Source organism: Ochotona princeps, chromosome 2 (assembly GCF_030435755.1).
Source record: "Ochotona princeps isolate mOchPri1 chromosome 2, mOchPri1.hap1, whole genome shotgun sequence".
NCBI classification, from domain to species: domain Eukaryota; kingdom Metazoa; phylum Chordata; class Mammalia; order Lagomorpha; family Ochotonidae; genus Ochotona; species Ochotona princeps.
In genome coordinates, this window is record NC_080833.1 from 23274123 (window position 1) to 23551125 (window position 277003).

Consider the following 277003-nt stretch of genomic DNA (forward strand, 5'->3'; position numbering starts at 1 on the left):
GAAAAGGGGAGCAGTATGTGATGGTACATGGATTTTGGAACATCTTGATGTGTTGGAAGGGACGAGTGGGAAGGCTAAGGAGAATGGAACTAGGCAGGGCACAGGGTGGATGGGTAGGTCAGCAGAGGCTGATTGGGGGAAGACCAGTGACCCTAAGCTAGGGAGGATGTGTACACACACAGTCATGTACTAGAGTGGAAACAAGGTGGTTGGGAGGGTCACCTGGTTGGGTGGGGGGGGTTGGGGACCAGAAGAGAACATCCACAGCCCTTCTCATGCAGCCAGCCTGTGTTCCCTGAGAGCTTTATGGCCACAGGGTATGCAGAGACACACCCTGGGAATGTTTCTGGGGCACATGTTGAATCAGACCTAGTGCTAGACACTGAGTTACACATACAACAGGGAGAGCTGAGCACAACTTGTGAGCACCTCAGGATGTGCGGTACCAAGGAAAACAAATGTTCAGGGAGCTGGCGAAAGGGAGTACAGATAACCCTGTCTGGAAAGACAGACTCCTCGGCAGTAATGCTGGAATGGAATCCTGAGAGTGTTACCCCAGTGGTCAGGGCGGGAGGGGTGGGATGCATTGCCTTCCAAGGAGAACAGCACACACAAAGGCACCAAAAAACATGCAAGCCTCTTGGAGGACAAGTGCTTCCCTAATTGTTGGATGAGTCGTGGGTTATGTAGTAGAGTGACCCAAGAAGCTGGTCAGAAGCAGCTTGTGTGAGATGCCGGGGCATTGCCTAAGGGTGGAAGTTACCTAAGCAGAGGAGTGACACTGCAGGGTCTGTTTAGAAGAGTCTGGAGGCAGGCAGAAAGGGTGAGGTCTGACCTGGAGGAATGGATATGGGAACAAGAGTACTCCCCTTCCTAACCTTGAGTCACAAGGTCTACCCGGAGTTGGTTCCCTTAATGACCAAGGCTTACGGCTAGAACTGGTCATTGGTTAGGACAGACCCTAGGGACCAGGTCCCTCATGGTGTTTGCTGAAGACAGATTCCTCTTGTGACCAGCGACTTGGAGACATTGGCCACATGGGACAGAAGGACTGGCATGTTACTGCACTAAGAGAGATGCCAAATACAAAGGGATTTCACAAAGTTCATGGAGAGGGACTGAGGCTGGTGGCACTACGGATTAAGTCTCTGCATGGGATACTGGCATCACATCTTGGAGTAACAGCTGGAGTTGTGGCTCCTCCACTTCCGATCCACTTCCTGCTGACATACGCCCAGCAGGCAGTACATGATGACCCAAGTCCTTGAGCTCTCACCACCAAAGCAGGAAACCCAGGGGAGTTCTGGGTTTCTGGCTTCAGCCTGGCCCAGCCCTGGCCATTATGGCCATGTGGGGGGTGAATCAGTGGATGGAAGATCTCTCTCTCTCTTTCTATCAATCTGCCTTTTAAGAACATCTTTAAAAAGTAGTAATAGGGCCTGGCGCAATAGCCTAGTGGCTAAGGTCCTCTCCTTGAATATGCCGGGATCCCATGTGGGCACCAGTTCGTGTCCCAGTAGCCCTACCTCCCGTCTAGCTCCCTGCTTCTGACTGAGAAAGCAATCGAGGATGGCCCAAAGCCTTGAGACCCTACACTCATGTGGGGGACCCAGAAGAGGCTGCTGGCTGCTGGCTGCTGGCTTCGGTTCAATTCAGCTCCAGCCATTGTGGCCACTTGGGGAGTGAATCAGTGGATAGAGGATCTTTCTCTCTGTTTTTCCTCCACTCTGTGTATCTGACTTTCCAATAATTAAATAAATCTTTAAAAAAGAAAAATAGTAATAATAAATACTAGTCACATGATTGAGCTCTGCCCTAAATTTTTTTTTAAAGATTTATTTTATTTTTATTACAAAGTCAGATATACTGAGAGGAGGAGAGACGGAGAGGAAGTGGAGCTGCTGGGATTAGAACCAGCGGCCATATGGGATCAAGGCGAGGACCTTAGCCACTAGGCCACACTGTCAAGCCCTCTGCCCTAAATTTTTAAAACTTATCTTTTTAGGGGTGCAACACAATGGCTCAGTTTTCTAATCCTCCCCCTTCAAATGCCAGCATCCCATATAGGTGCCAGTCCATGTGGGTGCCAGCTGCTCCACTACCCACCCACCTTCCTGTTTATGGCCTGGGAAACCAGCAAAGGATGGCCCAAAGCTTTGGAACCCTGCACCCACATGGGAGACCAGGAAGAGGCTCCTGGCTTTGGGTCAGCTTAGCTGTAGCTGTTACGGCTACTTGAGGGAGTAAATCAGTAGATGGAAGAATTTTCTGTCATTCTTTCTGTAGATCTGTCTTTCCAATAAAAAGAAATAAATCTTAAAAAAGAAAAGAGGACTCGGCGGCATGGCCTAGTGGCTAAGGTCCTCGCCTTGGGCGTGCTGGGATCCCTTATGGGCGCCGGTTCTAATCCCGGCAGCTCCATTTCCCATCCAGCTCCCTGCTTGTGGCCTGGGAAAGCAGTCGAGGATAGCCCAAAGCCTTGGGACCCTGCACCCGCGTGGGAGACCTGGAGGAGGTTCCTGGCTCCTGGCTCCGGGTTGGCACAGCACCGGCCATTGTGCTCACTTGGGGAGTGAATCATCGGACGGAAGATCTTCCTCTGTGTTTCTCCTCCTCTCTGTATATCTGACTTCATAATAAAAAAAAAAAAAAGAAAAGAAAAAGAAATCAGACACTGATATGGGCTGTGAATCCCTCAAACAGGAACTTTATGTCTGTGCCAAATGCCTAAATGCCTACCCCCCTTTAAAAAAATTAAAATTTTTATTGGTAAGGCAGATAGATATACAGAAAGATCTTCCATCCGCTGATTCACTCCCCAAGCAGCCACAACCGCTGGAGCTGAGCCAATCCAAAGCCAAGAGCTAAGAACTTCTTCCAGGTCTCCCATGTGGGTGCGGGGTTCCTAAGGCTTTGGGCCGTCCTCCACTGCTTTCCCAGGCCACAGGCAGGGAGCTGGATGGGAAGCAGGGCTACAGGGATACATGCTGGCACCCATTTGGGCTCCCGGTGAGGACTTTAGCTACTAGGCTACTGCTCTAGGAATATATATCCCAACCCCCCCTTTTTAAAAAATTCCATTTTCCATACACATTTTGAGGTACCTGCCTTTGAACCTGATGCAAATTCCACAATATAAAATGCACGAGAGAATGGACACTTGGCCTGTCAAGATGTTGGTTAGGACACCTGCCCATATCCCACTCCAGTTTTCCAATCCTGCTCCAGTTCCTAGTTGTGGCATCCTGTGAATATGAACTCTGAGAGGCAACAGTGGTAACTCGTGAAGTTAGGTGCCTGCTTACCCACCTGGGAGACCCAAACTGTATTCCAGACTCCAGGTTTATGTGGATACTTGGGGAAGAATCAGCAGTGACCTCTTTCTGTTCCCCTACTTCTCAGAAAGATATATTTTGTCACACAAAACATTCAGAGCCTCAATTTTCTTAAAAAAAAAAAAAGGGGGGGTGGGGAGTTAAGAGTGGGTCTGGTGGTGCTGGTTCAAATCCCCACATCCCTGTCACACAGGTGACAGTGCCAGGTGGCAGTTTCTGGCTCCTAGCTTGGCCCAGCCCCACCCTAGCATTTGAGGAGTGAAGCAGCAGATGGAAGACACCTCTCTGGGTCTCTCCTTCTCTGTAACTGGGCCTTTCAAAAGAGGAGTCAAAGAGGAGTTTATTCCTTGCACTGTGTACCCAACTGTCCTGTTTCTTCATTCAACAAACCCATGCCAGATACTGCGCTAGGTGCCGGATTGCCATCTACAACCCATCCCTACCCTCAAGGAGTTTGCTGGGAGGATACATTCACAATAGTGATTGTGAAATCGCTCTGTTAACTACACTGCACACATGGGTTTATTTATTTATTTTTTTAATTCCACATCTCTAAGTAAGATCTCTCAACTAGGGCTATGGGCAGGTGGCTCAGTGAAAAGGTCCGGGTTTAGTTTTCCTTTCCTAATCTCTAATCTTGAGCCAGTCACTTCTCTCCACCTGACTCCTTGTTACTCACCTCAGAATGTATTATGGGCTTTAATTATGAAGGGAAGCGTGAGTTTCTGGGAAGAAAAGTTTCTCTGGGAGATCAGAAACAGTTGCGAACTGCTAAAGCACGTTCTACTGCTTAGTGCCTGTCCCTCCCAGTCTCTGTCCAGCCACACTTTCGGGATCCAAGCTTCATCCCCACCTTTGAAAGCTGCGGGCTCTTTAAGCAAGCGCATTTGGCGAGATCTAGGCAGCTGGGCAGAGAAGGCGTTCCGTTCCGGAGCTGAATGTCTGTCCCTTTCGGGTTGCCGTCCTGTGGGTCCGCCATATTGTCTGCTGGAGCTGCCGCTGAGGCTGCCGCCGCCAAGTCCGAGCGAGCGGAGCCGCGATGGGTGAGTCAGGCGGCCAGGCACCGGGGTGCCCGGGCTGAGGCGGCCTTGGGGCTGTGGGGTCTGGCGAGGGCCCGTGTCCCGGTCTGTGTAAGGTTCCGAAACCCCTCTAGAGAAGGTCCGAGGGGGAAGCCAGGCCGGGGGTGCCCCCGAAGCCAGTTTGGAGCCGGGCTCGGGCCCGCGCGAGGAGCAGCTCCGGAGCTGGCCCCGGGGCTCCCGTGGACGTGCCCGGGGCCCCCACGTGGTGGCTTCGGGCCGGAGCCCACTCCAGGGGCCTGCCGTGCGCCCCGCGCCGAGGCTGCGGGCGGCTGGCCGGAGGGGGCGCGGAAGGCACCTTCTTTTCGGGGTGTGTGTGCGTGTGTGTGTGTGTGTGTGTGGCGGGGATGTGCATCTGTACCGGATTGAGGGAAGGAAGGGGGCGTTGGGTGACCTGGCCTCGGGCCAGTGAGCAGAGGCCTCCGGGGCGAGGGCAGCTCGCGCCCCCCGAGGGCCGAGAGAGGCGGAAATGGGATGGTGCGGCGGGGCTCCGTGACGGCCCTGCTAGCCGGAGGACACCGAGGGCCGAACCCTAGTGGACATCGCTGGATCCGGGGACTGAGGGAGGGCTTCAGGGCCAGTCCTGGCTGGCAGACAGGGAGTGACCTGTTGAGCTCTGGAACAAGATCCGAGCCTTTGGACGTGGAGTCGTTGGTGTGAGCGTGGATGGGCTGGGCTGTTGTATGTGCAGGCATGCGCTTGCCGCTTGACATGCCTCGGCGTCCATTGTACAAGCGGTGTTCCTATTTCACAGACGAGGAAACTGAGGCATAGGGAGGTAAAGTAACTCACCCAGGGTAGTGGCTAAGGCAGGGTGATTCTTCAGATCCCCAGTTAAGTAACCGCTGCCTTTTTTTTTTTTCCTGGCCTTTTAATTGCTTGGCCCTCTAGTGGTTGGTCTGGACAGGGGGTAAAGAAATGCTTTTTTAAGGCTAGGCGAAGTTGTGTTTTTGCTTGTGGGCTCGCTTGGAAACCTTTGGTCCGAACAAAACCGGGAGAAAAAAAAATCAGAGTGAATTGCTGCTCCGAACTGGGGTGTGTGTGTGTGTGTTGGGGGAGGGGAAAACACCCTGAAATTGAGTTTCTGCAATGTTGATTGGTCTAGGATCAGTGATCCTAACGAAAAAAAATTATTTTCTGTACTGTAAGGCAGTAACTTTAGAATGAGATCTGGTACTGTTGGCAGGCCTGTCACCTAGAGAAATCACATACTTGCACAATGCAACCGTCCATGTGGAAACCATCCAGCAAAATCTGCAGTGTTCTTTTCCTAGCTTTCAGAGCCATCCTTTTCTTATTCAGGGTAATTTGGAACCGAAGATAACTCGGTATTTGGAGTTCAGTAAAGGCTTTGTAAATATCAGAACAGATTCTTTTAGTTCCTTTCCCTTAAGCACTTTGTTTCCTCCATCACATGGTAAGACTGACAGGCCTTTGTTCCTAGTGGCAACTTTATGTATCCATGAAAAAATTTGAGAGACTTGCCTATTCCAGACATTGTGATGGTCTTTGGTTTCAGGAACACTGGTGCTGCCCAAGGAAGGAACTAACATTTGACTTTTTAAACTCTGAGAAATAGATATGTTATTCAGGTTTTAAAGATTGACAGACTAGGGCCTTGCATGTTGGCTCAACTGGCTAATCTACCTCTAAGTGCCGGGATTCCAAGTAGGCGCTGTTTCATATCCCAGCTGCTGCACTTCCCATCCAGCTCCCTGCTTGTGGCCTGGGAAGGCAGTCAAGGACGGCCCAAAGCCTTGGGACACTGCACCCGCGTGGAAGTGTGGAAGAAGCTCCTGGCTTCAGATCTGCTCAACTCCAGCTGTTGCAGCCATTTGGGGAGTGGGCCAAAGGATGGAGGATTTTTCTCTTTCCTCTTCTCTGTAAATATGCCATTCCAGTGAAAATAAGTTTTAAGAAAAGAAGAAAAAATTTTCAATTTATTCTTTAAAGTTTTGTATATTTTTATTGGAAAGTCAGATTTTACAGAGGAGAGACAGAGAGGAAGGTCTTCCATCCTTTGGTTCACTCCCCAAAGTGGCCCCAACAGGTGGAGCTGAGCCAGTCAGGAGTTAGTAGCTTTGCTGGGTCTCCCAACAAGGTGCAGGGTCCCTAGACTTTGGGCTATCCTGTACTGCTTTCCCAAGTCACAAGCAGGGAGCTGGATGGGAAGTGGAGCAGCCAAGACACTAACCAGTGCCCTTATGGGATCCTGGCACATGTAAGGCGACGTTTTAGCCACTAGACTATCGCACCAGGCCCAGAATTTCTATTCTTAAAAAAAAAAAAAAAGATTGAAGGCTCGGCAGCATGGCCTAGTGGCTAAGGTCCTATCCCATATGGCCGCTGGTTCTAATCCCGGCAGCTCCACTTCCTCTCTATCTCTCCTCCTCTCAGTATATCTGACTTTGTAATAAAAATAAAATAAATCTAAAAAAAAAAAAAAAAAGATTGACAGACTACCTTACAGAGGGTAACAGCTAACTGCAAAACCAGAAGTTACATTCTTACTCATTTTATTGTACACAAACCTCCAAAAATACTTACAATGTTAAGACTTCACTGGTGGGGTTCAGGATGAAAGTTACTCAGTGAAGTAAAAGCTTATCAAGTTCCCAAGGGCATTTTTAGTTCAGAGTCAGGAACTTCTCCCTTTCTAGATCCATCTTTCTCTCTCTCTCTCTCTCTCTCTCTCTCTCTCTCTTTTTTTTCCTGAAGATTTATTTATTTTTGTTGGAAAGGCAGTGAGAGAGGAAACAGAAATCTTCCATCCTCAGATTCACTCTCCAGATGACCACAATAGCCAAACTAGACCAATCCAAAGCTGGGAGCTTCTTCCTGTTTCCCTGTGTGGATACAGGGGCCCAGGAACCTGAGCCATCCTCCACTGCTTTCCCAGGCCCTAAACAGGAAGCAGCTGGGACTTGAACTGGTGCCCACAGGAGATCCCTACGCTGCACAGCATCAGCCCAGAGACCCACCTCTCCCCCTGATATACCTTGTCTTTCAGAAAGTCCTTTTTTGGAGGAATTGGGGAGCGGGACGGGATCATCTGTATACATGGGGACTACAACTAATGCAATGATACATTTAATTCTGACATCTGGTTGGAGATAGGTGGGCTGTTCCTGTTTCTGGTGATTAACCGAGGCTTTGCGAACATTGGGTAATTAGTACAGGTGTGGTAATGTAGACTTTGGGTGTCAGCATCCCAACATGGCTGCCTTCACTCCCCGTGAGAACAGAGACTGCTGCCTTTCACTGCCACTCAGGGGTATTCTGTTTCCTGTGCTGTTGCTGTTGGGGCCCGGACTTCATGACTGACACAAGTTTGTAGTGATTTCACTGCCTTTGGGAGCACCTTCTGAGTGATGCTTGCAGTTCAGTTCTGATCCTGATAACAGGGACTCCAGCCCTTCTTGTTAAGAATCTGGCCGCTCTGCCCTGCCGCAAGAGAGGAGGTCTTCATTATCATAATTGTTGTTGTAATTCTATCTTCTACACAGAGATTGATTAAGGGATGGCATGTGGTGATCTGATCAGATACGAAGGGAGTTTAGGGGGAACTCTGGAGAACCCTTTCTCATTCTAGAGGTTTGTGTTGGGAGGTGGCATTGTGCCTGTAGCATCACTAGTCCTGGCTGCTCTGTTGCCTTCCAGTTCCCTGCTAATGTGGCTGGGCAAACAGTGGAGGAAAGCGGTGAAGCCCTTGCACCCGCATGGGAGACTGGACGAAGCTCCTGTCTTGGCTCTGTAGTCATTTGGGGAGTGGACCAAGATACGGAGAGTGAAGCTCAGAGAGGTTTAGTAACTTGGACAGTTACTCAGTAGTGCTGTCATGCGCCACGTAGCCATGGCTGTCAACAGGGGGAACTGCGCACACAGTGGGGGGTGCAGGAGAGGGGTGGCTTTGGTACAGTGGTTCAGATGCCACCTGGGAGGCGAACCTCCTTTGTTGGAGTGCCTCAGTGCACGTCTTGGTTCAGCTGCTATTGCAGCTTCCTAATAATGCAAAAACACAGGGGGGAAAAAGAAAAGATAATTTAAAAGAAGGTAAAAATACACACAATAAGGAATACCCAGAGAGGCAGTGAGTGATGGCTCAAATACTTAGGTTCCTGTCTTCCATGTGGGCAAACTGGATTGAGTTTTGGGCCCCTGGCTTCATCTCTGCTCAGCCCTGAATGTTGTAGGCATTTGGGGAGTGAACCAGCAGATTAAATGTCTTCATGTCTGTCTATGTTACTTGGCCTTTTGAAAGGAAAGAGAAGATTGTTGGGTAATGAATGCATAACTTACCAGGAGGCTAGGTGGATCATGTGCTGTGGCACAGTGAATTAAAGCCACTGCTGGGGACTCCCCACTCTGTATCTCAGTGCCTAGTTCAGTTCCAGCTGCTCTGCTTTCCTCACAGCGTCCTCGTGATGTACCAGGAGGGCAGCTCAGGCCGGCTCAAGTGCTTGAATTGCTGAGTTGCACGTTATTTGCTGCAGTTGACTCAGGCTGATGGCGGACATTTGAGGAGTGGAGCAGTAGATGGGAGATATCTCTGTCTCTCCCTCTTTTTCAGTTTGCTTTTCCAATGCACACACACACACACACACACGTTTTTCTTTCCCGCTTAAGAAGAAGAGGGGGGCACGGCATGGTGGCCTAGTGGCTGAAGTCCTCACCTTGCATGCACCAGGATTCCATATGGGCGCTAGTTCTAATCCTGGCAGCTCCACTTCCCATCCAACTCCCTGCTTGTGGCCTGGGAAAGCAGTCGAGGACAGCCCAAAGCCTTGGGATCCTGCAACTGCCTGGGAGACCTGGAGGAAGTCCTGGCTCCTGGGTTCAGATTGGCTCAGCTTGGCCCTTGTGGTCACTTGGGGAGTGAATCATACGACAGAAGATCTTCCTCTGTGTCTCTCCTCCTCTCTGTATATCTGGCTTTGCAACAAAAATAAAATAAATCTTATAAAAAGAAGCAAGAGGGGAGGAAACTGGAACATCCAAGTAAATTCACAGTGAAGGATTTAACAGAAGTTCTTGCAGAACTTAGCCAATTATTTATTATTATTATTATTATTATTATTCAAGTTTTATTTATTTATTTATTTAAAGTTTCATTTTGTTTTCATTGGAAAGTCAGACATACAGAAAGAAGGATCCTCCTGCTGATTCACTCCCCAAGTGGCTGCCACAGCTGGAGCTGGCCAGTCCAAAGCCAGGAACCAGGAGCCTCCTCTGGGTTTCCCACGTGGATACAGGGTCCCAAGGCCTTGGGCAGTCCTAGACTGCTTTCTGAGGCCACAAGCAGGGAGCTGGATGGGAAGCGGGGCTGCCCTGATCAGAACCAACACCCATAACAGGATCCCAGTGGGTTCAAGGCGAGGACTTTAGCCACTAAGCTACTGCGCCAGGCCCCAAGTTTATTTTTATTGGAAGACGTATTTACAGAGAGAAGGAGAGACAGAAAGATCTTCCATCCTCTGGGTCACAGCAGCCAGAGATGAGCTGATCTGAAGCCAGGAGCTTTTTCTGGGCCCCCCACAAGGGTGCAGGATCCTGAGGCATTTGAGCCATCCTCTGCTGCTTTCTCAGGCCTATTGTAAGTGGGAAGCTAGAAGGGAAGAAACAGCTCAGACACGAACTGATGCTGACACCTATTTGCGGAGGATTAGCCAGTTAAGCCGTTGTGCTGGCTCTGTCTCTGTGTATCTTAATCTTTACTCCTGGTTCTTGACCCACAGAGATAAAAATTGAAGACAGAGGCATACATCACACAAACAAAGACAGGATTATATGTCTGTCTGTCTGTCTGTCTGTCTGAAAGGCAGGGTACAGAGAGGATGAGATAGAGCTTTGATTTACCAGGAGCCTGGAACTCCATCCCAGTATCCAATATGGCGGCAGGGCACCAAGGTTGTGGACGATCTTCCACTGCTTTCCTAGGCAAATTAGCAGGATCTGGATTGGAAGTGAAATAGCCGGGACTTGTACTGTTGTTCGTGGGATGCTAATGTTAAGTAGTGCGTAACCCATTATTCCACAGTGCCAGTCTTAGCAAGATTTATTGTTATTTTTTAAAATTTATGTGGATTTATTATTTTTAAAAAACATTTTTGGGCCCGGCGGCGTGGCCTAGCGGCTAAAGTCCTCGCCTTGAAAGCCCCAGGATCCCATATGGGCGTCGATTCTAATCCCGGAAGCTCCACTTCCCATCCAGCTCCCTGCTTGTGGCCTGGGAAAGCAGTTGAGGACGGCCCAATGCATTGGGACCCTGCACCCACGTGGGAGACCCGGAAGAGGTTCCTGGTTTCCGGCTTCGGATCGGCGCGGACCGGCCCGTTGCAGCTCACTTGGGGAGTGAATCATCGGACGGAAGATCTTCCTCTCTGTCTCTCCTCCTCTCTGTATATCTGGCTGTAATAAAATGAATAAATCTTTAAAAAAAAAACATTTTTATTGGAAAGTTAGATTTATTAAATTGTCAGGTAAGGGAACAGAGTTACAATGCATGTCTAGTAGAAATTCCAACTCACCTATTTGTGTGTTTTTTTTTTTTTTTTTTTTTTAAGATTTATTTATTTTTTTTATTGGGAAGGCAGATTTACAGAGAGAAACGTTTTCGTCCACTGGTTCACTTCCCAAGTGTCCCCATCGTCCAGAGCTGAGCCGATCTGAAGCCAGGAGCTTCTTCCGGATCTCCCAAACCAGGTGCAGGGTCCCAAGGCTTTGGGCCATTCTCTACTGCTTTCCCAGGCCACAAGCAGGGAGCTGGATGGGAAGTGGAGCAGCCAGGGCATGAACCGTCACATTTGGTGATCCTGGCACATGTGAGGCAAGGATTTAGCCACTAGGCACTCATGCCAGGCCCCTATTATAAATATATTTTAAAGGTTTATCTATTTTTAGTTGAAAGATTTATAGAAAAAGAGGAGAGATATATATCTTCATTTTCTGATTCACTTCCCAAATGGCTGGGTTAATCCAGAGCCAGGAACCAGCAGGTTCTTCCAGGTCGCACATGGGTGCAGGGTCTCAAGGACTTGGGCCACTTTGTATTGCTTCCCATGAACATCAGCAAGGAACTAGATCAGAAGTGCAGCAGCCAAGACTCTGGTGGCCAGATGGGATTCTGGTGCTGAAGGCAGAGGCTTCACCTACAGTGTTATACTTCTGCCCCAACAGAATGCATTTGGAAGAGATAGAAAATGAACATGACATTGATATGTGAATGTGAGTTACCCCACATGGAGCAGTATGCATCATGAGTAGGCCAGAGAGTTTCCTGTGAGGAGACAGACAGGTGGCAGAGGCCCTGGAAGGATCCCAAGCATCATCAAGAACAGAAAAAGGGCCCCTTGCATATGATTTGTCTTTTTGAGAGGGTAGCTCTTGAGTGGAGTTTTGTGTGTTTTAAGCTCTGGGATTTTCGTGGCCTCTTTACATGGTGTTTAATGTCAGTAGCCATCTTGGCATCTCCTCCTTGTCCTGGGTGAGACAGGTGCATCATGGAAGGTGGATTTATTAAATTGTCAGGTAAGGGAACAGAGTTACAATGGATGCCTAGTAGAAATTCCAACACACCTATGTGTTATGTTTTTAAATATTTGTTTGTTAGTTGTTTATTTATGTTGGAAAGGCAGATTTACAGAGAAGGAGACAGAGAGAAAGATCTTCCATCCACTGGTTTACTCCCCAAGTGACTATAATGATCACAACTGAGTTGCTTCAAAGCCAGAAGGCAGAAGCTTCTTGCGGGTCTCCTACGTGGGTGCAGGATGGTCCCAAGGCTTTGGGCCATCCTCTGCTGCTTTCCCAGGCCACAGGCAGTAAGTTGGATGAGAATTGGAGCAGCTGGGACATGAACCAGCACTCATGTGGAATCCTGGTTTCATGCAAGGCAAGGACTTTAGTCCCTAGGCTACTGCACCAGCCCCCACCTATTTGTTTTTTGTTTTGTTTGTTTGTTTTAAGATCTATTTATCTGTTGGAAAGGTAGATACACACAGAGGAGAGACAGAGAGGAAGATCATCCGTCTGTTGATTCACTCCCCAGGTGACCACAATGGCCAGAGCTGAGCTGATCTGAAGCCAGGAGCCTGGAGCCTCTTCCAGGTCTCCTACGCAGTTGCAGGTTCCCAAAGCTTTCGGCCTCCCTTGACTGCTTTTCCAGGCCACAAGCAGGGACTGGATGGGAAGCAGGGCCACCAGGACGTGGACTGGCTCCTATATGGGATCCTGGCGCATACAGGTGAGGACTTCAATTGCCTGACTGCGGTGCTGGGCCCCACTTATTTGTTCTTAATCTTCCTGTCTGGTTCTTTCCTGCCGTGATACTCCCAAAGTCATAATGTACATATAGCAACATTGGAGAACTTCTGCTGACTTTGCTAGTTTGATTCCATTTGTACTACCTCAGTTGTCTTTTAAGCATTCTTCATGGAAAAAGTGATAAGCAATCCCAGTTTTCATGTAGAAGTCTCACTTGTTTTTTAAAATCTTATTTATTGAACTTATTGTTTATTTGTAAAGTCAAGAGACAGACAAATATAGAGCAATCTTTAATCCTTATTTCCTCAGCTCGGCGCACCACTCTGGTCTGGGCTAGGCTGGAGTCAGGAGGCGGAGTTCCAACTAAGAAGTTTCTAACAGAGCTACTTTCCCAGGCACATCGTGGGGAGGGAGAAGGGGTTGACTGGATCAGAAGGGACTAGTCAGGACTGTTAGAACCAACACTCTGATAAGGGATGCCAGAGGAGGCTGAATCTGTTGCCTCACAATGCCAAGTTTCCACCGTCTTATTTATTTTTTTTAATATTTATTTATTTTTATTGGAAAGGCACATTTACAGAGAGAAGAGACAGAAACATATTTCATCTTTCATCTGCTGGTCCACTCCCCAAACGACTGGAGCTGTGCTGATCAGCTGAGCTGAGCCAGGAGCTTCTTCTTGGTCTCCTAGGCAGGTGCAGTGTCCCAAGCCTTTGGGCCATAGTTCATTGCTTTCTCAGGGCATAAGCAGGGAGCTGGATGCAAAGCGGAGCAGTCGGGACACGAACCAGCAACCATATAGGATCCCAGTGCGTACAAGGTGGGAATTTAGCCACTGAGCCATCGCACCGGGTCCCCACAGTCAAATTCAAATCCTACCATTTCATCAGGCTTTCCAAGTACTTTGAAACTTCTACATTGCACGTGAACCCTACTTCTGAATTCTGTAATACTGTTCTTACTTTTCATATAGTTTTTCATATATTCTATTGCAGCTATTTTATTTTTATAGTTAATTCTTTGATGAGTTAATCTCCAGAGCCTCATTTTCCTCATCTCTGAAATAGGGTTGTTGTGGAAAATCTGTGTGGTGATGATGCCAGTGAAGTGTTTCAGCATGGGGCTTAGCACATCAGAAATACCCAGTGATAATAAGGAATTGCTGCTTGTGACTTAGTAAACAAAGTAATTACTGTCAAAGGCTCCATACTAAGTATAAAGATAAATCAGTTGGCCTTTGTCTTTGAAGAAAAGATAGAAACCTTATGAATATCTGTCGTGAACTCATGCTTTCTGGGTCAGTTTTGTAGCAACTCTAAGTCTGGATTTTCATGATATTAACTGCTTTTTTTTTTTTTAAGATTTATTTTATTTTTATTACAAAGTCAGATACACTGAGAGGAGGAGAGACAGAGAGGAAGTGGAGCTGCCGGGACCAGAACCAGCGGCCATATGGGATCAAGGCGAGGACCTTAGCCACTAGGCCACGCCGCCAAGCCCCTTAACTGCTTTTTAAATATTACAAATTAAAATCTGGAAACATTAACCCAACTAAAAATGGAATATTTTATGCCATATGTAGCTCAAAAATTGCCTGTTTTATTTATGAATTCTGCATAAATACCCTGTTTTATTTATTTATCTATCTATTTATTTATTTATTTATCTTTATTGGAAAGGCAGAATGGATTTACACAGAGAAGAGACAGAAAGATCTCTCATTTGCTGGGTCACTCCCCAAATGGCCAATAACATCCAGAGCTGAGCTGATCTGAAGCCAGGAACCAGGAACTTCCTCTGGGTCTCCCATGCGGGTGCAGGATCCCAAGACTTTGGGCCGTCCACGAATGCTTTCCCAGGCCACAAGCAGGGAGCTGGATGGGAAGTGGAGCTGCCGGGATTAGAACCGTCGCCCATATGGGATCCCGGGGCTTTCAAGGCGAGGACTTTAGCTGCTAGGCCACTGTGCCGGGCCCTAGTTTTATTTTTCATGATGTTTATATAGTTGAGAAACATGTATGCCATGTACACCACTGATTAGTGTGGAAAAGGTTGAAGAATAGGGAAAAGTGGATGAGATCATTTTGAATTTTCTTTTTCTTCTTTCTGTATCTGGGAGAAGGGGAGAAGCTGCTCTCAGCATCCCAACTGCATCAATACCCAGGGATGGCGGATAGCCATCCGATGTCTTCCTGGGGTCGTCCTTCCAAGGTCCGTTGGTTGACATAGTCCACCCTAGAGTCTTCATTCACACAGATATTTGCTGTCAATGCTTGGCTGGGAGTTTTCCAATTTCTTCTGTCAGTCATGTTCCGCAGTGGTACTAGATCTCTGCAAATCTCCATGGTCTGTCGTATCCCCATGTGCATCTGGGCATGCTGTCCACTGCAGCATCTTCAGCAGCTGAGGAGACCCAATTTTGACACATGCACTTCACAGTCAGACTGTAGATCCTGCGATTCTCCCTGTGGTCGGAGTTCTGAGTCTAATAGTTTAATTGAGGGGATTCTCCAAAGAAACTGTGTCTGACTTGACCCCAAACCTGACTTCTGTTTGTCCTAGGCATTATTGGGTCCATCTCAGTCCATCACCCATGTCAGCCTACGCACACACTAGTGGTTGCAATTGCTGGACAGTCCTGTCTCCAGCCCCATCTCTTATCATACCAGTGGGTGCTGTGGCCCAGCCCAACCCTGCTGGTTGCATACTCGGCCATCATGTATACAGCAGGAACTGCAGCCATTTAGGAGCAACCCACAGTAACCCTCACCAGGCCAGCTCCCAGCCCTGATTACTGCACGTGCTGGTATGTGCAGCAGACTGGTCCCGTCTGTCCCACAATCCAATTCAGCTTTTGCCCACCCCAATTAGTGCTGGAGCCTTGTACAGCCCGACCAGCCTGACTATCCAGCCCACACTTAAGCTGGTGGGTGCTAGTGCCTATCCAACAAGGTCTGCCCCCAGCCCTCATTCTCATGCTCACCAGTGGAAGCTATAGCCTGGTATGTGCTATACCAGAGAGGTGCCCACAGTTTCCCTATCGGGCCCATTTCTAATCCTAGATCTTGCACTTTCCAGGTACTTCTGTGATCTAGCTTGACAGACTTACCCCCAGTCCCAGCACTTGCACTAAGCCTGACCAGCCTGCACTTACCCTGGCTCTTGCATGTACCAGTGGGTATGGTAGCTTAGCTCAGCCTGGTTCTCCCAGTAACCCAGCTCACATGCAGGCCAATGGTTATTGTAACCCTGCCTAGCCTAGTCTGCCCCAGTCCCAGTTATCGTGCTCACCAGCAGTAGTGGCCTAGCAGGGGAATCCTCACTGCCCCCCACCGGGCTTACTCCCTACCCCCTCAGTTTTATGAGTGTTGGTGGGTGCTGTGACCCAGTCTGGCATGGCTTGCCTTACCTCGGCCTGGCCTGCCCCCAGCCCCAGTTCATGCTGGCAAGTGGTGCAGCCTAGACCAGCCTGGGCTGTTCCCAGTCCCAACCCTAATGCAAACTGGCTGGTGTTGTGGCCCTACCCGGCCCGTCCTGCACCCCGTCCGGATTCTCAGACCTGTCAGGGGTGTTATGAACTGGCCCAGCCTGGCCCAACCCTATACCTGAACCACATGTATGCTGTTGTGTACTGTAATCTGGCCTGGTCTGGGCTGCTCCCAGTCTTGATTCTTGTGCTAATCTGCAGGAACTGTGTCCAGATAGAGGTGTTTCCCAAGCTCTTCTATCAGGTCACCTTCCAGTGACAGATCTTGCACACACTCATGGGTTCTTGACCCAGCCTGACTTGGCTTACATCCTATCCTGGTAGAAACAGCGGCCTTACCCAGCTGGTTCACTCCCATTCCAGCTCTTAACCGTTGGGTGCTATAGCCCAGCCATGTCTGGTCCACCCTCAGACCCAGCTCTCATGTGGTTCAGTGGATGCCAACACCTAGCCTAGGCTATCCTACACCCACCCTGGCTCTCATGAGCACCAGTGGGTGCTGGAGCCTAACCCAGTCTGGCACACCCCAGACCCAGTCCACACCCATGCTGAGGTATACTGCAGCTATGTCCAGCCCAGTTTTCCACCCCTATTCTGGGACTCCAGCTCACCAATAGGAGCACAATCCAGCTGGGGCGTCCCCTTAGCTTCCCAGCCTGTTACAGATCTTGCATGTGCCAGCAGCTACTCTGACCCAACCTAGCATAGCCCATTCCCCTGTCTTGGCCTTTGCAAGTGGAGCAGCCTTGCCCAGCCTGACCCACACCCAGCCCTGACTCGTGCTCTCCAGCAGGAGCTACAGCCCACTAGGAGAGTTCCCCCAGTTTCCCCACCAGGCCCACTCCCAGACCAAGATCTCATGTGTACCAGTGGGTGCTAGGTTCTTACTAAAAACAACCTGCCCCCATCTATCTCAGCCTCTGTGTATGCTAGTGGATTTTGCGGCACAGCCTGTACCACACCCTGTTCATGGTTGTGCAGTCTGGACCCTTCTGGCTTGTTCCCAACCCCAGTATCTGAGTGTCTTGGGTTCCATGGTTATGCTTAGCCTGTCACCCACCCCAGCTCTTGTGCAAATATTGCAGTTCCACAGGGTGAGTCCACATATCCCCCACAGAATCTGCCCCATGCCAGCATGCCAGCCTGGGCCCTATCCCTCAACCCCATCCACCCATCTGGGACCCAAGCATGTGACAAGTAGAGGCATTCTTTGCTCTGCTGTCCCAAGTCCCCGGGCCCCCAGAGGCTGCTTAGGCACTGCCATGGCAGAATGAAGGTGCCTAGGCCTCTTTTTCTTTTTAAGGCTTAATTATTTGAAAGGCAGAGTAACACATACATACAAACACACATACCATACCTGTTGCATACACACACCTAACCTATCCAGCTACCTACCTCCCCTTTGCATCTGCTGATTCACTCCTCAAATGGCTGCAGCGGCTGGAGCTGGAGCTGGGCCTGTCTGGAGTCAGGAGCTTCTTGATCTCCTGTGTGGGTGCAGGGGCACAAGCACTTGGACTCTCTTCCATTGTTTTCTCAGGTACATTAACAGAGAACTGGATAGGAAATACAGCAGCTGGAACTTAAACCAGCAGCCATATGGGATGCCAGCATTGCAGACAATGGCTTTATCTACTGTCACAACACTAGCCCCAACTCTACATTTTAAATAAAATATAAATCTTTTAAGATGTTTTAAAAAAATATTTCTTAGCCTATATTTTGCAAAACTATAATTCCCTTTTTTAAAAGACTTATTTTATTTTTATTGGAAAGTTAGATACACAGGAAAGAGAAGACACAGAGAGGAAGATCTTTCGTCCATTGATTCACTCCCCAAGTAGCCGCAACATTCGGTGCTGAGCCAATCAGAGGCCAGGAGCCTGGAGCCTCTTCTGAGTCTCCCACACGGGTGCAGGGTCCCAAGGTTTTGGGCCATCCTCAACTGCTTTCCCAAGGCACAAGCAGGAAGCTGGATGGGAAGCAGGGCTGCCGGGATTAGAACTGGTGCCCATTTGGGATCCCAGCATGCCCAAGGCAAGGACTTTAGCCACTAGGCTATGGCGCTTGGCTGCAAAACTATAATTCTGTATAGTTTTTTAGATGTTTAAAATGAATGAAGACATTTTAATATGTCTTACAGTTATTACTTTAGGAGTAATATAAATTTGGCATAAGATTCACAGAAGATTGTAAATCCATATTTTATTTCAGATAGTCTGTTGATTTATTTATTTATTTTTTAAAGATTTATTTTTATTACAAAGTCAGATATACAGAGAGAGGAGGAGAGACAGAGAGGAAGATCTTCCGTCCGATGATTCACTCCCCAAGTGAGCCGCAACGGGCCGATGCACGCTGATCCGATGCCAGGAACCAGGAACCTCTTCCGGGTCTCCCACATGCAGGTGTAGGGTCCCAAAGCATTGGGCCGTCCTCGAATGCTTTCCCAGGCCACAAGCAGGGAGCTGGATGGGGAGTGGAGCTGCCAGGATTAGAACCGTCGCCCATATGGGATCCTGCCGCTTTCAAGGCGAGGACTTTAGCCGCTAGGCCACGCTGCCGGGCCCTGTTTTATTTATTTCAAAGGCAGAATTAGAGAGGTCTTCCATCCACCGTTTCATTTCCCAAATGGCTGCAATAACTATTGCTGAGCTGACCCAAAGCCAGGAGTCAGAAAGGAGCTTTTCAGGTTCTCCCACCTGGGTGCAGGTGTCCAAGTGCCTTGTCTGTCCTCAGTTGCATCCCCAGATGCATTAGCCAGAAGCTGGGTTGGATGTGGAGTAGCTGTTACACAGGTGGTGGCAATGTCACCATGCCAGCTCCTACTTTTTTTTCTTTTTTTAAGTAAAAGATTTACTTATTTGATAGCAGAATGAGAGAGACTTTCTTCCACCTGCTGACTTACTCTTCAGATATCCACAACAGCAAGATTGAATGCCAAGCTGAAGCTGAAGAATTCCGTCTGGGTCTCCTGTGTGAGTGCCAAGGATTCAGGACTTTATCTGCTACCTTCCCAGGTGCATTAGCACAAAGACATCTTTCATCTGCTAGTTGATTCCCCAGCTGCCTGCAGCAGTCTTATCTGGGCAAAGTGGAAAGCAGGAACTCCATCCTGGTCTCCCACATGGGTGGCAGGGCCCAGGTACTTAGGCTGTTCTTCACTGGCTTCTCAGGCGCAATAGCAGGGAGATAGATTGGAAGTAGAGTAGCTGTAACTCAAACTGCATTTGCAGGTGACAGCATAACTTGCTGTACCTCAGTGCCCAGTATGCCTGCGATCCTTCTATTTGTTTTCTGGATAGGACTCTGTTAATTTAGTTAAAACTGATAACTAATGGGCCTGGCACAGAAACATCACAGCTAAAGTCTTTGCCTTGCATGCGCCAGGATCCCATATGGGTACCAATTCGTATCCCGGCTGCTCCACTTCCCTTCCACCTCGCTGCTTGTGGCCTGGGAAAGCAATAGAAGAAGGCCCAAAGCCTTGGGACCCTGCACCTGTGTGGGAGACCTGGAGGAAGTTCCTGGCTTCGGATCAGCTCAGCTTTGACCCTTGTGGCCACTTGGGAAGTGAACCCAGAGGATGGAAGATCTTTCTGTCTCTCCTTCTCTTTGTAAATATGACTTTTCAATAAAAATAAGTTTAAAAAAAACCTGATAACTAATAAATTTATTGAAGTGAATAGATTGTAAGAAGCAATAAGTTGGGTGTAAACATGCTTACCACATGGGCATGGCTTCTGCTAGTCATAACTGCCAGCTGGCCTTCAGAAAGCTTGGCTTTCTGACCAACAGATGCGGGTTTTCATTCTTAATAAAAGTTAATGTATATTTAAGTATTGATATGACAACTCCCCACCCCCAAGTGGTGTGTATACAAGGATTTTTCTCCCTGTGCTCCAACTGATCTTTACAGACCAGTATAAAATGATAAAGATTTTGGGTAAGGCAGTTCAGAGTGAGATTAGAGGGGTTAGGGAAGGTGTTTAAGCCAAGAACTAAAATGGATAGTTTTTAGTGGGGAGTATGAGGATAAGGGTTGGTGATCCCAGGGCTGGTCCGGTAGTGTAGCAAGCTAATCCTCTATCATTGGCACCAGCATTCATATAGTTCCTGGTTTGTGTCCCAGCTGCTTCATATCCAATCAGGCTCCCTGCTTACAGCTTGGGAAAGCAGTGGAGAACTGCTGAAGTCTTGAGGACCCTGTACCCACGTGGGAAACCCAGAAGAAGCTCCTGGCTTCAGATCTGCCTAGTCCTGGCTGTTGTGTCCAGATGGAAGACCTTTTCTATCTCTCCTCTCTGTAAATCTGTCTTTAAAAAAAAAAAAAAAAAAAAACTGAAAAAAAAAAAAAAACAGATTGGTAGAGTAGATGGGTTGATAACTTAGGGAATGGTGTTAGGACTCAATCCTGAGGATGGTAATGTTAGAGTCCGGGCCAGAGCTTCCCCCAGACGTTAGGGTGCAAGCTAGTCAACCCCCAGAAAACGACAAAGATCCTCGCTGGTAATGCAAAAAGCAAACAGAGTTTATTGTGCCAGCATGCTGGGGTCAGATCGTACTTGGGGCACACAGGCCAGTCAAGAGGATTGGACTCCGACCTAGCATAAGGCTGGAGATTATATACCCCATTTTGGCTGTAACATATATCAAAGTCAACTCAAAAGTAACAAATTTAGACTTATGTGGCTCCCAGGTGTAAGCAGTCTATTCCGTTCTCACATTCATTATTTATGGCTCATCCTGTCCTGGCACCCTTATCTTTATGGCTCCTTCAGTCCCTGGGACCAGGACCAGGGAATTGTGCCCCTGCATTCCTGCACCGGGGTAAGTTGAAGGTTACAAAGAAACAAGGGAGACAGATTTATCAGTAAAGTGGGGCTTTCCCACAGTTCAGGCGCCTCCTGACCTAGTGAAGTAGTGGCTTCTCACCCTAATGTGCCTAATATCGCCTAACGCTAATATTCTTAACATTCTAACATACTAACATTATACCCACACAATAACAGTAAAAGGCCATTGAAATCTCACAAGAGATGTGATTGTGTGTATTTCTTACTTGGCTTGCTCTGGGGAGAATAAATTAGGGTTTAGTAAGATTCCATCTAAGTGATTGTTCAAGTTGTGTGGCAGTCCTGGTGAGTGATGACAGTGGCTGTGACAGAGGTGGTAATATAAGAGAACAGAATTAGGAGTTTGAATCAGCAGGACTTGGTTACTGGCTTTATTTAGCCAGTGGTAAAGCTGAGAGGAGGAGGGAAAATGAGCATTTCTAGGCATCTTGCTTTGAGAAGTAGAATGAATAGTTGATGCTGATAGCCTAGATGAATTTAAATGTGGACATTTTCAAGTATCTTTGAACTTTAAGAGAGGGTGTCTAGAAAGCAATTAAATGCAGAAGTTTGGAGCTCAAGAATGAGACCTTAAAATAGAGACTGAGGTTTCATTGTGTTTGTTTTTTTATAAATTTATAAATTAACTAAAACCGTGGGAGTGCCTAATAGCACCTAGGAAAAAATATGTCACAGAAATAGGATAAAGGGCCCGGTACAGTAGCCTCGTAGCTAAAGTTCTTGCCTTGCACACGCCTTGAATCCTGTACAGGCACCAGTTCATGTCACAGCTGCTCCACTTCCCATCCAACTCCCTGCTTGTGGCCCCTGAAAGCAGTCGAGGAAAACCCAAAGCCTTGGGATCCTGCACCTGTATGGGAGGCATGGAGGAAGCTCTTGGCTCCTGGCTTCAGATCATCAGCTCAGCTCCGACCATTGTGGTCACTTGGAGAGTGGACCAGCAGACAGAAGAACTTCCTCTGTCTCTCCTCTCTGTGTATCTAACTTTCCAATTAAAAAAAAAAAAATCTTCAAAAAATCTTAAAAAGAAATAGTATAAAAAGAAAACTCTTGCGATACATAAGGTTTTTGAGATTTTTTTTTAAGATTTATTTTTATTTTAAAGTCGGTTTTACAGAGAGAAGGGAAGACAGAGATCTTTCATCTGCTGATTCACTTCCCAAATGGCTACAATGGTTTGAGCTGAGCCAATCTGAAGCCAGGAACCAGGAGCTTCTTTGGGGTCTCCTGTGAGGCTCCAGGGTCCCAAGGACTTGGGCTGTCCTCTGCTGTTTCCCTAGACCATTAGCAGAGAGCTGGAAGGGAAGGGAAGCAGCCAGAACTTGTAGATAGAGGATTAGCCACCCCTGGGAAATGGATTTTGAAGGGAGCAAGAACATAGGTTTGCCCTTGGGGTAGTAAATAGAGAATCTCCCACCAGGGACTCTTCCACTGCGTTTTGAAAGGCCAGTCTAACCTGCTCCCCACTCCTTCTGCATTTCCTTGCACCCTAGGAGTGACATTTACCCAGGTAAAATCCCCTTGAAAAGCTCGTCTAGTCCCACTCATTCCTCTGTTTTTTTGGAATTCCTCCTCTAGGTACATCTTCAAGACCCCAAACTATAAAAATCCCAGCCTGCTGAAAGACTGGGCCCCTGCTGCATGTTTACTCCATCTGCATGGGCCACCCTCTGTGTATTTATCTTTTCTCTTTGACAGTAAATCCGATTAATTAAATTCCTATGTGTCTTTGTACCTTTCTCTATTCTCTGTTCTCGAACAGCTGAGACTATATTGATAGGGATCATTAGACCCTACTGGGTTCCCAACCTTTTTATTCCTCAGTCTCCTGAGGAGGCCTTTTTAGACATTTCTTATCCTAATGTAGTCATCTTCTGAAATGTCAGTACACAGATATACTGTATGTACTACGTTTGTGTTTTTTAATAAATAAAAACCCTAATTATTGACTGCAGATTTAAGAATGACTGTTTTGTTTAAAATTGCAAAGCTATTTGCATTTAACTAAGAATTTATAGCTGTGTTTGCTGTGTAAATTTTCATAGTATTTATTTGCTTCCATAAATTGTAGTAGATTCAATTATGATCCAGTTTATTAGTTTATATAAAGTCTAAGCAATGGAATCAAGTTTTAAAATTCATTCAAAACACTGGCACTGTGGTGATCTAGTTTAGGCCTCTGCCTCCAGTATTGGCATCTCATATGGACACTGGTTTGAGTCCCAGCTGCTCCACTTCCAGTCTAGCTTTCTGCTAATGTGCCTGGGCAAGTAGCAAAAGATGGCCAAGTGCTTGGGTCCTGTATCCACGGGAGCAGGGGTGGAGGGACTCAGGCCCTATTCTAGCCTTTGTGGCCATTTGAGGATTAAACTGAAGGATGACACATCTCTCTGCCTCTCTCTCCTTTTCCATCCCTCTCTGTCTATAAATCTTTCAAATAAAAGTAAATTTTAAAAATCTCATTCAAAACCTTTAGAATTTTTTTTTCTAGTTATTTGAAAGATACAGATACAGAGGGTGTTGGCTGGGAGAGCTCTTCATCCGTTGTTTCACTCCCCAATGGCTACAGTGGCCAGGGCTGGGCCAGGCTGAAGTCTGGAACCAGGCACTTCATCTAGTTTTCCTGTGTGGTTGCAGGAGCCAAGCCCTTGGCCAACCTTTGCTACTTTTCCAGATGTGTCACATGGGAGCGGAGTTGGAAATGGAGTGCTCATATGGGATGTTACCATCTTGGATAGTGGTTTAACTGTACCACATGTTGACCCCCTCAGAACTCGTTTTTCTTTTCCACCAAAAGTATTTTTAATAATTGTTTCATTTTTTTTAAAGATTTATTTATTTTTATTACAAAGTCAGATATACAGAGAGGAGGACAGACAGACAGGAAGATCTTCCGTCCGATGATTCACTCCCCAAGTGAGCCGCATCGGGCCGATGAGCGCCGATCCGAAGCTGGGAACCTGGAACCTCTTCCTCCCAAAACTCCCACCCCCCCTACAGATTTTCCCCATTTTGCTGCAATGATATAGTCCTTCATAAGAAATCATAATTCCATAGTCTCTTATTTAAGTGTACCTCAACATTGCTGCTACAGGCAATATCAGACAGTCCAGTGTCTCATTGTCTACACATTTCCAACATTTTCATTGGGAATCCATCTTTTGTCTAGAAGCAGGGATGCATGTTGTATTATACCCCCACATCTGGATATGGTAGATCCCAGTACTCTGTCACTATACTCTAGTGAACTTTTAAACTTTTATTTTATTAACAAAACCAAGGAGCACAGATCACGCAAGATTACTTGAAATATAAATAATGTCCATAAGACAGCCTACAGATATGTGCATACTAGCATTTGCCATATTACTTTTTTAAAGATTTATTTATTTTATTGGAAAGGCAGATGTACGAGAGGAGGAGAGACAGAGAGGAATATCTTCCGTCCGATGATTCACTCCCAAGTGACCGCAACGGCCGGTGCTGTGCTGATCTGAAAATAGGAGCCTGGAACCTCCTCCAGGTCTCCCATGTGGGTGCAGGATCCCAAAGCATCGGGCCGTCCTCAACTGCCCTCCCTGGGCACAAGCAGGGAGCTGGACGGGAAGTGGAGCTGCCAGGATCAGAACCGGTGCCCACATGGTATTCCGGTGCATCCAAGGCGAGGACTTTAGCTCCTAGGCCACATAGCTGGGCCCAAAATCTTTTAAAAAATCGTTGAATTGTGCAGTGTATGAACTACATCTCAATAATGCTATCTTTGTGTAAATATATGAAAATAAATAAGTCTTTTAAAAATGATGGAAACTGGGCCCGGCGGCATGGCCTAGCGGCTAAAGTCCTCACCTTGAACACCCTGGGATCCCATATGGGCGCCGGTTCTAATCCCAGCAGCCCCACTTCCCATCCAGCTCCCTGCTTGTAGCCTGGGAAAGCAGTTGAGGACGGCCAATGCTTTGGGACCCTGCACCCGCGTGGGAGACCCGGAAGAGGTTCCTGGTTCCCGGCTTCGGATTGGTGCAGCACCGGCCCGTTGCGGCTCACTTGGGGAGTGAATCATTGGACGGAAGATCTTCCTGTCTGTCTATCCTCCTCTCTGTATATCTGACTTGGTAATAAAAATAAATAAATCTTTAAAAAAAAAAAGTGATGGAAACTGGGGCCAGTGTCATGGTGTTGTAAGTTAAACCTGTGTTTGCTGTGCTGATACCCCACATGCACACGGTTTCAAGTCCTGGCTGCTCCACTTCTGATCCAGCTCCTTGCTGATCGCCAAAGAAAGCAGTAGAGGCTGGCCTGAGAGTTTGGGCGCCTGCACCTAACGTAGAAGACCCAAAAGAAGCTCCTGACTTTAGGATAGGCCCGTCTCTGGCCAGTGAGGTCATTTGTGGAGTGAATCAGCAGATGGAAGATCTTTGTCTCTCCTCCTCTCTCCAACTCTGCCCTTCAAATAAAAGTGAAATAAACAAATATATATTTTAAAAAATGGAAACCTAGTAATTGGCCCTATGTTAAAAGTGGGTGTCTCTTTTTGTATTAACAACAAAAAAAGCTTATTTGAAAGTATTTTTCCATTCACTCCCCAGAGATACAGAGAGAAAGATCTTCCATCTGCTGGTTCATTCCCTAAGTGGCTGTAACAGCCTTGAACTGAGCTGATCCAAAGCCAAGAGCCAGAAGCTTCTGCCAGGTCTCTCAAGAGGATACAGGGTCCCTAGATTTTAGGTCATCCTCTACTGCTTTCCCAGGCCACAGACAGGGAGCTGCATGGGAAGTGGAGCAGCCAGGATACAAACTGGCACCTGTAAGGGATCCTGGCACACACAAGGCAAGGACTTTAGTCACTAGGCTACTGTATTGCCAGGCCCTGAAGTGTTTTAAATTATTGTTCACAAGCTGGGATACTCTAAGTTTCATTGGGACAGTGTTAAAAAAAATTGTGAGTGTAGGGGTCCAGTCCAGTGTATTGCCTCAGCTGAGTAACCTTCCCCCGTAAATGCAGGCATCCCGTATTGGCACCAGTTCATGTGTCAGCTGCTCTACTTCCCGTCCAGTTCCTTAGATGGCTTGGGAAAGCAGCAGATGATGGCCCAGGATGGCACAAACCTGGAAGAAAGCTCCTGGCTTTGGACTGGCTCAGCTTTGGCTGTTGTCATTTGGGGAGTGAACCAGTAGATATAAGCTCTTTCTGTCTCTCCTCCTCTCTGTAAATCTGCCTTTACAGTGAAATAAATAATCTTTTTTTTCTTTATTTTTGACAATCTTTACATAGTTGATTAGGGCACAAAGGGTCAAGAGCTACAGTAAAGTGGGTAAGACTATTATTTCCACATTATTGCTTTTTTTTCTGTATCTGGGGTAAAGGGGGAAATAAAGGGAGAAGCCCCACCCAGCCTCCCACCATCCCAGTTCCCCAGTGTGGGGTATGCTCTGAGGGTCTTGCTCAAGTGCTTTTGATAAATCAGTAGTTCTGAATTGCTGCCAATCTCGCCATTCCAAGCATGATGAAGTCGCTCCAGAATCCACTGGTTGACATAGTCCACCTTAGAGTCTCTGTTTGCCCAGATTCTCACTGCCAACACATGCTGGGGTAGTTAATTGATTTGTTCTGTCCTCCGTCCTCTGTTGTGGTACCAGGCGTCCTCTGCAGGTTGCGTTGGAATGCCACATCCTCCATATGCACCTGGTTATGCTGTCCACAGCTCCATCTGAGCCTCTGAGGAGGCTCAGCTTTGACACTTGCACTCCATGGCAGACCGTGGAACCTGCACTTCTCTTCATGGTTGGGGTTCTGAGTCCGGCAGTTCAATTGGAGAGATCCCCAATAAACTTTGTCTGAAATGATCCCAGACCAGATTCCTGTGTGTGCTTGCCAGTACAGGGTCTGGTACAGTCCATCACCCCAATCAGCTGGTGGTTGCAATTGCTGGTTCAGTTCTGTTTCCAGCCCTGTCTTCCACACGAACCAGTGGGTGTTGCAGTCCAGCCTGATTCTGCCCAGCACACTTGTCCCTCACACAAACCAGTGGGAGCTGCAGCCTAGTTGAAGCGATCCACAATAACCCCCACCAGGCCCACCCCCTGCCGTGGTTCCCGTGCTTGCCAGTATATACTACAGATTTGTCCAATCTGTCCCACATGCCATTCAACTCTCCTCATGTCAATGGGCATTGAAGCCTAATTCAACCCAACCAGCCCCACTATCCAGCTCACGCACATGCTGGTGGGTGCCAGGTCTGCCCCAGTCCTGGTTTTCATGCTCTCCAGTGGGAGTGATAACTCAAGAGGAAGGTGTTCACTATTTCCCTCTTGGGTCCACTCCTGAATCATGTACTTTCCGGGTGGTTCTACAGTTTAACTTGGCAGAATTAGCCCCAGTGCCAGCATCTGCCATCTGATGCTGTGGCAAAGCCCAACCAACCTTTACCACCCACTCTGATTTATGCTTGGACCAGTAGGGACAGTCAACCAAGCCTGGCTGTTCCCTGATCTTGCTCACATGAGGCCCACAAGTGTTATAGCCCTGCCCGCCTGGTCTGCCCCCATCCCAACTCACACTCTCCAGTGGGCGAGGTGTTCCAGCAGGGGAGCCCTCCACATTCCTTCTACCAGCTTTACCCCTTCCCTCCCTGGTTCTGACGTGTGCTGATTGGGCGCAGCGACCCAGTCTGGCATGGTCTGCCTCATCTCGGGATTTGCCAGAGGGTGCTGTAGCCTGGCCCGGCCCGGCCCACCCCCAATTCCAGCTGGTCAGGGTTACAGTCTAGCCCAGCCCAGCAGGCACCAATCCCAGCTGTAATGTGTACTGGTATGTGTAGTGAACAAACCTGGCCCAACCCTCACTGTTCTGGTGCTCAGATTTGCCAGTGGGTGATATGACCTGTTTCAGCCTGGTCCAGCCCCGACCTATGCCAAATGTATGCCTGTGGGTACCTTTCCCTGGTCTGGGCTGCTGCCTGTCGTGTTTCTTTTTTTCCTTTTTTTTTTTTTTTTAAGATTTATTTATTTTTATTGCAAACTCAGATATACAGAGAGGAGGAGACACAGAGAGGAAGATCCTCTGTCCGATGATTCACACCCCAAGTGACCACAACAGCTGGTGCTGCGTCGATCCGGAGCCAGGAGTTAGGAACTTCCTCTGAGTCTCCCATGCAGGTGCAAGAATCCAAGGCTTTGGGCTGTCTTCGACTGCTTTCTCAGGCCACAAGCAGGGAGCTGGATGGGAAGCGGGTCTGCTGGGTTTAGAACCGGCACCCATATGGATCCCGGCACGTTCAAGGCAAGGACTTTTTAGTCGTTAGGCCACCAAGCTGGGCCCCGTATTGTGTTTCTTGCGCTCACCTGCAGGAACTGTGTCCTGCCAGAGAAGTTGCCCAGACTCCTCCATCAGAACCTCTCCCAATGGCAGATCTTGTACATACTGGTGGGTCCATGAGCCACCCCTACTTAGTCGACCTCCTGTCCTAGCAGGAACAGTGGCCTTTCCTGATTGGCCTTCAACCCATTCTAGTTCTTACTGTGGGATGTTTCAGCCTAGCCAAGGCTCATCCATACCCAGCCACAACTCACTCATGGCTCAGTATGGGCAGAGACCTAGCCTAGTCCATCCTACATCTACCCTGGTCCTCCAGAATACCAGATGATACTGGAGTCTAGCCCGGCCTAGCACGTCCAATGCCAGTCCACACTTGTGTCAAGGGAGATTGCAGCCATATCCAGACCAGAACGCAGCCCCCACTCCAGCCCCCGCACTCACCAGTGGGAGCCCCAACCCAGCTAGGGTGTACTCTTAGCTCTCCTACTGGGTCTGTTCCCAAATAAATAAATCTTATTAAAAAAAAATTGTGAGTGTAGTCACTACCACTCAAGTCAGCTGCACTGCTTTTTTCTGCAAATTATTCTTTAAGGTCTTTGATTTTGTGGCTAACTGAAATTTAATATGAATCTATTCAAATTACCTTGTCAGTAAGGATGTAGATTCCAACCCAGAATTCTGATGGACTTGGGATTTTTCAAAGTATTTGTGAGCTTGTGGATATAACGATATTACTCCAAAACCTATGCAGACAGATGGTTTTGTGCGGAATCTGTTTTTCTGAGAAAATGCATGCTAAAAATCTGAAGTATCTCAGATTTAGGACATCAGTAATTGAATGAATCACTACACCAATTTGGATTCTTTTTTTTTTTTTTAAAGATTTATTCATTTTATTACAGCCAGATATACACAGAGGAGGAGAGACAGAGAGGAAGATCTTCTGTCCGATGATTCACTCCCCAGGTGAGCCGCAACGGGCCGATGCGCCGATCCGATGCCGGGAACCAGGAACCTCTTCCTGGTCTCCCACGCGGGTGCAGTGTCCCAAAGCTTTGGGCCGTCCTCAACTGCCTTCCCAGGCCACAAGCAGGGAGCTGGATGGGAAGTGGAGCTGCCGGGATTAGAACCAGCGCCCATATGGGATCCCGGGGCTTTCAAGGCGAGGACTTTAGCCGCTAGGCCACGCCGCCGGGCCCACCAATTTGAATTCTAATGTGTTCCCTTATCTCAGCTTTTTCTCCCCGTTAATTAGGACCGATATTAGTTTGCGTGAGTTACCATGACAAATTACCATAGACTGGATACTTGATTTAACTTTTATTTCCTTTTTTATAAATATTTTATTTTTATTTATCTCAGCGGCAGGATTAGCAGAGAAGAGACAGTAAAAAAATTTCCATCTGCTTGTTTTCCCCAAATGTCCGTAACAACCAGAGCTGGGCCAGTAGGAAGCCAGGAGCCTGGTATTTCCCCCGGGTCTCCCATGTAGGTGCAGGCGCCCAAGCACTTAAGCCACCTGCTGCTGCTTCTCCAGGCACATTAGCAAGGAGCTGGATTGGCAGTGGAGTGCAGTAGGTCTTGACATTGCTCCTATGTGGGATGTGGGCATTTGAGGCAGAGGGTTAGCTTGCTGCTGCCACAATCCCAGCTCCTATATACCTCAGTATCTCAGGGTTTTGTTTTTATTTTTAAGATTTATTTATGCTTATTGGAAAGGCAGATTTACAGAGAGAAGGAGATACAGAAAGATTTTCTGTCTGCGGGCTCACTCCCCACGTGGCCGCAACAGCCAGAACTGAGCCATTCTGAAGCCAGGAGCCAAGAGCTTCTTCCAAATCTCTCATGCGGATGCAGAGTCCCAAGGCTTTGTACCATCCTCTGCTGCTTTCCCAGGCCACAAGCAAGGAGCTGGAAGGGATGGATAGCAGCCAAGGCACAAACTAATACCCATATGGAATCCCTGCACTTGAAGGTGGAGGATTAGCCTAGTGAGCCACAGCACCATCCACTTCTCACACAGTTTTCAAGACAAAAACAGCATCCAAGATTGGGGGTGTCAGCATGGTTGTGTTCCTGTAAGCTCTCTGTCCTTAGCTTCTGGACAGCTGTCTTCATGCTTGCTTATTTTCCCTCTCCTTGCAAAGACAGCATTTACTGGATTAGCAATGACCCGGATAACCTGATTTGCCTCTTTAAGGGTTTTATCTCCAAGAATAGTTACCTTCTAAAGTATTGGGAGTTAGGACTTCATTGTGAATTTGAGTGGAATACAGCTCAGAAATTATAGGATCCATGCATCGTTTTTTCTTATTGTTACTAATCTCCTGGTTCTAAAAGCCTAGAAAATGTATGGCAGAACTAACTCTCTCTCTCTCTCTCTCTCTCTCTCTCTCTCTCTCTCTCTCTCTCTCTCTCTCTCCATATATATATTTATCCCTTAGAAATAAGAGATAACTTCAGTGACCTATTCATTTTATATTTCTTACCCAAGAAAACCCAAAGTCTGTCCGAGGCAGTCAGATTTTAGGAAAGGTTTTTTGACGTTGTGGGCTTTTTTGATCTAGCCCCAGCAAGTAAGAGTATATGGCATGGAAATAGTCCCCTATATTTCTGGCTCCAAGAAAGATAACCCAGTCTTCTGGTTGATTCCACATAGGCTGCTGCAAATGTTCCTCCTTCCTAACTAACCTCCCTTGCCTGCTTCTCTGCTGAAGTCATAAGCAAATATTTGTCATAGTTTCTTGTCGCCGTGGTGACCACAGCACAGCCAGGTTCTCATTCCAGCTTCACTGTGAGCTCTGCTCACCAGAGGGGCAGGCTCTGGGAGAGTCAAGGTGCAGACCCATGCGAAACCATGCATCAGGTACTAGGGCGGAGTGACACATTGCTGTTCTTTGGGGATCTTGTCTTTTACCTGTGGTGGTGGGTCATTAGGCACCCCAGGGGTTTTGATTTTTTCTTAAGTTGGGTCTTTTTTATAGGGTTCCATCTGCCATTTGCTTGTTTATTCCCCAAATAGCCAGGTCTGGGCCAGCCTGAAAATAAGAGCCTGAAACTCCATCTGGGTCTTTCACCTAGATAGTAGGGAACCAAGCACTTGGGCCATTATTTGCTGAATCAGAAGCAAAGTACCAGGATTTGGACTGGCATTCTGATTTGGGATGTGTGCATTCCAAGCACAAACTTAATCCATAGTGTCTCCCTGCCTCAACCCCCACCCCCCCAAACAACGCATCCGCTTGGCCCTGGGCAAGTGGTTGGAAAGACAGTTCTTATTATTCTTATTTTTTTTTTTTTAAAGATTTTATTCATTTTTATTACAGCCAGATATACACAGAGGAGGAGAGACAGAGAGGAAGATCTTCCGTCCGATGTTTCACTCCCCAAGTGAGCCGCAACGGGCCGATGCGCGCCGATCCGAAGCCGGGAACCTGGAACCTCTTCCGGGTCTCCCACGCGGGTGCAGTGTCCCAATGCATTGGGCCGTCCTCAACTGCTTTCCCAGGCCACAAGCAGGGAGCTGGATGGGAAGTGGAGCAGCCGGGATTAGAACCGGAGCCCATATGGGATCCCGGGGCTTTCAAGGCGAGGACTTTAGCCGCTAGGCCACGCCGCCGGGCCCCAGTTCTTCTTATTATTATTATTATCGGAAAGGCAGATTTACAGAGAGGAGAGACAGAAAGATCTTCCATCCGTTGATTTACTCACCACCTCCAGAGCTTGAGCCATTCAGGAGCCAGAAGCTTCTTTTTACTCCTTTTTTTTTTTTTTTTTTTTTTTTTTTTTTTACTTTTATTGGAATGGAAGATCAGATTTTGGTGAGAAAGATAAAGATCTAACAGCAGTTTCACTCCTCAAGTGGCTATAGCAGCCAGAGCTGAGCCGATCCGAAACCAAGAGCCAGAAGCTTCTTCCAGGTCTCTTACAGGAGTGCAGGGTTCCAAGGTTTGGGCCATGCCCTACTGTTTTCCCAGACCATAAGCCAGGAGCTGGAAGGGAAATGGAGCAGCTGGAACACAAACCTGCACCCATGTGGGATCATGGTGCATGCAAGGCAAAGTGTTAGCCACTGAATCATCACACTAGGCCCCAAGACAGTTAATCCTAAAATGGTTCTGCTGGCATTGATTTCACAAACCAGCTTCTGTAATGCTTGGGGATGCAGGTCTCTGAAGTTAGGTTTCCTTTGCATGCCCAGCTGCAGCATTCAGCTCATTCTCCTCAACTTCGCTTTTACTTGACTTTCAATCCGATTGCCTTGTAGACCACTTAATCTCCCCCATTACGTACTTTGATGTTGCTTTTCCAACTCCCAGAGTGAATGCCTGCATGAAGAACCAGCTCACATCTTATCTTTGCCAGATTATTTTTCAAATTGTCAACACTGTCAGTCTTACACCACCAGAAAAGGGCAGTATTCAAGTTACTTTTCTCCTGCAGCATGCCTGTGAAACTTTTTTTTCATTTTTATCACCAGAATTTGTAGTAGATTATAGATTGAGAGAGTGGGAAATATTGACCAGGTGGGAAGCCAAGTTTTTCACACCCTTCTACCCATACTTCACAATTACTAGCATCACTTTGATCAGATTTTACAAATTGACATTCCCTTTTTCTCTGATTTTTTTAAATGTTTGTTTTTATTCATTTAAAAGACAGAGCAACAGAAACCAAGCCCTTCCATCCGCTGGTTCACTCCCCAAATACTCACAACAGCCATTGCTGGACCAGGCCGAAGGCGGGAGCCAGGAACTCCATCTGGGTCTCCTTCATGGTCGGCAGGGACCCAGCAACTTGAGCCATCACCTGCTACTGCCACCCTGGTACGTATTAGCAGGAAGCTGGATCAACAGCAGAGGCCAGGGGCCAGCGCTGTAGCGTAGCAGGTAAAGCTGCTGCCTGTATCAAATCTCAACTGCTCTACTTCCTATCCAGCTTCCTGCTAATGCTCCTAGGAAAGCGGCAGAAAATGGCTGAAGACTTAGACCCCTGAACCTAGGTGGGCTACTCAAAATGAAGTTCCTGGCTTCTTGCTTTAGCCTGACCCAGCATTGACCGCGTGGTCATCTCTGGAATGAACCAGCTGATGAAGATCTGACTCTTTCGCTCTTTCTTTCCTTCTGTTTCTGTGTCTGCCTCTCCTTATTTGTAGCTCTGACTTTCAAAGAAGTAATCTTTTTATTTTTAAGCAGAGATAATACTAGATGCCAAGTGCTCAGAATTGGGTTAAGAGTTTCCCAAACAGTGGCTTAAGCCATTGTACCACAGGGCCCACATCCACATTGGGATTCTATGACAGGTTTTTATTTTATTTTATTTATTAAGATTTATTTATTTATTTGAAAGGCAGAGAGAGCACGCACTTGTCCATCTGCTGGTTCAATCTCCAGATGGCCACAACAGCAGGGGCTGGGTCTGTATGAAGCCCGGATCAGGAGCCTCTGTTGGGTTTCACACCTGGGTACAGGGGGTCAAGCACTAGGCCATCTTGTGCTGTTGCTTTTCCAGACATATTAACAGGGAGCTGGATTGGAAGTGGAACAGCTGGAACTCAAACAGGGGCGCATATGGGATGCTGCCACTGCAGACAGCAGTTTTACTGGCAGTGCCACAGTACAGCCCCATAATTTTCTTTTTTTTTTTTTTTATATAATCTATTTTATTGTGTTGTTGACAATCTTTACATAGTTAATTACAGTTAAAGAAAAAGAAAAAAAAAAGGGTTCAGGGGGATAGGGAAGTGGGTAATACCATTATGTCCATATTGTTTCCATCTTGTATCTGAGGTAAAGGGGGATATTGAGGGAGAAGCCCCACCCGGTTTCCCGCCCACCCCGAGTCCCGGATGTGGGGCATGCTCTGAGATATGTGCTCAAGTGGTGTTAATAGTTCTCCAGTTATGAATCGCTGCCAGTTTCGCTCGATGAGGTCGTCCACTGATTGATATGGTCCAATATAAAGTCTCCGTTTGCCCCATTTTTCGCTGCCAACATATAGCTGAGATGAATGATTGATCTGCTCTGTCTTCTGTCTTTTCTTGATTAGAGTTCTGAGTCCAGCAGTTCGATTGGGGAGATCTCCAAAGAAACTTTGAGGTATTCCCAGACTAGTTTCTTGCATGTTCTAGCAAGCACAGGGCCCGGCACAGTCCATCACCCCGATCAGCTGGTGGTTGCAATTGCTGGGTTGGTTCTGTTTTCAGTCCCGATTTGCACTGGAACCAATGGGTGTTGCAGTCCAGTCTGGTTCTACCCAGCACGTACTCGGCCCTCATACTAACCAGTGGGAGCTGCAGCCTAGTTGGGGCGACCCACGATAACCCACACCAGGCCTGCCCCCTACCCTGGTTTGCCAGTATGTGTAGCAGAAGACCAGTCTGTCCCCCATCCCATTTGGCTCTGGCACTTGTCAATGGGTATTAAAGCTTAGTTCTATCTAACCAACTCAACCATCCAGCCCTCACGGGTGTTGTTGAGTGCCTCTCTGTCTAGCCATCCCAGCCCCCGTCCTAGTTTTCATGCCCTCCTGCGGGACTAGTGACCCAAGAAGGGGGAACCCACTTTTTCCCTCCCAGGTCTCTCTGTCCCGGTTTATGCACTCTTTAGGTGGTTCTGTGATTTGACTTGACAGAATTAGTCCCCAGTGCCAACTTCTGCGGCTATGCCCAAACATCCCTCACCCACTCTAATTTATGCTTGCACCAGCAGGAATAATCAGCCCAGCCTGGCTTTTCCCTGATCTAGTCCATATGCAGCGCACAGGTGTTGTAGCCTTGCATAGTCTAGTCTGTCTCTATCCCAGCCCACGCTCTCTGGTGGGAGTACAGCCCCATAATTTTCTAAGGATTTATTTATTATTGTTATTTTAAATATTTATAATTATTGGAAAGTCAGAAGAGAGGAAGATCTTCTCTGATGATTCACTTTCCAAGTGGTCACAATGGCCAGAGCTGCCCCGATCTGAAGCCAGGAGCCTCTTTCAGGTCTCCCACGCGGGTGCAGGGTCCCAGGGCTTTGGGCTGTCCTCTACTGCTTTCCCAGGCCACAAGCCTGGGGAGCTGGATGGGAAGCGGGGCCGCTGGAATTAGAACCAGCACCCATATGGGATCCTAGCACGTGCAAGGTGAGAACTTTAGCTACTAGGCTACTGTGCCAGGCCCAAGGATTTATTTTTTGTTTGAAAGGCAGATTGACAGAACATACAGAGAGAGGGAAGGGGGGACTTCCATCTACTGGATTTTTTTCCCCCAGTGGTCACAGTGTCCAAAGCTAGGATGGGCTAGTCTGAAGCCAAGAGCTCCTGGTTCTTGTCTTCCACATGGGTGCAATGGTCCAAAGATTTTAGCCATATTCTGCTGCTCTCCTAGACCATAAGCAAGGAGCTGGATCAGAAGTGGAGCAGCCAGGACTAGAGCTGGTATGCATATGGGGATGCTGGTGCCGTTGGTGAAAGATTAGTTTATTTAGCCACTGCACCAGCTCTCAGCCCCATAAGTTTTAAAATTTTATTTTTATTTGTTTAAAAGACAGAGAAAGAGATCTTCTATCTACTGATTCTCACCCTAAATGCCCACAACAGCCTGGGCTGACCCAGGCCAGTGCTGAGAAATCAGTATTAGTGTCATTGTGAAGGGCAAGGGACCCAAATCCTTGATCATCACCTACTGTCTCCCAGGGTGTGCAGTAGCAGTAACTTGGATCGCTTTTTAGGAAAATGTTCATCTTCTTGGAATACAGAGAGATAGGTATCTTCCATCTGCTGTTCTGTTACCCAGATAAGTCACAAGAATAGGGTCCCGGATAGGTGGAATCCAGGAAGCCAGAGTTCTGTCTGGCTCTCACGGTGGAATACAGACAGCACAGCCCTTGAGCCATCATCTACTGCCTCTCAGGCTGCATTAGCAGGAAGCCAAATCAGAAGTGCAGAATTGGTTACTGGGATTCAAACAGCCACTTCAGTATCAGCTGTGGGTATCCGAAGCAGTGGCTCAACCTGTTGTGCCATAGCACTTACCCCTCAACTATTTTTTTTTCTAAAGATTTATTTTATTTTTATTACAAAGTCAGATATACAGAGAGGAGGAGAGACAGAGAGGAAAATCTTCCGTCTGATGATTCACTCCCCAAGTGACCACAACAGCCAGTGCTGCTCCGATTCAAAGCCGGGAGCCAGGAACTTCCTCCAGGTCTCCCACGTGGGTGCAGGGTCCCAAAGCATTGGGCAGTCCTCGACTGCTTTCCTAGGCCACAAGCAGGGAGCTGGATGGGAAGTGGAACTGCCAGGATTAGAACCGGTGCCCATGTGGGATCTTTTTAAATGTGCATTTATAATACGGTAATGTTACGTTTATAGTGTTACATGGCCATTTCCACAAGCTACTTCTAAACTTCATGGCCCCAAACAAATTCTGTACCCATGAAATATTACTTCCTATTTTCCCCTCCTCCCAGTGCACAGTAACCTAAAAATTTTCTATTTTTATGAGTTTGACTCTTCTGAAGTGCATATTAAGAATGGAGTCCTATAATTTGCTCTTTTATGTCTTGCTTGTTTAATTTGGCATATTGTGCTCAAGGTTTATTCACGTGTGACTTTTAGTGTGTTTCAGTAACACTCCATGGAATGCATATATTAGATTTCATTTATCTGTTCATCTATTGATGGATATGAGGCTGTTACCCCATTTTAACTATTATGAATATTAATTGAACATTGGTAAAGCATGTATCTGCTTGAATGAAAACTATTACAGTAACCTAGGCAGGCTGTACCTACAGCACGCTAAGCTCCAGTTTGGGAGCAGTCAGGCTATGAGCCCTGTGGGTTCTAGGCAGGCAGAACCACAGCACACTGCAGTACTGGTCTGGGAGTGGCAGACCATGGCCCTGACGCTCTGGCCCTAGGCAGGCCTCACGGCAGCACACCACTAACCATGAGATTGAGGCCAAGGTCCTGTTGGGAAGGTAGTGGGACCACTGATGTCCTTTGGTGAGCCACGTTCCTGCTTCCTACATAGGCTGTGTCCACTGTGTGATGATCTGCTTGTCTGGGAAAAGCAGGGCAGGGATCTGATGGATTCTAGGTGGTTGTGAACGCACTAGGCCAGGAGCCTGAGGCCAGGGTCCTGGCAGGACCCCCACTTATGCCTTTGGCATTACCAAGAAACCCGTGCCTTCATGTCCCTTTGTGCAACAGGATCTCTGGTCTTGGGGACTGGAAACTGGGGTGTATGTTCTGGCATTTGGAACACAGTGCATGTTTTGCTACCTCCTATGTTGATTCCTGTCCAGGGGAGAGAATTGTGCTCAGGTGCACATAACGACGGATTGCTTGTAATGAATGGTCAGAGCTGAGCTGGAAACCTAGAACTCCAGTCAAATCTGTCACATGGATGCCAGGGGACCAACCATTTGGGCAACTCTCTGCTGCTTCACCAGGTGGTGAGTTACTATGGAGCTGGATTAAACTGAAGCAGTGGAGACTTGAAAAAATGCTCGAATGTGGCATGCTGGCATCCTAGGGAGCAGCTTAGCTTGCTGTGTCACAACACCAGGCCCCTTGCTTTGATTTTTTTAAGGTATTTTCACTGGGTATATGTTCCAGTTTGAGAGTTATTTTTCCCTTAGTGCATTAGACATGTTAGTTTATTGTTTTTTTGGTTGTGTACTGACTGGAAAGGGAGATCATTTTTTAATATCTTACACATATTAGGTTGGTCTCAGTGCTTTTAAAGATTTTCTGTGATCTTCAGGATTCTGTTTGTTCATTTTGAAAGGCAGAGAGACGGAGTGATCCTCCATCTGCGGTTCACTGTCCAGATGGCTGTAGTTACTAGGTTTGGGCCAGTCTGAGGCCAGGAGTCTACAACTTCTTCTAGGTTTCCCAGGTTGAGTAGAGGGGCCCAGGGGGAAGGCAGAGACTTTGCTGCTATGCCACAGCATCAGCCCCTGTTAGTAACTTCTGAATAGGTTTATAGTAGGGAAAATTTGGGAGTTAAGCCCAATACAAAAATGGATAAGTTATGTGTTCACACAGTAAGATAACAAAACATAAGAAAGGTGAATGAGCGGCAGCTGTAGTTTAAAATGTGGGCAAATCTTGGGGAAACCAAGAAAGTGGTGGGAACCAAATCTCAAACTAAATTCAGTCAAGCATGTGTGCCAATCTAAAAGCAAAGGTGACAGTTCAGGATAGCAGTGTTGTTTTGGTTTAAGTGCAGGTAGAATTAGGCAGCCTGGGAAAGGGGGAGAATCCTCAACTATATAATGGTATGTCAGTCATATTCTGGCTCTTAGAGTCAGTGGTAGCTTCACAGATGAGCATCTTAAAGGAGTACTGCAAAGAGCCCATGGGAGGCAAGTATTGTGCATTAACCTGCCACTCACTACTACCTGCATCCACCATTGAACTGCTGATTATAGTCTTGGCCACACCACTTCAGTTTCCGGTTTTCCTGCTCATACATTCTGGGAGGCAGCAGATGGCTGACGTGCTGGGATGGACCCTGCCACCTACATGAGGGACAGAGATTTAGTCTTTGCTTTGGCCTGGCCCAGCCCTGGTTGTTACAGATATTTGAAGAGTAAATGAGCAGATTAAGGAATTTTTTAATGATTTATTTGTTTGAAAGGTGGAGTTAGTAAAAGATTGATCTTCCATCTGCTGGTTACACTCCAAATGGCCACAACACCTGGAGCTAGGTTGATTCAAAGCCAGAAGTCAAGAGCTTCTTGGTCTCCCACGTGGGTGCAGGGGACCAAACACTTGGGCTGCCTTCCACTGTTTTCCAGTTGCATTATCAGAGGTCTGAATTAGAAGTGGAGCAGCTGGGCCCAGCCTAGTAGCTGAAGTCCTTGCATGTGCTGTGTTCATAGATAAGCACCAATTCATATCCTGGCTGCTCCACTTCCCAGCCAGCTCCCTGGGAAAACAGTAGAGGATAGCCCAAAGCCTTGGAACCCTGCACCCACTTGGGAGACTCAAAAGTTCCTGGCTCCTGGCTTTGGATCAGCTCAACTTCAACTGTTGTGGCTACTTGGGGAGTGAACCAGTGGATGGAAGAGCTTTCTCTCTGTATCTCCTTCTCTCTGTGTAGCTGCCTTACCAATAAAAATAAATGAATTTTAAAAGTTTATTTAATAGGGCCCGGCGGCGTGGTCTGGCAGCTGAAGTCCTCGCCTTAAAAGCCCCGGGATCCCATATGGGCACCGGTTCTAATCCCGGAAGCTCCACTTCCCATCCAGCTCCCTGCCTGTGGCCTGGGAAAGCAGTCAAGACCCAAAGCCTTGGGACCCTGCACCCGTGTGGGAGACCTGGAGGAAGTTCCTGGTTCTGGCACCGGACCGGCGCGCATCGGCCCGTTGCGGCTCACTTGGGGAGTGAATCATCGGATGGAGGATCTTCCTCTCTGTCTGTCCTCCTCTCTGTATATCCAGCTTTCCAATAGTAATAAAATCTTTTAAAAAAAAGTTTATTTAATAATAATAATAATGATAAGAAGAAGAAGTGGAGTAGTTGGGACTTACACCTGTACCCATGTGAGTTGCGGGCACTGCAGGCTGTGGCTTTACCTACTTGATATGATGGTAGCCCAGTGGTAAGCTTTTAAAATTTAAAACTCTGATGGACATATAGGTTGTTACAGAAAGGTACATGATATTCTACAGAATTGGTTATATTAGTATGTATTTAACTTGGTAGGTTAGGTATGTCTGAGTTTGTATTGGACAAATCATGGATTACTGTCAATTTATGAACATTTATCATGTACCTACCATTGTGCTAAGAAGTACCTTATGTTTTTCTGTGTAATCTTTATACAGCTTGAACATTTCCTAATGTAAAAATTCAAAATTCAATTGCTGAAATCTCAAGCACCAACATGGCAACAGAAAAAAAATCCTGCACATGACTTCATGTGTTGTGTCACAGTCAGAATGCAGGCACTCTAAAAATACTATATAGAATTAACCTGCAGACTGTAAGATACACATGAAACAAAAATTTTGTGTGTAAACCTGGATTCCAAACCCAAGTTATCTCATTAAGTGTATGCACATGTTTTAAAATGTGACACACTTGTTATCTCGAGCATTTCAGATAAGGAGTATACAACCTTATAAGAATTCTGGGGCCCAGCGGGGCCTAGCGATTAAAGTCCTCGCCTTGCCATGCATCGGGATCCCATATGGGCGCCGGTTCTAATCCCGGCAGCTCCAATTCCCATCCAGCTCCCTGCTTGTGGCCTGGGAAAGCAGTCAAGGACAGCCCAAAGCCTTGGGACCCTGCACCCGCGTGGGAGACCCGGAAGAGGCTCCTGGTTCCCAGCTTCAGATCGGCGCAGCACTGGCTGTTGTGGTCACTTGGGGAGTGAATCATTGGACGGAAGATTTTCCTTTCTGTCTCTCCTCCTCTCTGTATATCTGACTTAGTAATAAAAATAAAATAAATCTTGAAAAAAAAAAAAAAAAAAAAAGAGGGCCCAGCACAGTGGCCTAGCGGCTAAAGTCCTCACCTTGAACGCCCTGGGATCCCATATGGGCTCCGGTTCTAATCCCGGCAGCTCCACTTCCCATCCAGCTCCCTGCTTGTGGCCTGGAAAAGCAGTCGAGGATGGCCCACAGCTTTGGGACCCTGCACCCCGTGTGGGGGACCCGGAAGAAGTTCCTGGTTCCCGGCACCGGATCGGCACGTACCGGCCCATTGCGGCTCACTTGGGGAGTGAAACATCAGACAGAAGATCTTCCTCTCTGTCTCTCCTCCTCTCTGTATATCCAGCTTTCCAATAATAATAAATCTTTACAAAAAAAAAAAAAAAAAGAATTCTGACAAGTTTAAACTTGTATGCCCTCGTTCAGTGTATAGGAATTTGAGCAGCTTGCTAAGGGAGGCACAACTAAAAATATAAAAACCAGAGTGGAAAACAGATTCATTGTAAACCATACCTTTAACTACTGTGCTGTACCAGTTGATGTAATAGTACTTGTTTAAGGAGCTATTATACTGTGTGCATTGGTACAGGTGTAATACTAGAGGTATCACATATTATTTTAACATTTTTTTTTTTATTGGAAAGGCAGATATATGAAGAGAAGGAGATACTAAGAGGAAGATCTGTCTTCTGGTTAACTCTCCAAGTGGCCACAATGGCCACAGCTGAGCCAGTTCAAAGCCAGGATCCAGGACCTTCCTCTAGATCTCCCACACGGGTGCAGGGTCCCAATATTAGGTGACAGGATCCAAACACTTGAGCCATTATTTGCTGCCTCCCAGAATGCATTTGCAAGGTTGTGACTTGGAAACATCTTGGGAAGTGGTACTGGGACTCAAACCAGCACTCTGACATGGGTTGTATGTGTCGCAAGTGGCAGCCTCAGCTGCTGCTGTGGTCTCCCTGGAGGGACGTGGTGAGGGTGAATGGTTTGGAGCTAAAGAACAATGCTTTTGAGGGTCTTTGACAGTGTGTTTTTCTCCTTTTCTTTGTTCTAGAGACCATGGCGAGTCCAGGGAAGGATAATTATCGAATGAAGAGCTATAAGAACAATGCCCTAAACCCTGAAGAAATGAGGCGAAGAAGAGAAGAAGAGGGCATTCAGCTCCGGAAGCAAAAGCGAGAGCAGCAAGTGGGTTAAACAGAGTGTTTTTAAAAATAATTGTTGGGTGAAACGATTGAGGCTGTGTGGTGGCTTTCCACCTTACACAATTTTTCTCTCGAGTAGTTTGGATGGGCCAGTCATCAGTTTCCTTTGCTGTAAAGAAATATTGAAAACTTGTCCCCCCTGTAATTTTAACCAGCTGAGATGTCATGTATGTCTTCAGTATAACAAGCTAGTTCTAAGTCTTGGTGCCTTTTTTACTCTTCACACTGCAGCCGGTGTTAGGTCTGGTCCTCAAGGGCTGGCTCCAAGCCTAGCCCTTTTAAGGAGCTCATCAACCATCCTGGGCTGCTTATGTTTTCTGGAGTCCCATCCTTCTAAGTAGCGTGCCTACGTGTGAGACAATGTTAATGCCTCACCATCTGTGCTTGGTTCACCTTGCTCATCTACATGTAGTTACTAACTTCCTTTTGTCTTTTCTCTTGACATATCATTATTCCTTTTCATCAAGGCTTTTTATACCAAGAGAAGCTGTAATCATTAAAAGTTGTTTTCGTTTTTCTGTTTTTAAAAATGCAAACAGAGGTAAACTCCTTTGAAAATATTCCTTGTTGGGCTTGGCGGCGTGGCCTAGTGGCTAAGGTCCTCGCCTTTATCCCATATGGCCGCTGGTTCTAATTCCGGCAGCTCCACTTCCTCTCTATCTCTCCTCCTCTCAGTATATCTGACTTTGTAATAAAAATAAAATAAATCTTAAAAAAAAAAAATATTCCTTGTCAGAATGTAAAGCATATCATCATTTCCTTAACTGGTCTGACATCACCTCGTCAGGCCATAATTTAATATTGGATTGTTCTTGTTTTTTTGGTTCAGTGAGTCGTCTTACCCTGTCTCTTCTCTTTACTTACAGCTTTTCAAACGGAGAAATGTGGAGCTAATCAATGAAGAAGCTGCCATGTTTGATAGTCTCCTTATGGACTCCTATGTGAGCTCTACCACTGGGGTAAGGCCCTTGCGTGTGACTGAGGCAGCCTGGGACTTGCTTGCTTCCGCAGAACAGAGATTGGGTGTTTCACGTCAACTAGTAGCTTTGCCAGTGACGATGCTCACAGCAACTTCCGTGAGCCCTGTACTAGGCAGTCATTTAAGAAATCAGCAAAAGTTAATCATCTTGGATGGAAATACCTGAGGAAATCACTCAAGAGAACCCATCAGTTGCCTGAAAGCTAAAAACGCCTCTGAAATAGTCCAGCTAGAGGTAGCCACACAATTTTCCCTGAGTCTCTTATGCCTTTTCTCTTTACTTCAAGTCTTAGAAAGCAGGATTATGCATTCATATCTTGCTCTAATGTTGGATTGGGAAGTCCTAAACCTGTTTTATGTTCTAGGAGAGTGTAATCACAAGAGAAATGGTGGAAATGCTCTTTTCTGTTGACTCCGACCTGCAGTTAGCCACCACACAGAAATTCCGGAAACTGCTCTCCAAAGGTAAAAAGCCGGGTCCATCTCATTGAGGCCGTATGGGATTTAGCCTCTGTGCCTTTTTACTGACCTCATTAACTCCTCGCTCTCACTCATTGTGCTTTAGCCCTATTGGCCTTGGGTGATGGTCTTGCCTCTATTTGTTAAAGGCAGAGTACCTGAGAGAGAGACAGAGAGAAAAATCCTCTATACTTGGGTTTACGTCATAAATAACTCCAATAGCCAGGGTGGGCCAAACAGAAGCTGGAAACTAGGAACTTCATGTGAGCCTGTCATGTGGTTGCAAGGGGCCCAAGCGTTTGGACTGTCTTCTGCTTCCTTCTCCAGCACATTGGCAGAAACCTGGATTGGAAGCAGAGAAACTGGGACTTAAAAACTAGCACACTGGGCCTGGTGCCGTGGCCTAGCAGCTAATGTCCTCACCTTGAACGCGCCGGGATCCCATATGGGTGTCGGTTCTAATCCCGGAAGTTCCACTTCCCATCTAGCTCCCTGCTTGTGGCCTGGGAAAGCAGTTGAGGACGGCCCAGAGCTTTGGGACCCTGCACCCGCATGGGAGACCCGGAAGTGGTTCCTGGTTCCCGGCATCGGATCGGCACAGCACTGGCTGTTGCGCTCGCTTGGGGAGCAAATCAATGGACAGAAGATCTTCCTCTCTGTCTCTCCTCCTTTCTGTATATCTGACTTAGTAATAAAAATAAATAAATCTTTAAAAAAAAAAAACCAGCAGACCAGAATAGGGCAGTGGTATCACAAGCAGTGCATAACTTACTGTGCCACAGAGTGACTCCATGCTCTCACCTTTATACGTGGTTTTTTCTCTCTGCTTAATTTTTCACTCCACGTATCTGTATAACATCTTTCTCAATTCTGTGCTCAATTTCTTTTTTTTTTTCTATTTTTTAAAAAAAGTTTTAATTTTTAGTTGAAAGAGTTATAGAGAAAAGGAGAGACAGATCCTCCATCCTTCGTTCTCTCTCCACATGGCCACAACAGCCAGAGCTGAACCAATCCAAAGCCAGGAGCTTCTTATGGATCTCTTACATGTGTGCAGGATCCCAAGGACTTGAGCTATCCTCCACTGCTTTCCCAGGCCATAGGCATGGATCTGGATCAGGAATGGAGCAGCGAGAACTTGAAACACGGCCCATGTGGGATGCCAGTGCCACAGGCAAAGGTTTAACCTGTTTACACCACAGCATTGGTCCCAGTTCTGCTCTTGCTTTCCTTTAGTTCTGAGGTTTATTGATTTGAAATACAGAATGATAGGAAAAGCTAAAGCTAGGAACCAGCAGCTTACATTGAAGTTTCTTACATGGATGGTGGGAATTCAATTACTTGGGCCATCATCTATTATCTTCCAGGAGCATTAGGAGGAATCCTAAATGGAAACAAGTAAGCCTCAGTCCTACAGACACTTTGAAAGGGGATGATGGCATCCCACATGACAGCTTAACCCACTGTGTAATATCAATCCCATACCTTTCATCTTTGAACCATATGATATAGTTAGACTGTGTAAGGGTGAAAATCCTAATTGGGTTGTGTTTTCCATTCACTTATTAAACATAAACAAAGGGCCCAGCGCCATAGCCTAGCGGCTAAAGTCTTTGCCTTAAATGTGCCGGGATCTCATATGGACACCAATTCTAATTCTTGGCAGCCCTGCTTTGTCCAGCTACCTGCTTGTAGCCTAGGAAAGCAGTCAAGGACGGCCCAAAACCTTGGGACCCTGCGCCCGCGTGGGAAACCTGGAAGAGGATCTGGGCTCCTGGCTTCAGATTGGCACAGCTCTGGTCATTGCGGGCCACTTGGCTAGTGAATTCTCAGACAGAAGATCTTCCTCTCTGTCTCTCCTCCTCTGTGTATATCTAACTTCCCAATAAAAATAAAATAAATCTTATTAAAAAAAGAATGTAATGGAAAGAAGAAAACCCAAGGAATAAACAACATGAGGTTACATATTTCCCTTCTAAGAAAGTTTGAGAGTTGTTTGTTGCAGAGGAGGACTGCATCATATAGTGGGCAAGAAGTATGTTTCCCATAATACAGCCAAGATTCTTTTAGAGAGCTATTGTGTGTACTGTAGTTCTAACTGTTGAGGACATAGGAAACAAACCCAGAAGTCCCAGCCCTCAAGAATGGAAGATCTCTTTATTTCTTTGCCTTTCAAATAAATAAATGAATAAATAAATCTATTTTTGTTTTTAATGACCGAGTATTGATAAAACTCCCTGAACAGAAGGGAGTTTGTGTATGTTTGTATGGTGGTCAGCAGTGTTGAGGAAGAATCCTGGTCTAATACCAGTGGCGAATACATCTTCTTCCATCTTTCTCTTGTAGAGCCTAGTCCTCCAATAGATGAAGTCATCAATACACCAGGAGTAGTGGATCGGTTTGTGGAGTTTCTGAAGAGAAATGAGAACTGTACGTTACAGGTGAGACCCAGGGAAAAAGTTATCAAATAAAGCCCCTTTCTAAGAAATTGCAATAGTATTTATCAATACACATCCTGTCTCTTAAGATAACGTAATGTCAGGAAACATGTAAAGTAAACTGTCAGACCCCTCAGAGAGCTTAGCTTTAAAGAAAGAAGAAAAACAAAATCTCTTCCTTCAAAATGATCTCAGTAACTATGTGGAGTAATACATTTGTTAATTGGCTATATTTAGCCATTCTGTCATATACTTCCTTACATGCATTCAGAGCTGGAAGTAGCTCAGAGCACCATGTTGTACATGATAAAAACATGCAAGGTAAGTTACCTTTCAATTTTTCTTAAACTCAGAAACACAAGACGATTGCAAACAGGCCACCCCATTACAAATCAGAGGGTCTAGTATACTTCCGTGTCTTTTCTCAGTAGATGGCTGATACGTCTGCCTTCTGGAGCTTATTGGAAACTCAGCTGAAGGGGACTTTACACAGCCTACCTCACTAATTCTCATTTCAAAAGTGATGAGCATGAAACTCGGGAAATAAATCATTGACCTGTTAGAGATTCTGTGGATGTTACAGTACAAAACTAGACCAGGGAATTCCGATTCCATCTTCCCAATGTGTCACATCACTGCCTCTTCCCACCATTTAGAACAAGGGAGGGAAAACACTTAGTTTTTGTTTTACTTTTTGTGGGCAGGTGATGTACTATTCTGAGCTAGTGCGTATACACGACTGCTCAGTTTGTAGTATCTCTCAGTGTTGACTTAATTTCCCTTTCAGTTTGAAGCTGCCTGGGCTCTAACCAACATTGCCTCTGGAACATCTCAGCAAACCAAAATTGTCATTGAGGCTGGGGCCGTCCCCATTTTCATAGAGCTACTTAACTCAGACTTTGAAGATGTACAGGAACAGGTAATACTCAGATTTGGATTAATTCTTGGTGGTAGCTACAGTATGGCATCATATGTGTTTGATTTTAGTTCTGGTTCTTGGAATAATGTTCTTAAAAATCTTGGAATTTTCTGGGTAGTAGTTTGTCTTTTGCTATTTATAGAGTCCTGTTGGAACATATCTGAGTCCAGGTTAATGAAATGACTCAGGGAGGGCTCCTGGGTAGCCTTTCAGGGGTTGGGCACTAGAAAAATCAAACAGACATGGGACTCCTGGTCTCATCCTTCACCTTGACTTCCCCAGGAACAGGGGTCTGTTGATTGGGTTATGAGCTGTTGAGAAGTGAGAGCCTCTGGGTCTATGTCCACGTCAATATACTGAGAAGGTGGCAGAGAACATAGCAGCTCTGCACCGCCCTCCTCACTTCCTGCCTTGTTCAACGTGTCTGTATGTGGCTGGTCCTGAGCTGCTTCCTTTATAATAAACTAGTAAACATAAATGAAGTGTTTCTCTCAGTTCTCTGTAAGAATTCCAAAATCTCTAGCTGATTGGTTAGAAATTTAGGTAGTCACTGGGACTTAGGATTAGTGTCTGAAGTGTAGTACAGGTTACATGGGAGTGATTCATGGGGTTAATCTATGGGGTCTGTATTAACTTTAAGAGTTAGTGTCAAATTTGAAATAAATTGTTGGACGTGTAGTTTTTGTCTGAGAATTGGTTGTTGGTGTGGGGAAGATGCCACACATGCCTTCAGTGCCAGAAATAATGTGGGAAAAAGACACTGCAGTATGCATTACCTGTTTCCTTGTCACCAAAGACCATGGCAGTTAAGATGTAACTTCGATTTCCCTCAGTGGATTCTTGGTGGTTAGATAGAAGTAATGAGTGGTAATGACGTATTTACTCCGTTACTACTTTTAAAGTGGATCCAAAAGCAGCTCCAAGGGTGTGACTTACTGGACCCTTTGCAAGGGAATGGCAGTGGGCAGCTGTTTGGCTTCTCAGGCTGTGGTGCAGATGGCAGTCTTTCTCACTCAACCAGGAAGTCTGAACATAAAGGCCACTGAAAAGCAAGTGCTCACCAAGGATTTCTACAGGGAGGTTACCTGAACTTGTTTAGTGTGTCCTGAGCCTTGACATGACTCTCAGCCTGGTGGGGACTCCGTGATTGTTCATAAATACTCATGTAAGCTGCAGGTTCTGAGTGACAGCTTCATCACTCCCTTTTCAGGCAGTCTGGGCACTGGGAAACATAGCTGGGGACAGCTCTGTGTGCCGAGATTACGTCTTGAACTGTTCCATCCTGAATCCTTTATTAACGTGAGTAATTTTTTATAAAGATTTATTTATTTTTATTACAAACTCAGATATACAGTGAGGAGAGACAGACAGGAAGATCTTCCGTCTGATGATTCACTCCCCAAGTGACCGCAACAGCCAGTGCTGTGCCGATCCGGTGCCGGGAACCAGGAACCTCTTCCAGGTCTCCCACGCGGGTGCAGGGTCCCAAGGCTTTGGGCCATCCTCGACTGCTTTCCCAGGCCACAAGCAGGGAGCTGGATGGGGAGTGGAGCTGCCAGGATTAGAACCAGCGCCCATATGGGATCCCGGGGCGTTCAAGGCGAGGCCTTTAGCCACTAGGCCACGCTGCTAGGCCCCTATTAACGTGAGTAATTACAATCATTTGCACCTCGGTGTTTAATAGGGTAGCCACATGGCAAGTCATTTGCCTGTAACTTGATTCCTTAAGATGACAAATACAAATTCTGTAAGTACATTCTAATTGCTGAAGTTAAAAAATAAGTGTTTTTTGAGGAAGAGTATAGTGTGCTAGATCCTATTCTTCATTTTGAGGCACTGTAGACTCTATTGTTGGTCATATCAGCCTCATTTGTGAGCCAAGGGAGAAAGGAAAGCTAGTCTTTAGAGCATGTTCATCTCCTGTGGGGTTGTGTGTAGGTACATTGGATAGCTCTGTTGTAAATTAGAAACCAGTGACGCTGTGCAGGATCGTCTGAAGCCCTGTCTCCATGCCTTCCCTCACAGCCTCAGGTCAGCTGCATCTGGCTGAAAACATACACGTGATCCATTCTTTATAAATCTCAATCTTGCAGACTGCTACTATCATTTCTTGAACCCTTCACAAAAAAGTCTTGTAAATCATAACTAAAACCCTACCACTAGACTTTCATGTTTGATTTCCAAAGATACATCTCTTATTCACAGCTTTGGCCATCACTATGGCACTGAATGTCCTGCCATGAAAGCTTTCCTACTAGGGCTAGCATTGTGACTTACCATGTTGAGACGCTGCCCATCTGTGCGCTGGTTCAAGTCCCAGATGCTCCACTTCCAATCCAGCTCCTGCTAATGCATCTGGGAAAGGTACCCAAGTGCTTGGACCCCTGTGCCTATATGAGAGCTCTGGATGAAGCTCCTGGCTCTTGGTTCCTGGCTTCAACCTGGCCCAGCCCTAGCTATTGTGGCCATTAGGGAGTGAGCCAGAGGATGACCAGTTGCTTATTCTGTGTCCTCACTCTCTCTATTAAAAACTGCCTTTTAAATGAGGTTTTTTTTTTTTTTTTTTTTCTGTTTTAAGATGGAAAAAAAGCTTTGCCACCTTAGAGTCTAGCCCTCTGTTTTGCTGCTTTGTGGTTAACTAGCACAGCTGGTCTGAATCGTCAGTGCAGATGTCAGGCTCCTGGCCCAGACTTCCTTTGCTAATTTGGTTCTGCAGGTAGAAAGAAGTAAGCTGCTGAAGTCTTAGGGGTCTGATTGGATCTTCCCCTGGGGTTCACTGGCAGTAGCCTTATATGCCACAGTATCAGGTGGCACGATCTGACTTTTCTGTTTCCTTCAGGCTCCTAACCAAGTCTACACGACTGACAATGACACGGAATGCAGTCTGGGCTCTGTCAAACCTCTGCCGAGGGAAAAATCCACCTCCAGATTTTGCAAAGGTGAGAGAGCTGCTTCCCAGTGGTGATTTGTAGCAGATTGCTTCATAGGGACTTGTGATGTCTTTGCGGGCACTCTTTAGATTAAGACTCAAATCATGGGAGAGACTGAAAGAAATTGCTATTGGAGTAGGTGACTTGGTAGGCCAGAAGCCCTAGTGTGAAGGAAAGGCACAAGACGTAGAATGACTTGTTGGTAACGTTGGTGTTATGATCGAGTCCTTCCCCGCTCTGCTCTCAACAGGTCTCTCCTTGTTTGCCTGTGCTGTCTCGCCTACTCTTCAGCAGTGACTCAGACTTGCTGGCGGATGCCTGCTGGGCCCTCTCTTACCTGTCTGATGGCCCCAATGAGAAGATCCAGGCCGTCATAGACTCTGGAGTTTGCCGGAGATTGGTAGAGCTTCTGATGTGAGTAAACTACATTAGAGAGGGCACAGATTGCTTAAGTTTCTCCAAGTTTGTGTAAAGAGCTGCAGTAGCACTTTGCTGCCCAACCCAAAGATTTGGAGTCATGAGAGTGTTGTCAGGTTTGGATATCAGCAGGAGCAAATAAGCTGTGTGGGCCGTCCACTGATGAGCTCTTCCTTCTCTGTAGGCACAATGATCACAAAGTGGCTTCACCTGCCCTCAGAGCTGTGGGTAACATTGTCACTGGGGATGATATCCAGACCCAGGTAAGGAGGAGGAGGGAATAGGATCTCAGCTTCTGGGAGAGCAACCTTCCTTGCCAAGGATGCTGGTCCTGGCAGGCAGCATAGTCCAGGTGTGAATGCATAGGACTGAGTAAAGCAGTTCAGCTCTGCCGTTCTGTATAACCACAGGCAACTTAATTCCTTCTTATCTTCCATGAATTAGAAGCATAGCATCAGGCCTGGCGAGCTAGCCTAAAGGTTAAAGTCCTCGCCTTACACATGCTGGGATCCCATATGGGCACCGGTTAATGTCCTAGCCATGCTGCTTCCCATCCTGCTCCCTGCTTGTGGCCTGGGAAAGTAGTCAAGGACAGCCCAAGGCCTTGGGACCATGCACCCACATGGGAGACCCAGAGGAAGCGCCTGGCTCCTAGCTTCAGATAAGTTCAACTCTGACAGTTGTGGCCACTTGGGGAGTGAGTCGGCGAATGGAAGATCTTCCTCTCTGTCTCTCCTCATCTCTCCTGCTCTCTGTATATCTGACTTTCCAATAAAAAATAAATAAAGCTTAAAAAAAAAGCATAGCATCATCTAGTAGGTACTTGTGGAAGATAACCACACTCATTGCCTGTAACTGTAAAAGCAGTGAAGGTTTTAAGTTTTAAGTTATAGATATTGCCACATGTTGATAGCCCCTCTTGTCAGGGGGATAGGCAAAATTATTCTTCTAAAAGGTCAAGGTTCTCCCATGTGGGTGCATGGAAGATACTCATTGTCTAGTTCACTCTGCAGATGGCTACAACAACCAGAGCTAGGCCAAGTCAAAGCCAGGAGCCAGATCATCTGTGTGGGTAGAAGGAACCCCAATTATTTGAGCCATAGGCATTGCCTCCCAGGGTGAGGGTATGCGTCTCAGGAAGAGAAAAAGATGTCCTTTCCTTCCCTCGGCTCACTTTCCAAGTGGATATTGGCATCTTGATACATGTAAGTTTTTAATTTCAACTTCATGTAATTTATCTAGTTTTTAATTTCTGTGCTTTTGGTGTTCTAGGTCATTCTCAACTGTTCAGCCCTCCCTTGCCTCCTCCACTTGCTGAGCAGTCCAAAGGAATCGATCCGGAAGGAAGCTTGCTGGACCATTTCAAATATCACTGCTGGCAACAGAGCTCAGATACAGGTAGAATATGCAGAGAAGCTGAGAGATGTGGGCAACATAGAAGCATGGGAGGTTGTGAGATGTTTTGCAGAAAGAATCTGTTTCTTCTTAGAAACTGGAGCTACTATGCAGTGTTGATCTGAGATTGTGTGTGACCATATTTTTGGGTTTCTCTGTAACCTGTCACTTGTGTGGGAAGAATCAAGGAGAACCCCAAAGAGAGGAAAGATATCTAAGTCTTAGCTGATATTGTGGCTGAATTAGCTTTCTCTGAGGCCGTATTCTCCCTGCATCTCATGCCTTCAATTTTCTCTCAGGCTGTCATAGATGCAAATATCTTCCCTGTGTTGATTGAAATCCTTCAGAAGGCCGAGTTCCGAACAAGGAAAGAGGCAGCCTGGGCCATCACCAATGCCACATCAGGAGGAACCCCTGAACAGATAAGGTATCACAATCTATTCCCCCACCCCACCCCACCCTTTTTTTTTTTTAAGATTCCCTTATTTTTTTCAAAAGAGTTACAGGGCGGGAGAAAACACACTTCCATCCGCTGAGTTTCTCCTCAACAATGTTCACAGCTGGGCCAGGCTGAAGCCAGGAATCAGGAAGTCCATCTGGATCTCCCACATGGGTACAACTACTTGGGCCATCTTCTGCATTCCCAGGCACATCAGCAGGCAGCTGGATTGGAAGTGGAGCACTGCCACCATGCCAGCCCCTATTCTCAATTATTTTTGCAAATAATTGAGTTCCCAAAGCAGCTTCTTTGGGAATTCATGCATTGAATGAGACTTGAGAGAACCAAATAGAAACCTGTTTTTTGTATGTGATTTCTGTGTTTCCATTATCTGAACAGTTGTAGGAGTTAGATAAGTGACTCTTTTTTAAACAAAATATATATTTTTATTGCAAAGTCAGATATACATAGAGATACAGAGAGGAGAGACAGATTAAAGGCTTCTGTCCAATGATTCACTCCCCAAGTGACCGCAATGACCAGAGCTGAGCTGATATGAAGCCAGGAGCTTCTTCTGGGTCTCCCATGCAGCTACAGGCTCACAAGGCTTTGGGCCGTCCTCAGCTGCTTTCCTAGGCAACAAGCAGGAAGCTGGATGGGAAGTGGGTCTGCAAAGATTAGAACCAGTGCCCATATGGGATCCCAGGGCGTTCAAGGCAAGGCCTTTAGCCGCTAGGCCACGCCGCCGGGCCCAAGAATTTGAAATCTTTACTTCACCAATACTACTCCCATATGAAAGACCTTATGCAGATCTAGTCATCCTTCAATGCCTCACTTTTAATCTGTTATCTAAGGCTTCACATATGCAGAATATGTTACTCCTAGTAGGCTACAAGTGGAGGAAACGCTACTTATCTAGGGCCTGGAGTGGTAGCCTAGCAGATAAAGTCCTTGCCTTGAACGCACTGGGATCCCATATGGGCGCCGGTTCTAATCCCGGCAGCTCCACTTCCCATCTAGCTCCCTGCTTGTGGCCTGGGAAAGCAGTCGAGGACGGCCCAGTGCATTGAACACTGCACCCGCGTGAGAGACCTGGAAGAGGTTCCTGGTTCCCGGCTTTGGATCGGCGCGTGTCGGCCCGTTGCGGCTCACTTGGGGAGTGAAACACCAGATGGAAGATCTTCCTCTCTGTCTCTCCTCCTCTCTGTATATCCGGCTTTCCAATGATAATAAAATCTTAAAAAAAAAAAAAAGATTTCAAGTTCTTGTAATGTTCTTAGAGGGCAGTAGTGAGAGGCCGAGCTAGAAAAGGCAGTAGAAACCATGTTGTAGAAAATCTGTTGTACTATAGGCTCCTTGGAAATGACTGAACCTGTCGAAGCTTTTAAACAGGGAAATTATATATTCAGAATAGTAATATTACAACTATGTTGGCATTAGCAACAAGGAGGAAACATATGGTAGAATCCACATGTGAAACAGTACACCAGTAGAGATGATAGATTCAAGAACCAGTGAATGTGTGTTTACCGAGATTCAGAATTAATATTTAGGGTGGAATTATGGTATTGAGGATAAAGATAGCACCTGTGGCACTAGTATCCCGTATGGGTGCCGGTTCATATTCTGGCAGCTCCACTTTTGACCCAGCTCTCTGTGGCCTGGGAAAGCAGTGAAAGAGGGTGAAGGTCCTTCTACGTCTGCACCCATGTAGGAGATCCAGAGGAAACTCCAGGTTCCTTGCTTTGGATCAGTTCAACTCTGCCCATTGCAGACATTTAGGCGGGAGTAAACTAGCAGGTGGAAGATATCTCTCTCTCTCTGTAACTCAGTCTTTCCATTAAACAAACAAATCTTTAAAAAAGAAAAGGGGTTGCTGATGGTGTTCAAAAGGATGAGGGAGACCCATATACCAGCATTAAATTAGAACTTCTCTCTTCTCTGGCTCCCAGGTACCTGGTCTCCTTGGGCTGCATCAAACCCCTGTGTGACTTGCTGACTGTGATGGATTCAAAGATTGTACAAGTGGCCCTCAATGGACTGGAGAATATCTTGCGGCTTGGAGAACAGGAGGGCAAGCGCAGTGGCTCGGGAGTCAATCCCTATTGTGGTCTCATTGAGGAAGCCTATGGTAGGTGTCCTCTGAGCAGCCTCACCTGTGCCTTGCGTACCCAGGTTCTAGGGCCAAGCCTTGGGGTTTTAGGCCTCTGAAGGAATAAGGGAGGGAGTATGTATGTCAGAAGTGTGGGAAGCGTCAGTAACTCACATGAGACATTGTTGTCCCTAAAATCAGTTAAGACTCATCTTTTGGCCAAATTCTACCATGCATACCACCAGTTGTACCATGGGAGTGACTGGCACATGAGTGGCCAGGGTAGAGCTGGAATCTGGATTTGGAGATGTGTTTTGATTCCAGGATTTTAGCTCACCAGTTCCTTTTCTCTCTGAGGAGCAGTAGATCAGTTCTATTCCAGTTAGGCTCTACCTGAAGTAACTGGCACAGATACAGAAGTTAAAGCAAAATCAGTACTGGATTTTCCTCATTTGTAATTGATATTTTGATCTGTTTTTGGATTTGTAGAAGTAGGGAACTCAGTGTTGACCATCCTATTTCAGGTTCGGAATAGTAATGTGTCATATAACTTGTATTTGTAAATACAAACATGCTTCAGAAAGAGAAAAACAGGTATTTCATGGACCTGTAGAAAAACAGTCACACTTTATTCTTCCTTGTGGCCATAGGCTTGGATAAAATTGAGTTTCTCCAGAGCCACGAGAACCAGGAGATCTACCAGAAGGCCTTTGACCTCATCGAGCACTACTTTGGTGTAGAAGATGATGACAGCAGCCTGGCTCCCCAAGTGGATGAAACGCAACAGCAGTTCATCTTCCAGCAGCCCGAGGCCCCCATGGAGGGCTTCCAGCTATAATGTCTGCCTCCGGGGAGGGCTGGGACTGGGGAGCGCCACCAAGCAGCAGCAGAGCCGCCCTCTGCGGGGGCAGGCAGCCAGGCCCCCACGTCAGCCACCGCACCTCTGCTGTCCTGGAGACTGTGCTCTTGACCTGCGCCCCCCTTCCCTGGAGGGAACACCCTCTGGACACAGAACCATCTGAGGCTCACATTTGGGTTTTGTGACAAGGGGACATGTTGGGTTTTCTTCCTTACACTATGTTTTGGCTGCACACATGTCTTTAACCCAGGAGCCCAGGGGTAGACGAAGGAGGACTGAGGTAATCAATTTGCACCTTTTTTTTATTATTATTATTTTTCTTTTTTTCTTTAATGGTGACTTCCTTCCCTTTTATCTTTCTTCATCCTTCCCAGTCATCTGCCCTGATTGTGTAACTCATCTTGGGTACTTCAGCAGATGGAATATTCCAGAGGTGGGAGGGCAGGGGTGGGGAGAAATCCAAACAAAATGTTCTTGCTCAGACAGAATATTAATCTTGTATGCTTGGATTGAGTTATTTAATGTTTTTTTCTTTTGCACATTTTGTCTTGTATTAAGATTGCTCTTCCTAAGAGCCATGAGTCCCTCATGTTAGGAATCCCAGCTGCCAGCATTGTTGGGGACAGAGGCTGACAGCGAGGCCTCCCTGAGCTAAAAGGCCTCTCTCCCTCTGACTCTCCACCCAAACCTCTTTAGTTTGGGACATTCCCCCTCAATCTCCTGGGGTCTCTGTCCCCTTGGAGGGGAGAGAAGGAGCACAGGCCTTTATCCGTCAGGGCTTCCCCATGTGTAGCTACTGATCCTGTTTCCTATCCACCTTCCGAATGGTGCGACCCAGCTTCATATGTTTACTTGAAAATCCCCCTCAGAGTTGAACGAATCTCTGAGGTGGCTGTGTATTCTCCTGAGCTTGAGACCAGGGACTGCAGGCCTGCCTTCGGAGGAGGTCCTTGCTCATGTGTTGGGATGGTCAGGTATCCCTGCCTTTGGCCTTTCTTCTTCCTCTTCCACAGTTGGATCATGTATATTTTACTTCCAAAGGAGAGAATGTCAAAAGGTTCTGTATTTTTTATATTCTGTATATTAGGTAGGCTGATCTTAATTGGTCTCAAGAGGAAGAACTAATTTCTGTAAGTAGGACACAGTGAGGAGGACCAATGAGATGTGGACGCTCACGAGGTCTGGCTTCTGAGCCACCCCCTGGGGCCAGCCTTCAGCTCTGGAACCTTTGTAAAGCAAGTCAGTCAGCCTGGTTTGCTTGCCCTGTAGGAAGCAAGATCGCCGCAGGGTGGGGTGAAGTCTACCACTCTGGTCCCCATCCTTCCAGAGAGCAAATGCAGTCTCAGAGGCCATTGTCCACATATCAGGCATGGCTGCCTCTCCTGTTATCATAAAATATCAGCAAGCAGAGTAACTATTGTGAGAGCCTTTGGTATCTTTGCTTTGTGAAATCCTTGCACCTGGTCTGGGTTTTTCCATCCTCGTAATAATTAGAATCCAAATGCCTACGAATAAGTTGGTGGAATGATACTGCAGCCCGGGTGGAAGGGTGTAGAGGGGAGCTAAGTGTAGCGCTGTGGTCGGCTAAAGGCACAGTGTGCCCATCCTCCCTGTGTGAGACGTGTCCTGCTGTGGGCTGCACTTTTCCCTTCCCGAGAAACAGTGGTATGTTTGCTCCTATTGCTGTGCATTCCCCCTATCTCAGGTGAATCCCATTCCCTTATGCTTAGAGATCTAAAGTTTCAAGGACTTTATTATCAGAATTGGTCTTGAATTTTCCCTCTTCTCCTAGTGTTGAGGTCCCATTCCAAGCCATTTTCTGGGTAAAATTCAAGGCAGGCATTTGCCACTGGAAAAACCCCACCCAATTGTGCTGCTTTGGAGAGTGAGGTGCCGTTCATTTGTGGGGCACTGCCAACCTCTAATCTCCCAGCAAGACAAGGGTCAGCAGTGTTTTCACTTGATGTCATTCCACTATAAGATTATTCTGCAGTTCAGTGGCAAGCACCCCTGCCCCCCATAGTCTTGCCCAAAAGGAAGAGCTGTCTAGAAGGATCATTTTATACATATTAGGCAACAGATAAGTTCCTGAAACTTATTTAGTTCTTAGTGTTAAACATACACATCCTGCTTTACCAGCTGTTCCGCCAAGGTCTGCTTTGATCTGTACCAGATGGATGACTGTCAGTCACCTGGCTGCTGCTTAACACAAGTTTTCTTTGAGGGCTTCAAAGGCTGCCTGGCATCTATGGCACAGTAAGAGTGACAGATCACTCATGAGAGAACAAACAGTGGCCTCTGAGAGCTTCTGTTAGGGTCTTCCCCAGAGCTTGTTCCTTTAGTATCTTCCTCAACCCTGCTTTCAGTCCACAGGTGAAGTTCTTCCAGCTCACTTAAGTCCATCTTTTGTATCTCCTCCTCTCCTTTGGCCATCTTAGAAAGAGGCAGTCTTCATGAGCAGCTCTCTTCTGGACACCAGGCCCAGAATCACAAGCTTTGTGGTGGATATTGCGATACTATGCCTGCAGAGGGGCTTGCCGGCTTACTGCAGGGGATAGCCCAAATCGAGGCATGTTTTGGAATCCTCATTAAGGGCTCTAAAGGGATAGTGGTGTCTAGACATGGAATGAGAGGACCCCAGGACTTGCTGTTCTGCACAGTGCCAGCTGTTCTTTATTTCCAGCCCCTACTGTAGGCATCCCATCCTCGGCCGTCTTTTCTGGTACCAACAGGGTTTCTGGTCTCAGAAATCTGCCTTCGTCTCCCAACTGTTTCTTGACCTTGATACTACATGCAATCTATAGTAAAACCACATAGATTTCACCTCAGGTGGCCAGCTTGATTTCTTGGGTCAGTGGGCACAAATGACCTTCCAGGGAGTGTTTGTTGATGACCTCAGCTTTCTGGGATCTTTGGTGTTTTCCCACTTACCTAGAATCCTTAGATCTACCACACAGACCCTCTCTGTCCCAGAACCTCCTTTCAGGATCCCTGATTTTTGTGGTTAAACTACACATTGTAATTGCTATTGTATCTATTTAAGGGAAAGAAAAATAAAACACTTTATATTCTTCTCAAGCCAAACTAGTTACAATGAAAACCATCTAGTGAGTTTAACTGTATTTCTGTTCTCTGTGTCTACCTGCTGTTTCGAGCAAAGCTTTTTTTAGCATGCTAATAGAAGAGTCTCACAGTACTCACCTCCGTACCCCAAGGACCTCTTTTTGAAGGCCCTAGCTCTTTTGTTCAGGCCTCCTCTTCTCCCCTACACTCACTCCACTTGGTTTTTCCCTGGTGGATTCATCTCGGAGACTCAGGTTCTGGATTCTCAGTTGAAAGCAGGGAGTCAGTTCCTGCGGGTCCCTGCGGGCATTCCTGGACCCAGGACAGAAGTCAACTTGGTTGGGATCATCAGGAGTGTGCATTTCCTTTTCCTTGGCAGGTGGGAAAGGGCACAGGATTCAAAAGTGAACCGTAAGAAATGCTCATGACCAGTGGTAACATGTTCCAGGTAGTACTACGCGGAAGTGAGTGTGAGACAGAGATTACACAGAATAGTGTTCCATAGCAATTTAGCCTTGTACATTCTTGACCAAGCTTGTTTGGTCATTCTCTTCTCTGTTGGCTTTTAGGTTCTTTTGTTAATCCAACAAGCTGAGAATTTGGCCCTGCAGTGACCCACGTGATGGGCAGTAGCTGTTTGGCCAGGACCTTGACAGATGATTCAGTTATCCCATTGTCCACCTCCTGGACCCACCCCCAGGTTAAGACTAAGACAAAGGAAGACTTTGAGGCCAGAATCAACCTAATCTGCAAGTTGAAGCAGTTTCTCCTCCTCTAAGAGGGTATTCACTCCCAGGCCATGAGTTAGGAAAAGCAGTGTTACATTTTGGTTCCAGAGCACACTTGGAAAAAGATTGTGTGCAACATGTCTCCAGCTGGGCTTGGGACTATCCAGCGACTTATGGACTTGCCTGATCAAGGATATCCACATAAGCTCACACCTGAGCCCTTCTGCCAAATGTTAGCACTATTCTTAGGTCCAGTTTTCAGACCTTGGGTTTGGTAGATGAGAACTGTATGTCACGTCCTGGGAGCCATGAAAGATGTCAGAGCTTGGAATCAGACTGGAAGAAAAGAAGGGGTGATGAGGTCCCAGCCACCTAACACACTGAATATTTCCCCAGAACAGCTTGGATTTCCTGCTCAAGGACCTAAGAAGGTGAATCAAACTTTTTTCTTCTCTGGCTTTTCTTTCCAAGTTCATTTGTTTTTATATTTTCTAAAAACTATAAACTCTGGCTGTTTCCATGTTCTCAGGGCCCCTGGGTATATAAAGCTTGGTGATTTCAGAGCAGACATAGGCCAAGAAATTGTGGCATTTGAGTGTGCTGAGTCCAGACAAAGGATATTTATATACACATCCAAATTTGAAGAGAAAAAATGTATTTCTTTAGGTTTCAAACACTGTAATAGATGTAAAGCAAAAAATAAAAACATGTTGCAAAGTTCTAAATTGTCTTCTTTGGAGTGATGCAAGACTTGAATTTTTTTTTTAAAAGATTGATTTATTTTTAGTGGAAAGGCAGATATACAGAGAGGAGGAGAGACACAGAGGAAGATCTTCCGTCTGATGATTTGCTCTGCAAGTGACTGCAATGGCCGGTGCTGCACCGATCCAAAGCCAGCATCCAGGAACTTCTTTTGGGTCTCCTACGTGGATGAAGGGTCCCAAGGCTTTGGGCCATCCTCAACTGCTTTCCCAGGCCACAAGCAGGGAGCTGGATGGGAAGCGGGTCTGCTGGGATTAGGACTGGCATCCATATGGGATCCTGGCACATGCAAGGCGAGGACCTTAGCCACTAGGCCACCGCGCCAGACCCAAGACTTGAATTTTTTGAGAAAATATAACTTGTAGCTTAGCAGTAGTAGACCAATCTGTTATGTTATAGTTTGTGAGGTTTTTTTTTATAAGATTTATTTATTTTTATTACAAAGTCTGATATACAGAGAGGAGGAGAGACAGGAAGATCTTCCGTCCGATGATTCACTCCCTAAGTGACCGCAACGGCCGGTACTGTGCCGATCCAAAGCTGGGAACCTGGAACCTCTTCTGGGTCTCCCATGCGGTTGCAGGCTCCCAAGGCTTTGGGCCGTCCTCGACTGCTTTCCCAGGCCACAAGCAGGGAACTGGATGGGAAGTGGAGCTGCCAGGATTAGAACCGGCGCCCATGTGGGATCCCGGGGCATTCAAGGCGAGGACTTTAGCCGCTAGGCCACGCCGCCGGGCCCGAAAAATTATTTTTTTCACCTGTAGTCCCAATATCACTGAGCCCTTGTACAAAGTGGGCCAAAAAAAAAAAAAAGTTTCCAGAATGGGCCTGAGGTCAGATAACCCTGAAGGGATCCCTGAGCCCCTTTCTGTTCATGAGTGTGGGGAGAGGTTGCTATCCACCTCCACAACTTCTCTGGACTCTGCTGAGAGTGACCTTGAACAAGCACTCAGGGAGTTGCTCCAAGAACTGCCATCGTTATTAAACGCCTGCATTCCATTAAGGAACTGGAGGCCCAGGGAAAGACAGGAATGTTCAGTCACGACCTGATGTCTGGCCGGAGTGACGGCCGACCGTGCACAACAAGGCAGAAGCGTTGACTGACTGCGGCGTGCGGGGAAACAGCCGCGGTAGGGGCTGCCCCGCACCCAGCTCAGGCGTGGCACGACGCGCCGAAGCTCCGTCCAGCCCTCCAGGATCCATGGCTCCCAGGACCGAGGCATCTCGGGAGTCGGCTCTCCCGGTGCATGGAGGGACGTGTAGTCCTCTCCTGCCCCCGCCTCGAAGGCCGCCTTTGCCCCGTCCTTCCCAGCAAGCTCCGCGCCAGCGCCGGCCACCAATTGGCCGTGGCCTGGGCAGGCGGCTCTCCGGGTAGCGGCTGCCCAGGGTTTCCGGTGCGAGGCCAGAGCTGCGGACGCCGTCGCCCGTCAGGTGGGCTCCGCTGCGGCGGGATGAGGCCTTGGGCCTATGACCCCGTACGCTTTCGGCCAGTGCGGAAAACTGTGATTTCTGCGCGAGGTGCAGCGGGGCGGCGGCGGCGCCGTGCGCAGGCGCGCGGCTGGAGGGCGCGCGGGGCGTGGGGTGGCTGCGCGCGCGCTCGCGGCGGCCCACGTGGGGCCTGAGGAGCGGCGGGGAGGGTCTGAGGGGAGCGTGCCGCCACGTCAGTCCGCGGGCCAGAGCCAGTCCCGCGCTGGGCCTGACGCGAGGGCCGTGTGGGGCCGGGAAGTGGTTTGGGGAAGAAGGAAGGCCGCCTTCCTCTGCCGCTTGCAGGAGCAGCGAAAACCTTGGCGGGCACACCAGGTTTTCCTGACTGCCGGGAGAACCGTTACCACCGTCCTCCCCCTTCCATTGAAGGCCCACCGTTTTTTGTTTGTTTGTTTAAGAATCTTCGTATGCCCGGCGGAGAATTTTGTGGATAGTAACAACTGTGTGTCTAAAGGATCTCCTCCTCACCTGACGTTACACAGCACAATGAAGAACCAGGACAAAAAGAACGGAGCTGCCAAACAGGCCAACCCCAAAAGCGGCCCTGGACAGCGTGAAGCCGCCCAAGCGGGAGGCCAGGGGCGGCCCGGCCGGACAGCCGCCGCCACAGAAGCCGAAGGTGCCAGCAGCCAGGCGCCAGGGAGAAAGGAGGGTGTGTGTGCCAGCTCGGCCTTCCCAGCCGGCAGGGGAGGAGGAGTGGGGGGCCGGAGCGCATCCCTCGTTGGGCTGCGGCCGGAGGGCCCCCCCACAGGCAGCCCCGCCGGTGGGGGATCAGGGGAGTCCCCAGCCAGCGAAGCCAGGTTCCTGTCACCAGTGTGGGTCTCCCCAGCCTCAGGGTGGAGACGTTTCTGGAACTGTTGGAAGAGCAGGTAACAGCTCTTGGAGGAGAGGGAATGGATGAGACAGTAGCCTCCTGCAACATGCCAGGCCGGGCACATGGGCTGGTTGCCTTAGGTGCTTCCTTCATGCTCGAACAAAACTAGATTTGGGTGGTTGTGAGAATTAGTAAGCAATAGAAGGGCAGAGAGGTTAGGCAACATTAAACCCAAACTAGTAAATTGGGCTGCATGTGAAAAATCCCGGGCGACGGGATTTTTTTGTCCCTCCACTGACCGTGCTGTTTGTCCCTCTGCCTCTGCTGCTGTAGGGGCTCAAGCCAAGACTGCCCAGCCCGGCGCCCTCTGCGACGTCTCAGAGGAGCTGAGCCGCCAGCTGGAAGACATTCTGAGTACATACTGTGTGGACAACAACCAGGGGGGCCCTGGGGAGCCCCCCGAACCTGAAGAAGCTGAGAAGTCACGCACCTATGCAGCCAGGAATGGGGAGCCAGAGCCAGGCGCCCCAGTGGTCAATGGTGAGAAGGAGACCTCCAAGGTGGAGCCAGGCCGGGAAGAGATCCGCACGAGTGAGGAAGTGGGAGACCGAGACCACCGAAGGCCACAGGAAAAGAAGAAAGCCAAGGGGCTGGGTGAGCAGAGGCTGGGGAGGGAGAAAGCTGGGGTCCGTCGTTCCTTCCCTGGGCTCCCCCGCTTGACCAGGCTTCAGGGGGTGTGCAGAGCACAGCCCAGGGTTGTTCAGTTTGGAAGTGAGTGAACATGAGCCTGACTTGTCACTGGGAAAACGGGGAGCAGGAGGCTTGGTGGGCTGTGTGGCAGACTGCTCACCTGCTGTATGACCTTGGACCTGTCCTCTTCCCCTCTCAGGGTCCTAGTTTCCACTTGCCTGCAGTAAGAGAATTGGATTAGGCCAAAGTTGTAAACTTGCACATCCGTGTGAACCAGGCTAGCCAGGGAGCTGCACGGGGGCCAAGCAAGGCCCTCCGTCGTGCGAACACGATGAACAACATGCTGTCAACGATGCATGCTACCAGGTTATAAAACTTCAGGCTAGATAAAGCTGAAAAAAAATTTTTTTTCAACATTTGCTAACTTAAATCCTAACAACTCAACAGGGCCCATGCAGGAGTTGGGTTCACTCATGTGCCTGGCCATCTCTGTGCTCATCTGGGGCCTCCAGGAGCTGAGCCTGGGTAGGCCAGGTTGGGTTGAGAATGGCAGCAGCCGCGGAGTGAGCAGGCAGGTGGGTGGGTGAGCTGGCGCCTGAGCCAGGCCCCTCAGTGGGGACATGGCAGCAACAGATGGTAGCAGCCTGGATATTGGAGAATGTCAGGTGTCTGACATTATACCAATGTCCTAGTTCCTGTCTTCTTTGCCATACCTTGTCACCTGGTGTCAAGGAGGGCACTTTTTAGAAGTCATAGGCTCACATATGGAAGGTCTTTTGATCTTGAGGTTCTCTGTTTGGCCACCTCTGGTAATGGGCCTCCGTGTCTCGGGGAGGCAGGAGACTTACTTTTTGGCTTCTTCTGTTGGAAGGCCCTACTTTGCATTGAAACTGGATAAACTTACAAATGGGATATCTTTTGTCTCTCTGGAGGGCAAATGATTTTTCCCCCACAAAGCAAATTCTGAGAATATTGTTTGTTCATTTGATAAGTGTTGGTTGAGCATGTGCTCTGATTGATGGTTCTGTGGGCAGGCTTGGGCTGTGCTGCTGCACAGGACTCTACACAGAAGGTAGCAATGAAGGTAGTCAGTTCAAGGAGCAAGTAAGTTACAGTTTGAGGAGCAAGTAAGTTACCCTAGGGGAGGGCTGCCTTATTGCGCAAGAGTGTGGAGCCTGGCCCGGAGGGGCTCCAGGCAGGAAGTACATGGAGTGCCTTGCTCTGCAGGAAAGGAGATCACGTTGTTGATGCAGACATTGAACACCCTGAGCACCCCGGAGGAGAAGCTGGCTGCGCTGTGCAAGAAATATGCTGAACTGGTCAGTCCCTCCAAGGCCCTGGCACCCTCCCTGCCCTTGGACAACCAGTGGGCCACCTGGCATAGGGGTGGGGAGGTGGGGGGCTTCATTCTGCTTGCACCTTTGTTTATGTGGCAAACAGGCAGTCAGTTCCCAGCTAGTCTCTTTCTGACTGACAGAGAAAAGGAAAGCTGCACGTTCCTTGAATGAAATTTCTCGAAGTGGTTCCCCAGGTAGTAGAGCCCCCGGCCACCATGTGGTCTTGCCATGTGGATCTCTGTATGTGTCTCCCCAGAGTGTAGAGTACCCAACACTGTTGTTACCACACTGGACAAAAACTTAACATTGATCACCTGATCATTCTTTTTATATATTTTTAAAAGATTTATTTATTTTTATTGGAAAGGCAGGTATACACAGAGGAGGAGAGACAGAGAAGAAGATCTTCCGTTTGATGATTCACTCCCCAAGTGACCGCAACGCCTGGAGCTGAGCCAGTCCGAAGCCAGGAACCAAGAGCTTCCTCAGGGTCTCCCACGTGGATGCAGGGTCCCAAGGCTTTGGGCCATCCTCGACTGCTTTCCCAAGCCACAAGCAGGGAGCTGGATGGGAAGCAAGGCCACCAGGATTAAAACTTTAGTGACTAGGCTACTGCGCTTGGCCCTCTAATTTTTTTGAAAGGCAGAAAGACAGAAAGTGATACTGGTTCGCATTCATTCCCCCGCCGCCTCCCTCCCTCGTCTTGGCTGCAGCAGCCTGGTCTGGGTTGGGCGGAATCCATTGGTTCAGAGCTCTGTGGGTTTTCCCACAAAGGTGAAAGGGAGAGCTGAATTAGGGGATCTGACAAGGGAACTTAGTGGGCCATCACCTGCTGCCTTTAGGTGGCATCAGCTGGAAGCTAAACTGGAAGTAACACATACTCCAATATGGGAGGTTAAGTGTAGCAGTCAGTGGCTTGGCTTGCTGTGCCACAATGCTGACCCCTTGTTTAATGTTTGTTTTTTTTATCCACTTGGAAGGCAGAGAAAGAACTTCATCTGCTGGTTCCGCTCCCCCAGATTTCCACAGCAGCCAGGACAGGGCCAACCTGAAGCCAAAACTCCATCCAGGTCTGGCAACACCTGAGCTGCCTCCCAGGATACACATTAGGAGGGAGTAGAATCAGGTGCTCCAGTATCTGATGAGGTGGGGGCTGCCTGCCTTTGACTATTCTCCTTGTACCACAGAGCAGTTCCTCTCGTTTTTGCCCACCCCTCAGCCCCTCCTCGTGGTGTTAGTCTTGTTCCAGAAGCCATGGGTGGCTCTGTGTGCTGCCCCACTCCTATCTTTGTCTTCTTTGTGGTAGCATTTAACTTGTCTCATTGTGTCATTAGTTCCTGTTAGTAAAGTGGAAGTCATTTCTAGAAACTTGACCCAGTTCAGGCCCAATGATTTTGGCAAAAATCCCTCATGGCTCATACTCTACTTCATGTTGCATCACAAGAATCATGAGATTTGGCAGTGTTAACGCTGTAGTCTTGCTCAAGGGCGTGACATCCCTCATCCTCCCTTGTGAGTTCCCCGTCAAAATCTGAAAAGATTGATCTATTGATGGTTGGTACCTAGTTATTTAAAATTGTTTTGTTTAAATATGGTATCTGCTAATCTCCTGTGAGGACCTTTTCTAACCTATAAAATAGGGAAAAATTGTACCTGCCTAATGGGATTTTTTGTAAGGCTTAAATAAGGAGAAGTCCTGAAAAAAAGTGAACCAGCCTGGACTAGCTGCTAGTATTAGAACTGGATGAAGTGCTGAGTAAACACGGGAAGCTGAGGGCCCACACACAAGGTCAGGGCATAGCTGTAGTGTTAGCACAGTTTAGTTTGTGTGAGGACAGGTGCTGGGGGACTGACAGAAGTGGAACTTGGGCCTCTGTTCCTCTGGTGTCTTCTATTTCCAGAGAAATTGGAAAAGATGGGCTTAGCTGGGGTGGGGAGGTGTGTGAGTAGGACAAAAGAGTTGTCTAGAAACGAAGTGTGGCCAGCATGAGAACTGGAGCTGGGCTTCTGGGCAGATGAGGTCTTGAATTTAAAGCAAGAGTTGTAGCAGGACTGTTCTGCTGCTGGTGCTGAGTAGGAGGCCTGACCAGGGCTGAGGAAGGACCAAGAGAGTTGAGGGCGTAAGAAATGTAAACCAGGACCGGTGCTCTGGCCCAGTGGGTTATATCTATACAGTTGTATAGAATTTATAGGATAAATCCCAAAAGTAAAATGGCCAGATCATGATATGCAGATTTGAATAAATTTTTACCAGATTACTTTTTTTTAAGATTTATTTTATTTTTATTGGGAAGTCAGATATACAGAGAGGAGGATAGAGAGAAGATCTTTTATCTGATGATTTACTCCCTAAGTGGCTGCAATGGCTGGAGCTGAGCCGAACAGGAGCTGGAAGCTTCTTCCGGGTCTCCCATGCGGGTGCAGGGTCCCAAGGCTTTGGGCCATCCTCTACTGCTTTCCAGCACTGTTATGGGATCCCGGCACGTGCAAGGTGAGGACTTTAGCCTAGGCTACTGTACCAGGCCTGCCAGATTATTTTTCAGCAAGGGGACACAGCTTTGCCAATCATAGGTATTACTAGATGGTAACAACTTGATCTGTAGGGGCTCAGGTAAGATAAAAGCTCACTGGACCCGGCAGCGGCGTGGCCTAGTGGCTAAAGTCCTCGCCTTGAAAGCACCAGGATTCCATATGGGCGCCGGTTCTAATCCCGGCAGCTCCACTTCCCATCCAGCTCCCTGCTTGTGGCCTGGGAAAGCAGTCGAGGACGGCCCAAAGCTTTGGGACCCTGCACCCACGTGGGAGACCTGAAGAGGTTCCCGGCTTTGGATCAGCACAGCACCGGCTGTTGCGGTCACTTGGGGAGTGAATCATCGGACAGAAGATCTTCCTCTCTGTTTCTCCTCCTCTCTATATCTGACTTTGTAATAAAAGTAAATAAATCTTTAAAAAAAAAAAAGATAAAAGCGCATTAAAACAAGAATACTGAGGGACAGGTGCTGTGGTGCAGCACGTTAACTTGCTGCCCAAGGTGCCTTCATCCCAGATCCCAAGGCTGGTTGGAATCCTGGCTACTCTGTTTCTGATCCAGCTTCCAGCTGGTGTGTATTGGAAAACAGAACATCAGATTCCGTGCTAAGTGCCAGTTGAAACCCGGCTGCTTAGTTTCTCACCCAGCTGCCCGCTAATGTTCCTGGGAAAGCACAGAATGCCCAAGTGCTTGGATCCTTGCATCTATGTTGGAGACCCAGATGGAGTTCTGAAAAAGAGCTGAACGGAAGTGAAAGGGTGGTAAGGTCAGCAAGTTGGAGGTCCAGCAGAGTAGGACTTTCTGGGAACCTCAGAAGCAGTGGGAATGAGCTGAAAAGCTGTGGGAGTGGACCTGATTGGGCTACTGGAAAATGAGATAAGGGGGTGCAATTCCTTATAATGACAAAATCTAAACCTGTACTGTCCAAGACAGTGGGCTGTAGCTTGTGGACTCAGAGTGGGTAAATGTAAGAGACGCATCAAGTTTCAGAGACCTGAGATAAAAGAATATTAAAATTGTCAGTGTGTGTATTACATTAAGTATGTTTTACTATTTCCATCCATGTTTAGTGTGGTATGGCCACCACATTACGTGTGTTGGCTGCACTGTGTTCTATACAGGGCTGACTAGGATCACGGAAGGGGAGCGGAGCTGGGGGAGGCCAGCAAGTCAGGAGCACGTGTCTACTCAGACATGGCCAAGAAAGAAGGTAGCTGTTGTGTTGGAGAGATCGGGGATGAACTAGTACCAGAGTCCTGTGGGGTGATGGGGTCTGATAACATCCCAAAGCCTCATCCTAGGGCAGGAGTGTCAAGAGTTGGGGCCCATGATGTCTTGGGCTGAGATCTGCTACCTGTGTAACCCATACTTGTCCTAGAGGGTGTCCATTTGTCCCTAAGGTGGGGCCCTCAGAGTTAAGGGGGAGCGTAGGTGAGTAAAGCACGAGCCACGGGAGGCCTGGGAGAACAGCCTGAACTGCTGTTGCTGCCGTTGAGGGGCAGTCAGGAGAGGGCTGTGCAGAGGGTGTAGCTCAGCTGCAGCTGGAGCCCCTGGGGTCGGGAAGAGGGCCCCACCGGCACTCCTGCCCTGCCGTCCCCAGCTCGAGGAGCACCGGAACTCACAGAAGCAGATGAAGCTCCTGCAGAAGAAGCAGAGCCAGCTGGTGCAGGAGAAGGACCACCTGCGCGGCGAGCACAGCAAGGCCGTCCTGGCACGCAGCAAGCTTGAGAGCCTGTGCCGGGAGCTGCAGCGGCACAACCGCTCCCTCAAGGTAAGCCGCCAGCTCCCTGGGACAGGCCTCTCTGGGCTTGTCAGCTTCCACTTGTGTTTGGTAGGCTTGCTGCTTAGAAAGCAGTACAGGCTTTTGGCATGACAGTACTTTTCCCTGTGATGCCCTACCTTCTAACAGCTGGAACCCATTGACACTGTGTGGAAGTGAAGGCCAGAGCTGCTGAGGAAACTCAGGATGCCCTGGCCTAGATATACCGAAGCTTTACTTGAAAGAGAGAAAGCTCCCACTAACCAGTTCGCTCCCCAAATGCCTGCAATAGCCACAGCTGAGTAAGACCAAAGCAGGAGTCCGGGATTCCATTCAGGTCCCCAAGATAGGGAAGTACCTGCTGCCTCCAGGGTGTGCATTAGCAGGAAGCTGAAATGGAGAGTGGAACCAGGACTAGAACCCAGGCACTCTGATTAGGGGTGCAGGTGTCCCAAGCAGCATCTTTTTTTTTTTTTAAAGATTTATTTATTTTTATTGGAAAGTCAGATATACAGAGAGGAGGAGAGATACAGAGGAAGATCTTTCATCCGATGATTCACTCCCCAAGTGACCACAACAGCCAGTGCTGTGCCGATCCAAAGCCAGGAGCCAGGAACTTCCTCAGGGTCTCCCACGTGGATGCAGGGTCCCAAGGCTTTGGGCCATCCTCGACTGCTTTCCCAGGCCACAAGCAGGGAGCTGCCGGGCCCGGCGGCGTGGCCTAGCAGCTTAAGTCCTCGCCTTGTGGGGCCCAGCGGCGTGGCCTAGCGGCTAAAGTCCTGGCCTCGAAAGCCCCGGGATCCCATGTGGGCACCGGTTCTAATCCCTGCAGCTCCACTTCCCATCCAGCTCCCTGCTTGTGGCCTGGGAAAGCAGTCGAGGACGGCCCAATGCATTGGGACCCTGCACCTGCGTGGGAGACCTGGAAGAGGTTCCAGGTTCCCGGCTTCGGATCGGCGCATGGGCCCGTTGCGGCTCACCTGGGGAGTGAATCATCGGACGGAAGATCTTCCTCTCTGTCTCTCCTCCTCTCTGTATATCTGGCTGCAATAAAATGAATAAATCTTAAAAAAAAAAAAAAAAAGAAGGGAGCTGCTGGGATTAGAACCGGCGTCAATATGGGATCCTGGCATGTTCAAGGCGAGGACTTTAGCTGCTAGGCCACCATGCTGGGGCCCCCAAGCAGCATCTTAACTGATGGGGCTGTATATGTATGTATATCCTTAGGCAGTTGTATAGAATTTATCCATCGGATAAATCCCAGAATTAAAATGACTGGATCTGAGTATGTCAATTTGAATAGATTTTTGCTAGATTGCTTTCCAGCCAGGGGACACAGCCTTGCCAACCATGGGTGTTACTAAATATTAGCAGTTTGGTCTGTAAAGACACAGGTAAGATAAAAGTGCATTGAAACAAGAGTGCCGACAGGCAGGTGTGGTGGTGCAGCAGGTTACGTTGGTGCCTCGGGTGCCTGCATCCCAGATCCCAGTGCTGGTCTGAGTCTTGGCAGCTCTGCTTCTAATGCAGCCTCCAGTTGCTGTGTACTTGAAAGCAACAAATGGTGGCTGAGATCCTCAGGCCTTTGCCACCCACACGTGAGGCTCAGATGGAGTTCTTTGCTCCTGGCTTTCACCCAGCCCAGCCCTGACTGTGTGCCCATTTGGGGACCCAAACCAGCAGATAGGTGATCGATGTCTTTCTCTGTCTTTGAAGCAGATAAAAACCATAAGTAAACACTAAAAAGAAAGCAAGAATATTTATCCTGAAATCTGGAAGAATTGACTTCAGGATATCTGAATTAGTTCAGAATGGCGTTTACTTGTGTGCCCACATTTCTAGGGGCTCTCACTTGATGTTGCCCACTACGCAGAGGGAGTCTTTAAGCTGTCCACTGCACAACACTGTATTGCCTGGTTCCTCACTGTAGGAGTAGGGGTGCTGTAGGCAAAAAAAAAAAAAATGTGTGCAGTAGTAGGGAGCACTTTGCAAGGCTGGCTGGGGAGCGGTGGATGGTGATGCTGGGGCTGACTTCTGTGCCCAGGAAGAAGGTATGCAGCGAGCCCGAGAGGAGGAGGAGAAGCGCAAGGAGGTGACTTCACACTTTCAAATGACCCTCAATGACATCCAGCTGCAGATGGAGCAGCACAATGAACGCAACTCCAAGTTGCGTCAGGAAAACATGGAGCTGGCCGAGCGGCTCAAGAAGCTGATTGAGCAGTATGAGCTACGAGAAGAGGTGAGGCTGCCCTACACAGAGATGAGGGCAAGAGATTGTGAGCTTCCGGTGCATGCTGGGTGCCAGGACCACACTTTCAAGCTTGTATCGCTCTGCCTTTTCTGTCCTTGGGGGGGAAGCAATGTCAGTCCTCCTGGAGGAGGAGCTGGGGTGGGGTGGAGGGACAAGGACTTTAGCCCCAGGTCCCAGACACCTGGGCTGAATGTGTATTGGAATCAAAGCTCCCCAGATGTTGGAGTGGACATGTACCTGTGCACTCCCAGCAGAGTCAGGCCTTGGGGCAGCCCTTCCAGGTCAGAGACGCTGCAGTTTATGCAGTGAGGTTTCTAGGTGCTCATCTAGATGATATATAGCTTTATGATAATGGTACAGGTCAAGTTTGGCTCCCAGCTTAGCACCATTACAACTTTCAGAGTTTGGAATTACAGTGTAGGAACTGGACCCTGGGCCATGATGGCCTCCAGAGTCTACTCCAGGAGCCCTTGCTGCTCTACTGCTCCTGTCACTTGGAAGGGCTCTCCAGGCTTCGCATGCCCCTTGCCTGTTGTCATTTGGCTGTGCTGGGTCATCGTTTCTTCGACCAGACAAGGGAAATGAGCATCAATGTCACAAGTCAGAGCGAGGCCTGCTGTGGCTGTACCCTCTTGGCCCCACAGGCCACTGTGGCAGTGTGTGTACAGGACCTGTAGAAAACTCCGTGAGTCACTCCTTCCCATCTGTACTCCATCCTGTGTGACAAGGCTGCTTATGACACATCTGTGTTAAGGGAACTTACTCTCTGGGTCTTAACCCCAAGCAATGGGATGTAGAGGCTTCCTGGGCCCCAAGAGTGTGGCACTGACTCCAAGAATCTAAGAACCCTTGCTCTTCCTGATGCAGCGGCGGGGCCTTGGTGCTGCCTGTGGGGGAGGAAGTCAGATCTGCCAGGTTCCACAGCTTCCCCTGTGCAGCAACCCAACCCCTGCCAATATTTTCCGGTGCCCCCATCCTACCCCTTCCAAGACTCAGCCCTGCAGCACAGGATACAAGAATGTGGCATATTGGTACCTGGATGCTTTTCTCTTGCTATTCAAAAAGTAAATCAGAATCTCCTAAGCCTTAGCCACAGGTAATTCTGTGGTTTCATCCTTGAAGTGGGACTGGCATGCTCACCTGGTTCAGATTCCCAGCAGGCACGACAGCCATTCCTTAGGCTGCAAGTGTCCAGTTTGTGCCCATAGTTTCAGGCATCCTGGCCACCTGAGTAAGAGCATTGTGTCCGTAGAGGCATTATCTTGGCTCTTTCTTCCTGTGTTTGGTAGGGAGTCAGGGACCACAAAATGAAGGCTGCCAGACATACAGGGGATAGGCCGTGGGGCCAGAGGTTTCAGTGGATCTACTGCATGGCTTCCCAGGATCTGATTGCATCCATCAACTCCTGTGATTGACTCTGGGTGAGGAAGGAAGTGCAGGGAGTCAGAGTCCATCGCCTGTGGTGTAATGTGAAGGTCGAGCATGTCCAATGGAGTTGGAAGGCTGGGCCTCAACTGATGAGGTGGCCCCTCTGTCATCTTTGCTGCAGCATATTGACAAAGTCTTCAAACACAAGGATTTGCAACAGCAGCTGGTGGACGCCAAGCTCCAACAGGCCCAGGAGATGCTAAAGGAGGCAGAGGAGAGGCACCAGCGGGAGAAGGACTTTGTGAGGCTCGGGCCCCAGGCCTGGGAGGGAGGGGCAGAAGATGGGCTGGGTTCTGGCTTGGCTCAAAGTCAGATCTGAATTGGGAGTGGCTGCTCGCTGGCCAAACCAGGCTCTGCTCTTTAGACATAAGTTTGAGGGGAGGCCTCAGTGGGTCCAGGGCTTGTGGTTTAATAAGGCCCAACAAAGCCCTTGGGGGCTTCTGACAGGGTCTGGGCTCCTGTCTTGGAAATAGCTCCTGAAAGAAGCAATGGAGTCGCAGAGAATGTGTGAGCTGATGAAGCAGCAGGAGACACACCTGAAGCAGCAGGTGAGGCCGGGCACCCTGATCCTGACTCTCCAAGGCCAGAGGGGTGGGTGAGCGGGTGTCAAGTGGAACCCATATTCCAGGACCAGCTCTGCACCGTCTGTCCTTGCCCTGGGCTGAGTCTGTTCTTGCTAGACTTGCCCAGCACCTGTGTGGTGGGGACCTGGTGGTGAGGTGAGCAAAGGGCCTTCCTTCCATGTTCTGAGGCCTTGTGGATTTTGAGGACATGGGGACAGAGCAATTGTTTCTAATGACATACATTTTACTGATTTGGGAAGAAAAGCTTAAAGATAAATACAAAACCAAAATAGAAATACAAAAAGCAAATATTCCTTTTCAGGGTTTGCGCTTTGTCCTAACATCCTTCCAGACATATGGTCTATTTTCTTTGGTGGTGGTTTGTTTTTTGGTCTGGTTTAGTCGTTTTTTTTTTTTTTTTAAAGATTTATTCAATTTATTACAAAGTCAGATATACAGAGAGGAGGAGAGACAGAGAGGAAGATCTTCCATCCAATGATTCACTCCCCAAGTGATCTGCCACGGTCCGGTGCGCGCCGATCTGAAGCCAGGAACCTGGAACCTCTTCCAGGTCTCCCACGCGGGTGCAGGGTCCCAATGCATTGGGCCGTCCTCGACTGCTTTCCCAGGCCACAAGCAGGGAGCTGGATGGGAAGTGGAGCTGCCAGGATTAGAACCGGCGCCCGTATGGGATCCCGGGGCTTTCAAGGCGAGGACTTGAGCTGCTAGGCCACGCCGCCGGGCCCGGTCTGGTTTAGTCTTAAGGAAAGTGGATCACAGTGGAATTGTTGAACCTAAAGTTCCCAGGAGTGTCTTTTGTGTGTGGACGGAAATGTCTTCCAGAGAAGTCTTACTATGGTCTAATTTTCTCACACAGCTTGCCCTATACACGGAGAAATTTGAGGAGTTCCAGAACACTCTTTCCAAGAGCAGTGAGGTGTTCACCACATTCAAACAGGAGATGGAAAAGGTAACTGAGCTTCTGGCTAGGTGTGGCTCCTAAGACTCAGGCTGCATCATCACAGTGAAACCCTGCCCCCGCCTTCCAGAATCTCCCACCAGGCCTCAGGGGCTGTTCACAACACTGTGATGGACGGACACCATAGCCTTTTCTCCATGCACACCCTCCTGGTTCTGCCCACGTCCAGCGGTTCCTCTTTACCTCCACCCTGTACCCAGCCCCTTCCTTCCTCTGGTAGGATCAGGGTTTTGGTTTGTTTGTTTGTTTTATTTGAAAGGCAGAATTGCAGAGTGAGAGATCTTCCATTTGCTGGTTCACTTCCCAAATGGCTACAACAGCCAGGACTGGGCCAGGCTGAAGCCAGGAACCTGAGATTTCTTTTGCTTTCTTTTCTTTTTTTTTTTTTTTTAAGATTTATTTATTGTTTTTATCTTATTTTATTTTTAAAGATTTATTTATTCTTATTGGCAAGTCAGAGAGGAGGAGACAGAGGAAGATCAATCTCAAGGTTCACTTCCCAAGAGGCTGCAGTGGCCAGAACCGTGCCGAGCTGAAGCCCGGAGCCAAGAGCTCTTCCAGGGCTCCCACACGGGTGCAGGGTCCCAAGGCTTTAGGCCGTCCTTGACTGCTTTCCCAGGCCACAGGCAGGAAGCTGGATGGGAAGTGGGGCTGCCAAGATTAGAACCGGCACCCATATGGGATCCCAGCCTGTTCAAGGCAAGGACGTTAGCCCCAATGCCACTACGCTGGTTCCTATTTTTTATTTTTACAGTCAGATATCAAGTGATGAGTTTAGCCACTAGATTACCGCACTGGGCCCAGGAACCTGAGATTTCGTCCAAGTCTCCCATGTACATGACAGGGGTTTGAGCGCTTGGGCCATCTCACTGCTTTCCCTGGGGGATTAGCAGGAAGCTGAATCAGAACTGGAGCAGCTGGGACTCATGCCAGTACCATGTATGGGATGCCAGCATCTCAGGCAGTGGCTTAACTTGCTATGCCACAATGCCAGCCCCAGATCTGACCATTTCTAGTTATTGATGACAGACACTTGAGCCTTCCGGGTGGGGAGGCAACCCATGTGGCATTACCTGGATCTTTTAGAGTTACTCCCTGCTTCAGAACTGTGATTGTGCTGTCAGCCCATCTGATTATTCTGATCTGTCCCCTGACGCAGATGACTAAGAAGATCAAGAAGCTGGAGAAAGAGACCACTATGTACCGGTCCCGGTGGGAGAGCAGCAACAAGGCCCTGCTTGAGATGGCCGAGGAGGTGGGCCCCCCAAGAACTGCAGACAGGGTCTCCGTGTGCAGTTAGTACACAACGGGCCCCTTCCTGTGTAGTTTGCAGTTGGTGACGGAGTGGAGCTGGGGCCCAAGTAGCGGCAGTGCCAGTCATCCCCCCATGGGACACGTGTAGAGGAAGTGAGGGGATCCAATGGAAGACAGGAATAAAAAAGGCAGAACACAGCCGGGGAGGGTCTGGCTGGGGTCAATGAAAGGCATGGTTTGCAGGCAAGGCGGCCCAGATAATTTGTGATTTTTGTGGCTGACAGTGTGGAGGAAAGAAAGTGACACTGGAGTTACAGCTGCAGGCCAGACCTTGCTAGATGTTGTGGATAGGCCAGTCCACTGAGCGCTCTCCAGAGACCGGAGCTTGGTGTTAGCAGTCCTGTTCCACAGATGAGATAGGCCCGAAAGCCAAGGACTTGCCAAGGTCATCTGGAACACATTGTCTGCTGTGCAGGCCACATCCCTTCCCTGCACTTCACTGCTGCCAGCTAAGTGGTGGCATCAACTCTACTAGAAGGGGCTAACTTTGGACTCTGGTCTGCTTCCAGACATGTTGAGGTGTTTGCTGCCAGGTGATATGCTGAGTGAGGAGGTTGACAGGATGGCACTGAGAACCCTTTTCCCCCCCCCCTAGAAAACCCTCCGGGACAAAGAGCTGGAAGGCCTGCAGGTGAAAATCCAGCGGCTAGAGAAGCTGTGCCGGGCCCTACAGACAGAGCGCAATGACCTCAACAAGAGGGTGCAGGACCTGAGTGCCAGTGGCCAGGTCCCCCTCGGTGACAGCGGTCCTGAGCAGAGGCTGGAGGCAGCCACCACCTCCAAGGAGCAGGGGGCCGAGGTGCCTGGGGCGCAAGTACCCACCTCCCAAAGGGCCACAGAAGCTCCTTGCTGCACAGGAGTACCAAGCACAGAAGCATCAGGCCAAACAGTGCCCCAGGAGCCCACCTCTACCACCGGCTAGAGGGCGTGGTGCTTAGGGCATGCTGGAAGGGGAGCAGGCAGCCCAGCCCGGCCTGGTCCATCCACGGCTCCCACCTTATCACTTCAGTGCTCAGGCCATGCTGGCCTGGCCTGGCTGACACCTGACCCAGCTGGCACCTGACCCTTTGCAGTTTGGGATTTTGTGGGTCAGTTTTACATACATTTGGCACACATGCAAGGCCTCATGCACTTACGTCTGAAAGTGTGCCATGGACTTGCGTTGAAGATGACGGTGTGGACAGATGAAGCCAGCAGCTCCCTGGTGAGCTAGAGTTCTCCCGAGGAGGTGCCATCTGCAGCTGTCATCACCATGAGCTGGCAGGACAAGTTCCTCAAGTGTTGCCCTGCCAGCTTCAAGGCTGAGACCCTTCCTGGCTGTCTAAAGCTCGTAACAGGTGACACATAGCCGGGCCCCGCCTGCACTTCTCTCTGAGCCAAATAGGGCTGGGACGGCTGGGCTCCCTGGCTGGCCTGACTCAGAGAAATGTCCCCATGGCAGGCACCTGGAGCTGAGCATGGAGCTGCTTTCCTGCCTTGGAGAAAGGACAAGAGTGTGTGGTGGGATCACTGGTTGCTGGTTGGGAGCCCTAGGGCACTGCTTCCCCTGCCCGCTGGTATTGCCAGGACCAGGCCGATGATGCTTCTCAGTAGCCTTACCATTCACAGGTGCCTCTCCAGCCTGCACAAAGGAGTGATGAGATCATCCAAAGGATTCTTTCTGAAGGGGTTTTCATTTTGTTTCATTTCGTTGCACATGATGGTTTCTATTGAGGAGCCTTGAAGGAAGGAAGAGGGGTGCTGTAGCAGTGGTCCCTGGGTACCTGGCCTCCCGTGTCCCACACCCCTCCCCGTCCCTCTCTGCCATTATGGTGCTGAGGTTTCTGTTGGGTGAGATCAGATTGTTCAGAGAAGAGGCCTCCAATGGCTTTTCTGCAAGCTTGTCTATGGGCTTCTGTCTTGAGAGACCAAACCGATTCCCATCACTGGCCTCCTCCTGCAGCACTTTGCTGTGCCCAGGGCCAACTGCTGGTCTGCTTTGGGGGGCTCCGTCTCTGCTTCCTGTCCCCCAATCTATCTGACTACAATCCTTGAGGCTTCCTTGTTCCTGTGCCTGGCACCTCTGCCTAAGGAATAGCCCTCTGGGAGTCCTGCTCTTCCCACACCAGAGTCCCTGCTGTTTGAGAGGCAGGACATGAGACACGGCTTCTGGCTGAGTCACAGACCACTGCACTGTGGCTGCAAGTGGCACGTCAGCCTCCGGGTCACGCTGCTGGGCACAACATGCTGGCAGGGGGATGAGCATCAGCTTGGGGAGGAAGGCTGTGCTGCACTAGGACCTGGGTCGGGTGCTTGGGATTTGCTTCCTGCTTGTTTCTTTGATGCTGGTTCATTGTTCTGTCCATTCGTTTTCTGCGGTTAGTCTGCTCTCAGACCCTAACTTAGGCTTCCCGGATAAGGGCGTCCTAACATCCCTCAGCGCTCCTGAGTTGTGTGCAACTTAGGCCAGAAGTGGCAGGCAAGTGGTACACCATTGCCTCCTGCCCCAATGGCAGAGCCCTTCCTGCTAATCACTGGCATATCTTTTTTTTTTTTTTTTTTTTGCATTCGGGTAGGCTTCTGAAGAACCTTCTTGGATTTTAATTACTGTCTTAAAGGCAGATTCACAGAGAGAGAAACTGGGACAAAGAAATCTTTCACTTGCTGACTTAATCCCCAAGTGGTACAACAGCTGGAGCCAGGACAGGCCAGGCCAGAGGCCTGGGAGTGTATCATTCAGAAGTGGCGTAGCCAAGACTCAATGCAGCACTCAAACTGAATGTCAGCATCTCAGGCAGCAGCTTAACTCACGGTGGCATGACACCATCCTCTGAAGAACATTTTAACAGATTTTCACGATTTGTAAAGTTGGTTCACTAACAAATATACAGTAACTTTTAAACAGCATAAGCAAAACCTAAGAAAAATTAATTTCTCTTAGCATTACTACATATTTAAAGATTTTGTTCTTACACTTTTCCTTCTAAAGAGGTCCAGGTGTAACTGGGTGTTAAGAACGCATTAGCACTTCTGGGAGTCATGGGTTTTACTTGGTAAGTCTGCAGGCCATCCAGCGGCTGGATGCAAACGAAGCTTTCCCTTTTGTTTTTGCAAGATTTGTCTTGGGTACATTTTCCATTTTTGACAAAACTTCATCTTGGTCCATTCCATTTGTTGTACTATTTTGTGCATCCAATATATTTTCTGCATTATCAACTTTGAGAGAAATGACCTTGCCAGGGTTTGTTTCTGTACTTTTAGCAGGTCTTCCTTTATTTGGTGCCTTTTTTTCTGGTTCATTATCATTAGTGGCTCTTGCACCTGGCTTTCTTGTGGTGGCCGAGACCGTTTTGACAACCTGGTTTGCTGCTTGAGTGGCATACCGTGTCATCCTCACTGATGTGGGCAGGGCAGGCCGCACAACTGCTCGCTCTTTGTCCAGCACTTTCTTTTCAGAAGCAGGCTTTTGACCAGGTTGAACAACCCGAGCAATACTCCCATTAGCAATCTTAGGCTGCTCCATCTGTTCTTTTGCCTTGACCTCATTATTTGCAAAGGTGGAATAGCTTGGCTTCACACTGGACTTTTCTGGAACAAGATCTTGAGAAGACTCTTCTAACTCAACGAGAGTTCTACCTTCCCAGGTTGGAATGTTGACATCTTTCAAACCAAAACTCACTGGCATATCTTAATGCTTCTCAAAATACTCCAGCCTCAGTGCAAGCAGTGAGTCTTGCATGCCAGCCCTGGCTAGGATGCCACTCCCTCTCCTCCCCACTGCCCGCTTGAATGTTTGTGCAAGATCTTTTTCTTCTCTGAGTGGTTGCTGTTTCCCTGTTACTGTCTGGTGAGACCTTCTCCTCCCTCATTCCCAATGCCAGGCTGAGGTTCAATAAGCGCCAACCCCATGGAAGCTTTGACCAGGCTGTGGATTCAGGGAGGAGGCAGGTCACTGCCTGTGCTCTTAAAGAAAGCAGAGTGGCCCACGGCAGCCTCCATGATGGCCTGCCACATTAAAGCTACCTCGTAAAGCCCAGAGGGTGGAGCTATTGCATTCCAGGATGGCAGGATGGGAGGCCACAGGGGCAAATGGCTGTAGGCAGTCTTCCCAGCTCAGGAACATGGGCCCCAGGCAGAGCAGAGCCATATTTGGACATACTGGCTGGTCTGCAGATGGGAGTCCCTCTTCTCTTTGGCTCCATTGACCAAGTCCCACCCATCTCTACAGCTGCTGTGCTTGCCCTGCTTTCCAAAGTCAGCCTGCGTATCCAGGCCCAGAGGTAAGGGAAGTGGCCTACCCTTGAGTTGAAAGCCTGTACCCTTCAGCACCCTGGAACCCCCTCCACTCCCAGTTTTAGGACCAAGAGCTGTGCTGATTTCTTAGCTGTAACATTTCCTCCAGGGGACCACAGCAGATTAGGCTCAGAGTCCCTAGCCCTCAGCTCTGCCAGCAGGAACTCGTGTTCCGGAACTTGTCCAGCAGAGTGCTTCGTGCGTACCAGATTCAGTGGTGTCAGTCACACTTGGGTTTATTATTTGTTCTCCATGAGGGTTTTGGACCATGGGCTTAGCTCAGGCACTTTCCGTATGAGAATGTTGTTTCGATAAAGACACTTATTTAATCCACCCCCACCAGGTGGCCACCAAAGGCTGACCAGGAGGCCAGTGAAGCTGTGCCAGCCCTCCTGCCTTGTACCCCTGAGGTGGCCGCCCCAGGGACATCCAGGCACCTGCCTGGGCAGCCTGGCTATCTAAAGTGTTTGAAACTGTGCTGATGGCTTTAGTTTTATTTTGGTTTTTGGTGGTTGTTTTTTGTTTTTTTTGTTTTGTTTTTTTTTTTTGTATTCACAACAGCCAGGGACTTGATTTTGATGTATTTTAAATCACATTAAAGAGTCTGTTGCCTTACTCATTTTCATGCTTCTGGATCCATCTAGTCCCTTCTGTCATGACCAACTTGATGTCCTGGCATCTTGTGCCTGATTCAGACTGCCTGTCTGCAGCTGGCAGATTTTAGCCACCTGAGTGGAACTCATACAAGGCTTTCGGAGACCATTTCTTCCACACACACACACACACACAAAAATTGTCTCTGACATTGGGGCTCACAGGCTAAGGAAGATAAAAGTACTTTAAGATCAGGAACGTGGGCATAGCATAGTGGGTAAAAATGCAGGCTTCCCCTCTGGGTGATCACTCAGGTTCCAGCTGCTCCACTTCAGTGCAGCTCTCTGTTAACAGCCTGGGAAAAGTAGCTTGAAATGACCCAAGTGTTTGGACCCCCGCCACCCACGTGCAGACCCGGATGAAGCTCCTGGCTTTGCCTTGGCTCACTGCTGACCATTGTGGCTATCTCTGGAGTCAGGCAGCAGATGCAGGAACTGTGTCTTGTATTCCTCTAACTTTGTTTTCAAATAAAGTAATAAATCTTTAAAAGAAAACTGGTGAGTGAATGTCTAGCCTGTAGGTTAGGTCCCATATGACTCTGATTCTTCACTCCAGCTTCCTGCTATGCAGACCCTGAGAAGCAGATGTGGCTCAAGTGTCTAGCAAAAGCTGGGACCTAGGAAGTGTTGACAAATGCTAGCAGTAATCCTAGTGCCCTTTCCATTTGGGCTCTGCATGCTGGCTGTGGGACATCCTCAGAGCAGGTATCTGCCCAGGGCCTTATAGGCTAAGCATGTGCCCACCACATGGGTTCCTGTCACACATCTCCAGGAGGTTCTCTGTCAGCTTTGAGCTTTATTTTCATTGGGAAGACTGAGAGATGCAGAGAAATACTTGATGCTAATAACAGCCAAGGGTGGACCAGGGCAAACCTAGGAGCTCTAAATTCAGTCCAGGTCTCCCCTGTGGGTGGCAGGGCCCCCAGCACTGGAGCCATCCTTTGTTGAATCCCAGAATGCATTGTAGCAGGAAGTTGGAATAAACTCAGTCACTGGGATGCAGTCTCCCCCAGCTCTTACTGTGCCCAGTTCTGAAGCTTCTAAACAAAGCAACTCAGAATAACTTGAGGGCTTCCGCCTCCCTAGGGAGGCATGAGGGCCAGTACCCCAGACCTGGTACTGTGCCCATCTGCCGCCTGTTGGACGAGGAGTCCAGCCCGTGCTCCAGCAGCCCCAGGAGGGAGGGAGGCCATTTCCTGTGGCTTTTCCTCCCCAGCTTCCTGCTTTTGGAAGAAGCCTTGAATTTCTATCTCTGTGTTGAAAGCACGCGGGATGAGGCGTGTGGAAGTACCTGCAGAAACAGTGCCTCTCTCCTGGGGGGGAAGCTGCTCCTGCCAGGTGGTGGGCATGTTGTGTGGGTGTGCCCTGGTCCAGTTAATTCCAGACTGCTGACCAACCTGGCCAAGGATGAGCCTCTCCTGAGATATCTGATGCCACCATGGGGACCTGGGCTGGAAACCTCCACCAGTGCTTTAAATAGCTGCCCCATGATTGGGCACAGGCTGGCCAGGTCAGCCTCTGGACATTCAGGTCACCTCCTAGGGCTAGAGTTGGTACCACCACTAACTTACCACAGGCATCTCAACCCCGGAGGTGTGAGAGGGGTCTGTCTGATCACCTCAGCAGCAGCTGTGAGGTACAGCCCTCACCGGCCCAGAGGGTCTGGGTGTGGAGTGACAGTGCCCTGGGAAGGCTGTTTACCTACAATAAAATGGAGACCGTGACTTGACGCCTTCCTTCTGGCTGTTGCAAGGATTAAACACCTCCCCTTTCAGGTTCCTCTCGCTGGTGCTTTTTACACATATTCTTTTCCTCCTCTGCCACTTCTGACAAAGCCAGCACCATTTTGTAAGGGGTTGTACCTTCTCTCCCACACTGACAGGAAAAAGGGAAATACTACTGACATCACACAGCTAACAGGATCAACTAAATTTGGCAGGAGGTCTGGTGAAGGAGCAAACAGATTAGTAATGGCGGGAGGCTCCTCCCATCTTACTCCATCCCTAGCCTCAAAGAAGGTCACTTTCTCTTTAAATGCAAATTACCTCCCGCCAGCTTAGCTTTCACTGTTTGGGTTGCCAGCTCTGAGAACGGAAGGCGGAGGGAACTTGAACAGCAGCATCACTCAGACCCCAAACCTGCAGGTCAGTTCCCCGTGCTGAGGGAGCCCCTGGGGAGCTGAGGGGATTAGGGAAGAAAGAATCGTGCGACGGATCGGACGCTCCCACAGAGCTCGGCTCTGGAGCTGTGTGTCCATTTGGCACATGGCTTTGGAGACCGAGCGTGGGAAATCCATCCTGTGTTGCCCCAGCAGCTCCTGGCAAACCCAGGCTCAGGCTCCAGTTCTACCAAGTCCCTGATTGGGCCAGGCTGCTACTGGGGGGGAGGGCCGCTCCCCGCGCCAGCTGGGTGGGTGGCAATTTTAGTGCTTATGTTCCACTGCCACCACCACCCCAGAGTGTGTAGTTGGGCTTGGTGGCAGCAACATGGCGGGAGACCCTGGGGAGGAGGGGGCGGACCTAGGTAGCCACACTGGATGGAGGCCAGCTAAGTCGTGCCAGCCACAGACGCGACCATTGTCATAGGGCCTGGGCAGCCCTGCCCTGACCCCAAACCCATGCTTGCTGCAGGGAAGCTGGACAGCGACTGACTAGAAGCCTGTCCTGGGCCATCTGTGGGAGTCCTTAGTGTTTTGGGGTGAGGTGGGGCCGATGAGGAGGGATGCCAGTGTCTAAGTGGTGGGAGCCCCCCTCATGAGTCCTGTCCCCTGAACCACCTATCATTCCCTAAGGGCTGCCACCTGGCACTGGGACCTCCCCAAGTGCCTGCGACACCTCCCATGGCCATAGGCTGGTAAGCACCTGCCCAGTGGAGCCCCCAGTGCTCAGCTGAGCTCACGCATACAGCTAGCTCTCATGCACCCTGCCTCTCCCCCAATCATACACATTTCCTCTGCAGGCTCCCCCATCACGGCCAGCTTCCAGGGTAGGAAAGCCCAGCAACACTGGGGCAACAGTGTCCAGTCCAGCCTTTCCGGGCAGAGTCTGGTTTCCCAGCAAAGGGAAGTTAAGGCTTTGGAAGACCCTTTCAATATAGCAGCAGGCACTAGCATCTGGCTCCACCCCCTGCCGCCCAGACAAGGGATCTCTATGTGGGGACCAGATCCCAGGCCCTTCTCAGTTGGTGGGCAAAGGGACAACTGTGTCCCTCACAGCTTCGGGGGCTTGCTTCCCTCCCAGGCCACAATGGACGACAAGAAGAAGAAACGAAGCCCCAAACCCTGCCTGAGCCAGCCTGCCCAGGCCTCAGGCACACTCCGTAGGGTCCCGGGGCCCACCAGCCACAGCGGCCCCTTAGCCCTGGGCCTCCCACATCTGCCTTCCCCCAAACAGCGAGCCAAGTTCAAGAGGTAGGTCCAAAAGGGAAGAGGGCAGGAAGAAAGTAATTTTGGGGCTGAATGTTGGAAGACAAGGGTTGCCCGAGCCATTAGGGATGAAGGAGTAACGGGGGCCTTCCCTGGGGCTGGCTCCAGTGGGACCTGAGCACCTGGAGATGTGTCAGGTGCAGTCCTGGCCTTCCAGGCAGAGGCAAACAGCCCAGGGTGGTCACTGGGCCCACACAGTGGGACGCTATGGCTCAGCAGAGAGTGGGTGACAATTGCTAGACACACTGTGGTGGGGAAGGGAGAGCGTGGATGGGAGAAGCTCACCTGACATTGATACAGATGAGAGCTGTTGCCTATAAGTTTCTGGGAACATCTGGAAGTGGGGACCAGGAAGTATCAAGAGACAGAAAGCGGGGAAAATATACCTGGATGCAAATTTTAAATATTCTGCTAAATTTTTAATTTCCTTCCATTTTTTTTTTATTGATTTGAAAGGTAGAGAGACTTTTCCTTCTGCTGATTGACACCCTACCCCCAAAATGCCCACAATGGCTGGGAGTAGGTAGGCCAGGCCAAAACCAGGAGCCCAGATCTTAATCTGGGTGTGCCCTGTGGGAACCCCAAATACATGCAGCCTCTTATATGTACATTAACCAGAAGTGAGAATCAGAAACGTAGCTGGGACTTGAATCCAGGTACCCCAGTAGGGGTGAAGGACATTCCAGCTTGTATCCTAACCACTGTGTTAAATGCCTGCCCCTGAATTACTTTAATCCTTAGGAACTGGCATCTTACTCTATGATATCTCCATGTTTATTCCCATTAGATACAGCATGTTCTTTGTCCACTTATTAGAAATCCTTGTTCCCCAAATTTTGTGTTCCACCTCCCTGAGTGGCACAGTGAGGCATGGCCAAGGAGGGGCGTGGTTGACGCCCAGGGCTGGGGTGAGTGGCAGGACACGCAACTGGAAAAGCATTGTCATCATGAGGGCATGGAAAATTCAGGAGAGTTTTTAAATGTTGGAGGAGCAGAGAGATAAGATAGCAATGATTGGCAATAAAGGAATCACTGGATACAAGGACTGAAGGCTGAGAAGGACAAGGCACATGCCCAGCCACGGGAGGAGTGAGGCACTCAGCAGGGAACCCAGGAACTTGTCCACTGTGTGGCTGTGGCTCCGAGTGTCACTTGGAGAGGGGAAGGTTTCTTCTTAGACCTCATCTCTCCTTTCCTCTAGCCTTTCCCTCTACTACTGCTGCTGTCTAGGGCATGGCCAAAAGATCAAGGGCATGGGCAGATGGCTTAGGGTGCACACAGATGGCCCGGGGAACCTGGGAATGCCTGACTCACTTCCTCCTGTGACTCTGGTCCTGTCCTCCCAACCCCAGAGTAGGCAAGGAGAAATGCCGCCCAGTGCTGGCTGGAGGTGGGACTGGCCCCGCTGGCACACCCCTGCAGCACTCCTTCCTGACCGAGGTGACAGATGTGTATGAGATGGAGGGGGGTCTGCTGAACCTGCTCAATGATTTCCATTCTGGCCGGCTGCAAGCCTTTGGTGAGTCCTCGCAAGGCCCAGTCTTTGGAATGTGGGGGCTGAGAACGGTGGGGGTGAGGAGCTCCCTGGCTGGCTCACTTCCAGACCTGGCTCTGATCGGACACTGTCCAGGAAAGGAATGCTCCTTCGAGCAACTGGAACACGTCCGGGAGATGCAGGAGAAGCTGGCACGGCTACACTTCAGCCTTGATGTGTGTGGGGAAGAGGAGGAGGATGAAGACGAGGAAGATGGGCTCAACGAGGGGCTGCCTGAGGAGCAGAAGAAGACGATGGCTGACCGCAACCTGGACCAGTTACTGAGCAACGTGGGTCCTGGCTGGGGGCTCCGGGTGCTGGGGACAGCAAGGCTATGGGAGGTCCGTGCCCCAAGGCCGTGGCTGGGCCCTGGGTGAAAGCTGGGTTGGCTGGTGAATTGGAGCACCCAGGGTCTCTCACCTTCCACCAGAAGGGGGCGCCCAGGGCACCGGGGTTTGACCACCTTTTCTGTCTTTCTTGACAGCTGGAAGATCTTAGTAATTCCATGTATCCTTTCCACTGTGGATCTCCCAGAGGGAGGGGTCTGTCGCCTCCTGCCCACCACCCTCCTGAACATTGGCTCATAGTGGCATCCCCATCCCAGCAGTTCTCCTGAGTCAGAGCCAACCTGGGTAGGGGGCCGTAGTTTCCCAAACATCAGGAGACAGGTGGGTGTGGAGGGCAGGTGGCATACCTGTACAAACCCGGATAGTCCACTGCAAGGCTTCTCTGGTGCCCGCCCCTTCACCAGCAAAGACCAAGGATGTCTGCCAAAGGTGCTACATGCACAGCCCCAGCCGCAGGCTGGTTCCCAGGCCCAAGCCCTCCTTTGCTGCGCACGTCGTGGATGACGTGGCGGGGGGGGCACTGCAACCTCAGACTACAGCAGGCCCGAGAGACCCTTGTCCTCGCCCCTTTACACAGCTGGGGAAACCAGTCCAGGTTCCAGGATGGGCAGGAAGGTCTGGGGTCCCAAGCATCAGCATCACAGTCCTTGACTGGCACAGACAGAAGCTGCACCTGGCCGAGAACGCTGAGCCTGAAGAGCAGGCTGCTGCCTAGAGCCGGGACCCAGGCGGCTCCGCACATTCCCTTCTAACTGTGACTTTTTTATGGGCTTGGAAACAGGGTGGGGTATCCCGTGGCCCCCCTGGTGCTATGGGGGTGGGGGGCCTTGGCTGGAATAAAACAAGAAAGCAAGTGGGTCCGTGTCCTCCTGGTGTGCCTCCTCGGCCTGCGCAGAGACACCCCTGCCAAGGGGTCTCCTGCGAGATACCGTGGTTTGGGAGGTCCCGGTCTGGTGGGATTGGGAAGCACCTTGCGCCTCTGGTTGTGGGAGTCGGGCGCCCGGCTACTGCAAGGACGCCAGGTCTAACAGGAATCCAGCGACAGTTGCCGTGGAGACAGCGGCCGCGGCCCTGCGCCTGCGCAAGAGCGGCGCGGACTAATGACGCACTGCGCGGGCTCGTGCAAGCTGGCTGGGCCGTTGGAGTCCTGATGGAGCAGGAGGTGTTACTTCGAAAGGTGTCGCTGTTACAGGTGCGGGGCAGGCGGGGTTGCACCTGGGGTCCCGGGCTGGAAACTTCCCTGTGCCTACACACCAAACCCTGGGAGCACCGGCCCCGCCGCAGCCTGCATAACCCCCTCCTCCCAGTCCCGCATCCTCTTAATCCGGGCACCCAGCGCACACACTTGGAGGCATCGGGGCTAACTCCCCAAGAGAATCCCTGTCCCGTAGTGATGAGGGTCTTCCTTCCCCTGGCTCTCCACTCCAGGCCTGCGTCCGGGGCTTCTTGGTGCGACGTCAATTCCAGAGGTTGCGAGCCGAGTATGAGACGATTGTAGGAGAGATTGAGGGAGACCTGGGCCCGCTTCAGTGGACTGAGGGCCGCATGCCAAGGCCCAAATTTCTCCCTCAGGTAGAAGCCACCCCTGGGAAAGATGGGAAGGAGGGAGAGACAAAGGGGCGGGGGGATGTTCACGGCCTCATAATCCACTCCCTTCCTGCTGGCTAGCGCTGGGTGTTGGAGGGGCCGCAGTTGCCCCTTCTCACTCCCCAACCCCTGTTCTTCGTCTGCCAAGCGCCTCCTCGGTGCCAGACACATGACAGGTTAGCAGGTGGCTCTCAAACCCCTGTAATTTCTCAGAAGGCGAAACCCCACGGGAACAGTGGAGCAGGAGGGAGGGCTGCAAGTGCAAAGCCAGCGCCACGGAGAGCTGAGATAAAGGCCAACTGGGCAGAGGAGCAAGGGGAGGCAGGAGAGCGCTCGGTTACTCCTCCTGACAGAAATGACAGCTCCTGGCCACAGGCTGAACCGAGCCAGAAACCCAAAGGAAGGCGGCCGAGAGACACCTTGAGGGAGGAGACCCCAGGTACCACTCTAATGGAGGGGAGCCTCTGACCTGGTGTGGGCCACAGCCTCTAGGCCGGGAAAGCCACAGGGGTGAGGTGGATGGGCCACACCCTGTGCCTTCTCCCCTCCACCTGTGGGGTACTCTGGAGTTGCAGGGCCCATGTCTCCCTCCATTGCTTCCTCCTCTGCAGAAGCCACGGGCCCTGGGACACCCCATGGGTCGCCTGAATTCCAGGAGCTGCAGTGCCACCGTAGCCACCTGGCCATGGAGCTGCTGTGGATTCAGCAAGCCATCAATAGCCGGAAGGAGGTGGGTATGGACTCGGAGCCCCTTCTGTGTGTGCCAGGAGTGGGGGGTGAGGAGAGAGCTGCGTGGCTTGCATGGTACAGTCAGTGTCTCTTCTCTCCCTGACCAGTACTTAATACTCAGACAAACCTTGAGCGCCCCTGAGGCGGACCGGACCGGAGAGCAGACCAGGACATGTTCCAACCCCGGGGGCCAGGCCTGTGGGCTGATGCCGTCCCAGCCACCAGAGGAGCAGTCCTGCCGAGTCAGGATCCCTAGAGAACCAAGCCACATGGATGACACCTGCCAGCGTGGGGGCAGGTCTCGGGGCCGCAGATCCTCAGAGCGTCCAGTGACTACTGACCAGAACAGCATTGAGGCTGAGAGCACAGCGCTGTGCTGCATGAGTGCTGGCCCACACAGCCTAGCAAGAGGGCACAGGCTCACCAAGGACCCGAGCCAAGGAGGACAGGCACTGGAGGGGGGCTGTCTGCAGGAGGGGCAAATCCTGGAGGAACAGACCACAGGAGTCCTCAAGCCTAGAGCAACCTGTTCCAGGAAGGCCAGGATCCAGCTGCGTGAACTCTTTGAGGACCCTGACATGAAGGACAAGTGCCTCCAGTGGCTGGACCCCCAAGACTCTGACTGCCAAACAGGCAGGTCCCAGGCATTGGGCCTCTCGGAGGACCCCATCCTCTGGGAAAGGACCCCAGCAGGGCCAGAACATGAAAGCATGGATGTCAGAAGGGCTAAGCCAGCCAAGAGCCAGACCCCCAGGAATGGAGCTTCCACAGATCCTGATGGCCAAGGGTGCAGCAGCCAGAGGACTGGCCTCTGGTGCTCACGGCTGCCCGAGACCCTTTCACCTGCAGGGTCCAGCCACACCGGAGAGAACCAATGGAGGGACGGGCAGTGGAAGACAGGACCTGCGGGTTAAATCCTGGGGATCCAGGGGGCCCCAGGTCCCAGAGGAGGGGGTAAGGGGTGAGCAGTGCAGGGCCTTATCCCCCACCCCCCCTCCACACCTCACCCTGGCACTAGCTCTGACTCCTGCCCTGTTCCAGGCCATTGGCTGACTAGTGGAGCCAAGAGAAGCCAGAGCAGAGTTGGCAGGGGTAGAGAGAGGAGAGACAAGGGCCAGGGACAGCCCTTTGTCCCCTGCCTGGGCTCAACCCACATTTCAGGATAAAGAGGTTTATAGGGGGAGTGCAGTAGGGAAATTGATGGAGAATAAAGGTTTTTCTTGGATTCTGAGCCTGGTTGGTTGTCATCCTCCGCCTCTGCTGGGACAGACTCTGGGTTCTCCTGTTATCTTCATGTTGGTATGGCTCATTGTACAAGAGCCAGCTGGGAGCCATTCCCACCTCCCACCCTCAGCATGTGTAGCTTTCCTGCTTGGCCATGGCCCCTAGAGCCACCACCTCTGGTCTCTGCCCAGACCAGAGTGGCTCTGAGGCACTGTAGATGACAGGACACAGGATTTAAGTGTGATCCCTCACCGGATCTCACCAGGCCCCAGGGTACTCCTTCCTGCTCTTGAGAAACCCCAACCGGGAAAGACTGGGTAGACCCTGCTCACAGGGATGTGCACCTACCAGAGGCTCTCCCTGCCCTCCTGGCTGGCAGGACTGGACCCAGCCTCCCGTTGGCACTGTTCCTGGCCCTGCCTTAGTTGCCTGGCGACAAATGTGCGTCTCTGAGAACACACTATGGCAGGTGGCAGTCCAGCAGCCAAGAGGATAGTGGTGTATCGGAATGGAGACCCCTTCTCCCCCGGCCATCAGCTGGTGGTGACCCGACGTCGCTTCCCCACCATGGAGGCCTTCCTCTGTGAAGTGACATCAGCCGTGCAGGCGCCACTGGCAGTGCGTGCCCTCTATACGTCTCGTGACGGCAAACCCATCACCGACCTGGCAGATCTGCAGAACGGAGGGCAGTATGTGGCTGCTGGCTTTGAGCGCTTCCAAAGGCTCCAGTGAGTGGGCCAGGGAGAGCCAGGGAGGGAGGCAGTGGTGGCAGTGGTGCAGCAGAAAGTGGGCACTAGTATGTATACAGGAAGCTTGTGTAGCAGCGATGGGGCGGGAGTCCCCTCTACTAACAAGGAGGACAAGTGCAGCCACAGACAGTTGGGCTGCAGGATGAACCAAATTGTGTCTGGCACGCTAGATCCAGTCTTTCCCCAAAGTTCTTCTTGACTGGCTCCCACGTAGCCTCCATCACCAAAGACCACAATAACCCATCACTTCCTCCCTGGCTAGCCACTCCATCCTCCCTGGTTAGGCTAGGGCCACTCCCCTTTGCAGGGTCTGGCTGTCTGCTAAGGTGGGAGGTGGAGCCAGAGGGTCTTACAATGGAGAGCTGGCTCCCAAGCCCTGCCATTGGCTCACCACTGAGACTGGCTTGGCTTTGTTACTTCCTCTGACTTCAGATGAGGTCACTTCTCAGAGTTTCACTCAACATGGAGGAAAAAAGCTGCTAAGACAATATTCTTGGCTACAGTAAGATACGTGGTTTGCAAGTCTTTCTTGGCCTAATATCACGGCTTTTGTTGGACATCCCAGCCTGATCCAGCAGGAGTCTAATGTGGAATTGAGTCACACACAGCCAGGTGACTGAGGGCATTCCAGCTGGGCAGCCACTGGGCTCTGAAGATCTCTGACCTGTTTTTTCAGCTATTTACCCCCTTCAAGGAAGGACCGTGGGAGGAAAAGTCACAGTTTACAGGTGAGTTACCAGGGAGGCTGTTCCCTGCTCCCCGCTTCCCATGCTCCTGGTGAGGCAGGAGCTCTGTAGGCAGCTGAATCTACCAGTTCCTGGGAGATACTTTTCAGCCATAAAAGCAGCCGCTGCCCTTGGGGATCAGGATCTCAGATACCCCTTGTTACTGTGCAACCTTTCATCTCATGTCCAGGCTGTGGTCCCCACAGGAAGTTGTGGACCACACATGGGACAGTGGGTAGGATGTGGTTTAGGGGACAGTGAAGCACACTTTGGTGGAAGGTGTGACCAGTCCCCCTCCTTGCTCCTGTCCCAATCCAGCTCCTGCCCTCCCGCCACACCTGCCTCATCCCTAACCTGAGGTCTCAATCCACTTTTGATGTGGAGTCTGACTTGGCTTTCAGGGTCCTCCTGTGCCTCACCGACCTTATGAAGGGGTCCTTGGACAGAGACCACCCGCAGGTGCCCCTTGCTACATTCAGTGAGTGTCAGAGATGGGGAGCAGGGTAGGGTGTCTGTCTCCTTGAGACCAAGAAAAATGGGGGTGCACTTGTCCCAAGAGCTCCTGGTGCTGCTGGCAGCACAGGAAGCCCAACAGACTTCTGGGCCTGGGGGGCGTGGAGGGGGAATGAACCAGTGTGCCCCACCCCCTCACAGATGGCCAGTCTGGAGCTCCTCCCCCTTACCAGCCTGCTCTCTGTCAGCGTGTTCAGGAATGGCGACCTGCTAAGTCCCCCATTTACTCTGAAGCTGTCTCAGGCTGCCCGTGAGGACTGGGACACCGTGTTGAGATTCCTGACTGAGAAGGCCAAGTTGCAGAGTGGAGCCGTGTACAAGTGAGCATGGGAGTTGGGGGAGCCCACAGCAAGCCTGCCCCTGGGTTTGGGCTGCTCCAGTGGATTAAGAAGCAAAGTACATGTCCCTGCAGTGGCCCTCCTCCAGGGTCACAGGGAGAGACAGAAAGGCCCACACCTGGCCCCACCCTTAGAGGAGGACATCACCTCCAGGGACTCGGGATGGCCCTGCCCACCCCTCACAGTCCACTGTGTCCTCCAACTTTCACCACGTGCACTCCCAGACTCTGCACCCTGGAGGGACACCTAATCTCTACAGGGGAGGCCCTGGGGAATGGCCAGTACTACGTTGCTGTTGGAAAAGAAGACTTCAAGGCCCTGCCCTACGTGGAGCTGCTGGTGCCCAGCCCCTCCCAGCCTGGGGGCTGCTGGTCTGTCCTGGAGGTGGAGGGTGGCAGTGGGGGCGGGGGCAGAGGTGGCCTCCCTTGATCTGGGTGCTTTGGTGTACCGTGTCCTTTTCCACCCTGCAGTCTTTGCTTCCTTCACACAGGCATCCACTAGGCCGGAAGTGCAGGCCCCACAGGCAGGGGGTAGGTGATGGTGGGCACCCTGGGGATGGAGGAAGAGGGTAACACCTGTTGCCACCCGGCTCTGACCCTTGTCTCTGCATCCTGTCGATGCTTGTGAAGTAGGCATTGTGCCACTTCCCAGAGGTGGAAAATGAAGCTCAGAGAGGGAAGTGGTTTGTTCAGAGTGATGCAATTAGGGGCCAGAGGGGCACTTGGGCCTCGAGAGCTCAGGGCATAGGACCTAAGGAGTGCCTTCCTGCTGAGCTGGGCACGGGGAAAGGGCAGTGGCTCAGCACTGTGGAACAGCATGGCCTCCGGGAACTTGCCAGCTTCCCCACCCATTCTAGACCAGAGAGAACGGGCCCATGGGTACAGGGTGCAGGGCGGGGAACACGGTGAAGTTTACTGAGCATCTTCAGGTGCCAGCAGTGGCCACTCCGTCCCTGGCGAAGGCAGGCTGAAGGGAAGAGGGGGCGAGGGGGAGGATGCATGCCCTGAAGATGGATGCCTGCACCTCTCCCAGGTTCCCATGGGTAGCAGGGTTCATTGTGATATCTGGGCTCAGGGAAGAATGGTGAGGTCAGCCTGAGGCCAGGGTGCCAGTGCAGTGTCCCTTCACAGGCCCACGGCCTTGGGGTACAGGCAACCCCACCCTCTCCAAAGGAACCAGGCCGGATGGAGCCATCCGCGTTCTATGCCAGACTGCAGACAGCCGTTCAGCCCTGGAGCAAGTTCTCTGCTCTGGCATTTCCATCAGGTGGGGTCCCAGTGCCCTTTGACATGTTGTATGACAGGACGGTGACTGCTGTTGCTGGGGATGCCCAAGAGGGCAGCCTCTGGCTGCCCCTGACCTTGCAGTCCATTACCTGCATGAGACCGGAACCACATGGAAAGGAGTCAGTGCTCACTCTGAAGCAAGTAGACTCCCGGGGAGGGCTTTATATGGTTTATATGAGGTGACTGTGGGGCCCCAGCCCTCCTCTTGGGCAGTGGGGAATGTGGATGAGGCCCAGAGGAGGGGAAAGGGCTGGGAAGAGAGCGTAGGGAAAGAATGCCAAGGGGCCCCTCAGCCTGGGCATGAGCCTGTGCCCTGTCGCTACTTCACCAGGAGCTCGGGGAGTGTATGCAGCTTCCCAGCCCAGCAGGGAGGCCGCAGAGGCCCAGGAGGTAGCAGAGGATGAAGAGACCCAGACGGAGGAGCCCCCAGATCGGGTAAGCCAAGGGAACAGGTGAGCCAGGGCATTGGTAGCATTGCACGGGCACAGATGTGCTGAACCAGAAAGTGGCAGCCTAGGCCCTGGGAACGGCTCTCCTCGGGACTGCCCGACCCTCCCAGAACCCAGCTGCTCCTGCCCGCTTAGGTGCGGCAGCAGTCCCTAACTCCTAGTCTCTTCTTCCTCTGGGGTGGGGACTCTCAGCTGAGAGCAGGGGTGGGACCAATTGCAGCTTTGTCCTGTACACCTTGCACTGCCTGCAGTGGCCAGCACAGATGGTGGCTGAGGTCCTGTCGCTGAAAGAACAGCCTGTGTCTGGGACTGAGGAGGCCATCTCGGGCTCGTCCCCTGCCCTGCTGTCCTGAGACTTGACGACTGCAGAACTGGGGACCACCCACCTTGCACTGTGTAGTGACCTCCTGTAGCCTGTTCCTGTGGAGCCAGAGCCCCCATGCTCCCTTCCTCATTGCTCCTCAGCCCACAGCCCTACCTCCCCTCTCCGAGCTGGACAGCCCCATCCTTCCAGGATTCTCTGATCAGAATGCTGCAGCCAAAGGAGCCTGGGAGACAGACTGCAGACGTGGGAATGGATTGTCACAATAAAAGATGACGACCAGCTCCATTGACGGCAGGTTTATGGAAACTGTTGCTCCCCAGCAGTCATGCTGGGTGCTGAGTTAGGCAGGGCTAGGCTCCTGTTATCCACCTGCCAGGGAGGAGGCAGCAGTGAGGGGGTGCTTGCTCACTGCAGGGGTGGGACAAGGCAGGGTGAACAGACAGCTCCTCTCCCACCATCCTGATGTGCCTGCTGCCCTGCAGCACTCAGCCAGCTGAGACACTGGCCCTGGAGACCTCCTGTGGACACCTCTGGCTCAGAGACCACAGTGAGGGTGCTGTAGTCCGTGGCATCTGCCTGCCGTGTGACAATCCATAGGTCTCAGTAGTAGCGCCTGGGCAGGGCTTGGGATGACAGCAGGAGAGCTGCTGAGGGTGCACATAGTCGCCCGTGTGTGGTCTGGGTCCCTCACAAGATCCATGAGGTAGTCATCATCCGCAGGGAAGAGGAGGAGGCAGAGACTGAGGGAGAAGTGCCGGCTCTCTCTGCTCGGGGCCTGAGCCTTGTGGCCCAGGGCTCTGGCACAAGTCAGAGTGTGGACGGCTGCCTGTGGGCCTTGTTCACCGAGCTCGCGATGCACAGCATGATTCCGGTCACCGTGAACACCATGCCAACAACAGCTCCTGGAGTAACGGGCAAACACCAGGGGGCTGTGGGCTGGGCCATGCCAGGAGGAGCTGGTATTGGGCAAACACCATGGGGCTGTGGGCTGGGCCATGCCAGGGGGAGCTGGTGGGGACGGGGAGAGCTCACTCAGGTTTGATCCAAATGTCTGCCCCAGCTTCTGTCCCCAAAGTGTCCAGGGGAGGGAAACTGATGACTGTGAGGAAGTAGGAAGGGCGCAGAAGTGAGGGGCAGCCCTGGGAGAGGGGCTGTGGGACTCAGCCCGGCCCGGCACAGCCCAGAGAGCGCAGCAGCCTTACTTACGGGTCCCACCGATTTCTTCTCCAAGGATCTTCCCGACAATCAGTGTGAAGATGATGGCCAGCGAGTTACAGATGGGCACAGCAAGAGTCAGATCTGAGTTGGGGGAAGAGGAATGTCAAAACGGGAAGCATCCCTGAGAGGCAGGAAAATGCCTTTCGGGTCACACCTTCCTTCACCATCATCATCATCATCATCATCATCATCATCACCATCCCATGCCTTCCAAAGGGGTGTGATGACTCCAGAGGAAAGTTCAGGACTTCAGGCCAGCTCTCCTGCCCCAGCATTCATGCTCTCCCAGGGTTCCTACACAAGGGCCAGCACTTGGGTATGAGGGCAGTCAGGCTGGGGGGTGAGAAGAAGGCCTTTACATTCCAAGAGAACCCCTGAGATCCAGCCAGCCAAGTGAACAGAGAAGCAGATGCTCACGGCCCTGTGCACGCACAGGGTACGGGTAGGACTACCAGGCACAGCCACTGCTCGAGAAGCTAGAGCTGTGAGCATGCTCACTGCTGCACACGCAGCTCTCAAGTTATTTCCATGGTGTGGTGAGCCAACTACAATGCTCACAACCCCACAAGGAGAGAACTGTCCCTGCTGTGTACAAGGCAAGGGAAGCGAGGCAAAAGTCCCACAAATATAGGTGAATTAGAGGTTTAAATTTATTTTATTAATTGGGAAGGCAGACAGATGTCCATTTGCTTTCACTTCCCAAATGGCTGCAGCAGTCAGGGCCAGGCCAGGCAGGAGTCTGGAGACTGGAACTCAATCTGGGTCCCCCCCACAGGTGGCAGAGACCCAGGTACTTGAGCCATCACCCGCTGCACACAGGACGGAATCTCAGAAGAGGAGCTGGGATTGAAGTCAGGCATTCTGACATGCTGGAGTCTCAGGCAGTGTCTCAACCACTGCACCAAGCTAGGAGTTTAATTTTAATTTTTAAAAATATTTATTGTTTTATTGGAAAGTCAGATTTACAGAGAGAAAGAGAGACTAAAAGATCTTTCCTCCTCTGGTGCACACCCCAAGTGGCTACAATAAAATGTAGCCATTTTATTTTATTCATTTGGAAGGCAGAGAGAGTATATTCAGATGGAAGATTTCGCTTTCTGTTTCACCTCCCCTCTCGGAAACTCTGCTCAAATAAAATAATAAAGTGCATTTTTTTCTAATTGGAAAGGCAGATCAGAGTTATGGAGAGAAGGAGAGACATAAGATCCATCCACTGGCTCACTCCCCAAGTGGCCGCAACACCTTGACCTGAGATAATCTGAAACCAGGAGCCAAGATCTTCCTCTGGGTCTCCCACGCGGGTGCAGGGTCCCAAGGCTTTGGGCTGCCCTCTACTGCTTTCTCAGGCCACAAACAAGGAGCTGGATGGGAAGTGGAGCAGCCAGGATATGAACCAGCGCTCATATGAGATCCTGGCGCATGTTAGGCGAGGACTTTAGCCACTAGGCTACCGTGTCAGGCCCAATCTCTTTCTTTGTAACCCTGCCATGTATAAAATATGGCAGTATACAAATGTCAACGGAAAGAAATTTGCCTTCATTCTGCTGCTCTGTATGTTAGGTACCATGCTTGAGGCTTCCCATACACTGCATTAGATTCTCACAACGCTGTAAAGCTGACTGTGTAAAACCGAGGCTGACAAGGGATTTGCTCAAGGTTGGGCAGGTCCCATAGAGTGTACTTCCAAAAGTTCATGCAAAATGGAAGTAGAAATCAGATTTTTGATAAAAAGAAAAATATTGAAATCCATGTGTATTATTTGTTTTTTTTTTAATACTATTTATCTCCCATGAATTTTCTGAAGTATCTTCATATCATGGAACCAAGAGTGTCAAAGATGGGGCCAGCACCATGGCATAGCACACTAATATTCTGCTGAGGCACTAGAATGCCATATGGCTGCTGGTTTGCATCCCGGCTGCTCTACTTCCCATCCAGCTCTCTTCTAGTGGCCTGGGAAGGTAGTAGAGGCTAGTCCAAGTCCTTGGGCCCCTGTACCCACGTGCGAGATCTGTAGGAAGCTCTTGGCTTCTGTCGTTAGATCAGCTCAGCTCTGGCCATTGTGGCTATTTGGGGAGTGAACCAGTGGATGGAAGATCTGTGTCTCTCCTGGTCTCTGTAAATCTGCCTTTCTGTAGGAAATGCCCCCTGGATTTCTGCCTGCTCCCTAGTGGGCATGACTCACAGCTTTCCCACCCATAGCTTCTAGCCATGCGCGTGCAACTTACCCTGTGAGATGACTGGGGAGGGTCTAAAGGGATAAGGCATGCTTTATAGCTAATTACGGTGTTATCTTGGGTGAAGGGACTGTTGGGACATGCCCTCCTGCCCTCCCTATTCCTTGTCTATATAAGTTTGTATTTTCTATACAATAATTGGAGATCTCCCACCAGATTGTCCTGGTGGTTCTTGCTGCTGAAGAACACTGTTGAGTCATCCTTTCGTAGCCTTGGGACCTTTCCAATAAAAATAGATACATCTTTGAAAAAAAAAAGTGTCATAGGCAGCACTGGTTACAGCAACCAGCCCTACCTGACCCTTCCGACCCTTCTGTTTCCCTCTGCTGCTGCCCAGGGTTGCCTGGCTTTGAATCTCTCACGGTTCTGGTGACACACTCAGGGCAGAAGGCACCCATGAGGGAGCTGAGCCACAGCCTCCCTCCCCAGGGTGACTCTTCCAGAGACCCACCTGTGGATGCCAAGGTGAGGTAGTAGAGCAGGGAGCCGCACTGGTTGAGGAGGAAGGGCATCAGGTACTGTTACCAAGAGAGACCTGCATTCAGTGTGATCGCTGTGGAGCAGCCTGCCTCGCCTCCAGTTAGTGCTCTTCCCTGCAGGAGGGGTGCTTAGAAGGGCCCAGCGAGCATGAAGCCCATTGAGCAGGGCCTGGCCAGGGCAAAGCAGGAACCAGACCCAACTCCAGGCCTGAGCTCCAGATGGCTTTTCCCTCAGCTCAGCTGGCCCATCCTCTTCATCCCACAAGGTCTGGGGTGCCACTATTACCCCTTCCAGGAAGTCCCTCAGCTCAGCCTCCCTCTGTCTCTAACTCTCTCCTGGCCCTCAGCCCCAAGATGGAGTTCTGTCCCTGCCCGGCTTTGCCACTAGCATTCCTGAGGTACAGGTGGTTCCGCACGTGCCTCCTTGCCCTCTCTTGTCCGTGGCCAACTGGAGTCTCCCTCCCTTTGGAAAGAAGCTCACTTCACAGCAGCTGCCTCATATTGGCTGAGCCGGAGGGATGACTGGAATAAAATGCTAATAATAGCAGCCATAAGTGGAGCACTTCCTATGCACAGGCCCACGCTAAGTGCCTTTTGTGTTCATCGCACATGGTTCTCACAGCTCTGAGCCACCTGCGCCAGGGCGGAGCGTGTAGGGACGCACCTCAGTGTTCAAGAAGAGGCTTTTCATCTCCTGCAGCAACTGCCGGGCCCACGTCCGCTCGTGCACCTGCTGCAGCCCGACGGACGCCCGCTTCAGCAGCGGCTGCGTGCCACCCCACAGAGCGGCCACCAGCACGAGAGCCAGCACCTGCCCTGAATGCAGAAGGATACAGAGTAGTCTCACTCGGCCCCACAGCCCCACCACGGCCTCCCGGCACCACCCTCCCCGGACCCCAGTTCCATCTCCCTTCTTCGCTCCCCCGTACCCCGGCTACGGCTGACACATAGGCGAGATCCCGGGAGGCTGCCGGGACCGGGATCTGGGGGTCTAGGGGTCTAGAGGACCCGGGGAGGATATGGGATGGGAAGGAACTCCAGGGAGGGGCGTGGCCCACTACTCACCTAAAGACGCCTCCATGGCAACGCCGCGCACGTCTACTTCCGGGAACGAGGGGGCGGAGACCTCGCATCCGGAAGTGGCTCCAGAGTCTCTTTCGCCTCTTCCGGTTGTGTTTCAGCCTCCGCTTTCCTCGCGCAGCCTCCGGCAGCATGGTGAGTCCGGGGCTCCGGCGTCTCAGTTGGGAGGGTCCCAGGCGGGTGCGGGGGTTCCGTGCCGGGCCCTGACATTGCCGTGCTGTCCCCACAGAAGCCGATCCTGCTGCAGGGCCATGAGCGGTCCATCACGCAGATCAAGTATAACCGCGAGGGCGATCTCCTCTTCACTGTGGCCAAGGACCCGGTGAGCTCGGGCGGAGGGCGGGCGGGTGCCGCGGAGGGGCCGAAGGAGCCGGCTTCTCTCTCCCGGTGACGGTGGGCATACAGGACGCCCGAGTGACCGCGACGGGAGGACGAAGCTGATTCGTGAAACAGCCAAGGGAGAACGACGGGGTAGGGGGGGAAAGGACGCCTCACCTCCCCTACTCGGGGCGGACAGACCCCCGCTTTTTGAGGGACCCCCAGAGTGAGGACGTAAACTGGTTGAAAGTTTGTAATCTTAAGTCCTGTATCCACCAGGAGCGTGTCCCAAATCCTCCCAAACTTCAAGTATTCCTTTTCACACAGTAAGGGTGCTTATGGTACCTGTCTTGTGGGTTCACCTTAACATTCTGTGAGGAGCTTAGCTGGGGCGATAGAGTACTTAATGTCACTTGGATGTTAAACTTTTTAAAGATTTATTTTATTGGAAGGGCCGATTTACAGAGAGGAGAGAGAGAGATCTTCCATCTGCTGATTCACTCCCCAAATTGGCTTCAGTTACCAGAACTGAGCCAATCAGGAGCCAGGAGCCTCCTGAATGTCTCCCCCATGGTTACAGGGTCCTGAAGCTTTGGGCCACCCTCCACTGTTTTCCCAGGCCACAGGCAGGGAGCTGGATGGGAAGTGGAGCAGCTGGGACACCTACCCGTGCTCCTATGGGGTGCTAGTGCTGGAGCCATTTGATCAATGCATTACAGTGCTGCTGAGTTTTTTTGAGAGACAGAGCTGCTGGTTCACTCCCCCAACTCCTCCAGACTCCCACAATGGCCAGGCAGTGCTGGCTCAGGCCAAAGTGGTAGGCCCAGAGTCAGTTGCCAGTCTCCTCTGTGAGGGCAGGGATGCAGGTCCCAGAGCCTTCATCTGTAGGTGCAGCAGGAAGCTGGAACCCACACCAGGCATCCCAGTCCACATTGGAAGCCCTGAGCCAAACTTCTGCCCTGGCCTGACCGCTTTAAAGACGGGAACACCAAGGTTCCCCGGGGAACAGCGCAGTGCCTGAGATGAGATAGAGGGCAGCAGAGCTGGTTCTGGAACTCTGACTTGCTGCCTGCCAGCCACGCTCACCGGTTCTTGAACTTGACTCTGTCCTTTGTCCTTCTGAGAGAAGGAAGGTTGGGGCTGGAAAATTAGGACCCCTTTGCAGACCTCCGATCTCCAACCTCACTAAGGGAAGAGACTCCAAGATGGCTGGGTTTTTGTTTGTTTTGTTTTGTTTTGTTTCAAAAAATTATTTTTTATTGGAAAGGCAGGTATACAGAGAGGAAGAGAGACAGAGAGGAAGATCTTCTGTCTGATGGTTCACTCCCCAAGTGACCGCAAAGGCTGGAGCTGAGTCAATCTGAAGCCAGGAGCCAAGAGCTTCTTCTGGGTCTCCCACATGGGTACAGGGTCCCAGCTTTGGGCTGTCCCCAACTGGTTTCCTAGGCCACAAGCAGGGAGCTGGATGGGAAGCGGTGATGTCGGGACCTTAACTGGCACCCATATGGAATCCTGGTGTGTGCAAGGCAAGGACTTTAACTGTTAAACTACTGTGCCGGGCCCAATAGCAATGGCTGCCTTTTTTTTTTTTTTTTTGTCTGCTCCAGGTTCCTGCTGTTTCCCAAAGGTTTAGCAGGAGAAGCAGCCTTTTGGTGCAGCAGTGAAGGTGCTGCTGGGGGCACCAGCATCGGACGCTTCATGTCCTCTGCTTCCATCCAGCTTCCTGCTGATGGTCACGCTGGGGGACAGCAGGTGGGGTCCCTGTAACCCACATGGGAAGCCTGCATATAGTGCCTGCCTCTTGGCTTCTGCGGCAGATGGAGGCACCCTCTCTGCCTTTCAAATGTAATGAAAAATTCATGAAAATTTATTTTTACGAAAGAGAGGTGATCAGGAGAGAGGACAGAGTCTACCCGGTTGGAGGTGGTCGAGGGTTCTTGGGGCCGGTCTGGAGGCCAAGGCTCTTCTGGGAAGTGTGTGACCTGTTGTTTGATCCCTCCAGATCGTCAATGTGTGGTACTCGGTGAACGGGGAGCGACTGGGCACCTACATGGGCCACACTGGAGCTGTGTGGTGTGTGGATGCCGACTGTATCCTTGTGCTTGGCCAAGGCCGTGCTCCCAGGGCCTGGTGGTAGTGTTGGAGGGTGGGAGTTTGTGTTGCAATCACAGATCTAAGGAGGGGTGCCTCCTGCCCCTATATCTCATCTTCCTCCATCTCTTTATTTGGGCTGACTTAAGTTTCAGGCTGAGGGAGGTAGAATGCTCTCAGGTAAGAGGAAAAAAGGCTTCAGGGGCAGAACACAGAGGCCACCCAGTAGGCCTCTGACAACATCAAGGGCACAGGTGAACGCAGACTTTTTTTTCTATGGATTTATTATTTTTATTGGAAAGGCAGATTTACATAGAGGAGAGCCAGAAAGAAAGAAATTCCATACACTGTTTCACTCCCCAAATAATCTGAATGGTCAGAGCCGAGCCAGTCTGAAGACGAGAGCTTCTTAAGGGTCTCCCACATGGGTGTAGGGTTGCAAGACTTTGGGCCATTCACTACTGCTCTCCCAGGCCACAAGCAGGGAGCTGGATGGGAAGAGGGACAGCCAGAACACAAATTGGTGCCTATCTGGGATCCCAGCACGTGAAATGAAGGGATTAGACAATTGAGGTACTGCACCAGGCCCCCGACCTCTTTCTTAACACCTCTTCAGGGGACACCAAGCATGTCCTCACTGGCTCAGCTGACAACAGCTGTCGTCTCTGGGACTGTGAAACAGGTAAGTCTGGGTCTTTCATTTCTCTGGCAAGTATTAAGGGTCTGCAGGTACCTGTCTGAGCCATCGGGCTCTAAGCAAATAGAGCTAAATCCAGAGATGGCTGCCAGCTAGGGAAATAAGCGAGAGTGACGCAGTGAGGACAGCAAGAAAAGTGTCGTCAGAAGACAGGAGACCTTAGAGAGGAGACCGAGCAGTGTGGAAGGAAGGCCCGAGGCAGGCAGCTGACCGCCTGTGGTGGGGGGTGGCAGCAGCCCAGGCCAGTTTCCCAAGGCCCCTGTCACCTGAGCTGTGGCTTACAGCATGAGAAAGACGTCAGCATGTTGGCAGACAGGAGTGAAGTCATGGTGAGGGCCATGTACAGGTTATCTGATCTGGTTGGAGTCCTGCCTCCTGGCAGCTGAAATAGACAGTGAATAGAGAAGTGGGGGTTGGAGAGCAAGCCTGGAGTGCCGGACTTGGAGCTTGGCTCCATTCTGCAGCCTGAATGGCCTGCTGTGGAGGTGCCTGCGCATAGAGAAGCAGGTTCTGCAGCTGTAGCTAGGTTAGGGAACAGTGGGAGGTGCTGACTGCTCGGATGGCAGGCAGGGGTGCCCGTGAAGTTGCTCCCATCTCCTGTGCACTGGAGATGTGCAGCAATATCAGGCCAGGTCTGGGCTGGGGCAGAGTGCTGCTGGAGGGAGCCCAGTGTGCTGTGGTCCACTGTGAACAGGGCAGTGAGAAAGGCAGGAGACTTGGGCCGTCGCCACCACAGAGCAGTGAGGAAGGAATGGGGCGGGAGACATGAAGAGGAGCTGATGGAGGGTCCCCTTGAGCACAGGGTAGCCCCACTCTGCCTCTCCGCAGGCAAGCAGCTGGCCCTTCTCAAGACCAATTCAGCCGTCCGCACCTGTGGCTTTGACTTTGGGGGCAACATCATCATGTTCTCCACTGACAAGCAGATGGGTTACCAGTGCTTTGTGAGCTTCTTCGACCTGCGGGATCCAAGCCAGATCGGTGAGGCCTGGGGCCAGGGGGAGAGTAAGGGAAGAGCTGCGCTCGGGTCCAGGACCTGACATCTTGGGTCCCAATCAGACAGCAACGAGCCCTACATGAAGATCCCCTGCAATGACTCCAAGATCACCAGTGCTGTGTGGGGTCCCCTGGGGGAGTGCATCATCGCAGGCCATGAGAGTGGAGAGCTCAACCAGTACAGTGCCAAGGTAAGGGGCAGGGTGGCCCAGCACCCCCAGGACCCCTCCTCACCTGAGTCAGCCTCAGAACAGCGTTACTCAAGTGTAAATCTCAGCTTCTAGCTGTGTGTCAGAAAAATCTGGAGTGCTCAGCGCTCAAGATGCATTAATAAAAATCCTAGATAAGGGTCAGATATGGTGGGCCACCTGCATCCCGTATCAGAGGACCAGTTTGAGTCCAAGCTACTAGACCTGCCTGGCAACTTGCTTGTAAGCCATGGGTGAAGGCCCATGTGCTTGACGTCCTACACACCTGTATGGGAGACTGCGATGGGGCTCCTGACTTCAGGCTACCCCAACCCCACACTGGGCAGCTGGGGGAGTGATTGCCAGTTCCTCTCTGTCACTGTGCCTTTCAAATAAATAACATAAACCTTGGGAAGAATTGCCAGAGAAGCTTTTTCCTTGCCACCACAGGGTATCAGACCCGATGTTCAGCTTCTAGGCTGAGAGGTTATTCAAACAGACATGGTTATTAGACAAGAGAGGTCACGGGCTTGACAACACCTAGCATGTGAGTCAGAGCGTGTTTTGTGCCATCATAGAGGTATTCTGTGTCACAGTGGTGTGCACATTACATTGTGAGGACAAATGGCACTTTAAGTAGGAAACAAAAAGCATTCCTTGGGCAAAGGAAGCAGTGAAACCAAAGGCCACCAGTTAGGTAGAGCCTAGATTTGCGATGCACCACTGGATTGGGCGAGAACTGGACCTAAAAGGCCTTAAGTACTGGGAGCAAAGGACTTGGTTTTCAAATGTTTGCTGTCATTGACTCAGGTAGAGTGATAGAAAGACCTTGGATCTGCTACTTCACGTACCAGATGCCTACAATAGCCGGGGCTGTGCCAGGCCAATGCCAGGAGCCAGGAATTCTGCTCAGATGTTCCACATGGGGGGCAGGAGCCCAATTAACTGGGCCATCACCTGCTGCCTCCTCGGATGTATCAGCAGGAAGCTGGATCAGAAGCAGAGCAGCTAGGCCTTGAACCTGCACTCTGATACAGAATAGAAAACAAACCTGTTGCCTTAATGTGCTGCACTAATGTGCTGCAGTGCAGCACTCACTGCAGGAATCTGTTTGTTTTTTAAGATTTATTCTGTTTGTTCGTAAGGTAGTTACACAGAGAAGGACAGAGAGAGAGAGATCTTCCATCTGCTGATTTACTTCTCAGATGGTTGCAATGCCCAGGGCTGGGCCAGGCTGAAGCCAGGAACTTTCGGGTCTCCCAGAAAGGTACAGGAACCCAAGCATTTGGGCCATCTTCTACTGTTCCCAGGCACATTAGCAGGGAGCTGGATCAAAAACTGAGCAGCCAGGACTTGAATTAGCCTCTATGGGATGCTGGCATCACAGGCAGCAGCATTACATGCTATGCCACAATGGCAGCCCCTGTTTTTATTTTACTAAGATTTGTGTTTATTTATTTGAAAGGCATGGTTACAGAGAGATCTTCCATCCACTGGCTCACCCTCCAAATAGCTGTAAAGGCCAGGGCATGACTTAGCCGAGGCCAGGAACTTCCCATATTGGGTGCAAAGCACTTGAGCCATCCTACGCTGCTTTGCTAGACAGCAAGGAGTTAGGTTGGAAGTGCAGCAGCTGGGACTTGACCCATATGCAATACCAGCATTGCAGGCAACTTTACTCGCTGTGCCACAGTGCTGGCCCTGCCCCAGGAAACTTTAGGTCACTGACAGCTTCTCTCTTTAGGTTTCTGCAGGCTACAGTTTGGAAGATGAGTCTAAACTAGTCAGTATGTGTTGGGGTTACTCAGAAGTGGCTAATAAGACAGATGGGCTGAGGAACGGGAGAGATTCAGTGTGTTGCAGTTTCTGATATGGGTACCTCGTTTCTGCGGAGGTGGAATTGGGCCCAGACTGAATCTTGCTCCTTTTCTCCCAGTCTGGAGAAGTGTTGGTGAACGTGAAGGAGCACTCGCGGCAGATCAATGACATCCAGCTGTCCAGGGACATGACCATGTTTGTCACCGCATCCAAAGACAACACGGCCAAGGTCAGCCCGGGCTCACAGGCTGGCAGGGCCGCCTCCCACTCCTGTGGTACACACTCTGCCTCACGTTCCCCAGGAAGAGGGGACTTTTGCAGATTAATTTCTCCTCTGCCTTCTCTCTGCAGCTCTTTGACTCCACAACTCTAGAACACCAGAAGACATTCAGGACAGAGCGTCCTGTCAACTCAGCTGCTCTTTCTCCCAACTACGACCATGTGAGGGAACTCCACCAGCCCCCAGGGGGTGAGGGTGGGCTGGCAGGTCCCCTCTCTTCATCTCTGCCCTCTGCCTTTGGTGTCTTCCCTCTGTGCTGCAGGAGACCTTAACCTCTTAAGGGGGAGGGCACAGAGCATGGACTTTGCTGCCCCTGGGCCTACATGTAGCTTCTATTTCCTTTTAGGTGGTGCTGGGAGGCGGTCAGGAAGCTATGGATGTGACCACAACCTCCACCAGGATTGGCAAATTTGAAGCCAGGTAAGGGAGACAGGAGCTCTTCCGAACGCCAACTTTGTGTGTGGGGTATTTGGGTTTCCAAATAAACACGAACCATATCTACTGGCCACTGGGAAGTGCAGACCGCTGTGTGACAGGCTTGTCTCACCTAGCAGTTGGGGTCCTGAACACTCAGGGCCTAGACATATCATTTTGTTTCTCTGGGCTCAGGATTCCAAAACTAAGGCCAGGTGTTTGGCGCTGTGGTGGAGTTGCTCCTTGTGATACACACATGTCGCACCTGAGGGCTTGGTTCGTGTCCCAGTTGCCCTGCTTCCAGTCCAGCTTCCTATTAATGTGCACCCTAGGAGGTGGCAGGTGATGTCCCTGGTCCGGGTTGAGTTTCAGGCTTCTGCCTTCAGTCTGGCCCAGCCCTGACTGTTGGAGAGCGTTTGGTATGTGAAGCAACAGATGGAAACTCCTCCCCCTGTGTCTCTTTGTCATTTTCCTTTTTGTAAAACAAAAATGAATAGTTAACATTTTTTTAATTCCTCAACTGAATATGGGATAACAGCAATACCTCTTAAAACTGCTGGGCCATCATTGCGGTACAGCAGGTCAAGCTGCTCACCAGCATCCTACATTGGCGTGCACTTCAAGTCCTGGTTGCTCTCGAGCCAGTTCGACTTCCTACTACTGCAGGACAATGAACAAACCATTGCTAAATGGCAGGACCAAATTACCACCCATTCGTATTAACCCTGAATACAAATGGCTTAAATTCGTCATTCAAACCTCATAGATTAACATAGTGGATTAAAAAAATAAAACCCATCTATTTGTTACCTACAGAAGACATACCTCACCAACAAAGATCAGTGGAAACTATATCATGAATTTTAGTGGTTTTGTTTTGTTTTATTTAGTTTCATCTCTTTAAAACGCTTTGTTCCTCATTAAATTCTTCACCGACTCACAGATCATACAGTAGCATCATTTTCTTCAAGAACGTTCTTGACTTTCTCATTTCTTCAATGACACATTAGTCATTCAGTAGCATATTAACTTCATGACGTTTTTAATTTCTTCTTCCTGGTGTTGATTTTGTATTGTGGCCTTTCATTTAAGGGGATGTATAATAACTGTGTAATGCAGACTATCATATCATATCCAGATGTGAGGATACAATGCAGTATGCATCTCTACTTCCAGACAAGGATGGACTCCCAATGAAACGGTTAACTAAATCTTGACAGTAGGGTGCTGGACTCTGCCATTTTCCATGTCCACAATGATGGACATATCACTGTGAAGAACTATACTATAGTAATAATATAGGGGAACTCATTGGGGGTGGGGGAGCTAGAGGAGGGAGTAAGGGAAATCCCAGGACCTATTGAAAAGTATCATAAAATGGTAAGAATTTTTAAAAAGTAAAAATAAATAACATGAAAGCTGCGGGAAGGGGAGCACTGCCGGGCACATGTGAGCATGCAGTCCCGCAGCCACCCCTGCCCCGGCTGCACAGTGTTACCCTTGTGCTCATCTGCCCTTGGTCCACGGCCCTGCTTTGTCTTGCTGGTGTGGTTGGCTTTGGGCACTAGCTGCTCCGACGTTTTGGAAGTTGCTGAAGGGTAGGTTCACAATGACCTGCCTTCTCCAGGTTCTTCCACTTGGCTTTCGAAGAAGAGTTTGGAAGAGTCAAGGGTCACTTTGGCCCCATCAACAGCGTTGCCTTCCATCCTGATGGCAAAAGGTAGGGCCTCAGTGTTGTGGGAGGGCTCTGCCCCATGAGCCTCCACCCCTCTCCCCTGACCTCTGACCACTCCCTGCCTCTCTCCAGCTACAGCAGCGGCGGCGAAGATGGCTACGTTCGCATCCACTACTTCGACCCTCAGTACTTCGAATTTGAGTTTGAGGCGTGAGAAGCCAGATCTCCTTCCTGGAGAAGGTTGCTCACAGAAATTTTGGACTCTGATTAATTAATTAGTTTGGTAATAAATTGTTTCTGGGCAGATATTTTATGGGATCTGTTTATTTTTATTATTATTTTTTCTAAACATTTACTTATTTGAGGAAGATATCTTCCATGCACTGCTGTACTCCCCAAATGGGGCACAGCAGCCAGAGCTGTGCCACCCCAAAGCTAGGAGCCTGGAATTACATCCAGGTCTCCTGTGTGGATACAGGGACATAAATGGAGCAGCCAGGACTCAAATTGGTGCCAGCATTGCTGGTGACAGTTTAATCTGTACCACAGGCCATGTCATCATTTTCCCCTCTGACACCCCAGCAAGCTGCTGCCAGTCAAGGGTATCTCCCTACACTTTGATAACTTGAGATCACATATGGACCACCCTAGGTTCAGGGACCTCACATGAGAACCTGAGGGACCTGGAGAGGGCTCAGGAGGGGCACAGGCAGAAGCTGTCGGCCGGTCGAGAGCCTTCCATCTGCGCCCTGTCCTCCACCAGCTGCCACATCTCCTCCCATGCTGTCTCCAAAGGTTTGGGTTGATGTGTCCAGCCCAGAAATGGGCCTGAAGAGGAATGGGAACAGTCCTGGCCAAGGGAGAAGAGGGGGTGGGGGATGGCACCTTGCAGTAGCCACAGGCTCTGGGGTTCCACGCAGGGCCAGGTGGCACAGGATTGAGGACATAGAATGGGTTCTGGAGTTGCTCTTAGGGTTGGTCCAGCGCAGACACAGTGCGTGTGTTGGAGTCCTCAGTTCACAGACATCTGTGGAGAGGCATCTGGGCCTCAGTCTCAGTTTTGCTTGGCAGGACACTGGAAGAAAGGGCAGTGTCCTAGGTTGGGGGGTGGTGACAACTTGGCATACAGCCTCTCCTTTTTCCAATCACTGAGGAAAACGGGACAAAAACACCAACCTACTGTGTGACAGGTTCTGTCGCGAGGGAAGAAGCAGGGTAACCTTGCCTGATAGCAGAGTGAATTCATGTCCTTAGGGCCAGCCAGCACTGTGGCCATAGTAAGGCCACCACCTACAGGGCCAGCATCCCATGTGGGTGCCAGTTTGTGTCCTGGCTGCTCAGCTTCTGATCCAGCTCCCTGCTAATGCACCTTGGAAAGCAGTTCAGGATGGGCCAATTGCTTGGGCCCTGTACCCATGTGGGAGACGCAGAAAGAACTCCTGACCCCTCGCTTGTACCTGGCCTTGCCCCAACTATTACAGCCATTTGGGGGGTAAATCAATGGATAGAAGACCTTCCTCCTCTCAATTCTGCCTTTCAAATGAATTGTCTTTAAATTTTTTTTTTTTTTAAATATGGGTACAGTTGTGGCATTACAGTCGGTGTGCCTATGACACCAATATTCCATATGGGTACCAGTTCAAGTCCTGGCAGCTCCAGTTTCCATCCAACTCTCTGTGAATGCACCTGGGAAAGCAGCAAATGATGGCCCAAGGGCTTGGTCCCCTACACCCACGTGGGACGCTTGGAAGAAGCTTCTGCTTTCTGGCTTTGGTCTGGTTCAGTCCTGGCTGTTAAGCCATTTAGGAAGTGAAACAAGGGATGGAAGATCTCTCTTCTCTAACTCTGCCTTTCAAATTTAAAAAACAAAAGAAAATGATAAAAAATGTGGGGGGGGCCCAGCGCTGTGGCCTAGCAGCTAAAGTTCTCACCTTGAAAGCGCCGGGATCCCATATGGGTGCTGGTTCTAATCCCAGCAGCTCCACTTCCCATCCAGCTCCCTGCTTGTGGCCTGGGAAAACAGTCAAGGATGGCCCAGAGCACTGGGACCCTGCACCTGCATGGGAGACCCGGAAAGAAGTTCCTGGCTCCTGGCTTTAGATAGGCGCAGCACCGGCCGTTGTGCTCACTTGGGGAGTAAATCATCGCACGGAAGATCTTCCTCTCTGTCTGTCCTTCTCTGTGTATATCTGCCTTTCCATTAAAAATAAATCTTAAAAAAAAAAAAAAATGGCCTCAGCAAGATGGCTCAATGGCTAAATCCTCACCTTGCATGTGGTGGGATCCCATGAGTGCCAAATCATGTCCTGGTTGCCTCGCTTCCCATCCAGCTCCCTGTTTGCGACCTGGGAAAGCAGTCCAGGACAGCCCAAAACCTTGGGACTCTGCACCTGCATGGGAGACCTGGGGGAAGCTCCTGGCTTCAGATTGGCTCAACTCTGGCCATTGCAGTAACTTGGGGAGTAAATCATTAGATGGAAAATCTTCCTCTCTTTCTCCTCTCTGAATATCTGACTTTGCAATAATAATAATAAAAGCAGGGAGGAGACCCATGTCAGTGGGGCCAGCTCTTGCTTTGGGGTTTTTTGCAAACTGGGCAATGTGGGGACAGGAGAGCAGCAGGCAGGCTGCTGACCAGGCCAGCCAGAGAGGAGCAGGGTGGGTCAGGACTGCACAAAGTGTGTTTAAGAGAAAGGCTACTCCCACTGGAGAGCATGAGCTGGGATGGGGGTAGACCTGACTAGGCAGGGCTGTGGCACCTGTGTGCCTCATGTGGACCAGATCAGGGAAAAACCAGGCTGATTATTCCTACTGGTGCAATCTACAGTTAGAGTGGGTGAGGGTTGTTGGGGCTTAGCCACAGCATCAGCTGGCAGAAGCTGGCACTGGGGTCTAATTCTGTCAAGTCAAACCACAGAACCACCTGGAGAGTGCATAATCCGGGAGTGGGAGTGGCCTGGGAGGGAAATAGTGGGCTCCTCCCTCTTGGGTTACCACCCTCCATGGGAGGGCACAAAAACTAGGGCAGGGGCTGGGGTGGCTAGAGAGACACCCAACAACATCCGTGAAGGCTGGATAGTTGAGCTGGTTAGATGGGACATGGTTCTCATACCCATTGACATGTATGAGAGCAGAATGGGATGTGGGACAGATTGGACTAGTCTGTCACACATACTGGCAAACCAGGGTAGGGGCGGGCCTGGTGGGGGTTATTGTGGGTCCCTCCGGATGGACTGCAGCCCCCACTGGCTTAAGCAAGGGCTGAGTATGTGCTGGGTAGAACCAGGCTGGACTGCAAACACCCATTGGTTCCAGTGGAAGACAGGGCTGAAAACAGAACCAACCCAGCAACTGCAACCACCAGCTGATTGGGGCGATGGACTGTGCAGGGCCCAGTTCTTGCCAGTACATACAAGAATCTGGTCTGGGAACACCTCAGACAAAGTTTCTTTGGGGATCCCCCCCAATCGAACTTTCAGACTCAGAACACTAGCCATCAAATGAGAGGACAGAACAAGTCAATCAACCACCTCAGCCATATGTTGGCAGTGAAAACTGGGCAAACGGAGACTCTATAATGGACTGTGTCAATCAGTGGATTCTCCAACAACCGCATTGCGCTTGGAGTGGTGAGAATGGCAGCAATTCAGATCTGTTGAAATATCAAAACCACCCTGCCGGCTCTACCTTCAGACCAGAGATGGTCTCCCCAAGAAACTGATGAACTTATCTGGACAATAAGATGCTGGACTTTATGCCTGGTAGATGCTTCCAATGAAAGAATCTCAACTGAATTTGAACTGTGGTAATGCAACAGGGTGGAGGAATCCACCATGGGAGGGGGTGAGGGCTTGGGGAGGGGTGGGGGGAATCCCAGTGCCTATAAAACTGTGCCACATATTGCAATGTAATCAATTAAAAAAAGAGAGAGAGAAAGGCTAGGCGACCTTGGGTTCTGGGTGGGAGAACTTTCAGCAGCCTGTTGGCTGCTGGGAGGTCCCAGACCAGGTTGGACTCCATGCTTAGAGCCTTGGCTCCAGCCATTGCAAACACAAGGCGAGCTGTCCCCAGGCCTGCCTGAGCTCCAGAGGTTTTCTCTTCCTGATGAGTACGCTGAGAGGGATTGTGGAGATCAGGGTGGGTCCCAGGCTCCACCTGCCACCAGCATCATGCAGCTTGAAAGCACCGGGATCCCATATGGGCACCAGTTCTAATCCTGGCATCCCTGCTTCCCATCCAGCTCCCTGTTGGTGGCCTGAAAAAGTAGTCGAGGATGGGCCAAAGCCTTGGGACCCTGCACTAGCGTGGGAGACCCGGAAGAGGCTCCGGGCTCCTGGCTTCAGACTGGCTCAGCTCCAGCCATTGTGACTGCTTAGAGAGTGAATCATCGAATGGAAGATCTTTCTGTCTCTCCTCCTTTCTGTATATCTGACTTTGCAATAAAAATAAATAAATCTTTAAAAAAAAATAGAGAAAGGCTAGGATGAAAGACCTGGGACAAGACAAGCAGATAAAGGTGGCAGATTTCAAATTGGCTGGTCCAAGATGGCATGCTCAGAGGAGTGCGGGGATGGAAGATGGGGCAACAGAAGCTACATCCAGTGTACACCTTGGAGAAGGGGAAGGTCAGCCTTCCTCTCCCCGACTGTTAGTCTGATGAGATGAGGCGTTGTCTGGGGCTGAGTGTGCCATGAGCCTATTAAGGACCAAAGGAACTGCCACTGTGTGCCCACCAGGTGCCAGGCAAGGTGCCAAACTGTGCTTCAACTCCGTTAATACTCACAGTTCCCCTGGGGAAGATGGCTGCTGTCAGGTCGCTACTGAGGCGCCTGAGGCTTGGTAAGCTTTGTGATCACCCAGCAGGTGCGTGGAGCTAGGAATCAACTCAAGTCACCTTACTCCACTTGCAATCCCAGGGACAACTTTTTTTTCTTAATATATTTTTTATTACAAAGTCAGATATACAGAGAGCAGGAGAGACAGAAAGATCTTCCATCCAATGATTCACTCCCCAAGTGAGCGCAATGGCCGGTCCTGTGCCGATCCGAAGCCAGGAGTCAGGAACCTCCTCCAGGTCTCCCACATGGGTGCAGGGTCTCAAGGCTTTGGGCCATCCTCGACTGCTTTCCCAGGCCACAAACAGGGAGCTGGATGGGAAGTGGAGCTGCCAGGGTTTAGAACCGGCGCCCATGTGGGATCCCGGGGCGTTCAAGGCGAGGACTTCAGCCGCTAGGCCACAGCGCCAGGCCCCGACAACTTCTTTTTGCGGCATCTTTTCCCCCTCGGTCCTGGTTTTCAAGATCAGAATATACTTGCTATCTGGCTACAGACAGAGTGGGCAGGCGTAAAGGATTGGCCTTGAACCCGGCTGTGGAAATAATCAGAATGTGTGAAGTTTGGAGGTAGCAGAAGCAAAGACACACAAGGGTGCCCTTAAGAGGGACACTCACTGGGAAGAAACTGCTGTTTTTTAGGGAAGGCTGGTGCCAAGGCAGCTGGCACCTGCCCCTCTAGCATTCTCTGAGCTCACCTCTCCTTTTTGCTATTATAGAGGAAGGTGCCAAAAGGGGAGGCATAGGTGTGCAGGTGTGTTCAAACAGCACCAGTAGCAGTCCCTTCCCGAACTTCAGCGACAGTGGGAACTGGCAGCCCAGCTGCCACACACAGTCAAGGAAGAGGAGAAAACTGGGTGTCTTAAGCTTGGGGCAAGCAAGAGCAAAGGCTGAGTGGGCACAGCACAGATGGAAGGGGTGGCCAGCCTGGGGAGAGGGCAGAACAATGGGCACAAGGAAGCGGGGGTTCCAGGTGGAAGGGGAGGAGCTGGGACTAGGCGGCCACTTAGCTGGAACAAGTCACGCGCTACCAGCTCCCAGTCATGGGCTGGCTCAGCCGATCCAGGATGAGCTGGGTGAGTGAGTCTCCAGCAGGGTGCTGTCTGTGCACCAGGCTACAGGCCCCTTCCCCCCGGGTGCAGCACGCAGTAACGGCCCGGACAGGACTGGAATGGGCCCAGGGCTCGGCTGCAGTTGTTGACTGAGGCATGGTTTTGCGTCAGGGGTTGGCAGCCCTGCTCCTCCCATGCTGCTGTATCTCACAGGGAAGGGGTTTCACCTCTCCATGCCCTAGGCTGCCAAGCAAGCGGTGCCTAGTGCCTGCTTCAGTGCGCCAGCCAGTGGCTGCCCTCCATCTGCCTAAGCCTGCAGTCCATACTCTGCTCTGCACCCCTGCAGGTCTCCACCAAAGCTTTCCTGTAGAGGCCGCCCCCTGGTGGCCGGGAGGCAAATGAGGGTCTGGTTGTCCGGCCCCCAGCTCAAGACCATGAGGAGGGAATCACGGACCAACAAGAGAGCAACAGAAGCCTCCAGGAGCCCAAGAGGTTGATAGCAGGGCACCCAGGGAGGTAGCAGGTGATGATGGATCAAGTCCTTGGGTGCCTGACACCTGAGTGGGAGACCAGGATTGAATTATAGGCCTATGGCCCGGTGGCATGGCCTAGCGGCTCAAGTCCTCGCCTTGCATGCGCCAGGATCCCATATAGGCGCTGGTTCTAATCCCAGCAGCTCCACTTCCCATCCAGCTCCCTGCTTGTGGCCTGGGAAAGCAGTCGAGGATGGCCCAAAGCCTTGAGACCCTGCACCCCTGTGGGAGACCCGGAAGAGGTTCCTGGTTCCTGGCTTTGGATCAGCACAGCATCGGCCGTTGCAGTCACTTGGGGAGTGAATCATCGGACGGAAGATCTTCCTCTGTGTTTCTCCTCCTCTCTGTATATTTGACTTTATAATAAAATAAATAAATCTTTAAAAATATATATATTAGGGCCCGGCACGGTGGCCTAGCGGCTAAAGTCCTCGCCTTGAACGCCCCGGGATCCCATATGGGCGCCGGTTCTAATCCCGGCAGCTCCACTTCCCATCCAGCTCCCTGCTTGTGCCCTGGGAAAGCAGTCAAGGACGGCCCAAAGCTTTGGCACCCTGCACCCATGTGGGAGACCTGGAAGACGTTCCTGGTTCCCGACTTCAGATCAACTCAGCACCGGCAGTTGCAGTCACTTGGGGAGTGAATCATTGGACGGAAGATCTTCCTCTCTGTCTCTCCTCCTCTCTGTATATCTGACTTTGTAATAAAAAATAAATAAATCTTAAAAAAAAAATGGGTCTGACATGATGGCTCAGTGGCTAAGTTCTCTCACAATGGGATCTCATATGAGCACCGGTTCATGTCCCAGCTGCTCCACTTTCCATCCAGCTCCCTGCTTGTGGCCTGGGAAAGCAGTCGAGGATGGTCCAAAGCCTTGGGACCCTGCACTCGTGTGGGAGACCCAAAAGCAGTTCCTGGCTCCCGGCTTTAGATTGGCTCAGTTCCCGCCAGTGCAGCCATTTAGGGAGTCGAGAGATCTTTTTCTCTCCTTCTCTCTGTAAATCTGATCTGCCTTTCTAATAAAGATAACTAAATTTAAAAGAAAGGAAGCGGGGCCCGGCGGCGTGGCCTAGCGGCTAGGGTCCTCGCCTTTAGCGCCGGGATCCCATATGGGCGTTGCTTCTAATCCTAGCGGCTCCACTTCCCATCCAGCTCCCTGCTTGTGGCCTGGGAAAGTAGTGGAGGATGGCCCAGAGCTTTGGGACCCTGCACCTGCGTGGGAGACCTGGAAGAGGTTCCAGCTGTTGCGCTCGCTTGAGGAGTGAATCATTGGATGGAGGATCTTCCTCTCTCTCTCCTCTCTGTATGTCTGACTTTGTAATGGAAATGAATCATCTTAAAAAAAAAGAAAATGAAGGGAGGAAGGAAAGGAGGGAGGGAGAAGGAAAAGAAAAAGAAAGGAAAAGAAAAGAAAAAAAGAAAGAAAATAAATAAAAACAAGGAAGGAAACCTTCCTCCAGGACATCTTAGCTGTACCCTCACCGGGAGTTAGTGAATGTAGGGAAATTGTTTCCAGCATTGCTAGGTGCCTAGAGCATGAAGAACCTTCCCCGAGGTGTAAGGTTCCTAGCGTGCCCTTGACTATGGAGTTCTTCAGGAAAGACCCAGGGAGATGAGGAAGGAAGGCCCCTTGCCTCTCCAGGGAGCCTTGCAGCTGCTTCCAGCCTGGGTAGGTGGCCTTGGCCCCGATGCCAGTGCTAACTCTGCCAGCCTGTTTAGCGACCTGGGCAGAGCGGGTCCAGCTGACGTCCCTGGTTGGGGGCAACAACACCCCCCCCCCCGCCATCACAGCCTACAGTAGCAACTTGTCTTCTTTGCAGCACCGCTTCTGGGGGCCGAACAGGGACTGCTCCAGAAGCTGTACCCATTCAGCCCAAGATCAGGGACTTGGCCTATGGAGTCCCCATGCATGGACGCACTTCCCCAGTGCCCCTCCCGCGTGCCCCCCGCCCAGGGTCTGGCTAGAGAGGGCAGGGGTGGGCCACCACCCTGGGACCTTAGGGAAGGCCATTGCCAGGCCTCAGGTCAGGTTTCATGGATAGGAGACCAGAGGCGGGGGCCCTGGGGTGACAAAGAAGGGATGTAGTTTCTAGGGAGGCCTGCTGGTGGGGGGCATGGTGGCAGCTCAGCACCAGGAAGCGGGCTCCCTAGTGGGAATGGGCCAGGGCATCATCGTGCATGAGCTAGGCATGATCACAGCGCGAGGGTCACTGGGCCACAAGCTCAGCCGCCACGCGGGGGTGGGTGGTGCAGGGAGAAGCGAGGGCCAGACCCACCAGCGAGGGCCCTGTACCCCTCCTCCTCCACACCCCTAACACACACACAATGCCCACCCCACTCCCTGCGACAGCGCCCAGCTCCGGAGCCACTCGCTGGTAGTGCCAGGCATCACCCAGTCTCAGGCCCTTGTGGTGGTAGAAGAATGGAAAGGAAGTGATGATGGATTCCAGAGAGGACAGCGCCTGGGGAAGGAAGGCTGGGGCTCTGGGAACTGTGCAGGTCATCGGCCTAGCCTGCCCTGTCCAGCGTTCAGGCTCAGCACCTTCCACCCTTGCAGGAACCCCAGCGCACCCTAAGAAGCTTTGTGCTCCACTGGCAGCGGAGCCCCTCCATCCCCTAGCCCCATTCGGACAGGGCAGTCCCCGGCATACCTCGCAGGTCCTTGCAGCAGGTCCTTGTGCCCTCGCAGGTCCTTGCAGCGTCCGGAATGCTGCCCGAGTCTCCCCTGACCCTGCAGGAACAGGCCTAGGCTCAGGGTCTGACGCTCCCAGCAGTGGAGGCACCAGTTACCCCAGGCTGATGCTCCCAGGCCTCGGCTTCTGGATGGAGTCCACGCTCCGGGTCTGGGACCCTGGCGACAGCAGCAGGAGGTGGTAGCCAGTGGGGCGCCTCTAGGCCCCGCAGGAGCTCCGCTAGGGCCTGCCGCCGCTGACAGGATGAGTTTCCTGCCAGCTGGGGGCTCAGGGGGACCGGCTTCTGGCGGGGCACAGGCTCCAAGGAGCAAGGCAGCTAGCTGGGCAGCTATTAAGGAGACCCCTTTAGAGGAAGAACTTGCATAATTTCACAGCCTGTTAAAGAAAACCTCAAGTTCACCATCACTGAAATGGGAAGCTTATATTTGCCTGTACCCTGAGTCTCAGGAGCCACTTGATTTTTTCTTTTTTTTAAAAGAGTTTTTAAAACTCTGGAATCCTGACACTCTCAATGACTTAAAACGAGAGAGAAAGAAAAAGAAAATCCGTCCTCTTCTGCCCTGTACGCTGAGTGATGCCCTGACTGGAAAGTGTGGGTGTGAGACTGGGAACCCTACTTCCCCCAGTACCTCAAAAACTTGGGTGGGGAAAATCCCTGGGTCCACCTTAAAAGCAAGCAGCTGTGTAGCTGGCTCCCCTCCCCCTCCACAGCTGGAAGTGCCCCCTCCACCACCCTCAGCTTCTGGCTGAGGTCAGCCCTCCGGAACCCCATCCCCCTACCACTGCATCCTGTCACCGGGCGTCTGCCGCCCAGATGATGAGCTGGTGTTTAGCGGTGGGACCCAGAGACCACTGAGCAAGGTTCAGTTCACAGGCTTTCAGTCTGAGAAGAGACACCCTTAAGCTGCTGAAATTACAGTCAGCTTTCTATCAACCAACCAACCAACCAGAGAACTTCTCCACCCACCCACCTTCCTCATTAGTTTTTTTTAAAGATTTATTTTATTTATTTGGAAGGCAGAATTAGAGAGAAAGAAACGGAAGGAGAGAGTAGTGAGAGACAGAATCTTGCATCCATTGGTTCACTCCCCAAATGGTTGCAGTATCTGAGGCAGGACAAGGCTGAAGCCAGGAGCCCAGAGTTCCTTTTGGGTTTCCCACACCGGTGCAGGAGCCCAAGGTTTTGAGCCATCCTCTGCTGCTTTCCCAAGCTACAAGCAGAGGGCTGGATCAGAGGTGGAGCTGGTGCTACAGGGTGAGGACTAGCTTGCTATGCCACTGTGCCAGCCCCCAAATAAATACATTTTTTTAAAGATTTATTCATTTTATTACAGCCAGATATACAGAGAGGAGGAGAGACAGGGAGGAAGATCTTCCGCTCGATGATTCACTCCCCAAGTGAGCCGCAACGGCCGATACACGCCGATCCCATGCCGGGAACCTGGAACCTCTTCCGGGTCTCCCACGTGGGTGCAGGGTCCCAATGCATTGGGCCGTCCTTGACTGCTTTCCCAGGCCACAAGCAGGGAGCTGGATGGGAAGTGGAGCTGCCGGGATTAGAACCGGTGCCCATATGGGATCCCGGGGCATTCAAGGCGAGGACTTTAGCCGCTAGACCATGCCGCCGGGCCCAAATAAATACATTTTAAAGGAAAAAAGTGAGGGTTATAGGGAAATTCTGGCCTCCGGGGGTGTATGTGTTTGTGTGTGTGTGTTGAGTGCATGTAAAATACTAAGTCGTCTTGAGCTAAAAAATGAAATCACAGATGGACTCCCATAATATAAGCATAAAATCAGAACTGCTTCTTGAAACCGGACTGGGAGGGCGTCAACTGTAAAATGTCAGGCCAGTGTTATCAGCAGGAATGAGAATGTGGCAGAAAAGCAAAGGATCTGGGCCTGGGCCACCCCACATGTCCTGAGCCTGCACCTCTGAGCCTGCACCTCTGGAGTGTGGGTCCAGCAGCCTCTCTCAGCCAGCTGTCCAGGGAATCCTGATGAAGGTGACCGCAGGAATGAGGATGGCGCCACCCTTCCGAGAGTGGAAGCAAGGCCACAAGCACTTGGGCAGTTTTGGCACAGGGGGCTGCCAGCCTCTGGTGTCGGAGCTGAGCGCCGGTTACCTAAGTGCCAGCATTATGGTTATGATCTGTGCAGTTTTTCAGTGTTTACATGCTACTGCAATGCAGAGTTGAAAACTGGGAGTTACTCTGGTGGACTACCCAAGCAGTGCAGGGAGAGGCGAGGGTGAAGGGCCCTTGCCCAGCTCTACCTAGCTTTGCCCTTCCTCTTCAGTCAGCTCCAGGAAACTCCAGGGGGCAGTAGAGCCTCTCTAGGGCCAAGCAGGGGGTGGGGGTGGGGTCGTGGCTCTGTCCTAGCCAAGGCTCAGAGAGGGCCTGTGACTTGCTCAAGGTCACACAGAGAATACTTTGTGGTGTGCGCAAGGGTGAGGACAGCTGGTCGACCTCCTCCCGCGTCTGGAACCCCTGAACCTGGATCTTGGGAAGAGGGCCAAGACACTGGTGTGAATGATGCTTTTCTTATCCTGGAGCAACTTCCTTTCTGGGAACTGGGTGTCTCCTTCTGGGCAAAGACAATAAAAATCATCCAAGGAGCCCCCCGCCCCACCCCCACCGGATAGGCATCACGTGGCTCTCCAGCTAGCAGCTCAGGAAAATTCCAGCCCTTGCACACTTGGCCTCACACACACAGTGCTCACAGGTCCCTGCACCCTGCACCATTATCGCACACCCTGCCGCAGTGTGCACCCACTTCTCACCCTTAGCTTCTACCCCCATCTACCCTTCCCTGGGCCACTTTGCCAGGCTCACCCAGTCGATCCCTCTCCCTCAAACCCACCATGTCGCTGGGACCCCTGAAATTCCAGGCAGTGGGTGAGGACGACGACGAGGAGGAAGAAAGTCTGGATTCGGTGAAGGCTCTGACGGCCAAGCTGCGACTGCACACTCGGCGGCCTTCGTACCTGGAGTGGACAGCCCAGGTCCAGAGCCAGGCCTGGCACAAGGCCCAAGCTAGATCTGGGCCCGGGGCCTCAGGGGCTGTTTGTGGTTTTGACTCGATGGATTCTGCCCTTGAGTGGCTCCGAGGGCAGCTGGTAAGTCTGGTGAGGTGGACAGCCTACAGGATCTTTGGGCCAGTCTTGGTTAAAGCCAAAACTATGGGTGTAGGGAGGGGTAAAAGGGATCTGAGCCCCAGCAGGTGCCTGGTCCTGCATCCTGGAGCTGAGATGCTAGGACTGCATTGGACCAGAGCCTAGCTGAAGCAGGATCCCATCCAGTCTACTGATGGTGTTGCTGCGATCAGGGGATGGAGCCCTCCCCCTGTTGGCCGTAAGCTATGAGCGGGAGTTGCTGTACCTCAGATACTGGGTGAAGTACCAAAGGGGCACATAGGGTGCTGGACAGCATCTGCTGGCAGAGTGTGATTGCCTTCTCAATCACACCGGTGCAAAGAAAAGGACGGCCAGGCTCTGAGGTCCTGCTCAGCTGGTCTGGGAAGGGAGCCCCAGGCATCTGGACTCTTAGTGGGGAGCAAGAGCTGAGAAACAGGGAGAGATCCAGCGGTTGTGAGGGGGGCTGGGAGGACACTTCAGGGCCAGGTCCGGAGTGTTGACCGGAAAGCAACAATGGGCTGGTCCGGCGGGCTCTCGCCCCCTCTCGGTCACAGCAGGAGATGCAAGCTCAAGACCGGCAGCTGGCGGGGCAGCTGCTGCGCCTGCGGACCCAGCTGCACAGGCTGAAGATGGACCAAGCATGTCACCTACACCAGGAACTGCTGGACGACGCCGAGCGGGAGCTGGAACTGGAGCCAGGGGCGGGCACGGCCCTGGCTCCACCCCTGCGGCACCTGGGTCTCACGCGCATGAACATCAGCGCCCGGCGCTTCACTCTTTGCTGAACAGCGCCACTGGGGCCCCTCCCCAGCCTGCCTGGAGAGGGAGAGGTGGAAGCCAGAAGTTCCCGGCGCTCCTTAATAAACGCTCTCCCTGCCCCATCAAGGTCTGTGCCGCAGTTTGTCACGCCCGAGGCCTGTTCGTGGTCTGTGGCGAGAACCTGGAGTGCCCCCGGGGGAGGGAGGACGGCAGGCTTTGGGTTTGGAGAGGAACCCGGGCATCCCCATCTCGTCCACACCTCCATCTCTGTCTCTGCAGCATAGAGATCAGAAGCAGGAAAGAACTTAGGATCGTACGTCAGACCCCTGTGAGTGATTTAGGGAGCGGCTGTGGACTGCAGCTTCTTGCAGCCCAGGGTTCAAAGGCAGCTCGCTGTGCGTTTCATGAGCCCTTGAGGAGGCCCCCTGAGTCCCTGAGTCCAAGGCAGAGACGTCCTCACTCGGCAGGAAGCTGGATGTGCACGCATAGACACAGTCGGTGCCCGTGACCCTGTCCAGCAGCGCACGTGCGAGCCGAGCCCTGAGCCCAGCCTCAGCTCCAGCTGCGGGCGGCTCTGCGCTCTGCACGGCGGGGGCCTGCGCGCTGCACCTGGTCCCGAACCCCCACGCTCAGTGGGCAGGTTTTCACCCTGTGTCTCTCGGCCTTTGTTTCACTCTATCTGACTTTCCAACGCAGGCTTCCTCCTGCCCCCACCCATTTCCTGTCCCCCCCACTTCCCTCGGCAGCTGAGGTGCACACAGCACCGGCTTCCACCTCACAAACCCCAACAGTGTTCCCCTCCCCCGTCCCCGCCGCTGGGGAAGGTTCTGAAGGGAGGACAAGACACAGTTCATTTTTTTGTTTTTCGTTTGTTTGTTTTGTTTTTATTAAAGCTGGAGGCGTCAAAATGCCTGATTTCTTTTGAGAGAGGTATTATTTATTTGAAAGGCAGAATGATGGAGTTGGAGAGAGAGGTCTTCCACTTGGCTGTATCACTCTCCAAAAGGTCTCGACAGCCAGGGCTGAGTGGGGTGGACGCTGGGAGCCTAGGTCTCACGTGGGAGTGGCAAGGGTCCAAAGACTTGGGCCGTCCTCTGCTGCTTTCCCAGGTGCATTAGCATGGGTCTGGATCAGAAGTGGAGCAGCCAGGACTTGAACCACACCCAGAAGGGCTGCTGGTGTTGTAGCACCAGCATCCTGGCTTCAGGGGCCAGCTCTGGGGCCTGCTGGAGGTTGCCTGCAGTCTGCAGCTCATATGCCCACACTGGTGCCACCCTCACTCTGCCCCCAGGAAATGAAGATGGTTGGCCTCTGCCGCTGCTGACAAGGTTCTTACCTCGTACCTACAGCACACAGTTGGGCTGGTCTGTTGCTGCGCGTGGGTGCCTGGGTTGACATGCTAACTACCTGCTGCAGGCAATGGTGCCAGGATTCCTACCCTTCCCACGTGTCATGATGGCAGGACTGTCACTCTGCCCTTTCAGTGGCAAAGGCTTCTCAGCCTATCCCCTGGAACAGCCTGTGGTCCAGTGTTCTGGCTGGCGGCCTCCTCTCTGTAATATAGCAATTATGTCTGGGTAGGTATGGTGCTGCAGGTGACCAGCAGCAGCTGCGGGGACCTGTGACACAGGTGGCCTGCTGCCTCACTCTAGCGGGGACATTGCCTCTGCTGAGTGACAAGGCCACTTCTGCTGTCAGATTGAAACCAAATGGCCGCTCAGCTCTTGGCCTGACATGGCATGGCGGGGCCACTGGCCTTCCACCAACAGCCACTCTCCTCCCTGCTCCAGGTGTCCAGGGTTGCCCTCCATCTCTGGTCTCAGTGTTTCTGAAGAGCAGAAGGGGCCTGCAAATGCCCTGCCACCGGCCAGCTTTAGCTTTTATTAAACGTCCTACTTGTAGTTTTTTTTTTTTAAGATGTATTTGTTTTCATTGGAAAGGAGATTTACAGAGAGAAGGAGAGATAGAAAGATTATCCATTCACTCCCCAAGTGGCTGCAACAGCAGGAGCTGAGCCAATCCAAACAAAACCAGGAGCTTCTTTTGGGCCTCCCACAGGAGTGCAGGGTCCCAAGGCTTTGGGCCGTCCTTGACTGCTTTCCCAGGCCACAGGCAGGGAGCTGGATGGGAAGCAGAGCAGCACTCATATCCATACGGAATCTCTGCACTTGGAGGTAGAGGATTAGCCAATTGAGCCAACATGCTGGCCTTGCTTTTTTTTTTTTTTTTTAGACTTACTTATTTTTATTAGAAAAGCAGATTTGACAGTAAAGGAGAGACAGAGCTCTTTCTCCGGCTGCTTCTGTCCAGAAATGAACACAGCTGCCAGAGCTGAGCCGATCCAAAGCCAGGAGCAGGGGCTTCTTCCAGGCCTGCTTTGTGGGTACAGGTTCCTAAGGTTTGGGCCATCCTTTGCTGCTTTCCTAGGCCATAAAAATATGGCACCCATATGGCCTGTCAGTGCTTACAGGTGGGGGATTAACCAGTTGAGCTATCATACTGGTCCCTGTGCAGTAAATTTTAAAAAAGATTTATTTATTTGAGAGGCAGAGTTTCACACACTAAGAGAGAGAGAGGAAAAGAGGGAGGGAGGGAGAGATCATGCATTTGCTGGTAAACTCTGCAAATGGCTGGGTCAGGTTGAATCCAGGAACAAGGAACCAAGAACTCCAGCCTGCTCTGTCATGTTCCTGGCAGGACCCAGGGCCTCAGGCCATTCCGCCTTGGATGGCAAGCTGAACATCACCATCCAGACTGGCAGCCAGGGCTCTGACCAGCCCTCTTGTGGAATGCCAGTGCCACAGTCAGCAGCTTAATTCACTGTGCCACCATGCTAGCTCTGTCTCCTCGACTTGACACTTCCAAGTGCCACTGCAGAGTGAGCAGGGTCTGGTCTTGAGACCCCATGGGGGGCTGTGATGACAGGAAGCTTGGGGTGTTGGAGGCTTGTGGTTGCACTGCTGGGGCCCGGTTGGCTGTGAAGGCCTGAGGAGGCAGGAAGTCAGGGTGGAACGTGGGCGCAGGAGACTGGCGGTGGCTACGCCAGCGAGGGGAGCTGCTGCCGAGGCTGGGCAGCCAGGCCGGGCCCGAGCCAGGCCGGGAGGACCATGTGAGCGGGGCTGGAGGGCTTCCAGGTTGGGCAGGTAAGGAGCCCTGTGGGCAGGGGTCCAGTGGTGGCAAGCATGGGAGGCATGGCAATAAGAGGGTGGCTATAGCTAAGGGTCGGAATCACGGTGGTAGGTGAGTGACTGAGAGTGGGTGAGTGGCTGAGGGTGGGAGGCCAGGTCTCCTGGGGATGATGAAGAAGCCTGCGGGAGATTGCGTGGGGTAGAGGGTGGCAGGCAGGGCAGACAGTGCAGCTGGACTGAACTCTACAAAGCTGGGGGAAGTTCAGGGACAGGCAAGATCTCCAGGAACCCTTCTGTCCCCTACCCTTTCTCAGTCCTGTGAGGATGAGGCTCTTGACACCCAGAGAGAGAGCAGCACAGTTGCCTCCAGGCCCTCAGCTGACCAGTGGCAGGGCCTGGGCAGGTCCCCTGCATCCCACTGCGATGGAGCAAGAGATTCTGGGACATCTTTCAGTTCTTGGGGCAGACCTCAGTGGCGAGACTGTCCTGGGAGAGAGAGAGGCATCTAGGATGTGGAGAAGAGGTGTGGGCCCCGGTGGCCAGCAAGGATGGTTGGAGTGGGGACCCTGCTGGGGGAGTATGTGGTGAGGGAAGGGAGGTTTGTCTTCCGGACTGGAGCCTCCGGAAGGGACGCATTCCATCTGACTTTGGAAAACTCCAGGCCAAAGAGAAGGCTGGGAGAGGGAAGAGGAGGGGCTGTTTGGATTCCAAAGACGATGCAGTTGGCCTTGAGCGGGGGCCAGCAGCTTGGCTCATGCCCAGTGTCGCAGCAGGAAGGCGGTGGCGGGAGCAGTGGTGCCAACTGAGTCCCCAAACCCCAGGGAGGTAGAGACCCAAAGAACCCCTGCAGCTCCCTGCCACCCCCTCACTTTCTATCGGAGCCTTCAGGTCTTGGGGGGCGGGGTCCCCAGCTCAGCTAGCCTCCCTAGATCCCCCTGCCTTACTGGAGATTTTCTTGACACACATTCTCCACCCAGTCAGCATGTCCCAGGCTTTCCCCGGGTTCCAGCTCCCTAGCCTGTGGCCTGTTTGAGGGAGCTGGGACTGGGGTGCACACAGTTAATCACTCTGGGCTTCTAGGGGCCCCATCCATCCTGGGAGAGCCGGTCCACAGGCAGGGAGCTGATTGGGGAGTGGAGCAGCCTGGACATGAACTGGTACCCACATGAGATGCTGGCGCTTGAGAGGAGAGAATTGGCCACTGAATCATTGTGCTGGGCTCCCTGTGCTGCATTCCTAAGGCTCCAGGGAAAGGAGGGTTCTGGGGCTGGGTACACACTCCAATCCCGGTGGGCACCGCACTAGCTCAGCAAAGTTCTGTGAGGTCCTCCTCGCCCTCCCAGAGCACAACCTGCTTCATCTGCCCTCCTTCCAGCTCTGTGCTGACAGATGGCTCAGGCAGGTGAGGGCAGAGGTGGTGGGGTGGTGAGTGAAGGGGTTCCAGATCAACAGCTCTTCTGGGAGGAAGAAAGAATCAAGTGGGTACAAGCCAACTGGGTGAGGGGACAAAGGCGCAGGAGCAGAGGACAGGCTTCTCTTGTGGGGACCCAAAAAGCTTCCTGGGAGAGCCGGGCAGTTTTGAGGCAGACAAAGGCCTGTTTGGGAGAGTACCTCAGATGTGCAGCCAAGGTCACGAACCTGGGTTTGTTTTTTTTTTTCACAAGGGTAAGGATCCCAGAGCAAACCAGAGGTGAGATAGTCTGTGAGTGTGGTGCAGGGCAAAGCACGCACCACTTAGTTAGGGTCAGGTGATCCTAAGCCCAACTCTGGATCTGCCATTTCCTTGAGCAAGTTCACCTCTCTGAATCCCCACTTGCTTCTCCATAACAGTCTGCTCCCTGCACAGTGCTGGCAGGCAGCCAGAGCCAACACTGTGCAACACATGGCAGGTGCCACAGAAAGGCTAGGCATCCCCTCCCCCTGAAAGTGGAGCACCAAAGCAGGGCTGTCCCAACCTGACTCACACCTGTGGGGGACCTTGGCAGGGCCGCGAACCGCCTGTTCCCCACACCCATGGTGTGGCTTGGCTTGTTTCCTGTACAGAGTGTGAGAACACAGGCAAGCTGGGCTCTGAGTGGGGCCAGGGGGTCTAGCTTAGAAGAGGGTCCCTCACACAATCACACACACACACACACACACACACACACACACACACACACACATCCTCCACCAGAGCCCCAACCTGATCATCACCACAGAACAGACCTGGACAGATGCATCAGAAACAGGGGCCCGGATGGCACAGACAGTGCAAGCAGGCGTCTATACCTGCAGGCCCAGCCTCCCGTAGGCAGTTTCAAGGTCAAGCTCACTACAGCAAAAACAACTCTGCACAATTGGGAGGTGAGGGCCAGGACCGAGTCACCAGTCCAGGATGTGGCCCCTAACCAGCAAACTCGGGGCTGATGATAAAGCAGCTGAGCTGCATTGCTTCTTCTTCTTTTAAATAAACAAATTAAATTTTTTTATTGGGAAGGGATTTGCAGAGAGGTTTACTCCCCAGGTGGTTGCAGTGGCTGGAGCTGAGCTGATCCGAAGCCAGGAGCCAGAAACTTCTTCCAGGCCATGAACAGTGGAGCAGCTGGGACATGAACCAGTGACCATTTAGAATCCCAGTGCTGAAAGGGGGAGGATTAGCCAATCGAGACATCACGCCAGGGTCTATAGCTGCATTGATTTTATTTACTTATTTTGAATTATTTTTATATTATTGGAAAGGCAGATTACAGAGAGAAGGACATACAGAGAGAAAGATCTTCTGTCCACTAAATCAAGTGGTTACAACAGCCGGAGCTAAGCCATTCAGAAGACAGGAGGTTTTTCTTCCGGGTCTCCCATGGGGGTGCAGGGTCCCAAGACTTTGAGATGTCCTCAAATGCTCTTTCAGGCCAGAAGCAGGGAGTTGGAAGGGAAGTGGAGCAGCCAGGATGCAAACTGGCACCCATATGGGATTCTGACAGATGCATAGGATTTAGCCATTAGGCTATCGCAACATGCTCTCGTTTTTACTTTTTCAAAAAGATTTATTGGGCCCAGCACGATGGCCTAGGAGCTCAATTCTTTTTTTTTTTTTTTTTTTTTTAAAGATTTATTCATTTTATTACAGCCAGATATACAGAGACGAGGAGAGACAGAGAGGAAGATCTTCCATCCGATGACTCACTCCCCAAGTGAGCCGCAACGGGCCGATGCGCGCCGATCCGAAGCCGGGACCAGGAACCTCCTCCGGGTCTCCCACGCGGGTGCAGTGTCCCAAGGCATTGGGCCGTCCTCGACTGCTTTCCCAGGCCACAAGCAGGGAGCTGGATGGGAAGTGGAGCTGCCGGGATTAGAACCGGCGCCCATATGGGATCCCGGGGCTTTCAAGGCGAGGACTTTAGCCGCCAGGCCACGCCGCCGGGCCCTAGGAGCTCAATTCTAACCTGTATGCATAGGGATCCCTTGTAGGCGCCGGTTCATCTCCTGGCTATTCCAGTTCCTGTCCAGCTCCCTGCTTGTTGCCTGGGAGGGCAGTGGAAGGGGGCCCAAGGCCCTGGGACCCTGCACCCACATAGGAGGCCTAGAGGAAGTTCCTGGCTTATGGCTTTGGATAGGCTCAGCTCTAGCCGTTGGGGCACTTGGGCCATCAACCAGCAGAGGGAGGATCTTTCTCTCTGTGTCTCCTTATCTCTGTTGATCTGTCTTTCCAATAAAATAAAGCTTTAAAAAAATAAGTATTTATTTATTGAAAGTCAGATCATATTTACAGGGAGAAGGAAAGATGGGGAGAAAGATCTTCAGTGCACTAATTCACTCCCCAAGTGGCTGCGATGACCAGAGTTGAGGTGATCCAAAGTCAGGAGCCAGGATCTTCCTTCAGGTCTCCCATGTAGGTCACCCACGTAGGTGCAGGGTCCCGAGGCCTAGGGCGATCCTCTGCTGCTTTTTATGGCTACAGGCAGGGAGCTGATTGGGGAGTGGAGCAGCCTGGACATGAACTGATACCCATATGAGAAGCTGGCGCTTGAGAGGAGAGAATTGGCCACTGAATCGCTGTGCTGGGCTCCCTGTGCTGCATTCCTAAGGCTCCAGGGAAAGGAGGGTTCTGGGGCTGAATACACACTCCAATCCCGGTGGGCACTGCACTAGCTCAGCAAAGTTCTGTGAGGTCCTCCTCGCCCTCCAGAGCACAACCTGCTTCATCTGCCCTGACCCAGAGTCTCCCAGACATCCACGCACACAGAGCCGTTACTTCTCCACGCCTGCCCCTCTGGAGACAAGGATGGGAGGGGGCAGGGCAGGGCAGCCTGTGCAGTTGAGAACCGCTCAGAAAGATGATTGTGTCTCTTGGCAGAGTTTTCATGTTGGTCGTGATTTCGTGGCGTTTACTGTTTCAATTCCAAAATGAGCACATGGCTGTTTTGAAAGATACCAATGGCACGGAGGCGTATAAAGAAATACCAGAAGTGCAGCCAGCCCCCGTTGCTGTGCGGGCTGTGCTCACCGGGGAAGCCTCGTAGGCATCTCTGTGGGTTCTGCTATGTGTGGCCCCAGAGGCACAGCAGGTGTGCCTTGGGCTCAGGAGGCTGGCAGCTCAGCTGCAACTGGCAATTCGGCCACCCATGTGCTTGTTGGTTATGAGGTCTCAGGTGAGTCACCTCACTGGGTTTGGCGCTCAGTATTTACATCTGTATAATGGAAACCATACACCCTGACTTCATAAGATTATTCCAAGAATTATGTGAAACGATGTACATAAAGGCTTAGCACAGAACTCGGTACAAAAGGACCCTCTCCACAGGATGCCTAGCTGCAGAGAGGTTGATCCTTCGTATGTTATTCCACAACTTGCTGGCCATTGTAGCTGGGATGACAGGCCGTGTCTGTGCACAGAGACCTACGACATGCTATTGAACAGTTTCAGCTGCAGTTTAGCATGGTCAATGGGAAATGGCGGTGGTCTGGACTTGCTACTTCCTGGAAAGTATTGCTGTTCTGTGTTGCTGTGCTGCTGCTGGGAGAGATGACTGAGGAGGCAGCTAAGGATAGGCAGGGCAGCCTTGTCAACAGTGAGGAGGCCGCTGGAGGGAACCTCTATGTCTGCCCAGCTCTGCATCCTCAGCTCTGTGCTACTGTTTGCCTTACAAGAGGGACCATTACATTAAAAGAGTATTGATATGCCAGCTATTTGAAAGGCAGAGTGACAGAGAGGACAGGAGGGAGACACAGAGAGAGAGATCTTCCATCTGCTGGTTCACTTCCCAGATGACTGCAATGGTCCAGGCTGAAGTCAAGAGCCAGGAACTCTATCCAGTCCTGCCACGTGGCTGGCAGGGGCTCAAGTCCTTGGGGGCATCTTCCACTGCCTTGCTAGGCACCTTCCCAGGGAGCTGGATCCAAGCAGAGGTGGAGGCACTCAAACCTGCATGTTGTTGTCACAGGTGGTGGCTTAACTTGTTGTGCCACAATGCTTACCCAAGATTTTTTTTTCTTTTTTTTTTTTTTTAAAGATTTATTTATTTTTATTACAAAGTCAGATAGATATACAGAGAGGAGGAGAGACAGAGAGGAAGATCTTCCGTCCGATGATTCACTCCCCAAAGTGAGCGCAACGGCCGGTTCTGTGCCGATCCGAAGCCAGGACCAGGAACCTCTTCCAGGTCTCCCACGCAGGTGCAGGGTCCCAATGCATTGGGCTGTCCACGACTGCTTTCCCAGGCCACAAGCAGGGAGCTGGATGGGGAGTGGAGCTGCTTGGATTAGAACCAGCGCCCATGTGGGATCCCAGGGCGTTCAAGGCGAGGACTTTAGGCACTAGGCCACGCCGCTGGGCCCTAAACTCTGTTTTTCAAATGTATTTATTTATTTGAAAAGCAGAGTGACAGAAAGGGGGCAGTGGGGAGAGAGAGAGAATCTGCCATTTGCTAATTTACGCTCCAATGCCCAAGTGGGAGCTACTGGAGCTTCAGACTCCTGGCTGTGTCCCAGAACAGCCTGTTGAAGTAATTTGGGTAATGAACCAGCAGATGGAAGCCCTTTCTCTCTCCACCACTCTGCCTCTCAAATAATAAATAAAACTTTTTTTTAAAGATTTATTCATTTTTTGGGCTCGGCAGCGTGGCCTAGTGGTTAAGGTCCTTGCCTTGATCCCATATGGCCGCTGGTTCTAATCCCGGCAGCTCCACTTCCTCTCTATCTCTCCTCCTCTCAGTATATCTGACTTTGTAATAAAAATAAAATAAATCTTTAAAAAAAAAAGATTTATTTATTTTTATTGGAAAGGCAGATATACAGAGAGGAGGAGAGACACAGAGGAAGATCTTTCGTTCAATGGTTCACTCCCCAAGCGGCCGCAACGGCTGGAGCTGAGCCAATCCAAAGCCAGGAGGCAGGAGCCCTTCAAGGTCTTCCATGTGGGTGCAGGGTCCCAAGGCCTTGGGCCGTCCTCAACTGCTTTCCCAGGCCACAAGCAGGGAGCTGGGCCTCCGGGATTAGAACTGGTGACCATATGGGATCCCGGTGCATGCAAGGCTAGGACTTTAACCACTACGCTATCACACCGGGCCCTAATAAATAAATCTTTAATAAAAAATATATCTTCATTTATCAAAATGCTCACAACAATCAGGACTGAATCAAACTGAGCCAGGAGACTGGAGCTCCATCTCCAGCACCCACCTTTCCCTCCGTTAACTTTTTGTGAATGGACTAATCTATTAAGAAAACTCTGGAGGCCTGTGTGAAGGCTCAGTTGGCTAATCCTGCACCTTGCAAGAGCTCGTATCCCATATGGGCATCGGTTTGTGTTCTGGCTTTTCCACTTCCCATCCAACTCCCTGCTTGTGGCCTGGGAAAGCAGTTGAGGACATCACAAAACCTTGAGACCCTGCACCTGCGTGGGAGACTCAGAAGCAACCCTGGCTCCTAGCTTTAGTTTGGCTCAGCTCTCTCCATGGTGGCCATTTGGGAAATGAGCCAGTTAGATGGAGGCGCTTTCTGTCTCTCTCTTTCTGTAAAATCTGCCTTTTCAATAAAAATAAAATAAATCTTACAAAGAAGAAAAAGAAAACTCTGGCTCTTCTAACTGAAGACTAGAGGCCTAAGCCCAGGGTTACTTCTCATTGTGCAGCATTTCCCACAATGTGGTCTCTACGCCATGGGAGGAAGCTTAAGTGGCATGGAAGAATTTTTACAAACAATAATTTCTGTGATTCTTTTCTTTTTAAAGTTTTTTTTTTAAGTTTTATTTATTCTTACTGGGAAGTTTTATTTATAGAGAGAAGGAGATACAGAGAGAAAGATCCTTTATCTGTTAGTTCACTCCCCAGAGCCAGAAGCCAGGAGACTCTTCTAGGTCTCCCACACAGATGCAGGGTTATTATGTGGAATAACATATATGTTACATATAATGCTCAGAAGAGCCCAAATATGGTTTCTGTTTATTTGAGAGCCAACCAGGGAGTGGGAGAGAGAGAGAGAGAGAGGTTCCCATTCTCTGGTTCACGCTCCCAAATGCCTGTAACAGCTGGGACTGGGGCCAGGATCAAGGCCAAGGCCAAAGCCAGATGCCAGGATAGTAATCCAGGTATCCTACGTGGATAGGACTCATTGGCCAGAGCTGGGTTGGGCCATCAGCTGCTGCCTGCTGGGGTGCATCAGCAGGGAACTGGATTGGATACGAGCTGGCACAGAGGTGTGTGATGTAGGTGTCGCAGGCCAAGGTTTAACCCGCTTTTCCTGTCCTTCTCCACAGTGCTCAGCCTACAATATACATGGGGACCCTTTTAAATTGCATATTGTGGATTTTTCACAATCCGAGGCTATGAGAAACTCTGGGGCTAGATTTCCTTTCTTCAGGGTTGTTAAGAAATCATATGATGAGTTGGATTCTGGCAAAGTCATTTTATCAGCTCCTTAAACACTAGCTCCTTGGGCCAGTCCTAGACCATGCTCTGTCCCTTAGAAATAAAAACACAAAACAACAATTTTTCTTCCACCAAGCATAGGCCTATTAATTTTTTGAATATTCTTTTGGCTGTCTGCCAGATTCTTGCATAAATGTCTTGGGCCAATTTTTTTTTTTCCATTCAGCACAGAGGGTTAAGACCGTTATGTGCTCTGGGCCACCTAATGCCAAAATCTGTCAGAAATTGTCTAATGGGGCAATGTTGTAGTGCCACAGGTTAAGCTACTGACTGCCACCTTAGTCCTGGCTGGGGTGGAGTTGGACTGAAACTGAGAACTTCACCTGGTTCTCCCACGTTGGTGGCAGGCGCCCAACTATTTAGGCCACCTTTCATAATTTCCCAGGCCATTAGCATGGAGTCGGATTGAAAGTGGAGCAACCAGAACTCAGACCCGGTGCAGTGGCCTAGCAGCTAAAATCCTCACCTTGAAAGCGCCAGCATCCTATATGGGTGCCGGTTCTAATCCTGGCAGCTCTGCTTCCCATCCAGCTCCCTGCTTGTGGCCTGGGAAAGTAGTCGAAGACAGCCCAAAGTCTTGGGACCCTGCACCCGCGTGGGAGACCTGGAAGAACTCCTGGCTCCTGGCTTCAGATTGGCTCAGCTCTGGCTGTTGCAGCTCACTTGGGGAGTGAATCATCAGACGGAAGATCTTCCTCTCTGTCTCTCCTCTCTGTACTTTGCAATAAAATTAAATAAATTAAATTAAATTAATCTTTACAAATAAATCATAAAAAAGTGGAGCAACCAGAACTGAACTGATGCCCTTATAGGGGTACCAGTATAGCAAGTGGTACCACTACCCCCAAAAAATGCAGGAGTAGGCACCAAAATCTAGCTCTTGCTTCACTCTCCAAGCTTGAAACTCTAAGGAGGGCTGACCCCTTTATAATTGGCATAAAGTGCTATGTGGACCATTGGCACCCTTGAATTAAATTGAGTGGGGGCTGGTTCTAAAAAATCTGCAGAATTCCCACCAGTGGCCTTGGACTCCTGAGGTGGGAGAGGGGAACGTCCTGTTTCATTCATCCCAGCATCTCGTGGCTGGTTCTGAAACACCCTGGACCGCTCGGATCTGCTTTCCATGCCTTCCTTCTTTCTCTCAGTCAATGAGAACTTTATATTAGCTTTGGTTTTGACTTTCTTTCTCTTGACCTCAATTATTAACCTGGTTAGACCATCTCAGCTACCCAGCACAGCAATCTTTTTTAGACAGAGGCCGGAAGGATGAGAGACATGCTTTTTAATAAAGGATGTGTGCGCACACGGGCTCACCGTTAACCCAGCTGTGCAGAGTCTGGCTCTGCAACCCCACCAGCACAATGGCCTCGCCAGGACAGGCTCGCCATGCCCAGTCAGGCCTGTGCATGCACAGAACCTGCATTCTGGGTAGAGGCAGGCTGGTTTGTTAGAGAAAAGCTGTCATGGTCCATGCGGTGGTGGAATTTCTGCTGGGGATTGGACCCTACCTGTCAGACCTGTGCTTGGTTCCTCCATGGCCTCTCAGGTTCACCCCAGGAAGTAAAAGGAGAGGGCAGTTCATTGATGACAAGATGGAGTAACCGGGTTAGATTTTTTTCTTCTGCCCAGAACTCCCTCTGTGTAATTAGGAAAAGCACATGACTTCTCTGGCCTGCCAGATTCTCCATCTTTAAAACCACTGGTGGGGTGTCAGGTTAACTGCTGGCCTGTGGTACTACCAACCATATGGGTGCTGGTTTGATTCCTGGGTGCTCCATAGCTCATCCAGCTCTCTGCTAATATGGCTGGGAAAGCAGCAGAAGATGGCCCAAGGGCGTGGGTCCCTGCACACACGTGGGAGACCCAAAGGAAGTTCCTGGCTTTTGCCTGGCCCAGCCCTTTCCATTGGAGGAATGAATCAGTCAATGGAAGGTCTCTCTCACTCTCTTTCTTTCTTTCTGTAATTTCATCTTTCAAATATAATCAGTATTTAAAAGGGGTGGGGGGGGAGCCATTGGTGAATCACATTAGTGCTACCTTTCCATCTCCTCCCCCAAACAGATCTCATAATTTTGAGATTTGTGCCTACTAAAGTATGATATGTCTTTTAATTTTGAAAAACACATATTTTCTTTATCTGGCAGGGACCCTGGTACTTGGGCTGTCTTTCCTGCTTTACACAGGAAGGGGAGTAGCTGGGAATTCAATCAGCATTCATATGGGCTGCTGGTGTCATAGGCGGCTACCGTGGTGCCAATCACTGTGCTATAATTTTAAAGATTTTATTTCATGTAAAAGGCAAAGAGACAGAGAGCAACAGACGCAGAAAAATCTTGCATCTTCTGGTTCACTCCTCAAATACCCGTAACAGTCGGAGCAGGGTCAAGATTGAAGCCAGGATCCTGGAACTCAATCTGAGCTTCCCACCTGTGTGACAGATACAAGTATTTGAACAATCACTTTGCTACCTCCCAGGATGCACCTGCAGGAGCCAGAATGGGAAGCAGGCCTGGGTCTCGAACCCATTCCCACCACACAGAAGCCAGGCTTCTTAACTGCTATGCCCAAATCTCCTGATTCGGCACCTTGTTTAGAACCCTTTTTCTTATTTCCCCGCTTACCACTTTAACAGATCTGTAACCAAATATCCATTGAAGAGACAATTCAACAATGCATCAGACTGACAGTGATAACACCATTTCTCCCCAGAGTGTTGAAATACTAAATTAACTCGAAGGCTTCCAGCATTGTCCCGGGACCTCCCTAGGTGATTATGAGTGTTCAGCTGGGGCCAGTGGCTAAAACAGCTTCTGGCATTGATAGATCCTGGTTGTTATTATTATTATTATTATTATCACATGCTTGGGGATTGTGGTGATGGGACAGATCAGCTACTGGCAGCTTGAGGGGGGGTGCTTCAGGAACTCAAAATCAGCCTTCGAGACTCCCCACACACTGCAGAATGCTCGACGGAGTGGGTTGCCACAGCTTGACCTCTTCTCATACTTGGCTCCAGTCTTAACAGATGGCCTTGGAGCTGGTGCCGTGGCATGGTAGGCCAAGCCTCCACCTATGGTGCCAGCATTCTATATGGGTGCAGATTTGTATCCGGATCCTCAACTTCTCATCCAGCTCCCTGCCTATGACCTGAGAAAGCAGAGGAGGATGACCCAAATCTTTGGGCTCCTGCACCCACACGGGCCATATAAAAGAAGCTATTGCTTCCCAGATTTGGATCAGCTCAGCTATGGCCATGATGAAACAGTGAATGGAAACAGGAGTGAAACAGTGGATGAAAGATGTTCTCTCTCTATCTCTCCTCTCTGCTTTTCAAATAAAAACAAATAAATCTTTATTTAAAAAAAAATAAAAAATAAGACAGAAAAAGAGATGGCCTCTCGGGGGTTCTTTTTTTTTTTTTTTTTTTTTTAAGATTTATTTATTTTTATTACAAAGTCAGATATACAGAGAGGAGGAGAGACAGAGAAGAAGATCTTCCATTCGATGATTCACTCCCCAAGTGACCACAACAGCCGGTCAGGAACCAGGAACCTCTTCCAGGTCTCCCACATGCAGGCGTAGAGTCCCAAAGCATTGGGCCGTCCTCGAATGCTTTCCCAGGCCACAAGCAGGGAGCTGGATGGGAAGTGGAGCTGCCAGGATTAGCACTAGTGCCCATATGGGATCCTGCCACGTTCAAGGCGAGGACTTTAGCCGCTAGGCCATGCCGCCGTGCCCCTCGGGGGTTCTTAGATGCAGTCTAAAATATGGATCCACCAGCATCTTCTCTTGGACCCCTGGGGGCTCCTTTTCCCTCCCACGTGACCCCAGTGAGGACCAAGGGCCAGCTTTCTGGCCTGTGCCGTTAGCTTCAACTCCTTCCACCGCTTCTTGACCTCTTCGCACAGCTACCCCCTAGTTCAGCCTCCTATTTTTATGTACTTTGAAGATTTTATTTTCTCTCCCCTCCAGGATCTTGCTAAATACGGCAGCTCTCCCACTACCCCAAATCCTAACCCCATTTTCGCCCTATTATTCTTATCTGTCCGACCAGCACCTCTAAGTTGTTTGGTTCCATTAGCCTTTGTGCTTCCCTTCCAGATCATGACATAGCCAATTGCTTGTCTCGGCTACTTATGTTTTATGAAAGACACACATGTTTAAAAACAAAGACATGAAGTTTTTGCTTGAAAGGAAGTGTGTGTGTAATGTATGTGTGTCCGAGAGAGAGAGAGAGAACACTGATTCACTTCTCAAATGGGCATAATAGCCAGGGCTGAGCCAGACCAAAGCCAGGGGCCAGCAAGTATGGAAGCTGTCCTCAGCTGCTTTCCTAGGCAGCTGGATTGGAGGTGGAGCAGCTGGGACTCTGAGTTCATGCTCTTGATATGGAATGTTGGCATCTCAGGCAGCGGTTTAATTGTTGCACAGCAACACTAACACCACAATGTTTCTTCTCTCTCTTCCATTTCCCTTCCTTTCTCTTCTTCCTTTTTTTCCTTTCCTTTCCTCCTTCTCTTTCATTTTTAAAGGAATTTTTAAAAGATTTATTTTATTTTTATTGCAAAGTCAGATATATAGAGAGGAGGAGCGATAGAGAGGAAGAGCTTCCGTCTGTTGATTTACTCCCCAAGTGACTGCAATGGCCGGAGCCGAGCTGATCCAAAGCCAGTGGTTTCTTCCGGGTCTCCCATGCAAGTGCAAGTTCCAATATGGGATCTTGGCTCATACAAGGCGAAGACCCTTAGCTGCTAGGCCACTGCACCCGGCCCTCCTTCTCTTTCTTTCCTTTCCCTCCCTCCCTCTCTTCCTTTGCTTGCTTCTTTCTTTCTTTCTTTCTTTCTTTCTTTCTTTCTTTCTTTCTTTCTCTTTCTTTCTTTCTTTCTTTCTTTCTTTCTTTCTTTCTTTCTTTCTTTCTTTCTTTCTTTCTTTCTTTCTTTCTTTCTTTCTCTCCTCCCTCTCTTCCTTCCTTCCTTCTCTCTACTTTCATTTCTTCCTCCTTTCAAGATCCATGTATTTGGAAGGCAAAGCAACAAAGACAGAGGGAGAATCAGAAAAACAGAGAGATCGTCCACCTGCTGATTCATTCCCCAAATGACCAAAACATTCAGGTCTGGGCCAGGCTGAAGTCAGGAGCCAGGAAATGCATCCCGGCCTCCCACCTGGGTGCAGGGGCCCAAGCATTTGGGCCATCTTCTACTGCCTTCCAAGCGCATCAGCAGGGAGCTGGATCAGAAGCCGAGCAGCCTGGGACTGGAACTGGTACCCCGAAGTGGGATGCTGGCTTGAAAGTGGCAGCTGAATCGGTAATGCCTCAGACCAGCTCCTATATCCCTCCTTAATTACAAATCTTGCACATCTTTCTCTGGCCTTTTACATCTTTCTCTGGCCTTTTACCAAAGCCTCCAAAACCGTTGAAGCTGACCAGAGTCCAAGCTCAGTGGGATGCTGATGATATCTCTACGACATAACCAGCTTGTGGTTTCCCAGGGCCCGTGTGAAGAACACAAACAACAGGATGCTCACTAACTAACAAGACAGCTCAGCGTGTCTTGGGCTGTTTCCGGGTGCCTGTGAGTTCCTTCTGGGGGCTTTTACTGTTAATCACTTCCTAGCCATCAGAAAATGAGCACCCAGAAAGTCAAATGCAGCCACATAACAGTGGATTTGTCAATGAGTCACCCAGCCCCTTCCCCCTTGAATCCTAACAGGGAGGAGAAAGCATGAACATCCCATTCCACAGCCTCTCCCTCCCTTTCTCTCTGTTTCTCTCAGATTTATTTATTTATTTACTCAAAAGGAAATGTGAAGGGGGATGGGGAAAGTGAGAGAGAGCGTCCATCTGCTCATCCACTGATTCACTCCCCAAATGCCTGCACAACAGCCCAAACCAGGCCAGGCCACAGCCAGGAGTCAGATTCTACGCAGTCTCCCACATGCTCCTGCATGAGTGGCAGGGACTCCGGCATTAACACCATCACTTGCTGTCTCCCAACGGGGTGCCTTAGCAGGAAACCGGAGCCCAAACAGTAGGAGGGATTCTTTTTTTATTTATTTTCACTGGAAAGGCAGATATACATAGAGGAGGAGAAACAGAGAGGAGGATCAGGAGGATCTTCCTTCCGAAGCCAGGAGTTCTTCCAGGTCTCCCACGCGGGTGCAGGGTCCCAAAGCTTTTGGGCCGTCCTCGAATGCTTTCCCAGGCCACAAGCAGGGAGCTGGATGGGAAGCAGAGCTGCCAGGGCTAGAACCCGGCGCCCGTATGGTATCCTGGCGCATTCAAGGCGAGGACTTTAGCCGCTAGGCCACGCCGCCGGGCCCAAGATGAGTAAATCTTAAAATAATAATAATAATAATAATAATAATAATAATAATAATAGCAGTGGTTGGGCTTGAGGGCTCCCCAGACCCTTGAGGCTGGGAAGGTCTGAATTCAACCTTCCTCTCTATGGCTGACATTGCTTGATGTGTCCTTGGGCTTTCCAAGCAAGCAAAGTCTGAGTCCTGTTCTCAGAGACCACCCCACCCTGCCAGGACAAGGACTGGGACTGACCTGTACTTTGGTCATGGAACTCAGGACCCGAGCCAAGGGTGGTTATCTGAGCAGAATGTTGGAGGGAGTTGGGGGAGAGTGGAGAACCTCATACTGGGAAGGCCTCACAGATTAGGCCATGGCAGAGCTGAGCCCAGAAGGTCAAGTTAGGGTTCAGTGGGAGAACAATCAATCATTCCAAGATTGGCAGAACCAGTGCTCCTTAAATGTGAAGGAAGAAAGTAGTGTGGTGGTGGTGGTGGGCAGTGAGTGGCATTTTGGCATGGCAGGTCATTTGGGGTCATGGCTACTGTGGCTCCTACTTAGCTCCCTGGTGATGGCCCGGGAAAAGCAGTGGAAGAGGGACCAAGTGCATGAGCCCCTGTCTCCCACATAGGAGATGCCCATTGAGCTCCTGGTTCTTGGTTTTGGTCTGGCCCTGGCTGTTGAGATCCTCTGGGGAGTGAACAGGCAGATGAAGGGTCTCTCTTTGTTTCTCAAATAAATAAACAAAAAAACAAAGAAAGTCGCATGGGGTAATTGGGGAAAACAAGAGTAGCTCAGAGCAGATGAGGGATATGTGTGTGTGTGTGTGTGTGTGTGTGTAGCACAACAAACCCAGGAGGCACATTTGGTCATCTTGCCATTAAAGGGCCTTGCATGCATAGTATATTAAACTTTACTTGAGAACGAACTTTTAAATTTATTATCTGATTTATTTTATAGAAAAGACAAAACGAGAGATACAGAAAAGAGGTAGAGAGCGGTACAGAGAGATCTTCTACCTGCTGGTCTGTTCCCCAAGTCCCTGCAAGAGCCAGGGCTCGACCAGACTGAAGTCAGGCGCACAACACTCAATCGAGGTCTCCCTTCATGAGTGGAAGTGACCCCAAGTACTTGAATCATGTCCTGTCTTCCAGGGTGCACCTTAGCAGGAAGCTATATTGGACAGTGGGACCAGGACTTGACCCAGGCACTCTGACACGAGGTGCAAGTGTGCCCAGCCACAGTTTTGCCCTGGTGCCATATGCCCACTCCAGGGACTAGGGCCTTCTAAGCAGTTCCCAGCAGCAGGCCTAGGGAAGACCACAGTCTCAGGGCTCCTGGGGGCTCTGGAGTGAGGTCCTCTCCCCATTCAGGAAGATCTATAGGCTGCTACCTGCTTTATTGATGGTGTTCTGCTTGGTTTCGTCTGACAAAAAGTTTCCACTGCTGTAGCAGGCAAACAAACAAAGTAAGTTATGGCCAACAGGGCCCCTGATGGGTTTTCTGCCGGGGAGCCATGGGCTTGTAGGAACTCCCCGAAGTTCACTGCGTGGGTGTGAGTGCCAGGGCCTGATGCTGGACACTGGGGAGATGGAGTCTTAGTATTCTTCACTGCACAGGGACAATTGTCCTTAAAAAATGGGGCTTCAAAATTCAGGTCTCCCCCAGGGCTGAGGGGAGTCTGTGATCTTCAGAAGGTAGTCCCCCAACGGCAAAGTGAAGCCCAAGGCAGGAAGTGGGTAACTACTTTGACAAAGGTGCCTGCGACAGTTTGCCCAGCCCAGGTGGGAGGGCGGGGCCTCTGTTCCAAGGGAGCCCCAGCCCGGAGCCAGGATCCCCCCCAGATCAGCTTCTCTGTGGCTGGTGGATGGGGGTTCGGGGACCTTGGCAACTTCCCAGGGTGAGGCCCTCAGATGTCTGATGTTGCGGGGAAACCCTTTAGCCTCTTGTTGGTTCTCCCAGGGACCATGGGCTGTAGCTGCAGTTCAAACCCTGAAGATGACTGGATGGAAAACATTGACGTGTGTGAGAACTGCCACTATCCCATTGTCCCCTTGGAAGGCAAGTCTATGGTAAGAGACCAAAGAGGGGCCTTGGTGAGGGAGTTGGGAGGAGCGTGGGACCCAGCAAGGAGAAATAGACCATGGCTGGAGGCCATGGGTCTCCCAGGGTGGCCCTCTTGCCTGGCTGCGGGGAGAGAAGGAGGCCCAGAGAGGGCAAGGGACTTTTGTAAGGTCACCCAGCAAGCGGCTGTTGGATGCAGGGATAAGCCCCTGTCAGAAAGGAGAGTGAGGCAGGGGCCGGGAGGCAGGAATCTGACCCTTGGCTTCCTCCTCTCGCCCAACAGCTGCTCATGCGGAATGGCTCTGAGGTTCGGGACCCGCTAGTCACCTATGAAGGCTCCATTCCTCCAGCGTCCCCACTGCAAGGTGACTGGAATGGCAGGGCCTGGAAGATAAGACCTGTGGCTCCCTGGCTTCCTAGTCCTCCCCCACCTGCACCCTCTACCCCTGCCTCCGCCCTGTGACCCCAGAACTTCATACTGCTCAACGAGCCGCTGCAGCCAGACCTTCTGTCTTTACAGACAACCTGGTTATCGCCCTGCACAGCTATGAGCCCTCTCATGACGGAGACCTGGGCTTCGAAAAGGGCGAACAGCTCCGTGTCCTGGAGCAGTGAGTGCCCCTCGACCCACCCCGAGAAGCAGGGTGGGGGTGGTCCTCGCTTGTAGCCCTTACCCTACTCTGGGCGGGAGCCCTTCAGACACTGTGGAGAGTCTCGGGGTGTTGGCCTGGCAGGGTTTGGGAGGGTCGCTAGCGGGTTCTCCAGTCCAGATAATGGCTAGGCTGACTCGCACTAACTGGTTCTGTGGGGGCAGGAACGGCGAGTGGTGGAAGGCGCAGTCCCTGACCACTGGCCAGGAAGGCTTCATCCCCTTCAACTTCGTGGCCAAAGCCAACAGCCTGGAGCCTGAGCCGTGAGTGAGGGTCAAGAGGGGTGGGAGCAGCTCTAGGGATGCTGGGACAGGGACCTTGGGGGTGGTGGCGAATGCTTGGGGTGATGGAGGAAGAATAGATCATCGTCCGACAACCTTCGTTTCCGTCCTGTGCAGCTGGTTCTTCAAGAACCTGAGCCGCAAGGACGCCGAGCGGCAGCTCTTGGCGCCAGGGAACACGCACGGCTCCTTCCTGATCCGGGAGAGCGAGAGCACCGCGGGTGAGCCGGGGCGGGGTGGGGGCGGAGCCTCGGCAGACGGGACCTAACGGAGTGTGCGTGGCCGCGCTCAGTGGGCGGGACCTGTGGGAAGGGCGGGGCATCGCTGGCCCGTGCCTAGGTGGGAAAGGGCTCGGTGGGCGGGACCTAACGGGGTGGGCGTGACCGTACTCGGTGGGCGGGACCTGTGGGGAGGTCGGGGCTTAGATGGGAGAGGGCTCGGTGGGCGGGACTGTGCGGAAGTGCTGGACACCGTGCTGGGCGCGCCTGGCTGGAAGCCGCCTCTCAGTCTGGTTCATGTATTCATTCATCCAGGTTCATTTTCACTATCGGTCCGGGATTTTGACCAAAACCAGGGAGAGGTGGTGAAACATTATAAGATCCGTAACCTGGACAACGGCGGCTTCTACATCTCCCCTCGCATCACTTTTCCCGGCCTGCACGAGCTGGTCCGCCATTACACCAGTGAGCAGCGGGACCCCTCACCTGTACCCTGGCAGCCTGACTTCCTGCCCCTCATCCCTCATCCGTTTTCCGCTGTGCCTTCTTCCTCCCGGCCCACAGCCCCAGGAGTCGGGGGCTGACCCTGGTCCCCGGCCACGTCGCTTCCCCAAGGTGGGGCTGTGGAACGGCAGAGGCCGCCTCTCCTACCGGGCCGACCCTTTCCCGCGTCCCCGCAGATACTCCGGATGGGCTGTGCACCCGGTTGAGCCGCCCCTGTCAGACCTCGAAGCCTCAGAAGCCGTGGTGGGAGGACGAGTGGGAGGTGCCCAGGGAGACGCTGAAGCTGGTGGAGCGACTGGGGGCCGGCCAGTTTGGGGAGGTGTGGATGGGTAAGTGCGGCTCTCGCGGCTCTGCGGCTCTCCGTCCTGGCCTGGGAGAGAGGCGGGGACGTCCACCGAGGTCCCGTGACCTTGACATCTGCCTGCCTCGGACTCAGGGTACTACAACGGGCACACAAAGGTGGCCGTGAAGAGCCTGAAGCAGGGCAGCATGTCTCCAGACGCCTTCCTGGCGGAAGCCAACCTCATGAAGCAGCTGCAGCACCAACGGCTGGTCCGGTTGTACGCGGTGGTCACCCAGGAGCCCATCTATATCATCACAGAATACATGGAGAACGGTGCGGGGGGGGGTCAGCATGACCACTGGGGACCACCTCTGACCCCGCTGGATGGCGGGGGCGGTGGGAGGGAGGTGGGAGAGACAACACCGGCCCATTTTGCAACCGCAGTCCTCCTGGTCTTGTCCCACCTGCCCATCCTCTTGCGCCACCTACCCGTCCTCTTGTCCCACCTGCCCGTCCACTGGTCTTCAGAATGTTTGGTGTCCACATGAGAGGGTTTCCTAACCCCTTTCCTCTTTATTCCACTCCTGAGCCTTGCCAGGTCTCTTGGGTCCCCAGGCCCCAGGCAAGCCCCCTATGTCAGTTCTGCTGTGAAACTGAATCAAAGCCCAAGAAAGAGAGCAGAACTAGGCTCAGCTTGCCTGCCGTTGATTGGCCACGTCCCTGGATCCTGTCCTGCTGCTCACTTTCCTGGGGGGTAAAAGCGATGTAAAGGGCCTCTCCCAGAGATCAGGCATGATCAGGGTTCCTCCAAAGCCCTGGAGCCTGGGTTAGTTAGAGCCTTGGACAGCTGTGGAAGAAATGCTGGTGCACTTCCACAAACGTGCTGTGTCCAGGCGAGACCTTTGTTTTCTGTGACTGCTTCAGCATTCCCTCTTGGCAGGGCCATTAGGATTGCTGTCATTCTTACAAAGAGTTTGCATCTCTCGCGAAGGGCCAGCAGTCACTAGCTCTCTCTCAACAATTCCCATCCTGGTTTTCCCCCAGGTGCCCAGTGTCCACTACCAAACAGGTGTCCTTCCTGCCACATGCCCACACTTTGGTTGTTGCTGAGGCTGAACTGGGCACTGGGAGCACGCTGGTCACATGGAACTTCCTGCTGTCAGGAAAGCCCGGCTTTAGGAATGGGCACTGGGAAAAAACAGTGTGGCATGAAAGAGTTCTGGAATGCATGGAAGACACATGATGATGTAATTTACAGTGACTGTGGGCATCTAACTGGGCTCAGACATGGAGGAAAAGTAAAATTTTTGCAGGCTGATATGAAGCCACAGAGGTCTTGTAGTGGTCTGGGAAAAGGATCTCAAGATTGTTGAGGGCAGGTGGAGTGGAAGAGGCCAGGGAGGGGAGGAGAAGAAGCTAGCTTGCCAGAGAAGTGTAGACTGGATAAGACACCTACAAACTCCTCTCGCACTGTCCCTGAAGAAGACTCACACATCCTGGACCTCTCATCCTGAGCAGAACACGCCCCCCCCCCAACCTCACCCATCACTCATCCTTTTCCACGCATGTCCCCAGTTGAGGGACAAAGGTCAGAGGGCCTCTCCCTGGGACGGCTTAGGTCAACAACTCTCACTTCTTCCCACAGGCAGCTTAGTGGATTTTCTCAAGACCCCTTCGGGTATCAAGCTGACCATCAACAAACTCTTGGACATGGCAGCCCAAGTAAGGAGGCTTGAGGTGGGGCCCGGGCATGGACACAGGCCAAGGAGGTGAGGCCAAGGCCCCGGAGTGTTAACCTGTACTTGGTCTACAGATTGCAGAGGGCATGGCATTCATTGAAGAGCGGAATTATATTCACCGCGACCTGCGGGCCGCCAACATCCTGGTGTCTGACACCCTCAGCTGTAAGATTGCCGACTTTGGCCTCGCACGTCTCATTGAGGACAACGAGTACACGGCCAGAGAAGGTAGATACAGGGTATGAGGGTGGTCTGGAGCCTGCCAGACACAGCCAGGTGACCTCATTTTCTTTCTCCCCAGGCGCCAAGTTTCCTATTAAGTGGACAGCCCCAGAAGCCATTAACTACGGGACATTTACAATCAAATCTGATGTGTGGTCTTTTGGGATCCTGCTGACAGAGATTGTCACTCATGGCCGCATCCCCTACCCAGGTCAGCAGCAAGGACGGAAACTGGAATGATGATGGGGATGGCCAGCCAAGTCCATGTCTTCTCATTCATTTCCAGGCTCAGAATCTGAAACTTTCTGGTTGATTCTCTGTCTTCTCAGAGTGTGTCTTCCACCTCCCTGAGCAGGTGCTGCATCTCCCAGGGCCAGCTTGCATCTCTGACTCTGAATCTGTGCCTTCCAGAACTTCAACTCCCAAATAGCCTGGTCTGAGAGAAGCGGGTTTGGCCTGAAAGACTTGTCTGCTATGGTCAGCTCTGCTGCTGAGGCTAACCTTTCTCTTTAGTCTTCATCAAACCAGGCCTTCTCTTTTTCAAGAGAACTTTTTTTTTAAATGCTTTGTGTATTTGTTAGGGAGACAGAGACAGAGACCTCTCATCCACTGGTTCACTCCCCAGATGCCCTTGTCAACTGGAACTAGACCAGAATGAAACCAGGAGACAGAACTCAATCCAGCTCTTTTGTATGGGTGACAGGAAGCCAACTATGGGAACCCTCACTTGCTGCCTCCTGGAGTGTGTGTTTGCAGGAAGTTGGATTTGGCAGTGGAGCCAAGGAGTTCAACCCAGGCACTCCAATATGGGATGTAGGTCTCTCAAGTGGCATCTTAACTGTGTGTCCAGCCTTTTGTGTTCCCATCTGTTAAGTGTGAGATCACAGTGGTGTCCGGTTCATGCTAAGCCATTATTAGTCATCACTCTGTGCTTTCTTTTCTGCAGTACAAGAGATGGTTTGTAGAAGAGACTAGCTCCTAGCAGGTGCTCACTGAAAGCCTGCTTCCCTTTCTTCTGAACCTAACCTTCTAAGAGATGTATAAACAATCCCCCCTGCCCCATGCCTATCCTGTACTTCTTGAATTCAGCAAAGACAAAAATGAAAAGGTTTGGGAGGAATTGGCTCAGAAACTCTGGGGAAGGGAGATGGAACCAAAAGCCAGGTGTGGGGAAGTCCTGGAGTCCAGTGGCTAGGTTTGCAGCAGCTTCTCACAGCCCCGAGCAATGTGAACAGAATTTTGCTCTCAGGCAGGCACTTTGGGTTCAGGTGAGAAGCTGACAGACCCTGGCTTGGCCACATCAGCGTGCAGGTACAGTGCCAGAGTTAGAAGCACACACCAGAAGCCTTGGTGAGGGCTCCTAGTGCTCTGCCGCTGTACCTGCAGAGACCAATTAGAAGGAGAAAAGGGAGAGAAGGGGCAAGATCAAGGCTGGCTGACACGTGATGCAAGGGTCAGGGAGAACGGGGAGAACTGGGACCCTCAGTGAATTTGCATCTGCCTCAGCAGTGGCTGTTGCTTAACGTAAAACAGATCTTTTATGTTTTCTTTTTTTTTTTTAAAGATTTTATTATCATTGGAAAGCCGGATATACAGAGAGGAGGAGAGACAGAGAGAAAGATCTTCCATCCGATGTTTCACTCCCCAAGTGAGCCGCAACGGGCCGGTGCGCGCCGATCCGAAGCCAGGAACCAGGAACCTCTTCCGGGTCTCCCACGCGGGTGCAGAGTCCCAATGCATTGGGTCATCCTCGCCTGCTTTCCCAGGCCACAAGCAGGGAGCTGGGTGGGAAGTGGAGCTGCCGGGATTAGAACCGGTGCCCATATGGGATCCCGGGGCTTTCAAGGCGAGGACTTGAGCCGCTAGGCCACGCCGCCGGGCCCTTATGTTTTCAAGAGAGGCCAAAACTTGGAGTTTTACAACAAGCTCCTTATGTCCAAATACTGGTAATTGGCTCAGATTGTTTCCAAGTACCACATGGTCATTTGGCCTACCATTAAGCCTCTAGTGAAAACACCTATGCCCATGAGAGTGCCCAGGTTCAAGTCCCAGCTCCAGCTCCTGACTACACCTTCCACTTATATAGACCCTGGGAGGCAGCAGTGATGTCCTAAATAGATGGGTCCCTACCCCTGCTCCAGGACAGACCTGCACTGAGCTCCTGGATACCAGCTTTGGCCTGGCCCAGCTCTGGCTATTGTGGGCGTTTGGGGGAGTGAATCCATGTATGGGAGTTCTGTCAGTTTGTATTTGATCTCTCAAATAAGACAAGCCAAGAAAATATCACCTACGTAATCCAAAGCAAGCTGGGTCATCTTCAGGCTGACTTGGCTGATGGGCTGGCACCACTGACTGCAGTGTTTAGATTTTGGCTTATGTTCTTTGATGCCTTGATTTGAGAACTTCAGCCAGTGTAACCTTCCAAGGGTAAGACCTGGAGAGGAGGAGCTGCTCCTGACCAGGGGCTGATCCCGGAGGAGCTGAGCTCCTGCCACAAACCTGTAAAGGTTTGGTCTTGGGGAATCCTGTAAAGGGTTTGTCAGAATCTTGGGAAAGTGAGGGAGAGGCAAAGGGCTCTGTGTGTAATGTAGAAATAGTGAACAGGGGCTGGCGATTTGGCCTGCCAGTTGAGTCCTAGCTGTTTCACTCTGATAGCAGATGATGGCTCAATGATTGGTCTCCTACCACCAATGTGGGCGACCTGGATGGCGTTTTGAGTTTCTAGCTTTGGCATGGTCCAGCCCTGGCCATAACTACCATCTAGGGAGTGAAGCAGTGGTTGGCAGATTTCTCTCTCTGCCTTTCAAGTAAATGAACATAAACAAACATTTAAAAAGAAAGAATGAAAGCAGGAAACTATATTCTTGCAATGCTCTAGAGCAACTTTTCCTGGAAGAGGAAGCCTGCCAGTGGGGACAGAGTATCAAAAGAGGAAGCCATCCAAAGACTATTTGATCTGGGTCCTGGAGAGGCCTGGTGATCCTCAGCCCCAGGCAGGATCGGCTTGTCTGGGCCTGGGGGTCTTCTGCCTCCCTGGCATGGGTTTCATGTGCCTGGTTCCATAGCTGGGGAAGCCTTACCACCCTCCTGGCAGTGGGGATCCCTCCTGCCCCGACTGCTGACCACTCCATCATCACAGTAATCATAATTTCTGTTTATGAAGACTTTCCTAGTCTTTACATATACCATTTCAGAATGACTGTGAGGGAGGAGCAGCTGTTAACCCTATGTTCCAGAGGAGAAAGCACAAGTGCAAAGGCCTGAGGTTGATGGGAGGAGGACATGGAGGCACAGTGGGTTAAGCTTCTGCTTGGAATGTCCATGTCACATATCAGCGTGCTGCTTGAAGGCTCAGCTATTCTATTTCTAATCTACTCCCTGCTAATGCACTGGGGAGGCAACAAATGATGGCCTAAGAACTTGGGTTCCTGGCATCCACGTGAGAGACCAGAACAGAGTTCTTGGCTCCTAAGTTTGACCTGATCAAGCCCTAACTGTGATGGGCATTTGAGGAGTGAAACAGCAGATGGAAGATCTCTTCTTTTTTTTTTCTCCCTCTCTCTTATTCTGCCTTTCAACTAAATAGATGTTTACATATATACATGTATATATATATATATGTGTGTATATATATGTTTGTGTGTGTGTATTTTTGAAGATAAGGTTGCTGTCCCATGATTCCACAGATAAAATGCATTGGTAATTCAGTGTTTAATCTGTCTCCTATAGTCCAGGCAGTGTGACTGCCAGCAGCGGGCACTGCCAACGTGGCCTTAGCATTGACAAAGACCCAAATCCTTTGGAATTGGTGCTCAGACTCTGCCAGTTCAATCCTTTCAAGGCCTAGCAGCCTGATGTTCTCTCTCCCATCCGTCTTCAGGGATGACGAATCCTGAAGTGATACAGAACTTGGAACGTGGCTACCGCATGGTGCGCCCCGACAACTGCCCGGAAGAGCTGTACCAACTCATGAAACTGTGCTGGAAAGAACGCCCAGAGGAACGGCCCACCTTTGACTACCTGCGTAGTGTGCTGGAGGACTTCTTCACGGCCACGGAGGGCCAGTACCAGCCCCAGCCTTGAGCAGCCTAGCTGGCCCAGGGGTACTCCCCCTTCTTGCCAACCTGGCTTCTGGGAAATGGAATTTGTATGCCAAACCTTCATGGCCCATGCACATGGACTCTGCACACGAATCCTGCCCATGTGCAACACATATGCATCTTGTGTCTTACACACATATCCTGTACTTGCATGGTTGCATAGGCTTCACACATGTGTCTTGTTCATGTGTAGCCTATGTGTGTATGTGCCTGGGATACTGTCCAAGGTGCCACTTTCTGAGCACTCCTATTTCCTGATACCACAGAAATGGGAGAGAGTCCTGTGACTGACAGCAGCTTCTGCCTGCCCACTTTTCTTTGCCCAAGTCCTTCAGAAGCTCCTTCTGGGTTAGGACCTTATCCGATATCTCTGGGTGCTCCTCCTTGGTGTCTGGCACCTATTAGGAGCTTAATAAATGTTGATAGGGTGAAACATCTCTCCCATGCACATTATGTCTTTTTCTTTTGGGAGGTAGGTGGGGTTGAGATCATCCCAGGATGGGGGGAGGGTGTTTACAGCAGGTTAAAGATTAAGCTGCTGCTTGGGACACCTGAATTCTGGCTCCTCTACTTCCCATCTGCCTTTCTACGATCATGCTAGTGTGTCTGGGAAATCCTTGGATTCCTGCTAGACATGTGGAAGACTTGAATGGAGTTCCTGGCTCCAGGATTCAGACTAGCTCAGCCTTGTATGTTGTAGACATTTTCTAAGAGAACACATGGATGAAAGATCTCGGGTCCAGCTCCATGACTCAGTGGCTAAATCCTCACCTTGCACGCACAGAGAACTCATATAGGTTCATGTCCTTCATTTCCCTTCCAGTTCCCTGCTTGGCCTGGAAAAGTAGTAGAGGATAGCCGTGGGACCCTGCATCCACGTGGGAGACCAAGAAGAAGCTCCTGGCTTCGGATTGGCTCAGCTCCACCCTTTGCAGCCACTTGGGGTGTGAACCAACAGATGAAAGGAAGATCTTTCTTTCTCTCCTCTCTGTGATTCTGCCTTTCCGATAAAAAATAAATCTTAAACAACAACAACAACAAATTCCTCTCTTTTTGTTCGTTTCTCTCTCTGTCAGTCTGGCTTCTTTTTTTTTTTTAAGATTTATTTATTTTATTTTTTAAATTTTATTTTTATTGGAAAGGCAGATATACAGAGAGAGCAGAGACAGAGAGGAAGATCTTTCATCCAATAGCTCACTCCCCAAGTAGTTGCAATGGCTGGAGCTGAGCCAATCTGAAGTCAGGAGCTTCTTCCAGGTCTCCCACGCGGGTGCAGGGTCCCAAGGCTTTGGGCCGTCCTTGACTGCTTTCCCAGGCCACAAGCAGGGAGCTGGATGGGAAGTAGAGCTGCCAGGATTAGAACCAGTGGCGCCCATATGGGATCCCAGCATGTCCAAGGCGAGGATTTTAACCACTACACTATCACACTGGGCGCAGTCACTCTGGCTTCAAATATTTTATTTTTACTGGAAAGTCAGATATACAGAGAGGAGGAAGCATAGACAAGAAGATATTCCATCCACTGGTTCACTCCCCAAGTGACCACAACGGCCGGAGCTGGGATAATCCAAAGCCAGAAGCCAGGAACTTTGGGTCTCCCACGCAGGTGCAGGGTCCCAAGGCTTTGGGCTGTCCTCGACTGCTTTCCCAGGCCACAAGCAGGGAGCTGGATGGGAAGTGGAACTGCCTGGATGAGAACTGGTGCCCATTTGTGATCCTAGCGCATTCAAGGCGAGGGCTTTAGCCACTAGGCCACACTGCGCCAGGCCCTAAATAAATCTTTTTATTTATTTTTTTAAGATGTATTTTATTTTGGGCCCGGTGGCGTAACCTAGAGGCTAAAGTCCTCATAAATAAGTAAATCCTAAACAGAATACCAAAGTGGATCATCACTAGAATGATGGTTGGGGTGACAGATGGAAAGAGCAGATGTCTAAATATTTCCCAGCCCTGGTGGTTAATGCTGGGGGTCAAGAGAGAGCACCGCTACAACTCTGCCATCAGGACTCTGCAAATCCCTTCCAATGGTACAATACTCCTCCTCGCCTCCTCAAAGTGTTCAGGAACTTCCTAGGAGTGAATCATCACACCAGACATGTCTAAGGTTTATTAAGGAATCTTTATTAACCAAGCTTGGTGATAATAGAGCACACTAGAAATAGCAAATCAAAAGTTCGTATGGCAATCCAACTAATCATACTGTAACCAAACATAATCCAACCAAATACAACCCCAAGAGGAACAAATGGTCATTACCCATAAGTCCATCCGTTAAGCTTAAGACTTATGTCCCAGCTTCCCCAACAATACAAGTTATCCTAAGAGATGTGCAACAAATAACCTGGACATGCTTACAAAGTTGCAGATATTCACCTTTCCCTGGCTTCTCTGCCCACATTCCATCACTACTACGCCTCACCTCTCCTGGAACTCCTGATAGTACAGAAACCAGAAATAACATTGCTATATCCATTGTCCCATCTAAGCAGTACACAGGGACCATGCTCGGGGATTACCTGTCCTGGGCCAGCCAAGAGTTAGGTGCCAGAGTAGCGAAAGCACCTGACCAGAAACAGAGCGAGCCTTTTAAAGGGGCTTATGAGGGGAGTGGTTACACAATGCAATACCATCCCCTCTCAGATGACAGGTGAGTCACAGGTGGTCAGGGGCCAATACCTAGGTGGTGGGGGAGAGTGGTTGAGGATGGAATTAACATTCCATTGCTGTTAGGCCCCACCTTCCGGAGGGTAGGGGACACAGCCACATTCCATCTGCCCACTGTCAATGAGTGCTGGCTATCACTGGCTGCACCCCATAGCAGCTTAGTGGCTGAAATTCACCTTGCACTTGCTAGGATCCAATATGGGTGCCAGTTTGTTTCCTGGCTGCTCCACTTCCCATCCAGCTCCCTGCTTGTGGTTCTGGAGGGCAATGGAGGATGGCCCAGAGCTTTGGGACCGGGCACACACATGGGAGAACTGGGAAGGCTCCTGGCTTCAGATCAGCTCAGCTTAGTTCCAGCCGTTACAGCCACTTGGGGAGTGAACCCGTTGACCAAAGATCTTTGTCTCTCCTTCTTTCTGTAAATCTGCTTTTCAATTAAAAACAAAAAAAGTCTTAGAAAAAAAAAAAGAAAGAGAGAGAGAGAAAAAGATGACCCTTCCCGCTATTGTGAAAATGGACCAAGGAAGCCAATGTATCAAACCAGGGAGATTTTGCATCACAATCCAGATTTCTAACATCTAAAAGGTAGGACGATTGGGTCGGAATGGGCTTATCTGTCCCCTTGGTGAGAGGAGGAGTGGCCATGCCCTGCAAATGTGCTTTTATTCCCTGTTTCCCCCAGACAATGAAACTACTGTTCACAGCTACTTATCATCAACCTCGCATTGTTACTCCTACAGTAGAGGAGAAAAATGAATCTTTTCTGGTTTTCACATTTTTATTAAAAAGGAAAAACTAGAGACACCAGAATATGGCAATATGTTTGATAAAAAAAGGGGGGGAAATATTTTTTTCGATATATATTTTTATTTTGAATTTTTGAGTTATGTGTTACATTTTCGTATACACTGGGATTTCCCCCCAATTCCCACCTCCTGACAGATTGGGGAAAGTATCTTTTAAAGAGGTTATTTTTTTCTATTGGAAAGGCAGATTTACACAGGACAGACAGAAAGATCTTCTATCTACTGGTTCACTCCTCAAGTGGCTGCAATGGCCAAGCTGAGCCAATCCGAAACCAGGAGTCAGGAGCTTCTCCTAGGTCTCCTGTGTGGGTACAGCATCCCAAGGCCTTTGGACATCCTTTTTTTTTTCCCCCCCAGACCACAAGCAGGGAGCTGGATGGGAAGTACAGCAGCTGTGACATGAACTGAAGCCCATCCTTGATACTGGTGTTTGAAGGGGAAAGATTAGCCAATTAAACCATTATGTCACTGGGTCCAGAAAACATTTTTTTGGGGGGCCCGGCGGCGTGGCCTAGCAGCTAAAGTCCTCGCCTTGAACGCCCCGGGATCTCATATGGGCGCCGGTTCGAATCCCGACACCTCTTTTTTTTAAAAAGATTTATTCAGTTTATTACAAAGTCAGATATACAGAGAGGAGGAGAGACAGAGAGGAAGATCTTCCATCTGATGTTTCACTCCCCAAGTGAGTGCAACGGGCCGGTGCATGCTGATCCGAAGCCGGGAACCAGGAACCTCTTCCGGGTCTCCCACGTGGGTGCAGTGTCCCAATGCATTGTGCCATCCTCGCCTGCTTTCCCAGGCCACAAGCAGGGAGCTGGATGGGAAGTGGAGCTGCCGGGATTCGAACCGGCGCCCATATGGGATCCCGGGGCTTTTAAGGCAAGGACTTTAGCCACTAGGCCACGCCGCCGGGCCCAAGAAAACATTTTTTAAGAAAAGATTTATTTATTTGAAAGACAGAGTTACACAGGGAGAGAGACACGTTGCATCTGCTGGTTCACTCTCCAAGTGGCTGTAAGAGCTGGAACTAAGCCAGGCCAACGCCAGGACCCTGGAACTCCATCTAAATTCCATGAAAGTAACAGAGGCTCAAGTACTTGGGCCATCTTCTGGTGCCTTGACAGGCACATTAGCAGAAAGCTGATTAGAAGCTGAGCGTCTGAGACTTGTTCTTCTGAGATGCTGGCAAGGCAGGCAGTAACTCAAGGTACAGCACCACAACTCTAGAACCAAGCCATATTTCTTTATGAAAATAAACAAACCAAGTCTGCAAATAGAATAGCTCATGGACCTGGCACAGTAGTCTAGTACTAAAGTCCTCACCTTGCATGCACCAGGATTCCATATGGGTGCTGGTTTGTTTCATGGCTGCTCCGCTTCCCTTCCCATCCAGCTCCCCGTTTGTGGCCTGGGAAAGCAGTCCAGGATGGCCCAAAGCCTTGGGACCCTGCTCCCTTGTGGGAGACCCGGAGGAAGCTCCTGACTTCAGATTGGCTCAGCTCTGGCCATTTCGACCACTTGGGGAGTGAACCAGAGGAGGGAAGATTTTTCTCTGTCTCTCCTTCTCTCTGTTTCCAATAAAAATGAATAAACTTTAAAAAAAGATCTCAGTCATTACAGAATCCATCCACTTTCACCATTGCTCTCCCCTGCTTCAGCATCTGAATTTCTAATCCCGATTCTGTAATTTCTACAGTGCTACCACACCCTTGGTCTAACCTGCCCTCTTGGACAGGTCACCATAGAGCCCTTGGAAGTTGCATCTGCAGCTTCCCAGTTTTACAAACAAAGATGGCAGAGGCCCAGCAGAATTAAGGAAACCCACCCGGAGCTGGCTAGGAAGCTGTAATGCAGGACTGTTTGCTGGTCCTGGCAGTTTCTGGCATGGAATTATCCGTCTTAGATCTTTTCCCTTAAAATTCACAGTTCAAATCCAGTTCCCAAGTAAGGTATACAATTCCCTAAACACTCTTTAAAGAGGGGGTAAAAATATGTATTGACTGTAAGGCCTCGTTGAAAGTGGCTAACTTAGCAGGAGATTTCATGGGTAGCAGGTCTCACTGGGTATTGACATAGTGGATATTTTCATAGGCCAGCACAAAGTTTTTGTCTGACTTTTAATAAAGACTCACTGAGTCCAGGGCCATGGTTTGATGCCATAATGTGAGTGGGGTGTTTTCATAGCTGTGTCCACCTCTGTACACACCCAACATCCATTGGGTGCAGGCCAGGGATGCAACTAAACATACTGCCATGCACAGCACTGACCCTCACCTCCATCCCGCAGGCCGTCACTGGCCAGTTGTTTCAAGGTTGGGAATCTCTGACCTTTTAAAATGGGATAATCCCTTTTCCTCCTGGCTCTTAAGGCCCCTGGAGGCACTGGAGCAGGGAGGTGACTTTTGGAGTCAGACTGGTGTTCTGCCGCTTGGGTAAGGATTAAAACAGCCATCTGTATGGTTGCAAATGTAGCGGAGCTGCTCACAGCGTGCTTCGGAGTCATTCGCAGGTCTGACCTGCAGTCTTCCCTGGAAAATGGAGGTTTAAGAACCCTCCACCACAGCTGTTGGGAAGAGCAAAGAACAAGAGCAATGGTAAAGCTACTGCCTGCATTAGGTGCTGGACAAACATTAATTTTATTTCCCTTTTCTTGACTTTTTTTTTTTGCCTCTACACTCGCGGTTCAGCCCATTTATTAGCCCAGTGACCCTGTGTCAGTCACTTTTCCCCGTGGGCCTCGGCTTCTCCGTGAAATGAAAAAGTTGGCCTCGGATCTCCAAGCACGCTTCCAACCCACGAAATGAGACAGAAGTTGGCAGAACGGCTTTCCTCCCCCGGGACTGATGGTACGGTCCCGGGGTAGCTCCCCCACCCCTGTGTCGCGGCCTTGGTACAGGCCCAGGGGGCCCTAGGCGGCCTCTCAAGGCTGCCCTTGCCCCCTGCTGAGTTCCGGGCCTGTCCCCGCGCAAGCTGATTGGCTGGAGCGGTGCCCGGGCTGAGCGGCCATAGGTGAGCCCGGGAGGGGACGGGCGGGGCAGCCAGCAGGCCCGCCCCCTTTCCCCCCACCCTGTTTCGGACGCTGCGCGAAGCCGCGGGCGGGAGGGCAGACGGACCGACCGACGGGAGGGACAGGAGCCGAGCAAGATGGCGCAGACTCAGGGCACCAAGAGAAAAGTCTGTTATTATTATGACGGTGAGCCCTGACCTCGCGCCGGGGGCGGGGTCGGGGGGAGCCGGAGCAGGGAGAGGGAGGCTGAAGCTAAGCCGATCTGAGAGGGGAGGGCGCGAGGCCGAGGCGTCGAGGCTGCGCTGAGTGGGGAGGTCGAGGCTGGGGGGGGGAGGCTGAGAGGAAAGGAGGTCGAGGGCGAAGCCGCGAGGGCGTCGTGGGCGGGAAGCTTGGGCGGCGTTGGGTGTGTAGAGTGGGGGAGGAGTGGGGATCGAGATCTTGAAGAAGTCCCGTGTGGCGAGTTTTGAGTGGGACGCCCGGAGGGGAGGCCGAGTCTGAGGGGGGAGGCCGTGTGGAATGGGTTTTCTTCAGGAAAGCTCTTTCACTGCCCCGTGGCTTCTTCCGTCGTCTTTGGGGGGCGAATCCCGCAGGAGGGGGTCACCTGCTTCCCCTCCCCCAGGCTCGAAGCGCGGGGCCTGCATTGTACTACAAAATGAGGCCCCTGGAATCGCCTGGGGAAGGGATGCAACCTGTTCAAACAGACCTTTCCCTTCGCACAACTCCACCCAGCAGCTGTGCGTGTGCCTGGTAGTGTTTAGGTGCTGGGTCAGGTCCCATGTCCTATTGTTAGGGTGTAGGCTAAAAGTGGGGGAGCACTTCCAGAGAATAACAGGCTGGGTGCCTCCAGGCTGGGTGATGGTATAAAACAGGGCTCAGAGTGTGATGTGAGCACAGAGGAGAGACTCCCAACCCCAAGCAGAGGAGTCAGGGAAGGTGGTGGCATCCCAGCCGGGAGCTGAGGAACAGGAAGTAGGAGCCAGGTGTGGGGAAAGCCAAGGAGGCAGCTGGGAGGCCAGAGCCTCTGAAACAGGAGATGGTTTACAGCCCTGCCGAGGCCCAGATGCCAGACCTAAGTGTGGTGGAAGCAGGGAGTGAAGGGAGGGTTGCAAGGGTTGAGGCTGAGATCCCAAAGGGTTGAATTTGCCAACTCAAGGAAATTGTAGTTTACTCTCAGGACTCCTGCCAATGACTGAAGTTTCATGCACTTTAGTGCCATCATCTGTTTATTTTTTTTAAATAGTCATTAATTTTTTATTTGTAAGGCAGAATTACAGAGGGAAAGACAGAAAGAGGGATCTTGCATCCACTGGATAACTTCTCAAATGGCCACCATAGCCGGAGCTGAGCCGATTCGAAGCCAGGAGCCAGGAGCTTCTTCCAGGTCTTCCACATGGATGCAGGGGGACCCAAGGCTTGGGCCGTCCTTGACTGCTTTCCCAGGCCACAAGCAGGTAGCTGGACTGGAAGTGGACCAGTCTGGACGAGAACTAGTGCCCATATGAGATGTTCACTTTGCAAGTCATAGGATTAGTTTGAAGTGCCATTATGCTGGCCTCTGTCATCAGTTTTACAAGTTTTTTAATTTATTTATTTATTTTAAGATTTGTTTATTCGTATTGGAAAGGCAGATCTACAGAGAGAAGGTGAAAGATCTTCCATCTGCTGTTTCACTCCCCCAGTGGCTGCAATGGCCAGCGGTGAGCTGATCAGGAGCCGGGAGGTTTCCCTGTGGGTGCAGGATCCCAAGCCTTTGGGCTGTCCGCTTCTGTTTTCCCATGTCACAAGGAGGGAGCTGGATGGAATCTGGAGCACCCAGGACACAAATCAGCACCCATATGGGATCCTGGTGCTTGAAGGAAGAGGATTAGCCAATTAAGCCACTGTACTGGTTGTAATTTTGCAGTTGAGAAATATGAACATCGCCTAAAGCCCATGGAAAAATGAAATTCAAAGATTATTTTGGTGTACATTTTTAAAAATTTTGTGCGTAGTTGCTTTCATGATATACATTTTTCCACTCATTTGTAAAGCAGAGAGACAGAGAGACTGCTCATGCACTGGTTCACTCTCCAGATGCCTGGAGTGGCTAGCACTGGGCCAGATTGAAGCCAGGAGCTAGGGACTCCATCCAGGTCTCCAAGCCCTTGAGCCCTCACCTTTTGTCTCCCAGTGTACAGTAATAGGATACTGGAATTAGAATGAAGCTCGGATTGTGAACTTAGGCACGAGGATATGGGATGCAGGCATCCCAAGCTTTCTGGTAACTACTGTGTCAAAGGGCCACCACTCCATGGAATACATGTATCACTTTGGAACATTAGTAAATTTTGGGGTAAGGAGGAAGGCCATGTTTCTACTAGGGGCCAGACATGGAAGGTTGGGGAAGCCAAAGTCATGTTGATTCCTAAATTAATGCCTGTTGTGGGCCCGGCGGCATGGCCTAGCGGGTAATGTCCTCGCCTTGAATGCCCCGGGATCCCATATGGGCGCCGGTTCTAATCCCGGCAGCTCCACTTCCCATCCAGCTCCCTGCTTGTTGCCTGGGAAAGCAGTCGAGGATGGCCCATATGCCTTGGGACCCTGCACCCGCGTGGGAGACCCGGAAGAGGTTCTTGGTTACCGGCTTCAGATCAGCACGCACCGGCCCGTTGCGGCTCACTTGGGGAGTGAATCATCAGATGGAAGATCTTCCTCTCTGTCTCTCCTCCTCTGTGTATATCTGACTTTGCAATAAAATAAATAAATCTTTAAAAAAAAAAATTAATGCCTGTTGAGATGTCTAAGGGACATCCAGGTAGAGGTATCAGTAGATGATTGGTCCTTGAGGTCTGCAGTGAAGAGATGAGAAGAAAAAGATAGTTGGTATTTGTTGTCAACAAATAGATGGTCTTTCCAGTTGGTTCAGAAGATGATGTGATCACCTGAGAAGTTACATAGGGTGAAGGGAGAAGGGGATCCAGATGGAATTGTAAGGAAGTGGGCTGAGGAGAGGCTTGGTGCCTCTGACCGCCCCATTAGGGCACCTGTCCTAGTGGATTGGAATTGCCCATTTATTTGGTTTTGTAGTCTGTATGCTTCTGTATCCCCAAACCCCAAACAAGTGGTGGCTCATTGGAAGTCATTTCTATATACCTATTTTTAGATTTTTTATTATTTGTTTTTATTGGAAAGTCAGATTTACTGAGAGAAGGAAAGACAAGGATCTTCCATCAGCTGGTTTACTCCCCAAGTGGCCACAACGACCAGAGCTGAGCCAGTTTGAAGCCAGGAGCTTTCTCTGGGTCTCTCACACAGGTCCAGGGTCCCAAGGCTTTGGGCCATCCTTGACTGCTTTCTCAGGCCACAGGCAGGGAGCTGGATGAAGGATTCCGGTGCATGAAAGGTTAGGACTTTAGTCACTATGTTATTGCTCTGGCACGAGGATTGAGCCTTCTTAAAGGGAAGCTTGTGTGAGGCAGGGAGAGGGAATTGTTGGTGATGGAGAGCTGGAGAGACATTCAGATTTTTTTTTTTTAAAAGATTTATTCATTTTATTACAGCCAGATATACACAGAGGAGGAGAGACAGAGAGGAAGATCTTCCGTCCAATGATTCACTTCCCAAGTGAGCCGCAACGGGCCGGTGCGTGCCGATCCGAAGCCGGGAACCTGGAACCTCTTCCGGGTCTCCCACGCGGGTGCAGTGTCCCAAAGCGGGCTGTCCTTGACTGCTTTCCCAGGCCACAAGCAGGGAGCTGGATGGGAAGTGGAGCTGCCGGGATTCGAACCGGCGCCCATATGGGATCCCGGGGCTTTCAAGGCTAGGACTTTAGGCACTAGGCCACGCCGCTGGGCCCCAGATTTTTATTTTTTAAGATTTACTTTTATTGGAAAGGCAGATTTACAGAGAGAAGATATAGAGAGAAAGAGCTTCGATCCATTGGATCATTTCCTAAGTGACTGTAATAGCCGGAACTGAGTCTATCCAAAGCCAGGAGCCTAGAGCTTGTTCCAGGTCTCCCACGCAGGTGTTGGGTGCCAAGGCTTTGGCCCACCCTCAACTGCTTTCCCAGGCCATAAGCAGGGAGCTGGATGGGAATCGGGGCTGCCGGGATTAGAACCAGTGCCCATATGGTATCCTGATGTGTGCAAGGTGAGGATTTTAGCCACAAGCTACTGTGCAGGGCGCCATCCCAGTGAAGTTCTTACCACACTTGGAGTCAAGAGTTGGTTCTCAGAGCACTCTTGCCGGGTGATCATTTGTAAGCGCTTCACTTTTCTGTGTCCCTGTTCAGTTTCATTGAATCTTTAGTGAACCCCGGTGAGATACATGGCTTGTTAGTTCTTGCTTTCACAGGGTTTCTAGTCTTATGGCTATAGATAGATATGTAAGTAATTCAGATACAAAGTGAATGGCGTGCTACCTACAAACTGCATGTAGAAGAAAGGGGAAGGGCCATTTATCTTCATCCAGAAATGATTTGAGCCTGAGCTTAGCTTTTTTTTTTTTTTTTGATAAGATTTTACTTATTTTTTATTTGAAATGCAGATTTACAAAGAGGAAAGACATACTCTTCATCTACTGGTTCACTCACCAAATGGCTGCATCAGCAGGGACTGAGTGAGTCCAGGGCAAGGATGGGTGGGACATGAGCCACAGGCAGAGGCTTGGTCTGAGACATTATGGCACCAGCTCCTCTGAACTGGACTGTGTAGTGTGAAGATCATTAGAGAAGGCAACACATTTCGGGTGGAAAGCATGGTCTGAACAAAGCATACTTTGGTATCAAAGTGAGTACTGGTAACAATCTGGTGTGTCTGAGCATAGCTTGGCAAAATGTTTTCTGCAAAGGGCAAAATAATTAGGTTTGGGGGCTTCATTTTGCCTTCTGCTGTATCACTGTGGCAACTATTTGCCTAGCCAGCCCTGCCATTGTGATGTGAAAATAGCCATAGATCATCTGTAAGTCAATGGGTGTGTCTATGTTACAGCAGAGTTTTATTTGTCAAAACAGCCATCCAGTTGTGTTTTACCCAAGGTAGTAGTTTGCTCACTCTGGTCTGAAAACTGTGAGTATGAATGAGTGTGTTTTGTGGTGGAGGATGACAGTAGGTAGCTGGAGATGAAGATAGATTAAGAAGGTATTTGAAGGCCAGGGTACTGAAGTTATTCGTTTACTCCTTTAGCCTTCAGGTGTGGGGAGGCCATTCAGATTTTTGAGCACGGGGTTAGAGTGTGCCTTAGGATCATAACTCTGGTGACCTTGTAGCAGATCATTTGAATCAAACACAGAAGATCAGTTAGAATGCCATTACCAGGGCCTGATTTGTGTGATGTAGTGAGTTAAACCATTGCCTGTGAGGCCAGCATTCCACAAGCAGCTCTACTTTATAAATATATGTTTTAAAATTTTAATATTGTGTACGTAACTGAGAGAGATGCATGCCCATGTGGACCTGTAATTTGGCTGGGGAGGGTCAAGGCATGAAGGAAGGTGGGTAGGACAAATGTTTCAATTTTTTTCCCCTGTATCCTCTGGGAGGAAAATGGAGGGTGCCGCTCCTTGTTGTCAAACTGCATCAGCACCTGGGGATAGGAGATCGTCATTTTTTTTTTTTTTTAAGATTTATTCATTTTATTACAGCCAGATATACACAGAGGAGGAGAGACAGAGAGGAAGATCTTCCGTCCCATGATTCACTTCCCAAGTGAGCTGCAACGGGCCGTTGTGCGCCGATCCGAAGCCGGGAACCTGGAACCTCTTCCGGGTCTCCCACACGGGTGCAGGGTCCCAATGCATTGGGTCGTCCTCAACTGCTTTCCCAGGCCACAAGCAGGGAGCTGGATGGGAAGTGGAGCTGCCGGGATTCGAACCGGCGCTCATATGGGATCCCGGGGCTTTCAAGGCGAGGACTTTAGCCGCTAGGCCAATGTGCCTGGCCCCATTTGATGATGCCTTAGAGACCCCAATGTAGGAAAGAGTGTTCCAAGGGTGTTGAGTAGTTTTGTTAGTTCTGACATTTGGTGAGCTTTGGTGCACCAGGGTTGAGAAAATCCAAGGTCTATTGGCTGATCGAGTATACCTTAGTGCTTCCTCACACCCAGGAACATGTTGCAGAGCTTGGCCAGAGAGTCTTCCATGTGCATCTGGGCATGCTGTCCATCAGCAATTGAGCAGGCCCAGTCATGATACATGCACTTCAAGGTCAAGCCACGTATCTTGTGAGTCCAGCGATCTAGTTGGAGAGTATCCCAAGAAGCCTTGCCTGGAGTGACCTCAGAGTTCACTCTTGTGTGGGCCAGCTAGTGTCAGATCAGATTTGATACATCACCTACATGAACCAATGCACATATGACATACAGATGGATATAGTTGTCTGGTCAGTTCTGCCCCAGCCCCGTCTCTCATATCAACTGATGGGTGCTGCAGCCTAGCCTAGCCCAGCCTGCCACAGGTCTGGTCTTTATGTACGTTAGCAGGTGTCATGGCCTCTTTGGGGCGACCTTCAATAACCCTACCAGGTCTGCCCGCAGCACTGGTTTTTTTTGCATTGTTTGGTGTGTGCTGGAGCCCTAGCTCCCTCCATCCTGCATCCCATTTGGCTTTTGTGCACATTCATGGGAGTTACAGCTTAGCTGAGCCTGACTTGCCCCCAGGCCCAGCCCACATATATGATGAAGGGTGCTGCTGCCTTGACCAACCTGTCCTGTCCCCAGCCCCGGCTCTTAAGCGGGACCTCAGCCTAACAGGGGAGTGCCCACAGTTCACCTACCTGACTTATTCTCATCTCTGGATCTTGTGCCTGCCGTGGGGTACTGCAGTCCAGTCTAACATATCTGGCACTCAGTCTCAGCATTTGCCAGCAGGTGCTATGCCCTAGCCCAGTTAGTATGCACCCGTTCTGCTCTCTCTCTCTTTCTTTCTCTTTTTTAAAAATTTATTTTTATTGCAAAGTCAAATATATAGCGAGAGGAGAGAAACAGAAATATATTCCGTCCAATGATTCACTCTCTAAGTGACCGTAACGGCCAGATCTGAGCCAATCCAAAGCCGATCTGAAGCCAGGAGCTCTTCTGGGTCTCCCATGTGGGTGCAGGGTTCCAAAGCTTTGAGCCATCTTTGACTGCTTTCCCAAGCCACAAGCAGGGAGCTGGATGGGAAGCGGGTCTTCTTGGATTAGAACCAGCGCCAGTATAGAATCCCGGCGCATTCAAGGCTAGGACTTTAGCCGCTAGGCCATGGCGCTGGACCCAAGCATGCACCCGTTCTGGTCTCTCTAGCCACAGCAAGTGCAACAGCCCAGCTCAGTCCATTCTAGCCTACCCCAGACCAAGCCCTCATACTGGCTAAGGAGTGCTGCAGCCCTGCCCAGACTGGCGTGCCCGTTGTCCCAGCTCTCACACTTACCAGGGTACACAGTGGCCCAGAAGGGAAATCTCCAAAGTTCTGCTACCAGACCTGCTTCCCAGCCTCAAGTCTTGCATGTGCCACTGGGTGCTGTGGCCCAGTCTGAGATGGTCCAACCTAGTCTTGGTCGTCTCAGCATTTGCCAGTAAGTGTTATAACCTGACTTAGCTCAGCCGACCCCTAGTCCCAGCTCTCATTACAGGTGCACCAGCCTGACCCACCTGCAGACCTAGCTTTCATGTGTTGTATTGAGTGCTGTGGCCTACTCTGGCCTGTCTCATACCCATTCTGACTTTCATGAGTGTCAGCGGATGCTGGAGTATTGTTCAGTCTGGCCTGCCCCCAGACTCATCCCACACACATGCAGATGTTGCAGCAGCCTTGTCCAGCCCTGGTTCTCACACTTACCAGTGGGAGCAGGGGAGTCCCCAGAGTTCCCCTCTCAGACCCATTGTCAATCCTGGATCTGGCTTGTGCTGGTATGTACCTCAACCCAGCTTGGTATTGCCTGCTAACATTCTCAGTTCTCTCCGGCAGGTATTATAGCCTAGCCCAGCCTGGGTGCCAGCAGGTACTGTAGCCTTGTGCAGCCGTTCCTGCCCCAGACCTGGTCCACACAAATGCTGATGAGTGCTACAGCCTTGCCTGGCCCACCCTCAGCCCTAGCTATTGTGCTCCCATGCAGAAGCTGCGGCCTAGCAGGGGAGGGAACTGCTCCCAGCCCCAGATTTCACACATGGTGGCGCTGTGACAGCCCTGCCTGCCATGGTCTGCACCTAGTTCCAGCCTTTGCATGTGCTGGAGGGTGCTACAGCCTGGCCCAACTTGGCTCAGCCCCCATCATAACCCCTAGCTCTCATGAAAACTTGTGGATGCTGTAGTTCCACAGAGGTGAGCTCACAACTACCCTACAGAATGTACCCATAGATCTGATTCTCTCTGATTGGTGCTACAGCCCAGCTAGGCATGCCCCCAGTCCCAGCTTTTGCATGTATAATCAGGAAATGGGAGATACCACTTAACCTAACCCAGGTCTCCCACGTGGCTACCTTGTCCTGACCCAGATATGTTTTCCAGTTCCCCCTCTAAACCACCTTGTCTCAGCTTCCTCACCTACCTGACCTACCTGCAAGTGCATGGTAGCCTCCAGAAGTCATTTTACCCTGTCCAACATGCCCTGCTCCCATTCCAACACATCCCCGGACCCTTATCCCTGGGCAGTCTGCAGCTCTTCCTCCTGTGGGGCCGCAGGGAGCATGTCCCAGCTTAGTGCTCCCCCCCATACTCACACAGCTTTACTTTTTATTTATTTATTTTTTAAACATGTATTTTTTTAAATTTTTTAATTGGAAAGTCAGATACACATGGAGGAGGAGTGGCAGAGAGGAAGATCTTCCATCCGCTGATTCACTCCCCAAGTAGCTACAACAGACACACCTAAGCTAATCTGTAGCAATGAGCCAGGAGCTCCTTCTGGGTCTCCCACACGGATGCAGGGTCCAAAGACTCGGCCATCCTCAACTGCTTTCTCAGGCCACAAACAGGGAGCTGGAAGGGAAGTTTTGCCTCTGGGATATGAACCAGTGCACATATGGGATCCAGGCGCATGCAAGGCAAGGACTTTAGCTGCTAGGCTACTGTGTCAATCCCCCCACAGTTTTTGTTTTTTTTTTTTTTAAATGATTTATTCATTTCATTACAGTAAGATATACAGAGGAGGAGAGACAGAGAGGAAGATCTTCCGTCCGATGATTCACTCCCCAAGTGAGCCGCAACGGGCCGATGCGCGCCGATCCGAAGCCGGGAACCTTGAACCTCTTCCAGGTCTCCCACGCGGGTACAGGGTCCCAATGCATTGGGCCGTCCTCAACTGCTTTCCCAGGCCACAAGCAGGGAGCTGGGTGGGAAGTGGAGCTGCCGGGATTCGAACCAGCGCCCATATGGGATCCCGGGGCTTTCAAGGCGAGGACTTTAGCTGCTAGGCCAATGTGCCGGGCCTCCCTCCCCACATAGTTAAAAAAATAGAATAGGCAGGTTTGCTGACACACTGGTATAGTTAATATGAATTTGGGCCCGGCACATTGGCCTAGTGGCTAAAGTCCTTGCCTTGAACACACTGGGATCCCATATGGGCGCTGGTTCGAATCCCGGCAGCTCCACTTCCCACCCAGCTCCCTGCTTGTGGCCTGGGAAGGCAGGTGAGGACGGCCCAATGCCTTTGGAACCGTGTACCTGTGTGAAAGACCTGGAGGAGGTTCGGGGCTCCTGGGTTCAGATTGGCGCAGCACTGGCCGTTGCGCTCTCTTGGGGAGTGAATCATCGGATGGAAGAACTTCCTCTCTGTCTCTCCTCCAATGTATATCTGACTTTGCAATAAAAATAAACAAATCTTCAAAAACAAACAAACAAACATAAATACATTTGGCATTAATCAGGCCCCCCGAAGGCCTGTAAGCTACTCTTTTCTCTTAGCAGTTAACACTTGCCTAGATGTAAGGCAACCTAGGCAGGCAGTTGCCTGCAGCTGGAGGCAGATCCACTTCTGATCCATCTCCCTGCTGATGTGCCTGGGAAGGCAGCAGAAGATGGCCAAAGTGCTTTGGGCCCCTGCCACCTTCATGAGAGACTGGAATAGAATTCCAGTGGCCCAACCCTGGCAGTTGTGATCATTTGTGGAGGAAACCAACAGATGGCAGGTCTGTCTGTCCTGTTTCTGTAACTCTGTCTTACAATAAATCAATCTAAATATATATATAGAATTCTAAAAGGAGGGATATTGTTATTCAGAGGTGGAGAACTTCTGCCGTGTAGTCCTCAACCATAGTGGAACTTGCTAAAAATTAGCAGACTAATTTTTAAGTTGGTAATTTTGTATGGTGGCCTGCGAATGATGTTATAAATATGCACAATGCCCCGGCAGGAAAAGAGGTTCCCCAAAGTGGCGTGGAGCAAGCAAAGATGAGGTTCAGTTTTCTTACTTAGCAAATAAGAGTAATACTCCCTATTCTGTCTATTTTAGTGTTTTTGTGAGACTGCAGTAAGAAAATGAGATGAATTTTCTTTGGCACTGTAAGGTGTTACACGATGTAAGAGAAGAATTGTGGCTTATGATAATTGTGAGTAGCAGCGGTGGCTTTCTGTTGTGGGCAGAAGCTCCTTGGGAGTACATTGAGGCGACTTGGCCTTGCTGGCTGCTGTTTTGTTCCCATTATGCTGTTTTCTGCCTGTGTCTCCACATGATGGGCTAGTACAGACCTCACCAGAGGCCCCGGCTTCCTGCGGATTTTTCTTTTCTGTTTGTTTTGTTTTGGAGTTATCCCTCCTTAGGGTGTGGTTCTAGAAATGAGCCAAGAAGAACATTTGCTGTAAATATTTCTGGTTTCTTCTGGGAGTATAGATCTGACTGTTTCATTGAAGCTGTCACTATTCTTCAGGTGACGTCGGGAACTACTATTACGGACAAGGCCATCCCATGAAGCCTCACCGAATCCGCATGACTCACAATTTGCTGCTCAACTATGGTCTCTACCGGAAAATGGAAATCTACGTGAGTTGCTGCTGGTGTTCCCACTCTGTTACCTCGTCAGCTCTGCTTCCCCATATACCATTTACCGTGCATTCCTTCATCCGTTGTGTTGGGGTGGGCATTTGACCTGTCACTTAAGATCCTTGTGTTCTACCCTGAGGCACTTGTGTTCATGTCTCAGATATAGTTCCTGATTCCAGCTTCCTGGATACCGGCAACCTGGGAAGCAGTAGTGATGGCTCCAGTAGCTGAGGGTCCTGCCATCCAAGTGGGAGACCTGAATTGAGGGCCCACATCCTGACTTTGGCTTCAGCCCTGGCCATGCCCACGCTGTTACAGGCAACTGGGAAATGAACCAGTAGATGGGAGCTCATTCTCTCTCTCTCTTGCTTAAAAAAATAAAGGAAAGAAGTTATGTGTTGTGTGGTTGTTATGTGGTGGCTACCATTAATGATAAAGGTTTTGTGTTTTAGGAGTTGACCACTTCTAGAGACCTTCATATTAATCAGTTATAAATAAGGGCAACAATTTGGAAAATGTGTAAGATGCAGAGATAATAGAGAAAAGGAGTCTTGAAAGATTCTACAAGTGAGTTATTGTGCTAGGCCCTATCTTTTTTTTTTTTCTTAATCTATTGTATTGTTGACAATCTTTACATAGTTAATTACAGTTAAAGAAAAAAAAAAGGTTCAGGGGGATAGGGAAGTGGGTAATACTATTATGTCCATATTGTTGCCATCATGTATCTGAGGTAAAGGGGGATATTGAGGGAGAAGCCCCACCCGGTTTCCCGCCCACCCCAAGTCCCGGATGTGGGGCATGCTCTGAGATATTTGCTCAAGTGGTGTTAATAGTTCTCCAGTTATGAATCGCTGCCAGTTTCGCTCGATGAGGTCGTCCACTGATTGATATGGTCCATCATAAAGTCTCCGTTTGCCCCATATTTCGCTGCCAACATATAGCTGAGATGAATGATTGATCTGTTCTGTCTTCTGTCTTTTCTTGATTAGAGTTCTGAGTCCAGCAGTTCGATTGGGGAGATCTCCAAAGAAACTTTGAGGTATTCCCAGACTAGTTGCTTGTATGTTCTAGCAAGCACAGGGCCCGGCACAGTCCATCACCCCGATCAGCTGGTGGTTTCAATTGCTGGGTTGGTTCTGTTTTCAGTCCCGATTTGCACTGGAACCAATGGGTGTTGCAGTCCAGTCTGGTTCGGCCCTTACATCAACCAGTGGGAGCTGCAGCCTAGTCGGGGCGACCCACAATAACCCCTACCAGGCTCGCCCCCTACCCTGGTTTGCCAGTATGTGTAGCAGTAGACCAGTCTGTACCCCATCCCATTTGACTCTTGTACTTGTCAATGGGTATTAAAGCTTAGTTCTATCTAACCAACTCAACCATCCAGCCCTCACGGGTGTTGTTGAGTGCCTCTCTATCTAGCCATCCCAGCCCCCGTCCTAGTTTTCATGCTAGGCCCTATCTTAACATTCTAATTCCTCTGTCCTTTCTTCACATTCTCTTCTCAGGGACTGGTATGCCGGTGCAGCAACTTAAGCCAATGCTTATGAGGCCAGTATCCTTATGAGCACTGATTGAAGTCCTGACTGCTCTACTTTTTTTAAGATTTATTCATTTTTTATTGCAAAGTCAGATATAGAGAAGGGAGGAGAGACAGAGAGAAATACCTTCCTTCCGATGATTCACTCCCCAAGTGACTGCAACAGCTGGTGCTGAGCCAATCCGAAGCCAGGAGCCAGGAACTTCCTCCAGGTCTCCCATGTGGGTGCAGGGTCCCAAGGCTTTGGGCCAACCTTGACTGTTTTCCCACGCCACAAGCAGGGAGCTGCATGGGAAGCCTGGCTGCCTGGATTAGAACCGGCGCCCATATGGGATCCTGGTATGGTCAAGGCAAGGACCTTTAACCGCTAGACCATGACACCGGGCCCAGGCTTTTTATTTTAAATGTGTATACATAAACACATCAATACACGTGTGGATCAAATATGACCCAGTGGTTCCCAGTTTTATCTATTCTGGAGGTATTGAGGAAAAAGTGAAGAGTTTTAAATGAAAGAGAAGGAATGTATTTAGCAAGTAGGTAGGCCAGTGAGGAGCCTATTGCTAGAGTCCCAGTGAGAAAATAAGGAGGGGCCGGGGGCTCCTATTGCTTCATGGCATAATGTCACTGTTGGAGGCTGCACCAACAGTTTGAGTAACCTAGCAACAGCAGCATTCTTCTCACCATTCCAGAGACTGAAAGGAGATGAGTCTTCTGTCCCAGATGTCTTTGTCATGTCTCTGGAGCCTTTGGAAACAACTGGGGAAGGAAAGAGGGAAAGTAGACAGAAGAGACAGACCTTGGGACCACAGAGCTTTATCAGGTGGGAAGGAGAGATGGGAAAGGAAACCTAAGAGGTGGCAGAGGTTTTCAGGAACTCTGGGGAACAGACTGCTGATCAGACCCTTCCCGGAGGCTTCTCTGTATACTTCCCCCTTACATCCCATAGCATCACTCCTCAGACCTGGCACCCACGGAAAGGGATAGAATTGCCAGAGCTGGCCTGGACTAATCATAAGTCAGTCCCTGGGACTAAACTGGAATTTGTTATTCAGGAAGGAGGCATAGAACAAGCAACAGTAACTGTCATAGGAGATAATACTGCCTTGTGGCAGATGAGTTCACCTGATGGTGTTGTTTATATAAACTTGTAAAGCAAGACTCTGTTATCATCTCTCTTCCCTAATTCCGGAGCTGTCGCTTTAATATGGCCTTTTCCTTCTCTTGCTGTACCTTCCAGCCCTTGCCAGGCTTGGGTCCTTTCTGCAGTAGTCTGTCTCTGACTTCATCTGCAATGTGTGGCACAAGTGTACCTGAAAGCAGCTCTGCAGACCCTGTTTTGACCTGAAGGCGACCTTGTGAAATCTTTGCCACAGGAGTGCAATGTCTTTGGGTCCTTTCTCAGATCCTGAAATCATGTATTGGATTCATCTCTCCTAGAATTGGTATCCTCACTTTACATCCAGACACCTTGCTGTTTACATAATCAAGAATTCTGCTCTCTTCCTTGCCTGGGATGCTAATTTTGCATATTCCCAGGCTTCTTATTCATCGCCTTCTGTTCTTTTGTTCTTTTTTAGAGAAAGTGTTTTTATTAAATATTGAGTGAATAGGAAAAAATTTTTACAGTGTACAAATATGTGGCATATATATACATACACATATATGTTCACATATATTCATGTGGGAGACCAGGAGGAGGTTCCTAGATGCTGCTCCATTGAGGGCATTTAGGGAGCAAACCAGCAAATGAAAGGTCTGGTTTTTTTTTGTTTGTTTTGTTTGTTTTTAGATTTATTTATTTTTATTTGAAAGTCTATTTATAGAGAAGGAGAGACAGAAAAATATCTTCCCTCTACTGGTTCTCTCCCCAAATGACCATAGCAGCCAGAGCTCAGCCCATCTGAAGCCAGGATCTAGGAGATTCCTTCAGGTCTCATGTGGGTGCAGGGTCTAAGGCTTTGGGCCATCCTCCACTTCTTTTCCAGGCTGGATGGGAAGTGGGGCCATCAGATCATGAATTGGCGCCCCTGTTGGGGCCCAGAGCTTGCAAGGTGAGGATTTAGACATTGAGGCATTGCACTAGGCCCTCTTATGTCTCTCTCTTCTCACTGTAACTCTTGTCTTTCAAATTTTTAAAAAAAAATCAAGATTTATTTTTTTATTGGAAAGACAGATTTACAGAGTGAAGGAGAGACAGAAAGATCTTCCATATGCTGATTCACTCTCCAAGTGGGCACAACGGCTGGAGCTAAGCTGATCAGGAGCCAGGAGCCTCTTCCAGGTCTCCCATGTGGGTGCAGAATCTCAACGCTTTGGGCTGTGTTCTACTGCTTTGCTTTCCCAGGCCACAAGCAGGGAGCTGGAACGGAAATGGAGCATCTGGCATATAAACAGGCACCCATGTGGTATCCTGGCAAATGTAAGGCAAAGACTTTACCTGCTAAGCTACTGCACCAGGCCCCCAACAAAAATAAATCTTTAAAAAAATAGCTTGACTTTTAAAAATATTTTCCTCTATTTGAAAAGTTGAACTGAGATAGAACAAGAGATTTTTCTGTCTGTTGATTCACTTCTCAGATGCTTACAAGATTCGGCATTGGGCCAGGCAGAAGCCAGGAACTGGAATTGCATTCCAGTCTCCAAGGTGGGTAGCAGTGACCCAAACACTGTGCTGTCATTTTCTACTTCCCAGGATGCATTAGGAATGAGCTGGAGCAGAAGGCAGCTGGTGAGGCTCGTGTCATGGCATAGCAAGTTAAGTCTCCTCCTGTAGCACCAGCATCCTATGTGGGCATTGGTTCCATTCCCAGCTGCGTCACTTCTGCTTCAGCTCTGTGTTCATGACCTGAAAAAGCAGCGAAGGATGACTTAGGTCCTTGGACCCCTGCAGCCACGTGGGAGACCCAGAATGAGCTCCTGGCTCCTGACTTCATACTGGCCCACCTCTAACTGTTGAGTGCATTTGGGCATTTGGGAAATGAACCAGCAGATGATGGAATATCTCTCTTTTTGTATCTCTGCTTTTCAAATAAAACTAAATAAATACTAAAAAAAAAAGTGAGTAGCGGGGCTGGCTTTGTGATATCATGGGTTAAGCAGGCAGTGCTACCCTTTCATGTAGGTGCCAGTTCACGCTCTGGCTGTTCACTTCTGATCCAGCTCCATGCTGATGTGCCTAGGAAAGCAGCAGAGGATGGCCCAAGTACTTCAACTCCTTACCCATGCAGGAGACCACTTAGATTAAACCCCACATTTCTATTTTTGGCTTAGACTTGACCTGACTTTTGTAGCTATTACGAGAGTGAACCACCAGGTGGAAGACTTCACTCCATCTGCCTCTGCTTCTCCCTGCTTGAAATAAATAAATAAATTTTAAAATTAATTAAAAAATTAAAAAAAAAAAAGTGAAGTGGCCCAGAATTGCACTGACATCTCAATATGGTATGCAGATATCCCATACAGTGGCTTAACCTTCAGTGCCGTAATACTGGCTCTATGGTTGACTTTTTAAGGTTTTGGCAGGGGCCCATGTTATGTTGTAGTGGTTTAAACCAGGACTCCCATATGGGTAGCAGGAGTCCAAGAGTCTGAGTCATGTTCTGCCGTGTTCCAAGATCATGAGCAGGGAACTGAGTTGGAGGTGGAGGAGCTGAGACTTGAACAAGTACTTGTATGGGATGCAGGCAGCAACTTTCATCCACACACAACACTGGTCCCTAAAATAAATCTTTTATTTATTTGTTTGTTTATTAGATTTATTTGTTTTCATTGGAAAGGCAGAGTTACAGAGAGAAGAAGATACAGAAAGAAAGATCTTTCATCCACTGGTTCATTCCACAAATGGTTGCAACAGCTTGATCTGGAACCAGGAACCTCTTCCGGGTCTCCCACATGGGTGCAGGTTCCCAAGGCTCAGGCTGTCCTCTACTGCTTTCCCAGACCATAAGCAGGGTGCTAGAAGGGAAGTGGAACAGCTGGGACCTGAACTGTATGGCATACTGTGCTTGGAGATGCAGAAGTAGCCAGTTGACCCATTGAGCTGGCCCCGCTAAAGTAAATCTTGCAAAAGAAAAAGGAGGGCCCAGCACAATAGCATAGTGGTTAAAGTCCTCACCTTGAACGCACCGGAATCCCATATGGGCTCTGGTTCTAATCCCGGCAGCCCCACCTCCCCTCCAGCTCCCTGCTTGTGGCCTGGGAATGCAGTCAAGGACGGCCCAAAGCTTTGGGACTCTGCACCTGCGTGGGAGACCCAGAAGAGGATCTGGGTTTGGATTAGCTCAGCTCCAGCTGTTGCGGCCACTTGGGGAGTAAACCATTGGACGGAAGATCTTCCTCTCTGTCTCTTCTCCTCTCTGTGTATCTGCCTTTCCAATAAAAAATAAATCTTAAGGAAATGAAATTTGACCTGAAGCAATCTGGCGCTTGGGCCATATTCTCTTATTGCAGTAATCAGCTAGGGCTGTGTAAGGCTGGCTTCTGCTGTCAGTCTTTCTGTTTATGTGTGTTAAGCACCAAGCTTGCTGAACTTCTTGGCCCTCAGAAGTGCTTGGCATTGGAGTTCCTGTGCTACAACACAGAATATTTAGGGCATTGCCAGAGAAGTGAGCACGAATCAGCTCATTCTGGTCTTCTAAACCAAGTTAAAATATTTGGGCTCACTTTTGTGTAATGATGCCTCTCAAGTATTTATAGGGTTAGTGACATGATTCGGTTTGTACTTCACGCAGATTACTTTGTCTGTAGGACCAAGATTCAGTAAGGTTAAGGTTGAGGCTGACTGCCAGGTGGGAGGTTGCTTGCCAGAGGGTGGTGACGGGGTGGAGGTGAACAAATTAGACCATACTTTCAGAGACGATGATTGTGGTGGATAAGAAGACAGGAATCAGAGGAGATACATTGGCTGTGTCTTGCACAGGTCAGTGCAGGGTAGTGAGAGCAGGAAGCGGGGAGAAGAGAGCTGAGAGAAATACAGGAGTGAATGCAGTCATGATCATGGCATTCCGGCATAGTAGGTTAAGCTTCTGCAAGCATCACCAACATTCCATATGGGTGCCAGCTTCCTGCTAATGTCTTGGGAAAGTGATGAAGGATGGCCTAAGTGCTTGGGCCCCTGTACACATGTGGAAGACCCGAAAGAAGCTCTTGGCTTCCGATTGGCACAATTCTGGTTATTGTGGCCATTTGGGGAGTGAACCAGCAGATGGAAGATCTCTCTCTCTTCTGACTCTTCTTCTCTGTAACTCTGCTGTTTTTCTTTCTTTCCTTCTTTTTGTAAAAGATTTATTTATTTTGGGCTCAGCATGGTAGCCTAGTGGCTAAAGTCCTCACCTTAAAAAAAAAGTTAAAATAAAAACAAAAATTATTTTGGAGGTAAGGGAATAGATTGGCAGTGTTTTGATAGGGAAAGCAAAAGAAGACTTTTTGTATTAAATATTTTAAGTTATTTTAAAAGATTTGTTGTATTTAAGATTTTGATTTTGATTGTAAAGTCAGATATACAGAGAGGAGAGACAGAAAAGAAGCTTTTCTGTCTGATGATTCACTCCCCAAGCGGCTGCAGTGGCTGGAGCTGAGCCAATTTGAAGCCAGGAGCCAGAAGCTCTTCTGTGTCTCCCACACATGTACTGGGTCCCAAGTCTTTGGGCCGTCCTCGACTGCTTTCCCAGGCCACAAACAGGGAGCTGGATGGGAAGCGGGGCTGAGCCCATATAGGATCCCGGTGTACAAGGCAAAGACTTTAACTGCTAGGCTACCACACTGGGATGGATCATATTTGTTGTATTTATTTGAAAGAATTTCATAGAGAGAATCTTCTGTCTGCTGGTTCTGTCCCTAAATGACCTTAATGGCTGATACTGGACCAAATCACAGCTGGAAGTCCAAATATTGGGGCCATCTTCTGCTAACTTCCCAGGCACAGTAGCAGGGAGCTAGATTGGAGTGGGAACAGCTAAGAATCAAACTGATGCTCATGTGGGACAAGCTTCCCACGGTACAGACTAACGCTGTGCCAGACACCAGCCTCCAAAGAGGAAAATTTCAAAATGACATTTAGGGGTGGGTGTTGGGTACAGAGTTTAAGATGCCTCTTAGAATGCCTGTATCCCACATTGGAGTGCTTATCTCCAGTCTGACCCAGCTCCCTGCTAAGTTGCACCCTAGGAAGCAGATGCTTGATGTGTTTGAGTCCCTGCCATCCATACAGGGAGACTCAATTGAATTCCAGGCTTCTGATTTTCGCCTGACCCAGCCCTAGCTGCCGCAGGAACAGGTAATAGTTCTCAGTTTGCCTCTGTCTGGCTTTGGAAGTGAATCAGTGTGGTCTCTGTCTCTTTGTTCTCTCTCTCTGCTTCTTGCCTTTCAAATAAAAGTTAGCTTTAGAAAATCAATTCACATTCATTCAGGCTGTGCATATGTATATTTAAGATTTATGTGGGCCCCGCGGCATGGCCTAGCGGCTAAAGTCCTCGCCTTGAACGTCCCGGGATCCCATATGGGCGCAGGTTCTAATCCCGGCAGCTCCACTTCCCATCCAGCTCCCTGCTTGTGGCCTGGGAAAGCAGTCGAGGATGGCCCAAAGATTTGGGACCCTGCACCTGCGTGGGAGACCCGGAAGAGGTTCCTGGTCCCGGCATCGGATTGGCGCGTACCGGCCCGTTGTGGCTCACTTGGGGAGTGAATCATCGGATGGAAGATCTTCCTCTCTGTCTCTCCTCCTCTCTGTATATCCGGCTTTCCAATAACAATAAAATCTTAAAAAAAAAAAAAGGTTTATGTATGTATGTATGTATTTATCTGAAAGAGTAGACAGAGAATGAGAGGCAAAAGAGATCTTCCATCTGTCCATTCCCTAAGTGGCCACAAGCCAGGTCTACACTGGGAGACCATCTGGGTCTCCCACATAAGTCGCAGGAGCCCTAGTGCTTGGACTTTCCCTAGTGCCTTTAGCAGGAAGCTAAATCAGAAGTAGAGCAGGAAAGCCTTAAACCAACACTGTGATGGTGCTGCAGGTACTGGATTACTCTGTGCTGCACTTAAAACCCTAGCCTGAGATTTTGGCATCATTCACTGAAAGAGTAAAAAGTTTTCAAGGCAAGTGTCTGTCCCAGCAGTTGAGAAATCGCCCTGAACACTTGTACTTTATATTGAAATGCTTGGGTTCAAGTTCCAGCTCTACTCTTGGTTCCCGTTGCCTGCTAACGTGCATCCTGAAAGACAGCAGCTTGAGTAATTGGCTTACTGCCACCCATGTGGGACCTGGACTGAATTCGTGGTTTCCAGCTCTGTGGGCCAGCCCTGGTTATTGCAGACATTTCGGGAATGAATCAGTAGATTGCAGATATCTGTCCCTTTGCTTTTCAGATAAAAATATATTTTTTTAAAGATTTATTCTTTTTTGGAAGACAATCTTACAGAGAGAAGAAACTGAGATCTTTAAATCTCTGATATGGGCCCGGCATGATAGCGTAGCGGTTAAAGTCCTTGCCTTGAGCGCCGGGATCCCATATGGGCGCTGGTTCGAATCCCGGCAGCTCCACTTCCCACCCAGCTCCCTGCTTGTGGCCTGGGAAAGCAGTTGAGGACGACCCAAAGCCTTGGGACCCTGCACCCTTGTGGGAGACCTGGCAGAAGCTCCTGACTTCAGATTGGCTGAGCTCCAGCTGTTGTAGCTGCTTGGGGAGTGAACTATCGGATGGAAGATCTTCCCCTCTGTCTCTTCTCCTCCTCCTCCCTGTATATCTGCCTTTCCAATAAAAATAAATAAATATTAAAAAGGAAATGAAAAATCTCTGATCAGTGGTTCAGTCCCCAAATGGCTGCAATAGCTGGAGCCGAGTGTATCTGAAGTCAGGAACCCAGAATCTCTTCTGTGTCTCCCATGCGGATGCTGGGGCCCAGGAGCTTCCTTTGCTGCTTTCACAGGCTCATCAACAAAGAACTGGATCAGAAATGGAGAAACCAGGACTCAAACTGGCCTTAATATGGGATGCTGGGTCATAGGCAGTGGCTTAGCCTGATTTACCATTAGCAGGTAGCTGGATCAGAAGTGCAGAAACAGAGCAGGCATTGACACAGTGCCTTATCAGGCTCATCCTCTACCTATAGTGTATACCTCCCATGTAGGTTCCAGTTCATGTCCTGGCTGCTCTACTTCCAATCCAGTTCCCTGTTTATGTCCTGGGAAAGCAATAAAGGATGGCCCAAAGCCTTGGAACAATGCACTTGTTTTTTTTTTTTTAAAGATTTATTCATTTTTATTGGAAAGCCGGATATACAGAGAGGAGAGACAGAGAGGAAGATCTTCCATCCGATGATTCACTCCCCAGGTGAGCCGCAACGGCAGGTGCTGCGCTGATCTGAAGCTGGGAACCTGGAACCTCTTCCGGGTCTCCCACGCAGGTGCAGGGTCCCAAATCTTTGGGCCATCCTCGACTGCTTTCCCAGGCCACAAGCAGGGAGCTGGATGGGAAGTGGAGCTGCCGGGATTAGAACCGGCGCCCATATGGGATCCCGGGGCGTTCAAGGTGAGGACTTTAGCCACTAGGCCATGCCGCCGGGCCTGGAACAATACACTTGTGTGAGAGACTTGAAGAAAGCTCCTGGCTGCAAATCAGCTCAGGTCTGGCCATTGCAGCCATTTGGGGAGTAAACTGACAGATGGAAGATCTTTCTCTCGCTCTCCTTTTTGTACGTCTGCTTTTCCAATAAAAATGTTAAAGGGCCTGGCACGGTGACCTAGTGGCTAAGGTCCTCGCCTTGACCATACCAGGATCCCATATGGGCGCCGGTTCTAATCCAGGCAGCCAGGCTTCCCATACAGCTCCCAGCTTGTGGCCTGGGAAAACAGTCAAGGTTGGCCCAAAGCCTTGGGACCCTGCACCCACATGGGAGACCCTGAGGAAGTTCCTGGCTCCTGGCTTCAGATTGGCTCAGCACCAGCTGTTGCAGTCACTTGGGGAGTGAATCATCGGAAGGAAGATATTTCTCTCTGTCTCTCCTCCCTTCTCTGTATCTGACTTTGCAATAAAAATAAATAAATCTTAAAAAAAAAAGAGCAGTTGCCACTTCAGTCAGTGCTCATAAGGATATTGATTGGCCTCATAAGCATTGGCTTAAGTTGCTGCACCGGCATACCAGTCCCTGAGAAGAGAATGTGAAGAAAGGACAGAGGAATTAGAATGTTAAGATAGGGCCTAACACAATAGTCTAGTGGCTAAAGTCCTCGCCTTGCAACCTCCAGGATTCCATTTAGGCCCTGGTCCATGTCCTGGCTACTCCACTTAAAAAAAAAAAAAAATGAACAAAGAAACAAATAAGAATAAAGTAAGACTTAAAAATAGTAGACTGTAGACTTTCCAATAAAAATTAATAAATCTTTAATGAAAAAAGGATAACGAGTGTACTATCATGTCAAGGAACTTTTACTAAGGAGCATGAGATTGGGATTAGTACCATGCTGTTTTATAAAGGGTTTCATGTTGATTTCAGTGGCCATTAGCTGTTTGTTTTTCTTGAAATCAGTATGTAATTTTATATTATATTTAGTAATACAAAGCATGGTTTAAAAGCCCTTTACAATTTGGAAGAGGGTTTTGTTTTTGTTTTTTAAGATTTATCCGTTTTTATTGGAAAGGCAGATTTACAGAGAGAAAGACAAAGAAAAAGATCTTCCATCTGCTGGTTCATTTCCCAAATGGTTATAATGGCTGAAACTAAACCAGTCCAAAGCTAGGAGGTTCTTCCAGGTCTCTCACATGGGTCAAGGGTCCCAAGGCTTTGGGAATTCCTCTCCTGCTTTCTTTCCCAGGACATAGCAGGAAGCTGGGTGGGAAGTGGAGCAGGACACAAACTGACACCCATATGGGATGACGACACTTGCAGGCAGAAGAGTAGCCAACCGAGCCACTGTGCTGGCAGCAGGGAGATTTAACAGTCTCCAATCCCCACAATTTCCCTGACTTAGGTGATGTCCCTAGTAAATGAGGAAATTGTAGCTCTAAAGGTGACTTGACCAATGACACAGTTCATGCTGCAATCTTAGGTTTTATGACACACAATCTCTCGATTCTCTTGTTGACCTAATCAGATGACAAGCTTCTTCAGGCCTGAAACTAATTGGTTACTTCTTTTTGTCCTTTTAACACTTAGCTCAGTGCTAAGACTGTGTGTTGAAACTAGACTGAGCAAGAACTGCCCTCCAGAGTAACCTGCCCTTTCTTCCTTCTGCCCTCTAGCGCCCTCACAAAGCCAATGCTGAGGAGATGACCAAGTACCACAGCGATGACTATATTAAATTCTTGCGCTCCATTCGTCCAGATAATATGTCGGAATACAGCAAGCAGATGCAGAGATGTAAGTCTACTCCGGTCCTCCGCTGGCTGCAGCTCCCTTTCTTGGGGGAGAAGCCCACCCTCCCTTTCTTGGGCCTTCCATCTGGCCAACAGCTGATTTCCTTTGGGTGTCATGCGCTTCTTTTTTCCCTTCAATCTGGTTTTCCTTGTTTCCTGACTGTGCATGATAGCGGTTGGCCTTTGTCCACTGAGGTTCATGACACTGTCCCCAGGGGACTGCAGTTACTGCTATGGGGAAAGTACTGACCTGGGACTGGCAGCAGCAGGTGCAGGACCCAGTTCTAGTCACTTTCTCTCCCGCTTGTCTTGTGTGAAGGGGCCAGGCAGTGTGACCCCTCACTGTGGCCCAGCTGTAACTGCTCTGACTTGCTGTGCAGGGCGAATGCAGAAGCCATTCGACTCCCAAATGAAGTGATGAGCTGACATGAGGGGATTCTGTTCCCACTTCTGATGCTCCAGAGTTTGGAATTGGTGCCATCTCAAAAGCCATTTTCACTTCGTGGGACTCTTGGGAATTGTTTGAGCCATGGGGAAACAAATTGCTTTCTTCCAAATTTACAATAAGTATATCACACCTGACTTCTCACTTGTGTTAATTTATGAATTATGTTTTTACATCGAAGATTTATTCATGCAATAAGAGAGTGTGACATTATTGCAGGGGCTTTGATTGGCATATGACAGTATCTACTGAAATTCCAGGAAATTTACGGCATTTGCTTATTCTTACTGGCCACCGGGCAGTGTGGTCTCCAAGTGGGGATCTTTATGAGGTGCACAGTAAGCATCCATGCGGTGCTGATGACAGGGCGGTGCGCCCCTCCTGGAGGAAGTGTGGGTGTGCTGTGCTTCCTACAGCTCCTGGACGACTGCCCCTCCAAGCGGTTACTTTCCCTTCTCAACTGTCTTTGCTTTCTCCCAAGGGGGCACAGATTTATTCCTTTGCTGTTGGTGGCTTTGGGGTTTAATCTTCTGGAGCCAGGGGCAAAGTCTCCCTCTCAACAGATTCTGATCAGAGGTGCAGCCTGGTATTGAAGCAAGAGGATGAATTTCTGTGTCTTAGTTTTGTTTTGTTTTCATTTTCTTTCTACGTGAATTGGCAGTCCCACAGAGGCAAATCCACAAGTTCCCTGCAGAATTTGTCCCCACATCTTGTTCTTTCATGTTCTGGGGATGCTACAGTCAGCAAGGCATGCTCTCCTAGCTCCAGCTGTTGAGTATGCCAGTAGGCGGCAGGTGATACTCTTTAACCCAGGCCAGGTCTCCCACATGGGCGGGTGCCTGACCTGGACATGCCCCCTCTAAACCACCCCCTTTTTCCCCCCTCTAAACCACCCCGTGTCAGCTCCCTTGTCTACCTGCAAATGCAGTGGCGTAGTCCATGGGAGCCTCCAGAAGTCAGTCTTTCTCTGTCAAACATGCCCTCAGTGGCCCCAGGAACAACACATCCTTCCCAGTTGATCCACAGTCTCCCCACTCCCCTACACACAACTTCCTCCTGCCCACGGTAGTGCACGCGTGACTATGGGCAGGGATGATGTGTCCTGGCCCGCCGTTCCCCACCTTCTGCCGTGTGCTATGAGAGTTCTCTGCTTATCTTCAAAGAAAATTGGGGGAAAAAACCCAGAGTGAAGTAGGCAGCTATGCTGGCACACTGGCATAATTAACACGGATTTGGCATTAACCAGCCCTAGAATGCCCAGCTGCTTTTCTCCTAGCAGTGTAACACTTGCGTAGTTACAAAGCATCTTAGGCAGCCACCTCAAGCTGGGGCTGTATCTCTTTCTTCTCCCTATCTTTTTTATCTTCTCTGCCTCTCAAAATAAATAAATAAATAAATAAATAAGGCCTGACACGGTAGCCTAGCGGCTAAAGTCCTCACCTTGCACGTACTGGGGATCCCATATGGGCGCCAGTTCTAATCCTGGAGGCTCCGCTTCCCATCCATTGGGCAGAATGCAGTTTTAGACTTCTGGCTTCAGCCTGGCTCAGCTTCTGCCCTTGTGACTGTTAAGGGAATAAACCAGGATATGAAACATCTCTTCCGGGCTCAGCCTGATGGCTCAGTGGCTAAATCTTCGCCTTGCATGCACTGGGATCTCATATGGGTGCTGGTTCATGTCCCAGCTGCTCCACTTCCCATTTTGCTCTTTGCTTGTGGTCTAGGAAGGTAGTAGAGGATGACCCAAAGCCTTTGGGCCCTTGCACCCACTTGGGAGACCTGATGGAAGTTCCTGGCTCCTGGCTTGGGATTGGCTCAACTCTGGCCATTGCAGCCACTTGGGGAGTGAACCAGCAGACGGATCTTTTCTGTCTTGTCTCTTTGTAAATCTGACTTTCCAGTAAAAATAAATGCATCTTTTAAAAAAAAAATCTCTCTCTCTTTCTCTCTCTTTGCCTTTCAAATATCTTCTTGGGCCCAGCACAGTAGCCTAGCAGCTCTAGTCCTCGCCTTGCATGCACCTGGATCCCATTTATGTGCCGGTTTGTGTCCTGGCAGCCTCACTTCCCATCCAGCTCTCAGTGGCCTGGGAAAGAGTCGAGGACGAGCCAAAACTTTGGGACCCTGCACCCCCGTGTGGGAGACCCGGAAGAGGCTCCTGGCTGCTGACTTCAGATCGGCTCTGCTCTGGCCATTTTGGCCACTTCGGGAGTGATTCATTAGACTGAAGATCTTCTTCCTCTTTGTCTCTCCCCCTCACTATATCTGACTTTCCAGTAAAAATAAAACTTTTTAAAAAAAATTTTCTCAAAAAATTTAAAGAAATCAAAGTATATGCAGAGGTCATCCCCCATAGGTACTAAGGTGTGGCAGATGGGAGCAGAGGTTGTGGTACAGTGGGTTAAGACATCGTATGTGGTGTCTGCATTCCATACTGATGTGTCTGGGATCAAAACCTCATGTGTTTCTGATCCTGCTTCCTGCTAATGTGCCCTGAAGGCAGCAGATGGTGATTTGAGTACTTGGATTTCTGCCATCCAAATGGGAGACCCAATGGAGTCCCCAGCTCCTGGCTCCAACCAGCCTTGTTCCTGGCAATTAGGGAGTGAGGATCTCTTTCTTCTCCTCATTTCAAGTGAAGAAGTTTTATACCCTGTACCAAGCCTAAGAATGAAGGCGTTTTCAGTATAGCTGAAGCCCTCTAAGGCCATGCCTCTGTGCTCCCACTGCGCCCCATCCACGTCACCACTCCCAACCCCCTCAGGGCGTAAGCTGTGTCCTGCTGTCAGTGCTTCACCTCATGGATTGCTTTCTGCATTAGCTTCTTGCTGCTGTTCCGCGTATCTGTGCTCCCCATTTCACTGCCCGCACCCCTAGTATTTTTCACCGTCAGTCTGAAAGCAGCCTAAAAACAGAGTGCAGAGTGTTTATAGTTAAAGAAGCAAGAGCCCCAGAAATGCCCTCCCTTGCATTACAAGTGAAGGTCTCCTCTCCCTTTTCTCCATTTTCATCTCACATCGCTGGATTGCTGAGCTGAGAATTAACGGGCTGACTGAGCCACCAGTTTGTACGCCAAGTACTTGTCTCTTATGTCTAAAATGCACATTCCTTCCCATGGGGGCTTCACATCCCAGAGTTGGAAACTGAGGCAGGCCAATTCCCCAGACAAGAGGAAGCTGCCAAGGGGAAATCAGTTGCTAGTGGATAAACAGCCTGGCCCCAGGGACTGAAGTTCTTATTGACAAAGCCTCCCAGTGCTGACCCAAGAAGTGAGAAAGAGCCAGCCACTGCTCACTCCCACATGCAGGGCCAGCTCCTCAGGACTCCAATTCTTGTGCACCTTCCAAGCCTGGGGCTCAGCAAAGGCTGAGTTTCAGCTGTGGCTCGAGATGTTACGATGGCAAGTCAACCTGACTGTCCTACAGGCTCGAGGCAGGGCTGCTCCTTGCTCTGCTTTGGGACCCCCTATTGGTAATAGGGGAACAGTTCAATGGGGGAAGCGGGACACAAGAATAAGGATCTAGGTAACAGCTGCCTCCAACTTCCTGTGTCTCAAGTGATGTCTCAGCAGTTTCCTTCTCTGTGAGAGTAGACGGGAGCCGTGAGGTTGCTCCCTGGCTCTGTGAGTCTGCAACCTTCAGGTGTCCTTTCCTTCCTACCCGTTTTGGTCTCATTTGTGCTTTTGTTTGTGTGTTTTTCCATGGTATGTAGTAGTTTGTACCTTTACCCTTTTAGGCCTAAAATGACTTGATTCTAGTTGTCATTTGCCAGTGTGGTAGAAACAGTCCTGGCCTCTAGGGAGTCAAGTCCCCTGGATTCTGATGCCTGGTTCTGGGGCACATCATATCACTTCTCTGTATCTGTTTGTCTCCTAGGGCAAATGAGACTGGATTGTATGTGAAAGTACTTGGGGAAGGACAGAGTATGCTTCCACAGTGCTTTAGGACAGACCTCCCAAAGCTTGCCTACTTACTGACTGCAGTTGTACTAGTAGCTCACCTCTGAGTCTGTTTCCCCATTTGTAAGATGGGACCAATCCTACCTGAGAATTTGCATAAGGAGCAAGTATTTGGCTTGGCAGGTCAGACACTGCTTGGGATACCTTGGGGAGCCTGGGTTGGACTCCATTCCTGATTCCAGCCGCCTGCCATTAGGTGCCGAAGAAGGTGACAGGTGATGTTGACTCGAGTAATTGAGTCCCTGCCTCTCTTACGGGAGAGACCTGTATCCAGCCTGTTCCAGACTCCCAGTGCCGGCCGTTGCATGCATTTAGAGAATAAATCAACATAAGAGAGCATAAGAGATTTCTCTGTCTCTTCACCTTTCAAAAAAAGAATAAATGAGAACAAATTAATACAATTGATTGTGTGAGGATACCTGATCTCATTTATTTAAAGCATCAAGCACAACATCTGTCCCATGGGAAATCCTCGGGAGATGAGTTTATACAAGTCTCTTGTTCTTCGTTTGTTCCATCACCAGGAGTGACATACAGGCACACAACTTAGGTTGGAAAAAGGACACTTTCTCCCACAAGGAATCAACCAACATTTTCTAAGCTGCTAAATGCTTGTTGTACGATTGCTGTTAATTTTCTCAGTACTTGGGTGCTTCTTATAGGTAAAGGCTACAGAGAAGTTCAGTGACTTGACCCAGTCACACAGAGAGTAAGTAGTAGAACTTGGACTAAAACTCAAGCCTTGTGAGTCGATATTCTGTGCTTTTTCCACCAGGTTTTACGTGTCTAATCAGAAACCGAAGGAAATTGTGGGAACTAACCTTTTGCTTATTTCTTTCAAGTTAATGTGGGCGAGGACTGCCCGGTGTTTGATGGCCTGTTTGAGTTCTGCCAGCTGTCCACTGGTGGCTCTGTGGGTAAGGAACGCACACCCCTCCCCAAGGGCTGGGCTGGTCTGTCCTTCTGAGATCTGCCTTCTAGGCCACCCTCCTGGGGGGCTGAGTCTCCAGCATGGGATGGCAGATGTCCTTGGCTGTCCTCTCTCACTAGCACATCTTATGCAGAGGAATTCCCTGTGGACCTCGTGGGGGGCTGCTGAGATGCTGTACATAAAAGCAATTTGTGGACTGCAAAGTGCTATCCAACTGGAAGTGTCATTTTCCATGCCTGAGGAAAATGTGTGGCAGATACTTTCAGAGGTCAGGAATACTCCCTGTTCATCCCCCACATCCACCCGTGACGCCCGGGTTACCATAGGATGACTGGACACCCTTTCTTAAATATTTTGTTTTTAAAGATTTATTCATTTTATTACAGCCAGATATACACAGAGGAGGAGGAGAGACAGAGAGGAAGATCTTCCGTCCGATGATTCACTCCCCAAGTGAGCCGCAACGGGCCGGTGTGCGCCGATCCAAAGCCGGGAACCTGGAACCTCTTCCAGGTCTCCCACGCGGGTGCAGGGTCCCAATGCATTGGGCCGTCCTCACCTGCCTTCCCAGGCCACAAGCAGGGAGCTGGGTGGGAAGTGGAGCAGCCAGGACTAGAACCGGCGCCCATATGGGATCCCGGGGCTTTCAAGGCGAGGACTTAAGCTGCTAGGCCATGCCGCCGGGCCACCCTTTCTTAAATATTAACTAGCATCATTGTTGTATTCCCCTACCAGTTTCACTTTGGGGAAAAAATACTTGGTGGGGGAAAAACCAGTCAATACTGTCCTTTGATGACCTCTTAGTGTCTCTGTTTCTGCTTTATTCAGTGTTTATCTATGTGGACATAAAATGTATATGACGTATCAGGTGAGGGTACCTCAAGAACGTTGAGAAAATGAAATAAAATGTTTTTTTTTAATGTGTTTCTTTTGATACTAAAAAAATTGGAAATGCACATATAGGTTTTGATAATACACATTTTCCTTGCTTCTTGAAGACACCTTGGATGCATACATTTCAGAATTCTTTCCAGGCCAAAATAAATGTATCTTTCAATTCCATTTTCCAAGAGCTTTTTGAGGTACACATATGTATAATGGTTTTATGCCTGCATTTTTTCACTTCGGGAAGTTTTAGGAATATTCTGTCTGTAGAAATCTTTTCTAGTGGTTATTGATTATCCCATGTTATGACCCCACTGTGGTTGGTACACTATCCCCTTTTATTAGATCATTTGGGCAGTCCCATGCTTTTATTTCTTTCCCCCTCCCCCCATGCTTTTATTTCTTTTAGAGTTAATAGTGCCAAAAATGTACTTGCATGCATGGGCAAGTATTTCTATCTCACTTCTTGCACCCATTTGTACTTTGAGAGCCTTATCTTTGGTATCTTTTCACATTTTTTTTGGACATGAAGCATAGTAAGAAACAAAGTTACCCATAATCCATGATATGTACACTCCTTCCCCCCACACTCACACACTCTAACTCACACACACACACACACACTCACTCTCCAGTAAGTTGCATGGAAGTACAGTTAATCTTTACTGTTATTCTAATATTTTAATCTGTTCCATTTAAAAGTAAGTTATACCGGGGGTGGGGAGGACAAGAGACAAACAAAAAATACGTATACCAATCATGACCCACTTTGTGGATTACCATCCTCAGTTTGGAAAATAGCTTTTGTAAGAGCAGCCAGTATCATGGTTATTCAGGCAGGTCTCCCTCTCCTTAGGTTCCCTGCGCTTACTGGGGAAAGGGGAAAATGGCTTGTAACAGGCTTATGTTCCTTCCTTCCCTCCCCCAGCAAGTGCTGTGAAACTTAATAAGCAGCAGACGGACATCGCTGTGAACTGGGCTGGGGGCCTGCACCATGCCAAGAAGTCTGAGGCATCTGGCTTCTGCTACGTCAATGACATCGTCTTGGCCATCCTGGAACTGCTAAAGTATGCCTGCCTGGCCTTGTCCCTTGGAGGAGCACCTTAGGCCAGGTTCCCACTCCCTCTCCCCTGGGCTTGCCTCCCTAGTATGCTTTGCCTAGTGGGGTGCTGGCTAGGATGTGTTCGGTGTCTCTGGCCATCCTCTCCTTGGTGGGGTCTTGGTTTGATCTGAGCCCATGGCAAGATCAGGGCAGGCGCTGCTCAGATCCTGCCCGCAGAGTGTCCCTGTGTGGCTGGAGTTGACCCTGGCTATAGAGTAGGAAGAACGGACTTGGTCGGCTTGGTCAGGCCTCTGGAGATACCCGGCCGCTCTTCCACCTTCCTTCAGCCAGTTTCCACGTCTCTGGTGCTTAGAGATACCTGAGGGAGGCAGCCAGCCCGGTAAGCTGGGACCTGGCGCCCTTGGCGCGTCCTATCCCCCAAGAGCCCCCAGACGCTTGACCCCCTTCTGATCCTAGGTATCACCAGAGGGTGCTGTATATTGACATTGATATTCACCACGGCGATGGCGTGGAAGAGGCCTTCTATACCACAGACCGGGTCATGACCGTGTCCTTTCATAAGTATGGAGAGTACTTCCCAGGAACTGGGGACTTACGGGTGAGAATTCTTCTTAGGGGCCAACCAGCTCACCCTCAGCTGCCAACTCTAACTTTCCTGTCCTTTTGTCACTAAAACTCACTTCCTGCCTCTTCTGCCATTCGGAGCACCCTTCCCCAGACTGGAGTGCCTCCTAAGGTCTTTGTCTCAACCTCATTCTGGAGGGAAGGAAGGATGGGACATAGAGGGTCTCCTGACTTACTGTGCTGCCTTCAAGGACATAGCTGGGTTTCCTTGTACTACTGGGCCCCACAAGCTGGAGTTTTATGCCAGGAACGGGGACTCTTGGGGACCATCTCAAGAGTTCTTAACCTTCTTAGGTTACTTTCCCCTTTGGCCATCTGAATGAAAGCCATGAACTCTTCCTGGTGTGTGAGATTTTATGTCTGTGGCAGAATAGTCATCACAAAGGCCATCCATGACCCTCAGGATAAGAATCCTGGGAAGCTGCTCCGATGATGTGTCTGTTGTTAGCCTGAATATAGCAGACTCGGCTGCTTTGCCGTGCCTGTTGCCTTGCCGTGAACAAGTGGTACTAATTCAATTGTTGGCTCCAGCCTGCTTTATAGTAAATGAACACTTGCTGTTTGGAAGCGTCTCTCTCTGCTGTCTGTCCTCCACACTTCCCTAGAGAAGAAAGAAAGGGGGTAGAAGAACGAGTGGAGAGGCTCTTGGGAGGCCATGGTTGTTGGGGGGAGGTGTGTTACTTCTGTGACCTGGCTGCCAGCCAACTCTAGCCCAATGCAAAGGTGGATGTCTTATGCTATGGTGTAGAGTATAGTCACGGGCCCCCTGTGCAGCTCTCAGCCTGGATGCAGGCTTTGGGATGGAATCTGGACTTGCCAGTGAGGGAAAAGGCACTAACCCATGGGCCCTGGCCCACCTCCTAGGCCCAGCTTCTCTCCTAGAATCACTGCCTCTTTTCTCAGTCTCCCAGCCCCCAAGCCCACTTCTTCAGCTTCATCTTTCAGTTTTACTTTAATGTCCTTCTCGATTAGGATATTGGGGCTGGAAAAGGCAAATATTACGCTGTTAATTACCCACTCCGGGACGGGATTGACGACGAGTCCTATGAGGCCATTTTCAAGCCGGTAAGTGGCTCTATCCACCTTTTGGCTTGGTTTAGGGGGATTGCAGAATATCCACACAATGCCCAGCAAATCCTGCCCACTAAAGCTGGGGGACCATGAGGAGGAGCTTGTAGTCAGTATTGTTTTTGCATCTCTGTTGCCTTGGGGTGAGCTCCCAGAGGTTATGGTGTTAGGTTCCTTGGCTTTTCATGTTTATTACATGATGTTAATGCCTTCCCGTTTGAAGAAGCGTAGGGACTTCCTGCGGTCTCTATGGTCCCGCTTGGTGAGGGAAAGCCCCTCACCTGTGAGCCCGCGCAGAGATCCTAGCAAGGCTAGTGTGAAGTTGCGCTGGCTAGGGAGTGAGCAGATAGGCTGCTGGATTCATCTGGCTTCCTCCAGCAGCAGGTGAGCTGCATGTGGTTCTGAGGGATGAACAGAGGAGTGCTCGCCAAACTGCTACCCTGGAGGGGCAGTTAAGGCTGACCTCACAGAGATGAACTCTGCAAGCGAGCAGGTGCCCATGTGAAAAAGGAAGTGGAGGATGTGGCGGTGGCATTCAGCAGAGTGGGAACACTGGGTACAGCGAATGGTTTTCCATGCGTGGCAGCATGGGAACCATGTGGTACCTGCAAGGAGTGCTGTATGTTTGGGTCAAGGGAGCCTCTGATGTTTATAGTTACACAACAAGAAATTGTCGGATTATCCTAAAAGGCCTGGAAGGTCTGGTAGTCATGCAGCAAACATCAGGTGTTACTTATGCCGTCTTATGAAGGCATGGTGCTGGTACTAGATCCTGAAGCCTGGCCCCTGACATCACTCAACCTAGAGTCAAGTTAAGAGAAAGACAGAAATAAGTCAGTTCCTCACAAGCTTGGATGCAGGGTCTGTAGGCCCTAACATAGAGAAGAAAGAAGACTTTCTCGCAAAAGTGGCACTGGAGCACGGATAGTGAGAGACAAGAAAGGTGCAGGGAGCTGATAGTGAAGCTGTTCTAGTGATAGAACCAAGAAGGTTTCGTGGAGATCCCTTCACATTGGAAAACCATGATCCCAAATGTGGAAAAAAGCGCTACCACACGACATGAGAGAGGGCAAGAAGGCAGGAGAGCCAGAAGTGCATGCTACACCCATCCCCTCACCTCAGTGACCAGAATGTGTCCTTTTAGGTCATGTCCAAAGTAATGGAGATGTTCCAGCCCAGCGCGGTGGTCTTACAGTGCGGCTCTGACTCGCTTTCTGGGGACCGGCTGGGCTGCTTCAACCTGACCATCAAAGGTGAGAGCAGGCAGCAAGAGGGGGGCGGGCAGTGGCCTGCTGTGTACTCCTCCTGTAGCTCAGCACTACTTCTCCCACCAAAGGGCACGCCAAGTGTGTGGAGTTTGTCAAGAGCTTCAACCTGCCCATGCTGATGCTGGGAGGAGGTGGTTACACCATTCGTAACGTCGCCCGGTGCTGGACATATGAAACAGCGGTGGCTCTGGACACGGAGATCCCTAATGGTATGGCTCCAGGGCCAAGGAGGGCGAGGTGGGAGCTGCAGCACCTGTGGCCTTCAGTCCTCCCACCACGCTTTTCTACTGGTCACTCCACCTCTACTCTCCTGTCTCCTGTGACCGTCAGATCAGCGTCATCAGCTTTTCCCCAGTTACTTTTTTTTTTTTTTTTAAGATTTATTCATTTTTTATTATAGCCAGATATACACAGAGGAGGAGAGACAGAGAGGAAGATCTTCCATCCGATGATTCACTCCCCAAGTGAGCCGCAACGGGCCGATGCGTGCCGATCCGAAGCCGGGAACCTGGAACCTCTTCCAGGTCTCCCACACGGGTGCAGGGTCCCAATGCATTGGGCCGTCCTCGACTGCTTTCCCAGGCCACAAGCAGGGAGCTGGATGGGAAGTGGGGCTGCCGGGATTAGAACCGGCGCCCATATGGGATCCCGGGGCGTTGAAGGCGAGGACTTTAGCCGCTAGGCCACGCCGCCGGGCCCTCCCCAGTTACTTTTCTCTTTGTACAGCTTTAGTTCATATGGAATTTTCAGTGGTTCAGTGGAATTTCCACTCTCCAGGCTCAGTGGGACAGTTTGTGAAGAGAGTACTACAGTGTCCCATTGAGCCTGCTCCTCCTAATGACCTGTTCACCACTGCTGTGGATACCATCTCTAGATGATGTGAAAAGATAACAGATTCTGTCGGTCTAGGAGGCCTTCCTGTGTTTGACCGAGGATGAGCAGGCCCAGGGGAACCCACAAATGGCTTTTCCCAGGCTGCTGCATGACCAGGTTGCTTGACTGCCTTCTCCGTTTCCCCAACCAGAGCTTCCCTATAATGACTACTTCGAATACTTTGGACCTGACTTTAAGCTTCACATCAGTCCTTCCAATATGACCAACCAGAACACGAACGAGTACCTGGAAAAGATCAAGTGAGTCTGTCCCCCCAGCCACCCTTTGAGTGTGCCAGTTGCTGGGCTGTCTCCAGCCAGAGCCCAGCCCCACCTTTTCCCCTTGGCTATAGACAGCGGCTGTTTGAGAACCTGAGGATGCTTCCCCATGCTCCTGGGGTCCAGATGCAAGCCATCCCCGAAGACGCCATCCCAGAGGAAAGTGGTGATGAGGACGAAGAGGACCCTGACAAGCGCATCTCGAGTAAGAGCCCCTGGCCTCTGTCTTGCTTCCTAATCAGCAGCATTGCCACCCTACCCCACCATCCTGATTTTGAATTCCCTGCCCCTGGGGAACCCTAAGTTTCAAGTATGAGTTCCTGTAGGAGCAGCAGATGAGGCAGTCTGAACCCGCTGCCTGTCCTTCTCAGCCTTGGTTCTCCCAGAGGACACACGGGGAGCACTAGGTGAGTTCCTGAGCTAGGACCTGCTCTGACCCATGCCTTCCATCCACTGCCTTCCAGTTTGTTCCTCTGACAAACGCATCGCCTGCGAGGAAGAGTTCTCGGACTCTGAGGATGAGGGAGAGGGTGGCCGCAAGAACTCCTCCAACTTCAAGAAGGCCAAAAGAGTCAAAACAGAAGATGACAAGGAGAAAGAACCAGAAGAGAAGAAAGGTGGGTGTGGGGCTCCCCCTCAGTACTCCCAGGCCTCCCTGAGGCAGCAGGGTCCATGAAAACAGCAAAACTATCAGCTCTAGCGTACCACCCTTTTGCTGGCACTTCACCCCAGTTTCCTAGGGGGCTGCCTCCACCCACCAGGTTGGGGCTCAGGCAGGCTGGAAAACCGGTCCAACCTGTCTGTTGGCAGCTGGACTCCTGGGAGGACCTGAGATGGGCTTTGCTCTTTTTCTCTGTCCATCAAGCTGTGTAGAGGGAAGAGGCTTGGAGTGAGTAAAGAACTAGTGGGTCTCTCCAGATGGGCTACCCTTAGCCATCCCTGCTCTCTTTATGTTCTAGAAGTCACAGAAGAAGAGAAAACCAAGGAGGAAAAGCCAGAAGCCAAAGGGTGAGGAAGGAGCTGTCTGCCATCTCCCTGGCATTAGCGCCTGAGCCCCTGGGTCCCACTGCTCTGAGAGAAGGCGCAGAGACAGCTGGTCCAGCTTACAAAGGCCTCTTTCAGGGGCCAGTCTGTCTGTCTCTGCAGTTGGAGGCAGAGCTAAGAAGCCCCAGCCCCCAGCAGTCACCTGGGTAACCCGGGGCCTGAGGAAGTCATTGTATCCAGCCTTTTGCCTGCAAGCCTCTGGGTGGGTTATCTCATGCCAGTCTCTGCTTTCTCCACAGGGTCAAAGAGGAGGTCAAGTTGGCCTGAGTGCAGCTTTCCAGGTCTGGCTTCTGGCCAGCTTCCCCACCTCTCCCTCAATTCCCCAACCACCCCACCTCCCCATACCAGATTTTATATTTTCTATTTCTGTGTATTTATATAAAAATATATTAAAAATAAATATCCCAAGGACTAGATAAGAACCAGGGCCCCAAGGCCAGGGCAGCCAAGCTGGTTACACTCTTGTAGCAGCTGCCTTGCCAGCCACCTCTCCCCAGTTCTTCATTTTTTAAGCCATGAAGGGTGCCAGGCCTGGGTAGAGGGGTGCTCTTCTGTAGCAACAAAACAACAGAAATGCCAAGGTGTCTGCCCAGCAGGTGTGGAAAGGGCTCCCATTGAGCACTATAGGAGGGTAGAGGGTAGAGGTGGCTGGGTCCTCAGGGAAGCCCCGTTCTTTTCAGGCTCTTAAGGTAACATAAGACATGTTTTAGGTGGTTCTCTTCTAGTACCTTCCCTGTGGCCTCAGGTGAGCCAAGAAACTTGCACACCCTGCCCTCAGTCTTTCCCCAATTCTGCAGGTGGAGGTTGGCAGGCTAGCTTCCTTTTGAGATCCTATTTTCATTTTTGTGAGACTTTGTAATAAAAATGGTACCTTTCTCTACCCACCGAAGCCTCTGTCTCCTGGCAGTGTACCTGCACTGATTTCAGCACTGATTCCCTGCCCTTGTGGGGTCCAAATGAGAGCCATTACACTTACCTGTCTTCTAATTTGCATTTGGTTGACTGAATTCCCCCCAATCTTAACCCCACCCCGAGAAGACCAAAAATTCAAGCACTACTAAAGGGACGACATTTATTCCTTCTCCAAAGGTTACAGTAAAACCAGGTGGAAGAGAATGGTTTTAGCAATTAGAAAAAAAAAAGTACAAATCTGGGGTTTGGCCATTAAAAGTTATTTACAACAATGGGAGAAAAAGACAACAAGAAGTTGTTTCACATTACAGACCTCCCCCCACCCCAAAGCCTAATACTTGCTTGCCAAGTCAAAAAAGGGACACAGGTGATTCACAAGCTGGAGGGTGGAACTTGAGTAAGACATTTATAAAAACCCAGACAGGGGCATTGTCCTCCCCAGCCCAGGTGCCACTAGGCACAGCACAAGAGACTAAAAACTCAACAGGGGGAAGGTTGGACACTCAGGGTTTGGGAGTGTAAGCACCCCACTTCTGGCTCAGGGATTTGGGGAGCAAGGTGAACAAAACCTACTTGGAAAAGAACTGAGGGAGAAAACCAGCAATTGCCTTCTGCAGGGAGGTGGGGGACAGGGAGTCAGGAAGGGGCCGGGACCAGGAGCATTTCACATCACTAACCTAACTTGGGAGAATGAAAGGGACCATCTTCAACTGGCCTTCAGAGGGAGACCAGATGGCCAGTGGGGGACTCCACAAGAGGGGGAGGAGAGGGAAGTGGTTGGGAGGGGGCAGGAGCCCCTCCTTTCTGGGCACAGGAAGGCAGCCAGGGCACAGGGGCCAGGCAGTGACCTCACAAGGGCAGCACAGTTTTTAGTAGCTCAGGAGATCATCCACCTGCCCCCACCCAGCTACTCATTCTGCTCGGCACTGGCCGCTGTTGGGCCACTCTCTGGCCCGGAGGGAGTGGACGCCTCTGCCGCTGCTGCCGGGGGCGCTGCCTCCTCTTCCGTGTCTCCTCCCTCGCAGGCAGCGCTGGCCTCAGCCCCCTGCGCCTGGGGCTCCTGGCTCTCCGCGGTGGGGGTGGCGGCGGCCTTTCCTTCCTGGGCAGTGCCCTCATCACTGCAGGCCCCGATTTCGCCCTGCTCCTGGTCTTCCTCGGTGGGTGAGGAGGCCGAAGAGTCGCCCCCACCCTCCTTCCGATTTCTCTTGAAGGACAGACCGCTCAATTTGAAAGGCTTCTTGAAAGAGAATTTCTTTTTCTTCTTGGGGGTTTCCTTCGGGGGGGCTTCCCCCTTGGCCTCAGCACCCTGGCTAGCGGGTGCCGGCTCGATGGCATCACCAGTGGCCCCGGCTGCCTCATCTGTTCCATTCACGGGGGGCGACTCCCCTTCCCCCTTGGGGGTTAAGTCTCCATTGCTTTTCACGTGGCCATTCTCCTGCAGGGCAGAGGATACAGGATGAGGGCCAGGGCTCTTCTTCCCTTCCCCAGGCCGCTCCAGGCTCCTTCCAGACCACCGGGCCTCCAACGCTTTGGCCTCACCCCAACGACCAAGGAGGCCCTCTAAAACATCTCCCTTCTGCCCCTCGGGCGCGCAGGGACTGGGCATGCAAAGGCCACGGCCGGCAGGAGGCGCTGGGATCCCGGGGGGCCCCTATACCCCTCCCCGGGGCGCGCTCTCTAGTCCGCGAGGAACCGCTCCGGGCCGCGGATCCCGGGCGTGCGAGTGAATCGTGCCAGGCAATATTGGGCGGGAAGCCGCCCCGGGGCGCTGTCTCGCAGCACCTAGACGGCCTGTTTTCCCAGCCTCCTGCTTTGTGGAAATAGTCCTCCACCCACCCCCAAGCTTTCCCCACATCGTGGCTCCCCCTCTAGAAGAAAGACCGCTTCCGAGGTCGGATCTGGGGGTGGCGCGCCCTCCCCACCGGGCACTCGCCCCGCGGCCCCCGGGCGCCCCTTCGGCGCGGCCCGGCAGCGCCTTTGTTCCCCGCGCGGCCCTCGGGACGGCTGGGGGCAGCGCCGGGGGCCGGGACCGCGAACAAAGAAGGCGGCGGGGCCCGGCCGGCGCCCCCTCCCCGCCCCTCCCCTTGCTTCGCCCGCGGGGGCTGCGGCGCGGAGAACAAAGGGACGGGGCGGGGGAGGGGGCGCCGCGTGTCCCGGGCCGGACAAAGCGCGCGGCCCCGGCCCAAGGCCCTAAGGGGCGCGGCGCAAAGAGGAGGGGGCCGGAGCCGGTCGTGCCGAGCGCACCCACCTGTCCGTTGGCCTTCGCAGGGGAAGCGCCTGCTGCCTCCTCGGCGGTCACGTCGCCCCGGGGAGCCTTGGAGTTCTGGCTGCCCATGATGGGGGGGGGGGGTGGTCTGTTGGGGGCGCCCGGAGCCGCCCCGGCTCGCGCCGCAAGGGATAGTTCGGTGGGGTCGGGGCGGCCCGCAGAGGGGTGGGGCTGGCGCCGGAGGGGGAGGGGTGTGTGGGGGGGAAACCAAGCTGCACGCCCCACTCCGCGTCCGGCCCGCTTGCTACGCCAGCCACCGCTCAGCTCCGCGCCAGAATGCCGCCCGCCGCCCGCCGAGCCGCCTATATATACGCGCCCGGAGCTTGGGGCGGGGCCGGGCATTTAAATGAGCGCCCAATCGAGGGGCGAAGGCGGGGTCGGGTCGTGAGCCCCACTTGCGCAGTGGGCGACGGCGGCGGTCTCTTTTCCCCCACCCTCTCAACCCCGACTCCCGGGGCAGGTAGGGTCCGGTGTGGGGAGGACAGAGGACAGTCCTCCCACGGGCTGGACGGGGAGGGGCGTCCCTCCCCCGCCTCTCCTCACCGCGCCCCTTCTCAGGGTGGGCGCTCCCTCTCCCGTGGCCTGGCTGTGGCCTGGTCTCCATTGCCTTCGTCCAGCCCCTGCCAGCCTCTGCTAGCTTTCTCCTTGAACTCTTCGAAGGCTCACATGCCCAGACTCGCCCGCCCGAGGCTGGTCTTGATCCCTGCTGCAGAAAATGTGCTGCTAGCGGCAGCAGGGCCTGGCAGGTCTGAGGTGCCACTGGTGTCCCGGCCAACCTGAGGAGTTCTGACCCACTGCAAGTCCGTGCCTCATCGCTAGTCACTGGCAGCCCCTCCGTGGCCAGCAACCCCTCCTGTCCTCAGCCTGGACCACCACCAAGGCCCAGGTCCCCCTTCTGTGGGGACCCCGCAGGGCAGGCCTGAGCCTCAGCCACATTCACGGTGACATAACCGGCTTGTGGATTCTGCAGCTTCCCCCACCAGGGCTCCCCCCCATGCAGAGGCATCCCAGGGAGGGATTCAGTGAACCCCAAACTCTCCAGTTTCAGTAGGGGAAGGATAAGATGCTATGGGGGCCACACCCCTGGAGGGATAAGGATGGGAATGAGGGACCCCCAACTCTTCTCCCGTGCCCTTTCTCCTTCCTCCAGCTCAAAGGGCTTGAGGGGGAACCCCAGGGCCCTGCCTACTGCCTGCCGGATGCTCACCCCTGAGGAAAGCACTGGGCCTGGAGGAAGTCAGCTGTTGCAAAAGCAAACCCGAGTCTAGCCAGTTCAGTACCTCCTTCCCTCCCTCCTCTTTATAAAGCTGCGTGGGAGGCCTGAGGCCCTGGGGGGGCAGGGCATAGAGAAATCATGAACTTCCCATTGAGAAGGTCACCAAAGGGCAGGGGGAGGCCTGAGGGGCCTTCCACTCTGTTCTCAAGTACCCTCCACCCCCACCCCCATCCTATCTTTCTACTGACACTATACTTCAGCAGCCACCTCACCCGGTCCAGCTTACAGATTGGGCTGCTGAGGTTCAGCATGAGAAAGTGACTTGCTCAAGGGTACACAGCAGCTACTCAGAGCTGAGGGAGGGTGTGGGGAGATCTGGGCCAGGGCTGGAAAAAACGCCCCGGGAAGGGTTTCCTAGTGTCATGGGGAACTGCCTGGCCAGTGGGAGAGGCCAGAAGAGCTGGCTCTGGGCCCTCTTGCAGCTCCAAGATGGGACAGCCACTCCTCCACGGGAAGGCACTGGGGGGATGGCCTTCATGACCTGCCCTCTGTCTTGGCCACAATAGGGAGCTCACAATGCTGCCAGGCACTGCCTGCACCGGCTTGGCAGGGCTCAGGCAGAGGTTGGGGTTGGAGGTCAAGAGCAGGTCCCAAGGCCCCAACTCCTCAGGATGAGATGCAAATCTGAGGCACCCAGAGGAGGCAGGGGCATGAAGACTGAGTCCCCACAAGCCCCAGAGGGAGCCCAGGGCACAGGAGAGTGTCGGTTTCCCCCCACAACCTCCTTCCCTAGGCTTCCCAGGAGGCTGGGGAGAGGGTCTGGGAGCTCAATCCCTTGACAGATGCAGGTCTCGGCACAAGCTGCCTTCTGCAGGAAAGAAAGGTTCAGGATGCTGTTGTGGGGTGTGGGGCAACAACAGTCCACCCTGGCTCCTTCCTCCCCAGCTGCTGCCAAGCCAGACAATACACCCATTGTTCTGCCGTTCAGGGAGCCGGTGTGTGGCTGTATGAGCCTGCTTCTCAATGTGCGTGTCAGTGTGTGAGACTGGTGTCTGCATGTGTGTGCCCAGGTGTGTCCACTGAGGGTTGTATGTGTCTGCATCCCTTTTGGTCTCGGTACTCAAGGCTGAGTGAGAGAGACAGAGAGTGCTGTGGTGACTCCTGATGACTCGAACTTCCTGGGTGTGCACCTGTCTTAGCTCACCTTGGTGACTGCATGTGGCTGTGACTGGGAGTGTGGCTGTGAGCGTGTGGCTGGGGCCAGGGAACACCTGGAAATGTGGAACTGGGCCAGGGTCTGTGTGTGCCTCAGTGGGTCATGGAGGTTGTGATAGTTGAACCTTTCAGGTGTGGAGTGGAGGTGTGGGTTCCCCCACTGCCCTGCCCTGGACAGTGACAGAGAAAGGAAAGAGAGGAAGGAGGATAAGGTGGTTCCAGAAGAAGGGAAGCTGCAGGAACCGGAGATGATGCGCTTACATGTTATCTAGGCACACAGGGGAACAGTGAGATGACAGCAAGGCATGGCTGGGTCCTGGTAATGGGGACGTTGGCCCAGTCCTTCATGGGGGTAGAGTGAGAGATGGGCATCAGCCAAGCCCGAGCCTTGATTCTAACTCCAGAACCTGGCCCTCTCTGCATCGTGTCCACTTGCTCATCTGGGTAGTGAGTGGCCCAGATCTGTGAATCATCATCAGAGAGCTGGGCAGTTCCTTCTTTTGCCTCTACGTGGAGAAGGGTAAGTAGTGAGTCAGGTGGGGCCCTGCCCTCCGGGATTTCCCATCCAGAAGAGCCAGGGCCTTGAAGGAACTAGAAGGAACCTCAAGGGGGGAGGCCTGGGGCGGGAGGGGGGAAGCCACTGGAGGGAGAGGCCTAGGCCACAGCAGTTTGCAAGAGGGGATTTCTAGGAGCCAGTGACTGCCCGAGTGAGGGTTTGGGGAGGAAAGCTGCTGACTACTTTTCTGTTTGGGGTGCTATGCGGGGGACAGTTGAGGCAGTGCTAGCTGAGGCTTCTGAGGAAAAAGAGCCTAGGAGGGAGTTGCCAAACTCTCAGCCTCCTTGAGCTGGGCTGCTAGGGAACATTCCAGAATGCATCCAGGAGGCACCTGAAGTCCACACTGGCTGCCATGCTTCCTGAGCCCAGGGCCAGTGCTCATAGTCTGCCTGGTAGTGTCACAGGGACAGTGACAGAGGTTTGAAGTCAGGACTGACTCCAGGAAATCTGGGCCTCTGGTTTTTACCAGTAAGACGACGATGACAGTGGTGTCATGCATGAGGTCACCCGGGATACATGAGCTCCAAGCCCTGGCAGCACCATCCCCAAGCCCTGAGAAGGGCTGTGAGGAGCAGAATGGCTGTGGTCCTGTGGCGAAGATTGTGGGCTGACTGTGTGCCAGGCTTCATACCCAGGGCTTTGCACACCTTGTCTCATGCCTTGGCAAGGCAGGCCCACCACAGTGGCCACTGCCTAGGAGAAAACAGGAGTGGCAGCGAGAAGAGGTGAGGCAGCTACAGGGCCGGGACACGGAGGGACTTTGATACTCCAGAGCCTGGGCTGCCAGGCTGCCTGGCTGTCTCTCCTGGGCCTCAGTGCACGGTGTGGCCAGTGGGGCCCGGCTCTGCAACCTTCCTGGCTAGTCATGGGCCTGGGAGCCACCAGACCCTGGGGCACCTCACTGGTATCCACCACACGGGCACGGAAAATCCGAAAAGTCCCTTGCAGGATTTCAGGCCACCTAGGTCTTTCATTTCTTCCTTTCCTCTTCCTCTGGTGTGCCTGTGCATGTGTGCATGTGTGTGCTATGATGGTTACATAACTGGATGGGGCCCAGCCACTGGCTCTCTGGAATTTGGTTCCCAGGTAGCAGAGGGCACGTTCTCCTGGCTCACCTGCTTACCTCTCCCAGGCTCCATGAGGTCACCAGAAATTCAACCCAGTTTATCTGGCCTGCCCATGTGCTCCCTCCTTCCCCTCCCCCTCTCCCTACCTTGTCCTCACTTTCAGGTTTTTTTTTTTCCTTTCAGATCTGGGGCCCCTGGGAAAGGGTGGGGGAGTCTTTGGAATGTGGATTGCTGCTTTCCAGTGACTAATCTCCCACTTGGGGGAATTCCCTGCTAAAGAGAAACTGAAACTCATTCCTAGGCTAGGCCCCCATAGCCCCCCTCCCCCTGGACACTGCTCCCACCTCACCCCACCCAGTAGATGCCTCCTCCTCAAGTGTCCCCGCTCCAACTCGTGCTACTCCTGGCTTTGCCACCTCATACAAGCGCCTTCCCCTCTCCTCCTTCTGCCCCCTGGGAGCCCCTTAGGTTGCACAGGCTCAGTGAGGGACTTAATGCCTTGTGATTGTATTGGTGAGGAGGTGGCTCTCAGAGCCTCAGTAGCCCCACGTATAAATGGGCACAGTACTAACACTGTTTCTGTTGGGAAATAACGCCACAAACCCAAACAGCAGACACAGCAAGTCACACAGGAGGTCTTTATTTCAGCGGGAGAGGCAGCTGTTGGGAAGGGCTTTATTCCAGTGGGAGAGGCAGCCACGAGGAAGTGAGAGAAAGCAGGACAGAGGAAGATGGCTGTGGGAAGGGAGAGAAGAGAGAGAGGTTTCTGCCGCAGTAATAGGAGAGGACTCCAAGGGAGGCCAGTGGGAGAGTAGAGGGCTGAGAGCTAGGACTGAGAGAAGTGATTGCCAAGAAAGCAGAGAGCCCAGGAAGGAAGGAAAGGGGCGCACTTTTATAGCGTAGGGGCGGGTACTGGGAGTACAGGGTAATGGGGATTGGTAGGCAAGGTGGTAGGCGGGGCCAGGGATACAGGGTCGCAAGACACTGGTGGATAGGGCTGTCAGGGAACAAAATTTCATGGAACTAAACAGCCTGATACCAAAACTGAAACCCAAATATAACAGAACTGAAAGCCTAAGGGAAACTGAAACTCAAACTTAAGGGAGCTGAAGCCTGAGGGAAAGTTATTTAAACTGGGGGGGGTCTATCTAAGGTGGACTGTGTCAACCAGTGGATTCTGCAGCAACATCATCATGCTTGGAATGGCGAGATTGGCAGCAATTCAGAACTGTTGAACTATCAAAACCACTTGAGCAAGATCCTCTGTGCATGCCCCACATCAGGGACCTGGAATGGTGGGAGGCTGGGTGGGGCTTCTCCCTTTATCTCCCCCTTTACCCCAGATACAGGAAAAAAAACAATGTGGAAACAATAGTCTTACCCACTTTTCTGTAGCCCGTGAACCTTTGAGCCCTAATTAACTATGTAAAAATTGTCAAAAATAAAGAAAAAAAAAGTGGGGGTCTAAAATGGTGGTGGGGGTGGGAGGGTCTCATCAATCTTCAGGGCTGATGTTCCAGGCCCTCCTCACACTTTCTGTATGGTTAATAGTACTGTCGAGGACAGTCTTTTACCAGAGTACCCAAGGCACAGAGAGTCCTGAAAGCACCCAGCAATATTCCTGGGTGCTATCACGTGACAGTCTGGCTGAGGGCCTCACACAAGCTGGGTGCCCAACAGCGTGCCCATCCACTTCCCTTCTTGCCCTGAGGAAACACCTTATTGGCTTGGGATGGCCTGGGACCCCTGTCCCCCACATGGGACACCCAGATGGAGCTTCTGGATCTGGGCATTTGGGAAGTGAGCCAACAGATGAAAGGTTTCTTTCTTGCTTTCTTGCTTTCTTTCTTTTCTTTTCTTTTCTTTCATTTTTAAGGTTTATTTATTTTTATTGGAAAGTCAGATATACAGAGAGGAAGATCTTGCATCCCGCTGATTCACTCCCCAAGCGGCCATAATGCCCAGACCTGAGCCAGTCCAAAGTCAGGAGCTTCTTCTGGGTCTCCCAGGAGGATGCTGGGTCCCAAGGCTTTGGGCTGTCTTTGATTGCTTTCCCAGGCCACAGGCTGGGAGCTGGATGGGAAGCAGGGTGGCCAGGACACAAACTGGTGCCCATATGGGATCCTGGTGTGTGCCAGGCAAGGACTTTAGCCTCTAGGCTACTGCTCTGGGCCCCCAAGATTTCTCTTTCTTATCTATTATCTGTCTCAACTTCTATTACCATATGTATAAGCCACTTATTGGGACACATGCTTCTCATACTGGAATGCCCAGGTTTGAGTCCCAGCTCCACTTCTGTGTGACAGACATTGAGAGGTAGCAGGTGATGGCACAAATGGTTAGGTCTCAGCCATATTATGTGAGAAATTGGATTGAGTAACTGGCTTCTGGCTTTGGCCTGGTCTATCCAGCAGCTGTGAAACATAGGATGGAAGGTTCTTCTGTCTCTTTGTATTAAAAAAGCCACTATGCTTCAACATGATTGGCTTTGCCACCTCCTTCTGCCATAGGACCTTTGAACACACCATTCCTGCTACCTAGAATGCCTCACTTGCTGAACTTCTGTTCTTACAATATCCAGATTGAAGCTGAGCTGAGGCCCAGTAGAGGCCCGAAGTAGAGCCTTGAAGCTGAAGCTTGAGAAGTTGGTGAGATACCCAGGGACTCATCAGGCTCTTCAGTTCACAGAGTGGGCGTGGCCTTCAGAGCAGAGCCTCATCTGGAGACTGCAGTTGGGGAGTGATGCCTAATGTGAAGATTCAGCTGTTGATGGGATCCATTAGAAAAGAGGATTGATCGAGAAGACAGAGATGAGGCAAGCTCTCTGATATAGCAGTCAAGCCTCTGCCTGTAATGCCTGCATTCTATATGGGTGCCGGTTTGAGTGTCGTATGCTGCACTTCTGAACTGGCTCCCTGCTAATGTGCCTGGGAAAGCAGTGGAGGATGGCTTTAGGGTTTGGGCCCCTGCACCCATGTGGGAAACCCAGAAGAGGCTCCTGGCTGTTGACTTTGTACTGGCTCAGTTCCAGCTGTTGCAACAATTTGGGAAGTGAACTAGTGGATGGAAGATCTCTCTGTCTGTCCTTCTCTCTCCAAATCTGCCTGTTGATTAAAAATAAAATAAATCTGGGATACAGCGTGGTAGCCTAGCAGCTAAAATTCTTGCCGTGCACATCTGGAATCCCATATGGGTGCCGGTTCTAATCCTGGTGGCCCCGCTTGCTATCCAGCTCCCTGCTTGTGGCCTGGGAAAGCAGTGGGGGATGGCCCAAAGCCTTGGGACCCTATACCCACGTGGGAGACCTGGAAGAAACTCCGGGCTGCTGGCTTCAAATTGGTTCAGCTCCATTGTGGCTGTTGCAGCCGCTTGGGGAGTGAATCTTGCATGGAAGATCTTCCTCTCTGTCTCTCCTCTCTGCATTTCTGACTTACCAATAAAAATATAACAAATATTGAAACAAAAAAAGTAAACAGAGGTGAGAGCTGAATCTACACCCTACAAGGGACCCTCAGGGCTGCATGAGGGCAGACTCCTGGTGGCTTGGTGAGCAAGATGTACCCGGGGGATTGGCTGGGGTGAATGCAGGACCCATGCTAAGCCACATAGAGAAGCTGAGAGGACAGACAGGTTAACTAGCAGTGCCTTTGGGAGGGCATTAGGATATGTGGGTCTAGAGAAAAATTGGAACTGAGAAAGAGAGAGATTGAAATCCTTTTGTGTGTGTCTATGCAAGACTTCAGCCCCTGCTGACAGGTTTCTGTCTTGTGCCCAGAAGTCCAGCTGCCCCGGAGGCCCCCCAGGGACCCGGAAGACACACAGTGGCCAGGTGGACTTAGATTGGAGGGGGCCAAAGGAGACAGGAAGCCGAGGCTGAGTCACTTGGACAGACCCACATGAGATCGGAACCGCCTGAACTGGAGGGCAGAGGAGAGGGTATGGTTCAGAAAGGAGTGGAGCAGAGCACCCCAGAGCTGGGACAAGGAATAACCCTGGGGTACTGCCCCCAGAGAGTGGCAGGGGCTGCCCTGTGGCCGTGATGGGACCCCCACCAAAGGCAGGCGGGAGATTAGAGCGCAGTCTTGCAGGGGTGGTGGGGGTGCTGCCAGTGACTGGTCAGGGTCGCAGCACCTTTGGCCACGAGCACCGACCCTCTGCCAGGCTTGGCGGGGAGGCCCCAGACAGCACCTAGGAGGAGAGGTAAAGTAGCAGCCCGGGGACAGTTGCCTGTGGTTTCAGACTCCTCTGAGGCCACAAACTGCTAATGTCCCTCCACCGCTGGGCCTTCAAGGTCTTTGAAGCTCTGACCCCCACAGGCTCCCTTTTGGCAGGGAGGTTGTCCCTGGCTCCCAGTGTTCTGATCACCGCCCCGCTCCCCACATTTCTGAAGCTTACCCTCCCCTCCACTTCCCTCCCTCTCAGGCTTCTTGTTTACTCTGGCCCCAGTCCACAGTTTGTGTCTTCTGGATCCACAGAGCAGGAACAAGATCCATTTGACCCCCCTGGGGTTTAGGTGTGTAATGGGCAAGCCAGGTGGGTCAAGGGCTCCCAGCGCCGCCATGTGTGAAAATCTGGGATTCTGGATCATTCCCTGCCCCCACCAATAAAGTGGCAGGAACCTGAGAGAGTCCAAAGCTGCTTTATTTGAGAATTGAAGGCAGAAACAGGGAGACCCAGGAGGGAGGGGCTAGGGGTGCTCTTCAGCCGCAACAGAGGGGACCCTGGGTGGTGCAGTTCTCCCACGCCATCTTCCTGCTCATCCTTGGCTTACATGAGATGAGCCCAAAGCCTTGTCTCTCACTGTCCTGAGCAAGCAGACAAATGGGAGAGCCGGTGACAAATCTGGCCTTGCCCTGCACTAGTGGGTGACCCTGGCTACCTCAGGATGGAGGAAAAACCAGGAGTCCCCCTCACAAGTTGTGACCCACTTAGCTGGGAAGATTCAGCTTTAGCACAGTCCACAGCAGAAAGTAAATGTGGAGTGCAAGCTAGTTGCAATTGCTGCTGTTTCACTAACAGCCCAGGGCTGGGTCCTGGGTCTAGGGTCAGGGCCGATCAGTGCCTCTTCCCCCCACCCCTCCACTGCCATGGGCCTGCCTGTCTGAGTCTAAAGATGAGGTGTCTGGCGTAAAATAGCCCGTGGATGTGGTGGGGAGGGAGTGGAGGGGGCTTGGGGTGGTCACCACTGCCCTTCCAAAGGCTGCAAGGATTGTCACCCCCACCCTCTTGGGCCAGGCAGGATCCGCTGTCCCAGATGGCCAGCCTCTCTCTGCTCCCAATGAGAGGAAAGGGCTGGCGGGAGGGTGGGGGGTGTCTCAGCAGGGACTGTGGTTACACAGCACGAAGGACTTCCTTCCGGGCTGCAGGATGCAGCCCTGGGAAGGAGCCAGAGGTCGTGGGACTGATGCCGGCGGCGAAGGCGTTGTTGGGGGGAGGGGTGTTGGCCAGGCCCCTGAGGAGGTGGGGGAATGAGGAGAGGAGGAGGCCAGAGCTGTCTGGTGGGGGCAATCAGCTCAGCATCAGCCTCACTTGCATGGACCAGGGCCCCCAGAACCGAGGTATGGCCGTGAACTCCCCAGGCTGGCTAGCCAGCCAGAATGAGGGGTCACCAGGCAGTCATATGTAGTGCCTCTCATCCAGAGTACTGTGCCCAGGGCTGCAAGTCACGGCCCCACATCCTTCGAGAGAACAAGATCTATGCAACCTGTCCCCCCAACTCAGTGGCTCCATGCCAGGTGCTGCTCTCAATGCACTGGCCAGACAGCTGCCGCGAGCCCACGCACAACAGCTCCTGGCCCACCCTGCTCGCACACGCAGTGCAAATGCTGACCCTAACCACTCTTCCTGACCTGACCCCTCTCCCAGCTGAGCAGCTCCATGAGGGCAGGGATCCCAGCTGAGCAGCCCCACGAGGGCAGGGACCTCAGCTCTGCTGCTCCCTCTAAGAACTCAGCAATGAATTGGGCGTGAACCCCGGCAGAACATCCTGTATTCAACCAGAAAGCAAGGTCCAGATCCCAGTGAGAAAGACACAAAGAAACAGCTGTATTCAGACTGTCGGAGCCCACGGGAGCATGGAGGGGCAGGGGCACTCCCAGGAGGCTTGTCCCCCCCACACTGGTGGAGCCATCTTCTCCTGGAGCCTCAGGCGTGACCTTCTGGGTTTCCCTGCTCCCAGCTGGGCTTCTGTGTGCGGAGCTGTGTTTGTAACACTGCTATTTAACTTTTTTGGATGTCTTCCCAAGAATAGAAATCTCAGCTTAGTCAAATTTAAAAAATCTTTTTAAAAAATATGCTTGTGGGCCGGCACCCAGACATAGTAGGCTAAGCCTCTGTCTGAGGCACCAGCATCTCGTATGGTCACCCGTTCAAGCTACATTTCCCATCCAGTTCCCTGTTAATGCTCCTAGGAGGGCAGTGGAAGATGGCTCATGTCCTTTGGCTCCTGCACCTACGCAGGAGACCTGGACAAGTCTCCTGGCTTTGGACCAGCCTAGCTCTGATTTCGTGGCCATTAGGGGAGTGAACCAGTGGATAGAAGATCTCTCCTCTGTAACTCTGCCTTTCAAATACATACATTAAAAAAAAATACATATGCTTGCGGAGGTTCCAGAGGGCAGGGAAGACTAGCCTTTCAAAGAGACGCACATCAGGTCCACGGGCCCCACCTCGCCTCCCTGCATGGGGTCTTCGACCTGGAAGCCCACAGCTGCACCGGCCCCACTTGGTGCTCCGACCTCGCCCATCCTCCACCGCGGCCCTGCCCGGTCCCCTAGAGGCCCCGCCCCCTCGTCCGGTTCCCAGGCCACGGCCCCCGCCTCGGTGCCCCGCCCCTCCTGCCCGTCCCGCGCGCTCCCGCGAGGCGCGGGGCCGCGCGCCGACGGCTCGTCTGTCAGGCTTTCGGCCACCAGCAGCTGCGGCGACGGCTTGTTACTCGAGGGTCGGCACCGGGCCGCGCCTTGCGAACGGCGGCTTTAGGGGCTCAGCCAGTAGCGGCCTAGGCTGCCGCACGCGGCTGGCGCTGCTCCAGAAACAGCTCCTCGTGCAGCAGGCTGTGTGGATGGATGCCTGGCCTGCTTGGCCCGAGGCCGCCTGAGGGGAAGATGCGGCCGCGGTCGTTCCTGCAGCCGGCTCGGCGCGCCAGGGCTTCGGGACCGGGCTTGGAGGCCCCCGGCGGGATGTTCCCGGGAGCTGGGCCAGGGCTGTTTCTCTGGCCGGCATCTTCCCTCAGGCCCCCTTGCGGGCGCCGAAAAAAATTAACCATGTAGGGAGCAGGCGTTTCCTTTATTGAGGGGGAAGGCTTGAATACACGTATTCCTCCCTCGCCACCTCCCTAACACGCCTGCCCCCCACCTCCACTGTTTTTAGCCTGGGACTCCCTCCAGCTGCTTCATCGGCTTCATCATGGGACAGCCTCATCACCAAGTCCCTCCAAGGGCCAAAGATAGGCCTCAAAGGCAGCAATACAGGGCCAGGGCAGGGAGATCGGCTGCTCCACACCAGCTCTAGCTGAGCTCAGATCTGCAGCCCAGGCTCCAGAATCCTCTAGAAATTCCCTGCAGACTTACTCCACCTACTTCTGGACAAATCCAGAAAGGTCTCTAACAACCTCCTACTGCCCCGCACCTGCACCCTGGCCACTGCCCAAAGTAATTCTGATCTGGTGGAGCCTGAAACAGGTTTAGAGAGGGGCAGAATAGAACCATAACTGAATTCTGTGCTTCTGAAAGACTCTGTGTCACTACCAAGGGTAAGACCAGTGTCCCATGCCCTTGTCCTGCTTGGAGATGTGGGCTTCAGGGCCTGGAGCCCCTAGGGATCCCAGGAGCTAGCCGGCCCAGTGCCCCTGTTCCCACCTGGCCAGTGTGGGCTGTTGCCCGCTTAGTGACACACACTGGCAGCTGCCCAGAACCCCCAGAGTCCGGTAGAGGCCCTGACATGCCCGTCTCGCCATTGTCCAGCTGGACGCCTGATGTAAATGTTCTTCCTCTACTGTTTCCCTCTCCCCTATCTTCAACCTCTCCTTCCCTCCAGTAGCAAACAAACAGGCTGTAGTCTTTGCTATCTTTGAAAGAAACCCAGAGCCCTCCCTCCACCCCACGCCGGTCTCCAGCTCCCCTTCATGGCCGCATTCTTGAAAGACTTGTGCTTGAGGCTTCCACCACGTCCCTCCAGCCCTGCCATCTGACCCCCTCCCCCACCGTTCCACAGGACCCAGCCCCTCAAGGTCTCCGCAGGCCTCCTAGTGGTCAAGTCCAAGGGATGCTCCAGAGCCTCTGACTTGACCTCGAAGTGCTGGCGACTCCGGCACAGCCCAGGCGACACCTCACCCCTCTTCCCCCAGGTGGAGATGGGTGCTGGGCCCTTGTGTATCTGGACATTGGGCAAGCCTGACTTGTTGGCTGTCTTCCTGGTTGCCGCTACAGGACAAATCTCTCAGCTGTTGTACATTGGGCCATCCTAGGCTACATTATCGAGCTGGGATCAGAGCCCTTTCGCTTCAGGCCTGCCCTCCCCTCTCCCTATACCTGCCTCCTAGACATCCCCCTCCCGTGGTCCCCAGCATGGCCGTTCTCTGTCAAGGCCTGAAATCTGGTCTTCATACTGGAATCTGCCCTCTCCCTTTTCTTCCTGTTCAAGTAGATATGGAATTCTTTTCTGTCCAGGGTATTTCTGAAATCCTGTTGCTTCTCTTTGCTTCTACCAGTCCCTGATGTGGTCTGTTCCCAAGGGGCAGCCTGAGTTGTCTTTCCAAGACGAGAGTAGGTTACCCTGTTCAGTGTCTTTGGTGCCAAGTTCTCCTTTGGAGTACCCAATCCCAGATGGGGGCGTTTCTCACCTGGACATTTACACTTGGGTAGCTGCTTCTCCTCCTTTGGTTCAGATGTTATTTAAATTTTACATACTTATTTTATTTTTTTTTAAGTTTTATTCACTTTTATTGCAAAGTCAGATATACAGAGAGGAGGAGAGACAAAGAAGATCTTCCATCTGATGGTTTACTCCCCAAGCGGCCGCAATGGCTGGAGCTAAGCCAGTCCGAAGCCAGCAGCCCGGAGCTTCTTCCAGGTCTCCCATATGGGTGCAGGGTCCCACGGCTTTGGGCCATCCTTGACTGCTTTCCCAGGCCACAAGCAGGGAGCTGGATGGGAAGCAGGGCTGTCGGGATTAGAGCCGGCGCCCATATGGGACCCGGCGTGTTCAAGGTGAGGACTTTAGCCGCTAGGCCACGCTGCCGGGCCCAAAAGGAATCTTTTTTTTTTTTTTTTTTTTTTTTAAGGAAAGAGCAAATGAGAGAGAAATCTTCCAATTTCCTGGTTCACTCCTCAGATGCGACAGCTGAGGCTGGGTCAGACGGAAGTCAAGAGCCAGGGACTCCATTTGATTACCCTAGTATCAGTCCACAGCCATACCACCCTGAATGTGCCCAATCTGATTATCCTAGTATCCAAGCCAGCACCTGCTGCCCCCTAGTGTACACATGTGCAGGAAGTTGGAATTGGTAGTGAAGCTGGGGCCCCAACTCAAGTCCTACCATATGGGGTTCAGGTGTCATCCCATGTTGCACCTGCCCCTACATGTGAGGGCAGTCTGGGTAAGGAGGGGCCTCACTCAGGTGGCTGCCTGTCTGGGGCTGGAGAGGAGGCGGGAGGAGGACGACTACAGTTGTCGTGGTTGGAGAGGGGGCAGAGGGAACCGAGAGCCGTGGACCATTGTGGCGTCCAGGCCACTCTGGCTGGTGGCACTTGTCTGGCATCTGCCCGTCCCCTTGTCCATCCTGTCTGCTGGAGGGATGGATGGAGGTTTGAGAGGGGGATGGGGGAAAGGGGAAGTCCGGTCAGTGTCCGGATGTGATGGGGTTTCAGGGAAAGTGGGTTCTGGGATTTCCTCAGAGCCTGGAAATTCCACTGTCCCTGACTCCACCCTCAGGCTCCCCCACCTCGCTCTTCCCAGTGCTGAGCTGATCAAGCCCTGGCCCCTGCCTCTTAGGGACTGGGAGTCTAAAAGGCCACAACCCGTGACAGGCACCAGGATGACAGGCTGGACCCTTCACGGTCCCTGATGGCCATGGCTATGTCTCCTGTGCTCCTGCTGTCGGCATGCTCTCTGTGATGGGCGCTGTGACCCTCAGAGGGTTGCTTGTCACCACGGCACCTGTGAGACTTCAAGGGGTTAAGGAGCTTCTTCAGACTCACATGGCCAGGCTGAGGCCAAGAGAGGATTTGAACCAAGGCTTGACTGACATCAGACTCTTCGCTTGCGGCTCCTGTGCTATATTAAGCCTGCCGACCCCCTGGTTGATTGGCTCAGCAAGGGGAGGAGGCTTTGTGGGGGATTTGCTCGTGGTTGGGGTGGGCTGCACCCCCCCTCATATCAAGCAATGGGAAAGGGTAGTGCTGACGTCAATTGTTGCCATGGCAACACAGCAACCCTTTCCCTGCCGTCTCCATGGTAACTCGGGGGGTCCATCTGTACTTCGCCCCCTCCTTCTAAAAAAGGGGTCTCTTAGGGAGGGGCTAGCTAATGAGGTGTCTGAGAGAGAAGTCAAGGAAGTCAGTGAGGTGTGTATCCCCTTTCCTGGGGACCCCCTCCCACTTCTAGGCCCAGAGGAGGTGGCTGGGTTCTGGAGGTCCCGCGCTGGGGTCTGGGACCCCTGAGGGGAGGCATCTCTGCCTTCCCACTGGGAGGCTTCCCTGGAAATGTCCTCCCCCAGCCACATCTCAGGCTCCTGAGCAGCACAGCTGGGAAGTTGACAGAAAGAGGCAAGAGGGTTTTTCCCCAGCTCCGTCCAGAGCTGGACATCACCCAGCCAGCTGCCTGGGGGACAGTGACCTTGGCTGTGTGATTCTCTGCCTGCCCTTGATGCTCAAGGTCGGAACAGCAGTTGTAGTCTGTCTGGCTCAGCATAGGCCAGACGAACCAGGGTGTCCCACTGGCTACTGCCCAGGCATGCTTTTCCTGAGACCTGGCAGTGGGCGCCATTCGCCTCCCCCACCTCCCCACCCTGCAGATTTGGAAATGCAGGCTCAGAAAAGTGACATCATTAGCCCGAGATTGCAGATATTAAATGGCAGAGTCAGGACTTGAACTCAGGACTGGAATGGAGCCCAGCGGCTTCTCCAGGGGGAAAGAGGAAGAAACATCAGAGAACAGGAAAAAAGTGGTAAAGAGAAATGAGGGGGAAGGAAGCCACAAGTTAGAGCTTCTTCCGATGACCTGCAGCAAAAGGGTCATACCCCTTAGCCTGGTCTCCAGCAGCCTCGTTCATCTGGCATCACTTCTGTTACCTGCTCAGGGTGTCCTGACCGCTGAGCTTGGCAAGGGGAAGGCTCGAGGTCTCTCATGTGACATGGTCCAGGTAGGCGCTGGTGAAAACTAAACTGAATTCCTTGACCTTGCCCTTCACTTTCCCTTTTTTTTCCCCCTCTTAATTTGCTTCTTTATTGAAATTCAGAGTTACACATAGAGACAGACGGATCTTCCATCCACTGGTTCACTACCTAGATGGCTACAACAGGCAGAGTTGGGCCAGACTGAAGCCAGGAGCCAGGAGCTTCATCTGGGTCCCCCATATAAGTGGCATGGATCCAAGTAATTGGACAGTCTTACTGCTTTCCTCAGGCATATCAGTAAGGAGCCAGATTGGAAGTTGAGCATCTGGGACATGAATTGGCACCCACAAGGGATGCTAACATCACTGTGGTGGCTTAACTTGCTGTGTCACAATGCTGCCATTCTTTTTTCATTTTTTAAAAGATTTATTTATTTTTATTCGAAAGTCAGATATACAGAGAGGAGGAGAGACAGAGAGGAAGATCTTCTGTCCATTGATTCACTCCCGAAGTGACTGCAATGGGTGGAGCTCAGCCAATCCAAAGCCAGTAGCCCAGAGCCTCTTCCAGGTCTCCCACATGGGTGCAGGGTCCCAAAGCTTTGGGCCGTCCTCGACTGCTTTCCCAGGCTACAGGCAGGGAGCTGGATGGGAAGCAGGGCCGCTGGGATTAGAACCAGCACTCACATGGAATCCTGGCGCATTCAAGACGAGGACTTAAGCCGCTAGGCTACCACTCCGGGCCTGCCCTTTTTGTCTTAAAAAAAAAAAAAAGATAACAACAGCAAATTTACTGATCCAATCACATTTTTGGTAAAAATTTATTTCAGTTAATTGAAAGGCAAAGTGATAGAAAACTTCTTATTCCTTAGTTCACTTCCCAAATGGCCACAGCAGCTAGGGCTGGAGCAGACCAAGGCAGGAGCCAGGAGCTTGGCCCCATCTCCCAGTTGGATGGCAGAAGCCTGGATACACGAGGCCAACCTCTGCAGCTTCCCCAAGCACATTAGCAGGGAGCTGGATTGGAAGTAGAGTGGCTGGGATTTATGTGGGATGCCGGTGTTGCAGGGGGTGCCTTCACCCCTGCTGGGCGCTGCTGGCCCCCTTGCCCTTCACTTCTCCTTCTCTCTCCACCACTCCTGCACGGGGGCGGCCCTTTCCCATTGCTTGTGGAACACCCTGAGCTCACTAGTCCCAAGCACTGCTCCTTTGGAAGTAAATACTTTTTAAAAAATATTTTTATTGGAAAGGCACATCAGATTTATAGAGAGAAGGAGAGATAGAAAGCTCTTCCAGCTGCTGTTTCACTCCACCAGTGGCTGCAATGGCTAGAGCTGAGCCCATCTGAAGCCAAGAGCCAGAAGCTTCTTCTGGGTCTCCCATGTGGGCACAGGATCCCAAGGCTCTGGATTATCTTTGGAAGCTTGGACATCAACTGACACCCAGTGGGTTGCGGTGCTTGTTGGTGGAGAATTAGCCAATTGAGTGCTTTAAAAAAATTTTTTTTAAAACTGCCTTTGCAAAGGCAGTTATATACATAGAGAAGGAGAGACAAAGGTCTTCTGTTTGCTGGTTCACTCTTCACGTGACCACAGAGGCTAGAACTGAATCAATCTGAAGCCAGGAGTCAGGAGTTTCTTCCGGGTCTCCCATGTGAGTTCAGGGACCCAAGGCTTTGGGCATCCTCTACTGCTTTCCCAGATAACAAACAGGGAGCTGAAAGGGAAGTGGAGTAGCTGGGATATGAACTGGTGGATGCAAGGCAAAGATTTAGCCACTAGACTATTGTGCCAGGCCCTAAGTACTTCTTTTTAAAGTAAAATGTTTATTTGTTTGAAAGAACTGCATAGAGAGGGAGATTTTCCCGTGTGCTGGTTTACTCCCCATGGCCAGTGGTAGGCCAGGCTGAGCCAACAGCCCAGACTCTGGAGTTACGATGTAAGAGCTTCATCTGGATCTCCCATGTGGATGGCAGGGGCTGCTTTGGGCCATCCCCTGCTGCTTTTATCCGGACCATTATTAGAGAGCTGGATTGGAAGTGGAGCAGTTGAGGCTTCAATCAGCGCTCATATGGGATGCCAACATTACAGGTGGTGGCTGTATATACTATCAAAACATTGGCCCCAATAAATGATTTAAACAATGAAAAGATGGGGCCCAGAGTTGTGGTGCCCCCTGCCATGTTGGCATCCCATATGAGTGCCGTTTCTGGTCCTGGATACTTCACTTTCAGTCCAGGTCTCTGCTAAAGCACTTGAAAAAGCAGGAAAAGTAATTGAAGATGGCCCAAGTGCTCAGGTTGGAAAGAAGATCTCCTTTTCTGTATTTCTTTTTTTTTTTTTTTTAAGGTTATTTATTTTTTTAATTTTTTAAAAAGATTTATTGATTTTATTACAAAGTCAGATATACAGAGAGGAGGAGAGACAGAGAGGAAGATCTTCCCTCCAATGATTCACTCCCCAAGTGAGCCGCAACGGCCGGTTCCGCGCCGATCCGATGCCGGGAACCTGGAACCTCCTCCAGGTCTCCCACGCGGGTGCAGTGTCCCAATACATTGGGCCATTCTCTACTGCTTCCCCAGGCCACAAGCAGGAGCTGGATGGGAAGTGGAGCAGCTGGGAGAGCAACTGACTCCCATAAGGGATTCTGATGCTTGCAAGGTGAGGATGTTAGTCACTAGGCTATTGTGCCAGGCCTTCCTTTCTGTATTTTGTTTAGTCTCTGTAGTTCTGCCTTTCTTTTGTTTTTTTAATTTTTATTTTAATTTTTGAATTTTATCGTAAAATTCTGTATAGTAAGGATTCCCCTCCCTGCAATTTCCATCCCCTAATTTTTCCCATATTATCACAACAGTGTATTTCTTCATAAGGAATTACAATTCCTTCGGTCTGCCATTTTTTAAGTGTGCCCCAACATTGCTGGTACAGACAATGTCAGACAGTCTATCATCCCATTGTCTACATGTGTCCAACACTTTCACTGGGAGTCCCTTTTTTTTTTTTAAGATTTGCTTTATTTTTATAGTAAAGTCCGATATATACAGAGAGGAGGAGAGACAGAGAGAAAGATCTTCCGTCTAATGATTCACTCCCCAAGTGACCGCACTGGCCAGGACTGTGCCTATCCGAAGCCAGGAGCCATGAACTTCTTCCAGGTCTCCCACACAGGTGCAGGGTCCCAAGGCTTTGGGCCATCCTCAACTGCTTTCCCAGGCCACAAGCTTGGAGCTGGGTGGAAAGCAGGGCTGCCGGGATTAGAACCGGTGCCCATATGGGATCCTGGTGCTTTCAAGGCGAGGACTTTAACCAGTATGCTATTGCTGCGGGCCTGGGTCTTGTTTCTTAATTATGCAAGCTGCTATCCAGTTGTCCCAACAGCATTTATTGAAGAGACCAGGCTTTTTGCCTGAGTTGACTATACATGTGTGGGTTCCTTTCTGGTGTTTCTATTCTGTTCCACTGATCTTCTCTGTTTCTGTACCAGTACCAGACAGTTTTGATGACCACTGCTCTGTAGTGGATCTGATTGATACTCCAGTAGGAAGTCCAGCTGGGCTTTTCCCTGATCTAGCTCACATGAGGCCACAGGTGTTGTAGCCCTGCCTGGTCTGGTCTGTCTCCATCTCAACTCAGTGGGAGTGGCTGTCCAGCATGGGGGTCCTCCATATTCCACCTACTGGCTTTGCCCCCTCCCCCCTGGTTCTCAGGTGTGCTGGTTGGGTGCTGAGGCCTAGTTTGGCATGGCCTGCCTCGCCTCGGCATTTGCCAGTGGGTGCCGTAGCCTGGTCTGGCCCAACCCACAACAATGAAGTCTGGGTGAAACTAAAGCCAGGTTTCCCAAACTCAGTTTGTGTGTCCCACCTGGCTGATTGGGACCCAAGTACTTGGCCTTTCCCCTGCTGCCTCCTGGGTGCGCCTTAGCAGGAAGCAGAGCAGGGATCTGAAGCCAGGTGTCCTAAGCAGTATCTTAAATTCTGTGTCAGAGTCATGGGACTGTGGGATTCTGAGACTCCAGCTAGGATGGGGATGGAGTAAGGGCAGGTATTGGGACAGTGGCACTTAGATGGGACAGAGCATGAATCTGACCTCTCTGGCTTACTTTTTTTTTTTTTTTAATCTTTTTTCCCTCAAAGTACCCATAATTCAGGCTCATTTAAGCACAACTGGAGAATACCTGTGCAGCGGAGTAGGCAGCCTTCCTGTCCCACCCCTTCTGTGGGTGGGTCTGAGGGTGTACTAGGACACTGAGGAGCCTGCTGGCATGACATGTCATCCTGGTGACCCCAGAAAATTCTCCCAAGTGGCTTCACCTGGATGATAGGATGTTAAGAAATCCAAGTTTGTCGAAGGAGCTCATACCCAGTCGTTCCCTGATCCCATTTGTCCTGGGAGAAATACAGGCTCACCGTGGGCTGGGGGAACGAACCTTTTGGCCCAGCGATGGAGACACCTGCAGCCCATGCTGGAGTGCCTGCGAGTACGCCAGGTTTGGCTTCTGACTCCAGCTTCCCGCTAATGAGACACTGCTCTGGTCGGAGTGCTGGGAGATCTGGATTGAGTTCCTGGGGCTGCTGGCACTTGAAGCGCCAGCCAGCAGTTGGAAATTCTCTGGTGGGGGGAGCAGTGCGGAGGGTGAGAAAGAACTGGGGTAGACCCTGTCCCCTCCACAGAATAGCAGCAGAAGGCATTTCCACTGGCGCGGGCCAGGTGACCATTCTTTTTATCGCAATTTGCCATTCCCAAGATCCAGTGGGTGCCAGTGCAATGGGAATTTCTCCTAGGATCCGAGTAGGGGGACAGGGAGATGGAAGCAAAGTCACGCCAGACAGGGGCTCTGGCGTCATAGGAAGGGTGGGCTTCCGGGGCCAAGCACTAGAGAGGAGGCGACGGGACGGGGGTATCTGGATGGGCCAGATCCCACGGACAGACATAACAAGGCCAGTCCGGAATGCAAAGAACAGTTTATGCTGTGCTTTATTAAAATGTGCATCATTCTTTTATTTTAAAATGTGCATCATTGTCTCATGCTCGGTGCGTGCGACCTCAGCGGGGTGGCCCGCAGAGGGCCTTGTCCCCGCCCGGCTCCCGTGGAGCTGCCGTGCGCAGGCGCACTCAGGTGGCGCGGGCCCGGGGGCTCCCGCCCATGGCCAGGAAGACGTCGATGGGCACGTGCAGCAGCGTCAGACAGTGGCAGCCCGGGCAGCGTCGAAGCGGCCTGGAGAAAGTGGGGGCGCTGAGGCCGGGGGCTCGGCGGAGGTCTTGGGGGTGCACATGAGGTTCACTGAGGTCCCCGCGAGGAGGTGGGGAGGCCTGGGGGTGCCAAGTGGAAAGCAGGGCGGGGCGCCGGCCTCACCTGACCGGGGTGTGCTCCGTAGCTACCGGCTCCGGGTTGTCCTGGGACTCGGGGACGGCGGCGAGGCCAGGGGAGTCTCCGGCCTCAATGGGGAATCTTCGACCCTGCGGGGGCTCCTGGGCACTCATGTCCAGGCCCCGGGGCGCTCTGCGCGGGGAGTGGCTGTCAGGCCGCTCCCGGGCCGCTTGGCGACCCCCTCCCCGCGCTCGCCCCTGGGTCGTTGCTCACCTGCCGGAAGCCGAGGCCGCTCCCAGGCTGGAGGCAGCTGCCCGAGCCCTGGCCGCGGGAGGACGCTCCGGTCCAGGCGGAGCCGGGCAGGTGTCTGCGGCGCGCCCGGGCTCGGGTGTCAAGGGGGAGAACTGCATTGTGACCCGGGCCGCGGCGCGCTGACCTCACAAAGCCCGTTCCCCACGCCGGGGAACCTCCTGCCGCCTCTCCACTTAACTGGGGCCCCCAGTCAGGAGTCAGAAGGCGCTCTCTGGCGCTCGCCATGGCGCCTTGAGATCGGCCTGCACAGATCCCTAGCCACCCGATGGGGGCGTGGGAGGCATCTACGCGAAAGAGCCGGGCCAGCCGGGCCCACGCCGACATGCTGGGGCGCCCTCCCAGGCCGGGCTCGCGACTCGCTCCCTGGCCCGCCGGGGGCTGAGGCGGTGGTGGTTTAATTCCTGCTGGACATGGCCACGAGGGTGAGAGCGGGTAGTGCCATGGCTCATTTTGGCCAGGGGTCACACAACATTTACATCACAATCGGGCAAGAGTTTTAAAATGTCTGACTCTCTCCCTCTCCCCACCGGCGGCTGTGTGCAGAGGGAGAATGCTCTAGCGCTGGGGCGGCTGCGGATGAAGTCCTTGGGGAGTAAAGGCCCGGGCCAAGGGCGATGGTGGAGTAGAGCTGCCTCGCAGAGGCAGCATGAGCTGAATGGGTGACAGGAAAGAGGCGCTAGACAGCATGGAGGACTTTCTGCTCTCCAATGGGTACCAGCTGGGCAAGACCATTGGGGAAGGGACCTACTCAAAAGTCAGAGAAGCATTTTCCAAAAAACACCAAAGAAAAGTGGCAATTAAAATTATAGACAAGAAGGGAGGGCCAGAAGGTGAGCTGGGGCCCTGGGAGGAAGGGAAGGCTGGTCGAGGTGGGTGGGTGCTTCCTGGCTCTGGGGCTGGAACCCAGGAATGCCAGCCAGAAGGGACCCAGGGTCTGTTGGCGTGGAACAGAGGGATGCTTCTCCATGCAAGCGGCACCAGGTGAGGAGTCCTCAGAGGCACAGTCTGAGCCTGCCAGGCTCTTCCCGTCCCAGGAGTGACCTGACACTTGCAGAGGTCATAGCCAGGGCTAGCAGGAGGCAGGAGCTGGTGCCAAGGTAGGTGGTGGGACAAAGGCAGGCCAGGGCTCCTGGGGAACAACTGTGGGTCAGTCAGGAGGCAGGGACAGGAGGAGCTGGCTCACCACCCCTGGGGCAGGTCAGGTATCCCAAGAGATAGTTAACTTCCCCCCCAAAATCCCCAAGGCACCTTGCTGTCTGTGGTCTCCCAGACCCCTCACTAGAGTGCTGAGATTAGCAGGGAGTAGTTCCACCATGTAATGTAAAGGCAACAGTAATTACTACAAATGCAACAGGAGCTGCTGTTCTTGCATCATCCAAGCGGCCACACTCAGGTGGATTAATGGCGCCAAGGAGCAGGACCTGGCTGTGGTGGGCAGACAGGAAGCCGCGAGACGGGACAGGAGGAGTTGGGCCCTTTTGAGTAGGAGAGCTCATCTCTTATCCTCTTGTTTCCTCAGAATTTATCCAGAGATTCCTGCCTCGGGAGCTCCAGATCGTCCGCATCCTGGACCATAAGAACATCATCCAGGTGTACGAGATGCTGGAGTCTGCTGATGGGAAAATCTTCCTGGTGATGGAACTGGCCGAAGGAGGGGATGTCTTTGACTGTGTGCTGAATGGGGGGCCGATGCCTGAGAGCCGGGCCAAGGCCCTCTTCCGTCAGATGGTTGAGGCCATCCGCTACTGCCACGGCTGTGGTGTGGCCCACCGGGACCTCAAGTGTGAGAACGCCTTGCTGCAGGGCTTCAACCTGAAGCTGACTGACTTTGGCTTCGCCAAGGTGTTGCCCAAGTCCCGCCGGGAGCTGAGCCAGACCTTCTGCGGCAGCACAGCCTATGCCGCCCCCGAGGTACTGCAGGGTGTTCCCCACGACAGCAAGAAGGGCGATGTGTGGAGCATGGGCGTGGTCCTCTACGTCATGCTCTGCGCTAGCCTACCTTTCGACGACACGGACATCCCCAAGATGCTGTGGCAGCAGCAGAAGGGGGTGTCTTTCCCCACGCATCTGGGCATCTCGGCCGAATGCCAGGACCTGCTCAAGCAGCTCCTGGAACCAGACATGATTCTCCGGCCTTCAATCGAGGAAGTTAGTTGGCATCCATGGCTAGCAAGCACTTGATAAAAGCAATGGCAAGTCCTCCCCAATAAAGTAGGGGGAGAAAGCAAACCCAAAAACTGCTTCTAAAATGGTGATATTTATATTTACAATGTAAGATGATTTATCCTAAAACTTAACTGTACCCTCACCAGCATTATTCCTTCACGCACAACCCCGTTTTATTACAGCTTACAAGAGGGTTCCACAGAGGTGTTGTAACTAAAATAGACCCCAGAATCAGTCTCGCTCTCTGTCTCTCTGTCTCTCTGTCTCTCTCTCTCTCTCACACACACACACACACACACACACACACACACACACACACACGGAGAGGAAAGGAGAAAAATGACCTGGTGCAATTGGATCTATTGTTGCAACTTCCTTTCCAAATAAAAGCAGAGGCCATGATGGAGAGGCCTGCGGGGGCCGTGCCCCTGCTTCATTCAAAGGCCAAGCTGTTGTGACCAGCCCAAGGGACTTGCTTAGGACCCAGGCTCTTCTCCCTGCATTCCCCCATCCCCACTGCTCCAAACAGGAAGTCACCCCCACAGTGTGTCTGCCCTGGCTCTGGTGAGCTGCCATGAGGGACAAGCCAGATGCCTGGATAGCTGGTTCGATCTCTTTAATGCTGTTAAATGGCATTTGTGGAAAAGGTTCCGGATGAAGTTCTTTTTTCTTTCTTTTTTTAATTACAAAACTAACAGCTGTTAGATTTTTTTTTCCTTTTTTTCTTTTCCCAGCTAAAAAATACTCTGGGGAGATGCATTATAATTTAAAATATATAATATTGCACAAACAACCAAAAAGTTAAACTAAAGAGATAATTACAAAGAGAAAAACCCTATCCCATCAGAAAAAGATTCCATATCCTCTCCCTCCCACCAGATCCCCACCCACTCCACGCCCTGGCCACCACCCTGTTATATCACCAGCAAAGCCACCAGCCTTTGTATAAACCCAGCAGAGCAGCATCATGGAGCACCAGGGTCCCCAGGAATCCCTGCAGCTCCTCATACCCCTGAGGGCTGCTGCTTTACCAGAGCGCTGTGGGCAGGACAGCGTGAGGGCTGTGACTGCCAGTGGGAGGAGCTGCTACAGAAGTCTGAAGAGTACTTCAAGGTCACCCCCAGCGCATCCCTTCCGGCAGCTGGGGTGCAAGGTGGACAAAGCTGGACTTTGCCAAGTTTGAAGCACATGCCTTTGATCAGTGCCCTGTACCGCTGGTCGTGGCTCGGGCCCTAAGCTACAGGGGGGCCAAGGTGGGTAGCTGGTTGGACAAGGTATCCTGCCAGGCAACGCACAGGAGGGCCTGGAGTGGTCCACCCCTCCCCCTTCTGGGGGAGGGGATGGGATACAAGAGTGGCCTCTTGCAGGTGGCACAGCTGGGCTAAGGACTTGGGTGTAGTGGACACGAAGCAGCCCTGGGCAAGGGCCGAGGACGTCCCAGAGTGGGCTGGAGGAAAGGGGGAAGGTGGCTCAGAGTTTGGTCTCCAGGTATGAACCCCAAAGGATCTTGCCAGGAATGGAAAGTGCCTGGGAGAAGGAGACTCCCAAGGGAGACCAACTTCCCAGAGGTGAACACCTCACCTGCTGGGACAGAACAAAAATGTGCTGGCCATCCCCATGTAGCCAAGGGCAGGTGCCATGGTCTTTCATGCCTGTTTATGGGGGACCGCATGTGTGGTCTTGGCTTCCTCCAAGAGACTGGTGGTGTAGCTTCGGTCTAGAAGGGCCGGAGCTGTCCTGTGGGACTTCCCAGCATGCGCCCCCAGGAATAGTGAATGTTGAGCAGAGAACTGTCGGTTCTCCAGTGAGGTGTGTGGCCTTCCCACTTGGGTCATCCTATAGTTGGCACAGATCAGAGTTCCTGGTTCGGATTTAGAGAGCCTCTTCTCTGGGGCACACATGGGCCCAGGGCACCAGCAGGGAGCCACCCGGAATCCATGCCCATGGCTTTGGGTGGCAGAGGCCATTTGGGTGAGTCAGTGTCTTCCAGGGCTGGGCTGAGAGCGTGAGGGAGGCAGGAGGTACTGTGGGTGTGGGAGCTGCTCGCTCCCGGCTCACTCCCAGTCCTCCCACTCTTCATCTTCCAGCTGCAAATGGGGAGGGGGACAACGGAGAACACAAACATGCAGTTACTTCTAGGAGTCCAGCCCAGACCCAGCTCCCTTTGCTGAGCACAGCTGCTCTCTGCCCCACACCCCGGCTCGTGCTGTGAAAGCGCCTCTGCTCCACACCCCCGGCCCTGCTGTGAGAGGGAAGTCCTTAGATCCATGGAATGTAGCTGGGGATCAGAGCTGCCCTGTGTCACACCCAAAGGAGACACTTCTACTGAGCATCAGTGGACACGACCAGGGATGCCCCATCTCCAGCAACCACACCCGGCCACCCCTTACGGAGACCATGTTTCCCATGAGCAGATAAGGCTGTGGCTCTGAGAGGCAAGGGCAGGTGGGGCTTGAGGGTGACACAGTGGCTCCAGCCCTGCATGGCAGCAGGCAGCAGGTACTCTTGGTTTCCATGTGAGACTCCAGTACCTAACTCCATGCTCAAGTCTCCCCAGGGATCTTCCCCTTGCCTCATGATTATCCTGGTCTATAGCTGAACCTTGTATGATGGGATAGAGAAAGATCGCCCAGGAATACTGCCCATCGAATTTCAAAGAGGGTTTGCAAAGCTCCACAGAGCTGGCAGGCCCCTGTGGTGCGAGGAGGCACCATGGGCCTTCTCTGCCCCGGGTCTAGTGATACCACAAGTGCAAGAGATTGTCTAGTTGTTATAACATCTCACTACCATGCCAAAGCGTCAGCTTCCCAATACGAAACCAAGGCCTTCCCCATGTCCTCCTGCTCTGCGCACCTCCTTACAGCAGGCTCAGGAGTGCAGGATGGAAGGAATCATGTGGCTGACTGTGAGAGCCATGCTGCCTTGATTCAGGCTGCAGCCTTGGTCCTGTCATCTGCCAGCTGTGAGTGGTGGGCTGCCCCAGCCTCTCAGAGGTCCACTCTGAACAGTCAGAGTGATGGGGCCTCTGGGACTGTTTATTACTTCCGTCTTCAGAGTGCTACCAGGTCTCAGGCCCCACTCCTAAAGTGGCTACACGTGTTACTTCACCCCTGATTACAAACCAGGTCTTAGATCAGACAAGGCAATGTTTCGATGAGGAAACAGGCTTGGCTTAGGGGACCTGCCTTTGACCACACTGGTGTTTGGTCTCCAAGGTCAGGTCAGTCCTCACACTTGGAGCCCGAGTCAGAAGGCCTGGGGTAGGACACAGCACCCTATGTTTCTGTCGTTCCTTTGCTGATGAGTTAAGTAAGGTCAGTAACATTCCTACCCACCTACTCTAGAAAGCAGAAGTGGGTCCTGGCGGCACCTGCTGGGAGCAGAGGGCAGTGACCCGCCCCACGGGCACGGCGGGGCTTGTAGGGGCGTGCTCAGGCCCTGCCTCGTCAGGCCCACTCACCTCACCGGACGCGTCCATTTTGGAAAGGGCCATCTGTACTTCTTCTTCAGTCATGTCCAAGTCAAAATCCTTCTCCCAGTCCTCACTGATGTCCGTGCTGGAGCCTGGAGACACGAGCCACAGAGTGAGAGGGCTGCGGCAGGACGGGGGAGGGGAGGGTGCAAATCAGCCTCGCAAAGGGCCTGATTACGTATGTGCTTCCACTCTCACTCGGTGATCCTACTTTTAGGAACCTTTCCTAAGGAAAAATCCTGGGTTCAGTTAGAAATTCAGTCAAAAGGATGTTCACTGAAGTGCTGTGACAGTGACGAATGCTTAGGAACAACCTTCCTGATAAGAATTAGAAAAACAGGGCCCAGCGCGGTGGCCTAGTGGCTAAAGTCCTCGCCTTCAACGTGCCGGAATCCCATACGGGTGATGGTTCTAATTCTAGCAGCTCCACTTCTCATCCAGCTCTCTGCCTGTGGTCTGGGATAGCAGCTGAGGACGGCCCAAAGCCTTGGGACCTTACGCCTGCTTAGGAGATGCGGAAGAAGCTCCTGGCTCCTGGCATCAGGTCGGCTCAGCTCTGGCCCTTGTGGCCACTTGGGGAGTGAATCAGCAGACGGAGGATCTTCCTCTCTGTCTCTCTTTCTCTCTGTCTGTATATCTGACTTTCCAATGAAAGGTAAAATACATCTTAAAAAAAAATTAGTGGGCCCGGCGGCATGGCCTAGCGGCTAAAGTCCTCGCCTTGAAAGCCCCGGGATCCCATATGGGCGCCGGTTCTAATCCCGGCAGCTCCACTTCCCATCCAGCTCCCTGCTTGTGGCCTGGGAAAGCAGTCGAGGACTGCCCAATGCATTGGGACACTGCACCCGCGTGGGAGACCCGGAAGAGGTTCCAGGTTCCCGGCTTCGGATCGGCGCGCATCGGTCCGTTGCGACTCACTTGGGGAGTGAATCATCGGACGGAAGATCTTCCTCTCTGTCTCTCCTCTCTGTGTATATCTGGCTGTAATAAAATGAATAAATCTTTAAAAAAAAAAATTAGTAAAAATAAAGATGTAAATTTGTAGTTTCACAGTGGAACATGGTGTGTGGTTAGGTGAGGCTGTCAAAGAGCCCCACAGTATCAGCCGGGAAGCGGCAGGTTACTGCACTGTGAGCCACTGTGGCCAGGCACTGCCGGGGAGCCCCCGACCTTGGTGACCAAGAAATGACCACAAGGTGGCTCTTTTCCACTCGCTCCCTCCCTCTCTCCCACCAGCACTAACCTCACTCCTGCTCCGACACACCGGCTACACTCCACCTACACTCCACCTCCGGGCCTCTGCATGGGCTCCACAAGACAGATTCCCTCCCTTCCTCTAAAGCTTCACTTCAGGAGATGTGCACTCGCACTGTCCCATTTTATTTATTTATATATGTTTCTTGTAAGTCAGATATACAGAGAGGAGGAGAGACAGAGAGGAAGATCTTCCGTCCACTAATTCACTCGCCAAGTGGCTTCAATGGCTGGAGCTGAGCTGAGCCGAAGCCAGGAGCCAGGAACCTCCTCCAGGTCTCCCACACAGGTGCAAGGTCCCAAGGCTTTGGGCTGTCCTTGACTGCTTTCCCAGGCCACAAGCAGGGAGCTGGATGAGAAGTGGGGCCGATGGGATACAAACTGGTGCCCATATGGGATCCCAGCGTGTATAAGGCGAGGACTTTAGCCATTAGGCTACTGCGCTGGGTATCCCCATTTTCATTTTAAATGTTAATTCAAAGGTAGAGACAGTGAAGAGAAAGACACACAGTGTAAGAAAGAAAGAGAATTTTCCATCCATTGGTTCACTCCCCCCAAAGTCTGTAACTACTGGGGGCTGAGTCAGGCCCAAATCAGGAGCCAGGAACTCCACATGCATGCCAGGAACAAGTACTGGGGCAGTTTCTGCTCTCTTCCCAGGAGAATCAGCAGGGAGCTGCAGCTGGAGCAGAAGAATGGGGGAGAAAGCACTTAAACTGACAACAACCGTTGCAAATGGTGGCTTGACTCTGAATCACACTGCCTGCCTTATTTCAAATTGTAATCCATGCTCCTCACTCTGCTCTATTTTCTCCAGTTATTTATGACTTTTCTAGCTTATTGCAGACTGAATATGTGTACTGCCTGGTAATAGAGAAGCTAGATTGTAAGCTCCATGAAGACCGGATCCTTGTCTTCCTGTGTGTTTCAAGTGCTTAGGACACACAGCTGGCACTCAGAAACATCATGATCTCTTTCTCCAAGCCAGAAGGCAGCACACTGTTCCATGGATCAAATGCAGCCTAATGCCCATTTTAACACATTTGGAACTCAGCCATGTCTGGTTGCTTGCACACTGTGGCTGCTCTCATGCTATCAGAACCTGTTGGAGTTACAGTTTGGTCCCATATGGAAAATTTTTACTCATGCCTGCTCCAGGGTAATCTTACATCTGCTACAGTGTGATAAACACTGCTCTAAATATTCCAGTTGGGGATTTTTTTTAGGGGTAATATTAAAAATACAGGGGTGGGCATCTGGTACCCGTAGCTAAGAAGCCCCTTGGGATGCCTGCATGAACTGCTTGGTCAAGTTCCAGCTACTCTGCTTCCAATCCGGCTTCCTGCTAACGCAACCCAGGAGGCAGTGGATGATGGCTCAGGCAGTTGGGGCCCTGCTGTCCATGGGAGATATGAACAGAGTTCCAGACTCCTGGCTTCAGCTAGTTCTGTAGCAAGCATTAGGTGAATGAACCAATGGATGGCAGATCTCTTTGTCTTACTGTCTTTTCAATTAAAAAATAAATTTAAAAAGGTATATACAGTATAAATTTAAAAATATGCTCAAGCAGGCTCGATGTGGTAGCCTAGCAGCTAAAGTTCTTGCCTTGCATGCACTGCGATCCCATATGGGCACCAGTTCAAGTTCTGGCTGCTCCACTTCCCTTCCAGCTCCCTGCTCGTGGCCTGGGAAAGCAGTCGGGAGTGGCCTAAAGCCTTGGGACCCTGTACCCATGTGGGAGACATGGAAGAGGCTTCTGGCTCCTGGCTTCGGACTGGCTCAGCTCTGGTCACTGTGGCCACTGAGGGTGTGGACCAGCGATGGAAGCTATTTCTGTCCTCCTCCTCTCTGAAATCTGACTTTCCAATAAAATAAATAAATAGAGGTGAAAGTTGGCCCAGGTACTTGGGCCTGTTCTACCCATATGGAGTTCTGGCTCCTAGCTTTGGCCTGGCCCAGCTCCTGTTATTGTGGCCATCTGGGGAGTGAACCAGCAGATGGAAGATTTCTGTCTGTCTGTCTCTCTGTCACTCTACCTTTGTCTTAAAACTGCCTGAGATGCCTGGATTTGACCGAGTCCCAGCTCCACTCCTGACTCCAGTTTCCTGCTGAATGCACACCTTGGGAGGTAGAAGGTGATGGCTCAGATACTTGGGCCCCTGTCATCCACCTGGGAGACCCAGACTGAGGTTTAGGCTTGTCCTTGGCCTGGCCCAACCCTGGCTGCTGTGGGCATTTGTGGAGTAAGCCAACAGGTGGGAGTTCTCTCTGTGTCTCTCTCTTATTTTTTCAAATAAAATTTTATAAAGTGACCAAAGACGTATGCATACATATAGAAAAGATGAATAAGATACCCAGAATGGACCAGCCAATGGTATCTGTATATACTGAGGTCATAGGGTGATTTTTCTTGGTGTTTTCTTCTCTTACAATAAACATGTATTGTTTAGTAAAAGTTTTTTCTTGTTTCCCACCAATTTTTTGATTGTTGTTTTAAATTTGAAAGGCAGGCACAAACAGATCTTCCGCCTACTGGTTCACTCCCCAGGTGTCCACCATACTAGCACAGCCAGGAGTCAGGAGCTCCACCATGTCCCCCATGTAGGTGGTGTTAGGGACTCAAGGATGTGAGCCACTGGCTGCTGGCCCCTAGGGGAGGGGACGCATCAGTAAGAGGCTGAGAGTAGAAGCAGAGCTGAGAGTTAACCCTGGGTACCCCAGTGCAGGGCATGAATATCCCAAACAGTATCTTACCCACTGTGCTAAATGTCTGTTAAAGCAACCAAACTTCTCTCTTTTTTAAAGATTTTCTTTGGGAAAGCACATCATTCCAATTTCAGTGTATGTGCTGCTGAAGCAAGCATGGGAAAGCATCAGATTTACGGAGAGAAGGAGAGACAGACAGATCTTCTGTCTGCTGGTTCACTCCCCAAGTGACTGCAATGACTGGAGGCAGGAGGCAGAAACCTCTTCACGTGGGTGCCGGGTCCCAAGACTTTGGGCTGTCCTCTACTGCCTTCCGAGGCTACAAGCAGGGAGCTGGATGGGAACATGAACTAGCCCATAGGGGATCCCAGCACTTGCAAGGTGAGGATTTAGCCATTGAACCATAGTGCCAGACCCCCAAACGTGTTGTAATGCAATGTTCAAAAGAACGGTTCCTGGGCCTGGTGCGGTAGCCTCACATCCTGGCAGTGAGATGTGACTCTAGCTCCACCTGTCACTGGCCTCTTCCTATGACACTGTGCATGTTGCCAAGACACGATCTACCCGAGAATTTAAGCATTCATCATGTGTTTTTGCAGTTTTTGTTTTGCTTTGAGGAAATCGGAGTTTTCGGTGTCACTCACAGCTCACTATATTGCTTGTTTAACTGGCTACTGCTCCAGATAAGAAATGGAGGCAAACTGTTCTAGGCCATGGTCAAGATGGACTTTGAACCCAGGGCCCCAGTCCCCTGTCTTCCAGCCCTGCTGTGAGCAACAGCATAGGCTAACTCTGGACTGTAAGATTAGACAGGCAGGAAACAGCTTTGTGATGACAGGGACTACCTTGATTGCTTGGGAACCCATGTTGTCACCCCTGACCTTTGCTGTTCCCACAGATCAAGAAGCTTGTCATTCTAGGATGTGAGTGTGTCTGGCCCAAGCCTCTGCTCTTCCTGTTAAGATTCAACCCCTTGGGGTGGGTGTTTGGCAGAGCAGTGAAGCCACCACTTGGGACACCTGCATCCTGTACAGAAAGCCTGGGTTTGAATCCCGGCTCCACTGCCAATTCCAGCGTCCTGCTCATGTGCACCCTAGCAGGCAGGAGGTCCCTGCCACCCACACAGGAGACCTGGATGGAGTTTTGGGCTCCTGGCTTTGGTCAGGTCCTGATATAGCAGATGGAAGATCTGTCTTTGTTTCACATTTAAAAGAAACTTTTTTTTTTTTTTTTTAAAGATTCATTCCTCTCACTTTGTCTCTACCGTTCCAATTACAGAACAACATCCTGGCTCTCCCCAACGCACCTGACCATTGCTGCTACTGTGGTGTGACGGTGTGTATCTGCAGCCCCTCTGGCCACAGAGGCAGGATACAAAGCAATCAATAGCCTATATTACACACCTCTTTCATAACTGCAACTTCATTCAATCTCCGATCATTAATTTTTGTAACTAACCTCTCCGTAGCCTATTTCCAAACACAACCCTTAATTCTTTGGCTATTTCACTGCCTCTCACTTCTCCCCTAACCTGGCCTTCCCTATGATCATTTTAGTCACATACTTTTCTTCCATTCATATTATCTGGCTAAACTTGAACCCAGTAAATCCAACTCCCCTTCTGCTCTGTGCCTGCCCTGAGCAACTGAATGTGGCTGGGCCGAAGAACACAGAGGCTGAGAGGTCTCAGTTCGCATCCCTGACCACTACTGGGTCCTGACAAGGACCACCCGCTCAGCTGCCCCACTATACCTGTTAGGCACACATCCCTTATTCTTCTTCATCTGTAGAGGACTATTGCATACTTTTCTTAACATTTATTGGGAGGGTGACTGAACTGTTTCCTAGCAGTAGAAAAACAGGGAAACGGCACAGATCTCCTGGGGCCTCTGTGAGGATTCGGTGGCAGGCCTATCGAGTGCTTAGCACAGATCTGGACAAACACAGAGTGCTCAGGGATTTTGGATTACAATTCCCTCAAAGTTCTGCTTAAATTTCTTCCCCAATTAAGGATCTATCATGAAACAGTTACCCACCATGGTATGGAGTAGTAAACAGAAACTTAGAGAAGAGAAGATCAGTACTTCTACAGCCACACAGCTTGGGTGGGAAGTTGGGTTGGGAGATCAGAGCAGTTTGAGAGCAGAGCTCAAGGCGGAGCCCTGAGCCCCAAGGCTCTGCTGCTTTCCAGCACCGGGTCTAACCTTCTGCAGGAAGGCAGCTTAGGATGTTAGGGTCTCACGTTCTGAGCTGCCCCCGTCTGCCCACCTTCTACTCTCTCCTGGGAGACAATCCAGAACAGGGGGCTTTGGTTATCACCCCTCCCATGCACCCCAAGCCCTCCACTGTCTAGACTTGTAGCCTGCTGCTCCCCGACACCTGGTCCAAACTCTCCAGCTCTCCTATCCAGGACCTTCCTCCTCGGTGAAACACCTGCCATGCCCAGAGACTCCTCCTTTCTCTGAATGCCTCTGGTACCCGGCCTGCTCCACACTGCTTCCTGTTTCCTCACAAAGACTGCTGCTTCAGCCCCTCCCCCACAGTGTCTCATAAAGAGTGGGTGAGAGCTAAGGGATGACCTCACTGAACCAGTCAGAAGGCAAGCACTGTGATGGCCTTCTGGGGGAGCACGGTGGTGCTGCAGTGGGGTCTCTTCTCCTCTCTGGGCAACACACAGGCTTCACCTGCTGGGCAAGCGTCATGGCTGGAGTGGGACTGCCTGTTCCCAACGACAGTGTGTGTGAAGCAGGAAGGGGATTTTGCTGGTAGTCGGTTAATGCTGCAGAGGGATTCTGGATATGTCAACAAAGGGCTATCTTGAGGTCTGTGTTGTGGCACAGAGGATAAAACCACTGCCTGCAACACTGGCATCCCATATGGGCGCGTGTGCAAGTTCTGGTGGCTCAACTTTTGACCAACTCTGCGAATGGCCAGGAAAAAGCAACAGAAGATCAGAAGATGTCCCAAGTACTAGGGCCTGCGTCACCCAAAAGGGATACTTGGATGAAACGTGTGGCTCCTGGCTTAGGCCTGGCCAAACCCTGGCCATTGTGGTTGTTTCGGAAGTGAACCAGCAGAGAGCTCACTGTTTTTTTCCTCTCTCTGTAACTCTAGTTTTCAAATAAATAAATCTTTTTTTTAAAAAGGGAGGGGGGCTATTCTTGTGCTTTAATTCTTGGAGCTGAAGGGGCTGCCCTTTGCCGTAACCTCAAAGACTCTTCTGTCTGGAATTCCACCTCACAGTAAGAACTGAAGCTCTGTTACGACACTGGGTCACTGTCAGCTCCCTCACCTTCATTCTATTCCTCCTCAAACTGTCTCCATGTTTTCTGTAGGGAAGTTGGATGACTTTCTTAGGTTATAAAGGCAATCCCTGATATCAGTGTCCAGGGATTCCTAAGGCAGGATAAGACTGAATCATCCAAAAGGACGCAAACGGGCACAGGGTGGTAACTGAAGACATGGGAGTGCAGTCAGACTGGCTGCATCTGAATTTGGGCTTGCTTTTCCTGGCCAGGTGAGTTTGAGCAAGTTACTTAACATTTCTGGGCCTCATTCTTAATACCAGAAAAAAATGCTTCCCTGGGTGAGTGATGCTAAATGCAAAAATGGCATGAACATATATCTCATGGCATCCATCATAAATCTTAATTCGCTGACTCTAAGACCTTAGCAATGGAAAGACACAACTCTCTTTCAGACAGGTTAGAATTGAGGACCTATGACAACAAATGCTCAGGCTATAGCAGCTGTCATCACCAAGGCCAAGGAAGGGAAGCTCCTTCTAGGATCCTAATCGGGGCAAGAGGAGGGTCTGCCTTGGAAGCTGGCAACTCCCAGACGCCCTCCTCCTTCCACACAGCCCCCGGGCTGCGCCTTCACACCTACCTTTCTTCCCATTGTTGGAGGGTGTAGACTTCCCACTGTCCGAGTTCAGCTCAAACACCCGTAAGTCTGTAGGTCCCTCTTCCCTCAGTATCTCTACTCTGGCCGGAGGCCTGGGCTCGGTGCTGCTGACGCGGCCAGCAGGGCCTGGTGGCTTGGTGGGCACTGGGGGCGCAGGTCCAGTCTCGCCTATATCTGCAGCTGGGTTCTGGTCCTCCAGAGATGCTTCCAGCAGCTTTTGGGACAGGTCCTTGGGCAGCACTGGGGCCTCAGGGGCAGTGACAGGGTTAACAATTTGTGTTACGAGGGAGACGCTCTCGCTGCTCTCTGATGGAGTCACCTCTGCTGGGGGCTCAAGTTGGGTCCCCAGAGTCTCTTCACACGGGTTCTGGGGGCCACGTCCTCCTTCAGGGCATGTGGAAGTTTTGGCCACAGGAATCTTCGCCTCTTGGGGAGATGTGGGTGAAATGCCCACAAGCTCCTCTGTGGAGAGAGAAGCAGGGGTGAGAGGGTGGTGAGCCCTGGCGAGCTCCCAGACCGCCCTGGAGCAGTTTCCCATTGAAGCGACCACTGATCAGAACTGAAAAGCACCCCTTTCCTAACCTCCTGCCAAACATCAGCATGATGTTTCACAGACACTCCCTGCTGGACAAACTTGACTATCCTGGGGCCAGGTGCTTGCCAGGTGTCCAGCAACTCAGCTCAAGAGGTTAAAATAGACAAGCAAGCCAAATTTTGAAAGTCTATCAGCTTGGGGTTCAGGCCCTGCTACCTTCTGTGTGTACGACTGGGCAAGCCACATAAATGTTAACCTGTTTCCCTCTTTCCCAAAATGGAGAAGTGAGTGGTGGTAAGGACTACACAGCTAAAGCTGGGCCTTGGTACTAATCCAGGCGTTTCTATCGAATCTAATGCTGTGGCATATCAGATAAGCCTGCTGCCTGCGATGCAGCATCCTTTATGGGTGCTTTGTTCCACTTCAGATCTAGCTCCCTGCTAGTAGTCTGAGAAAAGCAGTGGAAGGTGCCACAAGTGTTTAAGCCCCTGTCACCCATGTCACTAGATGAAGCTTCTGGCTCTGGCCGGGCCAAGCCCTGGATGGAAGATCTTTATCTCTCCTTCTCTCTTTGCAACTCTGACATTTTTATTTATTTATTTTTTTAAAGATTTATTCATTTTTTTTATTACAGCCAGATATACACAGAGGAGGAGAGACAGAGAGGAAGATCTTCCGTCCGATGATTCACTCCCCAAGTGAACCGCAACGGGCCGGTGCGTGCCAATCCGACACCGGGAACCAGGAACCTCTTCCGGGTCTCCCATGCGGGTGCAGGGTCCCAATGCATTGGGCCGTCCTCAACTGCTTTCCCAGGCCACAAGCAGGGAGCTGGATGGGAAGTGGAGCTGCCGGGATTAGAACCGGCGCCCATATGGGATCCCGGGGCTTTCAAGGCGAGGACTTTAGCCGCTAGGCCACGCCGCCAGGCCCAACTCTGACATTTTAAAAAAAAAATTTATTTTTTATTTGAAAGACAGAGTTAGAGAGAGGAGAGACAAGGAGATCATCCACTTGCTGGTTCATTCTCCAAATGGCTGCAATGGCTGCAATCTGAAACCAGGAGGAACTTCTTCCAGGTCTCCCACATGGTTGCAGGAGCTCAAGGACTTGGGCCCTCCTCTGCCACCTCCCCAGGCCATTAGCATGGAGCTGGATCAGAAGTGGAGCAGCAGCTGGGACTTGAACTGGTGCCCACTGGGATACTGATGCTGCAAGTGGAGGCTTAGCTTGCAACACCGTGGTGCCAGCCCCCTACGTTTCAAATAAGTCTTTAAAAAACAGTATCAGATCTTCCATGTCAGTAGGCCTCAGTGCACACGGCTCACTCCCCACCACGTGCCTGTCACCTCTCAACACCTCTTACCTTCCTCCTCCTCCCAGCCAGGCTCTGCTGACAGGCTCTGGTCTGCTCGCTGCTTCAAGGCATCCCTGCGGGCCTGCTCCTGGAGGGGGAGAGGGCAGCTGGCCAGGGCAGTTGGGCAGCCTGCCCTTAGACCCAGCTCCAGACCCCAGATCTCTCAGCATGCTGTGTCCCATCTTCTCCTCCACCCAATCCAGCCTGCTTGCCCCTGGGCCTTCCCAGGCTGGAGCAGCGTACCTGCTCCAGTTGATGGACTTTATAGAAATACCGATGCCAGAATTCCGAGTGGGAAACAGCCGCTGGAACCTGGAACGAGAGTGGAGGTATGACTTTGGGCGCATCAGCCTGCATCTGCCACTCTGCGTTTCAGACACAGTACGTGGTTTGGTGGTGTTCGGCAGAATACTTCCATCCCACTGCTTCCTGGTCACATTTGGCCAACCCCCGCTGGGCTCTGCTGGCCCTTCGATTCTTCACCAGTCTCTGAATGCCAGAAGCCTGGTCAGTCAGCCTCTCCCGGTGGAGTCTTGGCTTAGGACACAGCCAGGCTGGCTGTATAGGGTCTCCCATGGCACGTGGCCCTCCCACTCCCAAGCCCTCAGGCCTAGAGCTGGCTGAGGTCCTGCTGGCTGGGCCCTCACCATCTTGGTGTAGAGGGCCCGGATGGAGGGGCTGCCTACAAGGAGCTCTGAGATCTCCCCCTTCTTCTCCTCCAGGCAGCACTGGGAAAGCCAGGCGTCAAACAATTCCGGGGGCCCTGTAGAGGGATACATGCTGATGGTCAGTTCCCTGGGTCTGAGGAAAGAACATGGGTTCTACAGAATGTACCTAAGCTGGTTTTGGACAATAAGGACAACTTAACGGGTTTTTCAAAGATATTTGGCTCAACATGGAGGGGGGTCAGGCGGGGTAAAGGGGTGGGGTGGGGTCTTGGTGAGATCACTAGAGTCTGGCAGCTAAACAGCCTCTGGAGGGGCTCTAGTCCTCACTGCCTGGACCCCTGCTGCTGGCTACTGCACATGGCTACTGAATCCCACCTATCTGAAGCAGCTGTCTGCTCGCAGGGCACTTTGGGACCCATCCAAGCCCACGGCAGGTCCCCATCCTCCTTAGGCAGCCTCCACGACTTCCCACCTTGGGGGCTCGGGCTCTCTTTTTGATCCCTCTCTTCTGCTGGCTTCTCATTCCTTTTTCCTTCTTTCCTGAGTGGTCCCATGGAGTCTTCCAGGCTCCTCAGTTTCCTTTTTGTATCTCTTCTCACTTTTTTATTTTCTCTCAAGATGATCTCTACCAAGCCACAGATTCTACCCGTCACCACCAGCACCTGCCGCCTCTGGCTCCAGACTACCCTTCTGCACTCCAGATGCAGATGCTACAGGCTCACCTCGCCCTCAGTGGTCCTGACTCCAGGGCCAGCCCAGGCTCCTACCGGCTAGAGTCCAGTTCCTCAACGTCGCTTGTATGCGCACATCTTCCTCTTCATCACACCTGCCTCTTCCCTCTGAGACAGGGATTTCCACTAAACCCCTTAATAGGTCTCCCTGTCTTTACCTTCTTCGTTCCTCACAATACTGTCCAAAGGCCGCTTTCCAAAATGCAAATCTGACCATCTTCAGGCCTCAGAACCCTTAACAGCTCCCTCCACAAAAGACTTTAATTGGAGTCTGCAGGTGGGTTTCACAGGGCCAAGGCTTTTTTCTACTGTAGCCAAGATTCTTGCAAAGAGCGCCTGTCATTTTCAATTCTCAAAGGTCCTTGTGACTAACAAGGTCTAGAACCAACAGCTGCTGAAAGATTTTAGAGTCAAGCTCAAACATCTTGGGTTGATCCACAAAGTGCTCCTGGGCCTGGCTTCCTGCATTACCTCTCACTGTATTCTCTCCCTCACATGTACCCTCCAAGCCAATGGGACCAAGGGGGCAGACCTTCAAATGTGCTGCTGCTTTTGTCTTTGTATCCTGCCCCACTTTTTTTTACGTGCAGAAGTGAACTAACTTATTTCTGAAACCCAGATGGAAGAATCATTTCCAGGGTTCCCCAGGCTGGGGTAGGTGCCATTCCTTTGGGCTCTTGCTGCCCCCTTCATTCCAGAAGAGTCACCACTCTCTCCTAGGCTCTCAGCTTTATTCAGTTTCCCCAGGAATTCCTTGTAGCAGCCAGCTCTGAAGGGCTGGGCCAGGTAGACAGATTGACTGATTTTGATCTCCTGTTCCCAGCATGGGATTTGCTGCATGGTAGGGGCTCAGGAAAAAGGAGCTAAAAGGAAGACAGCCGGGGGAGCAGGGCTAGGAAGGGAGCTATGTCGAGAGGACGAATTAGCGGGGGAGTGAGGTCTCCACCGGGGCAGGATGAAGAAAGTTGGCTCAGGGAGGAAACAGCGACATCAACATCCTGTCCCTCTACAATTGGGGTACCAGCCACTGGACAGGCAGGGCCCACAACCCAGACCCTGTTGGTTGACCCACGAGCCCACCCCTTACTGCTACCCTCTCACCATCTGGTTCATTGCAGTAGGTTGCTGGGTCTGACTGCAGGCTATAGAGGCGAGCCTGTTGGGGAGAAAACAGAAATCTTGGGGTGCTAGGAGTAGAAGGTACTTCTTCCTGCCAGCAAAACAGATCAACCACAACCACAGTCCAGCTTCTCTGTGACCTACAGTACGCACAGGGTACTTATCCATAAATACCGTGGCACAGGTACAAGCCCAAAACCAGGGCTCTGAGGAAAATGATTTTTCAACCTGTAGGCCACTCATGGGTACTAAGAAAATATAGTGTAAGCAGGCTATAAAACTGTGTAAATGGGGACTAGCATTGTGGCACAGTGAGTTGTTAGTATTCTCCAGTTCAATTACATGTACCTATCTGCTTTTTAGCCAGAATATCTGTTGCTTTTGTGAGCACAGGTTAGAAGTCCATTGCTTCTCCTGGAGAGGTGGCTGTTAAATACCTTGGTGCCATCATAGGGTTCAGCTGTGCCAGAGGGCGTGCCCATCAGAGTGATGACATCGCAGTCGATGGTTTTGTCTGGTGAGGGGGCAAAAGTGTCTGAGATCACCCCCAGGAAGTCAGACAATCCCTTCTTCATCTTCTCCGTTGCCCCTGAGGAACCTTCAGTCTGTGGAGAGAATGGGCAAAAGGAAGCAAGTGCCCTAGGAGCAGGCTGCCACCGGGGCTCGGGGATGTGTGCAGAACCTTCACTGCATCCTGAGGCTGGAGGACGCAGGCTGTGAGGGTTTGGAAGAACAGGGTGGTGGCAAGCTAGGTGGATCAGAGCAGAGATCCTCGACTGGTTGCTAATCAAAAATTGGCATGAGGGAGGCAGGCATTTGGTGTAGCCACTAAGATGCCACACAGGATCCTTGCATCTCACACTATAGGGCTTTTCAGTCTCAAACCCTGTTGCAAGTCAGCTTCCTGCTAATGCATATTCCAGGATGTAGCCGGTGGTGGCTCAAGTACTTGGGTTCCAGCTACCCAGGTGAGAGACTCAGGTTTAGTTCATGGTTTCTGGTTTTGACCTGGTCCAATCCTGGCTGTTGTGGGCATTTGAGGAGCAGACTAGTGAACAGCAGATATCTTTGTCTCTCTATATTAAAACAACAACAACAACAACAAAAACCTGGCAGAAGAGGGGTGTTTGCTGTAACGGTTACAATACTATCCCAGGGCCCGGCGGCATGGCCTAGCGGCTAAAAGTCCTCGCCTTGAACGCCCCGGGATCCCATATGGGCACCAGTTCTAATCCTGGCAGCTCCACTTCCCATCCAGCTCCCTGCTTGTGGCCTAGGAAAGCAGTCGAGGACGGCCCAAGGCTTTGGGACCCTGCACCCGTGTGGGAGACCTGGAAGAGGTTCCTGGTTCCCGGCTTCGGATCAGCACAGCACCGGCCATTGCGGCTCACTTGGGGAGTGAATCATCAGATGGAAGATCTTCCTCTCTGTCTCTCCTCCTCTCTGTATATCTGACTTTGTAATAAAATAAATAAATCTTTAAAAAAAAATACTATCCCAATCACAGAGTTTACTTTCAGTCTCGGCTACTCAACGGCTTCTGATTCAGTTTCTAGCTGTTGTCTTAGGGAGATATGTTCTTTCAGAAGGCAGATGATGGATCAAGGAGTTGGTTTCTTGCTGCCCATATGGGGGACCAGAATGGAGATCTTGGCTTTTGGTTTCAGTCTAGCCTACCCTTGGCTGTTTTAAGCATTTGGCGAGAAAGTCAGCAAACGGAAGGTATTTGTGTGTCGCTCCCTCACTCCATACCGCTGCCTTTCAAATAAGTAAACTTTTTTTAATTAACTGATTTATTTGAAAGGCAGAGGGACACAGAGAGATCTTCCATCTATTATTTCACTCCCCAGATGACCTTAGCAGGTGGTGCTGGGCTGGTCTGAAGCAGAAGCCAGGTTTTCCATGTGTGTACAGGAGGCCAAGATTTGGAGCCATTCTCTGTTGCTTTTCCACGTACATTGGCAGGGAGCTGGGTGGGAATTGGAGCAGCTGGGATTTGAATGGCACCCATATGAAGATGCCAGCAATGCAGGCAGTAGCTTTACTCAATATGTCACAGCACTGGTCCCATTAAGTAAATCTTAAAAAAAAAAGACACAGCTTGGGATGCCCGGATCCCATACTAGAGTAGCTGGTTTGGAGTCATGGTTCTGTGCATAATTCCTGCTTCCTAACGCACATCCTGGGAGGCAGCAGGTGACAGCTGGAATAGGTGCGTTCCTGCTACCCACGTGGGAGATCTGACCAAGTTCCTAGGTCCTGGTTCAGCCCCAGGAGTTGTGGGCAACTGGGGAGTAAACCAGGGAACAGGAAATCTCCCTTAGTCTCCCTCTTTCAAATAAATCAAATAATAAAGGTAATTTTAAAGAAACTGGCAGCAGTGGAAACATGCCATAGACTTTGGAGCAGGGAAGACAGAAGTACAGTGGTAGGAAGCCACTAGTTTTGGAATCAGACATGGCCTTGAATCTCAGCTCTAGGACTTCTTGGTTATAAGACTTAACGCTTCTGGGACTCTCAGTCTCCTTATCTGTAAAATGTGGATAAATCTAACTCTCCACAGGGTGACTGTTTACATTAGAAGATAAGGCACAGGCAATGTCTGGCACGTGGCATTTAACCAATACCAGTACTGTCAAGCCACTATTTCATCACCGTTGCTCAGCAAATGGAATACTCTGCACAAAGCTTGGGGAAGAAGGGCAGAATGAGAGCACACGGCCTAGCCTTGCTTGGGCAACACAGGGACTTCCCTGGGAAGGATACAACTGGGACACCACGCTTGAGCCATCCTGCTCAGCACCCTCAACAGGCAAGGATGCAGGCCTGAGACAAGATCAGGTTTCAAAAACCTCATGGAAAACTGATAGAGCTAATACAGTCATATCTGTTGAATGGGGAAAAAAGGAATGAATGAAATAAACAAATGCTACCTCGTGTGCACTTAGGCCTATAGCAGTTCAGCAGGTTTACTATTTGTCATTCATGCTCATCAGCAACTATGATGAACAGGCAGACAGTACTTTAAGCATGACTAAAAAACAAAACAAAAAAACGTAACAGTCCCCAAGCGTGTTTTTTCCAAAACAGAGCCTCCACACACTAAGCGACTGATGCAGCTGGTGACCAAATGCAGAAACTACAATCTGTCCCCATGCTAAAGGGGAAAATCCAATATAAACACAAGTTCCAGGGAGCAGGGATTCAGCCCAGCAGCTAAGACACCACATCTCACATCAGCATGCCTGGGTGAGATGCCCAGCTCTGGCTTCTGACTTCAGCTTCCTGCCAGGGTAGATCTGGAGAGGCAGTGGCAAGCAGCTGAGTTCCACCAATCACATGGGAAACGTGGACTGTGTTCTTAGCTCCTGGTATCAGCCTCAGCCATCACCGTCATTTGGGAAAGTGAACCAGGGGAGCTCTCTTGTCTTTTTGTCTCTTATATAGATAAAACAAACAAACAAAAAACCTGAAAACCAGGCCCAACACAGTAGCCTAATGGCTAAAGCCCTCGCCTTGCATGCGCCAGGATCCCATGCGGGCACCAGTTAGTTTCCTGGCTACTCCACTTCCCATCCAGCTCCCTGTTTGTGCCTGGGAAAGCAGTCGAGGGTGGCCCAAAGCCTTGGGACTCTGCACCTGCGTGGGAGACTTGGAAGAAGCTCCTGGCTCCTGGCTTTGGACTGGTTCAGCTCTGGATTGAAGAGTGAACCAGCAGAAGGAAGATCTTTCTCTCTGTCTTTCCTTCTCTCTGTAAATCTGACTTTCCAATTAAAAAAAAAAATCTTTAAAAAACGGAAAATCAAAACAAGAGGGCATTGTACTTCACTGAAAACTTTAAGCTTTCTGAGAGACATCATGGGGGTATACAAAATTTTCACATTTTATAAACTAACTCCTTTCTCACAAGAAGATCCCACTGGGTATTTACAAGTTCAGGGTCACTAAGAGTACAAGCTGGCACATTTCTAGTGGACAGTTTCATAACAACTACTAGAATGCTTAAAACTATACTTACCTTATGAATCCTTTTAGTGTTTTATTATAAAGAAAATATTATGGTGATGAGCAAAAATTTAGCAATCAGAATGCTCACGGTAATTCTGAGGTCAATTCTACCATAACCAAAATAAACTGGGAACTAGTTTCATTCATGGAATAGCAATGTCAGGCCACTTGTAAGGCTATATAACATGGTTGATTTACCATGTCAAAAAGTAGGTTTCAAACTGTGGTATTCAGTTGACTTCAGTTTTCGAAAACTAGAGAGAGATATGTTCCTCCCCCCCAAATCAATACCATTAATCTCTGGGAGGAGGGATTATGGGTGTCTCTAACCTGGTCTTCCTTTTCTCTCTCCTCTTTAACTATATTTTTGCACTGTTTACAATGAATGATTTTGCTAAAGGAAAACTGTTGCTAAATAATACAGAAGCAACACAGGTATAGCTTGTTTGCTTGATAAATGTTACTGTTTCAAAACAGGAGTAAAAATAATCCCCATATTTTCCCTACAGAGGGAGAAAAACCACTCAGTAGTAGAAGGTTGAGAGTCTCACCAGGATCCCAGGGAAGAATGGACTAAGGGGGGCAGGCACCTGGAGGGTGTGGGGGTACTCACAGCCAACTTCTCCTTGACCACGCTGGCTGTGGCTGCGATGGTGCAGGCTGTGTCATGCTGCACCACCTGGGTAAACTCTGTCAGGTCCCGTTTCATGAACTCCAAGGCTTCAGAGGACTGTGGGGAGACAGGAGGGATCAGAGCCAGCTGGTCCCAACCCTGGTCTTCTCCAGTGTGAGATAAAGTGTGGGGAGCCAGTGGAGGCGTCCAAGGAGGATGTGGAAGCACAGCCCTGAAGGATGGACAGGATCTTCCAGGCAGGAGCCGCTCCCTGTTGGCTCACCTGTTCTGAAGAGGTGTGACGGTTGGGGGCTGATGTGTGCAGATACTGAGGTAGGGCAAGTGGCATTTGAGAAGTGCAGGCACATTGCGAGGGGATGCTCTGTCGAGGCATGCTGCCTCCTGCTTCATGCTCTCCTATGCTTCTATACGATCCCACTAGCAAGCATGGCATCTTTACCGTTGGCTTATGCGGCCTACGTCAGCTGGCCTCTGGCTGACTCCCCTCCTGCTAAGGGAGTTTAGACAGGTCTACTGAGATCTAAGAGCTTGTCAGTCCTGCCAGAAACAAAATGTGAAGGCAAAGTGGTAAGGCATGAAGCTGGAGAAGCTGTCAGGGCCCAGTGGATGATGGGGAGCCACCAAAGACATGTGGGACATGAAGGGATTTGTATTTTCAATAGGTCAGTCCAGTGACTGGTGTGAAGGGGAGGTCCAAGGGTGATAAGACAGCAGAAAGGGGAACAGGTAAGAGGTTCTAAGAATCCAGGGAAGAAAACAGAACATGAATCAGGACAGTGCTGATAAGGATGGAGAGGATGGGACTGGGTCAAGGAATAAGAGGAAAAAGAATTAGACATTTAGCCTTGTAATTAAGATGCCTGCATCCTATTCTGGAATACCTGGGTTTGATTTTTAACTTTGGCTCCTGACTCCAGCCCTGTGCTAATGCCAACCTGCACGGCAGTAGTGATGGTTCCAGTTACTAGGTTCCTGTTACCCAGGTGGGAGACCTGGACGGTATTTCTGGCTCTGGCCCTGGGGGAAGGCGTGGGGGACCAAAACAGAAGGTAGTTCTCCCTGTACCTCAAGGAAAAGAAAATCCAGAGGAAAAAAGGTAGATTTGGTGATTACATAGTTAATTGAGGAGCTACTGGCTGCTAAAATAGGTGCCAGGATAAATGTGCTGAGCAAATACTGAACAGCAGGTTTAGAGAAAAGATGGGATAAAGAGTTTGAGCATGCAGCATCTCAGGTGACACAGGATGCCGGGGACTGCTGTCCAGCACTCGCTATCCTCAAACACCAGAGCTCAGCAGGCAGGACGGGGGCGCACTGTGATGTGAAGGTGGAGAAGGTCACCCAGGAAGTTTGCACTGTCAACAGTAGGATGAGGACAGAGCTACACCTTCAGTGGCAGGTGGAGGAAGAGGAATTCAGAACAGGAAAGTCTGCACAAGTGTGTGGAGAACTACAAGAATCATGTGACAAAGGCCCAGCAAGTTGAGTCTCAAGAAACAGGGAGTGTTCCAGGCAACAGAGAGGTGCAGAGATAAGGGCTGCAAACCATCTGCCGGACTTGGCAAGGGGTCGGGAAAGCTGAGTGTAACAGATAAGTTCACGGCTGGTGACTCCTGGGGTGGAGAGGCATCAAGAGAGGCCATGCGTGGTGACCTCAAATTTCCCAAAGTAGGTGAATTTATTTCCCAGAGGTGAAAGAGGAAAGATGAACAGGGAACTTGAAGGAAGAGTTGGCCTGTAGAAAAGTTTCTGAAGCCAAAGATTCACACTGACGAAGGCTTCCTGGAAGTGCCCAGGCCCCACCCATGAGGCACAGCGATTTGCAGAGGAACCAGAAAGCAAGGTATCTTGCCCTCTCGGGGTATATACGCACATGTCTGTGTGTGCACAAAGGAGGGTGGGAAGAAGCAGAGGACTGGCGGCATTACCACCCCAGAATGTGCCAAGGGGGCAAGAGAGCGGAGGGCGCTAGAAAGCAGGTGGACTGGACAGAGACACAATGGAAAGCAATGCCAGCAAAGCATCCAAAGACCACAACCAAAATGGACGCTGGTGGTCTCTAACAAAATAATCTACACTCACGTAGCACTTAACATGCTCCTTCGTGCTTTCCACAGGCCGTCATCTGATACTGATACACCCCTTTAGCTAGGTACTACTAGTATTTCCACTTTTCGGTTGAGTACACGAGGCCTAGCGAAATCAAATAACTTGCCCAAGTGGTTAAGGGAAAGAAACAAAACTTCACCAAGGCAACAGAAGCAACTCAGCCCTTTGCTTCAAACTCTGGGAATTCCCAAGAATGAAGGCCGAAGGTTGACCAGTTGTGTGTGAGGGCCCTTCAAGAAACTCATGGAAAAAAAAAGTAGAATTGCTTAAAAGATGAATTTATTTTGGTGTAAAACTGTTTTGAAATTGATTTTTTTTCATAACACATTTTCCATGAATTTTTTGAATACCCCTCCTATCTTTCATGAATAATGGTTAAGAGCAACCCATACCTTTCCTTCCCAAGCTTGCTACCTTGGGGTTATATCTTCCTTAACCCTTAGTGTGCCATCCTGTGTCTGAGGCCTCATCAATAACACAAACATTGAGCACACCCTCAGACTGGCTGGGCCCTAGCTGACAAGACACCAAGAAACCTCAGGCTAGGGGAGCAACAACAAAGCTCCCCTGATTGGGACTTGGAGGCCTGAAGCCTTTTGGCGGCTCCCCTGAAGCAGGATTCACCCCGGCGGCTGCAGGTAAACATTCATTATCTATTCCCACCATTGGGGCTGGGCTGGTCCTGACAAACCAGCAGGGAAGGAAATAGAAGCTTCCACTGGCATGGCCCCAGGACAGAAGCACACACCACTCAGCCTGCCGGAATTGAGGCATTCAAGGCCCTGGACTTTAAGGCCTTCTTTGCAAACTCCTTGTGCAGGCACAACTCATCAGGCCCCATCAACTCATTTCACGCCTGGTCTCTTGCTTTTTTATCCTGCCTGCCCTGCTAGACCAGGTCCTCCTATACTTGGCTTTCACAGTAAAGAGGTAGCTGTTCGCCTATCCATTTATTAGTGGGAATCCTCCTACACCTGTCTGAGGTCTGCACCCCCCAGGACCTGTTCCACAGTGCACTAACATACGAGACAGGAGTAAGTTTTTCATTGTCGGGATACTTTTTCTTAAAGGCTTCCATCCAGTCTCTCCCACCGTCAAGTTGTCACTTTGTTGAGCTGGTCTAAGACACGGCTTCCTCTACAGGGTTCCTCCAGCCATGACAAAAATCCTTTTATCACTGCAGCTGGTATCCCACCAGTCTGTTCCCTGAGCCCAGGTCGGCCTTGGACCGGCCCACAGCGGGCAGGGCTGGTCAGACCAAGCTGGACGCGAGCAGGACTGGTCGGACCAAGCTGGACGCGAGCAGGACTGGTCGGACCCAGCTGGACGCGGGCTGGTCTGGTCGGACCCAGCTGGACGCGGCCAGGGCTGGTCAGACCAAGCTGGACGCGGGCAGGCGGGCAGTGCGGGTGAAGTCCGGCCAGGGGAAGGGCGCTGGCCCCGCTTACCTTCTCTTTGACTGCCTGGTAGCTCTGCTGCAGCCAGCTCCGCCACCAGCCCACGTCCTCCCTGCGGAAGACAGACACATCTGGCGGCTCCCGCGGTGCGACGCCTGCCCGGCCCGAGGATCGGGTCTCCGTTGGCCCCGCGGGGCCGACCGCTTGCCCACCCCCTCAGACTTGAGCTCCACACCGCCCGTCAGCTCCGGCCACGCCCGCGCGGACCTCCCGTTCCCCACAAGCTCCCCTGCCCAGGGCCCCAACCCTGGGAGAGGGCCTCAACGCCTAGGAACGGGATGACGGGCTCACCCTTCCGCCATCTTGCCTGCATGACATCACCAGTATTTACCGACCTTTGACTTCCGACACGGCACCGCCCCCTCAAGCACCGCCCTGGAGCGCTCGGTCCAATCATCGGCTTTTCCCGGAATTTGGCCCAATCACAGGTCTGCTTTATCCTAAGCCCCGCCTCCCTGAACTCGCGTCCCTGTCACTTGTGAGTTCTCCGCAAAACTCCGCCTCCAAGCTCCAGCTTCACTCCTCCAGCTGTTCGGTCCTCGGGCCCGGTCGGATCGTTAAGGGGAACGACTTAGTTCCGACATGGTGGCCTCCGGGAGCCACACAGCCTACTCGCTGATGACCAGTTGGGGGTAGAGGGGAGGAAGGAAAGGGAGTCCTGGCTGGGGAGCCCATGTGGGAATAGCAGAGCGCAAAGCCAGGGTCGCCCCCCTCGGTGGAACCAGAGGCTAAGCTTGGGGCTGCTCGAGCTAATTAGGCGAACCCGGAGGGCGGAGTTCTGGGCCGCAGGACAATGCAGGGGTGGCTTTGAGGCGAGCTATGGAAGGCTCCCAGAGTATCACGGACACACAGTCACCTCAGCTCAGGGGACCCAGCTGGAGGGTCGGGAGGTTGCCTGGAGGGGGTGAGGGAGGGAGGAGAGAATTCCGCGCCACCTGCGCCCACCTGCTTTGTCTTCCGTCCTGCTGTGATGCACGTCCCTCAAAGTCATCCCATCCGCTAAATTCCATCTCCTTTGCTTAAGGATGTAGCCCTGTATTACCTCTCCCGTCCCCCTTTTTTGTTGGGAAATTTTTTTTTCTCCTATCATAAAAAGCAAGCTAACCAAAAACAACCCTCCATAGGCCTCATTTCCTTACTTCCCTTTGCAGCAAAACTCCTGAATACAGAAAAATAGAAAAAAAATACAGAAAAACTACCTCTAGTCACTGCCTCCAATTCCCCTCCTATTCGCTTCTCTTTCTCTTTTTAAAAATTTATTTGAAAGGCAGACACAGTGAGAGAGGTGGTGGTGGGGGGAGAGATCTTCCACCTGCTGGTTCACTTCCCAAATGTCTGTACCAGCCTGAGCTGTGCCAGGCGGAAGCCAGGTGTCAGGAACTTCCTCCGCATGGGTGTCCACCCGTCTTGGGTGACAGGAGCCCACATCCTTGGGCGTGATCTGCTGCGTCCCTGGGTGCTAGTTAGCAGGGAGCTGGACCAGAAGTAGAGTGGCTGGAACCAGTGCTGGTGCTCATTCCCACTCACCTTTGACCGTTCTTGGGTCAGGTTCCTGCCTCCCCAGGATCTGTTGGCCTAGTTTCTGTTGAGGACGCGCAGTGCGAGGTCCTTGCCTTCCCTGAACCACCAGCATCTTCATGATACAGGTGGCCACTGGCTCCTGGACACTGTACCCTTCTGGCTTTCCTCCAGCCTGGCTGCACAGCACTCTCCTTGGAATGTCAGATTTACAGAGAGAAGCAGAGACAGAAATATCTTCTGTCTGACAGTTTACTACCCAAGTGGCCACAGCAGTCAGAGCTGAGCTGATCCAAAGCCAGGAGCCAGGAGCTTCTTTTGGGTCTCCCATGCAGGTACAGGGTCCCAAGGCTTTGGGCCATCCTCTGCTGCTTTCCCAGGCCACAGGCAGGGAGCTGGAAGGGAAATAGAGCAGCCAGGACATAAACCAGTGTTGCCCATATAGGATCCTGACACAGGCAAGGGGATAATTTAGCCAATGAATCATCATACCAGGCCTGTAAGAGCTTCTTTAGTATCTGTCCACACATTCCTGCCTTCGTTACATATAGTGTTAATTGGTCTTAAAATTTTTAAACATCAAACTTTAGATTTTTAAAAATTAAAAAAAGATTTATTTATCTCTTTTGGAAAGTCAGGTATACAGAGAGGAGGAAAGACAGAGAGGAAGATCCTCTGTCCAAGATTCACTCCCTAAGCGGCCGCAATGGCTGGAGCCACACCAATCTGAAGTCAGGAGCCAGAAGCCTTCTCCCTGGTCTCCGACATGGGTGCAAGGTCCCAAGGCTTTGGGCCGTCCTCGACTGCTTTCCCAGGCCACAAGCAGGGAGCTGGAAGGGAAGCAGGGCTGCCGGGATTAGAACCAGTGCACATATGGGATCCCGGGGCACGTTCAAGGCGAGGATCCTAGCCACTAGGCTACCACATCGAGCCCAATATTTAAAATTTAAAAAATATTCAATTGACTGGGATGATACTCTGCTGGCTCTGTCATCAGACCAGAGAGGGTATACCTAAGAAGCCGTTGAACTTGACGGGACAATAAGATGCTGGATTCTATGTTTGGTATACGCTTGCAATGGGGAAATCTCAACTGAACTTGAGCTGTGGTTATGCAACAAGGTGGAGGAATCCACCATGGTGGGAGGGTTTGGGGAGGGGTGGGGAGAACCCAAGTATCTATGTAACTGTGTCACATAATACAATGTAATTACTGAAGTTAAATAATAAATAATTAAAAAAAAAATAAAAAATAAAAAAAGTTTCTTCATACAAAAAAAAAATAAATAAATAAAATAAAATTTAAAAAATATGAGTTGGTAGAAACACACAGTGATGCCGCTGCTGTGATATACAGTAAGGCATTTCCTTAAAAATTAAGCATAGGTTTACCATGTGGTACAGCAATTCCACTCCTGAGTTTATATGCCGAAGGAATTGAAATGGGAACTGAGAGCCTTGCATACTCTTATTCATAGCAACTTCTTCCACACCAGCCAAAAGATGCTAGCAACCGAGTGAGGAATATGTCAAACGTGATGTATACATAGGATATCATTTAGCCTTGGAATGCAAGGAAATTCTGAGGTCAGGTGTTTGGCTTGGTGGTTGGAAGGTTAGTTCTTAACTAGTGTCCTAATCAGTGTCTTAGCTACGTTCTGAGTGTCGGAGTCCCAGCTCCTCTTCCTGCTAACAGCATCCAGCCCCCGAAGGAAGAGGGGCTGGCTCCGGCACTCCTCGCTCCCCATGTGGGACACTTGGACTGATGCCTTGCTTCCAACTTCAGCTCCTGGCATCGGATTGGCTCAGCTCCAGCTGTTGCAGCAGAGAAAGGCAGTTATAAAGAGGAGGGAGATAAATAAAAATAATTCTTTTAAAAAAAAGAGGAAAAAAGAAAGAAAGAAACAAACAAACTCAGGCCAGATGTGGTAGCCTGGTGGCTAAAGTCCTTACCTTGCATGTGCCAAGATCCCATTTGGGTGCCAGTTCATATACCGGCTGCTCCATTTCCCTTCCAGCTCCCTGCTTGTGGCCTGGGAAAGCAGTTGGGGACAGTCCAAAGCCTTGGGACCCTGTACCCGTGTGGGAGACCTGGAAGAAGCTCCTGGCTCCTGACTTCGGATCGGCTCAGTTCTGACCATTGAGGCTACTTTGGGAATGAATCAGTGGACAGAAGATCTTTCTTCTCTGTCTGTCCTCCTTTTTGTATACCTGACTTTCCAATAAAAAATAAATAAATCTAAAAAAAAATCTTCCATCCCGGTTCACTCCCCAAATGGCCACAATGGCAGAAGCTGAGCTGATCTGAAGCCAGGAGCACAGAGCCTCTTCCGGGTCTCCTAGGCAAGTGTAGGGTCCCAAGGCTTTGGGCCATCCTCGACTGCTTTCCCAGGCCACAAGCAGGGAGCTGGATGAGAAGTGGGGCCACTGGGATTAGAACTGGCGCCCATATGGGATCCCAGCGCGTGCAAGGTGAGGACTTTAGCCACTACACTATTGCGTCCGGCCCAAAAATTAGTAAATCTAGCATAAAATAAAATAAAAATAAACTCAGTAGGTGCAGCAGTTAATGCTCTGCTTGGAATGCCCATGGCCCACATCGAAGTGGCTTGGGCGAGTCCTGGTTTTCTCACCTGGTTCCTAAGGATGTACAGCCTGGTAAGGCAGCTGGTCTTGGCTCAACAGGTGTGGTCCTCATCAGCCTGTGCATTCTGGACTCCTGGCTTTCACACAGCACAGCCCTGGGTGCTGCAGCTGTTGGCGAATGGCTGAATGATGTCTGCCTGTCTTTCTCACTTCTCTCCTCACACATACAGAAACCCCATCACCACCATCTCTGCCTGTCTCTATCTGCTTTTCAAATAAGCAAATGTTGCTTCTTGGCTTTTCAAAAAGAGAAAATAGAAAGCATTTTAAAAAGTAATAAATGGGGCCCAGCGGAGTGGCCTAGCGGCTAAAGTCCTCGCCTCGAATGCCCCAGGATCCCATATGGGTGCCGGTTCTAATCCTGGCAGCTCCACTTCCCATCCAGCTCCCTGCTTGTGGCCTGGGAAAGCAGTCGAGGACAGCCCAAAGCCTTGGGACCCTTCACCCATGTGGAAGACCCAGAAGAGGTTCCTGGCTCCTGGCTTTGGATCGGTGCAGCACCAGCCGTTGCGGTCACTTGAGGAGTGAATCACCGGACGAAAGAGGTTCCTCTCTGTCTCTCCACCTCTCTGTACATCTGACTTTGTAATAAAAATAAATAAATCTTTAAAAAAAAAAGTAATAAATGAGTAAAGCCTGTAGCACACGGTGTGGCATAAAGTCCTAAGTGTGATTGTTCTGTTGTTCTACCCAATCACATTGTGTTAGGAGCCTAATGCCATGGTAGGCCCTGTTTGAAGGTTGCTAAGTCAGGGTTGAATTAAACAGCATGTTGAGCAAACAGTGCTAGTTGTAACACCAGCTTACAGCCACGAGTCACGATTCCTCTCTGCAACTGCTTTTTCACCATCCGAAGACCTATAAGCCCTCTAGTAGCTCGTAGGAAATGTATGAGCAAGAGTCATCCCCAACCTCATCCTGCTTTGGTCCACATCCTTTGTCTGATGTTGCTGGACCCTCGGGCAGATGACGCCTGTTTGGGATCATGGTGTTGCACTGACCTCCACCCGCCACCAGATGGTGCTGTGGGTTCATTTACGTGAGGCCGGCTGATGGGTCCATTAGGCAGGGGATGCTCCTGGGAGAGGCGGCTCTTTGTAGCGGCTTTAAAGACCAAGCCTACCCAGGTTGTGTGGTCGATTCCAGGGTGAAGTGCAAATGCCTGGAAGGCATTTGATTCCTTGAGGCAGCTCAAGGAATGGTGATCCAGCAGAAGAGCCACAGCTTAGTGCAGCACAACACCTGTTCTAGTTATGTTTGTTTTTAAAATTTAATTTAATTATTTTAGTTGTAAAACATGCTTATTTATTGGGAATACAATAACACAGAGAGAGAAAGCAACAGAGATCTTCCATTTGCTGGTTCACTCTCCAAATGGTTGCAATGGCTGGAGGTGGTTCGCTCTTGAAGCCAGGAGCCAGGAGCTTCTTCTGAATCTTCCATGAGAGTAGCAGGTGCCGAAGGTCTTGGGCCTTTTTCCGCTGCTTTTCCAGGCCATTAGCAGGGAGCTGGATTGGAAGCGGAGCATCCAGGACATGAACTCATGCGGGATGCCAGTGCCACAGGCAGTGCCTTTATGTGCTGCCACAGCGCCCGGCTCTCGTCTTTCAGAGGCACACTGGCACACCCGGCAAGCCGGAGCCTTGTCTTTCTTGTTCACGTGTGGCTCCCAGGTCACCCAAAGCAGTGACCAGTCTATAACGGATCTTCGATATTTGAAGACTGAGAGCAAGGACCCAGATGGGACCATCTGCTGATTCGCTGTCCACATGCCTGCCACCATCAAGGGCAGGCCCAGAGCTAAAGCCAGGAGCTGGGCACTCAAGCCAGATCTCCCAGTGGACAGCGAGGACCTGCTCACCTTCAAGGGTCTGTGTGGGCAGAAAGCTGGATTCGGGAGCCGGAGTCTGAGAGTGAAAGCAGGTTTCTTTCTTTCTTTTTTTTTTTTTTTTTTAAAGATTTATTCATTTTATTATAGCCAGATATACACAGAGGAGGAGAGACAGAGAGGAAGATCTTCCGTCCGATGATTCACTCCCCAAGTGAGCCGCAACGGGCCGGTGCGCACCGATCCGAAGCCGGGAACCAGGAACCTCTTCCAGGTCTCCCACGCAGGTGCAGTGTCCCAATGCATTGGGCCATCCTCAACTGCTTTCCCAGGCCACAAGCAGGGAGCTGGATGGGAAGTGGAGCTGCCGGGATTAGAACCGGCGCCCATATGGGATCCCGGGGCTTTCAAGGCGAGGACTTTAGCCTCCAGGCCACGCCGCTGGGCCCGAAAGCAGGTTTCACAGGTGTCTTCGCTGCTGGGCCGGAGGCCCACCCTTGCCGTCACTCTCATACGCTCTGCAGTCACGTGTGCTTTCCACGTGGCTCCCATGTGTGGTCTCCGAGGTGTGTAAATGCTGCACTCACAATGGTGTGCGGCCTGTGTCATCTGCCCCAGCTCTGAGTGTGGTGACGTCACGCTGGAAACAGTTTAAAGCACTGTGGTCTCCAGCCTTTACAGATGGTGTTCACCCTGCTCCTTCAACAGCTACACTTGGATGAGTTGACTGCTGGTCCTGGTCGTGAGATTTGAGTAAAGAGCTACCCGTCCAGCCTCCCAGATGTTCACGTGTCCCTTTATCACGGACCAAAAGGTGCATCCTTGGTGTGCCGGGCTCTGTGGTCCTGTGTAACTCTGACTACACCCCCTGGGGAGGCAGACGCTAAAGCCCAAAGAGCATGGAACATTGCTGCAGAGAGCTGTGCGGCTGAGGCTGGGAGGGTGGCATAGTCCCCAGGGTTCCTGGGAGCCATCTGGCTCAAGGTTCAAGCCACAGAGGTATTCTGTGCCTCATCCTTCATGTTGGGGGCTCACACATCCTAGGCCCTCTCATGATGTCTGGGCTGGGACAGGGTGAAGTGGATGGAGAAGAAAGATCTGGCCCCTGACACTTCTTAGAGGATACACGCCAGGGGGCGGGGAAAGCTGGAATTACCTTTTCCATGGCAGTCAGGCTTTTCCCAAAGGGAGACCGGGGTGGGAAGCAGAAGGGTTAAACATCAGCTGGCTTATCCACCTCCTTTGCTGCCAAACACGGGCTCTGAGACCAGCTTCTCAAACTGCAGCAGAGAGCTAAGCTCTTGCTTCTATAATTAACAATGCTTTCAACTGCTTCCCAAGAAAAATGCCCCAAAACGTCGGCACGCCTCCAGCAGCTCATTCTCCTGCTCGCTCTTAAACCGAATCCTGCAGTGTGCAATTCAATAGCGGAGCTGCTCTTTCCCCACAAGCACTTGGGGACAGTGGCAGAGGAGAGGGGGAGGAGCCTGTGACAGCGCAATCAATAATAAAGTTCATTATTTCATGAATTCATTCATAGTAAAACAGGCCCACGTATACACGGAGGGAGAAGCGCCCCACCGGTGGCGCCTCTGTCATTTGAAGCTGACCTTGGTGCTCAGGCCTGACCCTTCCCTGCAGAGCCTGGGTTCCACATGCAAGATGGAGATGGAGAGATCTTCCACGTGCACCAAGGTGCTCAAGCCGGCTGCCCATGGGCAAGCCCCAGAGCTGGCGGCCTTGGCACAGTGCTGTGTGTGTGGACCTGCTTTAGTCTCACGTGTCTGACTGATGGCAGGGTGTGGCAGGAAGAGCAGGAGCTGCCATGGATTTGTCACCATGCCTTTCTGCCCCAGCTTGGCGGCAGTCATATAGTCCCCCTTAATAGCGACAGTTGAACAAAAGACCTGGTGTGTTTTTATTTATTTTTGGTCTATCTATCTATCATCTATTTTTTGCTGTCTGTTCAGTGTTATATGAGTTGCCCTAAAGGATGCGTGGCAATTTTCACTTCCAGTTTCTTGTCACTGGTGGAAGCCTTCCTCCCTTGGACACTAAAAGCTTTACTGTAGCCCCCCTCTCCCCAGTCAGGGAGCCAGGAGGCAAAGTCCTTTCCAGTGAGAGCGGACCTTCCGTGGGAGAGGAACTGCCCCCACGTGCCACCCTCAGTTTCTCAGCTCCATCCAGGAGAAGTGGTACTCAGGTTCAGGGCACACCTGTGTCCTGGAGATGGCGCTCTGGCCCACAAGGTGCAGGGCAAGCTCCTTGAGCCTCCGGAAGGATGGCCCAAGTTCACACCAGCGGAGGTGGTGCTGTTAGCTCACTGTCTCGCTTAGGCTTTGGCAAATACTGATGTATTCAAAAGGCAGAGTGACAGAGAGCAAGATGGAGTGACCTTCCATTGGTTGGTTCACTCCCCACATGTCTGCAACATCCAGGACCTTGCTAGGCAGATGCCAGAAACCCAGATCTCTTCCCGAGGTGCCCGCGTGGGTGGCAGGGGCATCATCTTGTTTCTTCCTGGGATGCTTTAGCAGGGAGCTGGCTTGGAAGCAGAGTAGTTAAGCCAAAACACCGGCCCCTCATCTCTTTTCCTCGTTAAGTGTTGACAGAAACAACATTGTGGGTTTTTGTTGGCCACTGGATCCCATAGGGGTCCAGTTCAAGTCCCAACTGATCCAGTTCTCTGCTAGGTACCTAGGAAGATGACATGAGTTTCTTGGGTCTCATGTGGGAGACCTGGCTAGAATTCCTGACTCCTGGCTTTGGCCTGGCCCAGTCCTAACCAGAGTGGTCAATCAGGGAGTGAACTAGTGGTTGCAAGATCTGTCTCTCCATTTATCTCTGTAATGCTGCCTTCCAAATGAATAAATCATTTTTAAAAATGAAGCATCAGGGACCAGTGTTATGGCATAGCAAGTTAAGCCTCTGCCTGCAGTGCCAGTATCCTGTATGGGCACTAGTTGGAGTCTTGGTGGCTCTACTTCCAGTTGAACTCCCTGCTTATGGCATGGAAAAGCAACAGAGACTGTCTCAAGTCCTTGGGCCCCTGCACCCACGTGGGAGACCTGGAAGAACCTCACGGTTTCTGGTTTCAGATTAACCCAGTTCCTGCTATTGAAGTTATTTGGGGAGTGAACCAGCAAGTGGAAAATCTCTCTCTTTCTCTCTCTGTAACTCTGCCTTTCAAATACATTTTTTTAAAGATTTATTTATTTTTTATTACAAAGTCAGATATACAGAGAGGAGGAGAGACAGAGAGGAAGATCTTCCATCCGATGATTCACTCCAGAAGTGACCACAACAGCTGGTGCTGCGCCGATCCGATGCCGGGAACCAGGAACCTCTTCTGGGTCTCCCACGCGGGTGCAGGGTCCCAAGGCTTTGGGCCGTCCTCGACTGCTTTCCCAGGCCACAAGCAGGGAGCTGGAAGGGAAGTGGAGCTGCTGGGATGAGAACCGGCGCCCATATGGGATCCTGGCACGTTCAAGGTGAGGACTTTAGCCGCTAGGCCATGCTGCCGGGCCCCAGATACAATTTTTTTTTAAAGAAAAGAAAATAGAGCATCATTGTGTGGGACAGCAAGACTGCAATGAGCCCAGTTGGAGGTTCTGGCTGAGGGGGATGGAAGGTAGGAAGAACAAATCCAGAATGCAATGAGCACCTCCTCCAGTAGATGCCTAGCTACTTTTTCGTGGTCCACGAAATTAAGCTGCCAGCCCCTGGGTCCCTTATGGTGGGACACGGAACCAAGGTCAAGGACTGGTTCCTGCTCTTGGGGAAATGGGGCATTGGTGGGGGTGGGTAGCCCGGTGGCTTTGAAGGCGGATACCGTTGTTCTGGAGCCCACGCATGCTCTCTACGGAGAGAGGTCTTCTGGCCACTATTTCACTCTCCAAATGGCTGCAATGCTCAGATCTGGGTCAGGTGAGAAGCAGGAACTAGGAGCTTTCTCCTGTCTCCTGTTTGGGTACAGGGGTCCAAGCACCTGGGCCGGCCTCTGCTGCTTTCCCAGGTGCATTAGCAGGGAGCTGGACCCGAAGTGGAGCAGCTGGGACTTGAATCAGTGCTGCTGCTTCTCCTTCTTCAGATATATTTATTTTTAATCAAAAGACAGATTTATAGAAAGAAGCAGACACAGAAAACTCTTACACGCACTGGTTCATTCCCCAAGTGGCTGCAATGGCCGAAGTTGAGCCAATCTGAAGCCAGGAGCCTTCTCTGGGTCTCCCATGCCGCTGCAGGGTCCCAAGGCTATGGGCCATCCTCGACTGCTTTCCCAGGCCACAAGCAAGAAGCAGGATGGGAAGTGGAGCAGCCAGGACACGAACTGGTGCCCACATTGCATGCAGCACTTGCAAAGGGAGGATTAGCCAGCTGAGCCAACGTGCTGGCGCCAGAGGTTCTGCTCCTCTGCTCTTGCTCTATGCCTCAAAGCTGGGAACCTGTGCAGGAGGAGGAGTATGCGCGCACACAGGTCTGACAGGCACTGAGCCTCCTGCTTAGAGGACAGAGGTGTAAACTGAACCGTCTGGAGGGCCTGTGCAGATGCGGCTCACACCACGTGACCCTGAGGCACAGTAGCAGACTGCAGCGTTTTCATCTGCTTCACCTCCCACTCTGACACCGGCTTTTTTTTCTAATTTTTAAAAATTATCATAAAATGATACAATTCCATAGGCCTCGGGATTTCCCTTACTCCTTTTAAAAAATTATTTATTTTTTATTGGAAAGGTAGATATACAGAGAGGAGGAGAGACAGAGAGGAAGATCTTCTGTCCAATGATTCACTCCCCAAGTGACTGCAACGGCTGGTGCTGCGCCGATCCAAAGCCAGGAGCCAGGAGCCTCTTCCGGGTCTCCCACACGGGTGCAGGGTCCCAAGGCCTTGAGCCATCCTCAACTGCTTTCCCAGGCCACAAGCAGGGAGCTGGATGGGAAGTGGAGCTGCCGGGATTAGGGCCCGATTTCCCTTACTCCTAATCCAAGTACTTCCCCCACCACTGAGTTCCCCTATATTGTTACTATAGTATAGTTCTTCATAAACAGTCATATGTCCATCACTGTAGGCATGGAGAATGGCAGAGAGTCTAGCATTCTATTGTCAAGATATGGTTAATAGTTTCATTGGTAGTCCATCTTTGATCCGGAAGTGGAGATGCACACCACATTGTATCCTCATTTCCGATCCAGCTCCCTGCTAATATGCCTGGGAAAGCAGCGGGAGGTGGCCCAAGTGCTTGGGCCATGTACTCACGTAGGAGACACAGAAGAAGCTCCTAGCTGCTCTCTCTGTCTCTTCCCCCTCCTTTTTTTAAAGATTTATTTACATTTACTGGAGAGTCAGATATATAGAGCGGAGGAGAGTCTGTCTCTCCCTGTCTCTGTAGCCCTGCCTTCCAAACAAACAAACAAACAAACAAATAAATAAATCTTAAAAGAATAACAAAACGAAACACAAAAATACTACCATTTTGTTTTGTTTTGTTTTGCTTTGTTTTACCAGCTGCCAGTAGAGGTCACCAGAGGGAAATGGCAGCTCTGGAGGAGGGGGCAGGGCCGTCCCTTCGGCATCCTGCAGGCTGCTGGCCCTGGCTGGCTCCCCTGTACCACTCACAGGAACAGCCTGGCTGTGCCTGCCCGAGACACCTGTCCCAGCAAGCAGCTTCCAGCAGGGGCTGCCAGATTTAGCAGAAAGAACACAGGGCACCAGTTACATTTCAATTTCAAATAGTTTCATAAACACACATTTATTTCAAATATCACACGGTACATAATCAAGAATAAAAAGCTATTTGGGGGTGAGCTTTAGCACAACAGTTAAGATAGTGTTTTTGATGCCTGCAATCCACATCAGAGTGCCTGGGTTCAAATCCTCTCCACAGCACCAATTCCAGCTTCCTCCTAAGTGCGCCCTGGGACGCAGCAGGTGACAGCTCAAGGAGTTGCATTTCTGTCACCCACTTGGTGACTAGGATGGAGTTCCTGGTCTCTGATTTCAGCCAGGCCCAACCCTGGTGGTTGCAGGCATTTGGGGAGTGAATCAGCGAAAGGAATCTCTTTTTCTCTTTTTCTTTATTTAAGATTTACTTGGGCCTGGTGTGGTAGACTAGCAACTAAAGTCTTTGAGTTGCACACGCTGGAATCCCATATGGGCACTAGTTCTAATCCCAGGCAGCCCTGCTTCCCATCCAGCTCCCTGTTTGTGGCCTGGGAAAGCAGTCGACCACAGCCCAAAGTCTTGGGGCCCTGCAGCCATGTGGGAGACCCGGAAGAAGTTTCTGGCTCCTGGTTTCGAATCGGCTCAGCTCTGGCAATTGCGGTCACTTGGGGAGTGAATCAACAGTTGCAAGATCTTCCTCTCTGTATGTCTGACTCTCCAATAAAAAGAAATAAATCTTTAAAAAAAAAGTTTTTTTTTTTTTTTTTTTTTTCTTGAAAGGCAGGGCTTAGAAGAGAGAAAGAAATTTTTCTTTCTTTGCTGGTTTACTCCTCAAATGGCAGCAGTACCCAAGGTATGGGCAGGCCAAAGTCAGGAGCCAGGAACCCAAACCAGGTTTCCCACGTGAGTGGCAGGATTCCAATACTTGGGTCGTCATCTACTGCCTTCCTAGGCACATTAGTAGGAAGCTGGATGGGAAATGGAGAGGCTGGGACTGGAACTAACTCTAACATGGGCTGCCAGTGGCACAGGCAACAGCCATACTCTATGTGCCACCAGGCTGGCCCCTGGTGAGGATCTTATCTCTGCTGCTGTTTTTTTGTAGTCTGCTTTTTTTTTTTTCTAAATTTAATAAAGATTGATTTATTTTTATTGGAGGTGAAGATTTACAGATATAAATATAAATTTTCTATCCGTTGGTTCACTCCCCGAATGGCTACAATGGCCAGAGCTGAGTTAATTTGAAGCCAGGAGCTTCTTCTTGGTCTCAGGTGCAGGGTACGAAGGACTTGGGCCATGCTCTACTGCTTTCCCAGGCCACAAGCAGGGAGCTGGATGGGAAGTAGAGCATCAAGGACATGATCAGGTGTCCTTATGGGGATCCTGGTGCATTCAAGGTGAGGATTTAGCTACTGAGCCATTATGCTGGGCCGCCATCTTTCTAAGATGGCCCCGTGGGGCAGGGTATTAGGTACAGCAGTTATGATGCTGCCTGCTTTAAGATGCTCTTACATCCCATATCAGAATGCCTGATTTGAGTTCTAATTCTGCTTCCAACACTGCCTTCCTGCTAATGTTACCCTGGGAGACAACAGGTGATACAGCGCAAGTACTTGGGTCCCTGCCGCTGATGAATGTGGAAGACCCAGCTGAGTTAAAACAAAATGATTATAAATTTGAAAATAATAACATTAAGACCAGCAAATGGGTATGCAGTACCAGTATTCCCTACATCTGTTCGAGTCCTGGCTGTTCCACCTCCAAATTAGCTTCCTGCTTAAGGGCTGATAAAGTAGCAAAGGATGGTTCAAGGCCTTTGGCCTCTGCACCCGTGTTGGGAGACCTGGAGGTAGTACCTGGATCCTGGTTTTGGATCAACCCAGATACGGTCAGTGTGGCCATATGGGGAACTCTCTCTTTGTCTCTCTTCTCTATAGCTCTGCCTTTCAAATAAAATTGAGAATAAATTTTAAATCATAATATGAAGAAGATACCTTGAATACTGCATTCTCTAGAAGGAGGAACATGGTGTCCTCACAGTCTGGTTTCTTTTTTTTTTTTAATTGTTATTTTATTTTGATAATCTTTACACAGTTGATTAGGGCATAAAGGGTCAAGGGCTACAGGAAAGTGGGTAAGACCTCATTTTTTTCTGTATCTGGGGTGAGCGGTGAGATCAAGGGAGAAGCCCTACCCAGCCTCCCACCATCCCAGGGTCCCCGGCATACGCCATGCTCTAGGGCACTGTTCAAATGGTTTTGATAGTTCAACAGCTCTGAATTGCTGACAATCTCACCATTCCAAGCACGATGAAATCCCTCCAGAATTGACTGGCTGACACAATTCACCTCAGAGTCTCTGTTTGCCCAGATTTTCACTGCCAACATATGGCTGGGGTTGTTGATTGATTTGTTCCATCCTCTGTCCTCTGTTGTGGTACCAGGTGTCCTCTGCAGGTTCCAATGTACTACCATATCCTCCATGTGCACCTGAATATGCTGTCCATCTCTCCGTCTGAGCCACTGAGGAGGTTCAGCTTTGACACATGCACTCCATGGTCAGACCATGGAAACTGCACTTCTCTTCATGGTTGGGGTTCTAAGATCAGCAGCTCAGTTGGAGGGATCCCCAAAGAAACTTCTTCTGAGGTGATTCCTGGGTGTGCATGCCAGTACAGGGGCCAGCACAGCCCGTCACCCCAATCAGCTTATGCACATGCTGGTGGTTGCAATTGCTGGGTCAATTCTGTTTCCAGCCCTGTCTTCCACACAAACTACACAAGCTGTTTTCTAACAGAGTAAACAGAAAGGAATGCCACTCCCCTAGGAAGTTATTTTATAGGACAAATCTAATCCTGCTTAATATTCAGTCACCTGAGGTCACACCTACAAAGTAGGGTGGTAGGGGTTAAGTTTCAGCATGAATTTGGAAAGAACAAAAACATCCATGGTATTTTATCCTTCACCCCTCAGAATTCATTCCCTTCACCTACAAGATACACTCCTTCCCTCTCACTAGTGTCAGAAGTCTTGGTTCCTTCCAGCACCAATATTGAGTGGCTGAGTCTCCAAGTGTGCTTCCTCCTGAGCTGAGCTCCCCTCCAGTGTGAGTCTGGAAAATCAAGCATGTGTTGTTCTTCCCAAGCACAACGGTTGGATGCACACATAGACAGGTGTTTGACCAAGGTACATGACTAAGTTTGGTTTAAGTAATTTATCGGTATACCCTTACTTTATATGGAAAGGGCTGTGCCTTTTTTTTTTTTAAGATAATCATCATAGTAATTTTTTTTTTAATAAAGATTTATTTCTTTGAGAGGAAGAGTTAGAGGGGAAGACAGGAAGAGAGATCTTGCATTCTCTGGTTTACTCCCTAGATAGTCACAATGGCAGGGACTGGGCCAGGCTCAAGCCAGGAGCCTGGAACTGTATCTGGGTCTCACATGGTGTAGGGGCACAAGCACTTGGGCCAATGATTTTGCTTTCCCAGGTGCATTAGCAGGGAGCTAGATCAGAAGTGGAGCAGCCGGGACTTGAACAAGTTCTTACATAGTATCTGTCCCAGCTGGCAGTTTAATCTGCATAGCACCATAGCAATGGCCTAAGGCTTTGCCTTAAGAAGTAATAGCTCTAGGGAGGCTGGGGAGTAGAGGAGAGGAGTGAAGAGGAGAGAAGAGAGGCAAGGGCTTGGGGGTGGAGAGGAGTTGGGAAAGGAGGGAAGGGGAGAGGAGATGAGAGACAAAAGTTTCACTACTCAGAGGAAGTGCTGTGATGGGCTGGGACACAAGCAGCAGCAGCAGGAGAGGGCTTGGAGGATGCTGGGGTTGCTTGAGCTTCCGGCTGCCTGAGCTGCCGCCAGCAGCAGTGGATGGAGTTTTGCAGGGCTTGTAGTTGCACATGTCAGCTGGGCTGGAAGCTGTCAGGGTCACCAGCTGTGAGGAGTTCCTGTAACAGAGGCCTCTGAGGCAACAAACAAGACTTAGCTGAATGTAAATTTAATTGTGAGCTGCGGAAGGTGGGGTAGGGAGTGGGAGATCCTTTTCTCCCCAGCCCAGATCATAGACATTTCTATTCTGAAAATAAAATACAGAAGAAAAGTCACTGGGCCCAAGTTAACTCCAAACTGAATAGGGCAAGTAATAGTAAATCTTCACACAGAGAATAACCTCTGACTCCATGTCCTAATGTTCAGCCTCATCAGGGTCGGGGTTGGCCCGCCCCACCCCTACAGCTTTGCTGGATGCATTCCAGCCTCAGCTCTCAGGAGTCGGGGTCAGTGGCCTATGGTCCCCCATTTCTTGCCCCCGGCTCACATTGGGGGCAGCCCCAACTCATGGTTCCACTAAGCAGTGCACTACTGAGGGCCCTGATACCACAGCTCCATTGTGTTGGGCCCAAACAGGGCCTCTCCCAGGCAGCTCCATCCCGGTGGCAGGTTTCTGCATGGGTCCTGAAGCTGAGCCATACTTTAGAATCTGTGGAGGTAGCCGTGCCTCCCTGGGCAAACGAGCTCCAGCCCTGGCACTTTGTGGATGCTGCCATAGCTTACATTATTCTGTCCAGTAAAGCAGCCCAAGCTATACCGGAACCGTTTGAGCTACAGCCAGTGCAGCCATGGGGAACAGAGGCCCAAGGTGTCCCTGGGCAGTGAGCCAAAGGTCCCATGGCTGTCCGTGGCACCTCCTTAAAAATCATTCTTCTCGCTCCTGGATCCTGGCTTTGGATTGGCTCAACTCCGGCCATTGCGGCCATTTGGGGAGTGAACCAGTGGACAGAAGATCTTCCTCTCTATATCTCCTTCTCTCTGTATATCCCCCCTTCCAATAAAAATAAATAAATATAGAAAAAGCCCTCTAAAAAATCATTCTGCTCCAAGATTCAAGCACGCTGGGTCTGTGATGGGTAAGGCTGTCCTTTGCCACAAGATTTCCCAACTACTTTTGAGCCCTTCTCAATCTGGGTGAATAGCTTCCTTCTAGGCGTTTTGACCCCCCTTATCAGACATGAATGACTTTTAAAAAATAGTATTTATTAATTTGACAGAGTTACAGGGCAGGGGAGGGAGTTGGGAAGACAGGGAACTCTTTCAAGTGTTCATTGGAAAATGCTGGGAGGGCAGTGGAAGCCCCAGTCTGTCTGGTGCCTGTGGGTCGGCAGTTATTATCACTTTGTTTGATCATCACCTGAAGCTCCTGTGTAGCACCTGGAAACAAAGTCTCCTGTTGGGATGTAGCTACAGGGGTGACAATTGAGTGCAGCGGGCAGCATGCCCAGAAGCACACAGGGGACATGACAGACAAACCATCCTGGACAGCAGAGGACGCTGAGTGCCTCATCACAGGATGAAAAGAAGAGCAGGTAGGACAACACTCCTGGCCAAGTTTTGGCAGCAGGTGGCTGGGTATGTGGATGCACTAATGTGGAGTTTACCAACCAATGGACCTTGGAAAGATTTTCTCAACTCTGGAGCAATGAAATCAACATGTCTGAGAACTATCAAAACCGCTGAAGTAACAACCTCAGAACATTCTTCCCCACATTGGGGTCTCTAAGATGGCACTGAGTGGCTGTCCCCCATCTCTCGATACTGATGTAGTTTGGAGCAGCATCCTTATCCTCCTCCCCCCACACATAGGAGAAAAGGAAGGAAATTGTAAACATGTGTCCCATCCACCTTCCTCTGTGCCTTGACCCTCCCCACCCTGATTGGTGGCCCACATGGGTGTGCATCCTTCTCAACTATACTAATAACATTAAAAATATAGTAAAATTTTTACAAGGGAAAAGGAAAAGATTTATTTTTATTTGAAAGGCAGATTTGCAGAGAGAAGGAGAGACAGAAAGATCTTCCATCTGCTGGTTTACTCCCCAAATGGCAGCAAGTGTTCACTGTTCTCCCAGTCTGTGAGCAGGGAGCAGGATGGGAAGTGGAGATTGAAGATGGAGGATTAAGCAAGTTGAGCCATGGTGCCAGCTCCAACAAGTATTCTGAGTCTTATACTTAGGAGTCCTGTGGGCCAGCTCCATCCTTGCACCATTCCCTTGATTTAGTGAGCTAATCTGTGGTAAGGAGTTGACTTGTAGCTAACAAGGTGGGAACAGGAACTGCAAGCTGATGGCAGCAGGGGCCTGGTTAATTCTGTGTCAAAGGCATAAGGGGCGTGGCTTGATTCTGCTGGGGGTGGAGCACTAGGTAGGAAGAATTGAGCTGTAATACTTACCAGATCACTTCTGCAAGCCTTGCAGTGTAACTTCCCCTCTTTCCCCTGAAGCACCTGTGTCTCCCCTGGGACTAGGAAGGAGGAGATGCCGTTTGGTCTCCTGGAAGCCAAGCTCCACGTGAAGGTGCCATGAAATTCCCCACAAGCCTCATACTAACAACGTACTAACACCCACCCAGGTTCCTCCTCACTTGTGTATTCAATTAGATTTCCACCTCCTGCCCTGTAAAAGTTATCATTCCAAGTGTGAATTCCATTTTTGTGGTTTTGGCCTCCAGCACTTGCTTTTGGGTTCTTCTATGGCCTCCTCCCACTCTCACCTCATAGGCAGCCTCAAGTCCACACTTACTTGTTTATTTTTTAAATAAAAAAAGATGTACTTAGAAAAACTTTTTAAAAAGATTTATTTATTTGAAAGTCAGATATACAGAGAAGAGGAGAGACAGAGAAGATCTTCTCTCCGCTGATTCACTCTCCAAATGGCTGCAATGGCCAGAGCTGAGCCAGTCTGAAGCCAGGAGTCCAGAGATGTTTTTGGGTCTCCCACGTGGGTGCAGAGTCCCAACGCCTCGGGCCGTCCTTGACTGCTTTCCCAGGCCACGAGCAGGGAGCTGGATGGGAAGTGGGGCCGCCAGGACTAGAACCAGCACCCATATGGGATCCTAGTGCTAGATCCAGCGCCCATATGGGATCCCAGTGTATGTTCAAGGCAAGGACTCCAGCTGTTAGGTACCATGCCGGGTTAAAAAACTTTTTTAAAAAATAAAACATGTATTTTTAAATTTGTTTGAAAGGCAGAGTTACAGAGGAGGAGCTACAGAGAGAATCTTCCACCCACTGGTTTACTTCCCAAATAGCCACAGCAACCAGGACTGGGCCAGGCTGAAGCCAGGAGTCTGGAGCTTCTTCAGCTGCCCAAGCACGCTGGATTGGCAGTGGAGCAGCTGGCAATTGAACCAGCACCCATATGGAGTGCTGGCAATGCAGGTGGAGGCTTAGCTTGCTCTGCTGGAATCCGGACCCCAACTCTTTCACATTTAAATGTATCTGTCACTATGTTTACACTTCTATTTTGAATGCTTCTCTCTGTCAGGGGTGAAAGTTGGAATAAAAATAGAGTGCTGGGCCCTGCGGCATGGCCTGGAGGCTAAAGTCCTAGCCTTGAAAGCCCCGGGATCCCATATGGGCGCCGGTTCTAATCCCGGCAGCTCCACTTCCCATCCAGCTCCCTGCTTGTGGCCTGGGAAAGCACCCTGCACCCGTGTGGGAGACCTGGAGGAGGTTCCTGGTTCCTGACTTCGGATCGGCGCAGCACCGGCCGTTGCGGCTCACTTGGGGAGTGAATCATTGGATGGAGGATCTTCCTCTCTGTCTCTCCTCCTCTCTGTATATCCGGCTTTCCAATGAAAATGAATAAATCTTTAAAAAAAAAAAGAGTGCATGGCCCTGCAATAATTTCACTAGGACACACACATAACTCAGCCAAGTTTAAGATACGAGTTTTGTGAAGTGGTTCTGGGTAGTTATCTGTGAAGGCTGAGAATAACAGGCTCAGTGCTGTGGCTCAGTTGGCTAATTTCTCCTCTCACAAGTGCCAAGATCCCCTATGGATGCTGGTTCATCTCTGCTACTCCATTTCTTTTCCAGCTCCCTGCTTGTGGCTTGGGAATGCAGAGGAGGGCGGCCCAAAGTCTTAGGATCCTGCACCCACGTGGGAGACCCACAGGAGGCTCCTAGCTCTGGCTCTGGCTGTTGCAACCACTTGAGAAGTGAACTGTAACACTCTTCTCTTTGTGCTACCCTCTTAACTCCAGCACCTCCTCAAAGCCACACCTCTTGATGTTGTCGCATGCGGGATTCAATATCAACAGGAATTCTGGAGGAGACAAAAGCATTTTACATCTTACCATTTACTGTACTTACTAAAAATTCCCCAGAATGGAAAGCAGAACCAAAACTGACACAAAGGTACTTACATCAGAGTTTCACTTATGCACCTGCCAACGTGAGCACCCAGCGTCCTCTGGAAGGTCAGGATTCCAACTGAGAGGAAAGCAGAGATGAAGAGATGAGGGGCCTCAGCTGCAATCAGCATCCACACGTGGGATGCAGGCCTCTGAACTGGCCGCTGTGCCACAAGGTCAGCCCCTGGAGAGATTTGATTGGTGGCCTCTTGCTGACATCAGAATGTACTCTGTTGTCTTCTAGAATGGCTGCAAGGTGTGATGTTTTTGCAACTGTTCTCACTTCTGCTCTGGGAGCCACATGGAAAGTCTTAGAGAGAAGGGGTTTAGCTTTTTTTTTTTTTCCCTCTTTCCAAAGTGGGAATCAAATATACTGATTGATGCAATGTGGTGGTTGGGTCTGTGCGCACTCCATCGCTCTGGACATGTAACCTGGTGGTTGTGGCTTATTCAGTCTTGGGGAACACATCTTTCTGGTTCAATGATTTTATGGTACCTAAACTCCAACGAGCTGTGCGTCTCTGTCCTTCAACCAGTTGGCATCAGGCTGCAAGGCTAATATCATAAATGCATCATGTGTACAGATAGTACTGCAACTGGAACAGACTCATGGGAAAACCTTGCTGGGCATAAAATGCTGCCATAAGAGATTCTAGAAACTTCTTTTTCACAGCTTATGGATAGTGACGCCTAAAGTAGGAAAACACTGTTTATAGTCAACTCATGATTCCTAACCAAGCATTACCTGAGGAAGACCCACATGGCACATTATGGGGCCAATGCTGTGGCATATCAGGTAAAACCACTGCCTGAGATGCTGACATCTCATAAGGGCATGTGTTTGAGGTTCGTGCAGTGGATGTGGGGGACATGAAGGTGTGAAGAGTATTGTTCCATTGCAGGCAGAGCCGTAAGGATTTCCTGCTGCTTGGCAGGGCCCTGTGGATGTCTCTACAAACCTCCTAAAGGCAGTCCCGCCTCCCTTTGCATGGACACCGAACCACCCTGCTGAAGAATTCTGTAATCTATTTAGGCATTGTTTGCTTCTGCGCAGTTGGTTTCTTACTATCATTGTGAGCTCGGAGGTTAATGTCGCTGATGACTGCAAAAGGGCCTTGTATTACTCATGCTGTCTTGGCTGTCCCCATCAACCTGATGCTAATCAAGGGATCTATGCTTAGGGTTTCATTCTTTCCTTAATCTTTAGGTTCTCCTTTGTGATCCATTTCTTCCCTTAACTGATTCAAGATTGAGTTGTAGAATAAGAATTGTAGTAGGAATGTGTTACTGATTGATATGCACCCTCTATTGAGAACTTCTATTGAGAGCTTTTAGGTGAAACAAATGGCAGAATTATTCTTGGAAACACCCACTTGACCATGATGTCAAGTCTGTGCCAGAGCTCGTGGAGGTTTCTGTATAAATAAAGGGGACAGCTTTCTCGCATAGTCCATTATGATCCTGAAATTGAGCTGGTCCGTTTCTTTTCTCTTTATGCCTACTCCACACACCCTTCTTGAGTTCCAAACTTGGCTGGAGCTGGACTCCGGCAGGTTTGTATCTCTGCTGCTCCACTTCCACTCCAGCTCCCTGGAAATGCAGCAGAAGATGGTCCACAGACTTGGGCTCCTGTCACCCACGTGGGTGCAGGCCTTGAGCTGTCCTCGACTGCTTTCCCAGGCCACAAGCAGGGAGCTGGATGGGAAGTGGAGGAAACAGATGTAAACTGGCACTCATATGGGATGTCAGTGCATATAAGGCGAGGATTTAGCCATTGAACCATTGCGCTGAGCCCTCAAATAAATACATTTTAAAAGAAAAAAAGAGGGTGCATCAGACTCCTACTGTGTTTTCATGCAGACTATTGCCTTGCCTTGAAGGGAGTCTGCTCTCACTTCACTTGGCATCCCTTTGGGTCAAGCACAAGGCCCTTGACCCTGTGCATGCACTAGAGGGAGGACAGTCGTGGTTTGATGAGGAATGCATTTTGAGCAGCTTACCTTGGGTCATATATTTGCACCATTAGGAGCTTGGCATTCTCAATAGGAGAATCCCTTCATTCAGTTGGAGCTAATGCTTCAAAGTGCGCTATCAGGCCAGACCATGTCCCTATGCAAGGGTTATTTCTTTCTTATTTTTTCTCAAATAGACTAAAAGCCACTCTGCGGATATTCACAATCTTCCCCAAATTCTAGGTGCTTCTCTGAAGGCATCCTGTGATACACTGCAGAGGGGTCACTTCTTCTCAGAGGCTGTCTCCTAAGGCCCAACAGTGACCAGTTACTTGTCAGCTATCAGAGAGAGGGTCCTATGAAAACAAATCATAAAGACACAATTTGATTTTGTAAAGAGATTTTATTTGAAAAGTCCCACCCTCCTCTTTTTTTAACAGAGAGAGATCTCCACCTGCTGGTTCACTCCCCAAATGGCCACAGTGGCTGGAGCTGAGCTGATTCAAAGCCAGGAGCCAGGAGCTCCCAGTCTCCCATGTGGGTGTAGCGGCCCAAGCACTTGGGCCATCCTCCTCTGCCTTCTTTGCCATTGCATTTCCCCCATTTCCTTTTTAAAAATCTAGCAGCCTCTTGTCCCTGTTAGGATTGAATTGTGCGCTCCCCTCTCCCTCATCCCTACACTGATGGAACCTCAGAATATGACTTCCTGTGGAAGTCCTTGATGGTTACTGCAGCTACAGGAAGTGGGTGGACACCATAGTGACCTCAGTCAGAGATCTGGCACACCCCTAAGGCAGTCAAGGCCACATATGGGCCAATGATGAACAAAGGCCAACATTCTTTGCCGTATCAGGACCCAAGCAGGGCTGATGCCAGCAACCATGTCAGAGGGGGCATAAAACATTTGTCTCTGCTACCCAGCTTGTCTTTCCCACTTGAGGTCCATCTCCTCTCCTGTTCATTCCTCCACTGCACGGAAAAGGCCCAGGAATGGACTTCTGTTTGCATGATAAAGGCCTGTATGTACTTGGCTGGTATTTTCTTTCTTGGGTGGTCGGCAGAGCTAACAGTCCTTAGTGAGGCTAAGGCCATTGTGGAGAAGAGTGAACCCCAAGCCCAACAGGAGCGAGGTCCTGATAGGAGACCTCTGGGGACAGGCACTGGGTACAGCAGTTAGCTGCCACGGGCAGGCTTGCACACCACCGTGCCTGAATTCAAGTCTCCACGTGGCTTTGGATCCCATATTCCTGCTGATGCTCACCCTGGAATGCGAAAGGTGGGGGCTCAGGTACTTGCATCGGGAGACCTGGATGGAGTTCCAGCTCTCAGCTTTAGCTTCAGCTCAGCCCTGGCTGTTGCAGGCATTTGCCTGGCGTTCCTAGGGCATAGGTGTCTCTGAACGCGCCTGTGACTGTTATCCAGCAGCGGGCTCTTCCATTTAATGGTTTCACCAGTATAACTGGGCTCGAATGCCTGCCAAGGGGAGACAGTCGCCTTTTGTGACTATCTCTCAGCGAAGGCTTGCTGAAGGTGCTTAGTGAAAACCTGTTGAGCAAATGAGAACATTTCCCCTTCCAGACTGCCGCGGGAAGCGCCCGCGTCGCTAAAAAGCGCTCTGGCTGCTTAGTCGTGGCTCCCGTTCCCCCGGACTGCATTAACCCAACGACGGGCTTGCAGCTCCCAGGACAAAAAGACCAACAAATGACAGGTCCTTCAAGTGGGACCCGAGGTGCAGCGTTTGAACAAGCACTGGTCCTTGGCTCATTTGGCATCTCGGTACTTGTAGTCTTGTCCACTCTGTCTGTACCCGGAAAGCGAAAGCGCTCAGACCACAACTCCCGTCACCCCGCGAGCACTGGAGCCTTCAGAGCGCATCCTCCGGAGGGGTCACCGGCGCCATGGACAAACCTGCTGGCCGAAGGGCCCGCCCCCGCGAGCCCCTGCGCCTCCCCGATTGGCCCGCCGCCGCGCCTCTCATCGGAGGGGCCGCCAGGTGAATGAAAGGGGGGCGTGTCGGTGCGCGTAGCTGGGTGGCGGCGCGGCTGGACCCACCTGGAAGGTGAGAGCCGAGAAGCCGGGTTTGCGCGGCCACTTTTCTTGATCTGGGGGGAGGATTCGGACACCCTGAGAAGCCTGGCCGGGCTGGGGAGAGCAGCGGGCTCGGTGGTTCCCTTCTCGGACAGCATCCTTCCGACCTCCCGGCCTTGACAATTCTCGGGAGATCCTTAGAACGAACTTGCGCTGGGTGACGGACCCCTTCCTTCGGCCCCAGCTTCCCCATCTTTGCCGGCCTTGGACAGTCGCGTTGTCCAGCAAGGGGGCCGCGGTGCCTACGCATGGCGATGGTGGATGGAGTGCGGGCGCCCGGGCTGGGTCAGGGTGAGGCACTGTCCACGGGAGGCCAGGGGAAGGGCGAGGCTTCGGCCCCCCCCCCCCCCGTCTTTAGGGGTCGGGGGGTGGGGCTCAAGAGCTGGATCCTTGATGGTGGAGGTGGAGGTGGGGTGGGGGAGAGAGGTATTCCTCCGTCTTAGGAGCATTTGAGGGATGTGCCAAAGACCCTCATTTCTGCTGGAAGTGGAAACTCTTCTCTTGTCCTTCTGCACTCCACGACTGAGTGAAAGGAGTGACTTCTCCAAACCGTGTCTTGGGCAGTTTGGGAAAATCATTAATTAGCTGCTAAGGACATCGTCTTTCAGATCATCTGTCAGACCTGAGTTCCAATCCTTAGCTTAGGTTTGTCATCTCCATCTTTCAAAAATATTTGGCAAGAAGAGAGGGAGAGAGACAGAGAAAGAGGGACTTGGCAAGTCTTCCTGATGTGAACCGGTGTACACGTGTGGCCTGTCCTGTGAACTGCTTGGTAAGAAGTGTGTGGGAAACTTAGGAGGTTTCTTGCCGGCATGGGGGCATCTCCCCTGAGGGCTGTTTTTCTAGTGCGGTAGCCTAGTGGCAGGGATCCTCGCCTTGATACTCTCAGACAGTCCCCAGGGCCACTTTTTGTAGCTTTGGGGTTTTTCCTGCTGTCACTTCTCCTGTAAAGCCTGTCCATTCCTCTGCTTACTGAAGCTGCGCTCACCATCCTTTGCTAATTGACTCCCTAGTTTCAAAACCTACTCCATTACCTGATACAAGTAAGTATAACGGAGGTTCAAATTGTCACTTACAATGGCTGTGATGGATATTTTTTTAAGAAGGAATTACTGGACCTGGCATGTTGGCCTGGTGGCTGGGGTCCTTGCCTTGCTCGCGCCGGGATCCCTTATGGACTCTGGTTCTAGTCCTGGTGACCCCACTTCCCATCCAGCTGCCTGCTTGTGACCTGGAAGGGCAGTAGAGGACAGCCCAAGGCCCTGGGACCCTGCACTCATGTGGGAGACCTGGAAGAGGCTCCTAGCTCCTGGCTTTGGATTGGCTCAGTTCTATCTGTTGTGGCCACTTGGGGAGTGAATCATCGGATGGAGGGTCTTCCTGTCTGTCTATCCTACTCTGTATATCTGACTTTCCAATAAAAATAAATATATCTTAAAAAAGAGAAGGTATTACTTTGAGAGACAGAGAGATAAGTCAAAGAGGAAGGTCCCCTTGGCTGGTGTATTCCCCAGATGCCTACAGTGGGGGTGCAGGACAGTGAGTCTGCAATTGCACCCCAAGTCTCCCGTGGGATCCCTTTTGGGGCTAGATGTAGCCGATTCTCTGAATGAGGCTCTGGTGTGCTCCAAGGTGGTGGATAGAAAGATGAGGGCTTGGTGGGGGTGGCCAGACTCTCTTCCAGGGCTTTCTGTGGTTGTTGCACCCGTGAGCATCTTGGGGGAACGGTTGAGAAATCTGGGTCCAGGCAGGTTGGCATTTTTCTGTTACAGGTGCCTGGGCAGAAGCAGCTGGCGGAGCGATGGAGATGCAATCGTACTGTGCCAAGCTCCTGGGGGAACTGAATGAACAGCGCAAGAGGGACTTCTTTTGTGACTGCAGCATCATCGTGGAAGGGCGGATCTTCAAGGCACACAGGAACATACTGTTTGCCAACAGCGGCTATTTCCGAGCACTGCTCATCCACTACATCCAGGACAGTGGGCGGCACAGCACCGCCTCCCTGGACATCGTCACCTCTGACGCCTTCTCCACCATCCTAGATTTCCTCTATTCCGGAAAGCTGGACCTGTGCGGGGAGAACGTGATCGAGGTGATGTCGGCTGCCAGCTACCTGCAGATGAACGACGTGGTCAACTTCTGCAAGGCCTACATCAGGTCCTCCCTGGATATTTGCAGAAAGATGGAGAAGGAGGCTGCGGTGGCGGCGGCGGTGGCGGCGGCAGCGGCTGCCGCGGCCGCCGCGGCTGCCGCAGCCGCAGTACACCAGGTGGACAGCGGTGGGAGCCCGAGTGCAGGCAGAGAGGGGACCCCGCGCGCCCCTAGCAAGGGTTTGGTCTCTTCTCCCGGCCAAAGGGTAGAGAGCGGGGACTGCTCGAGAGAGCCATCTGGCGTGGACTTTGGGGACTGCCGCCCCTTGGAACTGGTGGTGAAGGACAGTGCCAATGGTGGCTTGGCTGGCCGCGACCTCTCTACCCTGTCCACACGGCTGGCACCCAAGGTGGAGTTGGAAGCTGATGAGGTGGGGGTGGAAGCTGGCGAGGCGCTGCAGCCGTTCCCGGCTCCCCTGAGCCTGGCGCACGTGGAGGAGGGCCTGTCCGGCAGCCAGGCAATGGACTTGGCTTACGGTAACTTCCACGTGAAGCAGTTCCTGGAGGCCCTGCTGGGCAACAGCGCCGCCCAGAGCCAAGATGAGATGCACCACCACTTGGCGCGGGGTCTGGAGGGAAGGCCAGACGGTGCGGGAGTGGCTGTGACTTCCATGATGGATGGTCAGACTGACTGGTTAGCTGAGGACTCAGGTGAGCTCCGCAAACTCTGAACTCCTGTGGCATCCGTGGGTGGCTTAACGGGTATCTCTGTGCCTTGTGGGTGTGCGTGGCTGAGGTCAGTGTTAGCTGTGACACTCTCATCCTCATCACTGTCACCACCACCACCGTCACCACCACCACCACCGTCACCACCACCACCAACACCACCACCATCATCACCACCACCACCACCATGATCACCATCACCGCCATCACCACCGTCACCACCACCACCGTCACCACCACCATCACCGCCATCACCACCACCACCACCGTCACCACCGCCATCACCGCCACCACCACCGTCACAACCATGATCACCACCACCACCACCACCACCACTGTCACTACCACTGTCACCACCACCACCACCACCATCACCACCACCATCACCACCACGTCACCACCACCACCATCACCACCACCACCGTCACCACCACCACCACCACCATCACCACCACCACCATGATCACCACCACCACCACCATCACCACCACCACCATGATCACCACCACCACCATGATCACCACCACCACCACCATCACCACCATCACCACCATCACCACCATCACCACCGTCACCACCCTACCACCACACTGGTAGTTATCTATTGAGCACCAGCTGTATGCAGGGCATTGCCATTTCAAATGCTGTGTATTTTCTCTGCAGTTTGAGTGCCCACAGGCTGGAGGCCCAGGAAGGACCCACTGTTCCCCACCACCCAGCAGCCGGCCCTGGCTCATGTCGCTGATCCTCTTAGCCGGTTTTGCTATCTGTAAAATGGGCGTTCTCACAGGGTCGTTGTGTGCACCCAAAGAAACGGGTTTGATGTGTTTTCACCTGAGATGATGTGTTCTTGGCTGTTGGCCTTCCTGCCTGATGCGTGCTGGGCACTCAGTCAGTGTGGCATACTCGCTGATGCTGCCTGCTCGGGGCCACTTTGGAGTTTGTGCTTGGCTTTTGTGAGTTAGGGGGTTTTTTTTTAATAACTCTTCTGTGATTCTGTTTTTACGTGCTATTTTATGATGGACTCTACCCAGGAAGTTGGATCATTTTTGTTACAAAGTGTCTAGGGAGCCAAAGTAAGCTTGTTTGCAATCCACAGATTCTAGAATTCCTGGATTTGAGAACTTCAAGCCAGGAAATGAAGGATCACGTCCCCAGATGACCATCCGTGCTGAGCAGCCAAAGCCTCTTCAATAAGGAGAGACCCGCTGCTTTAGTTCATTACTATGAGACACTTTCACTTTGTTTTTTTTAAATGATCTGATCAAATCTAGATTTTCAAAACTTGAAAACCTTGTTTCCATCCCCCAGAGATGCTGATGCAATGGCTATTTTAGTGATGTTGCTATGGGGCTTACTGAGACCTTCTTGTGTGTGCGTGCGCGCGTGTGTGTGTGTGTGTCACAAACACTTGTCACAGCCATTAGAGTCTCATCATGCATGGTGAGTTTGGCGGAGGATGTGTGGACATTCACAAGGGCCTGATGAATATCCTAGGAAGGCAAAACTGGTGGGTCAATGGCATACTACTCGTGACCGGGGCTGGCTTCACTTGCTATTAAACAGACTGGCAAGGCAACAGACATGGGTATAGGATTTCATTATTTTTTTTCAAAGATTTGTTCATTGCTATTGAAAAGTCAGATTACAGAGAGAAGGAGAGACAGAGAGAAAGATTTTCCATCAGCTGGTTCACTCCCCAAGTGGCTTCATTGGCCGGAGCGGAGCTGAGTCGATCCCAGGAGCCAGTAGCTTCCTCTAGGTTTCCCACACAGGTGCAAGGTCCCAAGGCTTTGGGCCGTCCTCTACTGCTTTCCCAGGCCACAAGCAAGGAGCTGGATGGGAAGCAGGGCCTCCAGAATTAGAACTGGCGCCCATATGGGATCCTGGTGTGTGCAAGACAAGGTCTTTAGCCACTAGGTCCATCTTTTTTTTTTTTTTTTTTTTTTTTTTAAGCAGAGTTACAGAGAGAGTGAACCAGCAGATGGAACTTTATAATCTGTTTGTCTCACTCTGTCTTTCTGTCTCTCAAAAACAAAGGGCTCTGCACAGTGGCCTAGCAAGCTAATCCTCTGTCTGCTAGAGTTGGCATTCCATATGGGTACCAGTTGCTGTCCCACCTGCTGCACTTCTGATCCAGCTCTCTGCTTCCACCCTGGGAAAGCAGCAGAAGATGGCGCAGGTCCTTGGGTCCCTGCACCCACCTAAGAGACCTAGAAGAAGCTCCTGGCTCCTGGGCTCCTTGTTTCAGCCAGCACAGCCCTGCTGTTGGGCTATTTGTGGAATGAACCAGTGGATGGAAACATCTCTCTTGCTTCCTGTAACTCTGCTAGTAAATAAATATTTGAAAAGATAAAAAAGTACTTCTATTAATGGGCACTCTGGAAGCAGCTGGCACTCGGGCCCCTAATCACCGACAAGGAAGACCCAGATGCGGTTCCTGGCTCCTGGCTGTGTGGGCCTTGGTGGGATGAAAAATCATGCTCTCTTTTTCTACTTTTTTTTCTTTTTAAGATTTTTTTTTTTATTTTATTGGAAAGTCAGATTTACAGAGTGAAGGAGAGACAGAGAAGAAGATCTTCCATCTGCTGGTTCACTCCTCAAGTGGCCACAATGGCTGGAGCTGAGCTGATCCGAAGCCAGGAGCCTGGAGCTTCTTCCAGGTCTCCTATGCAGGTGCAGGGTCCCAAGGCTTTGGCCCGTCTTGTGCTGCTTTCCCAGGCCACAAGCAGGGAGCTGGATGGGAAGTGGATCAGCTAGTATTAGACCTGGTGCCCATATGGGATCCTGGTACAGAGCAAGGCGAGGACTTTAGCCACTAGGCTATTGCACTAGGCCTCTCTTTGTGCCTTTCAACAAATAAAAATAAATGAACATTTTAAGATGCTGAGGTGATCAGAGTGATGGCAGAAGCTGCTGGCCCTGAGGAGTGCTTGTTCTGAGCAGGTGCTGTGTGCTCAGGCTATTTCATTGTAGACTCACCCTAATGCCGTGATGGAGGGCTGTTCGCATCTTGTTTCACAGATGAGGAAAATAAGGCCACACAGCTGGAAAGTGGTAGAGCTGGGCCTTGAACCCAGGTTTTTGTGCCTGGAAAGCTTGAGTGCCTTCCTACAAGACATAACAGGACTGCAATCTGTAAATCCTGAAGGGTGTGGGTAGAGGGAACCAGGCTTGGGATTTGCAATAGGCATGAGAGGTCCAGTTTTTATACATGTAGGTGACAGTCACATTGTCCCCTGAATGGTTGTATAACTAAGGGGAAAAAAGTTGGAAAAAGATTGAAGTGGATTCCTGGATACTTGTTTGCGGATGGGAAGTTGGTAGTAATTACAGACACCCTCGGCTGTAACCCAGCAAAGCTGTTACTGAGATGCGTAGTACCGACCCTCTGAGGAACAGGACTGATTTCTGGTCCTGACAGCTGACCTATCATCACAGGCGTTTCCAGATTTCTGAAGGTAATGCAATTAGCACAGGGCGTCTGTGAGTCAGCCCAGGCTGGGGTGACTTTCAAGATAAATAAGTCTTTAGGAACTTCTTTTTCTTTCTTTCTTTCCTTTTCTTTTCTCTTTTCCTTTCCTTCTTTTTTTCTCTTTTTCATTCTTTCTTTCTAAGATTTATTTTTATTGGAAAGTCAGATTTACAGAGAGGAGAGACAGAAAGATCTTCCATCTGCTGGTTCACTTCCCATGTGACTGCACTGGAGTTGAGCTGAGCCGAAGCCAGGAGCCAGGAGCCAGGAACTTCTTCTGGGTCTCCCTCACAGGTGCAAGGTCCCAAGGCTTTGGGCTGTCCTCGATTACTTTCCCAGGCCACAAACAGGGAGCTGGAAGGGAAGTGGAATAGCCAGGACATGAACCGGCACCCATATGGGAACCTGGCGGTTGCAAGGCGAGGATTTAGCCGCTGGGCCTCACTTTCTTAAAAGACATACTAAAGAACGACCCCATCAGAGTGAGCGTTGTTTTGGGCACTTTTCCTGTTGTTTCCGTGGCTGTTTCTAGCCGCCTATCTCTGAGAAGGCCAGGGCTGCTCCTTGCCGCCTCCCATGTGGTCTTGCCTGGAGGCCCACTGTGCCCGTGGCTGAGCGGGAGCCAGATGGAGCAGCGATCACGGGCACCGTCCGGCAGTTGCCCAGCTGGGACAGTCGGTGTCTTCCCTCTGCGTCTGCGCCGAAGGGATCCTCCGAGAATGGCTGGGGTTGGCTCTGCTTCCAGGACAGCTAAATGGATGCGTTGCGTTCTGCAGGTGACGTGCTGGTGGTCCCCATCAAGCTGCACAAGTGTCCTTTCTGCCCTTACACTGCCAAGCAGAAGGGCATACTCAAGCGGCACATCCGCTCGCACACGGGAGAGCGGCCCTACCCCTGCGAGACCTGCGGCAAGCGGTTCACGCGACAGGAGCACCTGCGCAGCCACGCCCTGAGCGTAAGTGTCCACAGGTGGGGGTGCAGTGGGTGAGAAAAAGGCGAAGACAGCCTGTCTTTCTCTCCCTCACACACCCTCTGCTACTAAATTAAAGCGCGGCTCGTGGTGCTTTGAGAAAGTCAAATATTGGTCAGTATCAGACTAGTTTCTTCCTAGGGGAACAGAGTTGAGAAAGCTCAGTTCTCCTGACCCAGGGCGGTGGTGATGAGGAAGGAACAGCAGGGCTTGGTCAGGAAGCAGTGGGTCTCTTCCCACTTGTGTGATGACAAAAGCAAGTGCAGTCTCCATCTCCCGGGGCAGGGACATGGGACAGAGGAGAGGTAGCTGTCGTTGTAAGGTGACCTGTGGACTGCAGAGGGTCCCAGTCCTAGGGGACTTTTTACTAGCAGGCCACCAGGATTCTGTCACCTGCTTAAATAGTGATTCCCAGCAGCCAGAAAGCTGAAAGACCCTGCATCTGTGATCATCTTGCAGCAGAGATAGGTCTCTGGGAAACGCAAAGTAAAAATAGTTTGGACTGCCTCGCCTTGAACGCCCCGGGATCCCATGTGGGCGCCACTTCTAATCCCGGCCTCTCCACTTCCCATCCAGCTCTCTGCTTGTGGCCTGGGAAAGCAGTCGAGGACGGCCCAAAGCCTTGGGACCCTGCACCTGTGTGGGAGACCTGGAGGAGATTCCTGGCTCCTGGCTTCGGATCGGCGCAGCACCGGCCAATATGGTCACTTGAGAAGTGAATCATCGGACGAAAGATCTTTCTGTCTGTCTCTTCTCCTCTCTGTATATCTGACTTTTCAATAAAAATAAATAAATCTTTAAAGAAAAAAAATAGTTTGGACTTCAAAGGACGCCCCCCCCTTCCAGGATGTGAAAACCCACCACATAGGAGAAAATACTAAGAAGGCCTATAATATGTAAGGGTCGGAAGGAAGTTGGGGCTGGCATGGTGGCTTAGCAAATTAAGCTGCCACCCAGGTTGCCAGCAGCCCACGTGGGCATGGGTTGGAGTCTGGGATGCTCCATTTTCCCTCCAGCTCTCTGCTAATGTGCCTGGGAAAACAACAGAAGATACCCCTACACATGGATGAAGCTTCCAACTCCTGGCTTCGGCCTAGTCCATTGTGGCCATTTGGGAAGTGAAATCACAGATGAAAAAAAATCCCTATTTTACCTTCTCTATAACTCTGCCTTTCAAGTAAATTAATTTAAAAATTTTTAAAGGTTTATTTATTTTTATTGGAAAGTCAGATTTACAGAGAGAAGGAGAGACAGAAAGATCTTCCATCTGCTGGCTCTCTCCCCAAGTGGCTGTAATGGAATTGAGCCGATCTGAAGCCAGGAGCAAGGAACTTCTTCTGATTCTTCTACATGGGTGCAAGATCTCAAGGCCTTGGGCCGTCCTCAACTGCTTTCCCAGGCCACATGCAGGAAGCTGGAAGGGAAACGGAGCAGCCAGGACACCAGCTGGTGCCGATATGGTGTCCTGGCGGTTGTAAGGTGAGGACTTTAGCTACTAGGCTACCGCACTGGGTCCCATTTAATTAAGTTTAAAAAATATGACTTCTATGATGCATCAGTAAAAGCAAAACTAATTTGGGTGAGCATTTGCAACTGCTTGGGACATTTATGTCTTATATTGGTGGGCTGGGCTTGAGTCCCTGTTTTGTTGGTAATTCCATCTTCCTGGAAGGTCACAGGTGAGGTACATGAGTCCCTACCACCAGAGCAGACCTGGACTGAGTTTTGGGATGTTGGCTTCAGCCTGGCCTCATCTCAGCTGCTGAGGGTGTTTGGGGATTGAACCAACGATGGTTGGTTTCCGTCCATCCATCCTGTCTCTACCTTTCAAATTAGTAATTAAAAAAGAAAACAAAACTTGAATATGGACAAAGGATTTGAATAGCAATTTCTTTTTTTTAATTATTGGAAATGCAGATACACAGAGAGGAGGAGAGACAGAGAGGAAGATCTTCCGTCTGATGATTCACTCCCCAAGCGGCCGCAACAGCTGAAGCTGAGCCAATCCGAAGTCAGGAGCCAGGAGCTCTTTTGGGTCTTCCACACAGGTGCAGGGTCCCAAGGCTTTGGTCCATTCTCAACTGCTTTCCCAGGCCACAAGCAGGGAGATGGATGGGAAGCAGGGCCGCTGGGGTTAGAACCAGTGACCATATGGGATCCCGGCATGTGCAAGGCGAGGACCTTAACCACTACACTATCGCGCCAGGCCCAGCAATTTCTTTTTTAAAAAGATTTATATTATTTTTTATTCGAAAGTCAAATATACGAGAGGAGGAGAGACGGAGACAGAAAGATCTTCTGTCTGATGATTCACTCCCCAAGTGACCGCAATGGCTGGAGCTGAGCCGACCCGAAGCCAGGAGCCAGAAACTTCTGCTGGTCTCCTACACGGGTGCAGGGTCCCAAGGCCTTGGGCCATCCTCGACCTCTTTCCCAGGCCACAAGCAGGGAGCTGGATGGGAGGTGGGGCTGCCGGGATTAGAACCGGTGCCCATATGGGATCCTGGCATGTTCAAGGTGAGGACTTTAGCCGTTAGGCCACCGTGCCAGGCTCCTGAATAGCGATTTCTTGAAAAAGATATACAAATGGCTAATCAATGCATGAAAGATGCTTAACGTTACTACTCTGAGTAATGTACATCAATGCTAACTTCCCACCCACTGGGATGCTTCTATTTATTGGTTGGGCCTCCAGCATCCTCTCCCTGTCTGTGCCTCTTGGGTGTGTTTTGCCTCCAGAGCTCTCTAAAACAGAGGCTGTGAGGCTGGCTTGGCACAGTGGGTTAAACCACCGCTCCCAGCACCAGCATCTCATATTGGAGCCTCAGTTTGAGTCCCAGCTGCTCCCTTTCAACCCTGCTCTCTGCTGATGCTCCTGGGAGATGTGCCTGGACCCCCTCCACCTGTGTGGGAGGTCAGGATGGAGCGCCCGGCTCTTGGCTTTGGCCTGGCCCAGGCTTGGCTGTTGGTGGTTATTTGGGGAATGAACCAGCAGATGAAAGATCTCTCTCTCACTCTGCCTTTCAAATAAGTAAATCTTTGTAAAACAATACAGCGGCTCTGGTTAAGGCTGCAGGATCCTGCTGGCTGGAGTTTCTGTAGAGTGCACAGGGTGGAAGGCATCTCTGAGGTTGTCACCCTTTGGAGATGCTGACTGGGTAGGAAGTCAGGTGCCTGTGCAAGCCTGTCCATGTAAGTAAGCCAAGCATGTATCAGAGAAAAATTCAGGGGTGACGCATCTGCTGGCACTTTGGGGAATACACTGCTCACGCCAGCAAATCTGCCTGCCAGAGAGTTCACCAACCCAAGGGACGTCAAAAGCCACATCTAGAATCCAGATCAGCTTGCTGAATCCCTTTATTCCGCCAGGGCACAAGAGGTACCATCTTGAGTAAGACACCCCATTCCTGCTTCTAGTTGCTTATAATAAACCCAGTGAATTTTATCACTGATTTGGAAGAAGCACAACAGCCAGAAATCACAGGTGAGAATCTACATGGAGGGAAATGTGTATTATGAAAAGACTGTGAATTTCAAAAATAGTTATTTCAGTTCTATCTTCCACAAACTTTTGGAAGGACCCTGGTAAGACTGCAGCCTGGTGCAGAGCACCAAGGGGAAGTTCCTTGAAAGGCATTGGTCAGGGCTGAGAGGAGGGAACTTTCTGTACCCGGCCCCAGGATGGAGGACTTGGGACAGAAAGGATCTCGCGAGATTGAGACTATGATAGGGAGAAGTAAGGGGATTGTGGCGAGGAATGAGGCTGGAGGGTGGGGGCGAGGCAGGCAGGGCCGGTGCGCCTGGGACCTGGCAAGGTCACGGTGTGGATGTTGGCTGTGTCGTTGACCGTGTGCCTATGGTTATAGGTGCACAGATCCAACCGTCCGATCATCTGCAAGGGCTGCCGCAGAACCTTCACAAGCCACCTGTCCCAGGGGCTGCGGCGCTTCGGGCTCTGTGACAGCTGCACCTGCATGACAGATGTACACGAGTTTGACAATGACTTGATGCCCATCAACCTCAGCATCGCGGAGGTCTCCTCTGAAGGCCAGGAAAAGAGCGACACAGACAGCGACTGGCCCATCTACGTGGAGTCGGGTGAGGAAAACGACCCCGCGGGAGAGGATTCTGATGAGAAACCACAGATGTGGCCCAACTTCTCAGACCGAGAGACGCTCACCTAGGGACAGATGGGCCGGGAAGACATTTCAGAGGTTGTCATGGCCCTTTCTGTGGCTGGAAACCACTGTTTTGTTTTCCCCTGGGGTGGCATCTGAGAGAAATATGTTTTCCCTGTTGTTTGTATCTGTGTTTTGGTTAGGATCCACAGTAGAGGTTGGATTTTGTGACTCAAAGGACACTTCGCTTTTTGGCCTGCACTCTTGGCTTCTGCAGGCTTGCCTGGCCCCTCCTCCACGCTGACCTGGAGGATTCCTGAGTGACCTCCTGTGCAGCCATGCTCTGTGTGGGAGGACGAGAAACTCTCCAACGTGTTTCCCTGTGCCCTAAGTCTTTTGCATACCTCTGTCGGCCAAGGTGGACACGGGCCAACTGGGAACACTTTACCTCTGTCGAGTCACTCCAAGTGAATTTCACATTTTAATTCTCTGGAAATGGAGTAAAGAGAGAGCATGATCCAAATGAAGCAGGCAGGGCTGTGTGGTCATACGCTCCTACAGAGCCGTCTCTAAACCTAACACCATGGCTTTAAAATAGGGGCAGTATTTAAGCGCAGGCAGTATGGAAGGAGCTGGAAGGCTGGTTAGAGCACCGTGTCTTGGCCAGCATTCTCAGCTGGCCCTGGGAAGAGCGTCTGGGAGCAGGATGAGGTCACTGGGGGGCAAAACTCTGTAAGAGTCCCCCTACTTTTTCCAGCCATTTTTTTCTTTTCCGAGAGCCACTGCCACGTATCCTGGAAGTGCAGTTGGCCCTGACATTCTGTTCCTAAGCGTGTGCCCAGAACTTTAAATGGAAGGCAAGTGCAAGCCTGTGTATTTGTAGATTGTTGACCTTTTACAAGAGCCTATTCAGGGAAAAGAGAAGGTTTGTAGGAAGGGTTTACTGAGACTAGTCCCTCTTCCCCCGCTTTGTAGCATTACAATCATTCCGACAGAAGAGGCTGAGTTATTGGAAGGCAGTACTAGTGACAGAAGCATGGCTGTCCTTTTGTGTAAGTCTCTTATGAAGCTGTCCACTTGGATTTTTTTTTTACTTTTGGAGTAAAAACATTTATTGATACCCATTTCATATATAGTTCAATGAAATCATCTATAAATATAAAAGCACTTTTCTTTTGGATATCACCGTGGTCCGTGTAACTACTCAGCAGTCAGAGTCGTCTGTGGGGAGCTCTCCAAGTCACACTGTTAGGGCATTAGACCTCAACAGACGCATTGCATTGAACAGTGGCACTCACGTACTCAAGTGGGCCGGTGGTTTTGGAATATAGAACTACTGGGCATGTGCAGTAAAAACAATGTGTGTGCTGAAACCGACAGGAAGGGTATCGACCACCAACATAAGACACGACTATGAATCATCCACTTGGATTTTAAAACGAAAGCCCTGTCCCCTTTTCAATTTAGAATACTTATGTTTGCAAAGGGCGCTTAAATAATTTTCTTTTTATCTCCTGAATGATAAGTAAATAACATTGTAAATTTTCTTGTAAATGTCATTTGCTGAAGAGTCAGCAAGATGTTTATATCTTACTCCTCTGCAGTAATTAGATATCTAGAAGAGTGGTTTGTTTTCTAAGGATCTAGAACAAGGACACTGAGAAGTAAAGGCATAAGCATGCAGACACTTTGATAACCCTGCGTTTCTGTGCGTGGTCAGTGGCCTCATTGGCTTTCACAGGGCCTGCCCTGGTCCAGGCGAGGCCAACTGGTGAGCTGTGCAGAACAAAGGTTGGCTACAGGTGCATGCTGTAGGAGCGTATTCTGTAACAGACCAGCAATTTACAGACTGGTCCTGTATTATAAGTAGTTCGAAAAATACTGTTCTGGATCAATAGTTACATTTTCATCAGGGGCCAGGGATGCGTTTCTTACCTGGATTGAAAATAGGAGCTGTCGTTTTGAAAGAGGACTCTTCACCGAGGATGTGTAGGATTCAGTTCGCAGGGAGTCCTGCATGCTGCTGGTTCTCACCTTGTTTCATTGCTGTCTGATGCTTCCGGGTGATCTTGCTTGCAGTTAACTTCTGTGCTTACTTTCTACAGCAGAACTAAGAGCTTCTTCAGTAATGCTGTGACCTTCATATCATTCACATCACGGGGTCAAAAAGTTTCCATTAGCGTTTTCTCTGGAAGACAGTGGCTCTCACTAGGGAATGAGGCTGGCTGGGTTAGCAGAGGTCTGGTAGTGTCCGGCGGTGATGTTCTCAGTGGCTACACCTCGGGGCAGGGGCACCTGGTATGTGTGTGTGTCGAGGGGTGCTAACCATCCTACACTGCCTGCACAGAGCCCCCAGCCCAGCATTTCCTATTTCAAAGGTCAATGGTAGAACCAAGGTGAAGAACAACTGCTGTAAGATAAGGTAGGATTTTTTTTTTTTTACAAAATAACCTTTGATGAGTGAACTTAGTTCTGTTGACTGAGGACAGATGGTTCACAGCTTGTTCAAGGTCTGAGCTAGGCTTGTGCTGTGGAAACTGAGAAATTCTGACGGTGATTCATGTACCCAGGAGTGTTATTACTCTCTGATCATTTTGTTAGATTTTAAAATCATAGAATCGTTGGGAAGAAAACAGAACATGAAGCTTACGATTTAATTGAATCTCTAGCTTCTATAACATCTCAGATGGCTGCCTTCTTGGTTGACTGCTGAGAGTTTGTGGAAGTCGTGCAGTGTCAGCAGCCACGCTGCTATAACTGGATCCCTGAATTCTACCACTTTCAAAGGGGATAGCTTCCCCAGTGTGTCTGAAAGATCTAATCGTAAACTAGTCATCCTTCAAGCTTATGTTCACATTTTTGATGGTCAGTTTTTATAATCAAAGTGTCTTCCAGGCGGCAGGCATAGAATTAGTGATAATTTTATAAGTAAATTCAGGCCCCAATAGCCTAGTGGCTAAAGTCCTCACCTTGCATATGCCCAGTTTCCCTACGGGTGCTGGTTCGTATCCTGGCTGTTCCACTTCCCTTCCAGCTCCCTGCCTGTGGCTTGGGAAAGCAGTCGA

The 277003-nt window shown here is 50.9% G+C and overlaps 15 protein-coding genes across 24 annotated transcripts; 11 read left to right on the plus strand and 4 right to left on the minus strand.

Annotated features, from left to right (window-relative positions):
- The first annotated feature begins 4247 nt into the window (after positions 1 to 4247).
- KPNA6 (karyopherin subunit alpha 6) lies at positions 4248 to 57975 on the plus strand. Of its 3 annotated transcripts, none has more exons than XM_004591626.3 (14): positions 4248 to 4378; positions 41823 to 41956; positions 42840 to 42932; positions 43318 to 43417; positions 45755 to 45849; positions 46634 to 46765; positions 47976 to 48064; positions 49605 to 49704; positions 49946 to 50109; positions 50297 to 50375; positions 51385 to 51510; positions 51807 to 51934; positions 53899 to 54077; positions 54689 to 57975. In XM_004591626.3, exons 1-14 carry the CDS (start codon positions 4375 to 4377, stop codon positions 54874 to 54876), a joined length of 1611 nt encoding a protein of 536 aa, XP_004591683.2. In that variant the 5' UTR covers positions 4248 to 4374; the 3' UTR covers positions 54877 to 57975. The 3 variants fall into 3 exon arrangements, with proteins under 3 accessions (XP_004591683.2, XP_058534217.1, XP_058534212.1); XM_058678234.1 differs by lacking the exon at positions 4248 to 4378 and adding an exon at positions 13350 to 13368; XM_058678229.1 differs by lacking the exon at positions 4248 to 4378 and adding an exon at positions 33139 to 33157.
- A 3348-nt stretch (positions 57976 to 61323) lies between these two features.
- Positions 61324 to 76273, plus strand: TXLNA (taxilin alpha). 3 transcript variants are annotated; one of them, XM_058678238.1, is made up of 10 exons: positions 61324 to 61587; positions 62083 to 62403; positions 63667 to 63758; positions 67907 to 68077; positions 70059 to 70304; positions 71866 to 71985; positions 72218 to 72292; positions 73185 to 73277; positions 74446 to 74541; positions 75196 to 76273. In XM_058678238.1, the coding sequence occupies exons 1-10, from the start codon at positions 61422 to 61424 to the stop codon at positions 75520 to 75522; spliced, it is 1707 nt and encodes a 568-aa protein (XP_058534221.1). In that variant the 5' UTR covers positions 61324 to 61421; the 3' UTR covers positions 75523 to 76273. The 3 variants fall into 3 exon arrangements, with proteins under 3 accessions (XP_058534221.1, XP_058534230.1, XP_058534225.1); XM_058678247.1 differs by having other exon boundaries at positions 70110 to 70304; XM_058678242.1 differs by having other exon boundaries at positions 61324 to 61554.
- A 5051-nt stretch (positions 76274 to 81324) lies between these two features.
- CCDC28B (coiled-coil domain containing 28B) lies at positions 81325 to 85686 on the plus strand. Of its 2 annotated transcripts, none has more exons than XM_058678269.1 (7): positions 81325 to 81467; positions 81581 to 81669; positions 82765 to 82934; positions 84302 to 84468; positions 84580 to 84773; positions 84968 to 84990; positions 85491 to 85686. In XM_058678269.1, the coding sequence occupies exons 3-7, from the start codon at positions 82771 to 82773 to the stop codon at positions 85543 to 85545; spliced, it is 603 nt and encodes a 200-aa protein (XP_058534252.1). In that variant the 5' UTR covers positions 81325 to 81467; positions 81581 to 81669; positions 82765 to 82770; the 3' UTR covers positions 85546 to 85686. The 2 variants fall into 2 exon arrangements, with proteins under 2 accessions (XP_058534252.1, XP_004591682.1); XM_004591625.3 differs by having other exon boundaries at positions 81334 to 81472.
- IQCC (IQ motif containing C) lies at positions 85642 to 88092 on the plus strand. Of its 2 annotated transcripts, none has more exons than XM_058678252.1 (5): positions 85642 to 86022; positions 86259 to 86402; positions 86631 to 86856; positions 87029 to 87147; positions 87254 to 88092. In XM_058678252.1, exons 1-5 carry the CDS (start codon positions 85642 to 85644, stop codon positions 88058 to 88060), a joined length of 1677 nt encoding a protein of 558 aa, XP_058534235.1. In that variant the 3' UTR covers positions 88061 to 88092. The 2 variants fall into 2 exon arrangements, with proteins under 2 accessions (XP_058534235.1, XP_058534237.1); XM_058678254.1 differs by having other exon boundaries at positions 86793 to 86856.
- A 543-nt stretch (positions 88093 to 88635) lies between these two features.
- DCDC2B (doublecortin domain containing 2B) lies at positions 88636 to 92945 on the plus strand. The gene is made up of 9 exons (XM_004591732.2): positions 88636 to 89098; positions 89796 to 89847; positions 90246 to 90322; positions 90546 to 90677; positions 90920 to 91066; positions 91186 to 91225; positions 91826 to 91961; positions 92313 to 92416; positions 92682 to 92945. The coding sequence occupies exons 1-9, from the start codon at positions 88833 to 88835 to the stop codon at positions 92781 to 92783; spliced, it is 1056 nt and encodes a 351-aa protein (XP_004591789.2). The 5' UTR covers positions 88636 to 88832; the 3' UTR covers positions 92784 to 92945.
- A 91-nt stretch (positions 92946 to 93036) lies between these two features.
- TMEM234 (transmembrane protein 234) lies at positions 93037 to 97848 on the minus strand. 2 transcript variants are annotated; one of them, XM_004591731.2, is made up of 5 exons: positions 97755 to 97848; positions 97354 to 97505; positions 96662 to 96728; positions 93962 to 94054; positions 93037 to 93657 (listed from the first exon to the last, which is right to left on the minus strand). In XM_004591731.2, the coding sequence occupies exons 1-5, from the start codon at positions 97768 to 97770 to the stop codon at positions 93563 to 93565; spliced, it is 423 nt and encodes a 140-aa protein (XP_004591788.2). In that variant the 5' UTR covers positions 97771 to 97848; the 3' UTR covers positions 93037 to 93562. The 2 variants fall into 2 exon arrangements, with proteins under 2 accessions (XP_004591788.2, XP_058534272.1); XM_058678289.1 differs by lacking the exon at positions 97755 to 97848 and adding an exon at positions 97619 to 97727.
- EIF3I (eukaryotic translation initiation factor 3 subunit I) lies at positions 97773 to 106534 on the plus strand. Its single transcript, XM_012928805.2, has 11 exons — positions 97773 to 97904; positions 97999 to 98091; positions 100090 to 100177; positions 100795 to 100860; positions 101704 to 101853; positions 101932 to 102059; positions 103993 to 104103; positions 104226 to 104315; positions 104501 to 104574; positions 106196 to 106288; positions 106376 to 106534. The coding sequence occupies exons 1-11, from the start codon at positions 97902 to 97904 to the stop codon at positions 106455 to 106457; spliced, it is 978 nt and encodes a 325-aa protein (XP_012784259.1). The 5' UTR covers positions 97773 to 97901; the 3' UTR covers positions 106458 to 106534.
- Positions 106535 to 117892: 11358 nt separating this feature from the next.
- On the plus strand, positions 117893 to 120077 carry FAM167B (family with sequence similarity 167 member B). 2 transcript variants are annotated; one of them, XM_058660826.1, is made up of 2 exons: positions 117893 to 118468; positions 119044 to 120077. In XM_058660826.1, the coding sequence occupies exons 1-2, from the start codon at positions 118214 to 118216 to the stop codon at positions 119269 to 119271; spliced, it is 483 nt and encodes a 160-aa protein (XP_058516809.1). In that variant the 5' UTR covers positions 117893 to 118213; the 3' UTR covers positions 119272 to 120077. The 2 variants fall into 2 exon arrangements, with proteins under 2 accessions (XP_058516809.1, XP_004591681.2); XM_004591624.2 differs by having other exon boundaries at positions 117923 to 118468; positions 119041 to 120068.
- A 2159-nt stretch (positions 120078 to 122236) lies between these two features.
- Positions 122237 to 147073, plus strand: LCK (LCK proto-oncogene, Src family tyrosine kinase). Its single transcript, XM_004591623.4, has 13 exons — positions 122237 to 122388; positions 138538 to 138647; positions 138923 to 139004; positions 139160 to 139250; positions 139454 to 139552; positions 139688 to 139791; positions 140104 to 140253; positions 140469 to 140621; positions 140729 to 140908; positions 142221 to 142297; positions 142389 to 142542; positions 142616 to 142747; positions 146417 to 147073. Exons 2-13 carry the CDS (start codon positions 138543 to 138545, stop codon positions 146617 to 146619), a joined length of 1530 nt encoding a protein of 509 aa, XP_004591680.1. The 5' UTR covers positions 122237 to 122388; positions 138538 to 138542; the 3' UTR covers positions 146620 to 147073.
- A 6069-nt stretch (positions 147074 to 153142) lies between these two features.
- HDAC1 (histone deacetylase 1) lies at positions 153143 to 189260 on the plus strand. The gene is made up of 14 exons (XM_004591622.4): positions 153143 to 153299; positions 163935 to 164047; positions 175826 to 175943; positions 181185 to 181259; positions 183087 to 183225; positions 183678 to 183819; positions 184818 to 184910; positions 186058 to 186166; positions 186250 to 186390; positions 187206 to 187314; positions 187407 to 187537; positions 187797 to 187949; positions 188292 to 188340; positions 188616 to 189260. The coding sequence occupies exons 1-14, from the start codon at positions 153251 to 153253 to the stop codon at positions 188641 to 188643; spliced, it is 1449 nt and encodes a 482-aa protein (XP_004591679.2). The 5' UTR covers positions 153143 to 153250; the 3' UTR covers positions 188644 to 189260.
- Positions 189261 to 189434: 174 nt separating this feature from the next.
- MARCKSL1 (MARCKS like 1) lies at positions 189435 to 191937 on the minus strand. Its single transcript, XM_004591621.4, has 2 exons — positions 191537 to 191937; positions 189435 to 190723 (listed from the first exon to the last, which is right to left on the minus strand). Exons 1-2 carry the CDS (start codon positions 191894 to 191896, stop codon positions 190196 to 190198), a joined length of 888 nt encoding a protein of 295 aa, XP_004591678.2. The 5' UTR covers positions 191897 to 191937; the 3' UTR covers positions 189435 to 190195.
- A 19951-nt stretch (positions 191938 to 211888) lies between these two features.
- On the minus strand, positions 211889 to 212671 carry FAM229A (family with sequence similarity 229 member A). The gene is made up of 3 exons (XM_004591619.2): positions 212521 to 212671; positions 212293 to 212439; positions 211889 to 212154 (listed from the first exon to the last, which is right to left on the minus strand). The coding sequence occupies exons 1-3, from the start codon at positions 212655 to 212657 to the stop codon at positions 212052 to 212054; spliced, it is 387 nt and encodes a 128-aa protein (XP_004591676.1). The 5' UTR covers positions 212658 to 212671; the 3' UTR covers positions 211889 to 212051.
- Positions 212672 to 212979: 308 nt separating this feature from the next.
- TSSK3 (testis specific serine kinase 3) lies at positions 212980 to 214800 on the plus strand. Its single transcript, XM_004591620.3, has 2 exons — positions 212980 to 213389; positions 214079 to 214800. Exons 1-2 carry the CDS (start codon positions 213215 to 213217, stop codon positions 214738 to 214740), a joined length of 837 nt encoding a protein of 278 aa, XP_004591677.1. The 5' UTR covers positions 212980 to 213214; the 3' UTR covers positions 214741 to 214800.
- A 684-nt stretch (positions 214801 to 215484) lies between these two features.
- On the minus strand, positions 215485 to 239093 carry BSDC1 (BSD domain containing 1). Of its 2 annotated transcripts, none has more exons than XM_058678350.1 (11): positions 239017 to 239093; positions 238673 to 238733; positions 235095 to 235211; positions 230911 to 231078; positions 230456 to 230510; positions 228603 to 228718; positions 228199 to 228267; positions 227965 to 228043; positions 226046 to 226525; positions 218186 to 218289; positions 215485 to 216812 (listed from the first exon to the last, which is right to left on the minus strand). In XM_058678350.1, the coding sequence occupies exons 1-11, from the start codon at positions 239076 to 239078 to the stop codon at positions 216780 to 216782; spliced, it is 1344 nt and encodes a 447-aa protein (XP_058534333.1). In that variant the 5' UTR covers positions 239079 to 239093; the 3' UTR covers positions 215485 to 216779. The 2 variants fall into 2 exon arrangements, with proteins under 2 accessions (XP_058534333.1, XP_004591673.2); XM_004591616.3 differs by having other exon boundaries at positions 238973 to 239021.
- Positions 239094 to 264295: 25202 nt separating this feature from the next.
- ZBTB8B (zinc finger and BTB domain containing 8B) lies at positions 264296 to 274305 on the plus strand. Its single transcript, XM_004591615.2, has 3 exons — positions 264296 to 265360; positions 269627 to 269805; positions 273687 to 274305. The coding sequence occupies exons 1-3, from the start codon at positions 264361 to 264363 to the stop codon at positions 274002 to 274004; spliced, it is 1497 nt and encodes a 498-aa protein (XP_004591672.2). The 5' UTR covers positions 264296 to 264360; the 3' UTR covers positions 274005 to 274305.
- Positions 274306 to 277003: the final 2698 nt, after the last annotated feature.

Bases quoted from the DNA above. Each gene is read 5' to 3' on its own strand.
- KPNA6 (XM_004591626.3), top strand. The intron at 42,933-43,317 runs GTAAGGCCCTTG...TTTATGTTCTAG, and splicing joins ATGTGAGCTCTACCACTGGG to GAGAGTGTAATCACAAGAGA. The intron at 45,850-46,633 runs GTGAGACCCAGG...TTTCCCTTTCAG, and splicing joins ATGAGAACTGTACGTTACAG to TTTGAAGCTGCCTGGGCTCT.
- TXLNA (XM_058678238.1), top strand. From the start codon at position 61,422: ATGAAGAACCAGGACAAAAAGAACGGAGCTGCCAAACAGGCCAACCCC. The intron at 62,404-63,666 runs GTGAGCAGAGGC...CTTGCTCTGCAG, and splicing joins GAAGAAAGCCAAGGGGCTGG to GAAAGGAGATCACGTTGTTG. The intron at 63,759-67,906 runs GTCAGTCCCTCC...TGCCGTCCCCAG, and splicing joins GCAAGAAATATGCTGAACTG to CTCGAGGAGCACCGGAACTC.
- CCDC28B (XM_058678269.1), top strand. From the start codon at position 82,771: ATGGACGACAAGAAGAAGAAACGAAGCCCCAAACCCTGCCTGAGCCAG. The intron at 84,469-84,579 runs GTGAGTCCTCGC...GACACTGTCCAG, and splicing joins TGGCCGGCTGCAAGCCTTTG to GAAAGGAATGCTCCTTCGAG. The intron at 84,991-85,490 runs GTATCCTTTCCA...TGACTGGCACAG, and splicing joins GAAGATCTTAGTAATTCCAT to ACAGAAGCTGCACCTGGCCG.
- IQCC (XM_058678252.1), top strand. From the start codon at position 85,642: ATGGGGGTGGGGGGCCTTGGCTGGAATAAAACAAGAAAGCAAGTGGGT. The intron at 86,023-86,258 runs GTGCGGGGCAGG...TCTCCACTCCAG, and splicing joins GAAAGGTGTCGCTGTTACAG to GCCTGCGTCCGGGGCTTCTT. The intron at 86,403-86,630 runs GTAGAAGCCACC...GTAATTTCTCAG, and splicing joins GGCCCAAATTTCTCCCTCAG to AAGGCGAAACCCCACGGGAA.
- DCDC2B (XM_004591732.2), top strand. From the start codon at position 88,833: ATGGCAGGTGGCAGTCCAGCAGCCAAGAGGATAGTGGTGTATCGGAAT. The intron at 89,099-89,795 runs GTGAGTGGGCCA...CTGTTTTTTCAG, and splicing joins GAGCGCTTCCAAAGGCTCCA to CTATTTACCCCCTTCAAGGA. The intron at 90,678-90,919 runs GTGAGCATGGGA...GTGCACTCCCAG, and splicing joins CAGAGTGGAGCCGTGTACAA to ACTCTGCACCCTGGAGGGAC.
- TMEM234 (XM_004591731.2), bottom strand. The intron at 94,055-96,661 runs GTGGGTCTCTGG...CCCCCAACTCAG, and splicing joins CCTCACCTTGGCATCCACAG to ATCTGACTCTTGCTGTGCCC. The intron at 93,658-93,961 runs GTAAGTAAGGCT...CCGTTACTCCAG, and splicing joins AGAAGAAATCGGTGGGACCC to GAGCTGTTGTTGGCATGGTG.
- EIF3I (XM_012928805.2), top strand. The intron at 100,861-101,703 runs GTAAGTCTGGGT...GCCTCTCCGCAG, and splicing joins TCTCTGGGACTGTGAAACAG to GCAAGCAGCTGGCCCTTCTC. The intron at 104,575-106,195 runs GTAAGGGAGACA...TGCCTTCTCCAG, and splicing joins ATTGGCAAATTTGAAGCCAG to GTTCTTCCACTTGGCTTTCG.
- FAM167B (XM_004591624.2), top strand. From the start codon at position 118,214: ATGTCGCTGGGACCCCTGAAATTCCAGGCAGTGGGTGAGGACGACGAC. The intron at 118,469-119,040 runs GTAAGTCTGGTG...TCTCGGTCACAG, and splicing joins AGTGGCTCCGAGGGCAGCTG to CAGGAGATGCAAGCTCAAGA.
- LCK (XM_004591623.4), top strand. From the start codon at position 138,543: ATGGGCTGTAGCTGCAGTTCAAACCCTGAAGATGACTGGATGGAAAAC. The intron at 139,553-139,687 runs GTGAGTGAGGGT...CGTCCTGTGCAG, and splicing joins AACAGCCTGGAGCCTGAGCC to CTGGTTCTTCAAGAACCTGA. The intron at 142,748-146,416 runs GTCAGCAGCAAG...ATCCGTCTTCAG, and splicing joins TGGCCGCATCCCCTACCCAG to GGATGACGAATCCTGAAGTG.
- HDAC1 (XM_004591622.4), top strand. From the start codon at position 153,251: ATGGCGCAGACTCAGGGCACCAAGAGAAAAGTCTGTTATTATTATGAC. The intron at 153,300-163,934 runs GTGAGCCCTGAC...ACTATTCTTCAG, and splicing joins AGTCTGTTATTATTATGACG to GTGACGTCGGGAACTACTAT. The intron at 181,260-183,086 runs GTAAGGAACGCA...TCCCTCCCCCAG, and splicing joins GTCCACTGGTGGCTCTGTGG to CAAGTGCTGTGAAACTTAAT.
- MARCKSL1 (XM_004591621.4), bottom strand. From the start codon at position 191,896: ATGCCCGGCCCCGCCCCAAGCTCCGGGCGCGTATATATAGGCGGCTCG. The intron at 190,724-191,536 runs GTGGGTGCGCTC...TCTGCCCTGCAG, and splicing joins CTGCGAAGGCCAACGGACAG to GAGAATGGCCACGTGAAAAG.
- FAM229A (XM_004591619.2), bottom strand. From the start codon at position 212,657: ATGCAGTTCTCCCCCTTGACACCCGAGCCCGGGCGCGCCGCAGACACC. The intron at 212,440-212,520 runs GTGAGCAACGAC...CTCCCCGCGCAG, and splicing joins GCGGCCTCGGCTTCCGGCAG to AGCGCCCCGGGGCCTGGACA. The intron at 212,155-212,292 runs GTGAGGCCGGCG...CACTTTCTCCAG, and splicing joins ACGGAGCACACCCCGGTCAG to GCCGCTTCGACGCTGCCCGG.
- TSSK3 (XM_004591620.3), top strand. From the start codon at position 213,215: ATGGGTGACAGGAAAGAGGCGCTAGACAGCATGGAGGACTTTCTGCTC. The intron at 213,390-214,078 runs GTGAGCTGGGGC...TTGTTTCCTCAG, and splicing joins CAAGAAGGGAGGGCCAGAAG to AATTTATCCAGAGATTCCTG.
- BSDC1 (XM_058678350.1), bottom strand. From the start codon at position 239,078: ATGATTGGACCGAGCGCTCCAGGGCGGTGCTTGAGGGGGCGGTGCCGT. The intron at 231,079-235,094 runs GTGAGTACCCCC...TTCTCTCCACAG, and splicing joins TGGTCAAGGAGAAGTTGGCT to ACTGAAGGTTCCTCAGGGGC. The intron at 228,044-228,198 runs GTACGCTGCTCC...CTCCCCCTCCAG, and splicing joins AAGTCCATCAACTGGAGCAG to GAGCAGGCCCGCAGGGATGC.
- ZBTB8B (XM_004591615.2), top strand. From the start codon at position 264,361: ATGGAGATGCAATCGTACTGTGCCAAGCTCCTGGGGGAACTGAATGAA. The intron at 265,361-269,626 runs GTGAGCTCCGCA...TGCGTTCTGCAG, and splicing joins CTGGTTAGCTGAGGACTCAG to GTGACGTGCTGGTGGTCCCC. The intron at 269,806-273,686 runs GTAAGTGTCCAC...CTATGGTTATAG, and splicing joins TGCGCAGCCACGCCCTGAGC to GTGCACAGATCCAACCGTCC.